Here is a 245,203-nt window from a genome sequence, read left to right as displayed (position 1 = left end):
AGAGTAGGCTTGCAAGACTGCATTCTTCAAACAACAGGCTAAATGTTGCAGTAGATAACCTCAGCGCCAGGGAGTGATTGCCTCCAGCAAACCTTCTGTTGGCAGGAGCAGTCATGAGTTTGCTCACATCCTGCATTCATGATAAACAGTTTTCTGTTTGATCATATAGCCTCCAGTGGAATGCTGAGTTGGTCACATCCCATGGGCCTTTGGCTTCCTACATATCCCCCTTTCTGTTTATGAATTAATTGAAAGAATGTAAGGCCAGGCTGGGCAGCTCTCATTCTCTGATTGGCAGTCCATCCGATTTTACAGACTATAAACAGAAGACACAGACAAAACAACACTTATTCCAAGAACTACATATAAGATGTTACTGTGGTGCCTTAGATAGGTCCAAGGGTTGAGGCTCTCCAGGCCTTGCTGGAATTTGGTCCCGTCTTCTAAAGAAGGCTGAAATTCTTGAGTTTGCCTATTTAAATCAAGAATTTTGTTTTGTAATTCACCAATATCAAAGGTGATGTTGGATGTGAACGCTCCCTGCAAATGGGCTTCCACAAGGTCCCACGGATACTCACTTTGGTTGTATTCTAAGTTGGTTACACAAATATGAGTGTGATTAAAATGACAACGCAATTGCTGCTGCAACTGCAAGCTTTGTACTTGTGCCCCTAACCATGGAACCGTGGATTTCAACATTGCCACTTCAGTTTGTAGCTCAGTGTTAATTTTATTCTGAAGTAGCCATGCTTGGTCAGCTGTGCGCATCCAGTTCTTCATGTACTGAGCTATTTGAATAGAATTATGCAGAGGTACAGAAGATATCACAACAGAAGTTATTAGCATGACCAAGTAAACAGTAGCAAAAATGATCATGCCTAAGGCTGTACAGGCACGATGAGTCAGCTGAGTTAGAAGTTTCACAAAATGCAAAGCAGGTGTGGCAGCCCAAGGCTTGGACAGATTAACAGGAATCCATAGCCCAGGGATGCGACCAAAAATCATCAAAGTAGAGATATTATGTGTTTGCAATGTGCTATGATTAGTGCAGTGATATAACTGGCAAGATTTACAGGTCAATTGTGTATTGTTTACCTGGAGCTGGTCCTTCTTAGCTGCCAAAAGACATAAGGATTAAAAACAAACTGTAAATTGAGTGATGATATTCTTTACAAATGTAACCTTAGAACTGTGTTGTGACTCTGGTTGGCCTTCTCTCGTCTTTGCATTCAGGCTCAGCTGACTCATGGCTCATACCGGGACCGGGTCCATGGTTGGCCACCCTGGGTTCCTCCAGTGTCCCATTCCATGGTCGCACGCACCTTGAGGGCACCCACACGGTTTGTCCATCTCCTGCAAAAACACAAGTATACCCTCTTCCCCACGTTAGTAAATCCACCGGACCTTTCCATTGGCCTTCTTCCGGGGATTTCCATAACACTTTTGGATAAACTTTCTTCTTTTCCTATAACACGTGCCAATGTCTTTCTGCTGGAGTCTGACCATCTGTACCAGGAGTCAGAAAATTTAAAGTAAATAAGGCTAAATGTAGTTTTGATTGAGGTGGTAGTTGGCCTCCTATACCCCCTTCTTGTTTTTTCAACATGCGTGGTAATGTTTAATGTGCCTGCTCTATAATGTCTTGTCCTCTAGGATTATAAGGAATTCCTGTTTTATGGGTTATAGCCCAAAGCCGTAAGAAATTTTGAAAAGCATGACTAGTATACATGGGTCCATTGTCAGTTTTCAATTGTTTAGGTGTCCCCATGTGAGCAAATGATGACAGACAATGTGGCCATACATGACCAGCTGTCTTACCTGTTTGGCATGTAGCATGCAGCATATGAGAATAAGTGTCTATAGTCACATGAACATAGCTAAGCTTACCAAAGGTTGCTATGTGTGTTACATCCATTTGCCAAATTTCATTTGGAGCCAAATTTCATTTGGAGCCTTCTACAGGTATGGTTCCAGGGACATGCTGGCAAGTAGGACAGGCTTGTATTATAGCCCTAGCTTGGCTACGAGATAAATGGAACATGCGAGTAAGGGCGGAAGTATTTTCGTGCAGAAGGGCATAGAGACGCTTGAGCTCGCTGAAACACAGAACCAGTTAGTTTGTCTGCTTTCTCATTACCTAGAGATGGGGCCCAGGAAGTTGTGTGTGAGAGCAAATATGAGAAATATGAAAAGGAGCTGCACGAGAACGAATAACTTGTTGAAGTCTTAAAAATAAATTAAGTGGCCGGGCATGGTGGCTCACACCTGTAATCCCAGCACTTTGGGAGGCCGAGGCGGGCAGATCACGAGGTCAGGAGATCAAGACCATCCTGGCTAACATGTGAAACCCCATCTCTACTAAAAATACAAAAAATTAGCTGGGCATGGTGGCAGGCGCCTGTACTCCCAGCTACTCGGGAGGTTGAGGCAGAATGGCGTGAACCCGGGAGGCGGAGCTTGCAGTGAGCTGAGATTGTGCCACTGCACTATATCCTGTGCGACAGAACAAGACTCCATCTCAAAAACTAATTAATTAATTAACTAAGCAGTTCTGGGTCTAGTGTACTTTTAATTGTAGCAGTTTCTATGCGACTGGCTACATTTACAACATAAGCTGAATCACAGACAATGTTGATAGGATCTGAGGCTGTGAGCTGTAAAACTTGAATGACCACAATTAGCTCTGAACGTTGAGCTGAAACACCAGATGTATCTAGCTTCTCCTGTGTTAGGGGCACAACTGTGAGAGCATAAGTGTCTGCTGTTGAGGCCACCCAGTCTGTGGTGCTTTGTCATGAGGGCCCTAGGAGGCGAATATACTTCCCCAGAACAGGGGACACTTGAGCTCAATAGGGAAGGCTGTGGAGCTTTCAGAAGGGACCGTACAGGAAAACATGATGGACAGAATTAACAGCACGAAGGCAGGGCCTACAGCGTGGAAAAGCACAGACACAGTTGTGCAGGCTGGAAGTCAAGTTGAGGAGTCCGCAGGGCCACGCTCCCTCTGAGACCCTGTAGAATCCTTCCTTGCCCCTTCCTGGTTTCTGGCGGTGACCAGCGATCCTCAATGGTCCTTGGCCTGCAGCTGTGTCACTTTCATCTCTGCTTCGGTCTTCACGTGGCATTTTCCTCTTCTTATAAGGACACCTGTCATATTGGATAGGGACCTGCCCTGATGACTTCATCTTAACTTGACTACATTTGCAAAGACTCAGTTTCAAACAATGTCACATTCAGACCTCACACAGTTAGGACTTCAACGTATCTTTTGGGGGAACACATCAACCCCCAACCGGAAGTCTTGCTTGACTGAGTTCAGGTCCTTCTCTCTGCTCACATGGCATCTTTTTACCGAATTTGTCATTGGAAGTGTCTGTTTATATACTTGTCACCCTGCCCTCTGTCCCATCTCCAAGACTATGAGCTTTCCTTTTTTTTCTTTAGAGGCAGAGTCTTGCTCTGTCACCCAGGCTGGAGTGCAGTGATGCGATCATAGCTCACTGCAGCCTCAAACTCCCGGCTCAATCAATTCTCCCGCCTAGGCCTCTCAAGTGGCTGGGACTACAGGTGCATGCCACCACACCCAGCTAAGTTTTTCATTTTTTATAAAGACAGGGTCTCACTGTGTTGCCCAGGCTGGTCTCTAACTCCTGGGCTCAAGCAGTTCTCCCACCTTGGCCTCTCAAAGCACAGAGATTATAGGAGTGAGCCACTGTGCCCGGCCTTCTGAGTTCTTTAGGAACAGGGACCCCATGTCATCTTTATTTCTGCGTCCCCATGGCCCATTGCCCTGAATCATTTGTAGTAAGCATCTGATGAGAGGAGCTTGCACTCAGAAAGCCCGGACTGTGGCCTGGAGTCGGAAGGCCCAGCCAAGCCCTGCCTCTGTCACTTCCAATGTGGCCTTCAGCAAGCCATGTCACTTCTCTGGACTTCAGTTTCCAATCCTATAAAATGTGAGTAAGAACTCCTGTCATACCTGCCTCACAGAGAGGTCGAGGGGCTCCAAGATGATGCGTGTGATGAAGGCCCTTCGGAGCCACTGTCTGTAAAATAGAGTTGTGACATTCATTCTTTTCCAGCCCAGGACTTTATGTCCTGCTCCATCTTTCCTGACTCAGGCCTCAACTGCAGCCTCCGTCATCCCATCTGGAAGGTTAGCCTCAGAGCCCAGCCAAGGTCTGGGCAGGTCTGGGCATCCCCTGATTGGAGTTGGAGGTCACCTGCGGAGAAACAATGTCACCACCCAGTGGCTGCGCGACCCAGTTCAGTTCCAACCTGAACTGCCCTTCTGAAAAGACAGTGTGACCTTTGCAGCATAATCACTGCCAAAAGTAGTCATTTTATAGCAGAAATACAGAGATACTGAGTGAACTCTACAAAGTGGAAGAGACAAGAAAGGTGAAGCTTTTCGCCACCTCTCACTGCAGCTCCACTGTTGGAGGGGCCACAGGGATGGGGTAATGGGACCAATTCGTTCCCCTGAATAGTAGTTCCCCTGGGTGTCTACATCCAGGGCTCTCCCTCTGGTGTTTGTCTACTCTGGGTGTTTACACCCTGCCAGAGCAGAGGCTGGCTTAAGACCTGTGGGTGGGCAGATCCCAGGGTCCCTCACTCTCACACAAGCAGGTTTTAGCCCATGTTGGTGAGGCGTGAGTGACAGGCTGGAGAGGAATTCACTTCAAGTCAGTGGTTTGGGATGGCAGGGATATTCATTTCCCGATTCTCCTTGGGTTGCTCCTCTCTTAATTACACCTAATAATGATGAAACAATTTTCTCTTCTTAGAGAACACTCACATTTAATTTATTTGGCTTCCTTAACAGCTTTGTGAGATATGTAGGGGATATAAAATTATATCTCAATCTACGAAAAAGAACACCAAGATTCAGGGAAAATGGGACAACGCCATTTCTACAGTGAGGAGGAGGCTTTGTTATCTAAGTCAATGCCCCATTTCCTGAGGGGAAATCTGAGACTGGAATCCAAGTTGCCTGATGTCCCTGGAGCTCTCCCCAATGATAAGCCTTGGTCAGTCTGGAGGAAGTGGCTCCAGCTGCTCCTGACATATCACCAGCTCTAAAAAAATGAGACTAAAAGGGCAAATAAGGTCTTAGTTTTATTTTTAAAATAGTTTGATCCAGTGGACTCCCTGAAAGGGTCTTGGTAACTCCCAGTGGTCCCCAACCAGACTTCTAGAACAACCGCTGGCCCAGAGCAGGAAGGTAAACTGTGGAGGGGGTGAACAGAGAAGCAAAGTCTCCAGTGTCCCAGTGTTGGTCACAGCCAGCTGTGGCTGGAAGGCTGGGAAGGGAACACCACTCATGTGTTTGTCTCAGTCAGCTCAGCTGCTATGACAAAACACCAGACTGGGTGGCGTCAACAACAGACATTTCTCATGGTTCTGGAGGCTGGGAAATTCAAGGTCAACATGCTGGCCAGTTTGGTTCCTGGTTCATAGACCCGTCTTTTCACTGGACCTTTCCCGGCAAACAGAAAGAGTGATCTCTCTCTCTGCCTCTTCATAGAAAGCCACTAATAAAATCCTGAGGGCTCTTCCTCATGACCTCATCTAACCCTAATTACCTCCCCAAGGCCTCATTTCCAAATAACATCACATTGGGAGTTACCACTTTAATGTGAATTTTGGAGGGACATAATTCAGTCCAGAGACGTGTTCGTCTGGTTTTGGTGCTAATGCTGTTGAGGTTCGGGGGCTCTTTTTCCTGAACCATGGCTTCCTCTGAACATCTCATCCTCTGCCCACTATGGGCACCTCCTGGAGTGCAGGGAGCTGGCGGGCAGAGCAGAATTTGCACCTTTCCCGCCTCCCCTGTGGTGCAGACCTGGGTCTGGGCTCACAGGAGGCTCATAAATACCAGGGACTGGAACAGAGCAGTCAGGCTGTGTCCTCAGCCAACCCTGAGCGCCCTGAGCAGGCATCTCATATGCTTTCTGGGAGACCAGTGAGGCTGTGCTGGGCTGCAGCCCGGAGCGTGGGCCTTGCCAAGCGCCAGCCCATCTCTCTGCAGAAAAGCTCCCATTTTTGTCTGGTGCTCCCCCTTCCCTGTTTCAGCTGCATCTTTGAGACAAGGTGGTCAGAGCTGGCAGAAGCCAGGTGTCTAGGAATGAGATTTGAATCAGCTTTTTTTCCCCTCTGCATGACTGTGCTAGGTGAAAGTCTCCCTCTTCTCCCAGCAGGAGAATTTCCATGTGGAGGGGGCAAAAGGGAAGTTAGGGGAAGCAGCAAAATGAGAATATTGGCCCAGCTTGTCTTCAGAATCTGTCACCCCATGTTCCAAGCATAGTTCAAATTGCCAGGGTGCATCCACTGTAGCCCCTCCCTACCCACCCCATTCCCAGATGTCCTAGGGCTCCTGCAGGAGGAAGGATTAAGCTGGCCTCCCTGGTCCGTGACTCTCTCATGCCACCCAGCACCTACTCCAGTCTGGAATGCTTTGCTCTTCTTTCCAGGTCATTCCTCCTCTCACCTCAATTTCCTCCTCCTGCACATGGGCGCCCCCTCCAGACTCTATGCAGCCCCTACCGGCATCTCCAATCCCTCAGATCTCTGCTTGCTGCAGGGTGCCAGGCATTTGCAATGAATCTCACGTTGCTTTTCCTTGTTATTGAATATGAGATTGTCTCTCTCAAATCAGAATATAAGAAGCCCCTTGAAGACTACATCAAGAGTTATTCATTCCTAGTACCCTCCGTTCCTTCCGAATGTTGTCCTTCTCTCTCCTACTCCCACCCCACAAAACACACACACACACACACACACACACACACACACACACTCTCATAGACAGGGAGGTATGATGGCATGCTAGATGCTTGGTGGAAAACAATTTGGAGAATGAAAAGACAAGCCACGAACTTGGAGAAAATTTTGCAAAACACATTATCTGGTAAGAGACTTGTGTCCAAAATATACAAAGAACTCTTAAAAGTCAACACCCAATTTTTAAAAATGAACAAAAATACAAAAAATAGCCAGGTGTGGTGGTAGGCACCTGTAATCCCAGCTACTCAGGAGGCCAAGGCAGGAGAATCGCTTGAACCCGGGAGGCAGAGGTTGCAGTGAGCCAAGCTCACACCACTGCACTCCAGTCTGGGTGACAGAGCGAGACTCCGTCTCAAAAAAAAAAGCGGGGGGAGGGCAAAAGATCTGAGCAGATACCTCACCAAAGATGTACAGATGGCAAACACAGACATGAAAAGATCCTCCACATCATATGTTATCAGAATTGCAAATTAAAACAACAATGCGACACCACTGGGCATCTGTTGGAATGGCTAATTCTAATAGATGGCTAAAATCCAGAACACTGACAACACCAAATGCTGGCAAAGATGTAGAGTAACAGCAACTTTCATTCACTGCTGGTTGGAATGCAAAATGGTACAGGCACTTCTGAAGACAGTTTGGCAGTTTCTTTTTTTTTCTTCTTCTTCTTTTTTTTTTTTTTTTTTTTTTTGAGACGGAGTCTCGCTCTGTCACCCAGGCTGGAGTGTAGTGGCGAGATCTTGGCTCATTGCAAGCTCCGCCTCCCAGGTTCACGCCATTCTCCTGCCTCAGCCTCCTGAGTAGCTGGGACTACAGGCGCCGGCCACCACGCCCAGCTAATTTTTTGTATTTTTAGTAGAGACGGGGTTTCACCGTGTTAGCCAGGATGGTCTCGATCTCCTGACCTTGTGATCTGCCCGACTCGGCCTCCTGAAGTGCTGGAATTACAGGCGTGAGCCACCGTGCCCAGCGAGTTTGGCAGTTTCTTACAAAACTAGACATATTTTTACAATAAGATCCAGCAACTGGTGTTTGTACTCCTTGATATTTGCCCACAGGAGTTGAAAGCTTAAGTCCACACAAAAACTTATACATGAATGTTTACAATAGCTTCATTCATAATAGCTCAAACTCAGAAACAACGAACATTTCTTTTAATAGATGAATGGATAAATAAACTGTGGTACATCCCAACAGTGGAATATTATTCAGCAATTTGAAAAATGAGCTCTCGGCTGGGCACAGTGGCTTATTCCTGTAATCCAAGGTGGATGGATCATTTGAGGTCAGGAGTTCAACACCAGTCTGGCCAACATGGTGAAACCCCGTTTCTACTAAAAATACAAAAATTAGCTGGGCATGGTGGTGAGTGCCTGTTATCCCAGCTACTTGGGAGGCTGAGGCAGGAGAATCACTTGAACCCGGAAGGCAGAGGTTGCAGTGCGCCGAGATCGTGCCACTGCTCTCGAGACTGTCTAAAAAAAAAAAAGAAAGAAAGAAAAGGAAAGAAAAGAAAAAGAAAAATGAGCTATCAGGCCATGAGCAGGCCTAGGATCTTAAATGTATGTCGCTAAGTGAGACCGGTTGCAGTGGCTCACGCCCGTAATCACAACACTTCAGAAGGCTGAGGTGGGAGGATCACGGGGCAATATAGTGAGACCCCGTCTCTAAACATAAATAAATAATTATGTATATTATTAAGTGAAAGAGACCCCTCTTGGAAAGTCTACATACTGTATGACTCCCACTATGGGACACTCTGGAGTTGGCAAAACTATGGAGATGGTGAAAAGATCCGTGGTTGCCAGGGATTATGGGGAAGGGAGGGGTAAAAAGGTGGCACACAGGGAATTTTTAGGGCCGTGAAACCATTCTACGTGATGCTGCAGTGATGGATAGATTTCTGAAAATCCATTGAATGTACAACACAAAAAATCAGCCCTAATGTAAACTGCGGACTTCAGTTAATAATAACGTGTCCATACCGGCTTGTCAGTTGTGATAAATGTACCAGCAAAATGCAAGATGAAAATAGCAGAGGAAACTCACTGTGTATGAGGGGCATATGGGAGCTCTCTACATTTTCTGTTTATTTTTTTCTGTAAATCTAAAACTGCTCTTAAAATTTTTAAAGAATCATAACTAGAAAAAAGCTGTCAATGTGAAGCTAACAAGTCACGTCCATGTAAATTAGTTTAAAACTGAGTGGCACTTGCTGTCTGCCAGGCATTGGGCTCTGAGCACTTCACACGCATACATTCATTTCAGCCTTACAGGAATCCTATGAGGTCCCTCCCTATTTTTACAGGTGAGAAAACTGAGGCCCAGTGAAGTTAAATAACTTGCTCAGTTATGGTTAGTAAGTGGAAGAGCTGTGATTCAAACCCAGGCAGTGTTGCTCTAGCTACTGTACTCTAAACCACATATTACCCCGCATTACTTTTCCCCAAACTTTTCATTTTATTTTATGTCTTTTTTTTTTTTTTTTTTTTTTTTTTGAGACAGAGTCTGGCTCTGTCGCCCAGGCTGAAGTGCAGTGACGCGATCTTGGCTTACTGCAAGCTCCGCCTCCTGGGTTCACGCAATTCTCCTGCCTCAGCCTCTGGAGTAGCTGGGACTACAGGTGCCTGCCAACACGCCTGGCTAATTTTTTGTATTTTTAGTAGAAACGGTGTTTCACCGTGTTAGCCAGGATGGTCTCGATTTCCTGACCTTGTGATCCGCCCATCTCAGCCTCCCAAAGTGCTGGAATTACAGGCGTGAGCCACCACGCCCAGCCTATTTCATTTATTTATTTACAGATGGGATCTTGCTATGTTGCCCAGGCTGGAGTGCAATGGCATCATCATAGTTCACTGCAGTCTTCACCTCCTGGGATCAAGCTATCCTCCCATCTCAGCCTCCCAAAGTGCTGGGATTACATACAGGCATGAGCTATCAAGCCTGGACCAAACTTTTCATTTTAAAAGAGGATAGAAAAGGGGCACCCAAGGGACTAATTTTTAAAATCAACTTTATTATGGAGTAATTTACCTAAAATAAAGTCACCCATTTTAAGTGTTCAGTTTCATGAGTTTGGGACAAACACATATGCTAATATAAACACCACCATAATCAAGGAATAGGCCATTTCCATCACCACAGAAAGCTCCCTCATGCTCCTTCCCAGGCCACCTCACCCACCTCCAGCCTCAGGCCACCAGTGATCTGCTTTCAGTCCCTGCCGTTTATTTTAGACTTTTCTAGAGTTTTCTAGAGTCATGACTGGATCATACAGTATGTCTCCCTTTTGTGGCTGGCTTTTTTGTGCATGTCAGAGTTGGAGGCAGGCATCCTGATATGTTTGAGATTCAACTATACTGTTTGCTATGGTTTGAATGTGTCCGCCAGAGTTCATATGTTGGAAACTTAACCCCCAATGCATCAGAGCTGGGTGTTGGGGTCTGATAAGAGGTGACTAGGTCATGACAGCTCTGCCTTCATGAATGAATTAATGTTATTTTGAGAGTGAGCTTTCTGTAAAGGGAACTCTGGCCCCCTCTTGCTCTCTCGCTTGCTCTGCCTTCCAAGTGCCATGCCCTTGGACTTCCCAGCCTCCAGAACCATGAGTCAAATATATTTCTGTTCATTTTAAATTACCAAGTCTGTGGTATTCTGTTTTAGCAACAGAAAATGGACTAAAACACTGTTGCATGTATTGATAGTTCGCTCAAAGGAACTAATTTCTAATTGCAAGATTACAGATATGGTAATCCCCAGGAGAGGAAAGCACACTTTTTTTATTATTACAAATAGGACCTTCCCAGGCTGCTTGAGTTGTACTGATCCTGGTCCCGCTTCAAAGCAGGGGAGGCACTGAGTGATGTCACCCTGAACTGGACCCCAAATGGGCTCCAAGCATAGGAAGTTGTTGGAGGGATTGAGTCACTCCCAACCCAAGCCGATGATGGAAGGGGCAAGTTAGTCGTGGAACCTGGTCTCATGGAAGGCTTCTCCCTCCCAGACTGAATTTTATTCTTTGCTGAATACAGAGGACTGCCCTGCATAGCTTTCTTCATTAGAGAAAGCTATGAGAAGCTTTGAGCTCCTCCAAGTAAACTGTTTCGTACTCTCAAACAGGCTGTTAATGATGACGATTAATAATACATTAAGCAAAAGAAGGCCAGGTGCAGTGACTCATGCTTGTAATCCCAGCACTTTGGAAGGCCGAGGCAGTTGAATCACTTGAGGTCAGGAGTTAGAGACCAGCCTGACCAACATGGTGAAACCCCATGTCTACTAAAAATACACACACACACACACACACACACACACACACACACAAATTAGCCGAGCGTGGTGACGCACGCCTGTAATCCCAGCTACTCAGGAAGGTGAGGCAGGAGAATCGCTTGAACCCAGGAGGTGGAGGTTGCAGTGAGCCGAGATCGCATCACTGCACTCCAGCCTGGGCAACAAGAGTGAAACTCTGTCTTAAAATATATATATAATAACAATAATAATAATAAATTAAGCAAAAGAAAAGGAAAGGGATGAAGTTAGCACACTGTGGTTGACAGAATAATTTTACATCCTAGAAAACAGATTAAATGAAATTACACTTTTCAATGTAAAAACGTTGTGTTTCCTGGGAAAAAGGCAGATGTGTCCTAACCAGTCCTGACTGCACACATATGCAATTTACAATTGTGCTTTCTGAGCAGATTTGGAACTCTCCTGGGGTTTAGCTGACCTGGGTCTAGGTCTGTTCTCAGCACCCCTGCTAAAGCCTCCTAGGGAAGGTGCTCGGGTTGACAGCTCTCTGGGCCTCTGGTTCCATGTCTGTAAACAAGATGCTTGGAGCACAATTTCTCAAGTTACCTGGCGGCTCTTTAGATCTTAACCCTTTAAATCTCTAGAATTTTAGGGTTTTAACCCCATTGGTATAGCTTGGCCCTGAAGAGAGCAAGCGCACATTGCCGTGTGAGAGAGAGACCACTAAGGGGCGCTGCTTCCTCGGAGGAGGCGGGAGTTCTCCCCCTCCTCCGCATTCTCTCCTCTGATGAAACCACACTCATCAAAAGTGGTTGTGATAGAATGCTCAGATTTGGAATGATGAGAAACACGGAAGCCACATCATAGGAACTGATAGATATCTGGCCAACACAGGAACACTGGAATATGTGATCTACGTGACCATCCCCTTCCCAAGGCCGGATCGAACACCCACCCCTTGACATACACCAACGTTAATTGCTTAATGACACGAGGAATTACATTCTGAAAAATTCGTCATTAGGCGATTTTGTCATTGTGCAAACATCACAGAGTGTACTTATGCAACCCTAGGTGTTATAGCTTACTACACTCCTAGGGTATATGGGATAGCCTGTTGCTCCTACACTACAGATTTGTATAGCATATGAGTGTTCTGAATACTGCAGGCATTTGTAATACAGTGGTAAGTATTTGGGTATCTAAACATATCTAAACATAGAAAAGATACAATTAAAAAAAATGATAAGGCCAGGCACGGTGGCTCACGCCTGTAATCCCAGCATTTTGGGAGGCCGAGGCGGGCGGATCACGAAGTCAGGAGATCGAGACCATCCTGGCTAACATGGTGAAACCTCGTCTCTACTAAAAATACTAAAAATTAGCCGGACGTGATGGCGGGCGCCCGTAGTCCCAGCTACTCCAGGGGCTCAGACAGGAGAATGGGGTGAACCCGGGAGGCAGAGCTTGCAGTGAGCCAAGATCGCGTCACTGCAGCCTGGGCAACAGAGCCAGACTCCGTCTCAAAAACAAAAAACAGAAAACAAACAAACAAAAAAGACAGACCAGTTTAGGGAAGGCATTTGCGACGAAGGGAGCTTGCAGGACTGGAAGTTGCTTTGGCTGAGTCAGGGAGCGCGTGGTGAGTGAATGTACACTGTACACTGCTGTGGGCTTTATAAACACGGCACACTTAGGCTACACTCAATTTATACATAATATTTCTTTTTTCAATAATCAATTAGCCTGAGCTTACTGTAACTCTTTTACTTTATAAACTTTTTAGTTTTTAAAACATTTTTTGACTCTTGTAATAACACAGCTTAAAACACAAACACTTTGTACAGCTGTACCAAATTTTTAAATTTCTTTAGTATTCTGTAAGCTTTTTTTCTATTTTAAAAATTATTTATTTTTGTCTGTGTTGTAAACTTTTCTGTTAAAAACTAAGACACAAACACACACATTAGCCTAGGCCCACACAGGATCAGGATCATCAGTGTCAGTCCTCCACCTCCACATCTTGGTCCACTGGAAGGTCTTCAGGGTCGTTAACAGACATGGAGCTGTCATCTCCTAGGACAACAATGCCTTCTTCTGGATACTTCCTGAAGGACCCGACTGAGGATGTTTTACAGTTAGGCTTTTTTTTTTTTTTTTTTTTTGAGATGGAGTCTCACTCTGTCACCGAGGCTGGAGTGCAGTGGCACAATCTCGTCTCACTACAACCTCCACCTCCCGGGTTCAAGTGATTCTCCTACCTCAGCCTCTCGAGTAACTGGGATTACAGGCGCCCGCCACCATGCCTGGGCTAATTTTTATATTTTTTAGTAGAGACAGGGTTTCACCATGTTGGCCAGGCTGGTCTCGAACTCCTGACCACAGGTCATCTGCCCGCCTTGGCCTCCCAAAGTGATGGGATAACAGGCATGAGCCACTGCACCCGGACAGCTTTTTTTTTAATAAGTAAAGTACACCCTAAAATAACAATTAAAAGTATAGTATAGTAAATACATAAGCCAGTACCATAGTGATTTATTATCATTATCAATTATTATGTACTATACATAGTGACATGTGCTAGACTGTCATGACTGGCAGCTTGTAGGTTGTTTACACCAACATCACTACAAACACATGAATAATTTATTGCATGACAATGTCACAACAGCTATGGTGTCAATAGGAGAGAGAAATTTTTCAGCTCTATTATAACATTATGAGACCACCAAGTGATACGAGACCGCCAACATATACCTGGACCGTCATTGACTGAAATGTCATTATGCGGCACATGACTGTATTTGCAAATCACTTTCCCAGATGACTGGATCAATGTTTGGTTGGTTGGTTGGTTGGTTGATTGGTTCCCCATTTAATGTAACAAATAGACCATATGGAACCTCTTCTGCAGTTCTATAAATTTAACTACTCGTTTCTGCATTTTTATTCATCTAAGTAATCATTACTAATACCTATTAAAATTATTCCTACTTTCCCACTTCATCAGACGGGCCTTCCCTGGCCACCCCTACTGGACTAGCACCTGAGCCTCCTTCACCTTCTGTCCTCACCAGCTTTAGTTTTCTCTGTAGCACTCTGTCACCACCCGACTCCCACATTTCCTCATTTCTGTGTCATTGTGTCTTGTCAGTCTCCTACTCTGGCATATAAGCACCATGAAGGCACAGACCGGCTACAGCATTCGCTGGGCCTCCCTGGAGCCTCAGGCTATGCCTACTGGGACATGTTATGCTTCTTTCAATCTAAGTCAGTCCAGACTGGTAGGAGAGTGATTTGGCAAGAGAGTGCAAAAGCCAAGGGGAAAAAAAAGAAAGAATCGCCTCTAGCCTTTGACTCAGTAATCACATTCTGGGAATGGATCCTAATGCAGTAATTCACATGACCCCTGGGGATGGCGTGGACAGGAGGTGTTGCCTTCCCTCTCCCTGTGTGGGGTCTGAAGCCCTGAGGGACAAGGAGTCACTGTGCCCTCCTCAAAGATGCCCTCCTCCCAACGCAACATTTATTGTATAAGCACCATACGAGGGACTGTTCTGAGTCTGAGCCCATTCAGTCCTTTTACTCCTTTGGAGCTTTTTTTATTTTAACAGATATGGCTTTGTCAGTTCAAATGCAGCCTTGACTTCCTGGGCTCAAGTGATCCTCCTGCCTCAGCCCCCCGAAGTAGCTAGGACTACAAGCCCATACCACCACGCCTGGCTAATTTTTATATTTTTTGTAGAGACAGGGTTTTGCCATGTTGCCCAGGCTGGTCTCAAACTCCTGGACTCAAGCAACCCACCCACCTTGGCCTCCCACAGTGCTGAGATTACAAGCATAAGCCACTCCACCCAACCTCTTAGGAGCATTTTGAGTGAGGCGCTTCTTACAGATGAAGCATGTGAAGGAAAAGGGAGTTCACATCAGTTAATGGTGGAGCCAAGATTTGAACCCAGGCCCCCTGACTGCACAAGCACGCCCTGAACCTACTGTGCGACTCTGCCTCTGCAGCAGTGCAGGACCTGAGTGGTGGGGGTGGCAGGGTGGGAGATGTATCCAGACTTACAGACATAAGGCATCCCGCCATCATTTTGTTTCATCTGGGACAAGGGTCTACTGCTGTCCTGAAGTAGTCTCCCAGGTCTTGATTTCAGTTCAACAAAAGGGCATCAATAAAACAGTCAGTGCAAACTTCAAATACTCTACTCATTTTCTCTTGGAAGTGAGGACATGGTAAGGCAGAGATGGACTTACTGAGGCCTCCAGTGTGGGCCACTAATACTTGCTGGACGAGCCAAGCTCCTTTTGGTTCTCCCAGCTCGGCCATTCACTGCCTCTGTGACGCTGGGAAAATCACTTCTCTGAGCCAGGGCTTTTTCATCTGTAACAATTAGCAGGAACCACACTGTACCCAATCAATAAATATTACTTTCACAGGGGTAATTGTCATGGCGTAATTTACACTAGCAAAAAGCTGTGAACAACTGAATATCCAATAATGGAGAATGACTCCATTGCACAGTAATTTCAGACCAGAACTGTCTAAAACCATTAAAAATTACATTGAAAAATTAACACAATGATATAGTAAAAAAAAATCAGAGGCCGGGTGAAGTGGCTCACGTCTGTAATCCCAGCACTTTGGGAGGCAGAGGTGGCTGGATCACTTGAAACCAGGAGTTCGAGGCCAGCCTGGCCAGCATGGTGAAACCCTGTCTCTACCAAAAATACAAAAACTAGCCACACGTGGTGGCACATGCCTGTAATCCCAGCTACTCGGGAGGCTGAGACAGACTCGGGAAGCTGAACCTGGGAGGGGGAGGTTGCAGTGAGCCAAGATTGCACCACTGAACTCCAGCTTGGGAGTCAGAGCTACAGTCTGTCTCAAAAAAAAAAAAAAAAAAAAAAAAATCAGGATACAAAAGCCGTAACTACAATTTGGTTGAACAAATATTCTGAAGGAAAGACTCCAAACAGTAGGTGTTTATGGGTGATAAGACACCAGAGTGACAATTTCTTCCTTATATTTTTACATATCTTCTGAATATTTCACAAGAAGTTTGCTTTTCTTTATAACAGACGAAAGATTATTTACAAAGTTGGTCTCCTTTCATTTTCTACCTTATTGGTGAATGCTTTAGCAGGAGGGAGTAGGACTAGAAGTGGAAGGATGGGAGATGGGGAAAGGGGAGAGCTCAGTTTCACCAGCATTTATTGAGCATCTGGTATGTCCAGGCACTGTGTAGGATGTGATAGCTGAGTGAAAGCTCAATAACCAGGCATTACTGTGCACAGAAGGCAAGGGAATGTCACGTTCAAAGGTCCTGGGGGTGTGAAATAGAAGGCTTATAGGAGCACAGAAAGTAAGGCCCAGGTGGAGAGGTGAGACGTGGTTGGGAGTTGAGCAGACTGGAAATGCCCCAGAGGCCCTGTCAGCTTAATCAAGGGATTCAGATTACATTTTTTTTTTTGAGACGGAGTCTCCCTCTGTCCCCCGGGCTGGAGTACAGTGGCGCAATCTCGGCTCACTGCAAGCTCTGCCTCCTGGGTTCACCCCATTCTCCTGCCTCAGCCTTCCGAGTAGCTGGGACTACAGGTGCCTGCCACCACGCCCGGTTAATTTTTTGTATTTTTAGTAGAGACGGGGTTTCACCGTGTTAGCCAGGATGGTCTCGATCTCCTGACCTTGTGATCTGCCCGCCTCGGCCTCCCAAAGTTCTGGGATTACAGGCGTGAGCCACCGCTCCCGGCCAGGATTCAGATTACATTTTGAGGACCCTGGAGCCACGGAGGATTTTTTTAAATTTTTAATTGAAATTTTATTGGGTGTATTAAGTTCTATACAATTTTATCACCTGTGTGGTTTTCTGTATCTCAAGACACTGAATAGTTCCACCACCACAAAGATCCCTCCCCCTACCTTTGATAACTACACCCCCTTCCTCTGACCCTTTCCCTCTACTGCCCACCAGAGCCAGGGACTGATCAGTGGGGAGGGTAAGGAGGAGGCAATGGAGAAGACCCCATATCTGCCTGGGAGAGCTCACAGGGGTCAAGGTGGACTGTGAGTTGCAGTGCCAAGTTTGGGGCTTGCCAGGTTAGCTATGGCCATGGGAATGTCCGGTGAAAGTCTTTAAATATCCATGGCTTAGGAGGGAAGCCTGGGCTGGAGGTGAGATTTGGGAGGGGTTTGTCTCGTCAGGGGGTGGAGTAAGAGAGGACTGAGGAAGAAGCCGCCTTTCAGGTGACAGTCTACTTCTGCACAGGGGTCCCTTGTTTTGCAGCTAGCTGCCTCCTTGGGACTGGCAAAGCCCTGCTCTTGCTTAAGGAGCCCTCTCTGTGCAGAGGGCTCTCCCAGCATGCCCATCCCCCATCCGGAGCCTCAGAGCCAGGCACAGGAGGTCCTTCTGCACAATGGCCACGCGTTAGCTGTGTCCTGTTCAATCCCCAAGCACAGGGCTTGTTAATCCCAGCCCTGCCATTCCAGGAAGGACCCCAGAGGTCACGGAATCCAAAGCGTTGAATTTACAAAGAAGAAAACTAGTCCTCAGAGAAGAGGCTTGGCCAAGGCCATAGATGTGATCTGCTGGCCGAAAGGGGGCTGTTTGTTTACTGGTTCAGGATCCGTTTTCCCCCTACAGGAAAAGGGAGGTGAAACCCAGGCGAGATGGGTGCAAGTTTCTGAACACTTTCATTCGGCAGCTTTAATTGAGCGTGTACTATGTGCCAGGGAGGGCCAGGGTTTTCGGGATAGGAGGTGGACAAGGCACGGGCCCTAAGGCTGGTGGATAAGGACATCGAAGGGTTAAATTCTGGGACCGCTGCGGGGAGGAAGGGATAGAGGAATCTCCCGAGGAAAGGCCCCCTTCCCGGCATCTCAGGCTCCGGAAACCCGGGCGCGAGGAGCCTGGGAAGGGCTGCCCCGCAGGCCTTGGCCTCCCCCGCGGAGCTCCCTCTGGCCCTGGGAGTGGCCGCTCTCGAATTACAACAAAAGAGGCCGGAGGCCGGGCCTGCCGCGGCGGCCGCCTTCGGGGAAGGGGGTGGGTCCGGGGAGGGGTTTGCCATCCTCCTGTAGTTAAAAGTAAGGGGGAAAAGAGTAAACGCGCAACTCCAGCGCGCGACTACCTACACTTGGTGCTTGCTTTCTCCAGCCATCGGAGACCACAGCCGCCCCCTCTGCTCGAGAAAGGGGCTCAGCGGCGGCGGAAGCGGAGGGAGACCACCGTGGAGAGCGCGGTCCCAGCCCGGCCACTGCGGATCCCTGAAACCAAGTGAGAGCCCTTCCCGCGCCACCCCCTCCCCGAAGCGGTTCGCGAAAAAGCGGGAGCGTCCCTGTGGGGTCTCCAGGCTTCGTCCTGCGCGGGGCTGCCTCTCGACAGTGCCTGGGGGTGCCCAAAGACTTCTTGCGGGGAGCGATGCGAGGACGTGCAGGCTAACGGGTCCTCCTGCCGCCCCGGGCGGCCCCGCCCAACCCCATCTCGTAGGGGCCGGGCGCGGCGCGGCTGCTGGCGCGCCCGGGGAGCGAGGCGCTGTGTCCCTTGATCGTCCCGAGCGCCCGTAATCAGGCGGGACAGAGCCCGTCGAGTCTCTGTGCGCGCTGGGCGTGTTGGAGAGTGCAGCGTGGCTCCAGGGACAGCGTCTCCGGAGTCCTGGCTTTGAGGAGTGAGGCACGCGGGGGACGGGTCGGGAGACAGTGAGTGCCCTCGGGGCTGTGGTTTTGGGGATGTAGAGCGTGCTGGGCTGGGACGGAGTGGGGGCGGGGACCCCGGGGGCTGCGCCCGGGAGCTGTAGCGCCCACTGCTTGAACCCGGTTCAACCCCCAGCCTGCTCGAAAGGCTGTTGGGAGCGCGGGAGCGCCGTGAGTCCTGCGGGAGCAGAGGCGCGCTCGGCACGCCAGGTATGCACTCCCAAGTCGCCCTGCCTCTCCGGGGACCAGGGACCCTCTCCCGCCGTCATCACCTAGAAGCCCTGGAGTTGGAAAGAACGGGCACGAGCGAACCCACGGCTACAGCTGATCCCAATCTTGAGCCGTTGGTCCCGCGGTCTGAAGTGCCTACAACTTTTACGCAGGCGCTTTGCCCACTGCGCCCCTTCTCACCAGCCCAAATCTGGAAGCCCTCTGGGTGTGGCTGCCTGCTCGAGGTGTCCCAGGAATCAGCGCTGGAATAGAGATGATTGGGAGAACAAGCGAGGTTCCCTCCTCTCCGTGCCCGAGCTAAGACCATCAAAAAACAGCCGGAGTGCGGGGCGGGGCGGGGCGAGGGTGTGAGGAAGAGAACACCGCAGAACATGGCGAGGGAGGGGGCTGAACTACTCAATATGGTTAGGAAACCCCAAGTCCTGATGAGGGGAGAGATGTGCATGACAGAAACATGCTCCAAATTAGTTTCGTCCCTAAGATCTTGAAACTGCAGAGATCTCAAAAACAATACTTTTTTTTTTTTTCTCCCAGAGGAAGAAAAACGCTGAGGCTCACAGTCACTGGGTTAGTCACTGGGGACTGAAACCCGTACCTCTTACTCCAGGTCCCTCCCCTACACCACTGCTAGCCTGTCCGTCCTGGAACCCCAAAACAACATTTGTCATCTTTGGTGGAATGAATTAGTTATTGATGGTGTATCATGTACTTAATGGTCAGGGGCGAGGTTTAGGGTAGAAGAGGAAGAGTTCATTTCCCTGGTCAGTTCCCAGATAAGTGACTGACTCACTGGATCCTAACTTGACTAAATTTTTAATCTTTCTCCTCACCTTTCTCCCGTTCCTCTTCCTGGTCCCTAGTATCTGCCCTGGAATGGCCACCAGACCCATGACAAAATGCGTGCTCCCCATGGGCCCCGGTGGCTACTAAGGCTCTCCCCAAAGAAATTGATTCTCACTAATCTGTGCGCGCGCGCACGTTTGTGTATGCATGTGTGCACGTGTATGTGTGTGCACATGTATGTGTGCATGCGTGTGTGTCCACACTAGTGTGTTTGTGCATGTGTGTGCACCGGTGTGTGTTTATATGCGCACACAGGTGTGTGTGTGCACGCAGTATGTGCGTGTGTGTACGTGTGTGTGCGTATGTATTCCTGTGTGCATGTGTGCACACCTGTATGTGTGTATATGTGTATTTGTGTTTGTGTGCATGTTTGCATGTGTATGTGCGTTTGTGCACTTGTGTGTATGTGTGTGCATATGTGTGCACGTGTGTATGTATGTGTGTGTGTATGTATGTGTGTGTGCATGCATGTGCATTTGCTTCCCTGTAACTTTGTGTTAGAAAGTGACTTAGTCTAAGGTCACTTAGGCATTGAGTGGCAAAGTTGAGTATGAAACTCAGGTCTGAAAACAAAACATACTTAACATCACACATTGGCTGACATTTTAAGTATCACAGATAGGAGATTCTGCAAAGATGCTTCCTTTTATTTTCTTTCCAGCTGGGCTCCTTGCCTGGCCTCTCCTGGCCTCTTCCCAAGTCCTTGTCCTTTGACCTCTAGATGGCCAGTGTGGAAGGGCTTTGTGAAGGAAACAGATATTCTGTGCTCTAGACATGACCATCAGCGAAGGTGTTGAGTCCCAGAAAACACTACATTGTTTATTTTTTATTCTCAAAAAATTTCAAGTATGCAAAAAAGTAGAGAGAAGGGTATAATGATGCCTCATAAGCTTCTCACTGAATTTCAAGTTATTTTGCCACATGTACGTCATCTGTCCCTTTCTCTTTCTGTCATTGAAGTAGTTTAAAGCAAATCCTATACATCATGTCATTTCATTGCTACATATTTCAGTGCGATTTCTAAAGATTTTAAATAACTATGATGCCACATTTAGACCTAAGAAAACTAAAAATATATATATTTGGTATCATCTAATGCCAAATAGCAGTCTATATTTAAGCACTTCCAATTTTCCTCAAAATGTCTTTTTTTATAGTTGATCTGAGTTCTGTTGATTTGTGTAACTTGTTACATTCCTATTGTATGTTCTTCCTTTCAAACTACTTTTCTGTCCACTATGTCATTTGATTCTTACAAGGTCCCACTAAAGAGTTGGGTGAGTATTTTCAAATTCATTTCTCAGCTGAGGAAATGGATAAACAGATAAGCTGTCCAGAGGGCACAGCTGGTGACCCAGGGAGCCAGGGTCTAACCCAGCCTCCTCATGGCTGGGCTTTGGTGGTTCTGGTTCTCCATGTTACTCATGGACTCTCAGCTGCTCTCTGAAGAGTTCTTCTTGGCTCAGGCTTCATCCTGGGCTTATCACTTCCTATACACTTGCTGTCAGAAATCCCTGTGTAAATATTAGTAATTGGACATTTGGTGCTTGAGATAAATGAACTGCAAAATCAGGAAGCCAGGGTTTGTTTCTTAGCTCATTGCAAAACTGTAAGGGCTCAGAGCTGCCCTCTCTGAACTAGAGAGCAGTATACTTCCTCATTATTTGACTCCAAGGTATAAAAATAGGATGAGTGAAATGGCTGTTGCTGGGATTCCTGGAAGAAACAAAGGCCCCAGAAAGAAATCTAGTAGAGGACAATCTCCCCTCTTTGAGCATCACCTGAGTACTCTGACAGCTGGTACCTTCATGCTGAAGCCCTCAAATCCTATGACAGAGAAGTAGGGGTATATAGGCTTCCCATTGAAGTCCTTAGTTTATGCATGACTTTATTCTGCATTTGACCAATGAAGATATGTAACACCTGGTATGGCTTGGCTGTGTCCCCACCCAAATCTCATTGTGAATTGTAGCTGTCATAATTCCCATGTGTTGTAGGAAAGACCTGATGAAAGGTAATTGAATCATGGGGGTAGATCTTTCCCCTGAGAAGTAAATCTTGTGAGATATGATGGTTTTATAAATGGGAGTCCCCCTGTACATGCTGTCTTGCCTGCCACCATGTAAGATGTGCTTTTGCTCTTCCTTTGTCTTCTGCCATGATTGTGAGGCCTCCCCAGCCATGTGGCATTGTGAGTCCATCAAACCTCCTTCCTTTACAAAGTACCCAGTCTCGGGTATGTGTTTATTATTAGCAGCATGAGAACAGACTAATACAACACCAGAGCCTTCTGCTTTTAGCATTTTCATTACTTAAGTTTATTTGCTTTTGAAATGGAGTGATGAAGAAATTTCTCCACCTTGTTAATGAGACTCGTAAGTTGGAATTCTCCTTTCCTGGCAAATCATGTGGGAAAAAGGAATTCCTTGTCGCAGGACTCCTAGATGTTCTGCTGTTATGCTTGTTGCTTTGAAACGGAATGAACAGACCTTCCATAAAATAGCCAGTTAGAGGCAGAGAAACTGGTCAACCTGATTCCATCCAACAGGAGGAACTCCGAAGTGGCAAGACATTAACCTTAAACCACCCTGCCTTCTGACGGCCATAGATTCTTTTTCCTTAGCTAATAGGCTGTCTCCATGGAGGAAGAATTTCTAGGTGATTCCACACCAGCAGCTGCAGTTGCACAAGCATGACTGCTTCCTTCATTTTAAAGTTTGGGGAGCCTCAGGAGGTGTTTTAGTCCATTTTCTGTTGCTTATAACAGAATACCTGAAACTCGGTAGTTTATTAAACAAAAGGAATTTAGTTCTTACAGTTATGGAGGCTGAGAAGTCCAAAGTCCAGGAGCTGTATCTGGTGAGGGCCTTCTTGCTGGTGGGGACTTGGCAGTATCCCAAGGTGACGCAGGACCATCATGAGGGGGCTGAGCATGGTAACATACTAGCTCAAGTCTCTTTTTCCTCTTGTAAAGCCACCAATTCCCTTCCCGTGATAACTGATTCATCTATTAATTGATGAATGGATTCATCAGTTTATGACGGCAGAGCACTCCTGACTCAACCACCTCTTAAAGGCCCCACCTCTCAAAACTGCCACATTGGGGATTAAATTTCAACATGAATTTTTTGGAGGGACACATATTCAAACCACAGCGGGAGATATGATTTCCCATTCCCAGGGGCTGCCTGGCTTTAAAAGAGCAGCTTGTTACTGTCATCGTCCATTTCCCCCTGGAGAAAGGCTTTTGTGGTCGGTCTGCATGGCAGTCACACCCTGGGTGGTCCATGAGGCCTCAGATGAAGTGGCCCGAGGCCACTCTGCTCTAGGCCCACAGACAAGGCAGGAATAGCAGTTGCAGGCTAGAAAAGGAAGGGCCAACCAGACATTCACAGAGATGCAGCCAGAGCAACACACAGATGAGTCTCTTAAGTCTTCAGTCCTAAGTTGAAGCAAGACATCAGAGATCTCTCACCTGAGTAATTCCACACATGCACCCACTGCTGTCCAACACAGTGCTTGCTCAGCAGGGAACACCTCTTGGCCAAGCGTGTTGGCAGCCCTTCTTCCGTGACCAGCGTCAGGGACGTCTCTAGGCACCTTTTCAGAATAGCTGGCAACATAGGGAGACCCCATCTCTACAAAAAAAGAAAAAAAATTAGCCAGGCATGGTATAGTCCCAGCTACTCGGGAGGCTGAGGCAGGAAGATTGCTTGAGCCCAGGAGGTCAAGGCTGTAGTGCATTCCAGCCTGCGCAACAGAGTGAGACCCTGTCTCAGAAACAAACTAAGAAAGAATAGCCACTTGGTTGATGATGATAAAGGATGATGGGGACTGTTTAGTTCAGACTTCTGTCCAGAGTTTTAACAAATTTTTTGCACTTTCTGTGGCAGAAACAATATTACCAGGCAAGTAGTGTGTGTGGCAGATGAGAACAAGAACTAACTCAGCAGATGCTGAGGTTGTGGTTAGGAACACAGTAGGTTCTTCTTGTCCAGGGCTTTTGATCCCTTCACTTGGGATACCTTAAGTATTATATTTAATTATAGTCTTCCAAGCAAAGAGCGATGTTTTCTTCTTAGTTTTTTCATTCCTACAATCCATGTCAGACAAGCAGACACAGCTGGCCCTCTGGATGTCCTGTGGCAACAGACATATCCTCCTTGATGTGTTGCCAACAAAGTGCCGAGGGTATCTTCTGCAAAAATGATGCCGCTTGCCTACAAAACATACACTTATGACAAGATAACTTATGGTGATGACTTGTGAACAACTTAATTTGCAGTTTCTTGATAAATATCTTTCTGGAACTTGGATCCATGGACTTCTTGTGCCCCCAGCCTTGTCCTGATATACCACTGGGGTACCAAGGTAAACACATTATAGCTCATCAGAGTGCCTGCATGACTCAAAGATGTAGTGAGAAAGATACTTTACTAAATATCTTTCTAAAACAATTACAAATATAAAATTGAGTAAAGCACATTTCCTTTTTTTTTTTTTTGGTTTTTCTTTTTTGAGACAGAGACTCACTCTGTCATCCAGGCTGGAGTGTAGTGGCGCAATCTCGGCTCACTGCAACCTCCACCTTCTGGGTTCAAGAGATTCTCCTGCCTCAGCCTCCCGAGTAGCTGGGATTACAGGCATGCACCACTATGCCCAGGGAAAAGCATATTTCTTTTTCTTTTCCTTTTTTTTTTTTTGAGACGGAGTCTCGCTCTGTTGCCCGGGCTGGAGTGCTATGGCGCAATCTCGGCTCACTGCAAGCTCTGCCTCCCGGGTTCACGCCATTCTCCTGCCTCGGCCTCCCAAGTAGCTGGGACCACAGGCACCCGCCACCATACCCGGCTAATTTTTTGTATTTTTAATGGAGACAGGGTTTCACCATGTTAGCCAGGATGGTCTCGATCTCCTGACCTCGTGATCCGCCCGCCTTGGCCTCCCAAAGTGCTGGGATTACAGGCGTGAGCCACCGTGCTTGGCCGGAAAAGCATATTTCTAAAGATGCTTTCACCCACCCCAAGAATAGCATATCTAGGTAAAATCACATGATCCTAACTAAGTATATACCCATATAGGCTTTTTGGGTTGCTTTTGTGTTTATTGTGGTAAAATATACATAACCTAAAACTCACCATCTTAACTATTTTCAAGTGTACAGTGCAGTGGCGTTAAGTATGTTGACACTGCTGTGCTACCATCACCATCAGCCATCTCTGGTACTTTTGCATCTTCCAAAACAGAAACTCTGTACTCATTGAACACTAACTCCCCTCTCCCCCTCCGACCAATCCCTGGCAGCCCCCATTCTACTTTCTGTCTCTGTGAGTATGACTGAACTAGGTACTTCATATAAGTGGAATATATTATATTTGTCTTTTCGTGTCTGGCTCATTTTACTTAGCATGGCTTCCAGGTTTTTTCATGTTGTAACCTGTGTCAGAATTTCCTTCCTTGTTGAGCCTGAATAATATCCCACTGTGTGGATAGACCACATTTGTTTACCTCCTCCTCCACTGGTGGACATGTGGGTTGTTTCCACCTCTTGGTGACTGGGAATAAAGCTGCTGTGAACATTGGTGTACAAATGCCTGTTATGGGTGAACTTTTACAAAGTGAACGTGCCCTTGCTACTACATCAAGAATAGAACATTAGCAAGAGTGCATGAATTTAAAGGCAAAGCAGGATATTTCAACTACGTTTCATGCCCAAACATGGCTGCTTCAATTACACCTCAAGATCTTGGGACTGGATGTTGATTTTCTCTACCATGAGGAGGTTTGGAAGAGATATTTGAAAGAACACAGTTTATAATCTGTGATTTGAAAGAGTCAGTTTATAATCACAGATTAGTTATGAGAGTTAAGTAGCTCCTTTCCTTAAAACGTCTAGGGCTGGGGGTACAGCCTGTTGAGATTTGCAGTTGTGGCTGTGTTAGGGTATCACCCCTAGGGATCATTCCAGGCTGCCCTTTGGCCATTGTAGGGTTCAAAGCCACCTGGAGAACTCCTGCCTTTCTGGCAGCTTCTGCTGGAGCACGAGTCTAAGCCCATTCTTTGGCCGTATCCTGTCTGCCCTCCTCATTTCCTTCCTTCCTCCTTAGATTCCCGCCTGATCTCTCTCGTCTTTTTTTTTTTTTGAGACTGAGTTTTGCTCTTGGTGTCCAGGCTGAAGTGCAATGGCACGATTTGGCTCACCGCAACCTCCGCCTCCTGGGTTTATGCGATTCTCTTGCCTCAGCCTCCTGAGTAGCTGGGATTACAGGCATGCGCCCCCACTCCCAGCTAATTTTGTATTTTTAGTAGAGACAGGGTTTCTCCATGTTGGTCAGGCTGCTTCCAAACTCCTGACCTCAGGATCCCGCCTCTGCCTCCCAAAGTGCTGGTATTACAGGTGTGAGCCACCGTGCCCAGACTTCTCTCTCTTCTTAAGTAGAATGATTTATCAGTGACTCTGAGAGTTTATGTGTGTATTTACAAATAAGGCCAGGCACAGTGGCTCACACCTGTAATCCTAGCACTCTGGGAGGCCAAGGTTGGGGGTTGCCTGAGCTCGGGAGTTTGAGACCAGCCTGGGCAACAGGGTGAAACCCCATCTCTATTAAAAATACAAAAATTAGCCAGTCATGGTGGTGCACGCCTGTAATCCCAGCTACTCAGGAGGCTGAGGCGGAGGTTACAGTGAGCCAGGATGGTGCCACTGTGCTCCAGCCTGGGTGACAGAGTGAGACTCTGCCTCCAAAAATAAAATAATAATAATAAAGTCTTCAGTCAAGAGTAATATTTTGATGCCTGGCAATCACCCCCAGGCTGCCTGCATGACACTTTCAAGTGTCATCGAAGTAGATTCTTTTTTAAAAGGCTTTATTAAGATATAATTTACTTATATTTTCCTTTTGTTTCTTGTGCTTTTGGTGTCATGTCTAAGAAATCACTGCCAAATCCAAGGTAAGGAATCACTGCCAACTCCATGAAGACTTACTCTATGTTTTATTCTAAGGGTTTTACAGTTTTAGCTTTTACATTTAGGCCTTTGATCCATTTTCAGTTATTTTTGTAAATGCTATGAGGTCGGGCTCCAACTTCGTTCTGAAAAGAAGAACGAAGACTGTTCTTTCCCCATTGAATGATCTTGGGACCTTGTACAAACCAACTGACCATAGATATATGAGTTTATTTCTGGACTTTCAGTTTTATCCCATTGATATGGATGTCTTTCCTTATCCCAGTACCATACTGCCTTGACTTTTATAGTAACTTTTGAAAACAGGAAGTATAAGTCCTCTTACTTCATTCTCCTTTTCAGAATTGTTTTGGCTATTCTGGGTCTCTTGCACTTCCACAGGAATTTTAGAATCAATCAGCTTGTCAATTTCTACAAACAAGTCAGCTGGGATTCTGACAGAAATTGTGTTGAATTTGTAGATCAATTTGAGGAGTATTCTCATCTTAACCATTTAAGTCTTCCAATCCGTGAACATGGGATGTTTTCCCATTTATTTAGATCTTCTTTAATTTCTTTTAACAATGTTTTGTAGTTTTCAGGGTATAAAGTTTACACTTCTTTTGTTAAATTTACTCCCAAGTATTTTATTATTTTTGATGCGATTGTAAATGGGATTGCTTTATTTTATTTTGAATTTTTCATTGTGACTGTATAGAAATACAGTTAATTTTTGTATGTTGATATTGTATCCTGTAACCTTGCTGAACTCATTTACTGGTTTTGATAGTTTTTTAGCAGATTCCTTAGGATGTTTTATACACACACGTGAGTAGATTCTTAAAGAGTAGGTGTTCATGAAGTGGATATCTGATGTTCTAGAACAGGAATTGGCAAGTCCAAAGGCAGGGAGGTGTAAAAGCGGTTGGAACCACATGTGCACAGGTCAGCATGGCTGGAGCTCAGGGTAGCAGGTTGAAGCTAGTTTGTGTCATGCTAGAGAGGATGGAGACATCCTGTCACTGGTAGTGGGAACCATGCCAGTCTGGAGATGCAGTAAGAATATTAGAATCATTCTTTAAAAAGAGGCCCAGAAGAGGCATGTGATCAGCACCAATGAAACTGATCAGCTTCACAGGTAGCTGACAAGGTCTGTGCCCCTCAGTAAATGCGAGGACCTGCAGATCTCTCTCTATATGCCACTACCCTGTGGATGACATTACCTTGATGAATGGTCCCTGGTGACCCAGCACCAGCTGGCATTGTAGCAGCCAAGCCTGGCCAGCTTCAGTGTTGTGACACTTGATGCCTGCTGCTATTGCTCCTTAGGCTTCTGTACAGGATCCAGATACGGGCTCTTAATGAACTTCAGACCAGCACTCCTACCTGACTGCCTTATGGAGCCAGAAATTTCCAGACAAGCTGAAAATGTGGCCGTGGTCTCTGTGCCAGCTGCCCCTGCCATCACTGTGTTCTCTGGGTTTGGCTCTTATAGGACAAGCACAGGCCTAAAGAATTGACTATTAGCTCAGGTTGCATTGCTTGGATGACAGCTTGGCCTGGCAGCTTCTGGAGATGCGAAAGGTATACAGAGCCAAGGGCGAGGTCTGCTGTCATGAGCCTCACGTGAGGCACACGACAAGCTAAGCAGGAAGGGCATAGGGAGGATGTCACTTGGGGACTGAGCTCAGAAGGTGCCTCTCTGGCCACTTTTGATGGGTCATCTGAGAAAAACTGGTTTTGTATTCCCTCCAGCCCAGGACTCCCGCCATCTTTCACCCAGTACACTCATCTTATTTCCAACCACCCAAACCCCTCCTGACCTCAGCGTCTGTGCCTGGGCCAAATCTCGGCACTCCCCCTCCAGGAATTTTCATGCTGCGGGCCCCATCCCTGTAATTCCTGGACTTGCTTGCAGTGATTTCATTGCCTACCACGCTTGCATGCCATTTTGGATTTGGCTTATGTTCACCTTCCCCTTGCCTGCCTTTTGTGGACTTCAACATCGCCTTAAAAGTGGCACAGAAACTCAGACCGATTTGGCTATAGATTATTAGCTCTGAGAAACGGTGTGTCTGAGAGAGTGTGTGTGTAGTGGGGGGGGATGATTAAAGCCTGTTACCCAAGAGTGCTTGATGGGAATGATGATATGCCTCCTGGATTTTGTCCAGATTGTTGCTGATTTTATAATTGTGGTGACTGAGCCAGTCACTATGCTGGGCACTTTAACTTCTGATGTAGCCCATGAAGAACCTAAAACTCTTCCCCATTTGCAGGAGCCAGATTTGAATCTGAGACCACTCTCAGATGCTGGCCATGATTTTCCAATTGTTATGTGTTACCTTATAGTCAAACCACATCTCCTGTTTTGTTGTTGTTGTTTGTTTGTTTAGGGTGTAGGGATTGGGTAATATGAACCCGATAGGCATTGATATGATTTGGCTGTGTCTGCACCCAAATCTCATCTTAAATTGTAGCTCCCATAATTCCCACATGTTATGGAAGGGACCTGGTGGGAGATAATTGAATCATGGGGCAACTTCCCTCATACTGTTCTTGTGGTAGTGAATAAGTCTCACAAGAGCTGATGGTTTTATAAGGAGAGACCCCTTTCGCTTGGCTCTCATATTCTCTCATGTCTGCCGCCATGTAAGACGTGCCTTTCACCCTCCACCATGATTGTGAGGCCTCCCCAGCCTCGTGGAACTGCCAGTCCATTAAACCTCTTTTTCTTTATAAATTACCCCGTCTCGGGTATGTCTTTATCAGTAGTGTGAAAACGGACTAATAAGGCATCCTTGTCTCAATCACTTTCTGAATTGCCTTTAAGCAAAATCACCAATTTTGGATTTTCCCTGCCCCTTCTTTATGAGCTGCAGAGAAGAGATGTGTCTTATAGACCAACGTATTTGGCTTTTGCACTCTGATCCGATCTGAGAGTCTCTGGTAGGCACATTTTAAAGTCTTTGAAACTGTACCTTCAACCTTCCCAGGAAACAGCCTGGTCAGAATGAGATTCCACCCAGAGCCGGAGGTGGGCTGCGGGGAACCCCCATTGGTCACAACAAATTATGCCAACAAAGACCTCTTTTTGGAGGCTGGGGGAAAAAATGCAGTTTTGTATGCTTACCTTCTCACCATCTCACTGTGCCCTGAACGTTCCCACTTTGTGGCCAGAAATAGACGAGACTGAAGTAGACTCTTTGGCCAGAGGCCAAGTGGATCAGACAGCCCAGACCAAGCCTGGTGTTAAAGTCTCCATTCTTGTCTAAGGTGGTTCTAAAGGGTCCTATGGCCCCTGAGCCACTTCCCTCATTCTCTGAGCAAACCCCATTCAGCCAAGACAGGCTGTTTCCACAAAGGAATGTGTTCCCCATGGGGCCAGAAGCAGCCCCAGACCACAGCTGGGATCGCCACTCCACAGTGTGCTCTGGGCCATGAATGAGGACCATTCATCTCTCCTGTTGGTCCAAGCAGGAATCCCAGGCAGGGAGGGTCTGATAGAGGAGAGAGACCCCACCCTAGCCCCTGACCCCAAATGTGAATGCAGGCATCTGGCAGAAATGTCAAGCGGAACATTCTGTCTGGAAGGAAGAATTCAGCCGAGCTCTGGGCCGCACTGTTGCAAGCAAGTGTCCTTGGCAGGGTAGGGCACTATTCCTGGCTGAGAACTGCCAGGTTGTTTATGAGATGCTTCAAATCCGGGGCAGGCAGGACTGTTGCTGGGAGCTCCAAGGCACAAGATGTGGAGCCAGTGCTGGGAGGAATGAATCACTTCCCTATTTACTGGGGGCCTGCTGGAGGCCAGGCAAGCAAAGCGGGATCCCATTGAAGCCTGCTTTGCGAGAGTCCTATGCCCCACATATTCATATTAGGGAAGGGGACAGTTATGAGCATCACATTAGGATCAGGTTGTGTCAGGGCACTTGAAAATCTAAAAGCATGATGTCCAAACACTGTATAATTTTTACAATGCGTTTTCCCCTTTATCTGTGCATGACTAGGAATTTTTATTGCTATTGGCAATAAAAACAATTGTTGCTATTGGCTAGGAATCAGTTAGTCACATGGGGCATTATTCGACTGCGTGCCACAAGGTCAAGTGTCATTGATCAGAGGCCATGTTCTGGGTTTCTCCTGTGTTTAAGAATGAACTAGGAAGCCAATTGTCCTTGATTTTCCAGAAGGTACCATTAAGCAGGTGAATTCTATAACACAGAATGCCTTTTTAGGTGGATGATGAAATGATTCAAAAGGGATTGCTTTTGGAGGAAGAAAAAAATTTCAGTAGCTTTGAGAAAAATCTTGATACTGGAGAGTTTTTTGGAGTAGGCCTTTCACATTCCTTCCTAGGGAGACTGACTCAGCTATCAAGGCAGTAGCCTAAGAAAAGGACACTAAGAAAAGGACCCTAGAAAGGCCAGTTTTACATTTTCTTCTTTTCCTCTGTTAGCTCTGCTGGGTCAAAATTAAGTGAGGCTTCATGAAGGATTTTCAAACATTCATCCATTATCAGGACAATACTACTACTGGGATGAGAAAAATCAGGGATTCTGGAGTGTACCGGAAAGTTCTTAGGGTGACAGGTGCTTCAAGGGCTAATGATGTCTTCCAATGAATGATGCTTGTTGGACAATTGTAACAGTACTGCTTATGACCAACTCAGAACCTTGAGTAAGATCAAGGTTCTGAACCTCTTTCTATCCCTCCAACCCAGCCCTCTTCCCCAGCTCTCAGCAAGATCAGCAAGCACTGACTGATACAAGCCCTGCTTAAAAGTTTTTTTTCCCCTACCCTCCTGCTTAAAAGCCTTACTTGCAGACTTGGCACAATTTTGCACATACTAATGTATACAGTATATGAGAAGGCACCTTTTTATTTAGATAATTAAGCTTTTTGCTCATATTTTATATTCTTTGGAGTAAATGTACATTTCTAGTTTTGTGTGTGTGTGTGTGTATATTTTTTGCTTTTTGTTTTTGTTTTTCTTGGAGACAAGTCTCAGCTCTGTCGCCCAGGCTGGACTGGAGTGCAGTGGCACAATCACTGCTCACTGCAGCCTCAACCTCCTGGGCTCAAGTGATCCTCTTGCCTCAGCCTCCCGAGTAGCTGGAACTATAGGCATTTGCTACCATGCCCAGCCAATTAAAAATTTTTTTTTTTTTTGTAGAGACAGGATCTCCCTATGTTGCTCAAGCTGGTCTCAAACCCCTGAGCTGAAGCAATCATCCCGCCTTGGCCTCCCAAAGTGCCAGGATTACAGGCATGAGCACCCAGCCCATTTCTAGTTTTTAAATTGTTGCAAGGATCTGGATCCAGAAGGAACTACCTAGGCTCAGCCTTGGCAGCTCACAGTTCCCCAGATAACACCTGGGGAAGCTGAAGATCAAAATTAAATGTAAGCAACTGCATTATGCAGCTTAGTATCACTCAAAACTGTAGTTGGTGCTTGAATAACCTGACCCGAATCTAGCAGGCAGCACCTGTTTGAACCAAGATACATTAGCTGCTATTTTTATTGGCCACCTACTATGGTCTAGGAACTTAAGAAGCATGATCTTTGATTTTTACAACAGGCCTGAAAAGATGTTTCATATTTTTCCTTAAAAAAGTTTTTTTTTGTTTGTTTGAGACAGAGTCTCGGTCTTGTCACCCGGGCTGGAGTGCAATGGCGTGATCTCGGCTCACTGAACCTCCACCTTCTGGGTTCAAGTGATTCTCCTGCCTCAGCCTCCCAAGTAGCTGGGATGACAGGTGCCCACCACTATGCCCAGCTAATTTTTGTATTTTTGGTAGAGATGGGGTTTCACCATGTTGGCCAGGCTGGTCTTGAACTCCTGACCTCCAGTGATCAGCCTGCCTCAGCCTTCCAAAGTGCTGGGATTACAGGCGTGAGCCACCATGCCTGGCCAAAAAAGTTGTTTTTAAGTACATATTGTTTCCATTTGGTAGATGAAGTTCCTGAGACTTAGAAAAATCTAAGTGGGCCTAGGTCACAGAGCTAATAAGCTAAGAAATAAGATTTGAACCAAATTCTGCATAACTAAGCCACTATTCCATGCTGCTTATGGTCAGTAAAGAGGTGGCAGAGAGGCCGGGTGCAGTGGGTCACGCCTGTAATCCCAGCACTTTGGGAGGCCGAGGCGGGCGGATCACAAGGTCAGGAGATCGAGACCATCCTGGCTAACACATGTGAAACCCTGTCTCTACTAAAAATACAAAACATTAACCGGGCGTGGTGGCGGGCACCTGTAGTCCCAGCTACTCGGGAGGCTGAGGCAGGAGAATGGGGTGAACCCGGGAGGCGGAGCTTGCAGTGAGCCGAGATCACGCCACTGCACTCTAGCCTGGGCGACAAAGCGAGACTCCGTCTCAAAAAAAAAAAAAAAAAAAAAAAGACGTAGCAGAGCATCCCGCCTCCTCTTCCTGGAAGGGTGTGCTGTGGGCTGACTGAGTGGGCCCCTGCATTGGGAGGTGCTGGAGACCCTGGGGAGGGTAAGCTGATCCCAGCTGATGTTTATAAGGAATATCTTGATCCCCGAGTCCCTGTGATGTGAAGGAATTCTTTCCTGATATCTCTCTCATACCCCCCGAGGACACAGCGCCTCTTGTTGGCAAAGCTTATACTAGAATCATCTGTGTGAATGTTGTAGCCTTGAATGGATTGCATTGAATGTAAGAGGGTTCTCAGCCGTGCAGTCAAGAGCCCAGTGAGACCATATTAGGGGGATAATTTCTCCCTTCCTGAAGAGCCAGGCACAACCAACTTTTCCTGGCGGTCTCTGGCTTTTATTTGTGTCAGTCAGAGACTTCAGTCCTTCGGCACCTTGCCTTGTCCCTCTAATTATGACCCACTCCTGGGCTCAACTGTGTGAATAATTAAGGCCATCTGCCACAGCAGCTCCCAGACCTCACTCAAACAAGGTTTGAACAGGATACTCTCCAAGGTGGGCCTCTCACCTTGGCTTATGCCTGCAATCCCAGCACGTTGGGAGGCCTTCCCCTTGTGGACCCTTGCATGCCTGTGAAAGCCGCATTTCTTTGGAGCGTGTGGAGGGAGCTACGGAGATCCTTGGCCTGATTCTCCCGTGTTCTGCTGACCCAGTTGGCAGATGCTCTCTGCTTGCATTCAGGGTAGAGGAGGGTCCTGGAATTTCCATGATGTGGACTGAGGTGACTTCACTGGAGCAGATGCTTCTTAGACTGTCAATGTTGAGACACCCTTGGAGGTCTTCCAAGGTGAACGCTGAGAATAGATCTGCCTGTTTTCTAAAAACTCTCCCCACTGTGGTATCTCCACCAGGCTTTTTCATTTCTTTTGTGAAATGAAGATCTCTGAGCAAGGACTAATAGAACAGGTATGGAGAAGAGAAATGTGTCTGCCATATTAGTCCAGATGTCCTCAAATGTCTGGAAGGGTAGATGGAGAACTTACATATTTGTTTATTCTAAGGTATCATAAGAGACACGGAGCACTTATATTTTGTTTTCTTTCTGGTTTTTTTTTTTTTTTTTGGAGAGGGAGTTTTCTTCTGTCGCCCAGGCTATAGTGCAGTGGCATGAGCTCAGCTCACTGCAACCTCCACCTCCAGGGTTCAAGCAAGTCTCCTGCCTCAGCCTCCTGAGCAGCTGGGATTACAGGTGTGTGCCACCACGCCCGGCTAATTTTTGTATTTTTTAGTAGAGACAGGATTTCACCATGTTGGCCAGGCTGGTGTCGAACTCCTGACCTCAACAATTAGTGAATAAGGGTGTCTGCTCTGGTATCTGGCTGGCCTGGTTACAAATTCCAGCTTTATCACTTTTTAGCGGTGTGACTACAGGAAAATCATGTAGCCTTTCTGTCTCTCGGTTTTTCCTTAGGAAAATAGGGATGCTGATAAAACCTTGCTCAGGGGGTTGTCCAAAGCTGTGTTGTGCAGTATGGCAGCCACCACCATATGGGGCCACCAAACACTTGCAATGCGCTGGTTGGAATTGAGATGCACTGCAAACGCAAAGTACATGCTGGATTTCAAAGACTTAGTACAAAAAGAAAAGAATGCAAAACTTCTCATTAATAATTTTTGTATTGATTCCATATTGAAATATATTGCATCAAATAAAATATATCTTTAAGATTGATTTCATCTGTTTCATTCTACTTTTGGAATGTGGCTACTAGAGAATTTAAAATTTCATATGTGGCTCTCATTACATTTTTATTGGGCAGTGCTCATCCAGACGAGAGGATGAAATGCGTGAATACCTGTCTTAGCACTTTTCACATGCTGATTGATACTGATCAAAATCAGATTGATATTGATGAACAATTAATAAATATAGGTTCTGTTTTACTTTTAAACATCCAACTTTGGCTGGGTGCGGTAGCTCATGCCTGTAATCCCAGCACTTTGGGAGGCTGAGCCGGGCAGATCACTTAAGGTCAAGAGTTCAAGACCAGCCTAGCCAAACCCCTTCTCTACTGAAAATACCAAAAAAAAAAAAAAAAAAAAAAAAAAAAATTAGCCGGGTGTGGTGGTGCGTGCCTGTAATCCCAGCTACTTGGGAGACTGAGGCAGGAGAATTGCTTGAACCTGGGAGGCAGAGGTTGCAGTGAGCCGAGATCATACCACTGCACTCCAGCCTGGGCAACAGGAGTGAAAAGCTCTGTCTCAAAAGAAAAAAAAATCCGACTTTCTCTTCCACAGAAGCCCACCTTCAACACCAGCCCCATGTGGTGTCCAGGTTGCTGTATAAAAGTAGAGGTGATCCTGTTCAAACAGGACAGGGGGCCCAGGGAGTGGTAAATAAATACATAAAACAGGCAGAGAATAGGAAAGTCTTTATATCCATAGTTGAGGGAAACTGCTGTGGAATTGCTTCCTCCAGTCTTTGCAAGATAAAATTACCAGACCCGCAAAGGTTACAGCAAATTGCCTCTTTGCACCTTCTAACTCACTAATTCACTGTCCATGCTGAAAGCTGAGAAAGCTGGAGGCTTTATTGTTTGTTTGTTTGTTTGTTTTCTTGTGACCGAGTTTCACTCCGTCTGGAATACAACGGTGTGATCTCAGCTCACTGCAACCTCTGCCTCCCGGGTTCCAGTGATTCTCCTGCCTCAGCCTCCCAAGTAGCTGGGATTACAGGCACCTGCCACCATGCCTGGCTAATTTTTGTATTTTTAGTAGCAATGGGGTTTCACCACATTGGCCAGACTGGTCTTGAACTCCTGACTTCAGGTGATCCGCCCACCTCGGCCTTCAAAGGGCTGAGATTACAGGCATGAACTACCACGCCCGGCCGCTGGAGCCTTTTAAGTTACTCCTTCCTTCTGCCTTCCTGAGACATCTATTTGGAAATGGACTCAGATAGGGAATAAGGTCTGTCCAACTCCTCGAGCCTCCTGAACCAGCTGCAGGTATTGTTGGAAGTAAGCTGAGTGGACTTCTAGGAGGAGGTGAGACTTGAGGAATTGCCATTCCCTGTTGGTTCTGCAGAAGTAACTGCAGGTAGCCTGTTCTCCCCTCTGTGTCAGCAACGCTCACTGCCTCAGGTCTTGACAGCCCCTTTGGAGCACCCATGTCCAGCATGTGTTTAGAGGCTCATTTCCTTCAGGGCAAGCAGGTGTGTGCAGCTGAGCTGGCACGTTGCCTTGGAAGTCAGCTGTGCTTGGCTGGGATCGTGCCTTGCTCTGCACCTCCTTGGTCCAACCTTATAACCCATAATTCCTGTCTAGACATAAACCTTGATTATCTGCTAGGGTGAGATTTTCTGATCCCAGATCTTCGTATCCCATAAATTACCTCGACATTTGCCTACTGCCTTTACTACACAAGTGAATTTCAGAGACAAAAAGGCATATAGGCAAGCTGTTTTGAAGGGCACGGGTCAGGTCCAACTACTCATGGAAAATCCTAACGTTCTTCCAGCCTTGCACAATAGGTCAAATTCATATCTAGAAATTCACATTTAGGAGTTTCTTGTTAAAAACATAAAAGTGCCCTCTTAGAAATAACTAATCTATTCCTTAAGCCTTAAATGTCTTAATATGAAAAATGACAAGGAATGGATTTGTCAGCTTGCATTCCAATGTAATTAGGTCAGAGGGAAAGGCAGTATTGATAGGATGTGAATATTGGAATAGAAATTTATATTTATTCACTCGGTCAATATTTACTAAGTATGAAGCACAGAGCTCCACAATCAGAGGTTCTAGATTCAAAGGAAGGAAAGAAGAAAATCAACATGACTGATTCGATACTGTGTGCTAGGGATCTTCACATTATTTCATTTAACCATCATACACACACACACACACACACACACACATAAGGTAATTTCTATATTTGGAAGAAGAAATTGAGGCTCTTAATATAGCTAGGAAGTGGAGAAGGCAGGATTCAGACACCGTGTTCTGATTCCAAGACACCCAATATGACCTCTCTAGGGAAGCAGTGGCGCCAGTAAGTTCCTCGAGGAGGGTTGTGGAGAGGCAAGAGGGTCCACACAATGGAAGACGGGAAGGCCACACGTCCCACTCTACTAGCCCTTTGACCTAGGCTCATAGGGTCGAGTTTGTTTAAAACCACTACGGAAAGGCATGTCAGGTACCAGACGACCACCAGGTCAGATCAGCTGGGTGTGGGTGGAGCAGCCCTGGAGAAGTCAGGGCCCAGAGTAAACACATGGAATTGAGGGTGGGAGCAGGTGTTTGGGGTGGGTTCAGCCATGCTAATCGGGTATAGTCACCTCCAACAGATGCAGCACGTAGAGAGAATGGTCCACCCCAGAGAAGAGCATCATCAGACAGTCGTGAAAGATCTAGGCAGGAAGCATTACGGAGTTCTAGCAGCAGAATCAGGACCAGGACCACTGATGTTGGAGCAGGGTTTCCAGAGGGAGGGATTCAGGTCCTAGACAGACTGACCAGAGCAGGGCAGAAAGACACAGTTTAGCCCATAATAGTCTTGTTCACCTAGGACTTTTAGGACTTCAGTGGTTCTATAAAGCCCCAGAATAGGGCTCCCACCTCCTGGGAAAAAGTGAGGATAAAGTCAGAAAGTTTCTCCTCTGCTTTGCCACTGCATTCATTTGCTGATTGCACTTGTTTTTTTTTTTTTTTTGAGATGGAGTCTCGCTCTGTCACCCAGGCTGGAGTGCAGTGGCACAACCTCGGCTGACTGCACGCTCTGCCTCCCAGGTTCAAGTGATTCTCCTGTCTCAGCCTCCTGAGTAGCTGGGACTACAGGCATGTGCCACCATGCCCGGATAATTTTTGTAATTTTAGTAGAGATGGGGTTTCACCATGTTGGTCAGGCTGGTCTTGAACTCCTGACCTCGTGATCTGCCCGCCTCAGCCTCCCAAAGTGCTGGGATTACAGGTGTGAGCCACTATTCCTGGCCGCTGATTGCCTTTTATCACAGGTCAGAATGTGTCTACTTCACAGAGATGAAAACTGAAAAAGGGGACATGGTTTTCTGGGTGTAATGGAGCCCACTCATTATGGCAACCGAACTATAATCTCAGAACTTCTGCCTGTGCTCATTCCAGCTCCTTTGTGAGCTCTCAGTTGTTTATAAATGACACTATGGCACTCTCCAGCATCATCAGCAAGGCTGTGGTTTGCCTGGTCCCCTCTGCTGTCTTTCCCAGGAATGAGGGGTCTACTCTGAGCCATGCATCCCCTGTTATTACCCAACCCATCTTAATTAAGCAGCTAACAGGCACCAGGCACTGTGTTAGGCTCGGGGGCCCAGTCATGTGCCCATTCACCTATAACACCCACTTACGTGTGAGCAATGTAAGCAGAGAGAGGGGACAACGTGGGTGCCCATGGAGCCTGGCATGGCCTCACCATCCCCATCCTGACCTGCAGGAGGCAGCGCGGTCACCCAGAAGGCCTGGCAGTGTTTCCTCCCTGAGGTTAGAAGGATACCAATATGAAAAATGAATCTTACAAAGCAACAAGCGAAAAGCTTAATAGAAAAAGGGGTATAAGGCAGAAAGACATAATCTCCAAAAAAGAAATACAGGTGGCCAATAAGCACGGGGCAAGGGAGAGAAAAAGCTCCACCTCCTTACTAATAAAAAGAATGCTTGTTAAAACAAAATAACCTTTTTTGCTTATCAGATGGAGGAAAGTTTGAAAACATGGTCACAGCCAGAGTTTTTGAGGTTTGGGGGAAACCTACGTACTGCTGGTGGAGGTTCAATTGGCACAGCCTTTCTGGAAGGCAGTTCATATAGTTTTGCAAAAGTGTTGATTTTGTACAAACCCTTTGGCCCAGCAATTTCACTTTTAGGAATTTATACCAAGATTGTGCCAAGTTTCAGCTACAACAACGTTTACAGCAGTAAGAAATTTAGAAACTTGATTATTATGTATCCATAAGATTGAATACTGTGTTATAAAAATCTTATGAAAGAATATTCCATAAAGCATAATGTTTGCAATATGCTGTTCAATGTGAAAAGCAGTTTACAAAGCAATACGTAGAAAATGATTCCAATTTTTAAAAGGAAACGTGTACAAAAAAAAAAAAATGCTGGAGAGGTTTACAACACAGTTTTGATCATGGTTACCCGCCCCCCAGTGGTATTACAAGTTATTTTCTTCCTTTTATTTTATTTTATTTTATTTTTTTGAGACAGAGTCTCTCTCTGTTTGGAGTACAGTGTCACAATCTCGGCTCACTGCAACCTCCGCCTCCCAGGTTCAAGCAATTCTTCTGCCTCAGCCTCCCAAGTAGCTGGGATTACAGGCGCTTGCCACCACACCCAGATAATTTTTGTATTTTTAGTAGAGACAGGGTTTCGCCATGTTGCCCAGGCTGGTCTTTAATTCCTGACCTCAAGTGATCGGCCACCTTAGCCTCCCAAAATGCTGGGATTACAGGCGTGAACCACCGTGCCCGGCCCTTATTTTCTTCCTTTTACTTGTTTGTGTTTTCCAGATTTTTTTTCACCAGCTTGTGTAACTTTCACTATAAAGAACAACAACAACAACAAAAAATCCTTAAGAGTAATTTTTAAAAGAAAAGAAAAGGAAAGCAGCTGGGTTTAATATGTTACAATCCCCCCAGAGGAGGGAATAGGAGAATGCCCTACAAAAGAGGCAAAAAATTCAGGAGCGCTGTTCTAGAAAAGATTTAGGAGTTGAACACTAAAGCATTCCCACAGACTGGAGAATCCAGGAAAAATGGGTAGAGCAGTTTACAGATATACAAATCCAGAGATTAAGATGTCTTTTTTTTTTTTTTTTGAGACGGAGTCTCGCTCTGTCACCAGGCTGGAGTGCAGTGGCGTGATGTCACCTCACTGCAACCTCTACCTCCTGGATTCAAGCAATTCTCCTGCCTCAGCCTTCTGAGTAGCTGGGACTATAGGCACATGCCACCATGCCCAGCTAATTTTTGTATTTTTAGTAGAGACAGAGTTTCACCATGTTGGCCAGGATGGTCTTGATCTCTTGACCTCGTGATCTGCCTGCCTTGGCCTCCCAAAGTGCTGGGATTACAGGCCTGAGCCACCACACCCAGCCTAAGATGTCTTTTAAAACGTTGCGAGGGGGCGGTTCCAAGATGGCCGAATAGGAACAGCTCCAGTCTACAGCTCCCAGCGTGAGCGATGCAGAAGATGGGTGATTTCTGCATTTCCAACTGAGGTACCGGGTTCATCTCACTGGGGCTCGTCGGACAGTGGGGGCAGGACAGTGGGTGCAGCCACAGAGTGTGAGCCGAAGCAGGACGAGGCATCGCCTCACCCGGGAAGCGCAAGGGGTCAGGGAATTCCCTTTGCTAGCAAAGGGAAGGACTGACAGACAGCACCTGGAAAATCAGGTCACTCCCACCCTAATACTGCACTTTTCCAACGGTCTTAGCAAATGGCACACCAGGAGATTATATCCCGCACCTGGCTCGGAGGGTCCCATGCCCACGGAGTCTCACTCATTGCTAGCACAGCAGTCTGAGGTCGAACTGCAAGGTGGCAGTGAGTCTGGGGGAGGGGCTCCCGCCATTGCTGAGCCTTGAGTAGGTAAACAAAGCAGCAGGGAAGCTCGAACTGGGTGGAGCCCACCGCGGCTCAAGGAGGCCTGCCTGCCTCTGTAGACTCCACCTCTGGGGGCAGGGCATAGCCAAACAAAAGGCAGCAGAAACCTCTGCAGACTTAAATGTCCCTGTCTGACAGCTTTGAAGAGAGTAGTGGTTCTCCCAGCACAGAGTCTGAGATCTGAGAACGGACAGACTGCCTCCTCAAGTGGGTCTCTGACCCCCAAGTAGCCTAACTGGGAGGCACCCCCCAGTAGGGGCAGACTGACACCTCACACAGCCAGGTACCCCTCTGAGACAAAGCTTCCAGAGAAATGATCAGGCAGGAACATTTGCTGTTCAGTAATATTCGCTGTTCTGCAGCCTCCGCTGCTGATACCCAGGCAAACAGGGTCTGGAGTGGACCTCCAGCAAACTCCAACAGACCTGCAGCTGAGGGTCCTGACTGTTAGAAGGAAAACTGACAAACAGAAAGGACATCCACACCAAAACCCCATCTGTACGTCACCATCATCAAAGACCAAAGGTAGATAAAACCACAAAGATGGGGAAAAAACAGAGCAGAAAAGCTGAAAATTCTAAAAATCAGAGCACCTCTCCCCCTCCAAAGGAACGCAGCTCCTCACCAGCAACGGAACAAAGCTGGATGGAGAATGACTTCAACGAGTTGAGAGAAGAAGGCTTCAGATGATCAAACTTCTCCAAGCTAAAGGAGAAAGTTCGAACCCAATGCAAAGAAGCTAAAAACCTTGAAAAAAAGATTAGACGAATGGCTAACTAGAATAACCAGTGTAGAGAAGTCCTTAAATGACCTGATGGAGCTGAAAACCATGGCACGAGAACTACATGACGCATGCACAAGCTTCAGTAGCCGATTCGATCAGCTGGAAGAAAGGGTATCAGTGACGGAAGATCAAATGAATGCAATGAAGTGAAAAGAGAAGTTTAGAGAAAAAAGGGTAAAAAGAAACAAAGCCTCCAAGAAATATGGGACTATGTGAAAAGACCAAATCTATGTCTGATTGGTGTACCTGAAAGTGACGGGCAGAATGGAACCAAGTTGGAAAACACTCTGCAGGATATTATCCAGGAGAACTTCCCCAACCTAGCAAGGCAGACCAACATTCAAATTCAGGAAATACAGAGAATGCCACAAAGATACTCCTCAAGAAGAGCAACTCCAAGGCACATAATTGTCAGATTCACCAAAGTTGAAATGAAGAAAAAAACGTTAAGGGAGCCAGAGAGAAAGATCGGGTTACCCACAAAGGGAAACCCATCAGACTAACAGCTGATCTCTTGGCAGAAACTCTACAAGCCAGAAGAGAGTGGGGGCCAATATTCAACATTCTTAAAGAAAAGGATTTTCAACCCAGAATTTCATATCCAGCCAAACTAAGCTTCATAAGTGAAGGAGAAATAAAATCCTTTATAGACAAGCAAATGCTGAGAGATTTTGTCACCACCAGGCCTGCCCTACAAGAGCTCTTGAAGGAAGCACTAAACATGGAAAGGAACAACCAGTACCAGCCACTGCAAAAACATGCCAAATTGTAAAGACCATCAAGGCTAGGAAGAAACTGCATCAACTAACGAGCAAAATAACCAGCTAACATCATAATGACAGGATCAAATTCACACATAACAATATTAACCTGAAATGTAAATGGGCTAAATGCGCCAATTAAAAGACACAGACTGGCAAATTGGATAAAGAGTCAAGACCCCATCAGTGTGCTGTATTCAGGAGACCTATCTCACATGCAGAGACAAACATAGGCTCAAAATAAAGGGATGGAGGAAGATCTACCAAGCAAATGGAAAACCAAAAAAGGCAGGGGTTGCAATCCTAGTCTCTGATAAAACAGACTTTAAACCAACAAAGATCAAAAGAGACAAAGAAGGCCATTACATAATGGTAAAGGGATCAATTCAACAAGAAGAGCTAACTGTCTTAAATATATATGCACCCAATATAGGAGCACCCAGATTCATAAAGCTAGTCCTTAGAGATCTATAAAGAGACTTAGACTCCCACACAATAATAATGGGAGACTTTAACACCCCACTGTCAACATTAGACAGATCAACGAGGCAGAAAGTTAACAAGGATATCCAGGAATTGAACTCAGCTCTGCACCAAGCGGACCTAACAGACATCTACAGAACTCTCCACCCCAAATTAACAGAATATACGTTCTTCTCAGCACCACAGCGCACTTATTCCAAAATTGACCACATAGTTGGAAGTAAAACACTCCTCAGCAAATGTAAAAGAACAGAAATTATAACAAATTGTCTCTCAGATGACAGTGCAATCAAACTAGAACTCAGGATTAAGAAACTCACTCAAAACTCCTCAACTACATGGAAACTGAACAACCTGCTCCTGAATGACTACTGGGTACATAACGAAGTGAAGGCAGAAATAAAGATGTTCTTTGAAACCAATGAGAACAAAGACACAACATACCAGAATCTCTGGGACACATTCAAAGCAGTGTGTAGAGGGAAATTTATAGCACTAAATGCCCATAAGAGAAAGCAGGAAAGATCTAAAATTGACACCCTAACATCACAATTAAAAGAACTAGAGAAGCAAGAGCAAACACATTCAAAAGCTAGCAGAAGGCAAGAAATAACTAAGATCAGAGCAGAACTGAAGGAGATAGAGACACAATAAAAACCTTCAAGAAATCAATGAATCCAGGAGCTGGTTTTTTGAAAAGATCAACAAAATTGATAGACTGCTAGCAAGACTAATAAAGAAAAAAAGAGAGAAGAATCAAATAGACGCAATAAAAAATGATAAAGGGGATGTCACCACCGATCTCACAGAAATACAAACTACCATCAGAGAATACTATAAACACCTAGAAAATCTAGAAGAAATGGATAAATTCCTGGACACATACACTCTCCCAAGACTAAACCAGGAAGAAGTTGAATCCCTGAATAGACCAATAACAGGCTCTGAAATTGAGGCAATAATTAATAGCCTACCAACCAAAAAAAGTCCAGGACCAGACGGATTCACAGCTGAATTCTACCAGAGGTACAAGGAGGAGCTGGTACCATTCCTTCTGAAACTATTCAAATCAATAGAAAAAGAGGGAATCCTCCCTAACTCATTTTATGAGGCCAGCATCATCCTGATACCAAAGCCTGGCAGAGACACAACAAAAAAAGAGAATTTTAGGCCAATATCCCTGATGAACATCAATGCAAAAATCCTCAATAAAATACTGGCAAAACAAATCCAGCGGCACATCAAAAAGCTTATCCACCATGATCAAGTGGGCTTCATCCCTGGGATGCAAGGCTGGTTCAACATATTCAAATCAATAAACATAATCCAGCATATAAACAGAACCAAAGACAAAAACCACATGATTATCTCAATAGATGCAGAAAAGGCCTTTGACAAAATTCAACAGCCCTTCATGCTAAAAACTCTCAATAAATTAGGTATTAATGAGATGTATCTCAAAATAATAAGAGCTATTTATGACAAACCCACAGCCAATATCATATTGAATGGGCAAAAACTGGAAGCATTCCCTTTGAAAATTGGCACAAGACAGGGATGCCCTCTCTCACCACTCCTATTCAACATAGTATTGGAAGTTCTGGCCAGGGCAATCAGGCAGGAGAAAGAAATAAAGGGTATTCAATTAGGGAAAGAGGAAGTCAAATTGTCCCTGTTTGCAGATGACATGATTGTATATCTAGAAAACCCCACTGTCTCAGCCCAAAATCTCCTTAAGCTGATAAGCAACTTCAGCAAAGTCTCAGGATACAAAATCAATGTGCAAAAATCACAAGCATTCTTATACACCAATAACAGACAAACAGCCAAATCATGAGTGGACTCCCATTCACAATTGCTTCAAAGAGAATAAAATACCTAGGAATCTAACTTACAAGGGATGTGAAGGACCTCTTCAAGGAGAACTACAAACCACTGCTCAACAAAATAAAAGAGGATACAAACAAATGGAAGAACATTCCATGCTCATTGATAGGAAGAATCAATATCGTGAAAATGGCCATACTGCCCAGGGTAATTTATAGATTCAATGCCATCCCCATCAAGCTACCAAGGACTTTCTTCACAGAATTGGAAAAAACTACTTTAAAGTTCATATGGAACCAAAAAAGAGTCCTCATTGCCAAGACAATCCTAAGCCAAAAGAACAAAGCTGGAGGCATCACGCTACCTGACTTCAAACTATACTACAAGGCTACAGTAACCCAAACAGTATGGTACTGGTACCAAAACAGAGATACAGACCAATAGAACAGAACAGAGCCCTCAGAAATAATGCCACACATCTACAACCATCTGATCTTTGACAAACCTGACAAAAACAAGCAATGGGGAAAGGATTCCCTATTTAATAAATGGTGCTGGGAAAACTGGCTGGCCATATGTAGAAAGCTGAAACTGGATCCTTCCTTACACCTTATACAGAAATTAATTCAAGATGGATTAAAGACTTAAATGTTAGACCTAAAACCATAAAAACCCTAGAAGAAAATCTAGGCAATACCATTCAGGACATAGGCATGGGCAAGGACTTCATGTCTAAAACACCAAAAGCAATGGCAACAAAAGCCAAAATTGACAAATGGGATCTAATTAAACTAAAGAGCTTCTGCACAGCAAAAGAAACTACCATCACAGTGAACAGGCAACCTACAGAATGGGAGAAAATTTTTGCAGTGTATTCATCTGACAAAGGGCTAATATCCAGAATCTACAAAGAACTCAAACACATTTACAAGAAAAAAAACAATCCCATCAAAAAGTGGGTGAAGGATATGAACAGACACTTCTCAAAAGAAGACATTTATGCAGCCAACAGACACATGAAAAAGTGCTCATCATCACTGGCCATCAGAGAAATGCAAATCAAAACCACAATGAGATACCATCTCACACCAGTTAGAATGGCAATCATTAAAAAGTCAGGAAACAACAGGTGCTGGAGAGGATGTGGAGAAATAGGAACACTTTTACACTGTTGGTGGGACTGTAAACTAGTTCAACCATTGTGGAAGACAGTGTGGCGATTCCTCAGGGATCTAGAACTAGAAATACCATTTGACCCAGCCATCCCATTACTGGGTATATACCCAAAGGATTATAAATCATGCTGCTATAAAGGCACATGCACACGTATGTTTATTGTGGCACTATTCACAATAGCAAAGACTTGGAACCAACCCAAATGTCCATCAATGATAGACTGGATTAAGAAAATGTGGCACATATACACCATGGAATACTATGCATCAATAAAAATAATGAGTTCATGTCCTTTGCAAGGACATGGATGAAGCTGGAAACCATCATTCTCAGGAAACTATCGCAAGAACAAAAAACCAAACACCGAATGTTCTCACTCATAGGTGGGAATTGAACAATGAGAACACTTGGACACAGGAAGGGGAACATCACACACCGGGGCCTGTTGTGGGGTTGGGGGAGTGGGGAGGGAAAGCATTAGGAGATGTAACTAATGTAAATGACGAGTTAATGGGTGCAGCACACCAACATGGCACATGGATACATATGTAACAAACCTGCACGTTGTGTACATGTACCCTAGAACTTAAAGTATAATTTAAAAAATATATAAAAGAAAAAAATGTTGCAGGACCACCTATTTTTTTCATTTCTTTCTGGGATAGGATTAGAGGATCTGGAAGTCTCTGAAGCCCTTGGGGAATGGGGGTGGGAAGGTCAGGGGAGGGAGATAGACAGTGCCAGGCTGGGAGTAGTAGAGCTTCGCGGTGAGGGCAGAGCCCAGGTTAGCCTGCCACCGCCTTCAGATCCTGGCTTGCACTTACCGTCAGCGCAACCTTAGGCAAGTTATCAAACTTCTCTGTGCCTCAGTTTCCTCCCAAGGATAATAACGGTGCCTACCACATCAAGTGAATTAAAACACTAGAGCGTTGAGAACAGTGCCCGCACATGGGGGTGCTTTATAATGTTAGCTGCTTGCCACACACTCTGTGTGACCTTTGGCAATTCATTGGCTCTCTGTCTTTAATTTCCACAAGATGAGGATACATTTAAAAATTAAAAAGCAACCCAAAAACCTAGCTAGGCATGGTGGCTCATGCCTGTGGTTCCAGCTACACGGGCAGCTGAGTAGGAGGATCTCTTGGGCTCAAGAGGTCAAGGCTGCGGTAAGCTATGGTCGCGCCACTGCACTCTTGCCTGGGTGACACGGCAAGACCCTGCCAGGCAGTGTAGAAGAGGAAAACCTTCCTGAATTCAAAGTTAGCACCCCCCCAGCACCCGGCTCAGGTAGTTCAGACCGGGAATGATCGTTGATACCTTGTAGGCGAACTCCAGCTAGGCAGTCAGCTCCATGGGAAAGAAGACCTCTACTCCCAGCAGGGCCTAAGGTATAGTAGGAGCTCAATGAATGCTTGTTGAATGAATAAATCAATTTAGTACTGAAAGCTGGATGGAGATGCATGATAATAGATTTCCTCATCCAACATTCCCAAATATTTGGGGATTTTCTACTTGTTCTTTTGTTAATGGTTTATAGCTGAATTCTGCTGTAGTCAAACGACATATCCTGCATAATATCATCATATCTTAATATCTTAATATGTTTGTATCATTATATCTTCCATGTGTCCCTGGAGCATAGCTGCCTTCTGCAGTTGCTGAGTACAGTTTATAGAAACTTGTGAATTAGGTTAAGTTTGTTAATTATGTCATTCACATCTTCAGTGCCAGGATTTTTCTGTGTCTTTCTTCTATCCGTTACTGACAGAGGTGTGTAAAGATCTCCCACTCTGATTATGAATTTGTCTATTTTTTCCTTTTAGTTCTATCAATATTTCTTTCATATATATTGAAGCTATGCACACACGTTTAGAAGAGTTATATTATCCTGGTGGATTGACTTTCATTATCATAAACTGTCCCTTTTTATCTCTGGTAATGTTTCTTGTCTTAAGGTCAACTTTATCTAAATTTTATCTAAAGTTGACCTTAAGTTGATCTGACTTCGTACCAGTTTCCCTCTGGCTAATGTACACATGGTATATCTGTTTCCGTCCTTTTACATTAAGCCTCGTGTCTCTTCTAGGAAATATAAAGCTGGATTGGGCTGGGCGCAGTGGCTCACACCTGTAATCCCAGCACTTTGGGAGGCTGAGGCAGGTGGATCACTTGAGGTTAGGAGTTCGAGACCAGCCTGGCCAACATGGTGAAACCCCATCTCTACTCAAAATACAAAAATTAGCCAGGCTTGGTGGTGCATGCCTGTAATCCCAGCTACTCGGGGGGCTAAGGCGGGAGAATCGCTTGAACCCAAGAGGCAGTGGTTGCAGTGAGCTGAGATCACTCCACTGCACACTGCAGCCTGGGCAACAGAGCAAGACTCCATCTCAAAAAAAAATAAAAATAAAAAAATAAAGCTGAATTGTTTTGTTATATTCGTTCTGATGATTTTTGTCTTTTAATTGGAGTATTTATTTTATCTAATGTAATTACTGATATATTGGAGTTTAAATCCACCATCTAATATTTTTTCTATTTGTAACAATTGTTGTATGTTACTTTTTATTTGTTTTATTGCTTCAATTTTGGATTAATCAAGTATTTTTTAATTCTACTATTTCTCCCCCAAACCCTCTTATTAACCTGTTAGTTCTACTTTTCTTCAGTATATGGTTCTTACAATGATTCCTATAAAGATTACAACATGCATTTATTAGACTTGCTAAAGTCTAATAGACAATAGTACTTTTACCACTTCCCAGACAACACAAGAACCTCAAACCACTTGAGCTCCATTTAATGCCTTCCTGCCTTTTGTGCTGTGCTTGCCATGCATTTTTTTTTTTTTTTTTTTTTTTTGAGACGGAGTCTCGCTCTGTCGCCCAGGCTGGAGTGCAGTGGCGCGACCTCAGCTCACTGCAACCTCCGCCTCCCGGGTTCACGCCATTCTCCTGCCTCAGCCTCCCGAGTGGCTGGGACTACAGGCGCCCACCACCACGCCCGGCTAATTTTTTGTATTTTTAGTAGAGACAGGGTTTCACCGTGTTAGCCAGGATGGTCTCGATCTCCTGACCTCGTGATCCGCCCGCCTCAGCCTCCCAAAGTGCTGGGATTACAGGCCTGAGCCACTGCGCCCAGCCAGTTGGCATGCATTTTAATCATACATATATTTTAAACCCCACAGGACATTTTTCCTGTTTTACACACTCGATCTTCATTGAGATTTACCTACATCATTTCCCACTTCATACTCTTCATTCCTTCCTACGCCTCCTTACTGACATCTGGGATGATTTTTCCTTTAGCCTAAAGAATTCCCTGTAGCATTTCTGTCTTGTGGATATTCTGGTGACAGACTCGCTCCTCTTTTGTTTATCTGGGATGTCCTTATTTTACCTTCATTCTCTTCACTGGGCACAGATTCTAGGCAGACTTATTTTTTTCTGCCCTTTGAAAATGTGCTGTTAACGTCTTGTCTCCTTATTTGTGTTGAGGGGACCAGCTGTTAGTCTTTCTGCTGCTCTTTCTAAGGTAACTCAGCTTTTCTACCCTGTGTTTGAGATTTTTCTATCTTGTCTTCTCTGCAGTTGGATTTCGATGTGCCCAGATGTGGTTTTCCTTGTAAACTACACTGTGTGGGCTTGATGTCTTTCGTCATTCTGGAAAATTCTATGCCATTATTTCTTCCATTATTTCCTCTGCACATCCTTTCTCTCCTCTTCTTTGGGATTCCATTTATGGGAATGTCAGACCTTCCTATACCCTGGCTTCTAGCGTGCAGCTCTTCAGGAATGCATCTGAGAGCCTGGAGCTATTTAACAGGTCCCTTTGTCCTTGGCAGGTTCTGAACTCCCAGTCTCCCCAGTCCCTGGAGGCTGCCTGCAGCTTTGCTTAGCTTCTCAGCCTGTTGATCACTGCCATGGAATTGGCGAGTATCTTCCAGGGAAAAGCAGAAACAAATGTGAGCCTCACCTCAATGCCCTTCCCATCTCTCTGGGTTCTTGGCTCCTTCAGTCCTTGCTGCCTCGGTAGCTTTCTCATGTCTTCGAACATATGTTTTTAATATTTTACCTCCCTTTTCTAGTTGTTCTTGGCAGGAAGCTTTATCTACTACAAGGTAGGCTGACACATCCAGAGGCAGATGTGTTGCTGAGCAGAAATGACAAAGAGGTGGTTTCTGTCCCTTGGGCCTGAGGGTCCAGTGGCAGAGCCAGACATGGCAACAGTGTAAAGCACAAGCAAAATGTGATGTCAAAGGGAAGCAGAAAGACATTCAATCAGATAGGAGCACCTGGGAAGGTCTCCGTGAAGAACAGGAAGGGTTGCACCAGGTGCCATTTGGAGGGGAGGGGATGGAGGCGCGTTGTTCTAGGTGTCAAAAGCTGAAGCTGGTATAGGCTGATATGATGGGACGTGTGCCATGGGCAGGGCTGGGGTGAGGGAAGGGAGACATCGTCATGGGAACCGAAGCAGGGAAGGTAGGCATGTGCCACACATAAAGGCTTTTGTATCCAAGCTGAACCAGGACTTTTTATATGGGATGGCAGATTGGGAGTGACCCGTTCTGGCTTTGCTTGTACTAACTGTGCAACTCTGGTAAAATCTCTAATCCTCTCTGGTTCTTGATTTTGTTGTAAAATAAGAATCCTAATAATACCTGCCTCTTCTACTCCCCAAGGTTCTTGTGAGACATAGGTAAGCTTGAGGATGCAGATGTGCTTTGATGGGAATGATGCGTGGCCAGGACCCTGATTCCCTTCAGAGCCACACTACTAGGGGGTCAGGCTGTGCGTTGGTCAGTTGGTCAGGAGCTATCACAGGAACCCTCCATCACTTTCTGGCCTTGTTTGTTAGTCACAGGATGAGAATGGCTGGCTCTCTGGTGACATCAGAAAGCTTTCCAAAATCCTTAGTTCTGACTGTCCCCTAGGCTCTAACATCTCCACTCCAGCATCCTCTTTGGGGCACTGAGCGCTGCTGGTCACCCAACAGACATGGAACTGCCTCTCTCCAAGGCAGATCATCCCTCCATGCGCAGCTCTGGACAGCTCTGACTACAGAAAAGTTAGCCAGTCCTTCCTCAAAGGTAGTGTGCCATGACCAGAAGAATATGATTAGCCTACTCCTCTGCACAGGGTTAAAATAAAATACCTTATGCCTCCACCTAAGTTTCCATCTGCTCATCCTGGTTTGGGGCTCTGCATCTTTCTCCACAAGACACACGTGTGGTCCTTTTAAAATAGTCTCCTCTTTTCTCTGAATTACGGGAGGACCAAGATACACGAGGTCTCTTGCTACGTGATTTCACTCGGGAATTCTTAGAGGTAGGCTCCACCAGATACGATGACCATGACCTTGAGGATTTTAAAACTCATTTAGCATTGCAGCCCTCAAAGCTGACGGGAAAATTATAATTCATCTAGCAAATGCCCCTGTAGTGTTTTGAGGTGCCATTCATTTAATGGAGGGTGGGTGTGTTGAATATCCTGCCCTCATCCCTTCAGACACGCTCCTTCTCCACCGGCCCCCATGTTCCAGGAGGCCGGCCCATGCGGGCTCCCTCAATGGGCTCAGCTCCCTTGCCAGTGGCTTCGAGTTGGAGGGGGGTGGGTTTGCCTAATAGGAGGCACCAGAATGATTCAAGGATGGGAGGAAACGGAGTCAGGTATTCATTCCCCCTCCCGTGTCCCCACCGTTGCCATGGGTTGGCTCTGAGACCCTCCAGTGAAGGCCGCAGCTCCTAAGAAACAGCTCCCTCTGCCAGTCTCCAGTTCTCACCCCCGCAGGCTCCCTTCAAGCCTAGGGTGGTCACAGCCCCCCTGAGTCGCCAGCCCTAGGGTGTGACACCAGCCTTTGTTAGTTCTGCAGAACTCTGCCGGCATGTCCATAGTCTTAAAAAACTCTCCTTAAATTAAGTTGGAGTGTGCTCTGTTCCCTGCCAGGAACTCTACTGGAAAAAGCATTCCAGAGAGATGACAAGGCAGTAGGTAAAGGAGGTGGGACCTCCCAGCCCTGCATGGTGGAAATGTCAGGTAGGAGTGGGGCTGGATTGGCGTCAAGAATGGACGAGCTTTCCATACGAAGCCAAGGGGTATGAAACTGCTGGTTCTCTTTGTAGGTCTCCCTAGCCCCACGTTCCCATCCTAACGCATCTCTCCTCTCTTCCAGAAAGCTCCTGCTGCTTCCGTACCCCGCCTGTCCCTCCCAGCTGCGCAGGGCCCCTTCGTGGGATCATCAGCTCGAAGACAGGGATGGAGAGGCCTCTGTGCTCCCACCTCTGCAGCTGCCTGGCTGTGCTGGCCCTCCTGTCCCCCCTGAGCCTGGCACAGTATGACAGCTGGCCCCATTACCCCGAGTACTTCCAGCAACCGGCTCCCGAGTATCACCAGCCCCAGGCCCCCGCCAACGTGGCCAAGATTCAGCTGCGCCTGGCCGGGCAGAAGAGGAAGCACAGCGAGGGCCGGGTAGAGGTGTACTACGACGGCCAGTGGGGCACCGTGTGTGATGACGACTTCTCCATCCACGCTGCCCACGTCGTCTGCCGGGAGCTGGGCTACGTGGAGGCCAAGTCCTGGACTGCCAGCTCCTCCTACGGCAAGGGGGAAGGTAAACGCTCTGTGCTTTGGCTCTGAGTGCTGTCACCTGGCAAGGCCTGGAGCGGCCTTCCCTGAGGTCAGCCTGGGAGAGGAGGCTGCACACACTGCGAAGTGTAAATTCTTGGTGATGCCCATCTAGGGACTGGCACCCTTTGTGCCCACTCAGGCTGCACCCTGCAGGAAGGGGGGGTTGGGGGGGGCTTGAGGAGAGGCACAGTAAGTGACCAACCATACTGATTTGCCCAAGACTTTCCTGGCTTTAGCACAGAAAGTCTCACATCCTGGGAAAACCTCAGGAAAACCAGGACAGTTGGTGACCCCAGGTAGGGGGTGAAATCAGCCTGTGCTCCTCTCTCCACCCCATATGTCCTGCCTGGGGGCTGTGTCAGCCCAGGGGAAGTTGCACTTTACTCCAAATCATTCCCTGTTAGGAAAGCCTCTTGCTCTTCCTCACAATGGCTCCCACATGCTTGAGTTCCCTGACACCCCCCACCTTCCTGGCATGAGGAGTTCATCGTTTTCACACTAACCTGCTATTGCAGGCTTGGTCACGATAGGCACAGAGATGCTTTGGGTTTTTCACCGTTGGTTAGCCTATTTTTTCCTCCCTGTGAGGTTCAAATTTATTGATTTATTTTTAAAAATTGTTTTAAGAGCTGGCCAGGTGCGGTGGCTCATGCCTGTAATCCCAGCACTTTGGGAGACCGAGGCGGGCTGATCACTTGAGGTCAGGAGTTCAAGACCAGCCTGGCCAGCAGGGGGAAACCCCATCTCTACTAAAAATACAAAAATTAGCCGGTCATGGTGGTGAGTGTCTGTAGTCCCAGCTACTCGGGAGGCTAAGGCACAAAAATCGCTTGAACCTGGGAGGCGGAGGCTGCAGTGAGCCGTGATCGCGCCACTGCACTCCAGCCTGGGTGACAGAGCGAGACTCCATCTCAAAAAAACAAAAAACAAAACAAAAACCCAAAAAATTGCTTTAACAGCTTTGAGGCAGGACAAGTTTGAAGCCCTGAACCTAGGGCTCAGTCTGTACTGACCTCTGACACCACACTTTGTAGGAAGACGCATGTCCTCTCCAGCCTCATTTTCCCCATCTGGAAGTTGGGCTGTCTAAGAACTCCTGAAACCCTGACAGTGTATGTTCCCAAATAGGAAGGAGATAAGGGTGGAGGGAATTGTTTCTTTTTAAACATTTTTCCAGGAGCTAAGAGTTTCCTATCTCTGGGTCAGCCAGGCAAAGGAAGCTCCCACACCCGCCCGCCTGGCTGAGCTGCAGCCCAGACCTCAGCACAAGTCTGGCTACTGGACTAAAACAGAGCTGCCCACACTCCTGTCCTGGACTAAAGGGCTAATGCCATTCTGACTGCATAAGAATCGCCCAAGGGAGCTTAAAAGTACAGAATAGCACAGACCTCAGCCCACCATAATTTGGTTTAAAAGGTGAGCCCAGGACTCACTCTCTTTTGGAAGCCTGCGAAGTGACAGGTTTGGGAGTCATTGAAATTGATAACTATTATCCTCCCTTCCAACTTTTCTGTTATTCTAGAAATTATAGGAGAAAGGAAGTCTCATCTCATACACATCTCACCTCCATGCAATTGAAAAGTTCCTGTGGGGGTAACTGGATCAGGAGACAGCACAGAGTCAAATGTTCTCTGCAGCTCGCTCTGGGCTCCCTAGCAGCGATGAGAGTCACAGCAGTGAAGTTAGCAAATGCTGGGCTTTAGAACCCACTTCCTGTCTTCTTTAAACAAACGTCTGATACTTCCACATCTCTGTTTATCCGGCTGGCTGAGCGATCCAGGGGTAACCTCAGATTCATGTTTTCCATTCCAGGCTTTCCAACGCTCATTATTTTATAACAAATGCTTTCCAGTGACTGGGTATTTTTCCAGTGACAACTTAATTTTAGTTCAACCTCAATTTAAAACACCTGTTGTCAGACAAGGGCGTTGTGGTTTTTCCCCATCAGGAGCAGGCATGGGGTAGTAGGAGACAGGTTTTTACCCAGGTCGGACTTTGCCATCCAAGCGTGGTGAAGAGTGAAAAGTTCCAAGGAGTGGAGGGAATATGAAAGGGAAGGATTAAACTCATGATCCATGGAGACTGTGCTGGGTAAGGATGGTGGTAATAAGTGGAGAAGTTGAAGGATTGTGCATAGCTGCTGTGATCACTGGATTGCAGGTCTCTGTTCAGATGGAGATACAAGAAGTTTACTAAAAGATGAAGGGAGCTGCGTGTGGGTGCAGAGCAGGAAAGGTGAAATGGAGATTGAAGGGTGCACTCTCTGGTAATGAGAGACCTAAGCTATGACCATGGGACAGCGGCTGGAGCAGGATGGAGGACAGTCCCTGAGAGAGGAGGTGTATTAACGAAGAGACCAGGAGTACTGGAAAGGTCATCTTTGTGGACATGGAAACCATCAAGGGTTATAAAAGGAATAACGTCAAAGAGAGGAGGAAGAAACAGATGCTTGAAAAAACAAAACAAAACAAAAAAAAACCTCTGTCTTGTGTTCAAGGCTTTACGAGTTAAGCTGCTTACCTGAAATGGTGCTTGATTTATGACATGAGAGACCTTTTTACATCTAAATGTATTTGAATTTCACCAGCATCAGTCCAGATCTTTATCACTGGGTACATGGTGGGCACTCAGTGAATATTAGCTAATTGATTCATTTTGATTTGGCAGAACAGGAAAAAGAGTTGGCAAAAGAGTTCTTGGTATAGTGAGCACAGAACGTGGCCAGCGCCCAGGGCTTGCTCCGGTGGGGCTTAGGGGCTTAACGTGCCGGTCAGACTGTGGATAAGGCTGCCTCTCCAGGACCCCTCAAGCTCCTCGGAACTTCAGGCTGGAGTAATGAAACCAGGGAGGGCACCAGGGACGTTCTGGGTTTTCTAGCCTGGCTTGTCCACAGACTGTTCTCCCAAAGCATCTCTGAGCTCAGGTAAACCATAGGCCCTTTTAGGGAGTTCTGGAGGGAGCAGCTGTCCTGTTTCTCAACCCCTGTTTGAGGTTATAGCAGCTGAAGCTAAGGTGGTTGCTCTCCTTCACCTTCTTCAGAATCAGGAGGCTAAGCCTATTCCCAGTCACATCCCTCATTCTTTAGACCACAGTGACGAAGCCAGCGATAACCACATTGTAACCTCAGATTATTTTCTTTCCTTTTCTTTGAGACAGAGTCTTGCTTTATCACCCAGGCTGGAGTGCAGTGGTGGGATCTAGGCTCACTGCAACCTTCGCCTCCTGAGTTCAAGTGATCCTCCCACCTCAGCCCCCCGAGTAGCTGGGATTACAGGTGTGCGCCACTAGGCCCAGCTGATTTTTTTAATTGCATTTTTAGTAGAGACGGAGTTTTGCCATGTTGGCCAGGCTGATCTCAAACTCCTGGCCTCAAGTGATCTGCCCACCTTGGCCTCCCACAGTGCTAGGATTACAGGCGTGACCCACTGCACCCATTTGTGACCCCACACAGTCTAACTTGAATAATTTCCATTGTCCTGGGCTCTGGCATTCCAACTGAATTTCATTTATGATTTTCACCTTTCTAATGATCTGTTAACTTGTGTATATATATTTACGTCTTCTTTCATCAGGAGAGGCATTGGAAGGAAAGAGTAACATAAAATTTGGCTTCTGATTGAATGGCTTTCTTGTGTCCAAAGTTTGACTCTCATCTTGTGTCCCAAGGACACGGCTTTCCTGGCAGCTCTGAGGAGGCATCTACTGGATTGTACCTAGAACCGCCCTGCTTTCCAGCAGGCACACCCAGAAGCTGGTTGCATTGGAATCGGAGTAGTCTAGTTAATAAATACTAAGCCTGTAGAGGAAAAAAAAGGGCCCTTTGCAGTGGCTCATGCCTGTAATCCCAGCCCTTTGGGAGGCTGAGGCAGGCAGATCACCTGAGGTCAGGAGTTCGAGACCAGCCTGGCCAACGTGGTGAAATCCCATCTCTACCAAAAAATACAAAAATTAGCTGGGCATGGTGGCATGTGCCTTTGGTCCCAGCTACTTGGGAGGCTGAGGTCGGAGAATTGCTTGAACCTGGGAGGCGGAAGTCGCAGTGAGCTATGATTGCACCACTGCACTCCAGCCTGAGTGACAGAGTGAGACACTGTCTCAAAAAACAAAAAAATTTTTGTTATGAAATCAGGCCAAACAAGTATACTATGCATGGTGATGCTGTCTTGGGCTAAGTACAAATTCACATATCTGCCATATAAGTAGAAATTGACCAAGCATATGTGGAAGGGGTCCATGGAAGATTTTTGGGGGTCCATGGAAGTTTCATAAGAGAGCAGCTCTTTGGGGCAGGCTCCGTAGGGTCTCTGGTTTGCAGCTGTTCTCAGTTCCTTTGATGATGCACTGGTCAACTTCCAGGTCCTTAGTGAGGGGGGTTTCTCTCACTGCGGATGGAATAGGGTGCCACTGCTTTTCACCATCTCTGTCACTTCGGCAGATTTGCGACAGAACATTCCGCTTAGAACGTGGAGGGTCTTTTCTGTTGCTAGTACTTAGCAAAACAAACATTGGTTTGTTGTTGAGACAGCAATCGATTAGGGAGTGTATGTTTCAGTGGAGCTTGACTGCTTGGAAACCAGGCCAAATTGAGAAGCCAGTTGGAAAACCTCAGCCCAGATGTTTTCAGTTAGCTCTTTGTTCTCCACAATGGATCCAAGGTGCTGTCGTTTGAGCCCTGACCAGCAGCCGTGAGAACAGACACGTTTCAGCAGGGCCTGGACATCAGGAGACTGGCCCCAGGGTCTTTATCGACCTTGAAGAGCCTCCTTGGTTTTCTAATCTCTCCTTGGTTTTCTAATCTCTCCAATGGGAATGTTTTTATTTGCTTTTCTCTTACATCGGGGAAGCAGTAGAATGCATTGTTTTTCTGATGGACTGGAAGAAGGAAGAGGAAAGGGAGGTTGAAAGCGTACCAGGCACATACATTACCTCATTGAGTCTCCATGGCAACCTGTTTGCTCGGCATCATTATTTTGGCTTTCGAAATGAGAAGCAGGTGTGGTGAGGTAGTTGACCGCATCACACATTGCCCCAGTGTGTGGCAGATGGAACTTGAACCCAGGTTTGTTTGACTATGTCTGCTGCTCTAGACTCCTAAAAGGAGCTGTGAGAAAAATGAGAGGTTTAGATTTGTTTTCTTTCATTTTGCAGTGGCACTTATAAAAATCACTATTTGAAAACCCTCTAGCACTTTATAATTAAAAAAAAAATTATGGCAAAATGTACATCACATAAAATTTACCACCTTAACTTTTTGGATTTCTTTCTGGAGACAGGGTCTCCCTGTCACCCAGGCTGGAATGCAATGGCACAATCATAGCTCACTGCAGCCTCAACCTTCTGGGCTCAAGCAGTTCTCCCACCTCGGCCTCCTGAATAGCTAGGACTACAGGCATGCGCCACCACGCCCAGCTAAATGTTTTGATTTTTAGTAGAGACGAGGTCTCGCTATATTGCCCAGGCTGGTCTCGAACTCCTGAGCTTGAATGATCCTCCCGCCTTGGCCTCCCGAAGTGTTGAGATTACAGGCGTGAACTGTGCCCAGCCCAGCCTTAAACATTTTTAAGGGTACAGTTGAATAGTGTTAAGTATATTCACATTGTTGTGCAACCATCATCACCAGAACTTTTCCATTTGCAAAACTGAATCTCTGTACTGATTAAACAACCACCTTCATTTCTTTCTCATCCCAGGCCCTGGCAGCCACCACTCTACTTTCTGTTTCAATGAATTTGACTCCTCTAGATACCCCATACAATATTTGTCTTTTGGGACGGGCTTATTTCACTTAGCATAATGTCTTTATGAATCATCCATATTGCAGCAGGTTTCAGAGTTTCCTCCCTTCTGAAGGCTAATAGTCCATTGTATGGATAGACCACATTTTGTTGATGGACACTTGGGTTGCTTCCACCTCTTGGCTATTGTGAATAATACTGTTATGAACACAGGCATGTAGATATCTCTTAGAGACACTGTTTTCAATTCTTTTGTTGGATCATATGGTAATTTTATTTTTAATTTTTTAAGGAAACACCATACTGTTTTCTGTAGCAGCTGTACCATTTTGCGTTCCCATCAACAGTGCACAAGGGTTCCAGTTTCCACACCCTTGCCAGCACTGTCATTTTCTGTTTTTTTGTTTGTTTTGTTTTGTTTTGTTTTTGAGACGGAGTCTTGCTCTGTCGCCCGGCTGGAGTGCAGTGGTGTGATCTCAGCTCACTGCAAACTCTGTCTCCTGGGTTCAAGTGATTCTCCTGCCTCAGCCTCCCGAGTAGCTGGGATTACAGGCATGTACCACCACGCCTGTCTAATTTTTTGTATTTTAGTAGAGACGCGGTTTCACCATGTTGGCCAGGATGGTCTCGATCTCCTGATCTTGTGATCCACCTGCCTTGGCCTCCCAAAGTGCTGGGATTACAGGCGTGAGCCACTGCCTGGCCCATTTTCTGTTTTTTTGATAGTAGCCATCCTAAGGGTGTGAGGTGGTGTTTCACTGTGGTTCACCCTCTAGCACTTTGCACACTGAATTCTCTACTTAGTACAAGTTAGGCAAAAAAACCAGGAGGTAAGCAGAGTCCCATGGCGGCCTTCTGGAACATGATGAGGTGGCTCCGTGGGCCGGTCTGGCTGGGCTGTCTCTGAGCCAGTGATGGGAAACATTGGGAAGTAAGAGGAGCTGAATAGGAAGTCAAGGCCCAGGCTTCTGGGTTCAAGGGATGGTGGGATAATCATGCCACCTCGTTCTCAGTATGGGAAAACCAAGGAGATACTACATGTGAAAATGTCTTAAAAACCTCAAACCAGGCCGGGCGCAGTGGCTTATGCCTGTAATCCCAGCTCTTTGTGAGGCCGAGGCAGGCGGATCACGAGGTCAGGAGATCAAGACCATCCTGGCCAACATGGCGAAACTCCATCTCTACTAAAATAAAAAAAAATTAGCCAGGTGTGGTGGCACACGCCTGTCGTCCCAGCTACTTGGGAGGCTGAGGCAGGGGAATCACTTGAACCTGGGAGGCAGAGATTGCAGTGAGCCGAGATCGCGCCACTGCACTCCAGCCTGGTGACAGAGCTGACAGAGCAAGACTCCATCTAAAAAAAAAAAAAAAAAAAAAAAAAAAAAAAAAAAAAACCTCAAACCTTCAGTGGCAAGAGAGTTTAGTTTTTCCCTGAGGGGTCAGAGTTCAGCCTCTGCTACGGATGGAAGGTGAGACTGGCTTATGCCATAATCAGTGTCACTAAAACATCATCATCATCATCATCATCACTATTTTTAGTAACTATGGCCAGCAATGAACTAGGCACATGCTTCGTAGTATCTCTAATCTGCACACAGCTGTGCAGCTGAAGTGTCATTGTTAGCCCCATTTTACTGATAAGAAAAAGGGCCCTTGACCAAGGTTATACAGCTAAGTGGCTGAACAAGAACTCAAACCCAGCTTGGTACCCAAAGCCCCGCTCTTTCCACTATCCCATGCAACTTCTGGGCTTAAATCTAACTTGTATCCTAATCATGTTCAACCTACTACATCCCCAGATCACATCAGGTGCTTACTGTGGTCCAGGAATCCCCATGGTTTAGAGTTATGTGCAATATCTTAATATAATAAAAATTGATGGCCACACACAGCTGCCAAAATTAGAGAAAAATTCTCTTTCCATGTGAGACACTGGTGCCCTGCAAAGACTCAGACCTGCATTGATGCAGCACTTGGTTTCTCTCCTCTCTGCCTCCTTCAGGGCCCATCTGGTTAGACAATCTCCACTGTACTGGCAACGAGGCGACCCTTGCAGCATGCACCTCCAATGGCTGGGGCGTCACCGACTGCAAGCACACGGAGGATGTCGGTGTGGTGTGCAGCGACAAAAGGATTCCTGGGTTCAAATTTGACAATTCGTTGATCAACCAGATAGAGGCAAGTCATGTGCTCTTGATATCTCCTTCATGCAAACATTTTTCCTCTTCCATGCAACTTGCTTTTTGTGTATTGATTTCAAGAAGTGTGTGTGAGCAGGAAGGAGGGTGCCTCACCCAATGGGATTAGATACAAGGGCAGTTTAGGGAAGGATTTTTGGAGAAGGGAATCCCATCCATGGGGAAAGGGCATTCCAGGCACAAGGAACAGCATGGGCAGAGGCGCAGAGGCGTGAAGGTTGGGCTGGGATAAGCAGAGCGCGATCTCAGGGAGGGTGCATCTGGGAGTAGGTTTAACTGAAGCTGGAAAGATGGGCACGAAATACCTCCTGTGCCAAGCTCAGGAGCTTGCCCTTTGGGTGGGAAAATGTATTAGTTATCAATTGCTGCATAACAAATTGCCCCCAGGTTTTGCACCTGAAAAGAGTGAATCTTTATTATCTCGCACAGTTTGTGAGAGTCAGGAATTGAGGAGTGGCTTAGCTACTTGATTTTGCTCAGGGTCTCTCATGGAGTTGCACTCAGGCTGTCAATGGGGGCTGTAAGGTCCCCTCCCACGCAGGCTCTTATGGTTGTTGGCAGGCTGTGGTTCCTTGCTAGCTGTAGACTGCAGCCCTCCGTTCTTCTCTATGTGGCCTCTTCGTAGGCTGCCTGAGTGGCCTCAGGACATGGTGGTCGTCTTCCCTCAGAGTGAGTGAGGCAAAGGAGAGTGAGAGAAAGAACACAGGATGGAAGTCATGTTTCATAACTTAATCTTGGAAGTGATAGGCCATCATTTCTGCTGTATTCTATGGATCACACAGACTAACCCTGGTAGAGAGTGGGAGGAGATTACACAAACGTGTGACACAAGGTAGGGTTGCTAGGGCCATCTTGGAAGCTGGCTACCACTGGCCAATGTAGCTGAGGATTGGAATCACTTTAAAAATGCAGGTACTGGGCTGGGCGCGGGGGCTCATGCCTGTAATCTCAGCACTTTGGGAGGCTGAGGCGGGCGGATCACAAGGTCAGGAGATCGAGACCATCCTGGCTAACACGGTGAAGCCCCATCTCTACTAAAAATACAAAAAAAAAAAAAAAAAAAAAAAAAGCCAGATGTCATGGTGGGTGCCTGTAGTCCCAGCTACTCAGGAGGCTGAGGCAGGAGAATGGCATGAACCCAGGAGGCGGAGCTTGCAGTGAGCTGAGATCGCACCACTGCACTCCAGCCTGGGTGACAGAGCAAGACTCTGTCTCAAAAAAACAAAATACAAAAAAAATGCAGGTACTGGGGCCTCCCCACTGACCTGCTGACTCAAAATCTCCTGCTATGGGACTAGGTTATTTTTCTTTAAGCAGCCCCAGATTGATTCTGATGTTGCCAGACTGATCATTTCAGCATTTGAAAATCTACATTTATGGCTAAATTTCAGGGTTAGCTTTCCAGCAAATTCTTTACCCAAACAATTAAATTAACACACACTTATTACATTACTCTTATGTGCAACATATGTGGGGCTTAGGACAGGAGGAATTGGCAGCTAACACACCTGTCCTCAAGGAACATGTCAGACACCACCCCCAAGGGATTATGGGATCTGCGCCAAATCCAGACCAAGGAACCTTCGCTGTGCTTCAGCCTCCAGCTGACCCCAGCAGTAATGCAGAAGAAAGGTGACTTGAAATTGCCCTACTTGGGCTCCAGAGGAAGTTCTCCCAAGACTGTGGCCTTTACTGTCAAGGCTCACACAGTCCTTCTCTCTCCATATATGTTCCCAAGTGTGCTGGGAATTTGTCCAACCCTGCAGTATAGCATGGAAAAGGATTTCCAGGCTTCTCTCAGCTGTGGAGGAGACTACTTCTGGTCGACACCTGTCAAATGCTGCTATTTGATTGAAGATAACTAAAGAGATCGTGATGGAGTTGATATACTTTCGTCAGTCTTCAGTCACTGATGACAGCTTTGCTTTCTTTACTATGAAGTTTATGATCTGACGGATGGGCTTGTCCAACCCAGTTTCACAAAATTTTCCATCTTCATTCCTTATAACCTCATGAGCAATAATTAGCCCCCACTTATGTGGATCTTATCTCTCCCATGAGATTGGAAGCTCCCAGAGGGCAGGGGCTATATCTTATGCATCATTGTATCCAACAGATAAATTCTAGGTACCTAATGGGAACAACATCTCCAACTCCCAAATTTTCTTCTCCCCAGAAATGCGAGCCAGAAATTGTTATCCCCTTAGGTGGAGAATCTCCCAGGATAAAATATTAAGCTAAACAGCAATGAGAAGCACATGGAAGCAAATAATTTCTTCACAGCTTGTCCTGCCTAATAGGACCATGAGCTGATTTGTAACATCTTGGATGGGCCTCTGTTCAACCTGAACCTCAGGATAATCTACTTGGAGTGTCCAGTGAAGACCCAGGCTTCTTGGCATAAGAAAGTCATTGATCATTAATGGCTTGAAAAAAAAAAAAAAAAAAGGCTAAAACATCAGTGAGCTTTGTGTTGAGAAAATGATGAGAAGGCTCATCTGCCGTTAGAAAAAAAAAAATGATTTTGGAAAAAGGAGTCTGAGTGGCACTTCATTAGATAAATGTTTGTTGAATACCTACTAAGTGCCAGTTCCAGTGCTTAAGTATTTCCAGGGCGAAATAAGATGGGTCATTTCAAAAGCAGAACTTTCATGGGGTGGAGTAAACACAGAAAAGACTGAAAAAGGCCAGCCGCAGAGGCTCATGCCTGTAATTCCCAGCACTTGGGAGGCCAAGGCAGGTGGATCACCTGAGGTCAGGAGTTCGAGACCCGCCTGGCCAAGATGGTGAAATCCCGTCTCTACTAAAAATACAAAAATTAGCCAGACATGATGGCGGGTACCTGTAATCTCAGCTACTCAGGAGGCTGAGGCAGGAGAATTGCTGGAACCTAGGAGGCGGAGGTTGCAATGAGCCGAGATCCCGCCATTGCGCTCCAGCCTGAGCCGACAACAGCGAGACTCCATCTAAAAAAAAAAAAAAAAAAAAAAAAGACTGAAAAAAATATGTTGGAGACAACTTTCTTACTCTGGAAGGGCTGAGATTCCATGATGGGAAAGCTTAGCCCCTACCTTTATTCTGGGCATTTGTTGGGTACCTGCTGGTTTGGGACACCAGTAGGGAAAGAAAACATGGCCCTTGTCCTCCAGCCCTTACAACCTGCAAGACAAGATGTACACTTTGGGGAAAGCTGGGGATCCTTCCAAGGCAAGGAGCATGGGTCCTCATGAATCTCCAGAAACCCAGAGAGGGCAACCTATGGAGATGTCTGGCTTAAAGGGCCAGGTGACATCCACAGCCTTACACGTTCTGCATTTTCCTAGGAGGCCTCCCTCTTGCTGTCTGACAGATCGGGCTGGTGACCACGAGCCAGGGGGAAGCTTTCTGGCCCAACCACAGAGACTTAGGGAACTTTCATTGATGATCAGCCCCCTGCAACTTCTTCCCTTTGGTAACCGCTGAAAGTAGGTCATGAAAGGGCCTAGACCTCAGGATGTCTGGGGAGAATCTCTGTGAGTTGCCAGAAGATTCTTGCATCCAGGGCTTTGTGGCTAAGGCTCATGCTTACTGGCAGTGCTGGCCTGATGGGTAGAGAACTGCCTGGACCACCTACGTGGGATATTTATGGGATGCTGAGATGTTTCTCCAAAATACCTTCTGGAATGGCCTGTGTCAGTAGCTGAAGTCATAGGATCATTCCTCTCAGCTAAAGAAAAGCCTGCTATTAAATTTTTGTGGATAAGAAGAAGAGACGTAGCTTTGGTGGACGTGCAGTTGGGTGAAGTCATGAACATACTGACTAATGATACCCAGGGTGAACTGCTGACTAATTTGTGTAAACAGAGTGGATGGTCTCTGATGGTGATCCCTAGGGCTCTGTTCCGGCCTCCCCATCATGTATCAGGAATGTTCATGGAAATTAAAAGGCATACTGATAAAATCTATGGGAGATACAAAACTAGGAGAGATTCCTGGAGTATAAAATTATGGAATGAACTTTCAGAAAAACTGCTGTAGGTTGAAATAATGGGCCCAAGCTGTAACATATTAGGGATGAATAGAAGGTCCTATATCAAAGTTCATGGGGAAAAAAACAGTCACAGGAGTGCAGACTTTAGGGAGAGTAACTAAAAAACCATTGGTCTTTTTTTTTTAAAAGCCCTGGTGTGTTGGCTCACATCTGTAATCCCAGCACTTTGGGTGGCAGAGGTGGGCAGATTGCTTGAGCCCAGGAGTTTGAGACCAGCCTGGGCAATATGGCAAGACCATGTCTCTACCAAATTAAAAAAATTAACCTGGCATGGTGGCATGCGCCTGTGGTCCCAGCTACCTGGGAGGCTGAGGTGGAAGGATTGATTGACCCTTAGGAAGTGGAGGCTGCAGTGAGCCGTGATGGTGCCACTGCATTCCAGCCTGGGTGACAACAGGGTGAGACCCTGTCTCAAAAAAAAGAAAAAAAAAAAAAGAACAAATCTTTGAAGCGGCAGTGGTTGACTAAAAGCTCAGTAACAGCCAAGAGTATGATAGGGCTGCTAAAAAAAAAAAAAAAAAAAAAAGTGAATGTCAACTGCTTTACATATAGAAGAATTATTTCCCTAAGCTCTTTGCCTTTTAGACCAGTCGCTGACTACAGGGTTCAGTTCTGGATCCAGATCTTAACCAGGTCACCAGAGGAAAGGCCAACAGGATGGAGACAAATCTGGAAACCATATCACGAGGAAATGAAGTTTTTTGTCAAGAAAAGAGATATGGGGGGAGATGGTTCTCTTCAAATACTTGAACTACTACCATGCAGAAGAATGTTTAGAATGTATCCCAACTCCCGGCCGCATGCAGTGGCTCACGCTTGTAATCCCAGCACTTTGGGAGGCTGAGGCAGGCAAATCATGTGAGGTCAGGAGTTTGAGACCAGCCTGGCCAAGATGGTGAAACCCCGTCTCTACTAAAAATACAAATTAGCTGGACATGGTGGCAGATGCCTGTAATCCCAGCTACTTGGGAGGGTGAGGTTGAACCCGGGAGAGGGAGGTTGCAGTGAGCTGAGATGGTGCCATTGCACTCCAGCCTGGGCAATAAGAGCAAAACTCTGCCTCAAAAAAAAAAAACAATTTTATATATATATATATATATATATATTCCAACTCCCAGAGCCAAGGTGGAGAGGAGCGTGATGGGACACAGATCTCAGGCTCAGTGGAAGCCCCGCAGTAGATAGCTTTACCCTAAGTTAGTGGTGAGCTCCTTGTCGGTGGAGGAATTCAAGCATGAACTGGACAACATCCTGCCAGGAATATTGTGGTCAGATGCCTACATGGGGAGGGAAGTGGGATCAAGTGATTGCCAAGTTTCAAGACTGTTGTTACTCAGTGTCTGGGAAAATGCATTCATCCCACATAGTGTGTGCCCAGCTGGATATTGACGTTGCGCACCATGTGTAAATTGGCATCACGTGTGTGTGAGAACACACACACACACACACACACACACACACACAGAGAGAGAGAGAAGGGATGCCAACTAGCATGTGTGTTGTGTGCTTGGGTTCTCTCTTTGCCTTTTCTCCAGCCCCTGATGGCCTTGACTTTGAAACCAGGTGCAGACTTTTCACTCTTCATATCAAAGTGTGAGAGTTAAAGCCCTCCCTCAACTTTCCCCAGTTTGGAAGGGGCAAATTCAAAAGTGGCCAGGAATGAAATGTCAGTGAATGATTTCTCTATGTCTGGTGACCCCGGTCGTAGACCACTGGGCTAATGAATGTGATGAGGGCACCTGCGTCCCTTCCCATGCCTACTCTGCAAGGTTGTGGGCTGGGTTCTGTAACATTCACCCTCATTAACCCCTGGAGATTAGGGACAGGTCACAGATCATTACAGATAACTCTCACGACCCATGCTTCCTCCAGAGTGCACTGGAATTCCCAAAGCAGAGAATGGAAGAAAACTGCATCAGTCTAGACCAAATTCATCCTACTCTGGAATGCCAGAGGCATGAGTCACTAAGCCCTGGAGCCTGGCTGATGGAATTTCACTTAATGAGCTAACTGTGCTTCCCTGGACTCCTACAGCTGCTTGGAGCATCCTTGGGGGCTCCTGATAGTTTGTAAATTCCCCTCTAGAGGAGGAAAAAAAATCACACCTTCTTCATATAAGTGACCCCACCAAGGGAAAGTTCACAGGTTTGTACCCTAACCTGCCTTTTGACCAGCATCCAGAACAACTGGGCAAGTGTCGAGTGAGTTGAATTCAATCCCTTCCAGCTGTGACGGCCTGTAGTTCAGTGGCAATGGTTTCTCCATCAGAATGACATAGTGTGCATTCATCATTTACAAGGTAGTTTTAAATATTCTGTAGGGGAAAAAAATCAGATGATTTCTGTAAAAGTGTTTTGCAGACTTCAAAGTGCTGCTCTGGGTTAGTCCTACCACTGAATCACTAGGCTTGGTTTGTTTCATCCAGGAAATTAACCAGGTTCTCAGTTTTCCCCTTCTCTGGTACAGGCTGTGCCATCATATCTTATTGTATATTCTCAGTTTCAGACTCCAGAATTGAAGGCAGAACCCCCGGGTTCCAGTCCCAGTGGAGACTGGAGCTCACAGCTGTATGTCCAGTGACTGACCCTTCTTGGGCCTCTGGACACTGTCCTATAAAACAGAAGTTTGTCTGGATATAAAGAAAATCAGTTTTAGGTCAATCCTCAAAACTTTCTTAAAAGGAGGTAAGTAGGAGCAAATAAGCAAATGTGAAACACTCTTGGCTCCGAACGAACAGATCTCTTTTAAACCTGGCAAACAGAGCCCCAACCAAACCTCCCAGGATTTCAGAGCCTCTTAAATTGAGAGGCTTTGTTTCCTGCCTGTGGCGGGTAGACCAGTTGGAAAAAGCATTAGATAAGGAAAGATGACAAATCCAGATGCCCTACTGAGTAAACCTCTGCTCCCCGGCTGCTCCGCACGTTGCCCAGTCATGTGCTCACAGGAAGCCTCGTGGCTGGGCTGTGTGTTGTTAGATCAGAGAACGTTTTGGTCTTTTCTCTTTTCTTCACCCCACCCCTCCCCACCCCACCGCACCTTCTTCCTTACCCATCCTTTAAAGGCTCTTTTGCAAAAAGCAATTCCATTGCCGGAACTGATTGGAAAATCCCCAGGCTGTGAGATTTAGGTGTTGCCTATCCCCTGAGTGACCTCCAAGCCTCAGTTTCCCGTTTGTGAAAGTGGGCAGCCCAGGAGGTCTTGAGGGGCCAACAGAGGGACGATGAGGACAGAACGAGGAGAAAGCCATTTCTTTCCACCCAAGGGGAGAACCTCGTCCCCCATTCTCTGCTCTCTCGCGTTCTTCTGGAAGGACGCTGAGACCTGAAAAAGCCCTTTCTTCTCATCTTAACCACAGAGACTGAGGCTGCTGTGAATTTTTTAAATGCCTTGGGTCCAGGTTTTTATTAGTCACAGTTAGCTGCCAAATGTTTCAGCATTGCCCTCCCAGCGGCAGCTCTGTCTGTCTGGGGGCGGCAGAGGGTGGAGGGCTTCAGCCTAAAAGGGAAAGGTCTCTAGAAGGACTTCTGAAAAGTCTGAACCCCTCCCAGCCAGGAATCTCATCCTTCTCCTGACTCCCACCAGAGAGGTTGCACTGGGTGATTTGGGGAAAAAAGGGGGCCTATTTTCACCTCTGGGCAGTTTAGAAGGTAGTGGTCCCCCCAGCACCTAGAGGCCCCATTCCCGGATGGTCACAGGGTAGCTGGATGGCCTCTCTCTATAGGAGGAAGAGAAATGGTAGCCAGAGGGTAGTTTGTGCCAGACTTTTCAGCAAGGGCAGAAGGACCCATGGTGAAGGCCCACAGCCTCTGAACTCTCAGTTTTGCTGAACTGTCTGGCTGGACAATCAGATGTAGCTCTCCTGGGTTTTGTCTCTCCCCTTTCTTGGGCAAGAGGATGTATAACATCCTGTCCAGGGCTGGGCGCGGTGGCTTACGCCTGTATTCCCAGTACTTTGGGAGGCCAAGGTGGGGGGATCACTTGAGGTCAGGAGTTCAAGACCAGCCTGGCCAACGTGACGAGACCCCCATCTCTACTAAAAATACAAAAAATTAGTTGGGCATGGTAGTGTACGCCTGTAGTCCCAGCTACTCGAGAATCGCTTGAACCCAGGACGTGGAGGTTGCAGCCACTGCACTCCAGCCTGAGCGACAGAGTGAGACTCCATCTCAAAAAGAAAAAAAAAGATCCTGTCTAGCCCTCACATTCTGCGATTCTATTTACTAAGAGCCTGTATGTAGCCAGGGCTTCCCAGCTACCAAAAGGGACACACAAAGCAAGTAGTTCTAAGGTGACCTATTTTCCCAACTGAAAATCTGAAATGCAAAAGGGTGTGTATGTGGATAACAGATGGGAACCTGGTTTCTGGCCCGGGTGCTGCAGATACAATGCTTTGAAAAGTATAAATACCATTGTAACTCTGTGAGATGAAATAAACCAATATGTAACATTCTATTTATTTGTTAGATTGTACACATGAATAAGGAGGCTTATAATTTGTTTTAGATGAAATAAATAAATGAACAGGATGTACTCAAACTTTGAAGAATGTGATTGGGTGCTCAATTGCATGGCAGTTTGGAGAAGAGATAGGTGAATGAGGAAACCTGTGAGACAGTTGCTATCTGGAGGAAGTGGGGGCTTGAGCTGGGCTGGAGAAAGCCTCTCCCTGCCCTGGGTGGGCAGATCCGCTCTGCAGGGAGGTCTGGTGACGTGACTAGGGTGGAGTGGGCAGCGGTCAGCCTGGTTCTGCAATGAGCCTAAGTGGCTTATTTGAGTTACCTCAGCCATGCTGGGTATCAATGCCAAGGAATCCCCCCACCCCATCCCCAGGAGCCCGTTGCTAAGGATCTGTTTATTCATTCACCAATACATTTCGATTCAGCACCAGACCCTACACTAGACATGAGGATAAAGGGAGCGATGGAACGGACCGTCTTGCCCACCCTGAGCTTACCATCCAGCAGTGGAGAAACAGTCGCATGCATCATGACTGTGTTACCACGGTGATGATGGCTGTGAAGAGAACCACCAGATTCACCATGAGGTTGTGTGGTGGGTGGTCGGGCCTGACCAGGACAGGAGGAACTGCTGGGTCACAGGGGCTGGTTGTTGGAGCAGGTGTCCCTCCAGCTTCCTGCCGACAGCAGGGCTTGCCCGTTCTCCAAAAAAGCAGGCTCTGTTACCTACCCAAGTGGCTGCCTGGTTGGAAAATGAAACACAGAGCATTCAGTTTTCCAGCAGTGTTGCAAAGCTTTTGATTTATAGGAGGAAGTCTCCAACAGACTACTGGCTCTTTCCTTTGGTGGTGTCAGCATGATCTCAGCTCTCCAGGCCTCCACTGGCCTCTGTTGCCTAGAGCTGAGGAACAGAAATTGTTGAAATGCCTTTCCTCTGTCACTTTCTTCCATCAAGAAGTCACAGGCTAAAGAATGTTACCAGCAGCTTATTTTTTGTTGAGATGGAGTTTCGCTTTTGTCGCCCAGGCTGGAGTGCAATGGCGTGACCTTGGCTCACTGCAACCTCCGCCTCCTGGGTTCAAGTGATTCTCCTGCCTCAGCCTCCTGAGTAGCTGGGATTACAGGTGCGTGCCACCACGCCCAGCTAATTTTTGTATTTTTAGTAGAGCCCCATGTTGGCCAGGCTGGTCTCAAACTCCTGACCTCAGGTGAACTGCCCACCTAGGCCTCCCAAAGTGTTGAGATTATAGGTGTGCGCCACTGCGCCCAGTCCCCCAGCAGCCTCTTAAACTAAGAGTTTCTGATTGGATCATCAAAAGGGGATAATTATAACATAGCCAGACTCCTGGAGTACAGCATGCCTCATACTGTGTACAGATAATACACACTTAGCCAAGCCATCTAACTGTGTGCTGAGGATCAGACGGCTTTTAATTCAGTTCAGTAACTATTTATTGGTGTCAGATCTCAAGGGAAAAGGAGAGGGTGTTAGGGAGCTCAGGTGACAAAAGGATGCCTGGACAAAGCACAGATGTTCTCCTGTCTATCCATAAGTTACACAAGTCATGCTTAATGTTAGGAAGAGAGATGAGGACTGTGTAACTGTTTATTTTGTATTAAACAAATAATAAAAAGAGTCTTTATTAAAATGTTGGACTTGGGTGCTCAGCATTTCTAGCTAAGCTAAACTCCTGTTGTTGGATTTTGAAAAAATCATTACTGGTTCCTTCCAAACATGTTTGAGGACCCACTCTGTGTCTGGCTATAGTGGGTCCTCAAATATGGTTGGAAGGAACCAGTAATAATTTCTTACTGTGTGGGTAATACAAAAATGAATAAGGCACAGTTTTGCCCTTAGGGGATTCACAGTCCAATTGAGTGGCAAAAGGATGTGGAAAAGTAAACCCTAGTGCAAGATAGTCAGTATAAGCCAAGAACTCAATGAGTCACCAGAATGCCAGTGCTGGAGGAATAAAGAAGAAATCAAATGTGTGGATGTGCTATTTTCGGGCAGGGGAGGGGGCTTCAGGGAGATGCTGGTGCTGCCTCTCCTCCTCTAGATTAGGGACCTCATGACAGCAAGGACCATGCCTATCTGTCCTTTCAGGGTTGCACACAGCACTTGGGACATGGTAGCACTGGACAAATATTTTTGAATGGATGAATAACATTCTCCCTGAGGATTGGCAGGATTCTGATAGGTAGAAAGAAGGGACAGAGAATGGCAGGGTGTGGGCCTCTAATGTGGAGGCGCCACCAGGAAGATCTGAGCAAGACCCTTGAATGCACTGTGGTCAAAGAGGATGAACGGATGGGAGAAGAAACCAGAGGCGAGGAGACAGCGCGGGCCTAGGTGAGATGACGACATTATCACGCCCTTCTTATGTTCCCATGATTCTCCTTGCACAGCTGACTGGGAATTGGGAGTGGGAATGGCAAGCTGATAGAAGGGCAAAGAAGGTCTGGCTAGGGTAGGGCTTAATGGGCGCATGAGTGAGGAAGAGAGAGGGTCACGAAGGTCTGCAAAGCTAGAGGCAGGAGCATCCCTCAATGACTCGATGAAAAGAGGAAGAGTTGAGGGCATCTTGGATGTGTTTTGTTTCAGGTGCTGAGGAAGGTGTCAAGCTGGCAGCTGGGATATGGGTCTGTATCTGGGAGGCCACTGTTTTTTTGTTTTTTTTTTTTTGAGACGGAGTCTTGCTGTGTCGCCCAGGTTGGGGTGCAGTGGCGCAATCTCGGCTCACTGCAAGCTCCGCCTCCCGGGTTCATGCCATTCTCCTGCCTCAGCCTCCCGAGTACCTGGGACTACAGGTGCCCGCCACCACACCCGGCTAATTTTTTGTATTTTTAGTAGAGACAGGGTTTCACCGTGTTAGCAGGGATGGTCTCGATCTCCTGGCCTCGTGATCCACCCGCCTCAGCCTCCCAAAGTGCTAGGATTACAGGCGTGAGCCACTGCGCCTGGCCAAGGCCACTGTTTTGTTTTGTTTTGTTTCTTAGAGAGAAGATCTCGCTCTGTCACCCAGGCTGGAGTACAGTGGCACAATCCTAGTTCACTGCAGCCTCAAACTCCTGGGCTCAAGTGATTCTCCCACCTCAGCCTCCTAGGAGCGAGGACTATGGGCAGGTGCCACCATGCCCAGCTAATTTTTTTTTTGTTGTTACTATACTTTAAGTTCTAGGGTACATGTGCACAATGTGCAGGTCCGTTACATAGGTATACATGTGCCATGCTGGCCCGCTGCACCCATCAACCCATCATTTACATTAGGTATTTCTCCCAGTGCTATCCCTCCCCCCCCGCCACCCCACGACAGGCGCCGGTGTGTGATGTTCCCCTCCCTGTGTCCAAGTGTTCTCATTGTTCAATTCCCACCTATGAGTGAGAACATGTGGTGTTTCGTTTTCTGTCCTTGTGATAGTTTGCTCAGAGTGATGGTTTCCATCTTCATCCATGTCCCTGCAAAGGACATGAACTCATCTTTTTTTACGGCTGCACAGTATTCCATGGTGTATATGTGCCACATTTTCTTTTTTTTTTTTTAATTATACTTTAAGTTCTAGGGCATATGTGCCGCATTTTCTTAATCTAGTCTATCATTGTTGGACATTTGGGTTGGTTCCAAGTCTTTGCTATTGTGAATAGTGCTGCAATAAACATACATGTGCATGTGTCTTTATAGTAGCATGATTTATAATCCTTTGGGTATATACCCAGTAATGGGATCGCTGGTGCCCAGCTAATTTTTTAACTTTTTTTTTTTAGAAATGAGGTCTCATTCTGTTGCCTAGGCTGGTCTTGGACTCCTGGCCTCAAGCCATCCTCCTGCCTCAGCTTCTCAATCAAAGCACGAGGATTATAAATGTGAGCCACCACACCCAGCCTGTTTTGTTTATTTCTTATTTGTTTATTATTTATTTATTTATATTTTTTTGAAACGGAATCTCAGTCTTTTGCCCAGGCTGGAGTGCAATGGTGCAATCTTAGCTCACTGCAAACTCTGCCTCCCGAGTTCAAGCGATTCTCCTGCCTCAGCCTCTCGAGTAGCTGGGATTACAGATGCCCGGCTAATTTTTTTTTGTATTTCTAGTAGAGGCAAGGTTTCACCATGTTGATCAGGCTGGTCTCGAACTCCTGACCTCAAATAATCTGCCCACCTCGGCCTCCCAAAGTGCTGGGTTCACAGGCATGAGCCACCGTGCCCCACCTATTTATTTATTTATTTTTGAGATAGAGTCTTGCTCTGTCACCTCAGCTGGAGTGTAGTGGCGCAATCTCGGCTCACTGCAACCCCCACCTCCCAGATTCAAGTGATTCTCCTGCCTCAGCCTCCTGAGTCGCTGGGATTACAGGCATGCACCACCGTACCCGGCTATTGTGTGTGTGTGTGTGTGTGTGTGTGTGTGTGTGTGTGTGTGTGTTTAGTAGAGATAGGGACTCACCATGTTGGCCAGGCTGGTCTTGAACTCCTGACCTCAAGTGATCTGCTCACCTCGGCCTCCCAAAGTCCTGGGATTAGAGACGTGAGTCACCACACCCGGCCCTGTTTTGTTTTTAAATAGCCACAGTAAGAAAGCTGCAGGCTCTGAGAGGAAGATGCAGGAACTTGCTGGTGGTTGTGGGAGGCTGCATGCGAGGTGAGCAGAGGCTGGCTAGAGTTGACACTCATGCATTCTCGTTGAGATGTTGGCATGATGTTATGTCTTCCCAGCATTGTCCTGCCACCCCTCCTCACCCCCAGGATGACTTCTCAGGTCAGAAAGTCTGAGCTGATATTAAATTATGACTTCTAGAACAGGGGGAAGGAGAACGACCACTGAGCGAAGACCCAGCTTTGCCAACGTGCCTGGTGCTGAGAGTTTAGAGCGACTGTGATGTGGATTCATGTAGGCTGGCTTGCTTGACTTGCTTCTCCTTGTACCTTTCCCTGATGCAACTTCCAGCTAGACTTTCAAAATGGGTGATTTTTCCTCATTGGCGACAGCCCCAGACTATCACATTCTGGAATTTGCAAGTCATGGACAGATGCTGCAAATGTGAAATGTGATTCAGGCATAAACCTGAGAGTCAGAGCTCAGAGCTCCCTTCCTCTCCGGCTGACGTGACAAGTCCCTTGCCTGGCCATGCCTTGGTTTTCCCTTCTAGGAACGGGTGCAAATCACTCCCAGAGCCTCAAGCCCTGCCGGAGGATGTGATGAGCTCTGAGGACCACACATCCCGGAGTTTGTGTCTTTCTTGGAGGGAAGCTTTCTGGAGGCCTGGGTGCACTGTTGTCTCTGGCAAGAGGGATAGCATCAGGTTTTAGCTTGAATTTTAATATGTGCAGGGTGCTTGACCAGCTTCTGGCATTTGGGGCTGAATTTTATTTTATTTTATTTCATTTCATGTCATGTCATGTCATGTTATTTTATTTTATTTTATGTTATTTTGTTATTTTATTTTATTTTATGTTATTTTATTTTATTTTATTTTATGTTATTTTATTTTATTTTATGTTATTTTATTTTTGAGACAGAGTCTCACTTTGTCACCCAGGCTGGAGTGCAGTAGCGTGGTCTCAGCTCACTGCAACCTCCGCCTCCCAGGTTCACGCCATTCTCCTGCCTCAGCCTCCCGAGTAGCTGGGACTACAGGCACCCGCCACCACGCCTGGCTAATTTTTTGTATTTTTAGTAGAGACAGGGTTTCACCGTGTTAACCAAGATGGTCCCGATCTCCTGACCTCGTGATCTGCCTGCCTCAGCCTCCCAAAGTGCTGGGATTACAGGCATGAGCCACTGCGCCCGGCCGGGGCTGAATTTTAAACTAGCAAGTCTAGAGTGCCTTTCATTTTAAAAAGAAAAAAAAATGTGGGTATATTTTAATATTTCACACTTTCTCTTCACTTTTGGGGCTGAACTCCTGGGGCAAAATATATCCTAACACTTGTGGTTATGGAAGGGATTCCACAGCAGTGAAGTAAAGAGAGAGGTTATGTGTGTGTGTGTGTTTTCTAAGAGGTCTAACTCAGTCTCCGTGAGCTGGTTAGCTAGTGTGAGCACCGAATGTGTGCCCCAGAGGGCTTCCCTGCCTCCTCCCGCTGGCCTGAAGACAAGAATGCCGGGAGCCCAGCTCTCCCCTCACGTACACAATCCAGTCTGACTCACTGCCCCTCAACGTGGGATGCTGGGCTTCCAATGTGCACAGCACCAGCACCCTTCAGCTGGTTGAAGGGGACACCCAGAATTCTGAGCCCCAGGCCCTGCTCTGGGTGTGTCACCCTCAGTACCAGGCAATGTACTGGACACAGGCATGAGATGAGGACTGCTCAGAGACCAGTGGTCATTGTGAGCCTTTAGCACGCGTTTGGAGTCAGAACTCGATTTGCGTACTTGTTTACCTACTTATTGGCTGTGTGAACTTGGATAACTTCCAAAAGCTTGCTAAGATTTATCATGTTTTTACCTCTAAACAGGTGGACCGTGAGCCATCTTGAAAGCTGCCGTGGGGATTGAATAATGGAGTGGATGTAAAGTTTTCTGTATGGAACCTAGCCTGCAATTAATTGGTGTTTGATAAATGATGCCCATAGCTGTCATTATTCAAAGCTGAGGCAGGGCGCTGTGGTTGGGGTGTAAGGAGGAAGCCCAGCAAGGCCCAAGGAGGGCAGAGACTGCATTTTGTTAAATGAATGAATAAGGTGAATTTGAGCCTTAAAGACTGGAAAGGCTTTGGTTCTTTGGAGGGAGAAGAAGAGAAGATGGTCCAGTTTGAAGGAATGAGTACGAAGCGTGTCCTAACTGTTTTCCTAAGGCCTTGCAAGGAATAAGATCCTTTCAGAATTTCCTCCACCACAAGACACACAAACAGATGCACACTTTATATATACAGAGACCCATGTGACATAGACACATACACACAGAGAGTACGCAGAGACCCACATGACACACAGGCACACACACACAACCCTGTCATGCATACATCATCATGCACACAGACACACAATCCCAGAGACACACACACAGAGACATATACAGGGGCTCATATGACACATGGACATGCAGACACTCAGAAACACACCATCATGCATATACCCCCGTGCACACACAGAGACATAGAGATACACGCCACACACAGACCATCAGGCACACACCACCATACACACACACAGACACAGAGATACACACCACACACACACAGACCATCAAGCACACACCACCATACACACACACAGACACAGAGATACACACCACACACACACAGACCATCAAGCACACACCACCATGCACATACACAGAGATGCATAAACACGTGTGCAGTGAGTCGGTGGAAGAATGAGGATAATGACCCCTGGCGCTAGCCCTTTCTCTTCTCCAGGCTGCATTGCCTTCACCGTGGAGCCCCCGGGGCTCTCCCCACCACCTATATTCAGCGGGGGAGCCTGTCCCGTATCATCACAGGAATGAGTGCAAGCTCCCTTGGCATTTGGGTTGGTGTGCCCTGGCCTCAGGCCCGTGTAGCTCTTTCCAGCGGGGTCTGCTGAGCTCCTCCAGCCGGGCCTTCTTCCTCCTCCTGTGGCGGCCAGGTGCTGGGGGTCACACCTTCCCTGCAGGGAGCCTGCACTGCTGCCCAACGCAGGGGAAAGGATCTGTGAACTGAAGGTCAGCCCGGGCCGCCTGCCTCGTGAAGTGCAGGCTTGATGCTAGGCAGTAACTTTCCTTCTGGGCATGACAGTTACACACTGGAATTCCAGCCCGGCCTCCCGAGGTGGGAAGAGACAGAAGACGGCCGGCTTGTGGGCTGGGTTTAGACCTCAGGCCCTTTCTTGGCTCACCCCTGTCCATGTGTCTTGGTGGCACGGGTCCTGCGGCCTGAATGAGGGCTGTAAAGGATCCAGGATCCAGGCTGGAAGGCATAATCCTGCCCCTGGCAGCATTCCTTCTGCTGTGGTGGAAAGGAAACGGAGCCAAGTGCCATCACTCCAGGCCCACGTACTTTCCACCGCCTTGCAGGACCTGAGAGCAGGGCCTGGCTGTGGACCCTGAAGCCCATGGCGAGGAGACATGAATCCCTGGGCACCCAAAGAATGGTTCTGTTCAAACTCGTGCTTCATTTGCATCTCGGCTGGACAGGGCCGGGGCAGTTGGGGTGCTGGGTTCCTCCTGCCTTCCAGCCCCGCTTGGACCAGCCCCACCTCCCAGTCCCTGGCCCACTCACAGTGTGTGTGTCTTCCACTGCACTTCAGGGTGGCCCTGGGGAGGGAACTGGAGTCAGCTGGTATTCTCATCTGTAAGGTAGGGATGGCAATAGTGATCAACCACCTCATTACAGTGTGCGAGGGTTAAGTAGGAGAATGCAAGGAAGACACTTCACATAGGGCTGAGCACCTGGTGCATGCTTTGCGGTAGCTGTTGCTATTATATGCCGCAATTCATGGTGTTTGCGGATCCATGTGAAGCTGGGGACAGTGAGGGGGCTGGAGGCATAGGTGGAATCAGTCCTGAATGGCTGAGAGCATCTTGCTCAATATTAGGGTATTACACAGACAAAGAGAAGCTAGTCAAGGGACAAGGTTAGATCTGTGTTTTAGAAAGAGCCGGCTGCAGTGCCTCATACCTGTAATTCCAGCACTTTGGGAGGCCGAGGTGGGAGGATGCCTTGAGGCCAGGAGTTCGAAACGAGCTCAGGCAACATAGTGAGACCTCATCTCTGAATATATTTTAAAATTAGCTGGGCGTGGTGGTGCACACCTGTACTCCCAGCTACTTGGGAGACTGAAACAGGACGATCGCTTGAGCCCAGGATATGGAGACTGCAGTGAGCCCTGATCACACCACTGCACTCCAGCCTGGGCAACAGAGTGAGACCCTGCCTCAAAAAAGAATAAGGATTAATTAATTAAAGGAAAAAAAAAGGCCGGGCACGGTGGCTCATGCCTGTAATCCCAGCCCTTTGGGAGGCCGAGGCGGGCTGATCACGAGGTCAGGAAATCAAGACCATCCTGGCCAACATGGTGAAACCCCATCTCTACTAAAAATACAAACAATTGGCTGGGCGTGGCAGCGTGCGCCTGTAGTCCCAGCTACTCGGGAGGCTGAGACAGGAGAATGGCATGGACCCGGGAGGTGGAGCTTGGAGCTTGTAGTAAGCTGAGATCATGCCACTGCACTCCAGCCCGGGCAACAGAGCGAGACTCCGTCTCAAAAAAAAAAAAAAAAAAATAGAAAAAGAAAAAAGAGGCTCTTTGGTGGCTGGCCCTGTGGCAGACAGACGGAGGCAGGGACTCAGTCAGGGACTGTTGCAAGAGCTGGTGATGGCTGGCCATGAGTGATTCAGGCGGGAGCTTCTGTGAAGTTTGGAGCCTGTTATGGCATGTCTTAGAAAGGCATTAAAAAGTGCCACTGTAACTCCAGGGAACCTCTTCTCCTGTCATCTAGCTTGGCCTCTTGAGGCCCCCTCTCCTGCCAGATCCCCGGGACTCAGGTCTAGGTGGTACAGGGACATTCCAGCTCCACGTCGAGGAAGGAGGAGCGCCCACATGGCAGGGAGGCAGGCGCCTTCCTCCCGCCCATGCCCCTCCAGCCCTCCTCCACTTCCTCCCAAAGGACCCTGCCAATGAATCTTTCCAACCCTGACCCCAGCCCCTGTCCTTTACTCCACAGATAGATGGGTGGGGTGGGTGTGGGAAGGGAACTCTCCGAGGGGCTTAAAGTGTTTGCAGTCTCTCCTTTCCTTGCTGCAGCCAGATAGTTGTACCCAACCCTACCTCCCTGATCCCTGCCAGGCAGGTGTGGGTCTCTGCACACAGCACGCTCAATACCAGGAATCTCTGCTTCCTTTCTCTCTAAGCCCTGCTCCTTCTCTCAGGCCTCTCTAAGGATTTTTGAACAGAGGAATGCCCACCCCTGGGGTATGAGGTAGTCTGCAGGGTGGCACCACCCGCTTCAGGACATCTGGGGGTCCTCTGTCTGAAACTCAAGTTTTACTGAAAGATGAATCAGGGAGACACACACAGACACACTCACAGGCACATACACATGTACTTTGGGGTGAAATGCAAAATCCACATTGAAAGAACACTTTCTGTCCCGTGCATTTACTTCGAGGCCTGTGCAGGAGGAGGCTGCTGCCTTTTGCTCTCCAAGATCTTAGGTTCCGATGTAGGAGAAGCCCATGGGGTCTCTGAGTCTTTTCTGACTGTTCCGGGTTGCCCCACTCCCTGTTGGGTCCTTTCAGCCTCACTATCTCCCATGCATAGCGCTTTCTAACTGCAGCTTGGGCCGTGTGCCCCTCCGGGGTGCCCAGAGCTCACTGCAGGGCCCGAGGGCACAGGCAGGCCCAGCCCGTAGTCACTAAAGAAGTACTGGTTGCCTGGTGTCTCTGCGGCCAGGCCAGAAGGGTAACCCTCTCCTTCCACGCCCTTTCTTCTCAGAACCTGAATATCCAGGTGGAGGACATTCGGATTCGAGCCATCCTCTCAACCTACCGCAAGCGCACCCCAGTGACGGAGGGCTACGTGGAGGTGAAGGAGGGCAAGACCTGGAAGCAGATCTGTGACAAGCACTGGACGGCCAAGAATTCCCGCGTGGTCTGCGGCATGTTCGGCTTCCCTGGGGAGAGGACATACAACGCCAAAGTGTACAAGTAAGAGGACTGCACCAAAGGGGGTGGCTTTGAGGGTATCCGCCCTGCCTAAAAGAGTTAAAAGTGTCCGCCCTGGCAGTGGCCTTTCCTTGGCCAGGCACGGCCAGGCAAGCTGGTGTCCCTGCAGGCAGCCTGCACAGAGCCCCTGGGCCAGGCCAGGCGCCAAGTTCAAGGGCGCCCTGTGGCATCCTTACCGTTGAGGAATTCACACATCTATAGGAGATAGACCCTAATCCCTAGAGTAGCCTGAGGGAAGGCGTATTGCAGAAGTGAGATGCAAGGTGCCCCCAGCCCAGAGAACCCCAACTCAGGGTGCTGCTGGCCAGCTCAGGGACTGCATGAGCTAGGCTAGGGCAATACCCTGGCCAGGCTGGGCAGAGACAACACCAACTTAAGAAAAAATGTTTACTTGCTCTTGGCAAATGATTCTTCTGAGAAATCTGGAAGTTGCAGCAGGTAATTGAGAAACTGGTCCATGCAGTTCACTTCATCCAATCCCAGTTAAATCTGACAATGCTGTGATGATCTCTAAGGTTAATATTTCCCAGTAGGGGAAAGAAGTAGACAGGGACAGAACCTGGAGTCGTTTTGACTTAAGGAGTGTCTAGTGGAAGGATTCCAGCACCCCAACAAGCTGACGGCTGGTGTATATTTGGGGTATACTTGGTTGGTCATGGGGTGTTCCTCCCTCCTCTTAATAATGATAGGAATACTGGCTTGGCTTTACCAAAGACTTATAATGTGCCAGGCACTATTTTCAGTCATTTAATCCTCACAACACCACTGGGAAACAGGAGTCTGTTTTAGAGTTGAGTAAACTGGAGAAAGGTGATAGAACCAGGAAGGGGCAGATCCAGGCCTCACGCACACCCTGGCCTCTGGAGGTCCCCCGTGTCCAGCTTTAGGGTCCACACTCTTAGAGAGTGCAGACTCACAGCACTGTCTCTTTCCTTCCAAATCAGAGAAAGAAAAGACGTGGCTTCCATGTCAGGAGACCTGGCTTGAAGCCTCAGCTCTACCCACCAGCTCCCTGGGGTGCCGGGCAGACCACATATTCCTCCCCGACCCTGGCCCAGCCCTGCCTGGACGGGGTGGGCCATAGTTTTGTCCCAGCCTGCAGCCCCTCACATGGGTGGATGAGTGCAGCTGCAGAGCTGCCCATTTGGGTGAGCACACAACACCCCAGGCTGGCCACAATGGTGATTCCAGTCCCCAGACATGACCCAGACCTTCCTGTTGGCACCAGGAATACTTTGGAGAACTGGTTCTCCAGGTTCTCCAGGAATACTTTGGAGAACTGGTTCTCCTGGTTCTCCAGGAATACTTTGGAGAACCTCTGAATACTTTGGAGAACTCCTTCCTTGGTGACACCTTCTCAGCTTTTCTTACCAGTTGGAGCCAAGAAAAGCAAACCCCCTCCCTGGCAGGCTTCCTACCTGGCTGGCCCTACCAGTGCCCCCAGCCTGGCTGCTGTTCTGAGCTGGACAGCACGCGCCTTGTTCAGATGGCGTTTGGAAGCCATCTCCCAACCGTGGCCAGTCCAGAGTCCTTCTCGGCTTTTGAGGAGTTGATCTCAGGCCAGTTTCAGCAGCTGGGCCCTGGGTAATCCTATCACGTGCTGGATTGGAACCCCATCCTGCCCCTCCCACCCTCGAGTTTGTGGCTTTGCCCTTTCAAGGACGGGGAGGACAAGGCTTCCAAGGCTGAGAGCGATCCAAGGAGGGGGTGGTGGGTGGTGCTCTCTGCAGGATGGGAGATGAAGAACAGAAGCTGCTGGAAACCAGCCCCTCCTGCAGCCTTCTAGCTGGAGAGGTGGGGCGGCCTTGCTAGTGGGGGAGCGGGAGGGGAAGCACAACCTTCTCAGCTTGTCCCTGTCATTTTGTGTTCGTCTCTGGGACTCAGTTGACAGTTAGGCCTACGTGTGCCCCAAAAAGAAAGGTGCTGGGAAGACTTTCTGTGCCTCTGTGGGCTGTCGGGGCTGAGCTGCCAGCAAAGGGCTAGGACTCCTAGGGAATGGTAAGGCTCAGAGACCATTGGCCTAAGCCCTGGGTCTGCCTGGAAGAGAACATGGAAGAGGCCTGAAGGGCAGTGGACTCAGGGTGTCACAGCCCACACCTGGCAGAGCCTGTAGGACAGCCCAGGTCTGCTTCGGGGAGAGCACCACCCAGCAGTCACCACCTGCTGGCCCCGCTGCAGCTCCTCTTCTCCCGGGGGTAAGGCCAGCTCAGAAGCACTGGCTAGTCTGAGGGTTGTGGCAGGACTGGCCTGGGACTAGGGATATCCATGGGCCCTGCTCAGAGGCTGAGGACTGCAGAGGTCTGGAAGGCAGACTGAGGACCACCACCCTGCCTGGCCCTTGAAGCAGTGGCTTCCAGTTGCGTCTTTCCCATGTCCCTTTCCCTCTTCCTACAGCCTGTGGCTGCTGTTGCTGGCAGCACACCTCTGAGGCCCAAGAAGGGACCCCTTCCCTCCCGCCATGCAGCACTGCCCACTCTATGCAGGAAATTATTTTCAAAGTAATTCTCAGTCTGGGGTGGAGTTAGTAATCTCCATGTATCCACCAAGGCCCCTGAAGGACCTCATAGCCTCAGAAACTCACCTGCTTAACCCCTGAGGGCCCCCCACCTTGGGCCCCCCGCCCCACTGCTGCCTTACTGGACTGGCTCCCTCTGTGAACCTGCTGGGCTGGTGGCCACTTGGAAGCCTTAGAGCTGCCCCCTGGCCGCCAATTGCAGCTCTTCCTCAGCACCTCTGCTTCCCCCAGTGATACGGTTTGGCTGTGTCCCCACCTGTATCTCATCTTGAATTGTAGCTCCCATAACCCCACATGCCATGGGAGGGACCCAGTGGGAGGTAACTGAATCATAGGGGTAGGTTTTTCCCATGCTGTTCTCATGATAGTGAATAAGTCTCATGAGACTTGATGGCTTTATAAAGGCCAGTTCCCCGCACACGCTCTCTAGCCTGCTGTCATGTAAGACGTGCCTTTGTTCCTCCTTCACCTTCTGCCATGATTGTGAGGCTTCCCCGGTCATGTGAAACTTGAGTTTATTGAACCTCTTTCCTTTATAAATTACCCAGGCTCGGGTATGTCTTTATTAGCAGCGTGAAAATGGACTAATACCCTCCAGTTACCTGCACACACCCCAGAGGTCTCTGCAGCCACAGGCTTGCCAAAAGTAGAGTCAGTGGCTTCTCACCAAGGCCTCCTCTCTGATTGGTGTGGCCGTGGCACTGACTTCCACACAGGGCTGGGGTGCAATGCCATGTACCTTGAAGCTAATGAAGCTTAAACTTCAGGCCCCCATTCCTGGTGCTGGGAGGGAGCATTTTGTAGTCATAATTTTGTTCTCCCGAAAGTAGGATCCCAATATTGGCATCATTTAATTGAAATGAGCTCTCTAAGCAGAGATTCTGCATTTAATGTTACAGCTCAGGAAGTTAAAAAGGCCTCCAGCCGTTTGCCTGGTTGGTTGGCTGAAATGTGGACCAAAGTGTGGCCCACAGTGAGTGAGTAGAAATGCTGACCCTGCCTCTGTTGTGTGTAGAGGACAGAATTCAAAAGCTTAGGGAGGCTGGATGATAGAGTGGATCTTACCTTTAAGACCTCCTCACCCACACTGGGAAGCTCCTGAAGACACGCCTTTCACCTTGATGGTGAGAAATAAATATATGAAAGGAGCTCCAGCCTCCTTGAGGAGCTGTGATCACTCTTCTCTGAAGGCCAGACCTCACAGCAGGAACAGCAGCCACTGAACCAGTAACGAATGTGACGGGAGTAATTGGCTCCAGGGTGGCAGGGGCCCCGTGGCTGTAGTACTACCAAAGGCAAGGTGGACGTGCTGACCCTATTGGACAGTGGAGTCAAAGCAGCAATGAGTCTGACTGCTGCAGACCTGTGGTATTGGCTGGTTGATCATGATGTTCCTCGAAGTGAAATAGACAGGAAGCCTACTAAGTTCGTACTTAATCTGTATAAGCAGAAAACTTCTAGGTCAAGCAAACAAAAGTCTATCCCAAATCATAAAAGCAGAGTAGAGTCATGACCCCCTCAATCCATTCCTGTACGTGAGCCAGTTTTATCAGACTGGAAGCTCTTGAATGAGGGAAAGGCTGGGTACTCTCAAGGAAGCACCCTCGTAGCCTGCCAGAAATCTATACTGTATGCTTTCTCCCAGTTCTCCAAAGACACCTTTCACCAGGATGAGCATGCATTGGAGAAAAGGAAATAATCAGATCTTTTGGACTACTGGCCACTGGTTCTGAGCTGACACTAATTCTAGGAGACCCAGAACATCAAAGTGGGGGCTTATGGGTTTTTAGCTTACGTCCATCTCAAACCCATCCTGTGCTATTTCCCCACTTCCGGAAAGCATCATGGAAATAGATGTACTCAGCAGCTGGCAGAATCCCACTGCATCTGCCTTCACTCTTGGCAAGGGGAGCGCCGGTGGGTAGGACTCTTGGTTGAATCAGTCCAGCTCCGTGTTCTTCCTGCAGACCAGCTATTGGCCTAGCTGCCTCTTTCACAGGCAGGCTTCCCACTCCACTCCACCCAAGGCTGCCTCACTCACTCCAGTCACTCCTCCAGTCTCCAGGCCTGGAGCCGGGTGGGCTGTCTACCACCCTCCGAGGGCCTCCGTCTGCAGCTCAGAGGCCTGTCCCCAGTGAAACACTGGGATGGAGGAGGGGAGGGGAGGGGCTCCTCTGGGAGGCCTGAACGTGCTAGAGGGTCTGCAGCACATTCCTGGGGGCTGATGTCAGAGGGATCCGGGCTGCTGGGGACAGTTCTTTGCTGTGGGCTCTGCACTCTCCATTTAGAACGCAGGACATCTGTTCCTGGAGAGGGTGGCGCTCACTGACGGCTGGAAGCAGAGGAGTTTTCCTGAGCCAAGGCAGGCGGTGAGGTCCGACCAATCCTCAAGCAGCTGGTGTTCCCCCGAGTATCTTCTCCCGCCCCTTGTGTGGGCGTCATGGAACATGCTGTAGGCTTCCAAGTGCAGGGGCCTTGCAGGAAGTGTGTCTGGAGGACAGTGGTTCCTGGAATTATTAATAGCCCTCCTGAGCAGTTCTCTGCTCTGGGCTGCCGCTGTGGTGAGCACGCACCCTGAATTTGCCAGGATAGTCCTCAGCAAGATTCCGTGTCATTGAGTTCACAAGCACACTAGAATTGTAACAGGTCTCAGATTTGGGTTAAGGAGAGATGATAACTGTGTCTGTAGGATTTGCCCTTCCTCTGTCTTCACACCCCATTCACTCTGAGACAAAGGAGGTTCTTCCAGGGCTGCTGGACCAGCAGGGATGGGACCTCACCTCTGCCCTGTCTCAGGGTCAGCCTGCCCAGTGAGTCCCCTCCTCTGGCTCCTTCTGGCATCTTACTGGGTCCTGCCGTGCAGGGACAAGCACATGGGCCCTGAAAAGCTGGGTCAGCATGAGCAGGTAGCAGGGCCTTCCTGGACCTCCTTTGTTTCAAATCCCACCATCATTTAGGGCCCAATTTAAAGCCTTCTCTTCCGTAAAGTCTCTCATCACTCCAACCATGGAGTGCCTCCCTCCTCTCACTCTTCTTTTTTTTCTTTAACAAATACAGTTTTATTTATTTATTTATTTATTTCACAAACTCTTATGTAGCTTTTCCTATGTCTGGGCACTGTTTTAAGTGACAAGTATTCACTCATTTAAACTGTCACAACAGGCCAGGCACTGACGCATGCCTATAATCCCAGCACTTTGGGAGGCAGAGGTGGAAAGATCACCAGAGGTCAGGAGTTCGAGACCACCCTGGTCCCAGGAGACCTCAACCTCTCCAGAGTTCTAGCCTCTTCTTAAAGGGCCAGAGTCATGGGAACCCAGATGGGGTGAGGGTGTCTCCTGTGAAGGTCTCCTTACAATGATATGACTTGGCAGAAATTTGGACACTACCTCCAAATGCAGATTTATGGCCCAGCGTGGTGGCTCATGCCTGTAATCCCAACACTTTGGGAGGCCGAGCGAGGCAGATTACCTGAGGTCAGGAGTTCGAGAGCAGCCTGGCAACACGGTGAAACCCTGTCTCTACTAAAAATACAAAATTAGCCGGCTGTGGTGGCAGGTACCTGTAATCCCAGCTACGCAGGAGGCTGAAGCAGGAGAATTCCTTGAACCTGGGAGGTGGAGGTTGCAGTGAGCCGAGATCGCGTCAAAGCACTCCAGCCTGGGCAACAGAGTGAGACTCTATCTCAAAAAAAAAAAAAAACAACAACAAATAAATAAATAAATAAACTGTCACAACAATCTAGTGAAGCAGATACTATTACTACTTCTGATTTTGGACATGAGAAACTGAGGTACAGTATCCTTTTTGGTAGCCAATCTATTACTTGTCAGTTGGTTACTGTTTCAGAAAAAAAAAAACAAAAAACTGAATTACCTGCATCTATATTCTGCCTTTAAAAAAAAACATAAAAAGGAACACTTTGCACATGCTATCAATACAGGCTAAGGGCTTCCCTAGGATATGGTACAGAGACAACCTCAACCTCACTGGTCTTCCTGGGTGCAGGAAGCAGTAGTTTCATTACCATTATAATTTCTACTGCTAGACAGATTGTACTTTGATTCAGCAGATGGAGTAATTTAAGACTGTTTTCATTGTTTCTCATTGGAAATACAAATTTAATCTTGTATATCATTGGGAGAGTTTAGCAATCAGTTTGTACTGCTCACTGACAAAGAAAAATAAAGCTAAAGAATGACAATAGGCCGGGCACAGTGGCCCATGCCTATAATCCCAGCACTTTGGGAGGCCGAGGCAGGCAGATCACTTGAGATCAGGAGTTTGAGACCATCCTGGCCAACATGGCGAAACCCCGTCTCTACTAAAAATACAAAAATTAGCTGGGCGTGGTGGCGGGTACCTGTAGTCCCAGCTACTCAGGAGGCTGAGGCTGCAGAATTACTTGAATCTGGGAGGCAGAGGTTGCAGTGATTGCACCACTGCACTTCTGCCTGGGGGAATAGAGTGAGACTCTGTCTCAGAAAAAAAAAAGAATGACAACAAATTATGTTGGAATTATCTGAAGAGTTAGGGTAAACAAATGGTTTACCTTAGACTGTGAGGGGTTTTCTAGGACCAGGGATCTCACCTGTTTTAAATACCTTTGTGCATTCTGTGTTCCTGGGCTTTATTATTATTATTTCACCACATTGAGTGAGTCCTTTCTTTCCTAGAATGGAAGCTGCCTGAGGGCAGGAGGCCTTGTCCACCCTCTGGGTTCTGTCCCCCAGTGCCTAGTGTGGTGCAGGCATTAGCAGGTGCTCAGTGAATGCTGGCGGAATGGACTGAGCTGGGACCCTCTGTGAAGCAGGGCTGAGCTCCAGGAGCAGGGCCCAGTCTCTCATGTTCTGCTTCGTTGCAGAAGGAATCGGGGTAGGCGTCATGATGCCCTGGTCACCTGTCCCCTCCCATCGTCTGCAGAATGTTTGCCTCACGGAGGAAGCAGCGCTACTGGCCATTCTCCATGGACTGCACCGGCACAGAGGCCCACATCTCCAGCTGCAAGCTGGGCCCCCAGGTGTCACTGGACCCCATGAAGAATGTCACGTGTGAGAATGGGCTGCCGGCTGTGGTGAGTTGTGTGCCTGGGCAGGTCTTCAGCCCTGACGGACCCTCGAGATTCCGGAAAGCCTACAAGCCAGAGGTGAGGATGGGGCACGAGGTGTGGCTACTTGGCACCTGGAGGGGATGGGAGGGTGTTGAGGGAGTAGGCAGGATCCCCCAGCAGAGTGAGGAAGGGTGGCCTCAGCTGAGATCACCATTGTGGCTGCTTTACTCTGAGACCTGAGCGCCCTCTGCAGAGAAGGACCACCTGGGGGAGAAGAATACCCCAGCATCAGTTGTCACAGGCTGTTGGTGTGCTGTCTGCTGCGTAAGACAGGAGCAGACGATGAAGGGGTGTGCGACAGGGACCTTGTGCCCCTGCACAGTTCCCAAAGGAGAGCTGGAAATGTGACCCAGCTCTGAGAAGCACAGGCAGTCAGCGACACATTTGCAAGCATGTTTGGTTTATTTTGCAACAGAAAGGATAACAATTTTAAAAAGCTTCCACCAAGGTAGAAAACCTGCCATTATCCTAAATCATCTATACATTAGTCACATTATACTTATGTGAAACAGCACCTGTGTGTGTGTGGGGGTGTGTGTATGTGTGTGGGGGTGTATGTGTGGGGGTGTGTGTATGAGTCTGTGCGTACGAGTGTATGTGTGGGGGTGTGTGTGTATGAGTGTGTGTATATGAGTGCGTGGGGGGGTGTATGTGTGTGTGTATGAGTGTGTGGGGGGTGTATGAGTGTGTGGGGGTGTGTATGAGTGGGGGGGTGTATGACTGTGGGGGGGTGTGTTGGGTGTGTATGAGTGTGTGGGGGGGTGTCTATGAGTGTGGGGGTGTGGGGATGTGTGGGTGTGGGTGTGTGTGGGGATGTATGTGTGGGGGGGGTGTATGAGTATGTGTGGGGGTGTGTGTAGGGATGTGTGTGTGTGTATGAGTATGTGTGGGGTATGAGTATGTGGGGGGTGTCTGTGGGTGTGTGTGTAGGAATGTGGGGGGGTGTGTTTGTGGGTGTGGGGGGGATGTGGGTGTGGAGGGTGTGTATGAGTGTGTATGTGGGGTGTGTGTATGGGTGTGTATGAGTGTGTGGGGGGTATATGTGGGGGTATGAGTGTGTGGAGGGTGTGTATGAGTGTGGGGGGTGTATGAGTGTGTGGGGGTGTGTGTATGGGGTGTGTATGTGTGTGGGGTGTGTGTGTATGAATGTGTATGTGTGGGGGGTGTGTATGTGTATGGGTGTGTGTATGAGTGTGTGTGGGGTGTGTATGAGTGTATGGGGTGTATGAGTGTGTGTATATGAGTGTGTGTATGAGTGTGTGGAGTGTATGAGGGGGTGTGTATGAGTGTGTGGGGGTGTATGAGTGTGTGCGTATGAGTGTGGGGGGTATGTAGAGTGTGGGTGTGTTGGTGTCTGTGTGTGGGGGTGTCTGAGTGTGTGGGGATGTGGGTGTGTGTGGGGGGGTGTGTGGGGGATGTATGAGTGTGGGGGTGTGTGTATGGGTGTGTGTAGGGATGTGTATCTGTGTGTGAGTGTGTGGGGGGTGAATGGGGTGTGTATGAGTGTGTGGGGGTATGGGGGGGTGTATGAGTGTGGGGGCTGTGTGTGTGTGTGTGCAGGTGTGTGTGTAGGAGTGTGGGGAGGTGTGTTTGTGGGGGTGTGGGGGGGTGTGTATGAGTGTGTATGTGGGGTGTGTGGGGCGTGGGTGTATATGAGTGTGGGGGGATATATGTGGGGGTGTGTGTATGCGTGTGTGGGGGGGTGTATACGTGTGTGGGGGGTGTATGAGTGTGTGGGGGGGTGTATGAATGTGCGTGGGTGTGGGGGATCTGTGTGGGGGTGTGTATGAGTGTGTGGGGGTGTGTGGGGGGGTCTGTGTGTGTAGGGGTGTGTATGAGTGTGGGGGTGTGTGGGGTGTGTGTAGGGGGTGTGTGGGGTGTGGTGGTGTGGGGTGTGGGGGTGTGTGGGGGTGTGTGTGTGAGTGTATTCCTGAAATGCAGATGAACATCTTCCCATATAAAGTAACAGCCCCATTTCAATGGGCTGACTTTTTTTTTTCTTTTCTTTTTTTCTTTTTTTTTTTTTTTTTGAGACAGAGTTTCACTCTTGTTGCCAGGCTGGAGTGCAATGGCATGATCTTGGTTCACTGCAACCTCCGGCTCCTGGGTTCACGCGATTCTCCTGCCTCGGCCTCCCGAGTAGCTGGGATTACAGGCACCCGCCACCACGCCTCGCTAATTTTTGTATTTTTAGTAGAGATGGGGTTTCACCATGTTGGCCAGGCTAGTCTTGAACTCCTGACCTCAGATGGCCCACCCGCCTCGGCCTCCCAAAGTTCTGGGATTACAGACATGAGCCACTGCGCCTGGCCTAATGGGCTGATTTCCTAGAACAAGTAAAGTAGCCCAACCATGGCAAGCTTGACCCAGCCTCTGACAAAGAGCAAGTGCCCTGTCTCTTCTTGATTCGCTTTTCTTTCTCCTCCTCTTCCTTTTTCCTGTATCCATCAAAGGGTCTCTGTGATTTCTGTGTTCAGGAAACAGCTAATATCTCGTGAGTGGGTGGGAATAGCAACTGGGAAGAGGAGAGGGAGGGATAGGAGAAGTGACCGATCATTTATCAGGGGCTGATGCTCTGTGCCAGGTAAGACCTCAGTACTTAGTGCACTGTTTGCTGACTCGGCATGAGTAGACAAGACAGCATCTGATTAGCGTGACGATCGTAGTAATCATCACCTTGGCAGGGGTGAGTTCCAGGTGGGCTGTCACCAAGTCAGGGATAAGAGGGAGCCAGAGGAGGGAGAAGGGCTCTGGGGTGGGGGCAGAGAGTGTGTCAGCCAGGTGTGTCAGCCAGGTCCAGGCAGCCGGGCAGGAGCAGCAGAGGCTGAGCCAACCAGCTTTCCCCCAACCATGCCCTTTTGTCTCCTCTCCTCTCCCCTCCCTCTTTCCCCTCTCCCCTCCCCGGTCTCCCCTCTTTGTTGAGACCTCCTGTGGAAAGGAGGTGATTACACTCCTCCAATATAAAAGGGACACCGTGACAAGAGCTGGATAAACCACACTGGGTGCACCCCTCCCAGGCTTGGTAGAGATTTGAACAAAAGACTGAGCCTTCAGTGAGAGGAGTGAAATGCATGCTGGGAGCCGAGCCCTCCTCAACCAGAGGGAGTGGGAACTATTAGGAGTGACTTCCTGGCACTTTCAGGAGGCCCTGCCTCCTCAGTCCCCTCAAGGGCCTCTGAAGAGCACAGAGGTGACCACACCATCATATGTGTGCCTCCAGGACACACCTAGACAGTGCCATGTCCACCTCCGACAATCAGTCCACCACCCCCCAAACCCCCACCACACCCTCCTTGCCCCACCACACCCTCCTTGCCCCCTGTGTATGATTTGATGGCCACATCCTTTCCACAGCCTCAGCCTGAGCCTCTGAGCTTTCCTTGTGTGTCATCCAGAATACCAGATCCTACTGTTTTGGAATTCCTCTACTGTGCAGTTTAAAGCAAAGGAATCAAGTTCATACTAAACCAATTGAAACAGAGCGAGCGTGCCTTACATCATATTTTCCCTTGGTTTCTTTCTTTCCTCTGCCGGGCTGGGGCGAGGTTATTTGACCTCTGCCTCCATTAAGCTTAGGTCATGGATGGTCCATTCTGTGGGAAGACAGCTTGGGAAGGGAGGTCAGGGAGGCAGGAGGCCAGCATTCTACAGAAAACAGAGGTTGGAGCCAGCCAGCAGTTATGCGTGTTTTGTTCTGTTTGGTTTGGTTTTGTTTTGTTTTGTTTTTTGTTTTTGAGACGGAGCCTCGCTCTTTCGCCCAGGCTGTAGTGCAGTGGCGCGATCTCGGCTCACTGCAAGCTCCGCCTCCTGGGTTCACGCCATTCTCCTGCCTCAGCCTCCCGAGTAGTTGGGACTCTACAGGCACCCGCCACCGCACCTGGCTAATTTTTTGTATATATATATATATTTTTTTTAGTAGAGACGGGGTTTCACCATGTTAGCCAGAATGGTCTCGCTCTCCTGACCTCATGATCCGCCTACCTTGGCCTCCGAAAGTGCTGGGATTACAGGCATGAGCCACCATGCCTGGCCCTGTTTGGGTTTTTTTTTAAAGCTAGGATAAAAGATCCTATAGCCACTGGGTGTTTTCCTCTTTTTTCTTCTTCCCATACTGCCGGGGTCAGAGTAGTCCCTGAGGTCTGTAAATCTGGGTGCTGTCTCAGCACCCCACCCTCCCATGGCCAGCCCCAAGGTACAATTGGTAGAGAGGCAGGTTCTTGTGTGATGCCATCCCGCTGAAGGTAGCTGGTGGACATGAATGCTTGAAAAGGTCACCTCCACCCAGGCCTGCCTCGCGTGGCCATCAGTGCTAGGGTGAAGGCAGTTCTGGGCGAAGGACAACATAGGCCAGGGCAGGCAATGACTCTGGTCTGTTATGACACACCTAGAATGGCTACACAGTCTTCCTCACTCCCTCTGTGGAGTTGAATGAGCATCAGCAGTAGCTGAGAGCCTCACGGGCTTCTGAGCCTCCTCCAAAACACATACGTGCATACATGCAGCATGCATGCAGGTGAGCTTGCACACACACACGTGCCACATATGTGTGTGCATGCACACACATGCAGAGAAACAGATGCAAACCTGGATATGTGAACAGCTGGAGTCAAGTGACCCAGCTCCCATCTTGTAAGACATGATGCACTGTGGCCAAGACGTAGAGAGTCTTACTCCTGTCTAACTCAGTAAAGCCCACAAGGAGATTAAAGCTTCCAGACTGTCAGTGAACATTAGGGGTATTTAAACTGTAATTCTCCACCCTCTCTGCATAGCTGGTTGGGCTGCATCTTCTGGAGTTAGGCCAATTTGGACTTGGAGTCAAATCGAGGGAGGCTGGGCATGCCCCCAGCCCTAGGACAAATCAGTATGAGGCTCCCTATCCATTCTCTGAGTCACGGCTCTATGAAGGTTGGCTTTCCAGCTGCCTGTCTCCCTGTTCTGCTCCCTCCTGCCTCTAGCTGGTGTGCACAGCAGAATCGTTCCAGTGCCTACCTAGTACTGTGGAGTCTCTGCAGGCCTAGACTGTAGCACTATGTTATAAACAAGGTTGATCCAAACTTGCTTAGAAGCAACCTTGTTACAAGAAAGAATTATGATCCATTTGGAATCTGCAGACTTTGGAGGGTAGGCGCTTCTTTAGCTCAAAAGCATGAGGCTCTGGAGTTGGTGGGGGAAGTGCTGATGGAGGGATCCTTGTGCCACACAAAGGTTGGGGTGATGAGTGATTGACAGTCCCCGATGGGCTCCCCAGGGGACCAGGACAGAAGCTCCACGCAAGGGCTGCAAAGGTAGCTTGCACCAGAGCTGACTCTGTAGAGGAAGCTTCCACACCCCAACACACCCACGACACACACACACCCACGACACACACACACACATCCATACATCAAGCACAGTTGCAGCTCCCGGACTGAGTGCCTGGCCTGGGAACAGGGTGGCAGGGAAGGGAGCGGGAGGGGACAGTGGTCGCCTGCTGAACACGCATCAGCATCTGTATTCAGCAGGACCGTGTCTCTCTTCAGCAACCCCTGGTGCGACTGAGAGGCGGTGCCTACATCGGGGAGGGCCGCGTGGAGGTGCTCAAAAATGGAGAATGGGGGACCGTCTGCGACGACAAGTGGGACCTGGTGTCAGCCAGTGTGGTCTGCAGAGAGCTGGGCTTTGGGAGTGCCAAAGAGGCAGTCACTGGCTCCCGACTGGGGCAAGGTAAGGAATGGGGAGGGTAGAGGGGGCCTCTCTTCCCAGGAGCATGGTGCCGTGAGCCCAGCCTGGCTGCCGGCAGTGAGCTCTCGGGCAATCCTCTTTCCCTCCTCCCTTTAGCAGCTGCCTGGGAGAGAATCCCAGGCCTCTCCCTAGACAGAGCTGAAAGGGGCCTTAGAGAACATTGAGACCCTATTTTATGGATTTGGAAGCAGAGGCCCAAAAAACGGAGTAAACATCCAAGGTGAGATAACATATTAGCAGCCAATGAATACTCCCCCGTAGGTCTCCCAGCTCCTAACCCAGTGCTCTCCGCTGCCTTACCAAAAAAGCCGGGGTTCTCAGGCGCCTCCTGCAGGAGAGGGCCTCCAAGTTCACCAGACTGAACCACTCTGTACAACAAAAGGACCAAATGCCATCTTACTTTTCCTCCCCAGAGCAGCCCTGCACACACTCCCTCCCTGACAGCAGAGAAAGGGAACAAGAAGCCACCCTCCGGATGTCCTCAGACTAATTGAGAAAGGGCCTGCTTTTTATTAACTGTCCCGAACAAATCTTTCATGTGAGCAAAAAAACAGAAGGAAGGGAGGCTTTCAAGTGGGTCCATTGGTGGAAAGTGATGTTGCAGCTAGAAGACGACACAGAAGAGGTCATTTCCCCTCCCCAGGAAGCCCAACGACCACCATTTATCCTTACGAACCTTGGTCATTCAACAGGAGGAGTTTTTACCCTGAACAGACTGTGCAGTCTAGGAGTGCCCAGTCCTCCCCGAGACAACTGTGACTTGAGCGAGGGAAGTCATAGTCATTTCCTGGAATCTTTTCAGCCTTGACCAGCAGGGAGGCCACTGCAGACCATCGGCTGCTATGGCTGGGAAGGGATGGGTAGGAAGCAGAATAGCCTACAGACAAGGGGTGGGGTGGCCTGTCCAGTGGAGAGGGGATATTTCCATAGTGTCAGATGTCGGGCCATCACCCCACAGAAAGGAATGTGGTGAGGTCACTGGAAGAAATGATAGCCCTCACTAGCCCAGGGCCTGACACCACATCCAGTGGTTTTCTGTGTGATATTCTACAATCCTGCATTGAACTTAACCTCCAGCTGAGTCAAAGACCGTAGAGCTTTCCTCCTTCTAGAAGTGGAGCTCATCTGTCTGGTGCCATTGGTTGGTTCTTTCTACGGCCTACCCATGCCCTAGCCTGCAGTGGGTCAGCTCTTACAGGGTGCCCTGACGTTGGAAGGAGGCCCGCATTCCAGTGGCCTCGAGAGAGTCCTGAAATGATGGACAGTACTGCTGGAGAGACCTCAGGTCCTCTAGTCCAAGAGATGAGGAGAACCAGTCTGAGGTCACCCCATTCATTGCTGGCAGAGACAGACTGAAAGCCAAGTCTTCTAACTCTAAGACAAGGGCTTCTTCCTTATGCTCACCGTGGCCCAGTCCTGTTCACATTCAGAATGTCTCTCTGCCTCTGTTCTCCAGTCTGTGCAAGCTTCCAGGTGTGCACTGAAGTTTGGGGGTCTGGGGTGCACTCTGAGTCCCATCATGCCACCTGGCAGCTTCCATTGGGCCATAGAACAGTGCTCCTTCCCTGGGCATGGTGAGCTCCACAGGATCCCCTGGATCTTTTTTTGAGACAGTCTCACTCAGTCACCCAGTGCAGTGGCACGATCTCGGCTCACTGCAACCTCCGCCTCCCCGGTTCAAGCAATTCTCCTGCCTCAGCCTCCCAAGTAGCTGGGATTATGGGTGTGCACCACCACACCCAGCTAATTTTTCTATTTTTAGTAAAGACGGGGTTTCCCCATGTTGGCCAGGCTGGTCTTGAACTCCTGACCTCAAGTGATCCACCCATCTCAGTCTCCCAAAGTGCTGGGATTATAGACATGAGCCACTGCACCTGGCCTCCCTGGATCTTGACTATCCCTGCAGTCATTTACTGATTGGCCAATGTGTGGGTTTGTGCTCTCCAAGGGCCTACAGGACAAAGACCACTCATTCTGAGGAATAAACAGGCCCTCGATGACACAAACATTCCATTTATCATGGGTGTGTGCTATGTGACCTAATTATTTCACTGCCTAGAGCAGCCAGAGGTTTCCAGGGGCCTGCAGAACTCTGGGAGAAAGAGGCATTTGGCATTTTTGATGCTGTCCTTGTAAGAATCAGTGGATGATTGATATCTCCTGTCATGCTGGGCGGGGTCAACTCTAGTAGGCAGAAAGGGAGAAGTACCACATTTAATGTCAAGTCACAGAGCAGACAGGGTCAGCCCCTCAGCCCTGGCTCTAGCTGATGGACTTGGTGACCACACCCACAGCCAGGAGGCATGAAAGGGCAATGACTGTGAGTTGGGCAATCTGAGTCCTCCTCCCTGCCCAGCCACCTGCTTGCTTGGTGACCTTGAGCAACCTTCTGGGCCTCAGATTCTTCACTGTGAAACAAGGTGGCTGGATGCACAGCACCTGCAGCTCTGACTGGCTCCAGCCTCACCAGCACAGACATGAGGTCCTGGTCAGGCTCTGTGCTCTGTGCCTTAGGACCCCTGCCCACATCGGGACCCCAACTGCCTGTTGGTGCCTCCACGTCCCTGCAAGGCTGCGTGCCACATGAGGGAAGCACCTGTGTCTTTATCTCTGTGTCCTTAGTGCCGAGTCTGCCAGCATGCAGTGCTCCAGTGCTATTCACGTTGTAAAGAAAGAATGAATGAATGTGTTCCAGTTGAATCAGTAGGATCAGTAGAACAAATACTTGGTGAAGAAGTTCCAACACTAGACCAGTGCTGTCTGATAGAAACAGAAAGGACTCACGCCTGTAATCCCAGGAGTTTGGGAAGCAGAGGCAGGAGGATCACTTGAGCCTGGGAGTTCAAGACGAGCCTGGGCAACATAGTGAGACCCCCTCTCTACAAAATTTTTTTTTAAATTAGCCAAACATGGTGGCACACACCTGTGGTCCCAGCTACTCAGAAGGCTGAGGTGGGAGGATCACTTGAGCCTGGGAGGTAGGCTGCAGTGAACCATGATCATGTCACTGCACTCCAGCTTGAGTGACATAGCGAGACTGTCTCTCAAAAAGAAAATAGAACAGGAACCACGGATGTAACTTTGCATTTTCTAGTAGCCACAATTTTAAAAAGATGACATTAGCTTTAATAATGTATTTTCTTTAAACCAGTGTATCCAAAATATTATTTCAACATGTAATCAATATGAATGCTATTAATGAGATCACTTGCATATTTGGTGCTAAGTCTTTGAAATCCAGTATGTATTTTACACTTAACAGACAGCTCAGTTTGTCTGCATTTCTGAGTAGACAAACTGGCTGGCTACATTTCAAGTGCTCAATAGCCACATGCAGCTGGTGGCTCCTGTACTGGAGGGGGCAGCTCCCCAGTTTTACAGCAGTGGCTTGAAAACCCTTTTGCATGCAGTCCCCAAGAAGGAATGCACGTGACATGTAAAACTCCAGCAAAGGTTTTCTAAACAAGAGCTCAGCTTTACAACATGCAGAATCCGTGACATGTCCTATTCTGTTCTCTTGTGCTTCCTACAATCTGATTGTAACCAGCTTAGTTGACAGTTCAGCCCACTCATTGGCCTGGACCCATGGAAGCCGTAACACTGCTCTATGATGTTAGACGCGGCTTTTCCACTGTGCCCTAATTCTACCTCAAGCCATGTGGTCACCTAGGCCAGGGTTTGTATGTGGAGAAGAACAGAGCCAACGTGGAGACGGGGAAGGCACCATGAGAAGGAGCAATTCAGGGGTGCTCCAGAACCCAGGAGTAGGTGACAGCTGCAGGTCAAGGATGCAGAACACCAAGCCCAGGTCAGCAGAAGGAACCAGAAGCCCACAGACACCCAGACGCTGAAGCCAGATGCCCAGTCCAGTGTCCTTCGGAGCCTCTTCCACCCTGCCCAACCCCCTGTGGAACTCAGTGGGGCAGGTAGAGAGTGAGCCACACCGGGCCTCTTTCTCTGTGCCCTTCCTTGGACGCACCATGGGTATGTGTGCTTCAGGACGGAGGCCCTGACCCCCGGGGCCTCGTCCCCAGGTGTCTGAGACAGCCACGCAAGCTTACATAGACGTTCAGCCAGAAGGAGACCAACCCCAGATGTCTGAGACAGCCACGCAAGTTTACACAGAAGTTCAGCCAGAAGGAGACCGACCAGTTGAGTCTGAAGCATGCTAGGCTCTTAAATTGGCTTTACCTGTCCTGTCCAGTCTTGAGCTGTAGTCTTAGCAATCCACAAACATTGTCTGAGTGCTCTTCAGCCTGGATCCTGGAATGGAGAATTCATTTATTCCAAAAATACTCCGCTCTCCAGGAGTTCACGTCAAGTGGGAGAAATAAGAAATAACCTTAATCAGGCCAGGCATGGTGGCTCGTATCTGTAATCCCAGCACTTTGGGAGGCCGAGGCGGGCAGATCACAAGGTCAAGAGATCGAGACCATCCTGGCCAACATGGTGAAACCCCATGTCTACTAAAAACACAAAAATTAGCTGGGCGTGGTGGCATGTGCCTGTATTTCCAGCTACTCAGGAGGCTGAGGCAGAAGAATCACTTGAACCTGGGAGGCGGAGGTTGCAGTGAGCCAAGATTGCGTCACTGCACTCCGGCCTGGGCAACAGAGCAAGACTTCGTCCCACTGCCCCCCTACAAAAAAAAAAAATCCCGACCTGGCAAAACACATATTATAATTAATTGGCCTTTTACAGATGAGCAAGGTAGAGCTAAAGCTTTTATCACTCTCCAAGGATTCAACCTAATCTTCAACCTCAAGCTGAATTCAATCTCAGGCTGCCTGCCCAGCTCATTGCCGCTTGAGCAAGATGTGTAAAAAGCAGAAGTTCAGACAAGTGGGAGGTCTTTCAAGCTGCACCATGGAGGAGGATGGAGGTTTTTCTTCAAGGCAGGCTTCTCCTTAGATGTAGGCAGAAAGAGGGCAGTGCAGGAGGCAGGAGACAGCGAGGGCTTCCCTAGAGGGAGGAGAGCACGGGCGTTTGGACCAGATCAGCCCAGCTGTTTCCCAGACAGAACCTTCTGCTCTTTCCCAACATAGGGTTTTCTCTCCTGACTGTTTCTGTGCCCATGAGCTGTGGGCCTTGCTTGCTTCCTGGGCTCTGATTAGGATCGGTGCCTTGTCACAGCCTTTCCACGCTAGTCCTTCGATGCTTCCAGCCACCATCACCGATGCGTTTTTATGCATTTTGTAAAATTCCAAGGAATTGGAAGCATCATCATTTATGAATTTCCAAGGAAATAGAAACTTGGTCCTGCCTGCTAATATGGGTTGGTCTAGAAGTTGGTTTTTGGCCTCAGTAAACCTCGATACCAGCTGTTTCCAGAACCCTCCGGCAGAGTCGAGGGCCCTCCTTTGAGCTCCAGAGCACCCGTTGTGACCTTCATCTTTGTTACTGACCATGTCATATCACAAGCATTTGTGTAAGTTCTGCCTCCCCCAGGAACTGGGAGCTCTTCGGGGCAGGGGCCTGCCTTACCCGTCTTTGAATCCTCAGCCCCTAGCAGGGAGGCAGAGGGTAATGGGTGTGGTATCTACGCCTGTGTCACTAGCTCCTGAGTACTGGACTGTGCTCTGTGATTTCCCTTCACTCCGTCCATACCTTTATTTTTAAAATCCCTTTTTCTAACTCAATCCAATTTGTACATGCCGTCTGTTTCCTGCAGGGACCCTGACAGATACAGCAATAGTTGTACCTTTGAGATTCATAAATGCGTGGAATATTAAAGTCGGGAAGGAAACTACACAACTTCTAGTCCAATTCCTTTGGACTAGAAAAAGGATGAGAGAAAACTGGCATTCAGAGAGGCTGAGTGATCAGCCAAGCTCACGCAGCAAATTAGTAGAAAACTTTATTTGCTCTTGTGGGATAAGTGAATCCCAAGAGAATTAGCACTGTTCTCTCTGGGGAGAAGAGGCTTGGGTCATTGAGCTGATTACAAGAGGCAGTGGGGAGAGGTCTGAGGATGGGAGAGGCATGTTCTTATTGTCCAGGGCTTTCTTGCCACTCCAGAAAGTTTCCTTCCAAAGCTTTCATAGATCATGTTTATTCTCCCCTTGCAGGGATCGGACCCATCCACCTCAACGAGATCCAGTGCACAGGCAATGAGAAGTCCATCATAGACTGCAAGTTCAACACTGAGTCTCAGGGCTGCAACCACGAGGAGGATGCTGGTGTGAGATGCAACACCCCTGCCATGGGCTTGCAGAAAAAGGTGAGGGGACTGGACACCTAGAGGGGACTGTAACTGAGGCCGCAGAAAGTATAGCCACAGAGCTCTGGGGTGAACCCAGGAAGTGACCAGGCGCTGCTGCTAGTACTGTGACACACATTGCCACTTGGCGTTTGCAATGTTTAGTTCCCCCTCCGAACTTCGGGCCTGGCCCTGGCCTGGCAGCAGGCCCAAGCCCCTGTGTGCAGTGTGAGCTGGAAAGGCCTTGCCTCCTTGCATGTTAACATCTGAGTTGAGTTACTTCACCTCTGCCCCACCACCTCCAAAGACAGGCATGGGACTGGCTAGCCACAACCTTATCAAAACACGGTGCAGCCTGGCTGTGCTCTGCTGGCTAGAGGCATTCTGTTTCCTCTGTTCATGTTCAGAAAAAAACTGGGCTGCCACACACTTCGCTCCCTTCTTTAAAACCCTGTGCTGCTGCCACTGAGAACCAAAGGAACAGGAAAAGGGAAATGCCTGGGCTGTTTTAAGAGACTTGGAGAGGGCTTGACCTTCCCTGGCATCCTCCTTGGGTGAGGAGGTGGAGAGGGTGAGGACAGAGGCTCCTGGCTGACCATGAGGTCCCGTAGGCTCCATTGTCACTGGTGAGGTCAGACCCCGCTCACCAGAAAGCCGCACGGTTTCCAGGATGCTGACGCTCTACGTGGGGCCCTGGGAATGGCAAGCTGTGTCCTTTGCTGAGTTAGAACTGCATGCCAGCTACACTGTGCGCCCCAGTCTTCTCTAGAAAATGAGAAAAGCCCCCCAATGCATGAAGTGTCCAGATTCCTTCCAGAACAGTCAAACCCTTCTCTCTGTCCTAGAGGCCATCCCAGGCCTGGTTAGCCTTAACGTCTTGGAGCCTTGGCAAGTGCCCTTGGTGACCATGTGTTTTCCTGGCCCCAGAGGCAACGAGGCAGCCACATTCTGCAGCCAGAGCCTCTGAGACTTGCCTTGGCTTTAGGACCTAGAACAGGAACATTGCTCTGGCTCAGGCAAGAGATGAGGGAGGGTAGGGAAGGACTGGAGGGAAGTGGATGCATTGGAGAGAGACGAGAGATAAAACCCACAGGCGAAGACTGACAGGATGTGAGATAAGAGAGTGGGAGATGTCAAGAATTGCTCCTCTCTTTCTGGCTTGAATAACAGCAGATTCAGGAGCCAAGCAAACTATGATATGTGGCCAAGACCACCCCTCCTCCTGGTTTTTTGTTCGTTTGTTTTTTTGAGACAGGGTCTTGCTCTGTTGCCCAAGCTGGAGTGCAGTGGTATGATCATAGCTCACTGCAATCTGAAACTTCTGCACTCAAGGGATCCTCCCACCTCCCGAGTAGTTGGGACTACAGGTATGCACCACCATACCTGGCTCATTTTTTAAATTTATTTTTTTGTAGAGATGGGGTCTCACTATGTTGCGCAGGCTGGTCTCAAAATCCTGGGCTCAAGTGATCCTCTCACCTTGGCCCCGCAAAGTGCTGGGATTACAGGCATGAGCTACCATACCCAGCCTGTTTTTTAAAATAAAGTTGTTTTGGAACATGGCCACACCCAGTCATTTAGGGTAAAGAGAAAAGACAACAAGTTCAGATTTGTGATCTCTGAGATACCAAGCAGAGTTGTCAAACAGGCAGCTGGTTAGGTGGGTCTCAGACCAGCAGGGGAGCCATGGGACAAGATGCCAGTGGCTCTGGAACCCGCCAGGTAGGGGGTGTGGCAAAAAGTGCCCAGGCAGGAGTCTTGTGAGATTCCAACATGTCAAGGTCCCGAGGGCACCATCCTCCCAAAGAGCAGCCCCCTACTGATAGGCTTGTGGGGAGCAGGGTCAGCTTCTGCTGTGGGGCTCAGTGGAGTCACTGGGCCTCCCCAGCTGCTTAGGGTGCCTGGGGTGGGGACCTCACTATAAGACCATGCTAGGCACGGCACTGCCACCGGGGGCTCCCAAGGGTGCTGCTGAATCTGAGTGTGTCCCGGGCAGCACCACCTGGCTTAGGACTCCAGGACACTGGGGCTGATGGCAGCGTAGTGGGGAAGCTCCCTTGTCCCTCTTGGTGACCGTGGCCTTCCTTTGTGTCTGCAGCTGCGCCTGAACGGGGGCCGCAATCCCTACGAGGGCCGAGTGGAGGTGCTGGTGGAGAGAAACGGGTCCCTTGTGTGGGGGATGGTGTGTGGCCAGAACTGGGGTATCGTGGAGGCCATGGTGGTCTGCCGCCAGCTGGGCCTGGGATTCGCCAGCAACGCCTTCCAGGTGAGAAGCCCCGGCCTCAGACCCCGCATTCACGCCCCATGCAGTCTGACCACACTGTCTTCAGTCAGCCCCCCTCTCCCACGTACCTTCCCTAGCCGTAAAGGCAGGACAGAGCAAGTTGCCCTGGACCCAGAGTCAGGGAGCCTCGCTCTGGCCACAGCGCTGCTCCTTACAGGCCTGAGTCCTTGGGCAGGTCACTCCCACCTCTGCCTCGATTTCTCGGCTGCAGAACGAGGGGTTGGGCTCTGCTTTTCATGGTCCACTCCTGCTCTGCACACTGGGGTTCACCCTGGGCTCAAGGCTGATCCTGGGGGGTCCTGATGTGCCTTGTGCAGAACAACTCAGTCCTTTGGGGAGGTGGTGACCCCCAGCCCAAGGCTCAACCCCCCCAAACGCCTTAGCTTGCTCCCTTGAAACCCGCTCTGGTCTGAACACATTTCCCCGCTGGCATCTGTGCCTAATGCATTCTCCCATTGACACGCTAGGGAATCTCCAAGCCTTGTCACATCAGCTGCACTTCCTCCCACTGCCCCTTCTCCAAAGAGAGTGACTCAGCTGAGAACAGCTGAGCTCTAGTCCTAGTTCCCACCCTCCCGCCCCCATCACAGAGCAGCAACAAAATAGGAGGCTCTGGGTCTAATCCCGACGCATTCCCACCAGCTGGCTGTGTAATGGTCTGGGGCAAAGCAGCCACCCTTCCCTGCCTCAGTTGTCCTCCCTGTGACATGGAATGAATAATCCCAAGACCTCAGTATCCTGGCTGTAAACACTTCCATTAAGCAGCTTACAGAACGGGAAGATGCTTGGAGACCCTCCTCTTGTGTTGTTAATCCTGACTCCAGCTCTCCTTCCCCAGTGGCCCTTCTTGGGACCTAAGAAAGGGGTTTAGGGAGAGAAGAGGAGAATTCCTGCATCCTTACTGAGCCTGACTGTCTCCCATGGGCTGGGTGGGTCCCAGGTCGCTCCAATGGGAAGTCCTGAGCCCTGAGCAGAAGCTGCCTGGGGTCCCCTGCCCGGTGGCTCCTCATTCCGGCATCCAGAAGGGACAGGCCTTTAAAATAGCTGCTTACGCCCTCTGGGAGCTTGGCCTCCCTAGGCAACGCAGTGTTTCTGCTAATATTGTTTATGACAAACCAGGGCACTCTCTAAATCTCCAAGGACAGTGGAAAAACAGCGCCACATTTCAAGGGAGTCTTCGACCAGATATTTTTCTTCCCAGTCAGTTCATTCCTAAGACACCTGGGCCTCAGCTGGGGTCTTGAAATAGGCCTGGGACTGACATTTGTTCCAAATCTGCCACTGATTACAAGCCCCATCCCTTCTCAAGTCCCCATTTTTTTCATCTGGAGGATGGAGGTGGGTATTGGTCAAGTTCTCTAGAGAAACAAAACCAATAGGTTGTATGAATGTGTTTGTGTGTGTGCTATCAACCAACAGGATGTGTGAATGTGTGTTTATATATGTGTGTGTATATCTCTCACACACACAGCATGAAGACAGATAATTCTTTTAAGGAATTGGCTCATCTAATTATGAGGTTGGCAAGTCTGAAGTCTGCAGAGTAGACCAGCAGGCTGGAAGCATTGATGTTGCAGCTAGAGTCTGAAGTCAGTCTGTGGTCATTTTTTTTTTTTTTAACCCCTTAAGATCTTCAACTGATTGGATGAGAATTGCCCATATTATGGAGGGTAATCTGCCTTACTCAACGTCTACTGATTAAAATGTTAATCTCATCTAGAAACAGCCTCACGTAAACATCTAGAATAGTGTTTGACCAAAATATCTGGGTACTGTGGCTTAGCCAAGTTGACACATAAAATGAACCATCACAGGAGAGTTTAGATGAGATATTAATACTTCCAAGGCCCTTCCTGTCGTGATGGTCTGTCTCTGATCCCAAGAAGACCTCCCTGAGCTCTAATCCTGCCTCAGCCTCCAAGCCCAAGAGACCCGAGGAACACAGCACCTGTGTTCTCATCCCGTTTCTGTACCTGACAGCCCCATTCTGCTCCTCATTTTTCTCTGCTGGAAACTTCTCTGAAGTGTGAGAGTAAATCCTAACAGTATTTTGAAGCCCCATAGAGCAAAGGGGCCAAATAAATCCCAGCATCCTAAGCCTCGGATCTCCTCAGCTTCTGTGCAGAACTACTCTATTAATTGCTCTTTAAACTGGGGAAAAGTCTAAATTCAGAATTTCGTCTTTATAACATGTCTAACGATTGACCTATGCAAATAGATTTCTTCTTCTCTCTCACCACTTCCAATCAACCAGTAACATCTTCCTGGAGCACTGTGTTGAGAAGGATTCTGAGATCCTATTGGGGCTTAGAGGAGAGAGTGCTGTGATTGATTAGCAATGTCTGCCCTGGGTCAGGACTAGGGAGTGGGCAACCTGAGTTGCATGCACCTGCCATTCCTGACACACAGCCTTGCAGTATTTGACCACAACCTTAGCTCTACTTCCCTGAGGGAGAGAGTGACAGAGTCCAAGTGCTACGGTCAGGAGACCTGGATTCCCACTCACTCTGCCACCAACTAACTGCACAGCTTGGACAGGTGACTGTCTGTGCTGTCTCCATCTGAAAAAATGGGATCATAAAACGTTGGGATTTTTGTGAGGCTGCAAGTTGATAGGATATGAGAAAGTAACAATTCGAGATGATGTGCCCACCATTTGTTTTGTTGGTTCTTCCAGGAGACCTGGTACTGGCACGGAGATGTCAACAGCAACAAAGTGGTCATGAGTGGAGTGAAGTGCTCGGGAACGGAGCTGTCCCTGGCGCACTGCCGCCACGACGGGGAGGACGTGGCCTGCCCCCAGGGCGGAGTGCAGTATGGGGCTGGAGTTGCCTGCTCAGAAAGTAAGAGCTCCTCCCCTCCCTCCCCACCAGGCTCCCGAGGGGACCAGAGTCCCACCAGTTATTCCTCAAGAGACTCTGAAGCCTTCCCATGAGCCAAGCAATAGAGGAAGGTGGAATGAAATCCTAAGGGAGAAAAACTGGGGGCAAGAGAGATGACCGCCACCCCAACCACAGATCGCTGTCTATGATGTAGTGGGGAGAAAAGCGGGAGGGAGGGGCTGCAGTCTGTAGCCTGTGTTCAGTCACAGGACCACTGCTACTGCAGTGACCCAGGGCAGACTACATGACTGAGAGTGCCTCCGTCATGCCAGTTAAATGAGGTCGATGACATCTTCCATGGGTGTTGGCTTCCTCCCTCCACCTCCTCTGTAGAGCATTTCCTGTTTTCAGACCCTGGAGGTCACTTAGCTGCCTGGTGGTTCACTGGGAGTCCTAGAGAGATTGAGCCCATAGAAGGGAATGCCAGCCAGGATTCAGATTGACCCACTTCCTGAAGCCTCCCTCCCATGCTGAGAGAAGAGGAGCAGTAGACAACCTTTTGGAATGCTGTCCTTCTGAGCCCAAACCCTGCCCTTCCTTTCCTGGCCTTATAATATAAACCCACACGCAGCCATCTCCATTGGGAGGCCCAGGTACTGGCCAGAGAACTTGAGACCAGACCCTGCCTTATTGGCTGATCTTGGGAAAGCGTGTCAGCCTCTGTGGTCTATAGTTGTAGTTCTCCCTAGAAATTAGAAATCAAGTGTGACAATTAATATGTGCAAGGGCTTGATAAACAAAGATGCACTGTCATCCTGCTATCACGGAGAATACAGGATTGAACTGAGCCCAGCAGCTGCGTCTCCCACCAACCCCTTTTAGACTCACTAGCATCTCCTAGCCCTTGCAAAGCAGGACCTCAGGGCAGGCTTCTCTGGGCAGACATCACAAGCTATCACATCCTTGTGAGAGGAGAGATGGCGAGATCACCATCTTACCAGCTCCTCAGGGCAGGCTTCTCTGGGCAGACATCACAAGCTATCACATCCTTGTGAGAGAAGAGATGGCGAGATCACCATCTTACCAGCTCCCCAGGGGAAAGCATCCCAGCAGAGAGGAACAGCCACTCCCCTGTCGGGGGCCTTTTCTTTATTCATCAATTTATTTATATTTGCAATATCCCATCTTTTCCAGAAGGAAATTAAGATAATACAAACCTAAATACAATTCAAGATAGCATAAAATAAAAACAGATGAAAGATAGACAGGTGCTGGCAAAATGGTAGTGGCTTAAAATGGAGCCAGGGAGGGGTTAATTTTAAAAATGTGTACTAGGGGGTTCTATGCATTTATTATGAGTAGGTCACTAATTTCACAGTGAGCTTCCTAGCAGCCAGAGCAAAGAGAATACTGGTCATTAATATAACTAACAGTACCTATGAGATAGAAACATGGCTATGAGTCAAGAGAAGCCCACAACTCTAAGAGATTAAAGGGAATTTCTGAGGACTGAGATTTATGAGATGAATGATGCCATCAGATCCTCATGGAAGATCCAAAAATGAGTTTCATGGGGAGATTTCTTAGAATGCTGCACAGCTTAGGCTGAAGCATCACTGGGAGTGTGTCTGCAGCAGGGCAGTAGTCTTTGGGGCCAGGAACACAGCTCTTGGCTGCCCTGGCTAAATGCATGTTAGAGTATTCAGGGAAATAAACTAGTTCTTCAGGCAACCCTTCATAATATCTTATTCTCACTCCACCAACTGCATATGCTAGAAATCTACACATCCTCCTTGATTCTCCCTCTTCCCCACCACCCCCATGTCCAGTCCCTCTTGATTTTAACCTTTCAGTATTTCCTCAACCTTCTCTATGTCTTTCTCTGCCACTGTTGCTGCCTGTGTCCAGATGACCACCTTCCACACAGCATCACTGCAAAGGAGATCCCTACAGTGATACGTGCCCCTGCGGTGGCTTCCCCTCCTCTCCCCTCCCCAAAGCCAGAGCCAAGGCCACGTCCCACTTAAATCCCACCCAAGTGTCCCACCGCACTTCCGTGACCAGGGGCTCGCACGGTGCTTGTGTTGTCCAGCCTCCTCCCTGGCCACCCCCTCCCGTCCTCAGTGTCTGCACCACACTGGCTTTCACCCTCCTTGGTGCCGCAGGGGCCTGGCACAGGCTGTTTGTTTTGCCCCAACCTCATCCTTAGTGTTATTTCCTTGAATCCCCACTCCTCCTTCAGAAAAAAACTAAAACACAACTTCTCCCAAAGCAGCCTCCTGACCACCCACCCGACAGGCTCCTCCTGTTACAATTCCCATCATACCCCGCATTTCTCCTGCCAGCTCTTGTTGCAGTAGTAATTATTATGTGCTGAATATGTCTCTCTCTTGCTAGAGTCTAGGGTAGTTCCACCTCTGCCTTGCTCAGCTCTGTCCAGAGAGCCTAGCACAGTGCATCGTAATACTCAGGCCCTGGGTACGTGGAAGGATGCCACCTAGGAGTTCTGCTGCCTGCTGGATGCAGGGGAGGCCAAGTCCCCAACCCATGGCAGGTGTTGAGATTGCAGGTCTCAGGCTACCAGCTAAGCACAGACCATGGGACATTAACGATCCCTCGCCTCGCGAGCTGGCAGGAGAGCCTAAGTGGAGACCTCCATGCTCAGCTCAGAGGTATTCAGAGGGGCTGTCAACTAATAGGCTCACACGACATCCTCATAAAAATAAGCGTATCCAGAACACTCAGTACAGGGCAATGCTGCATCCTGGCATAGCCTTCAAGAAGAAATACTTGTCAGCAAACGGGAGCCTCCTGATTTACGGCTTCCATGCCCCACCCCACGTGCCATCTGTGTGCACCCTTTGCCTACCCTTTGGTTCCACACCCAATTCTTGCGAGTGGATCTGCTCTCTAGAGGATGCCAGCTCCGTCAGGTGCCAGTGAGCTCACAGGGTTTACTGAGAACCCACTGGGCTCTGCCGCAGCCTATAAGCCTGGAGGGGGAGGGGGAGAAAGGAGACAGAGCTCCCTCCACGTGCTGGTGAACTTGAGGGAAGCAAAACTCACAGACTCTGCTTGCTTAAAATGTATAAGCAATTCTGCCAAGCAGTCTAGGGGGAAAAAAATTTACAAGCAACTTGTCAAAATAAAAGATGGCAGGATCTTGTGATCACTGATTAATATATGGCATTTTTCTGTGTACTAGAAATGTTCACTGAAAGCTCACTTTTAAAGGTAAAGCCTACAGTTAATCCTTTTGCAAAGAAGCTAAGCCTTCTAATATAATTGTTTAGTAAGCGTAGATTGTAGCCATCAGTCATTCTTTTAACACCTGCTATGTGCAGTGCACTAACTGAGTAAATCAACCATTGTAAAAGACAGGCACCTGGGGAAAACTCTCCCGTAGGGCAGCAGTGTGTGCCCTGGAACCTGGAAGAACCTGTTAAGAAGGCAATTTGGCAATAGGAATCAGAGACTTAAAAACAGACAATGCTTTCTCCTAGCACTTTCCCTTACAGAGATATATTCTAAAGAAAAAAAATAAGTTATATGCACAGATTTACTACAGGGTATTTATCACAGCTTGTAACTGAAAAATTCCAAAGAGCCAATATATCTAAAAATACGAGCTAGAGCTAGGAATTAAATATTATGTAGCCATGAAATGTGCTGTAATGGATATATGTCAACGTGAAAATATGTCAAGATGTATTTTAAGGGGAACTGTATTAGTGCACCATAAATCTACAGACACTATTATACATGTTGGAAAATATGTCATTCCCAGAAGAAGCAGACCAAGGTATTAGAGGTGTTCTTTCTCTCTGGGTAGCACAATCACGTCGTTATTGTTGTTTTTGCATTTTATTATGGAAAACTCGAAGCCACTTGAAAGTAGAACAATATAATCAACCCCCACGTGCTCATCACTCACATTCAGCGCTTATGAGGCACGGGATCTGTTAACGTACCATGATCTGTGCTTAGCTCGTAGCCTGGGACCAGGTGTGTGAGATTTTAACATCTCGCTCATCTGCACCGATAACTGAAGAGTTGTCAAAGAGGACTCACAGCAGAGGAAAAGAGGAATTTAGGGTCTTGCTGAACAAGAAGGTAACCTTGAGGAGCCCTTGAGTCATTCCAGAAGGTGGCGGTAGGCAGGAGAGGGGGTTTGTCCCAGCTCAAGAATCAGAAGTAGAAGCCTTGGGGAGGGGTTTCTTGCCTTGTTGACCAGCATGCCGTCCTCCCCAGCCGCCCCTGACCTGGTCCTCAATGCGGAGATGGTGCAGCAGACCACCTACCTGGAGGACCGGCCCATGTTCATGCTGCAGTGTGCCATGGAGGAGAACTGCCTCTCGGCCTCAGCCGCGCAGACCAACCCCACCACGGGCTACCGCCGGCTCCTGCGCTTCTCCTCACAGATCCACAACAATGGCCAGTCCGACTTCCGGCCCAAGAACGGCCGCCACGCATGGATCTGGCATGACTGTCACAGGTAGGCCTGGCTCGCCACCCTCCCCACTAAACTGCCCGGTGGACGTCCTGCAGGCCCCAGATGGGAGTTCAGAGTTGCCAGGGTCACTTAGAGCCAAGAGGCTACATGGCCTGGGGATAGGATCCTCCTAAGTGGGGGGCTTGCGTCTGCCACACTGGGCTGTCACATTTCCCGAAGCCATTCTCCACTCCAAGTTCCCCCGGCCTGCTGCCCCTTTTTCCTGCCTCCAACGCTTCTAACATCAGGAAACACACTTTGTTTTGAGCGCTCATACCCTCCTTGTTGACCTTCAGCCCACGGTTTCCAAGTGTGTCCACAGGTTTGTGCGCTGCCAGGTACTCCAGGCTCTGCAGTTGCTGGAGTTGCCCAGCCTGGCGCAGTGGTTCACACCTGTAATCCCAGTACTTTGGGAGGCCAAGGTGGGCAGATCACGAGGTCAGGAGATCAAGACCATCCTGGCTAACATGGTGAAACCCTGTCTCTACTAAAAATACAAAAAATTAGCCAGGCGTGGTGGTGGGTGCCTGTAGTCCCAGCTCCTTGGGAGGCTGAGGCAGGAGAATGGCATGAACCCGGGAGGCGGAGGTTGCTGTGAGCTGAGATCATGCCACTGCACTCCAGCCTAGGTGACAGAGCCAGACTCTGTCTCGAAAAAAAATATATATATATATATTCCACGTACTGGTATGTATTTTAAGTACCTCTAGGAAGACAATGGGTGTGGAGACTGAAGTCTAGGCCCAAGAGTCCTGAGACCTGGTCTCTAAATGCAGCCGTGCCTCTAGCCAGTTGCATGATGTCAGGTCAGCCGGGCCGCATCACCTGGGACCTCACCTGTCCCTTCCAGCTCTGTCAGTCTGTGGACCTGATCCCAGCGCTGCAAATCCCAGGCAAGGACAGAAGAACAGGGTGAAATCCTACAGCCAGCCCTGGCTAGAGCTACCACAAGCCATCTGCTCATCCTCTTACCTTCCCTCTGTTTGTTTTCCCTTTTTTGCCTGGACTCAATCTAATCCAGAGCCTGCTGTCTCTGCTTGTCCAGGGATTTTTTTGCTCAGACCTGAGCTGGGTGGGTAGAGGGAAGAGAAGCAGGCACACTCTTGGAAAGGAAGGGAGAGAGACCTCTGCCACTCAATACAGCAGGAAGCCCCTGATGGGCTACAGATGTGGCCTAGTCATTAACCTTCTCCACACTTGAATGGGCCATCTATACAACTGAGCCTTTGCACCACATCCCTGCTTCTCAAAGTGAGGTCCTTGGACCAGAGGTATCTGCCACTATCTGAGAGCCTGGGACCTGCTCAATCCCAGGGCCCGTTGCAGACCTACGCATCAGCATCTGCATTTAGCAGGATTCTCAGGTAACCGTGTGCACACTGACGTCTGAGAAGCCCTTGTCTAGATGATGTTGAGGCTCCGCTGCAGCTCCGGAATGTGGTCATCACTGTTATGGGCAGAACTAACATGTCCTGGCCTCTTCTAAGTGTCAGGCCCAGGGAAGCTTCGTTCTCCTAGAAAAGGACACAGAGGCTTGGAGTTGTCTTTTGCCCGAGATAATGCTAGGAGTTGCAGAGAGCAGGGATCCCGGTTTGGGCCTGTCTGACTCCAAACCACATGCTCTTTCTTTTTTGTCTGCCGACTCTTCATCAGAAATCTATCTTTAGCTTTTTTTTTTTTTTTCATATCGCAACTGATGACCTAGTCACATTCAAATCAGTTTTGGGATAGAGTTGTTCCACTAGTCTCACAAGAAAGGACTATGGTAGAATTCAGGGGTGCTGATTTTCCATTCAAACAATTGAATGTTCTGAACGTCCTAATTAGCCCAAGAAGGTGTGGTCTTTATAGAGAAGCACGCCAGTCTTCTTCAGGGTGTAAGTCAGTAGAGTTACACCCTTTAGGGAACATGTGGGTGGAAGCCCTGGGCGGCGGGGGCTGATGCTGCCTATGGGTCTATAAGCAGAAGATAATTGCATCCCAGCCCTACATATGGCAGCCCACTCAGAGATTACATGGTAGGAACCTCCCTGTGCCATATACTTACTCTCCAAGGAATTGGTCTCCTCTAAGAATAGGCACATGGTGACATCCTGGAAATGTTCTTCTGATCTGGAGACTCTGGCTCCCTGCCTGCTCCCCAACCCCCCGCTCCCCCGCTTCCCCGCTTTTCCTGTGGTCTATTTTATTTCTTTGCTTACAGATGTTCCAGTCAATGGCTTGGGAGGGGATGGGAGGGAAGGAAGGACATGCTGAGCACATGTACCCTCTGGTCTCCCCCTCCTGGTCCATAGCTGAGAAACAATGATCATAAGATCCCAGGGACCTTAAGAGGAGTCCCTTGAGCTCCAGGTGACTTCTCCAGGTGCTGTGGGAGGAACAGGATCCTGGCCTCAAACCTCTATTGGGTTCCTTTTGGAAGCTGATGAGAGCTGGCCCTTCCTCTCCTCAAAACAAATATTTCTAGAAGTTTAATAGCCTATGTCAGCAGATTTGCAGACACTCTGAAGGCCATCTGGAGCCAGGCTTGAGAACCCTGGCTCAAATTAGTGGGAATGGGAAAAAATGCCATTTCCAGTTTAATTGATGCTACCTCGGGGAAGAGAGTTCTGTTCTTTGAAAGCCCTTGGCTGAAACACAAAGATTGGCCCCCTTGGAAATTTCCTTGACAACCAGACCTGGAGGAAAGTGCCCCCGGAGTTATTCTCTCTCATGTGCATTGTGCCCCGGCCGATGGTCATGCGTCTCTCTCCTGCCTCTTGTGGGGCCACCGCTGCTCAACTGGCACGATGTGCCACAGCTCTGACAGGACAGAGCACAGATGCACAACAGGCTCCACAGGCCGAGGGGCTTGGCTCTGCCACCTCGGGGGGAGCCCCAGGAGAGGAGCTAGGAGTTGGAGAAGCAGGGCGTATGGGCTCCAGTTCAGATGACAGTCCTCCGGGTCAGGGATGGCATTGCTGCAAAGAGGAGAGACTCCCTTTCACTCCACCCTGCCTACCACATGTGCTGCTCAGCTTCCTGGGAGGATCAAAGCCCACAGATGTGATGTGGCCCCTGGGAGCCAATCTGAGGCCCTCATCACATCTGTGGGGCTTGCTCCTGCCAAGGGGCTGCCTGGCACAGGGGGATGGGGGGGTGGAGCAAGCAGAAGGGCCTCTGCCTTTCTGGCAACTCCTCCTGGGATGGAAACATCCCCAGTGTTTTCTGAAACGAGGACAGGAGTGTTGCCCCCACCATGGCAGAGCACCTCCAGGACTGTCCATTCTGGATGCCCCGGGGACACGTGGCTGGGGTGGGAAAAGATGTAGAGTGCAAGCATCTCCTCTGCAAAGGGCACCAAGGCTCTGACTGGGAGTTTCACTGGGGCCACCAATGACCTAGGACAGCAAAGAACGTATCTGCTTCTCCCATCTTTCTCTGAACCAGCTTTATCTGTCATCTGTTTTGCATCCAACACCTCCTCCCTTGATGAGTGCCATGTCTTAAAACACTGAGCTCTGGGCTGGACGCAGTGGCTCACACCTGTAATCACAGCACTTTGGGAGACCGAGGCGGGTGGATCACTTGAGGTCAGGAGTTCAAGACCAGCCTTGCCAACATGGTGAAACCCCATCTCTACTAAAAATACAAAAATTTGCCAGGTATGGTGGCATGCGCTGTAGTCCCAGCTACTCGGGAGGCTGAGGCAGGAGAATTGCTTGAACCCGGGAGGCAGAGGTTGCAGTGAGCCGAGGTCACACCACTGCCCTCCAGCCTGGGTGATAGAGTGAGACTCCATCTCAAAAAAAACAAAAAAGCATTGAGCTCTGGAGTCTCACAGTAGAAGGCTGTGTCTCCTTTTGTGCAGATCACAGTGACCTCTGCCAAGCATCAGGCGCTCTCTCCCCTTAGCGTTCTGGATTTTCCTTCCAAGTCCACGCTTCCCTAACTCTACCCCAGGGATCCAGCCCCCTCCTAGACGCCCAAGGATCACGACAGCTCAGCCTGCAAGAGGAGGAATACCTTCCTTGCCAGGACTCACCGTCCCATCTTCCCAGAGTCCTGCTCTGTATTTCCTCTGGGGAATGGGTGGGTAGTGCTGGTGGGCGGGGGAGTGGGGGGGTCTCTAGGCTCTAATCCAGGCAGCTGGGAAGGAGATGTGGCCCTAGGGAGGGATGACCACATACGCCTAAGAGGCATAGTGGAGATGCCCAGGACAGAAGCCAGGGAAAATTCGGAGGCCATGAAACCAGCTGCTCCCCTCCGAGTGTTTGCAGGGGAAAAACTGAAGCTGGGGAAGATTTAAATCAAGTCTGCAGGAAGCCGAGGAGTGGGACGGGGTCATCCTTACAAGAGTCTGTCTGTGCGCTCCGTCTGAATTCTGTTTAGACAACGGAGCATCAACCTATTTCTCTTCAGTCTTTCCAGCTGGTAAACGTGGTCACATAAGCCCCTCTCTGAGCAATGCAGACATTTTTTAGGCAGTGAGTCAGACCTCATGTCTCTTCTTGCTCCTTCAAGAAGCCAAAATAGACTTTCTCAAAGTCGTCACTTCCACGGCCACAAAATGACTCCTTGTGAATGTTCTCAGTGGAACCCGGGCTTAGCGTCATTTTACCCAGAAACATGAGTGACCGAGGGAAACCCAACTTAGCAACTCCTGATATTATTTTTAGCACAGGCAAATGCAGGAGGAAGGGAAAAGAGCCTCGAATTTCCTCGCAGGAAACCTATCCTGTTCATTGCTGTCTTCCCTGTTCCCCATGCCCCCGCCGCCCATACACAGCAGAGGGAACCTGAGGCCAAGGGCAGGGGGCTGGGGAAGTAAGGAGCTCCCGCTGGCCGTCGTAGCAGCAGTGCTAGTGGAGGTAATAAAAATGCTGCTACTGTGACTGCTATGATAGGAGTGTCACGAGGAAGGGGACAGGTATGTCAAGTGCTGACTACTCATGTGCTACAGCCTTGCGTTAGTTATTTGACACCATTCATCTTATTCAATCTTGCGGCCCCGAGAACGGGCAAAGCCACCCTCCCCTCTTTGTCGAAGAGGAAGCTCAGATCCTGCACCAACAAAACAGGGGACTCTGCTCCCATGACTTGGCGACTCGTTCCTCGGTTTCCCTCATTTTCCAAATGTCCCTGTAATGGCAGAGACAAGCATATAGGAATAGTTGCAGACACTTGCGACATGCACGTTGCAGGTTGGGATCAGGCTAAGACAACCTGCTTCTTCAGCCCTGGGCCTGGGCAGTGCAGGCTTCGGGAAGGCCCTGCAGCAACAGGCGACAGCCCCGTTTCCCTTGTTTATTCTGAACCAAGGGCTATTCTAAACCAAGCGCATGTGTTCCAAGACTCTGCATCTGTTCTCAATTCCTCCCGAGGGAAGAGAGGGAGCGTCGTTATGTAAACCAGCGGCAAGGAATTTGCAGCCTGCTTGCACAAGCTCTCCTGCAGAACTCTCTTCTGGAACCCCCAGGGACGTGCCTCCCTTTGCCGCTGCTGTGCGACCCTGAGGATGAGTCAATGTCTCCCTCCCAGAGGGCCTCCCAGCTGTCTTTCTGCTCCTCCCTGCTTTATTTGCACAATGCAAGGAGCACAGACTCGCTGCTCACCTCCCAGGGCCGGAGGTGAAGCTGCAGGCCCTTCCTGACCAGGTCTGAAGCACAGGCACGACCTTGGAGTACCTGCGTGTGTCCTGTACAGAGCACATGTTCTATTCCTTACTGTTCCTGTTCTTTCTGCTTCTCCCCCTTAATCATGCCTCCTCCCCTTTGGTTTTTCGCCCTACCATATTCTATTTCAAAAGACATCAAAATGTGGAGTTTTTTAATTACCCTGAAGAAAGTGCATCCAACAGGAAGGGGCTGTGAGAGCCAGTTGCACGCTTATTAAAAACAATAGCTGGAGTTCTGTGCTTATCATACGCAGTGCTGGCTAATCCGCTCACCTCCCTGGTACCCACAGCACCCCATGCATTACGATGATCATTCCCATTCAGCGGAAGAGAGGACGGAGGCTTAGCAAGGTGAGCAGTGGTCTGACTCCAGAGCCCTGAAGCTGCCTCTGCAGCACCGGCTTTCCTTTCCTCAGGCCTCTCATCCACTCCTCTCCCCACCCGGCCCCCTCTGGTCCCGTGGAAGTATTCCCAGAGGCAAATCGCCAGCCAGGCCTCTGCTTGCAGGCAGCAGTTGCTCCAGAAACTGACCTCCAGGCCATCTCTCTCTCGCTCCAGGCACTACCACAGCATGGAGGTGTTCACCCACTACGACCTGCTGAACCTCAATGGCACCAAGGTGGCAGAGGGCCACAAGGCCAGCTTCTGCTTGGAGGACACAGAATGTGAAGGAGGTATCTGTGGGCAGAGTGGAGGGATGGGAGGCCTCAGAGGGACTCGAATGCCTCTGCCTCCACGATCACCTGGCTGGAGCCCAGGCCTGGCACTGACCCTGTGTCACTCTGACCACTGCCACCTTTCCCCATCTGGACCTTCCTCAGCTATAGTGAGGCGCTGGGGGCATGGGCATGACCTGGTTCCAAGGGCACCCAGATTCCCCAGAGCTGTGCTGACCGGCACTGGTCGGTCCACAGGGCCTCCTGGACAAGATCCAGACTCTCGGGATCCTGCTCCATCTGGGCTTAGCAGCCTAGACCCTGATGCCTATGCCTCTCCCACTCTGGCTGCCACCAACCTTTTTTCTGGTGTCCCAATGCCAAGTGTCCCTACCACATCAGGCTGTCATCCTTCAATTATATCTCAAATGCCCTCCTCTGAAGCGCCCCCCGCCCCTGGCAGGAGTGGCACTCTGCTCACACTTCTAGTAGGTCACCACACCTGCCCTGTGATCACCTGTTAGTGCACCTGCAGCCCTGGGGGCTCTTCATGGTGAGACATGTCAGTTATTCTTGCTAGACCCACTATTTACAGCAGTGTCCAGGCATGGCAGCTTCTCAGTAAATGTGTGTTTAATTTGTTATTCATTGAAGCGGCCCGCCACTGACTTGCCGTGAAATCACACAGCAGACAGGTGTTGACCTCTTACCATGTGCAGATAACATGTAAGTGTCAGAGAGACACGGGCCTACACTCTAATTGCTGATCCTCCAGAGGAGACAGACAGTATGACCCCCACGTTTTGCTAAACCACAGGCACCAGAGATTTCCCCGGTACACACACATGCAGTTATCCCCAGGCTGAGGATGTCACAGAAAGGCCAGGGTGGATCAGAGTGGTCCGGGAGGGCTTCATGGAGGAAGGGGGACTTGAGCCTGGCCTGAGAGAAGAGGCAGGATGTGGGTAGGGAATTGAGTGGGGGGTTCTATTGAAATGAGAACAGATGAGCAGCCCACACAGTGGGGTGGGATGCCAAGCCCAGATGAAGCAGTGGTAGGGGCCTTGGGAGCAGGAAGAGGGCGCGGCAGTGGGGCCATGGTTCCCTGGTGACGAGCTCTCCTCTACTCTGCCCGCAGACATCCAGAAGAATTACGAGTGTGCCAACTTCGGCGATCAGGGCATCACCATGGGCTGCTGGGACATGTACCGCCATGACATCGACTGCCAGTGGGTTGACATCACTGACGTGCCCCCTGGAGACTACCTGTTCCAGGTGAGGTGGGTGGGAAGGGGTTCCAGCCCTGCAGGGGGAGGAGGGGAGGCCACCTCCACAGGCTCCTTCCCATTGGTGTCCACACAGGGGCGTGGAAGTCAGGCTGTCTAAAGGGCAGGGTGCTACCCCCAGAGGCCATCACAGTCCATCAGTTAACCCAAAGATGTCAGGCATGGGGACCTGAGAAATAGGGCGTGCACAGGACCAGAGGCGCCAGAGACATTCACATTTGATTGAGTTAACACCTGGTGTACATGCAAATCAAAACTCATCAGCAGGCTAGATTTGCTCCTCCGGCCAGTTTATTCCATACACGCTCAGGCAACCCACACCTCTTGTCTCCTATGGAGCTCTTCTCTCTGCCATCCCCATTTCTCCTAGTGCCCTAGCCTGCCTTTGTCTGTGCTTTCAAGACTGAAAGCAAACTCATAAAGAGCCAGTCACTTGCAAATATCTGTGACTTAGCTCTTCCGGAAATATCTGCCTCATAGAGGAGGATCTGCAGAAGAGGCCATTCTCAATGCAAAGTGAATCTATAAGAGTAAAATATTGAACATGAGAGACAGCCTGGCCAGGTGACTTCTTTGTCAGAGGGGTTGCCAGGATTTGTTTCCACATACTCTGCCTGGGCGGAAGGCCAGCCCTGAGGAGGAACCAGGGGGCCTTGGCTTCCCTCCTTCCTGAAAATAGGGGCATGTTCTGGCCAGGGCTCTAACTGGGGGAGACAAGGGGCACTGTGTCCCTAATGTGTCTCCCGGTGCACGGGTACACGTCCACCTGCAGAAGCTTTATCTCACCCTCTCACTCTCCTACGTCCTCACCCATGTCGTTTTCCAGCTTGCCCTGTTGGCTAGCAAAGTGGATGACCAGAAATGTGTCATTCCGCCTTGAAAGCTTTCCTGAGGGGGCATTCAGCCAGCCCAGGGCCTGGCCCACGGTCCCCACCTACAGACAGTCCTCTGAAGAAACAACACCTTCAGGGAAGTCACCACAGAGGGGCTTTCAGAGGATTCCTGGGCAGTTTCAGAGGCTGGAAAGCAGACAGCCAAGCACTTTTCCACCCACAAGCCCAGAACCACAGACTTGGAGAGGCCTAACCAGAGAGCTATTTATTTTAAAAGATGAATAGCCGTGGCCATGTGCACGTATACAGTGCCTGGTGGTTTCTGTTTGAGGTTTGCTATCATTTTGCTGGGTGAGTGTGTATCTCCCTGTATTCTGGCCAGTGCCATCCACTTAATAACTGCTATTAATTGCCTAAGCCTGGGGAATGCATTGTTTGATTTTATCTGCCAAGGAAGGGGAGATAATTACCCCATCATTACCTTCATCTCATGACCGCCCAACCCCAGACATATCGACTCTTTATTTTGTTTTCTCGACCCCTACACAGTACAATTAGCAAATGGACTCATTAGGGGCATGTTAATACCTCTGATTCATCACAAAGAACATTCCCCTTAAGATAGACACGGAGCTTTAGATGCTACAGGCGCTGGCCTGGGGACTCACGGGACACAAGTGCTGGTCTTCACTTCAGACATCAGTGGTGCTGTGAAGGACAGGAGGAGGGAGCTGGGCGAGGAGGAAGTGACCTTCCACGCAGAGGGACCTGTGCAGAGCTCGGAGGCAGGGCTGAAGGGGTCTCCTGGCTCCTGGTGGCCCCCGCTTTATCCGCTTTCTCATCATTTCCTAGATTCACAGACATACAGAAACCTAAAGCCACTTCCCGCAGGCCCTCGTGAGATGTCGGCCTGCAGTAGATGAGTGGGGTGAGACAGTGGGGGACACAGATTTCCAGCCCCACCTCCACCCCACACGTCACACTGGCCCTCATGTCCCCAACACGAGCCCTTGCTGCATCCAGCCGCCCTCATGGCTGCACTGTCGAGACGCCTGGGCGGCCAAGGAGCTGCCTAGGCCTGCACAGCTGGAGGCCTTGGCATGTGGAGCTGTGTTTGCCCCATGCCATGCATGGGCCAGGGACGAGGGGGCAGCTAGAATGGTTGGGTGGAAAAGAAAAAACTCAAGCCGCCCCGGAGCAGGGCAGGTACCTCCTTAGCTAAAGGGACAGGGCCCCAGCGGGACACAGCTGAGCCAGGTGCAGGCCCCCAGAACAGCCCGGCTGGGCCAGAGCAGAGGGCCGGCTGCCAGGCTGGCCTTGGCTTCCCACAGCACCTCTTTGGGCAAGCCCAGCGGCCTGCTAAAGGGTCATGTCCAGGCCCTTCTGGGGCCCCAAATTTAGAGAATGTTCCTGAACGAGCAGCCTGTACCCGCCCCCCTGCTGTGGGTCGCAGCCCTTCCAAATGTGGCAGGACCCTCGAGGGAAGGCCTGTCTTCTGCGTCCTCTGCCCCTCTGTTCACCACTGTTGTCTCTTCTCCCTCTCCCTCCCTTTCTCTTTTCTCCTCGGGTCCTCACTATAAACCTCCCCTTTTCTGTCCCCTCACAGACACCCTCCCAGAATATGTCCTTCCTATTCCTGCTGTAGCTGGGGGGATGCGGATGCAGGGGTGGCTGGAAGGATGGGGAGAGGGTGCAGCTTCTCCAGCAGCCCCAGAGCCAGGCCCTCGGTCAGCAGAGCAGACAGGGACACGGATCCCCAAGTCCCACCTGTCACTTTACAGAGAGAGGAAGGGACATGTCCACAGTCACACGCCTGTGACGAGTGTCCCATCTCCAGCGCCCAGGCAGCCCTCTTCCCACTTCCCACACCGCCAGGTCCTCCCTGCACCCTTCTGCTTCTCTTCAGCATCATTTTCTGGGGCCTCCCCAGATCCCAACTCCTGCCTTCCCCAGAACTCCCAGGAGGGGGTGACCCCCTTCTGAAGGCCCACCCTGGGTAGAGGGGTGTGTGTTACACTGATATGGACAGAGGGCAGGGTCTCCCTCTTCCAGGCCATGCTCCCTCTGCTCCCTGACTCATCTCTTCCCTACCCCAAGGACTTTGCTGAGACCCACAGACCCCCGTCTTGGGTCCCGGCACCTGCCACGCTCCCCTTCCCTGAGGTCGCTGGTCTCTCAGAGCCCCAGGCCTGGGTGGAGGTGGCAGCAGAGGGACCAAGCAGCCTCCTCTGTCCTGCTTCTCCCTAGGTTGTTATTAACCCCAACTTCGAGGTTGCAGAATCCGATTACTCCAACAACATCATGAAATGCAGGAGCCGCTATGACGGCCACCGCATCTGGATGTACAACTGCCACATAGGTAAGGCCCAGGCCGCCCCCGCTCCACGAAGCAGGCGGGAGCTGCCCTACTTTCTCAAGGACCCAGAGGCAGCTTCCTAATTTGGGTAAAGAGCTCGGGGAATGCAGCCAGCATCACATTTCCACATTCAGGACGGAAGCCACAGACACACAGGCCTGGATGGAGACTGAGTTTTTACAGCCAGCTCCGGCCATGGAGGGAGGGTGGTACAGGACCGGGCCGGCCCAGTGCAGACCCCAAGGCTATTTAAGGGTTGGAGCTGAGGCCACTGGCTCATTATGCATGTGACCTCAAAAATGTGGGCATCAGCAATCTGTGGGCTCTGCCTATCAGGTTTTTCTGTCAAGAGCTGGAAGCTAGCAAACTACTGTTATTTCTAGTCTCCAATAAAGACACTTTTTTCCTTGGATGATAGGGCTTGGCTTAGGGAACAAAAGGGAAGGCAGAGCTTTTTCCTCTGCAGGAAAAGTCATGGGCCTCACTCTTAGCAAAAGGTTAAAATTAAAGGCGCTATATTTATTCACTCGTTCACTCAACTTTGACAGAGCACTTGCTATGTGCCCAGCCCTAGAGATGGCCAGTGCCTGGCACCTGTCCTTTTGAGGGCACACAGAGGTGGCCCCAGCAGAGCCCCTGAGGCCCACTCCCCCGGCTCAGGGTCAGGCAAGGCCCGAGCATCTCATTTGCCCACTCTCTCTCCCCGATTCTCGCTCTTCAGGTGGTTCCTTCAGCGAAGAGACGGAAAAAAAGTTTGAGCACTTCAGCGGGCTCTTAAACAACCAGCTGTCCCCGCAGTAAAGAAGCCTGCGTGGACAACTCCTGTCTTCAGGCCACACCACATCTTCTGTGGGACTTGCCCCAACAACTGAGTCTGAAAGAATGCCATGCGCCCTCACCCAGCCCGACCCCCACCCTGTCCAGACCCCTACAGCCGTGTCCAAGGTCAGGAGGAAGAGGACCCTCCCGTCATTCATGGGGGGCTGCTGCCTGACCCTTGGGGCCTGAGAACGCCTTGGGGGCTGGGGTTTGTCCACAGAGCTGCTGGAGCAGCACCGAGAGCCATTCTTGACCGGGATGAGGCCCACAGACAGGCTGTCATCAGCTTGTCCCATTCAAGCCACCGAGCTCACCACAGACATAGTGGAGCTGCACTCCTCCAGTGACACGTGGACAAATGCGGGCTCATCAGCCCCCCAGAGAGGGTCAGGCCGAATCCTATTTCTCCTCCTCTTAGGTAATTTTCAGCAAACTTGAATATCTAGACTTCCAATGAAACCCTCCAGTCTATTATAGTCACATAGATATTGGTGCCACATGTTTTCTGATTTGGTGAGCTCAGACTTGGTGCTTCTCTCTCCACAACCCCCCCTTGTTTTTCAAGATACTATTATATTTTCACAGACTTTTGAAACACAAATTTACTGGCATTTAATATTGGACATCTGGGCCCTTGGAAGTACAAATCTAAGGAAAAACCAACCCACCTGTGTAAGTGACTCATCTTCCTATTGTTCCAATTCTGTGGGTTTTTGATTCAACGGTGCTATAACCAGGGTCCTGGGTGACAGGGCGCTCACTGAGCACCATGTGTCATCACAGACACTTACACGTACTTGAAACTTGGAATAAAAGATTTATGAAACGTGTCTGTGTTTCCTTTGACCCACGGCACCTGGGCCCTGAGCAGCAGGCTTCCTATGTTCAGTGGCCGGAAGCAGAGCTTCAGATACATTCATGGTTTCCTCCAGTGGACGTGGGTCCCCAGATCCCCTCCAGCCCAGGGTGGCCACCAGGGAACCTCCTTCAACAGACTCCAAAAGGGGTAGCTCCTACCCTCTGGGAGAAGCAGTCTAAGGAGATCACAAGAAGTAACGGAACAGGAGTCATCATCTTTCTTGAACTCCTGTGGTTTTTACTGAAACTTGTCAGGAGGCATAGGAGTTGTGCGAGGGCTGGATGGGAAGTCTAGATTTAAACAGCCACGAGGCAGCTTATCAAAGCAAGAGGGCATCCGTTCACAGGACAGGGGCTCCCAGCAATTCCCAGTGGCAGTGGGGGTGGCTGGCCTAAGCCAGCCACTCACTCACTCAGACACGGGGACTTCTCCTTGCGTCAACAGCATGCTAAGGCCCAGCAAACTAGAGGGTAGGTAGGACCACCTCGGTACCAACTCCACTCAAACCACAATTGATGAGGGCATTGGCGCGCATTCATATCTCACCTCTTGCCTTTGTTTACATTTATTTTGCAAGAACTGGCACTGACAGGTAACACCAGGACCAGCCCAAGGGGTCCCCAGAACTGTCCCACAGCACAGGCCAGCAGGCTGGATACCTGAACTGCCAAAGGAGTGTGGGCAGGTGCTACACAGCAGGTGCAACCCAGCTCCCAAAATTGGGCAGGCTGTGCACAGAGGCCCTGCAGGCCCAGTGGGGATCCTCCCAGCCAAGCTCCTCAAGTGACCTTCCTTCAGGAGCTGCCCGCCTGCACTGCAAGGTGGAACAGCACCCCCTAGCATCCCCCACAGACCACATTTCAAAGTGATCACATTAGAACAATGTGAGTTTTTATTTTTTTTCTCCCTTTCTGGGACTAAACTAAAGCCCACCATACCCCATGGTGAAGCTCGAGGGTGGCGCGGGGCTGCTCCGGCGTCTGTGAAGGCTTATGGTGTTGGGGGCGCCAGCTACGTCGGGACGCAGATCCAGGCCGGTTGGGTCTCCAGGCCTCAGGGCGGCAGCGGACCCCGGACAGCAGGCCGCTCTTTCTTTTTGTGTTGGAGTCCCAGGGCTCGGGCCACCAGCCGCCGGGCCACAGTCACATTCGTCTGCGGCCTCTCCTTCACCAGACGCAGGAGTTCTAGAAGGAAAGCCCCACGGTGGGGACCTAAACACAAGGTCGTGGCTGCCTCTCCCCCAGCAACACAGCAGCCGCAGAGGCCATCAGAGCCAGCCTCTCGTGTGACACGTGTGGGGCCTGGGCCCAGCTGTGCCCGTGGTGTGGCCAGATGCTCGTGAGAGGGGGCCCACTTAGGGATCCTGGCCCCCCCAGGGGATGCTGACCCAAACCTGTCGCCTCTCCATGCCCTTGTTTCTCTGTCTCTATAGTAAGGGGGCTGAGGGGTTCATCCTGCATACCTCCCTACTTTTTAGGGTCCTTTGGGAGGGGTATCAAGTCAGGATGGAACACCCAGAGCTCACAGACCTACGGACAGGATATTTATTGTTCCAAGAAACCCTGGACCATGTTGGCTACGTAACCACCCACGAGAGCACAGCTGGCCTCGGCAAGCCTCTTGCACGTCCATTTTACTAGTTGCTACTTTGAAGTGATGGAAAACTCGTGTCTAAAATCTCCCACCATGGTTTCTGGAAGGAGAAGGGGAAAGGGAGGCGCTAACGGTTATCTGGTACCTTCTATGTGCCCTCAGGGCTCCAGGCAGGTACGCCAGGCTCTCATTCAATCCTCCAGACTGAAGAGTCTGCTTATTTTACAGAAGAAGAAACCAACTCACACACTGAGTGACTTCCTTAGTGTCACTGAGACCAATTGAAGTAACTGACAGAGCCATTTGGGGGTCCCGGAGAGGACCCCAAAGCCTAGGCCCTTCCTGGTCCTATGGGATACAGTTTCCAGGGCCCTCCAGAAAAAAGACCAAGCTTTTCCCTGTGCCCAGAAGAGGGTATAAGCAGGGGGGCCTCCCTGCACAGCAGCTGGCAGATGCCACTCCCCAAGGGAGACCCCTGCCCCAGACCCCCCTAGGCCTGCTAGGGAGGGGGAACACAGCCCCACTGGCTACTGCAGCCCAGGGCTCCCAAACAGCAGAGAAGTCAAGAGGGAAGAATGAACAGAGGGGAAGACCCTGCCCAAACCAGACACATGCACACACACACACGCATACATACACACACACACACACATGCTCACACACACGCATGTACACACGCACACACACACGCACACACAGCCTCCCTATCCAGGGACATCCGCTTTCCTTACTTGGCCTCTGCAAGGCTTTCAGCTTTGACTGCTTGGTTCCCTGCGTGAGGGGCCGGATCTTGAGCACCGAGAACTCCCGGGTCAGGGCTTCAGCAGCTGTGGAAAGAAAGCAGGTGTGGAGCCACTCCCTCCTCCTCAGGACCCCGCAGCACACCCACCACCCCAAACCCATGCAGCCGTGTCGTGCACCTATTCAAAGCTCAGGGCAGGGCTGCTCCGACACTGCCCTGGATGGGCAAGAGACGACTGCCGCCTGCTTGCCTCGTGCCCCAGAGCCCCACAGGCCTACACAGGGACACCTGCGCTCAGAGGACACTCCCACCCCAGGCTGGTCGGGGAGAGCACTGGTGAGGCTGTGATTCTGACATCAGAAGAGGCGGGCTCCCAGTTTCCAAAGCCCCAGGGCTAAACACAACCTCTCTCCCTTTCACCACTCAAGACCCTCCAGGGAACATGCGTTCACTGCCCTGAGTCACGCCTGGCGTTGCAGCACCCCGGCTATTTACAGAGTATGGCAGAACAGAGCTGGGAGAGGCTTCAGGTCCAAGCTGCCCACTGTTCTACAGAAGAGGAAACTGAAGCCAGGGAACCTGCTCTCGCCATAGTCTGTGGAGACCAGAACGCCATGGCCAACCCCAGCCAGAGCTCATTCCTCTCGCAGCACAGGGCAGCCTCTTGGCCTCCCTCCCTGCCTTCCTTTCCACAATCTCCCTCTCTGGGGTTTGAGACCTCACCCTGCCCTGTTCCCTCCCTAAATGCTGCCCCCTCCCTCCGGACTGGGCCCCAGCAGCAATGGCGCTCCCAGCACCCAGCTCAGGTTTTCAGAAGGCTGTTTCTGGGAAGCCCAGTAAAGGGGGCGTGGCGGGGGTAATTATAAATTATACCAAATGTAAGCACGGTGGTGTGGCAAGGCAATGCAGGCAAGTGACTGAGGGGGACAGGAGCACTGGAGGCATGAGGCAGTGTGGTGCCCCCAGCTGTGACACTGAGAGGCTGTGTAACTTGAAGTGAACCCCTGGCACTCTGGGACCCTTAAGTTTCTCCAGCTGTACAATGGAGGTAACCTGACCTACATCTTGAGGCTGAAGCGAAAATCGAGTAAGAATGTGTCTACTTGAACCATATGAAATCTCCGCAATTCAAATGTTTTTGGCCGTTAAAGCAGCACTTTGCTGTGGTTTCATTTAATACAGGGACATCTGTTGGGCTTGGCCCGTGACCTTCCTCAGCAAAGGTCGCCTGAATCTGATGCCTTTTCATTGAAAGCACTAACACAATAGGAAGGGCTTCTTCATTAAGGCGTATTACTATGGGCCAGAGACCACTCAGCTCCCCCTGGGTTTTAGGCTGGGAACAAAACCCCCAGAGCCCACTGGCTCAGCTGAGCCTGCGCCCAGGAGATGGTGGCCTCCACCCAGGGTCCTCCCTCTCAGTGGGGATCCGAGCAAGGGCCGGGCCCACCAGGGGTGCCTTACCTGAGGCCAGGCAGGGAAAGATGCCCAGTGCGTGAGTATCATCCACCCACTGAATCCTGAACCCCTTCTCTCTGTGCGGGGAGAGAGGAGACAGCACATTCAGGAAAGCAAGCGGTCAAACTCCTCTTCGAATCCCGTAGCCACACCCCCTCGCCTCCAGCCCGCAGATGCCATGAGCCCCGGGCAAGGTCCCATCTCTTCTGGGACGGAGACAACCATTTGCAGCAAACTTCCTCTGAAGCCCATATGGTCGGGTTCAGAAAGACAAATGTCACTCCTGTCAATATGTCAGGCAGGTCACCAGTTTCTAGAACTAAAGAAGCCAGGACTCAGAGAGCTCATATGGCACGATGCCAAGGAGGAAGAGACTCCTCACAGGCCTGTCTCAGCCCAGCCAAGGCCATGGGGTCTGAGGCTGGGGAAGAAAGGGTTTCTGTGGTGGGGGAGGGGTACAGGACCTCAAACCAGCAAGGCCACCATGCTCCTGTCAGCTTTATTCCTATTGCTCAGGAAGGTGCCACCTACCCTGCAGCCTGTGAGAGGCCTAAGGCAGTGTGGCCCCACCCGGGCAGAGGAAGGCACAGGGGCCCCAGCCTGCTGCACCATCAAAGTATAGAGAACAGAAGACCAGAACGTGTTGCCCCTAGCCACCCCTTCGGCTCTCCTGCTCAGGGGCAGAGCGCAGGGGAAGGCTTTAGGAAGCAGAGTTAACGAGGGCCACGCGGAAAGGGATTTCTTTTTTTTTATTTTTTTTGAGAGGAAGTCTTACACTGTCACCCGGGCTGGAGTGCAGTGGCGCAATCTCGGCTCACTGCAAGCTCCACCTCCTGGGTTCACACCATTCTCCTGCCTCAGCCTCCGGAGTCGCTGGGACTACAGGCGCCCGCCACCACGCCCAGCTAATTTTTTTTTTTTTTGTATTTTTAGTAGAGACAGGGTTTCACCGTATTAGCCAGGTTGGTCTCGATCTCCTGACCTCCTGATCCGCCTGCCTCGGCCTCCCAAAGTGCTGGGATTACAGGCATGAGCCACCGCGCCCAGCCACAGAAAGGGGTTTCTGAAAGCCTAGGCAGAGCTGGGCACGGTGGCACATGCCTGTAGTCCCAGCTACTTGGGAGACCAAGGTGGGAGGATCACTTGAGCCCAGGAGGTTGAGGCTGCAGCAAGCTGTGATCACACCACTGCACCCCTGCCTGGGCAAAAGAGCAAGATCCTGTCTCAAAAAAAAGAGAAGAAAGCCTGAGCAGGAACAAAGAAGGGGAAGGGGAGAAGGCAAAATGAGAATAAAAAGGAAAAGAAAAAAGAAGGAAAGACAGGAGGGTAGATCTAAAGGCATGTGGGGAAGCTGAGGAGGAGGGAAGTCGTGTCTCTCACTACAGCCTCTGGCCACCATTCCGACCTCCACTCTGCCCCAGCAGGCTGCTCAGTGCACCCTAGAAACAGTTCCCACATGGAGGTGGCCCATAGCCTGCTGGAGACACACTGAGCAGCCGCTGGGAGGCAGGCAAGAGGACGAGAGGAGGCTGCCATGTCCCTTGAGACTGAGGGAGGGTGAGTGGCGTCCTGGCAGGCGTATGGCCATGCAGGGGGGCAGCCCAGGTCTAGGGCCTCCAGGGTGTGTCTACAACCAACAAATCAGTGCTCTCTTTCCCGAGGGACGGCCGGCAGGGAGAGCTGCCCAGGAATACGGAGCCCAGGCAACACACCCACTTTCTGTCTCTCTTGCTGAAGCATTAGGCGCTGGGGGTGGGGCAGGCAAGCACCCCCAGCTACAAAGGGGTATCCTAGCTCCTCTCCCGGCCACCACTCACTGGAACTCAGAAAACGTTGCCAGCAGGTCCTCCGTCTTGAGCACTGGTTCAAAGTCATAGATCTCTACCACGTGGGCAAGGTCCTTCTCTCCAGGCAGCTCCTCCACGAAGGAGGACGTGTCCAAGTGGATCTTCTCTATCTGAATCTCCTTCTTCGTCAGGTTGTCTGTGATCTAGGAGAGATTGGACCCTTTAGCAAGGGGAGCTTGGACACGCAGAGCTCCAAACCACTAGCCCGCGCGCTAAGAGCTCTGCGGGGAGAAGGGGTCCACCTGGCAAAAGTCTGGGAAAGGCAGCAGCAGGCAGGCTGGGCTGGAAGGTCAAGACATGTGGGTTTTACGGGAGGGCACTTACTTGTATGGAGTCCCCACTAAGTGACTGGCAATTACACACATAATGTTCCATAGAATACTGAAAACTATATTCTAGAAAGCTGCTTTACAGATGGGGAAACTGAAGGCCCAAGAGTGAAGTAATTTTTCCCAAAGTTGCAAAGTCAGTAAGAGGCAGAGCTGGGCAAGTCCAAGACCTTTCCCTCCCCTACTAGCAATGTGATATTTGGCAGGTCTGTGGTCTGCATTCTTCATGTATAAAATAGCCATAAAAGATGCCACCCTCCCAACCGAACCCACAGTCAGTCTCAGGGGCAGTCGCACGGTCCCAAGGAGACAAGATTTATAAGATAAAACTTCAGGCTAAAGAGTAATTTCCATGACTGGCATCCGTAACACACAACGATGAACTTGCACACAGAGTCCATCTCCATGACCTAGTGAAGGCTGTATTATCATCTGGTTTTAGTTTCAAAAGAGGAAACTGAGACTCAGCAAAACAAAATAACTTGCCCAGGGTCAAGCAGCTCCTACATGGCTGGGCTGGGACCCAAATCCACACCTCATCTCCTGTGTTCCCTAAGGAATCCCTGTCACCCAACACCCAGCCCTACCTCCCCTTGCACATCCCCTGCTCTCCACACCATAACCCTTGGTCCCCATCCACCCACGGCCACACCCACCTCACCTCCGCCCTCCCTTTCTGGGCTCAAGAGCCTCATCACCTCCTGCAGCAGCTCACTGTAATCGTCCTCCGAGCAGCTGCTGGGGCCGTCCTCTTCCACCTCCTCTTCGTCCTCTTCCTCCTCTGCCACCAGCCTCTTCTCCAGCGGACTCTCCTTCCCCTCTTCCAGGTCTAGCTGCAGGGTGGACCCAAACCGTGTGGCCATCTCCACCATGTCTCCCTTCCCTGACTGACTCTCAGGCCCCGGGGGCTCAGGGCCAACAGGGTCCAGCAGTGGCTCATTCTCACACCTTTGTCCTGGGCCCTTTAGGTCCTCTATTCCCTGAGTCATCAGCACAGGGAGTCCCTGATCAGAGTTGGGGTCTCCAGCACCAACATCTCCAGGCTCTTCTGGGTCCCTGCCAGCTGGGGCCTCTCTCTTGAGCCCCGAGGTAGAGGTCAGCCCCCATTCTTCCTGCCTGCGCAGCACCCGGGGCACATACAAAGGCTGGTCTGGCTTGCGTCCACGATACCACCGGCCAGCCCGGGCACCTCGGGGAACCGCAGCTGCTCCTTGGTTGGAGGTGGGCCGAGGACCGTGGTACTTGCTGGGGTAGGAGGCAGGAGGGCGGCAGGGGCCAGAGAGGCCATCCGAACTGGGTACCCTGGAGCAGGAATGGGAGGAAGTAATCAGAGTGTGTAGGGGCCCAAAGGAAAATGATTTACTAGAGCCACTTGTCATTCAAGAGAGACATTCAGGTCAGCATTAGGCAAAAACCACAGCCAAAATGACCCTCGAAAATCCCTTAGGAAGGCATCACAGTGGAGCCTGTCACTTCTGAATGAGCACAGAGCAGCCAGCTTGCCCTCTAGTGCTGTGATCCAAATTAGAGATCAGTCCATCTTCAATTACACACCAGGGGAGGTAAGCTCTTGCATTTAAGAAGTATGCTATCAGAAAAACATGTCACTTCAAACACTAGGATCATAGTCATTAAAGTAAGATGCTCACTGTGAGACGCAAAGGGGAACAGAGGGGACCGAAGCCCAGCAGGTACTCTTCTGGTCTCTGTGGGGCACAAGCTCACTGAGAGGAATGCTAGGGAGCGCCCCCCGCCCCCATACCCACTACTTAAACAGATCTCTCTCTCTCTTTTGGCCCAACCGTATAGCTGATTTTGCCAAGTGAATTCCACAAACTGCATATCTGCTCCACTGTTGATGCAAAAGGCAGCCCTGGCTGAGCGGCTGCGGCTAGGAATGGCAGCAGCCCTGGTTGAGCGGCTGCGGCTAGGAATGGCAGCAGCCCTGGCTGAGCGGCTGCAGCTAGGAATGGCAGCAGCCCGGGGGTCCCAGCCCTGGATCCACCCAGCCCTGCCCTTCCAAAGGCTGACCAGCTAGCTGGCCACCCACACACCACGGCTGCAGGCACTCCAAGGTGGGAGGCTACACACCTGATGTCCTGGTGACAGATGACCGTCCTCCTCTTCCATCCCTCCCCAACGGAGAAGCTGCTCAAGAGATCAAAATTCTCTGCTGTTCTATGGATCAGGTACCGGAGGCGACTGGAGAGTGGGGGGAAAAGAAGAACCCTGGGAAGGGAGGGGAAGAAGTGCTGAGCAGGTGTCCAGGGCCTGGCCCCTACCAAGTCCACTCCCAGGTTAATCGCGGATTAACACTGGGCTCCCTTCTGCCCCCCTGGGTCCCAGGTGGACTGCAAAGGATTTGAGCATAGATAGAGGTGATCGCAGGGACCCACAGGTCCCATCCCCATCCCTGTGCCGGGCCCCTTCAGTCTCGGGGTGATGCTCAGAATTACAAAGATGCAGCTGAAAGAGGCGGCTGGCGTTATTAAGACTAAAGGCCAAGGTCAGAGCCAGCTGCCAGGCACCACCTGGGGGAGGGCACACAGGCAGCTCGGGAACCCTGCCCTTCCCAGCAAGGGGGCACCCTCGCCCCTCACACAAGCCTACTTTGACATCTGCTTCTGCAGCAGAAAGCGGTCCAGTTCCTCCTGGATTCGGTGGACGAAGTCATTCTCGGCTGAGGAGAGGAAGACACCGTCCAAGCAAAGAAGGGCCAGGGTGACAGGTGGGAGAGCCTGTAAGAGAGACGGGCAGGGCCGGGTATCAGAGCACAGACCCCCGAATCACCCGAGACCCCGCAATGCTGGCACCGAAAGGACCTTAGAAACCCCCTGGTCCACGGCTCGGCGGCGGGGAAGTAATGCCAGGGACCCCCGGCAAGTCAGGGGTCAGGGAAGGGGTCTCCCGGCTCCTGCCCAAGGCTCTCGTCCCCGCCTGCGGTCGGATGCTGAGGGTGGCTCCACACCCTGCACTGCGCTCCTTCCCGAGGCTCATGGGGGCCTGCTCCGCGCAGCCCAGCTGCCCCTTCCCACCGGGGAGCCCAGGGTTCGGGACGACCATCCCCCAGTGCCGCCGCACTCACCGCGGCCTCTCGGCGCGTCGCAGCCGCCCTCGGCGTCCCCAGAGGCCAGCGCGCCCGATCGCCCCAGAGAGGCCCGGGACGCTGCAGAAACGCAGCGCCACCGCGCGGCCTGGGGGAGGTAACGCAGGAACGGGAGAGGGAGTGTTCTTGTCACCTATTGGGAGGGGGCGCACCTGCCACTAACACAAACCGCTTCTCCTAGAGCGACACGACTAGCTTTCATATTCATCGCAAAACCGAGACCCAGAAAGGTGAAATAACTTGCCTCAAGTTGCACAGATAGTACATTCCATAGTCTTGGTCTGATTCCAAGATGGGCTCTTTTCTTTTTTTCTCAATGTTGGCACAGTCTTGTACGATCAATTAAGTTCAACAAACACTTTTGTTCAGCTACTATTAGGTTGGTGCAAAAGTAATTGTGGTTTTGCCATTAAGTAAAAAGCCGCAGTTACTTTTGCGCCAACCTAATAGTACTATATGCTAGCTAGCGGCGGTGCTAGGGTTTCCCATTCATTGTTCCCCTCCCCAGGGACCTAACAGAGGAATAAAGAGGAAGGAAGTTTCTGAGCACCAGATATTTCAGCACTCTTGCCTATCATTGCCCTTCCTTCTCCCGCATTGATGTAACCTGTAAAAAGGTCTAATTCACACCACAGTGGCACTGACAAGGCATGCTAGCCTTGTGGGTTACTGGGTTGGGCAGCCACTATCGCAGTGATTTGCAGCTACTCTGCTCCATCCAGAAATAATTCCAGCGTCCACCTTAAATGGGGCTTAAAATTCTTGCCATCAGACAGCCTGTGGGATGGATGATTATAATCTAGGACACCAGGGTTGAAATCGTTCTGTTCCCTGAAAGTAATTAAAATGCAATCCCTTGGTCACTCTGAATCTGGAAGCACTGACCTAAGGGCACTTAAGACCTAGGTTTTGGTCAGGGATGGGGCAGTCTGAGTGGGCTCTGACATAAGGCACAGGCGGGATGGGAGAGGGAGGGCTGTCCCTCAAAAAGCTGGCTGGGAGAAGTGGCTTGGGGATGGAGAAATGGAGAAAAAATTAGGTGCATTTTGCTGTCTCACAATTTTTTCCAAAGCATTTCTAAAAACGGCAGTAGCATTATATTATATTTACAAAACCTATCTTTCCAGATACCCAGCAAGAAGAATATAAAAGGACCTAGAATAAAGACAAAACCAAAGTGCAGAGAGAACTCAGGGAGCTGCGTCATGAATTTTCTTTCTGGGCATAGTTGTGAGAGGAGCTTCAGGAGATCTGACAAGTCCCCAGTCCCTAGACTGGAGGGCACTCAACTCCTGGGGAAAAAGGATGAGCAGAGAGCACCTGTTTGGATTCTGGTTCCACCAGCCCTACCCACGCTCCATGCTGGCTTAATGGAAGTGGGAGCAGGCCACACCATGGCATTGTTTTGTCTGCCCAGGTTCCCTGGACTAGGCAGTGTGAGGCTGAGAGGCAAGTCCACTTAGCACCACATGCTTTCTCTGAAAAGAGGCCCAGCTTTTTCGACAAAGTGGCTGTACCTCCCCGAAATGGAGGAACAAACCCAAAACCCAGGAAGCAAGCCATGTCGCTGCCTCTTTAGAGCTGGGTCATGCTACTGAGGTGTTCAACAAATTCAGAGACTCAGTAGGAACAAGCTCCAGGGGAAGGCTGTCCAGGAATCTAGTTTCTACCAAACCCTCTTTAGGCAACTCAGAGGTTAAACAGGAAAAAAGGTATCAGTGTCCAGGTCTCCATCATGGGTGGAGGTTATCTAGAGATTCCTAGATAAACAGGGAAGGGAGTCAAAGCACATCTACCCACACCTTTAGGGGAAAACAGCAGATAAGGCAGAATGGTTCCCATTCAAAGGTGAGTAAATCCAACAAAAGCAGCACAAAGGATGGGCAGAATTTCTACAGAAAGAAAGAAAGAAGGAAAGGAAGGAAGGAGGGGAAAGAGAAAAAGAAAGAAAGAAAGAGAGAGAGAGAGAAAGAAAGAAAAAGAAAGAAAGAAAGAAAGAAAGAAGAAAGAAAGAAAGAAAGAAAAGAAAGAAAGAAAGAAAGAAAGAGAAAGAAAGAAAGAAAAGAAAAGAAAGAAAGAGAAAGAGAGAAAGAAAGAAAGCAGAGCAGGGAACAGATACAGGATAAGAATATTTTGGAAGACTCTCTTGAGAAAACAAGAAATTTCCAGTTAATAACTGCTTCACACTCTCAAGGAAGTCAAAGCCTGATTTCCATGTTCAATGGGTAAGCTATGAATTGAGATAAAAGAGAACTGTCAGAGCTTTGGAAAGACGTGAAAGAGGCAATCATGTTCATCATCAAACCAGCAAAGCTAGAGTCAACAATGCTGAAAACAAATCAGTGATATGGAGTAAAGGCTTACAAAAATCAAGATAGTTACTACTTATTGACATAAAGCTTGCCAAACAAATTGCACTTTAGTGGGGCCAGGCGTGGTGGCTCATGCCTGTAATCCCAGCACTTTGGGAGGCTGAGGCGGGCGGATCATGAGGTCACGAGATCAAGACCATCCTGGCTAACACAGTGAAACCCCGTCTCTACTAAAAATACAAAAAATTAGCTGGGCGCAGTGGCGGGCGCCTGTAGTCCCAGCTACTCAGGAGGCTGGGGTAGGAGAATGGCGTGAACCCGGGATGCAGAGCTTACAGTGAGCCGAGATTGCACCACTGCACTCCAGCTTGGGCAACAGAGCGAGACTCCGTCTCAAACAAACAAACAAACAAACAAAAAACAAATTGCACTTTAATCTTTGTAGCAGCCCTCTCAGATGAAAATTGTTACCCTTATGGTATGGGGATAAACAGAGGTTTAGCCAAGGGAGACCCAGAGAGTTGAAACTCAAACCCAGGTCTAGCCTGTCAACCCCCTGCTCTTGAACACTGTAAGGTGAAGACTCTCCAACTTTAGCATGTCATTAAAATTGTCTTTTTTTTTTTTTTGAGACAGTCTCACACTGTCACCCAGGCTGGAGTGCAGCGGCACAATCTTGGCTCACTGCAACCTCCCGGGTTCAAGCAATTCTCCTGCCTCAGCTTCCCAAGTAGCTGCGACTACATGCATGCACAACCACACCTGGCTAAATTTTTTATTTTTAGTAGAGACTGGGTTTCACTATGTTGGCCAGGCTGGTCTCGAACTCCTGGCCTCAGGTGATCTGCCCACCTCGACCTCCCAAAGTGCTGGGATTACAGGCATGAGCCACCATGCCCAGCCTAGAATTGTCTTAATCCTGTGGCCAATAGCCAGGCACCAAAGTCAAGGGTTAAATAAATTAGATGTACCCTATCAGTGGGAGAAGCAGGCTGGGTGTGAGCTACAGAATTTTACCCAAAATGGGAGGTGTGATTGAAAGATTATGAAAGGATTGACTCCAGGGCACATGGGGTTGCAAACGGCCCCAGTTGAGGGGATGAACCTGGAGTCCCCCACTGCCATAGTGACCCTAAATGACAACCTAGCACACTCTCCTTGCCACGGGCAGGATCACTTTGGGCACCTGCAGCTCTGAAGTCTGTGTTTGAGTCTAACAACTCCTCATTCCAAGCAACCACAGCCTGCCTGAAAAGGTCATGAATACAGGCATTGAATTGTCCATGCAGTAAGCTCAGCTTGTTTGAGAAGACAAATTGTTCTCTTCATGCTTAAGTGTCTTTCCATCCCAGGAAAGTTAGGTTTACGAATATCCAGTTTACGTTTGTTATTTGATGTCACTGTAATGTTCACATGTGTTTGGCATATTAGTGAATCTGTCTAATACATTAGGTAGTGATTCCAATTTTAAAAGTAAAATGGATCTCAGGCGTACAATTTTAAATGGGCAGATATAAGAGAATTTGATGAAGTTGTAAATACTATTACAATACTAAAGAGAACTAGATTTACAGTATTTTAAAATCAGTGAGGGTTGTTGAGTATGGCACATAGGAAGGTCTTGCTTCATAGCCGCTGGGTGATCCATTTAATGTGTTTTAAAAGGAAATCAAGACTTGGGGGAAGATGGAAAAAAACATACTTTTTCCTATTCCTTCCACTAAATACAACTAAACTTCCTGGATATCATATGTAAAACAAGCATAAGAAGACTCTGAAAGGTGGAGAGAAGAAAGAAGGTCAGCTAGCGACCTCACGGCTCAAGGAATGACAAAGTGCTAAGTTTCCTCGGTTTTCTTTATGCCCTAAATCACCAGACTTGCAGCTTGAGGAAGCCAGAAACTCAACAATACCAATGGATACAGACTAAATAAACACAAAGTAACCCTCCAAAAGCAAAATCCCAATAAAAACCCTCTTTTTCCTTGTAGGAAATGGGTGAGGAAAAGGGCAGCCGAGCAAGACAGAAAACATGGCAAAAATGACTGCTCTACCCCAGCCAGACAGCATCCCCAGCCACATGAACATGGGCCAAATGGGAAGCCTAGGTTGTCGCCCTCACCAGGTTGTAATGAGCACCACAACCTGTCCACCAGGACGAGGTCAGAGAAGGCCAAGTAGCAGCTGGGATTTTCAATCCCTCCAGGCACTAATGAGCCTCGCCCCTTGCAATGTCGGTAGACACCCCTAGAGAACCTGGACTTCCACCCCTTACCCGGCAATAACAAAACTCCCTTCCCACTCCACCCTGAGGTGGCATTAGAGGAGGCCTAGTGGACAATAGAGCTTTCACCACCACCTAGTAATCAAGAGGCCACCCTACCCTCTTGATGTTAGTGCAGGCCACATGAGGAAAAACCACAAGGTGCTTCTACTCCTCCCAGATAGGAAGGTATCTGTGGAGGTCTAGTGGGGACCTCCCACTCCCACCCAGCAGTAATGAGGAACCCCCATTCAGGTGTCAAAGGAAGCTGCATGGAGAACCTAGACTTTAAATCCCACCTGACAGTAACAAGGCTTGCCCTCCACTCCTCTGCTTGAGTGGTGTCAGAGAAAGACAGCTGAAACAGAAGGCACAAATAAGATCCAGCATCTCATAACACCTAAGATGTCCAGCATTCAACTGAAAATAACTTGTGATACCAAGAACTAGAAACATCTCGGACTCAATAAAACAGACAATCAATAGATACTAGCTAGCACTGAGATGCCAGAAATGTTAAATTGTCTTACAAAGATTTTAAAGCAGCCACAATAAAAATGCTTCGACAAGCAATTATGACCACCCTTGAAACAAATGTAAAAATAGTTTCAGCAAAGACCTGAAAGACATAAAAAGCTAAAAAGAAATTTTAGAATTGAAAAATGCAATCACAAATAAAAAGCTCAGTAGCAAAATGGAAGTGGAAAAGGAAAGAAACAATGTATTAGTCTGTTCTTATGCTGCTAATAAAGACATACCCAAGACTGGGTAATTTATAAAGAAAAAGAGGTTTAATGGACTCACAGTTCCACATGGCTGGGGAGGCCTCACAATCATGGTAGAAAGCAAAGGAGGAGCAAAGCATGTCTTAGATGGTGGCAGGCAAGACAGCATGTGCAGGGGAATTCCCATTTATAAAACCATCAGATCTCAGGAGACTTATTCACTATCATGGGAACAGCATGGGAAAAACCCACTGCAATGATTCAATTACCTCCTACCGGGTCCCTCCCATGACACTTGGGAATTATGGGAGCAAAAATTCAAGATAAGATTTGGGTGGGGACACAGCCAAACCATATGAAACAGTGAACTGGGAAACAGAACAATAGAAATCACCAGTCAGAACAACAGAGAGAAAATAGACTGAAAACAAAAATGAACAGAGCCTAAGGGACCCATGAGACTATAACAAAAAGATTTAACATTCCTGTGATTGGTCACCCCAAAAGAAAGGAGAAAGAGGGTGAGGTTAATAAAGTACTCAGAGAAACAAGGGCTGAAAACGTTCCAAATTTGGAAAATAAACCAACAGATTTAGAAAGGTGAGTGAACCCGAAACAGTACAAAACCAAAGAAATCCATGCCAAGATGTAGCATTACTAAATTTCTGAAAACTAATGGCAAAAGAAAAAAAATTGAAAGCAGCCAGAAAACAAAAAGAAAACAAAAACTCACCTTACTTTACCTATGAGGAAAAGCTATTTGAATGACTGTCGATTTCTTATCAGAAACCAGAAGAACAAAAGAAACGGTATAAGATTTTGCAAGTGCCAAATGAAAACAACTACTAACCCAGAATCCTATAACCCATGAAAATATGCTTCAGCAATGAAGAGAAAATCAAGGTATTCTCAGATGAAGGAAAACTAAGAGAATTTGTTGGCAGGAGACCTATCGTAAAAGAGTGGCTAAAAGAAGTTCTCTAAACAGAAACAATTTTTTAAAATATTTGAGTATCAGGAAGGAAGAAAGAACAAAGTAGGCAAAAATATGGGTAATTATAATAGACTTTTTTCTCCTCTTAATCTTCTACATTATGTTTGCTAATTGAAAAATATAACTCTAATGTGGTTCTAAGTGTATGTCAAGAAAATATTTAAGACAATTATAAATGGGGGAAGGTAAAAGGATGTAAAGGGAGGTAAGCTTTCTGGACTTCACTCAAACTGGTAAAATGACAACACCAAAAGATTGTGACAAGTCATGTAATACCTAAAGCAACCACTGAAAAGGATATAAATAGATATATTTTTGAAAGTAATAGACGAGTCAAAGCAAAAAACAACAGAAAAGGAAAAAAAAAGAACAATCAAAGCAAAATTGCTTTAAAAGAAATTTTCAAGTAACCCCAGGAAGACATTAAAACAGAAAACTGAAAAACACAACAAGCAGAAAAGAAAATAGCAGACTTATACTCTAACATATCAATAATTACATAAAATGTAAAAGTTCCAAATATAACAATTAAAAGACAGAGGTGGGAATAGTCGTGTAAAAAGACAACATTTAAGCATATGTTACCTGCAAGAAGCTCATTTCAAATACAATATAGGCAGGTTGAAATTTTAAAAATGCAAAAAGGTCTATCATGCAAACATTAATTAAAGAAAAGCAGAAGTGGCCACATTAATATCAGATATGGTAGACTTAGAAACAGAGAAAATTACAAGAGACAGAGAGGGACATTATATAATGATAAAAGAGTTAATTTACCAAGAAAACATAGCAGTCCTAAATATATAAGCATCAAAGAGAACTGCAAAGTATGTAAAGCCAAAACTCATAGAATTCAAAGGAGAAGTAAATAAATCTATAATTACAGTTAAAGACTTTCTCAACAATTGACAGGACAACTACACAGAAAACAATCAACAAGGATATAGAAGAAATCAATAATACCATTAATAAACAGGATCTAATCAACATGTATAGAACACTCCAGCCAACAACAGCAGAATACACATTCTTTTCAAGTGTGTATGGAACATATTCCAAGGTAGGTAATATCCTGGACCATAAAGCAAACCTCAACAAATTTAAAAGAATTGAAATGATATAGAGTATGTTCTCTGATCACAATAGAATCAAACTAGCAATAAATAACAGAAAGGTAGCTAGAATGTTCCTAAACACTTGGAAACTAAACAACATACTTCTAAACAATCCATCAGTCGAAGAGAAAATCCTGAGGAAAAAAAGAAAATTCACCGAGTAAAATGAAAATTAAAATAGACCTTATCAAAATTTGTGGGGCACAGGTAAACAGTGCTAAGATGAAAATTTATAGTACTAAATACATATATTAGGAAAAAAGGAAAAGTCTCAAATCAAAAGAAAAAGATCAAAATAAACCTAAAGAAAGGAGAAGGAAGACAATATTAAAAAGAGCAGAAATCAATGAAACTGAAACAGAGAAGCAGTAGAAAAAATCAACAACAAAAGCTGGTTCTTTGAAAAGATCAGTAACATTAATAAACCTCTAATAAAACTGACACAAAAAAAGAGAGAAGACACGAATTATAAATATCAGAACTGAAGTAAGGGATATCATTACAGACCTTGCAGACAGCAAAAGTCTAATAAGGAAATACTATAAGCAACTTTACACACATTCATTTGACAACTTAGTGAAAATATCCAATCCCAGAGTGTTACTTAGTCATTCCATTTATATAAACTTTTTGAAAAGACAAAATTTTGGAAATGATGAATAGATTAGAGTTTGCAGGGGTTAGGAAAAGGGAGTAGTGAGTGGCAGGATGTGTTGGGGAGATTGACAGAGTAAGATTAGTAAATTGCACTGATGTCAATATCTTGGTTGTGATATTGTACTACAGCTTACAAGATGTTACCACTGGGGGAAACTGGGTAAAAGGTACATGGGATCTCTCTGTATATTTCTCACAATTGCATGAGACTCTGTAAGTTTCTCAATAAAAATTTCAATGGAAAAAGACATCAAATATATCAAATTTATAAATAGAGTTGTAATGTTTAATAAAAAATAAAACTGCGACCAAATGTTTAAGTGAAATTTGTTCTGTCACTTTAAGTTTGACAAAGTTGTTCTCATTTTATAAAAAGATTAGATATATAAATAAAATTGTAATACTTATAAATTAAAATTTAAAACAGAGTAAAAACTACGTATTTAAATGTTATTTTTATAAACTAACATAACTTAAAATCTGAGTAACTAAAGTCTTTTGTGAACAAAAGCCACTCTCAGACATGAAAAGCTCCACATAGAGGCCGGGCACGGTGGCTGACGCCTGTAATCCCAGCACTTTGGGAGGCCAAGGTGCGCGGATCACAAGGTCAGGTGATCGAGACCATTCTGGCTAACACGGTGAAACCACATCTTTACTAAAAATACAAAAAAATTAGCCAGGCATGGTGGCGGATGCCTGTAGTCCCAGCTACTTGGGAGGCTGAGGCAGGAGAATGGTGTGAACCCGGGAGGCGGAGCTTGCAGTGAGCCGAGATCGCGCCACTGCACTCCAGCCTGGGTGACAGAGCAAGACTTCATCTCAAAAAAAAAAAAAAAAAAAAAAAAAAAAGAAAAAGAAAAACTCCAAATAGAAAATTACATGGAATTCAAAGAAAAGGCCAAAGGGATTAAAGCAGTTAAACAAAAACATAAATATTGGAGATTTAAAATATGGACAATTAGTATACCTGAGGAAAAAAGCAAAATTACAGGAAAAAGAAATTAAATGCAGGCTGAGCACGATGGCTCATACCTGTAATCCCAGCACTTTGAAAGGCCAACGCAGAAGGATCACTTCCGCCTAGGAGTTCAATACCAGCCCTAACAACAGAGTGGCCAGTCTCTGCCAAAAATTTAAAAAATTAGCCAGGCATGGCTGGGTGCGGTGGCTCATGTCTGTAATCCCAGCACTTTGGGAGGCTGAGGCGGGCTGATCACAAGGTCAGCAGATCAAGACCATCCTGGCTAACACGGTGAAATCCCGTCTCTACTAAAAACACAAAAAAATTAGCCGGGCGTGGTGGCGAGCATCTGTATTCCCAGCTTCTCAGGAGGCTGAGGCAGGAGAATGGCATGAACCCGGAGGTGGAGCTTGCAGTGAGCCTAGATCGCCACTGCACTCCAGCCTGGGCGACAGAGTGAGACTCTGTCTAAAAAAAAAAAAAAAAAAAATTAGCTAGGCATGGTGATGCATGCCTGTAGTCCCAGCTACTTGGGAGGCTGAGGTGGGAGGATTGTTTTTGCCTGGGAGGTTGAGGCTGCAGTGAGCTGTGGTTGTGCCACTGTACTCCAGCCTAGGTGACAGAGTCAGACCCTGTCTCTCACACAGACACACACACACATACAATGTAAATACAACAATATTTTATTAAAACAAAAGAAAATGTGAACTACAGGTTAAAATGGTGTTCTAGAAAATAAATATACAAATAAAAGGTTCATCCAGATTATCGTAAAAATATTTTCTCTGAGAATTAAAAAAATGAATTTTGATTTAGGTAAAATTCAAAGGAAAAAAATTAAGTGGCTAATAAATTTTCCTAGCAACTCATCTGCCAGAAAACAATGGAACAATATCTGTAGAATTTTAGATGGAAAACGTTAAGACTGGAAAATTCTATAAACTGTGATGGCAATAGAAAGATATTCTCAAACCTGCAGTCACATTCTGCCAAAAGAAATGGAGTGATGCTGGCCTGTCAGGTGGAGATGCCAGGCCATACTGGCAGACACTGTGTAGGGACAGCCTGCCACGTTTACTGCACAGCTTAACTCAAAAGACATCTTGCAAAATCCACAGACAGCTTACTTTTTTTTTTCTCTAGTGACCTCTTCAATCTCTTCCAGAATAGATCGCCCAGACTAGCCTCTTTGATAGCCTCCAGCTAATCATTAGAAAAATCACCCTGCCTAGGCTGGCACCTTTTTCTTCTGTGTTTATAAATCCTCCCACTGGTTTGTTTATTTATTTATTTAGGTCTTTGTCCCTTGGTAAGAATCTAATGTCTGTCTCCTTGGTGTGCTTGTGAATTAGTTACCCAGCTAACGAAATATTTCTGAATTATGCTTTGAGATTCACGGTCCTTCCTGGAAAGCCACTGGAAGATATGGTCCCCACAACCAAGAGATGAATTCAAATAAATGACTCACAAGCTGGGATGACCTGGGAGAAGAGACCTTGGGCTAAATAATTCATTTACTTAAAACATTCACTTAACTTAAATAATCAGAGCAATAAAATGGCATACAAATATTATAAATCTTGAAAGCAGGGCTATAGAATGTAAAAACAAAAGCAATTTCTTTATTGCCATAAATTGGGACAGGAACCCCAGAGTACATTCCAAAGTATGGTGGGGAGGAGAAGAGGCATATAACTGTGGCAAAGTCAGTAAATGCTATATTTTCCAAATAATTGCCAGAAGTTAGGGAAGTTGGTTAAGAAAGAAACACTGCCCATATAAAAAAATATAACTGGGGAGGGGAGAGGAAGCCAGAAAAAAAAAAAAAATCAGTGATAGAAGTAACACCAAAGTGTTTCAAGTAAACCAGAGGTAGGATAATTCAATTATATTACAAACATTAAAATGGATTAAAAAGAGGCTGGGCGTGGTGGCTCATGCCTGTAATCCCAGCACTTTGGGAGGCCAAGGTGGGAGGATCACTTGAGGTCAGGAGTTCAAGACCAGCCTGACCAACATGGCGAAACCCCAGGCGTGGTGGCTGACATCTGTAATCCCAGCTACTCGGGAGATTGGGGCATGAGAATCATTTGAACCCAAGAGACAGAGTTTGCAGTGAGCCGAGATTACGCCACTGCACACTCCACCCTGGGTGACAGAGAGAATGTTTCAAAAAGCGAAACATTATTATATGTTCTTTACCCAACTCACAGTTAGAACAACTCTATGCAAATTCATTTAAGGATCTAAATAAAATGATCAAAACACCATACAGGGCTAAATGGAGAAGCACAGAGGAACCATATTCACTTCAGGACAAGTCAAGGCTATTTACGCATGCCTCTAGTGTTTACCTTTTTTTAAAGGGGTACTAGCAAAAGCAAATTGACAAAAAGACATAAAAACTGGAAAGGTTAGACATTTGAGGAGATCAACTTCTCACTGTTTGCAGAATGTTTGTGTTTTTGGTGGTTTTTGTGTTTGTTTGTTTGTTGTTTGTTTTTGAGACAAAGTCTCCCTCTGTCATCCAGCCTGGAGTGCAGTGACATGATCATTGCTCACCGTAACCTGGACTCCTGGGCTCAAGCCATCCTCCTGCCTCCGGTAACTGGAACTACAGATGCACGCCACCACACCCGACTAATTTTTGTATTTTTTGTAGAGACGGGGGTCTCACTATGTTGCCCAAGCTGGTCTTGAACTCCTGGCTCAAGCCATCCTCCCGCCTCAGCCTCCCAAAGTGCCGGGATTACAGGCATGAGACACCACACCCGACCTTTGATTTTTTTTTTTTTAACCTAAAAAAATCCAAGAAAATCAACTAAGAAACTCTTATAAGCCAGAGCTGTTTCCAGAGGTGAAGACCATCCTGGAGCCAAGGCGGTGGGAATGATAAAAGGGCAGAGAAAGGCAGAGACGGTGGAGAAAGGGCCAGAACTAGAGAGGGAAAGTGGGAGAGACGGGAGGGTGCGGAGGTGCAGGGGCTGGTGGGAGAGGGAAATGAGTCATCTTCCCTAGTTCCCACTCTACCTGATTAGCCTCTGTGTGTGCCACCCCAGCCAGGAGATTCCCCACCACACCCCCCAAATCTCTGACACTTTTGTTGTCCCTCAGTTCCCAGGAGACCTCAACCTCTCCAGAGTTCTAGCCTCTTCTTAAAGGGCCAGAGTCATGGGAACCCAGGTAGGGTGAGGGGGTCTCCTGTGAAGGTCTCCTTACAATGAAATGACTTTGCAGAAATTTGGACACTACCTCCAAATGCAGATTTATGGCCCGGCGTGGTGGCTCATGCCTGTAATCCCAACACTTTGGGAGGCCGAGGCAGGGAGATTACCTGAGGTCAGGAGTTCAAGAGCAGCCTGGCCAACATGGTGAAACCCTGTCTCTACTAAAAATACAAATTAGCCAGGCGTGTTGGTGGGCGCCTGTAATCCCAGCTACTCAGGAGGTTGAGGCAGGAGAATCACTTGAACCCAGGAGGCAGAGGTTGCAGTGAGCCGAGATCGTGCCACTGCCCTCCAGCCTGGGTGACAGAGTGAGACTCCGTCTCAAAAAGTAAAATAAAATAAAATAATTTCTAAAAAATCCAGATTTATTTTCCCTAGCTCAAAAGCCAACCTCACATCAGAGCCTGTCTGTGGCCACATTGGGGCCCAAGGGGATGGAGGAAAAATAGATACTAAAAATGAATATTAAGCCTTTGTAACGGCATAAGAAGTACCTATGTTTAAAAGTTTAAAGGTTATGAAAAAAATGACACAAAATTGATCTCATTTACTAAACAAAAGGCAATAGAGGCTGCGTGCAGTGTTTCACACCTGTAATCCCAGAACTTTGGGAGTCGGAGGCAGGCGGATCACTTGAGGCCAGGAGTTCAAGACCAGCCTGGCCAACATGGTGAAACCCCGTGTTTACTAAGAATACAAAAATTAGCCAGGTGTGGTGGTAGGCATGGCATCTGTAATCCCAACTACTCAGAGGCTGAGGCAGGAGAATCGCTTGAACCCGGGAGGCGGAGGTTGCAGTGAGCTGAGATTGAGCCACTGCACTCCAGCCTAGGTGATAGAGCCAGGCTCCATTTCAAGAAAAAAAAAAAAAAGGCAATAGAAAAGACGGTGAAGGAAAATATACTGAAATGAGGGCAGTGGTTGTCTCTGAGTGCTATGATGATCCTGCTCTTTTCACATAAAATTGTCTGTAATGTATGTATCCAAATGCATATCTCTATAGTGCATATATAATATAGGCATGTGATTTTCATAAGCTGCAGGATATACCTACTTTTTATTCTTCCCAAATCATTCAAAGTAGCACTATTTGCAAATTTGGCAAAATTTTGAAAATTTATTAACTCAGCAAACATTTCTTTTTTTTTTTTTTTTTTTGAGACGGAGTCTCGCTCTGTCACCCAGGCTGGAGTGCAGTGGTGAGATCTTGGCTCACTGCAAGCTCCGTTTCCTGGGTTCACGTCATTCTCCTGCCTCAGCCTCCCGAGTAGCTGGGACTACAGGCGTCCACCACCACACCCGGCTAATTTTTTTTGTATTTTTAGTAGAGACATGGTTTCACCGTGTTAGCCAGGATGGTCTCGAACTCCTGACCTCGTGATCTGCGCGCCTTGGCCTCCCAAAGTGCTGGGATTGCAGGCGTGAGCCACTGCGCCCGGCCTAACTCAGCAAACATTTTTTAAAGTGACCCTCCCTTAATTGCAAAGTGCACTGATTTCCAGCCCTCCCCAGCGCAGTCCCTTTGGGCAGGACATGGCGTCACTAAAGTCACCAGAGCAGTGTCTGCCCAGCCCAGGTCCTGGGGAGGGCTGGGGTCAGCATCCTCATTAACTGGGCTTCTACTGTGCACCTGGCACTTTACATCCATTACCGCATACAATCCCCATGGAAATCCCTCAAAGTAGGTGTTATTACCCCAGTTTACAGACATAAAAATTGGGTCCCAATATTAATGTGCTACTAAATAGCAACATTGTGCTTCCAACCGAGGTGAACATCCCAAAGCTTGTGCTCAATTCCAGTGATTTCCAACAGTTATTAGCTGTGGAATCCTCTGCTCAAACAAATATTACCCTGGTGAATGAGCTTGCTAGGGATGCCATACCAAAGTAGCACAGGCTGGGTGGCTTAAACAACAGAAATCTATTTTCTCACCGTTCTAGAGACTGGAAGTCCACGATCAAGATGTCAGCAGGGTTGGGTTTCCTCTGAGGCCTGTCTCCTTGGCTGGCAGATGGCTGCCCACTTGCTGCCTCTTCACGTGGTGGTCCTTCCGTGCACCGTGCACCCCTGGAGTCTCTGTATCCAAATTTCCTCTTCTTCTTCTTTTTTTTTTTTTGAGACAGAGTCTTGCCCTGTCACCCAGGCTAAAGTGCAATGGCGCGATCTCAGCTCACTGCAACCTCCGCCTCTTGGGCTCAAGCAATTCTTGTGCCTCAGCCTCCTGAGTAGCTGGGATTACAGGCATGCACCATGTCCGATTAATTTTTTTTTATTTTTATTTTTTCCTGAGACAGAGTCTCGCTGTCAGCCAGGCTGGAGTGCAGTGGCACGATCTTGGCTCACTGCAACCTCCACCTCTCAGGTCCAAGCGATTCTCCTGCCTCAGCCTCCCAAGCTCCCGAGTAGCTGGGACTACAGGTGCGTGCCACCACGCCCAGCTAATTTTTCTGTGTGTATTTTTAGTAGAGATGGGATTTCACCATGTTAGCCAGGATGGTCTCGATCTCCTGACCTTGTGATCCACCTGCCTCGGCCTCCCAAAGTGCTGGTATTACAGGTGTGAGCCACCGCGCTGGGCCAAGTTTTTTGTATTTTCAGTAGAGACGGGGAATGTTGGCCAGGCCGGTCTCGAATTCCTGGCCTCAAGGGATCTGCCCACCTTAGCCTCCCATAGTGCTGGGATTACAGGTGTAAGCCACCATGCCAGATCCCCAAATTTCCTCTTCTTATATAGACACCAGTCTTATTGGATTAGGGCCCACCCTAACAGCCTTATTTTAACCTAATCACCATTTTAAAGACCTGATCTCCAAATACAGTCACATTCTGAGTGGAGGAGGACTGGGGGGTGGTTAGGGCTGCAATATGTGAATGTTGAGGGGTCACAATTTAGCCCATAACACCTGGACTTTAATGTTTAAATGGTGTCCGTTCTGGTGGAAGTTGGGCTGACAGGCTTGGAGTCCAACTTTCCAATTCCCTCCTTTCAATTTCCTAGAGCCCCTTTACTGCTTTGAGAGGGAAATATTAGGAAATCACTAGTTTTTATAGCTTTGGAAAAAGAGAAAATATTCAAGGAAACTCAATAAACTAAAACATCACACGAGTCATTTCTGTGAAAATACAGATGGGGCCATCAGCTAATTTAATATGAACGCTGACACAGTTCATTTGATGTTTTCCTCAACTCACCCAGAATTTCTCTGTGTTGGCCAGAATAACCTCTGAATTATTTTCCTCACCAACTTCTGCAATTAAAAGGATAAGGCCAGGCGCAGTAGCTCACACCTGTAATCCCAGCACTTTGGGAGGTGGATCACTTGAACTCAGGAACTTGAGACAAGCCTGGGCAACAGAGCAAGAACCTATCTCTACAAAAAATACCGAAGATTAGCCAGGTGAGGTGGCACGTGCTTGTGGATCCAGCTAATCAGGAGGTTGAGGCGGGAGGATCACCTGGGCCCAGGAGGTCGAGGCTGCAGTGAGCCATGACTGCACCACTGCACTCCAGCCTGGTCAACAGAGTGAGACCCTGTCTCAAAATAAATAAACAAATAAATAAAAGGATAAATACCCCTCCAGAAGATAGTAAGCTTTGCCCTTAGGTATTTATATTTGAAGATAAAATATTGACTATTTTGGTGGCATAACTACCATATTTGACAACAGAGGAGCTGATCATTTTTAAACATCTTCCTCCTCCATACAATAGAGTTATTTTTGGTAATAATCACATGGTAATAAGTAATAATCAGTACTGTCTTGATTTGTTCTTTAGCTGAACAACAATGAACACTTTGAAAAGAATAAATTTCCATTTAAAGATATTCAAATTTGGTAAAATATTTCATGGATGAACTAAAATTTTCACTTACCAAATAAAAGCATACCACATGGTTAGTTCTTTTCCAGTTTTATTATTTATTTATTTGAGATAGATAGGGTCTCGCTTTGTTGCCCAGGCTGAAGTGCAGTGGCACAATCATGGCTCACTGCAGCCTCAACCTCCCAGGCCCAAGTGATCCTCCCACCTCAGCCTCCCGAGTAGCTGGGACCACAGGCGTGTGCCACCAGGCCTGGCTAATTTTTTAATTTTTGTAGAGATGGGGTCTTTCTATGTTGCTTAGGTCAGTTTTGAACTCCTGGACTCAAGTAATCCATCTGCCGCAGCATCCCAAAGTGCTGGGATTACAGGCATGAGCCACCACACCTGGCCCACTGTTTTAAATGTTAAACACAAGCAAAACTCCAGGTGGCCATAGAGAATGACATAATTACAGTAACTCATGCTCTGTGTCTTTGGTCTTTACAATTACTACACTGTCCTGGCTTATTTTGAATCTACTATTTAAACACAGGAATACGTATTATCCTAAGGGTTGAAGACACAAGCTGCAACCACAATGAGCTCTAGTGATTCCAAACCGTTAAGAACTTACCTGCAAAGTGAGTATGTGAGGGCAGCCCCCGGTATCGTTGTGAGTTCTCTGGATGAACTTCCAAGTACAAGGGTTAGTAAAGCCCAAGAGATAGGAATGTGCCCACTGAAGCTCGGATATCCACAATAGTTATTTGGAACTTAGACCAATAAATCACCCACATTGTTTAGAATTGTCAGCACACGGTGATAGTGAAAAGCAGACTGGGTTCTCTTCTTGTTTTTCTGTCATCTGCAGACAATGCCTCCCTCTGTGCCTGCCCATGGAACAGTGGGCTCCCACTGCCTGGTTCTCAGCAGAACTCAATGATGGCCATTCTCTTTCAGTTTCCATCACCCTACAGGTTCGGGTTTCCTTTTTCCTCCCCAGCCCCTTTTGGTTTTCTTTTCTGGCTCCTCCTCTCCTACTCAACCTCTAACAGCTGGAATGCCTTGGGCTCTATCCCAGGCCAACCTTCAAGTTTATTCCTCCCCAGGTTCTCACCATCTCAATATATGGCACCAGCACCCACCCACTCGTTCAAGCCCACAGTGTATCAATCACCCTTTATTTCTCCCTTCCCGCCCTATCTTAAGCCTTCGGGAACCTGTGGGTTCTGGCTCCCGTGTATACCTGGGAACTGGCCGCTCCTGACACCCTACTCCTATTGCTCTCTACTTAGGCAAACCTTCTCTTACGGACTGATGTCTCCCCCACCCTCCAAAAAATCATATGGTGTGGCCGGGCGTGATAACTCAACGCCTGTAATCCCAGCACTTTGAGAGGCAGACGCGGGCGGATCACGAGGTCAAGAGATTGAGACCATCCTGGCCAACATGGTGAAACCCCGTCTCTACTAAAAATACAAAAATTAGCACACCTGTAGTCCCAGCTACTCAGGAGGCTGAGGCAGGAGAATCGCTTGAACCTGGGAGGCGGAGGTTGCAGTGAGCCAAAATCGCACCACTGCACTCCAGCCTCGCGACAGAGCGAGACTCCATCTCAAAGAAAAAAAAAACCATATGCTGAAGTCCTAACCCCCAACACCTCAGAATGTGACTGTATTTGGAGATACGGGCTTTAAAGAGGTAATGAAGTTAACACGAGGTCATTAGGGTGACCCTTAATCCAGTATGACTGCTGTCCTTACAAGAAGAGGAGATTAGCACACAGACTGGCACAGGAGGGAGCCCACGTGAAGACACAGGGAGAAGGTGGCCACCCACAAGCCAACGAGAGGCCTGAGAAGGAATCGACCCTGCCAGCACCTTGACCTTGGATTGCCAACTTCCAGGGCTGTGAAGCATTTCAGTTAAGCATCCAGTCTGACATATTGTGTTAAGGCAGCCAGACCTGACTAAGGCACCCTCCTCACCACTCTTCCCGCTTCCCTCTCTGAAAATTGCCTTTTCCCTCTTGAGAATTGATTGTTCGTGTAGCTTACTGGCCCTCTATCCCCTTTGAGGTTTTCTATTTCTTTTAGATTCGTAGGACTTTGTCAATTATGAGTTGAAACTGTTTGCTTCTGGTTTTAGGCTCACATTTTCACATTTTAAAAAATTATGTCTGGGCTGGGCACAGCGGCTCACGCCTGTAATCCCAGTACTTTGAGAGGCTGAGGGGGGCAAATCATTTGAGGTCAGGTGAGGCAGTTCTGCAGTCACTTATACCCACTTTTAATTATATGCAAATCAAGGGGCAGGTTATGCAGACCTTTCTAGAAAAAGGGCTGTAACTTCCGGGTCATTGGGTTGTTGCCATGGAAAGAGGTAGTAACTTTGGGTGTCTGCATGGCAGTGGTAAACTGACATGGCACACTGGTGGACATGTCATATGAAAAGCTGCTTCCACCTCATCCCTGTTTTAGCTAATCCTCAACTTGGTCCAGTGCCCAAACCCCACCTCTGGAATCCAGTCCCACTTCCTACCTCAGATACAGTCCCTTTTTTGATCCTTTTATTTAAAATCTTTTTTTCTTTTCTTTTTTTTTTTTTTGAGATAGAGTCTCGCTCTGTCACCTAGGCCGGAGGGCAGTGGCGCGATCTTGGCTCACTGCAAGCTCCGCCTCCCGGGTTCATGCCATTCTCCTGCCTCAGCCTCCCAAGTAGCTGGGACCACAGGTGCCCGCCACCACGCCTGGCTAATTTTTTGTATTTTTAGTAGAGATGGGGTTTCACTGTGTTAGCCAGGATGGTCTCGATCTCCTGACCTCGTGATCCGCCCACCTCAACCTCCCAAAGTGCTGGGATCACAGGCGTGAGCCACCGTGCCCAGCCTATTTAAAATCTTTGTATGAACTTAAGTATATCTCTTGCAAATAGCTCAGGATTGAAGTGTATTATTTTTTAAAACCTAAAATCATCTATATTTTATTTTATTTTGAGATGGAGTCTCACTCTGTTGCCCAGGCTAGAGTGCAGTGGCATGATCTCAGCTCACTGCAACCTCCGCCTCCAGGTTCAAGTGATTCTCCTGCCTCACCCTCCCGAGTAGTTGGGATTACAGATGTGCATCACCATGCCCAGCTAATTTTTGTATTTTTAGTAGAGATAGGGTTTTGCTATGTTGGCCAGGCTGGTCTCAAACTCCTGACCTCAGGTGATCCACCCACCTCGGCCTCCCAAAGTGCTGGGATTACAGGTGTGAGCCACCATGCCCGGACCAACATCTGTCTTTTATCTGGCAAGTTCAATTCATTTACACTCATTGTGATTATTGACATATTTTTATTAACTTTTATTGTCTCATTTAGTACTTTCTGTTAAACAAGAGTTTCTGTATTTGTGTTTCATTGTGTTTCAAATTTTTCCTGTCTTCTATTGTACTGTTATTCTTATTGCCTTTTATACTCACTAATGGTTTGGAAGTTATTCATTCAATATCTTTTAGTGTTATTCACTTTTTAAAAAGTTGAAGTACAGCATACATATAGAAAAGTGTGTCCTCCAGTTTTGTTTTGTTTTTTTGTTTTTTTTTTTTGAGACAGTCTCACTCTTTTGCCCAGGCTGGAGCACAATGGTGCAATCATGGCTCACTGCAGCCTTGACCTTCTAGGCTCAAGTAATACTCCCACCTCAGCCTCCCAGGTAGCTGGGACCACAAACGCACACCACCATGCCTGGCTAAATTTTTAAAAAATTATTTTCTGTAGGGATGGGATCTCCCTATGTTCCCCCAGGCTGGTCTTGAACTCCTGGGCTCAACTGATTCTTCCACCTTGGCCCCCTAAAGGGCTGGGATTACAGGTGTGAGCCACCATGCTCAGCAGTCCTCCAGCTTTATTTTACTTCTTCAAGATTGCCTTGGCTATTTTTCGTTCTTTGCCTTTCTATATAATTTTAGAATTGCTTTTGTTTTTTTCTTTTTCTTTTTTTTTTTGAGACGGAGTCTCGCTCTGTTGCCCAGTCTGGAGTGCAGCGGCACAATCTTGGCTCACTGCAACCTCCGGCTCCGGGTTCAAGTGATTTTCCCGCCTCAGTCTGCCGAATAGCTGGGATTACAGGTACAAGCCACCACGCCCAGCTAATTTTTTATATTTTTAATAGAGACGAGGTTTCACCATGTTGGCCAGTCTGGTCTCGAACTCCTGACCTCAAGTGATCCGCCTGCCTCGGCCTCCCAAAGTGCTGGGGTTACAGGTGTGAGCCACCGCACCTGGCCTAGAGTTGCTTTTTAATTTATACATACACACACGTGCACACACGCACAAAATCTGCTGGCATTTTGACTGGGTTTTCATTGACTGTATAGATAAATTTTGGAAGAATGGATGGACATCTTTGACTTTTTTCTCTATAATATTTTATAGTTTTCAGTGTAGGGCAGTGGTTTTTAACTAGGGGTGATTTTGCTCCCATCCTCCCCATCCTCCAGGGCAGTATATGGAGTCATTTTTGGCTGTTATGCTAGGGGATGGACAGTGCTAATGGAATCTTGTGCATAGAGGCAGGGATGCTTCTGAACATCCCAAAAGGTACAATTCCCATAACAAATAATTATAGGCTCAAAATATCAATAGCCCAAGATCGAGAAGCCATGGTAAAGGGTAGTAAACTTTTTTCTCAGAATTCAATATATTGGGGGCTAGCACAGATCATTTCTTTTAAATTTTTATATTTTTGCTAGTATATAGAACTATACTAAACAGTCAATATTTAATCTTGGACTATACTACTCAATATTTAAAATATTGAGCTTGTGTCCAGTGACCATGCTAAAACAAATTTTCCATTCAAGTAGTTTCTCTATAGGTTCCTCGGATTACTACATACACAATTGTATCACCTGTGAATAAAGACAGCTTCTTTTGTGAACCAACTCCTTCAGGAAGTGCTATGCAGCCAATAGCCGGCTCTTTTCTGTACAGTTGAAGGGCCTGCTGCAAAATACAATGAAAACGTTATCTACAGGGTGCGGACCAGCAAAACAACAACAAAACAATTTTAATACTTTCTTTGGTTTCCCTAAAAATGGGAAGATTCTGAGGCACAGCCCTACCCAGTATCTCCTGGGAGGCAATTTCCTTTTTTTTTTTTTGAGACGGGATCTCACTCTATTGCCCAGGCAGGTATGCAGTGGTGCAATCTGAGCTCACTGCAACTTCCACCTCTCGGGTTCAAGCGATTCTCGTTCCTTATCCTCCCAAGTAGCTGGGACTACAGGTGCCCGCCACTATGCCTGGCTAATTTTTGTATTTTTAGTAGAGATGGGGTTTCACCACATTGGCCAGGCTAGTCTGGAACTCCTGACCTCAAGTGATCTGCCCACTTCTGCCTCCCAAAGTGCTGGGATTACAGGCATGAGCCACCACACCCAGTCTGTAATTTCCAATCTGTAGAAGTCTGTGTAACTGCACAAATGTTAGCCAAAGGAAGCTGGTCTGCCAACTGAACGCACTGACGTGGGGTCAGGGCACATGCCCACCACAGAAAGTACTTTCAGAGTTATTTTTTGAGAGTGTTTTTTTTTTTTTCTTCCATTTTTAGAGATCAGGTCTCACTATGTTGCCCAGGCTGGTCTTGAACTCCTAGAATCAAGTGATCCATCCATCTTCGTCTCCCAAAGTGCTGGGATTACAGGTGTGAGCCACTGCACCTGGTCATGAGAATGCATTTCTGAGAGTGTGGTTAGGAGTAGCCTGGTGCGGGAGTGGAAAGGGGTGATCTCTTTCTTCCACCTTATTAAGGGTCACAGGCAACACCCTTATAATAAAAGACAGGTTAACAGGAGAAAATCATAACAAATTTATTAACATGCATGAAGCAGGGGAGCCATATAAAAATATGAACATACACAGAAAGGCCCAATGGTTGGCACTTAAATACTCTCTTCACTGGGGAAAGGGAACTGGGGGGCTGTAAATGAATGGACCCAAATACCTGACAGTGGTTTGTAAATGGTTCTCTTTGGATGCTGAATGGGACTGAAGGACAAACAACAGCTTCTGGACAAGTCATGGAAGGTGAGGGGTGGTACTGCACTGTGAACCAAGGTTGTCTTATTATGCAGATACACTTTCCCAGGTTATCTCTTGGAACTGCCCTCAGAAGAAAAGACGAAAAGTCTGTCTGGGTATAGTATCCTGGCTGTAGCTTCTTTTTCAGTCTTTTCTTGGGTGATTAATCATTCCTGGTTATTTAATGAGATTCATAGGGAGGGGGCTTTAAGACAACTGCATTTATTTTAGAAGTTTTCTCAATCAGGTAAGGGAACTTCCAGAGAAAGAGCTCCTCCTGGTGCTTTAGAAAAGAAAGGGTCCAAAAGAAAAGAAAAGAAAGGGTCAGAGAGACAGCATGCTCCTGGTGCTTTAGAAAAGGGTCAAAAAAAAAAAAAAAAGAAAGAAAAAAGAAAAGAAAGGGTCACAGAGGCACCATGGTGGGGGAAAGCCAGAGAGAAATCTTGAAGCTGCTGCTTTAGTTCAGCTCGTCAAATGCCACATTTTGGGCCTTATTTTCTGAGTGCCAACACTTGTGTAACAAAGAATTCCAAGCTGGAAGTCAACAAACTAAACTCCCCTGTGAGCTCTGTGGCCTCGACAAGCTGCCTAAGATTCGGGTCCTCCCTGTGAAACAGACGTTTCCCCTACTCTTCTCGTGGCTCCTTCTGGCTCTCATATTCCAGAGTCCATAACCTTGCATTGCTTCTGTGCAGACAGAGAAAAGAAGCCACACTTTCCCCAAAGAGTAGCCACAACTACGTAAAAATGAGAAGACGTGAAGACACTTCAAAAGAAAGGAGGGTCACCAGGCTCACCCACAAGCCTCAGAGCAGGGCTTCGTTTTGATTCTTTGGGACTCAGCAGTTCTCAGTGATCTCATCTTTCTTCACAGCTCCAGCTCTTCCCTCCTCTTTTCTGATGGCCTAGATTATATTTTCAGCAGATTGAGCCAGATCCTCACGACCACTTCCAGGAGGTCTGCTCAGCCGTCGGCTGTCACTTCAGGCAGGCAGTGAGAACTGCAGTGTAACCCTTTCATCCCTCTCACAACAGCATGACTGACTGCAAAGCCCATCCCGGTCCCAGGACTCTGGTTACACAACCCTTTTAGGCAGGCCCAGGAGATTCCCAGGTAGCACCCTTCCCCTCACCTCCAAATACCCACTTACCCTTCTAACCATACCTCTTCTCTGCATACCATCACTGTTCCCATACTAGCAGTGATGGGGGACTCTCCAGCCACCCTCCCAGGCACGGCATCATCTCTTCACTTTGTTATGTGGTGGTGCCGCTCTGACACCTGTCGTGAGGCAGCAAAGATTCACGAGAAAGAAGTTGGCCAGGTGCAGTGGCTCACACCTGTAATCCCAGCACTTTGAGAGGCTAAGGTGGGAGGGTCTCTTGAGGCCAGGAGTTTGAGACCTCATCTCTACCAAAATAAAGAAAATTAGCCAGGTGTGGTGGCACATCTGTAGTACCAGCTCCTCGGGAGGCTGAGGTGGGAGGATTGCTTGATCCCAGGTCGAGGCTGCAGTGACCCATGATCTCACACTGCACTCCAGCCTGGGTGACAGGGCAAGATCCTGTCTCAAAAAAAAAAAAAAAAAAAAAACCACTAAAAAAGAAAACTCTCAAGAGGAGTGAATCCCTCTATGTCACTGACTCCTGAGGCCACTCAGCCCTGATTGTCCAGCTGTGGGAATTCCATGCTGGCAGCTGTAGCCGCCGCCACCAGAGTCCTGTAGATTACCCCTTCTTGTTCTCTGCTCCAAGCAGACTCAACAGCTCCTTTTAATTTCCTGTAGTACAGCAAAGAATAAGTCTGGATCATTTAACAAAAATTCTTCAGTGGCTCAGACAGCAAAAGAAAAAGTAACATTAAACCAGATTAACAAGGTTCACCAGGTCCAGGCCACTTCCTTCCAGCAGAAGGAACGGAAGAGCGGTTCTGCCCTCTCTTCCACAGGGGCTGTGAGCTCCAGTCCCTCTCGCCCTTCTCACCAGGTCCTTTAGATTCTCCCAGGGCTTTCTGAGCCGCTGCTCTCACCACCTTTTCCTGGCCAGTTCACTTCTGACTTACCTAGAGCTGCAGACCTAGTGCTGTGGCCAATCGTTTAGTCTGTTCCTAATGCTGCCCTCAGCCTCAAAGCCCATCTCCCTCACAGGGCGTGGCAAACACCATCCCTGGAGGAGGAGCTGAGAAATACCAGCGCCACACTAAAATATGATACAATCACATGGGCAGAAAAAATTAGGCCACTTATAGAGCCCAGGCAATGGAAAACAGTAGCAATGGCACACTGCTAATACCAGGGAGGCCATTCAAAGAATGAGTCCTCCCCAGGAGAGCTCAGTGACAGCGGCCACTTGGATGGAGCAGCACCTGCCACAGCTCAAAGCTCACACGATCAGGCTCTCCATATTCTCCTGTGGCCTTAAGAGAAAGAACCAAAGTGTGCAGAAGCTGGAAGCATGGGGATGCACCAAGAACAAGACACTTGATACAACCTAAAGAGGAGACGGGACAAGTGTTCGGTTTTTCTTTTAATTATTTACCAGATAAAAAAGAAAAAAAATAGTGATTGTTTCTCTTCACCCCCAACATTTCCGTTTACCAAGGTCGAGTTGGAGAGAAATTCATTGAACAATGATTTGTGCTCCTGGCCTGGAGCAAATTCTTCTCCTCTGCTCTACGCCACCTCAGGCAGCAGGGACAGGGCAAAGGGCTCCAGGCAGAAATCCTGGTGGCTGGGCAGCAGAGTGACAGTGTGGCGATCGTTTCTTCTCGCCATTGCCAGAGCATTCAGACCCTTTCCCGTCTGTCCCCCTACCCCACCCTCCCTAGTCCCTCAAAGGAGGCAGGGAGCGGGGACTGCAGGAAGCAGGACAGGTGCACGGGTGGCCCGGGCAGCTCCCGGCAGATCTGGCAGAGGGCACAGCCCCTGCTCTATTGCACATCCTGGCTCAGCCCCCCTGCCCCGAGCAGTAGGCCACAAAGTGAAACGCTTTCCAAATTCAGAGAGCCCAGCGCTGTGTGCCAGGCTCAAGGCGGGGAGGTGTGTTGTTGTGTGGCTTGTTCTGGAAGATAGATATGTATTTTTAAGTTATTCCATGATGGGGCCAAGGCAACAATTTTGCCTCTTTAGAAAAGCATAAGGGGTCTGGACATCTCAGGGTCCTGTAGTGACTGGGCCTCTTCCTAGGCGAGTGCAGAAGCCTCGGAAGAAGCCTTTCCCCCACCGGCAGACCTCCTGCTCCATCAGATGAAGAGGCAGTGCCCACCGGCCACACCAGCCCCTCCAGACTGTCACGACTCTGGGCCACTTGGGGCGACCTCTTTCTCTGAACACCTGGAGAATTCTGACAAATGACCCTAGAGAAAAACCTTTTATACTACATGTTTCTCCATAAAATGGCAGCTAAGTCCCCTCAAATAAAACCTTGAAGTATTTCATTCTCATTCTTCTCTTACCAGTGAAATCAAGTGGGACAGGAATAAGTTATTTAACTGACATTAGCGACAGGATAAACCCCTCTAAAAAACCGCAGGGGGAAGTGGGAACTGATTCAGATTTGGCAAAGCTGCAAATCTTTCCCCTTCGTGGGCTGGAACGAAGCTGGTGGGTGAAGACAAACCTAAGTGTGCCAATGGCAAGAACTGCAGGCTATGAAATGACAGGTCAGACACGGGACTGTATAAATCGTGGCACTAGAAAGATGAGAAGGCAGGTCCATGATACAGCTGGGAGCAAGCCTTTGGAGCATCGCTTCCAGAAATTCTATCTGTCCCGTAGTAAGTAGTAGCATCCAGATAAAATCAGTACTTCTCCTTCCTCCTCTTCCAAACATATTCTGAGAGTTTCTTGTTTAAATAACTATGTACACACCCAGCAAGCCTGGTCTCTCTTTTACATGAGGGTCCTTCACTTGAGGGTCCTACAATGGCTTTAGAGTCGGTTCCAATTGCCTTTTCGGAGATTTACCGCTTGGGACCAAACCTGCAAGGCAAAGAAATGACTGAACACTACAACAGGAAAATCTCGAAGATGAAGACATTCCAGTGTTTAAGAGACTGAGTCTTAATATCAACAAACCCTCAACTCCCTACAGGGCTCTGGTACTCTGGCAAATGGGGTAACTGGGCTTGGGCCCATCAACTCTGTCAGCCAGAAGGCCACATGCCCGCCAGAGGCCTTGGAAAACAGCTCCATACCTCCCTCTGATAAGGACAATTTCTCAAGTTCAGCTTCAAGTTCAGCATCTGAGATCCTAGGGTTAGGCACACTGTTGGTAAAATGCCTATCGCGGGGGTTGTCAGGCAGATCCAAAGGTTCTTTGGTGGTATCCTGAAGGAGGATGTCCAATTCCTTCTCCAGTTCTTCACTGTCAAAATCTGGAAAGAAAAGACAACATAAAGATGCATAAACTCCAGAGAGAAATGCATTGAGTACAGGACTGAGGTTACCAAAACCCCGCTTAGCTTTACAAAAGATGTCAGGCCTCCTTGCATATTAAAAAAAAAAATCCCGGAAGTCAGGAGACTGAGGGTAGCTTCAAGCAGAGATGCTTCTTCCACACTCCGAGCTAAGTCACCAAGGAGGTATATTCTGTTAACCCCACGGACCTGACCCTGACTCCCCCTGCCCTTGAAGGAGGATCCTCCAGTCGGAAGCCTTGTGAATAAGGAATGCCGGAGCACAGATGGGTCATGAGCACGGCTGTCAAGGAGGAAATGGCAATTCCCTGACTGCTCCTCCAGATGAGCCCCAGGGAGGGCAGGCTAGGAGAGGCCTGCCTGCACCCGGAAAAGCAAATCTACCGTCAAACTCATCACAGCACAAGGAAGCGAAGTCTTCCAGGATGAAAAGAAGAAACAATCACCTTGGGCCAGGCACGGTGGCTCACGCCTATAATCCCAGCACTTTGGGAGGCTGAGGTGGGTGGATCACAAGGTCAGGAGTTCGAGACCAACCTGACCAACATGGTGAAATCCCATCTCTACTAAAAACAGAAAAATTAGCTGGGCGTGGTGGTGCGCGCCTATAATCCCAGCTACTCAGGAGGCTGAGGCAGGAGAATCGCTTGAATCCAGGAGGCGGAGGTTGCAGTGAGCCGAGAATGCGTCACTGCACTCCAGCCTGGGTGACAGAGTGATACTCCATCTAAAACAAATAAATAAATAAATAAAAATAAAAATAACCACCTTGTCCACTCACCTAAGCCATTGGTTACCCCACCAGCCAGAGTCTGAGAAACTTCATCCTGGGTGTCACAGAGCTGTAAGAGACAAGTGCAAAGCCTTGAGCTGGGCATGGTGGCTCTGAGCATCTCAGTCTTTGGTGGAAAATATCTAGGGTTACAAAGCAATCCTGCCCCAAGTGAGAATCAAGGAAAGCTTCCTCAAGTTCACAAGATCACAAGTCAAGTTTCGTTAAAAAGGATGTGCAACAAAATCAAATCTGTCCTCCGTCACTTCCTTCTCTGTGTGTCCCTCCCTGGCCCCTTTCTGTACCTCCTGGATCTGATCCACGAGGCTCTCTGCCTTCTCCACTGTGACATCCTTCATGGAGAGTTTGAGCGCTCCTACCCCAGCCTGGTAGGCATTAAAAACCTAAAGACAAAGCAAAGCTATCAGTGCAAAGGACAGACATTTGGCAAAATACATACAATATTGTTTCAACTCCAAAAGGCAGCTTTAGGGTTTTTTTTTTGGCACCCAAGCTCGATTTACCCTATACCCACTGAGGCCAAACCTCCTGACTGGAAAGGCAAAGGCAACCCCAGTCACATCCTGAAAGAACCCAGGGATCCTCCAAACAGCCAAGCCGAAGCTGCAAGTGACCAACACACACAGAGAGACCAGCCGAGTGCTAGAGCAGAGGGCAGTGACTACCATTTGATCTGTCTGGGAGGCGTAGATCCGGTCCAGGATGCCTTGAACAGTGTCCAGCTTGGCATGCAAGGCCTCGATGCGCTTCTCTGTCCGTTGCTTGGCCTTGAGAGACCTCAGTGCCTGGGGGCATGGAGACTTAGGTCAGTGCTGAACTGGGCGAGCCAAAGGGCAAGAGGAAGACAGCCCTTCCCAGACGCTAAGGATGTCCCAGCTTTCTTCCCTCCCATCTGTAAAATAAGCTGTGGTGCCTGGGCCCCCTGCAGACTCTGTCCCCCTCAAAACCCCAGCAGGCTGCCCTCTGAACTGCTGGGCATCGCTCCAGGCCTGCCTCGGGCACTGCTATGGGGCTGGAGGAGACAAGAACTCACCAGCTGCTTCTTCCCTGCTCGGCATGCCCGGCGGGCTTCTTCTTTACACCTGGAAACAAAGGGACAGATAAGATGACTGTGCCACAGGACAGGAGTGGCAGGGACCCAAGGGTCCCTGAAAGCAGCACTCAGTTAAGGTGGTTTTAAATCTGAAGACTAAACTCACTCTATCCAGTGGCGAGAAAAATGATGCTGATGGCAAAAACTCTTGTGGCAAGTCAACAGGCAGGCTCAAGCAGGCTGACTGAGGATAAGCTTTTTCAACCCACAGGGACAGAACATGCAAACAGGGCACATCATACACCTCTTCTCATTTTGGGGAGACAGGGAATGAATTGTTAACACCAACAATGACCTCGGACATATCCTCTGCCTCCCAACAAGGCTAGGCTTTCCCAACTGGAAGACAGACTTCAATGTCTGTGTCCTCCTGGCAGAGTGTGTGTCTTTATTAGGAATTCCTTGTACAGTCATTCGGGGGGAAGGGCAGGGGAAGAGCCCCTCAGAAAGACCTCTGCAAAGGCAGGGACCTGTCTTGCCCACGGCTATATCTCCAGTCCCTAAGACAATGCCTGGCTCAATAAATATTAGTTGAATGGACACTGGCAAGGAAGAGCATAAACATAACATTCACAGTCATGGTCTGTGGGGGAAGCATTAAGACTCATGTTTTCAGTTGGGCACAGTGGCTCACCCCAGTAATCCCAGCACTTTGCGAGGCTGAGGTGGGAGGCTTGCTTGCGCCGAGGAGTGTGAGACCAGCCTGGGCAACATGGTGAGACCCCATCTCAACAAAAAATTTAAAAATTAGCCAGGCATGGTGGTGCGCACTTGTCGTCCCAGCTACTCAGGAGGCTAAGGCGGGAAGATTGCTTGAGCCCAGGAGTTAGACTGCAGTGAGCTAAGATCATGTCATTGCTCTCCAGCCTGGGGGACAGTGCAAGACCCTGTCTCAATTGAGGGAAAAAAAAAAAAAAAAAAAGGCCAGGCACGGTAGCTCACGCCTGTAATCCCAGCACTCTGGGAGGCCAAGGTGGGTGGATCATGAGGTCAGGAGATCCAGACCATCCTGGCTAACATGGTGAAACCCCGTCTCTACTAAAAATACAAAAAATTAGCCGGGCGTGGTGGCGGGTACTTGTAGTCCCAGCTACTCGGGAGGCTGGGGCAGGACAATGGCGTGAACCCGGGAGGCGGAGCTTGCAGTGAGCCGAGATCGCGCCACTGCACTCCAGCCCGGGCAACAGAGCAAGACTCCGTCTCAAAAAAAAAAAAAAAAAAAAAAAAGAGGCCTCATTTTTTTTTCTTTTGTGATATTCTGTGATTTCCATGATTTCTGCATTGAGCAGTGAGTACTTTTGTAATTAGCTAAAAAAAAAAAAAAAACCCACCTATTTTTTAAAAGCCCACATATACTAACATTTTGCTGGCTCTGGGGGCCAGCTACAGTGGGGAGGAGGCTCAGTTCAGGGTTAAAAGTTACCTCTCTGCTTCCTGGGATAAGGACTCCACTTTGCGTGAGAGAAGCTGTTCACTCTGCATCAGCTGGTACACCCCAACATCTACGTCATTGACTGGAGAGACCTTGGCATGTGGCCCTCGGGCAAACTTCACAATCTGAGGGACAGGGAGAATTTACTACTGCTGCTAGCACAAAGGCTGAGAAATTCCCAAGCAGGAGTGCTGGTGGTGGGCATATGAGAACAGCAGGCCCCCCTTATCCATGGGGGATACATTCCTGTGAATGGAACCCCCTGTGGATGCCTGAACCCTCAGAGAATACCGAACCCTATACATATAGCTATGTAAACATTTTTCCTTCTTCACAATTTTTCCTATAGAAGATTCATTCTTACTGTGGATCCTAGCAACCTCAGCAAATGATATTTTGTCTTCCTTATTTAGTCCAGAACTTTTACCTTTTCACTTAAAGGAAGCACTTGACAGCTTCTCTTTGGTAAATCTGGACTGCCAGCACCACTGCTCGTGTGCTTTGGGGCCATTATTAAGTACAATAGGCCAGGCACGGTGGTTTACACCTGTAATCCTAGCACTTTGGGAGGCCGAGGAAGGCAGATCACTTGAGGTCAGGAGTTCAAGACAGCCTGGCCAACTGGTGAAACCCCTTCTCTACTAAAAATACAAAAATTAGCCAGGCGCCGTGGCGCATGCCTGTAATTCCAGCTACTCGGGAGGCTGAGGCAGAAGAATCGCCTGAACCCGGGAGGCGGAGGCTGCAGTGAGCCGAGATTGCGCCATTGCTGGGCGACAGAGCAAGACTCCATCTCAAAAAAAAAAAAAAAAAAGTACAATAAGGGTGGCTTGAACACAACCACTGCAATGCCGTGACAGTCGATCTCATCACTGAGACGACTCCTTCTAAGTGACTCAGGCGGGGAGATGCTGGACAAAGCAGCATACAGGCGGGATACTACGGCATACAGGCGGGATACTGCGAGGTCCCATCACACTACTCAGAACAGTGCACAACTGAAATCTATGGAACTGTTAATGTTTGGAATTTTCCACTTATTATTTTTGGACCATGGTTGACGGCAGGTTACTGAAACTCTAGAGAGCAAAATCTGAGGTAAGGGGTCACTACTGTACGTACTTAATCACTGCTGAGTCAGTGAATGAACAGATGAGCCTCCATACCTTCTCCCCGTTCTGCTCGAGGACTGTGACCCTCTTCTCCTTCTGCAGCTGCAGCAACACCAAGTAGAAGGTCCTCTCATCTGGGCAGGAGTTAGCACAGAGGGTGCTGAGCTCTGACAGGGCCACCACGGGGTGCGAGGAGAGGGGCGAGCTCTGATACAGACGATACACCTCCTCAGCCTTTTCCTGTGGGAAAGGCAACATTGGCTGACAAGCCCTGGCCACTGCCACGGGATGCAGGGACCCTGACCCTGAGCTTCAAAACCATGATCACACAAGGCAAGCACCCGGGAGTCCCAACTCCATCCTCCCCAGAGTAGCGGCTTTTCAAAAAGGAGGAAGGATCTGTGTTTTTAAGCCTTGGAGGAAAGTTTGGTGACTCTATATGAAATGAGGCACATGAGATGCTGGGAGCCAGCTCTGCGCTGCACGCCCATCGTGGATTTTACACTCCTGCCTCTCCCTGGCCTGTGGTTTCCCAAGGGAAGACTGAGGAGGTGAGGTGAGGTAGAACAGCTGTCAACGAGAGCTGAGGCCTGATTTCCAGCCTAGCCTGGGTGACCTTGGGCCAGTCACAGCCTCACTAGTCCTCAGTATCACTCTCTGAAGAGGGTGGATGAAATGATATCTAATTCCCTTCCAATTGTAGTCTCTCCATTTTCCTGCCAATTGGCTATACTGCAAACACAAACATTACTGAGTCTGTAAAAAGTTTTAAGGGAAAAGGGCCAGGCGTGGCGGCTCATGCCTGTAATCCCAGCACTTCGGGAGGCTGAGGCAGGCGGATCACCTGAGGTCAGGAGTTCGAGACCAGCCTGGCCAACGTCTTTACTACAAATACATAAAAAATTAGCTGGGTGTGATGACGGGCACCTGTAATCCCAGCTACTTGGGAGGTTGAGGCAGGAGAATCGCTTGAACCTGGGAGGCGGAGGTTGCAGTAAGCCGAGATCGCGCCACTGCACTCCAGCCTGGGCGACAAGAGCAAAACTCTGTCTCAAAACAAAACAAAACAAAAAACAAAGAAAAGTACATGATAAACAGATGGGATAAGATTAGTGACAAGACTAAGAAATATAAGTTCCAAGAAATAATGTCACCATTTTGCTCATACATGGAAATTACTACCAGAAACAAGAAAGACTGAGGTGTGTATGGAATGCTATGAAAATACAGGGAAGGACTGCCTGGGGATTCAAGATTTCTTGAAAAAAAAAAGTTGAGCAGAATTCTGAAGAGTGAGCAAGTTCCTAGGTGAAGAGGTGAAAGGGGTATCTCAGGAAGAGAGATGAACATGAGCATAGAAGCATCGGTCAATGCGGCGTGTGTACAAATGTAGAGGGGAAAGGAGAGAGAGGAGAAGCACTCCTATATTATAGAAAGTGTAGTATCTTATGATGATCCTTTATTCTGTAGATGGTGGGTGGTCACTGAAGGAAACTGACATGGCTAAATTAACAGAAAGCTAACTGCCAATTGGGAGAGGATGGATTGTAGAATTAAGATTAGAGGCAAGGAGACCATTTACACAAGAGATTATGTGGGGCTGAACAACAGACTATTTGAATAATAAACACAGAAAGAGGAGTGGTGGAGACAAACAAAATTCAGAAGATAACACTGGTAACTGGATATAGGGTTGGAGGAGAAAGTCTAGTGGAAAGTCACTATGGATTGAGTGACTGGTGGATGTGATGCTATTAATAAGAAAAAATTAAGGAGGAAAAGCCTAGTTTAAACGAAAGACAAAATGTCCCATCTTGGATATGATGTTTTAAGATGTCTGAGAGAGGCCAGGCACAGTGGCTCACGCCTCTATCCCAGCACTTTGGGAGGCCGAGGTGGGTGGATCACCTGAGGTCAGGAGTTTGAGACCAGCCTGGCCAACAGGGTGAAACCCCATCTCCACTAAAAAAAGTACAAAAAATTAGCTGGTTGTGGTGGCAGCGCCTGTGATCCCAGCTACTTGAGAGGCTGAGGCAGGAGAATCGCTTGAACCCGGGAGGCAGAGGTTGCAGTGAGCCGAGATTGCGCCACTGCACTCCAGCCTGGGCAACAGAGCGAGACTCCATCTATAAATAAATAAATAAATAAATAAATAAATAAGATGTCTGAGCGATATCCAAGAATATGTATACAACATATAAGTGGATATACAAATCTGAAACCCAAAGGAGACGGCAGGACAGCGATACAATGTTGAAAGTCCTCAGCATAACCACAGCAAAGATCCCAAGGACATTCAGGGAGGAAAGTAATAAGCTGAAGGAAGACCACTGTTTAGGAAGTGAAGGAACCCACATTAGAGAGACAGAAGGACTGCTTTGGGGGAACCAAGGAGAACTTGCAGTGTCATGTAAACAAATTCAAGGAAATTGGGCATTTTAAGAAGCGACTCATAAACAGTGTCAAAGGGTGGAAAAGAGCCTAATAAGACACAGACATCGAGTTTTCACTGATTTGACTGCCCTACCAGATATGCAACTACTGCAGCAACTGCACAGTAACCACACACAAATAAATTAATGTTATACGACATCAACAAAAGACACTGAGACAACTGGCTATCCATTTGGAAGAAAACAGAGCTTTTCCCCACCACATATACAAAAATAAGTATTGAAATAAGGAAATGTAAACGGAAAAAATTAAAGTACAAAGTAATAAAAGAATATCCACTTAAGCTTGAGTGAGAAGATGCCTTCCTAAACAAGACCTGAAATTCAATAGCCATACAGAAAAGTCTGAGAGATCTGACTACAGAAATATGAAACCTTCTATATGGTAAAAGACATCATAAATAAAAATTAAGCAAGCAACAGACTGGGAAACAATATTTACATCCTTAATACTAAATACATTATATATCTCTATCTATAATACATAAAGAATACAGATTAAAATAAAAGATAACACAATACGGCCAGGCGCGGTGGCTCACGCCTGTAATCCCAACACTCTGGGAGGCCAAGGCGGGCAGATCACGAGGTCAGGAGATCGAGAGCATCCTGGCTAACGTGGTGAAACCCCATCTCTACTAAAAATACAAAAAATTAGCCGGGCGTGGTGGCAGGCACCTGTAGTCCCAGCTGCTCCGGAGGCTGAAGCAGGAGAATGGCGTGAACCCAAGAGGCAGAGCTTGCAGTGAGCAGAGATCGCACCACTGCACTCCAGCCTGGGCGACAGACTCCATCTCAAAAAAAAAAAAAAAAAAAAAGATAACACAATACAAAACAGGAAAGGATATAAACAGACAATTCACAGAAGGGGATATGTAAATGGCTAGTACATAGGTGAAAAAAATGCTCAATTCACAAACAGGACGTATCATTTTTTTTTCCCAGTAAGTTGGCAAGATTTAAAAGACTGATGTCATCCAGTGCTGACAAGGATGTGGGGAGACTGGACTCCCTAATGAAAATGCAACTTATTACAAACTTTTGAAAAGTAGTTTGGCAATTTTTGTTAAAATTGAAAAGGCACATATGCATTTCCAAAAATCAAATCCATAAAAATAAAGGGAGAAGTACATAGATCTCTGCACAAGTCGCATTTTTTTGTAATGGAAAAATGGAGAGAGAAATTGGAATGACTGAAATGTCCATCTGCGGAGCACCTGTTGCATAAATTGTGACATATCGATAGATTATCATGCAGGCATCAAAAAGAATCAAGTAAATCCATACTGTGTGGGGCCTGGAAAGAGGCGCCTGATATAATGCAGTGGAAAGAAAACAAAGCAGGGTGCACACCAATTCCATTTCTAGAAAAAAATGGAGTGATGTGTACACATGTGTCTGTGCGTGTGTATTCACTCACTCAACAGGTATTTATTGACTGTCTACCAGGTATCAGGCACTGCTCCCAGGGTCCCAGGGCCCATGGCACTGTTCCCTTCTAGTAGGAAAGACAGACAAGAAACAAGTAAGATTTTCAGGAAGAACTAGAGTTGACAAAGCCATTAAGGAAACATAAGTATGTAAACATACACACTCATGCACTCTCACACAAATGGGAAGAGAGTACCCAAAGAGAGAAAAGTTGGATGAACAGAAAGAAAACTTTCATTTCTTTGTATTTTTTTTTAAATAACAAAATAATGGACAATTTTTGCTTTTTTGTATTTTTCAGTACCATCCAAAAGTAAAAAGTTACTGGCTGTTTCTCTGTCTGGGCTTGGGAAAAAAAATTTACCTCAAGAGCAAGCTTTCTTTGTTTGCCAGTACAAACCTCATCTGTGGGGACCCATGGGTCTACCTCTCCTCTGCCCCAGGCTGGGGGACAACGTGAGATGAGAGAAAGACCACAGAGAGGACCTGAGCTTGGCCCAGAACCACCCAAACCATCCTGCAGTCTTTGCGGGGACCTTGACTGAGCCCTGGAGACCAGGCCACTGGGCAGAGGAATAACTGCGTGGGTGAGGGGAAGGGGTGCAGATGGAGCAGAGGGGCTGCCCTGAAGAAAATGTGGGCTGCTTAGTCAACAATCCTGGGGGACAGGGACAGATTGCCAGATTTTGGAGATCTCTTCCTCAATCTGAGGCAGAGTGGGCTGGAGTCTCTCAAGGTCAGGAGAAATGAGTGCTTCTCTTGGGGTGAAGGGTGGGGATTCCAGGCTGGCTCCAGCTGTGTGAAGCCTCTAGGGCTATGTAAGGGCCCTGAGGTCAGGCTTGGTCTGTGAATTTCAAAAATAACTACTCTCTGCAACGTCCTTTGGTCACCAGGTGCTCAGTCAAAACACACACACACACACACACACGCGCACGCACGCCCCTATCACCTCATCCACACACACACACACACACACACACGCGCGCCCCTATCACCTCATCCACAGCAGTCTGGGTGGAGGGTGTGGTTGAAGCAGGTCTGCACCGGATGACAGAGTGAATGGGAGGTAGGAAGTGGTGACACAAAGGTCGGTTGAGAAGGAAACAGCAGTCACTAGGCAGGGCCCAGGTACCACAAAAGAGACAATCGGTGTTCGGAAAAGCATTGAGTGGGTTGGGGTTTACAGGCTGAGAGTGAGACGGAACATACCAGGCAAGAGGCCAGCCGATGGGACAAAGGGACAAGAGGGGCAGGGCAGACGCAGAGCAGACGAGAGGCAGAGGAAGGACACTACACTCTGAGCACAGGAGGAGGTGGGCTCTGAGGAGGTCAGGCTTGGGGTAAGAGGACAGAAAACTGTAGGCCGACTCAGGAATCCTGAGTCTACCTTCTCAGTGAAGTGCCTGCAGAGAGCAAAGAGGACACAGGATGGAATGAGCGTGTGAGGGGACAGAGAGAAAGAAAAATAAGGCTGTGGTGTGGCTCCGAGGGCCTCCCACAGCTGGGGACCATGAAGGGGAACACAGTCTGATGACAGGTGATTTTCTCCAGCAGGGGTGGTAAACCCCATGTGGCTGATTGAGGGCTACGGATTTGCTGGGGGTCTCCTGGTGTGGACCAAAGGAGATGCAAAGGAGCTGAGGGTGTTGCTGAGGAAGGGAGTGGAGCAATGAGCCATGCGATCAAGGCTGTGGGAAGGGCAGGCCGGGAGGAGGCTGACTGACCAGGAGGCTAGGACGGGACCATGTCCCAGTGGCCTCTTCGAGGGAGAAGAGCATGTGCAGCAGAAGGCAGGCCATCAGAAAGCTGGAAGGGGAAAGGGCACGGTCACAAAGTAGGAAAGTGGAGCTGAGTGGGCCAGTTTAGAGGTGGCAACGCTGAAAGCCACAAGGTCCTCAGGAACCCTGAGAAACTCTTGTCAGTAAACTACAGAAGGCAAAGCATTTCCTAAACTGCTGCTCAACATTAATCCCTACAGATACTAGAAAATAATCCACTGTTACTGAAAATTCCCAGACAAAGGCTAACCCTTGAAATGTACAAGTCCCACTAATGAATATATATACAAAGCACAAGTACAAGGGAGGGCAGGTAAACTCAGTTATCAACTCAGTCATCATGTAAAAAAAGAGACAATCTTTTTTCAAGAACGCACACAAGGGACATTGAGGATGCTGTGATCACACCAGGTGACACCCAGACACCCCCTTCTGAGTACCCACCTTCAACAGCTCCACAGCGACAAGGACCTCCTCAGCTGGAACCTTATTATCTCCCAGCATGTTAGAAAGAGTCCACTTGAGAGGCTTCAGCAGGAAGACCCCGACTCCCCAGGAGATCCAGCTGCTGTCTACACTGGCCATGAAGTCTGACTCCCGCTGCAGCTCCCCGCGACTGCAGGGAAGAAAAAGAAGGGCGTGTAGTCGCACTTAATGCAATGTCCCATTCCAGTCTCCAGCTCCCCCTTTACCCCAAAAGAGGAATTTTATCATCATCATGATGACCATTTGTTAAGCACCTATGCTGTGCCAACGACACGCAGCATTGTTTATACTCCAGCTCTAAGCATCACAACACCTCTGCGTGGGAGGTGGTCTTATGAGCATTTTAACGAATGAGAAAACCGAGGGACTCAGAAGGTAAGCAGAGAGGCCAAATCTACACCATGATAGGTCTGGAACCAAAAGGCAAGTGCTCCACTAAGACAACAGAAACACAGGCGGCTTCTGGGCCTTCGGTGAGATCTCCTTTTACAATTGGTGCTCAAAACAGTAAAATGTCGAGTGCAAGACATAAGGAAGAAAACAAAGATGTACAGAGAAGGACTTCTTGCTCTTCCAAGGCAAGAGTGAGGATACGATGTAACTATTTCGTGGTGCTGGTAACAGTAACGGCAGCTCAATTTATTAAATGCTTGCCGCGGGCCAGTCACTATGCTGAAGGCTGTATAAGGAATATCTCTTCAAATCCTCACAATAAACCTAGGTACAATTATCAACACCATTTTAGAATTCGTCAAACTGATTGCTAAAGACAGTATAAAATTTGGACAGGGCCACATAATTTAGCAAATGGCAGAGCCAGGATTCAGGCCTAGGCCAGCTGGCCCTCAAGCAAAAGCTGTTAACCATTAGGTTGGTGCAAAAGTAATTGTGATTTTTGACATTACTTTTAATACTAATACTATGCGACGTTGCCTCTGTGGAGAAGTATCACCCTCAGAAATTCTTCAGGACCCAGGCAAGCACCAGGAAGCTTCAGTGGAGCACCAGCAGTCAGGAGAAGAGACTTTAATACCATAGAGGTATTAAAGTGTCTGGATTGGAAGTGGAAGATGATCACCCTTCTACAGTAAGGAGGCCCATTCTGGTCTCATCCCTCACTGACTTCTTCAGCTGTTTCTCCTGTTCCCTGCTTCAGGCATGAACGAAAATGGTTTCCACTGTATGCAATCTCAGAAAGCCTTGTTGGCCAGGTGCAGTGGCTCAACGCCTGTAATCCTAACACTTTGGGAGGCTGAGGTGGGAGGATCGCTTGAGTCCAGGAGTTCGAGACCATCCTGGGCAATATCAATGTCCAGTCCAATGGGAAGGTACTGGGAACAAAAGTGGAGAAGGGAGATCTCTTAATCAGAAAGAGCAGCAAACTGAAAAAAAAAAAAAACAAAAACCAACCAAACAAAAAACATCAGAGTTGACTTTCTCCTTCCTTCACTGAGAGAGGTATCACGCTAGGCTGGTCTCAGAATGATAAGTACACTGAAGTGCAAATGACTTATCCAAAGACCAGGCATCCAGTCCCGGTATCACCTTTAACTAGCTGTGTAACTCTGAGTAAGTCACTTGATCTCTCTGAAACTCAGTTTCCTCTTCTGTCTGCTGAGGATAATTCTATCACCTCACCACGAGACCGCTGAGTGGGTCAAATGGTGCATGCAAAGTATCTCCATGCTGGGAAGTACTGTACATGTATTAGTTATCAATGTCACCCTCAGATACCGCCAAAACACTGCACCTGTCGCACAAGTATCTCCTACAGACCTTTTAAGGGCACCCAGATACTCAGCAAAGCCCTCATTCTCCTTCACGTCCTCTCTGCTCCAAAAAGCCTGTGCCAAGGACAAGCCAGACGAATGAGCTGTGCCAGGGGTTGTTGGCAAGATGCCTACAGGCCTCTTCCCCACGAATGCCCGCTTTTTAGCTCTGACCTTCCCTAGGCTAAGGAATCCTATCTCTTAGACCTTCTGCTCCACGGCCATTCAAATTTGGAGGCCTTTAGGAAACAACAACATAACGGGGTCCCAGTCCAGGCAAATCACTGTCACCTCTGTTAGGCTGGCTTCTCTGGAACTCATCTAATCGGACTGTCCCCGCCCCCCAATCTTTCTCCAGGTCCCCTCTTCCTCTCCCTCCAAGCCTCTCTAGCCCAGCCTCCTTATTTTCCTTCTTCGCCTTCTGAACACACAGTGGATGCCTTCTCTGGGCCAGACACTGGCCTGGGCGCAGTGCGCTGTGCAAAGAACAGGACCAGGGCCCGGCCCTCGGAGAGCTGCCCCCGCCCGCCCTCGCGGCCCTGGCCCCAGCCCGCCCCTCACCGCAGTAGGTCCTGCAGCACCGTGGCCAGCCCCAGCGGGACGCTCCCCTTGCGCTGAAAGGCCTCCTGCAAGTCCCGCAGACGCAGGCGCACCACCCCCTGGCGGCGGCTGTGGCTCAGGACCAACGGTGCCCAGAAGCCCATCTTGCTGTCCCAGTCGGTGCTGTTCACCTCGCGACTCCTCTTGAAAGCGGAGAACAGGAAGGACATGCGCTCCTCGTCCTCCTCCCACTCTGGGGGCAGTAGGCCCGCCGGGTCTCCCCCGGCCGGGGCCTCGGCCTCCCGCTCCGGGGACCACATCGGAACCCCAGCCCCGGCAAGGCTCCGAACACAAGCCTGGCCCTGGTCCGCTTCCGCCCTAGTTCCCTCCCGGCTTCCGTTACTTGACCACCTCCTTCTCGTTCACACGTTACCGCCGCCCTGAGCGTGAAATAAGTTCCGTAAGTCTTCAAGGCGCATGCGTTGCGCTGCGCTCGGTAAGCCGGGAGGCAGGATGATGAAGTTCTTTTCAGAGAGACACCGAGCGCTTGCGCCGACCCCTCCTCCCATGGTCTTTGTGCGGAAAGAAAGGCTTGCGCCTGCGCGGCAGGTAGCTGCACCTTAAGCCCCCTTCAAGATCCTGTAGTTCGGCAAAGCGTTCTACAGCGGCTTCTGACCTGTGGCTTCAGAAAATGGAACTGGGGAATAGCTGCAGAGGGGCGCCAGTGGTGCCCGGACCACCCGGATGGATCCGTGAATCTGTATAGAGGGTAATTTATATCAATGAATGCGCAAACCAGAAAAGAAGAAAGATCTAAAATAACCTAAGATTCCATTTTGGGAATCTATAAAAAGAACAAATTAAGTTCAAATTAAACAGAAGAGAAAAAATAATAAAAAGAGCAGAAATCAATGAAATTGAAAACAAACTCAAAAGATTATCAACAAAACCTAAAGCTGATATTTTGAAAAGGTCAATGAAATTGATTAACCTCTAGCCTGGCTAACAAAGAGAAAAAACAAATAGTCAATATCAGAAATGAAATAAGGGACATTACTGCAGATCCCATGGGCATGAAAATTATAATAAAGGAATACTATGAATAACTGTATGTCCACAGATTTGATAACCTAGACGAAATGGACACATTTATTGAAAGCACACTCTGCCAAAACGTACAAGAGGAAACAGACCACTTGAATATGTTTATATCTAATTAATTGAATCAATAATTAACAACATCCAAACAGAAAGCATTAGGCCCAGATGGTTTCATTTGATAAGTTCTACCAAATATTTAAGAAAAAAGTTGTACCAGTTCTGTGCCATCTCTTTTATAAGATAGAAACAAAAGGAATACTTCCCAACTGATCCTATGAGGCAAGGATTACCCTAACGCCAGAACCACACAAAGACATTACAAGAAAGAAAAAACACAAAACAATATATCTTGTGAATATAGATGCAAAAATCATCAATAGAATGTTAGCAAATTGAAACCCACAATGTATCAAAAGAATTGTACACCAGGATAAAGTGGAATTTATTACAGCTAGGCAAGGCTAGTTCAATGTTCAAAAATCAATTAATATAATCCACCAATAGACTAAAGACAAATCATATGATCATATCGCTCGATGCAGAAAAAGCATTTGACAAAATCCAACACCAGCTCATGATAAAAAGTCTCAGCACTCTAGGAATAGAGGGACACATCCTCCACTTGATAAAGAACAAACAGGAGCCTTAACAGCCAACATAAGAATTAATGGTGAAAACCTAGATCGTTTTCCACTGGAATCAGGAATAACACAAGAATGTCTGCTCACACCATTCCTAGTCAACACTGTACGGGAAATCCTAGCTAATACAGTTAGTCAAGAAAAGGAAATAAAAGTTGTACAGACTGAAGAGGAAGAAATAAAATGGTCTGTCTTTATAGAAGACATAATTATCCATGTAGAAAATTATGAAAGAATTGCCAAATCGATGTCCTGGAACTAAGAAGCAATGAGAACAAGATTGCAGATACAAAGTTAATATATAAAAGTCAATTCCTTTCCTATATACCTGTAATGATCAAGTGGAATAGGAAATTAAAAATACAATACCATTTACATTAGCACCCCCCTATAAAATACTTAGGTATAAATCTAACAAGGTATGTACAAATTCTACATAAGGAAAACTACAAAATTCTGACGAAAGAAATCCATGAAGGACTAAATAAATACAAAGGCATTTTATATTCATAGACAGGAAAACTCAATATTATCAAGATATCAACTCTTCCCAAATTGATCTGTAGATCCAATGAAATCCCAGTGAAAATCATGGCTAGTTATTTTGTGGATATCAACAAACTAATTCTAAAGTTTATGTGGAAAGGCAAAAGACCCAGAAGAGCCAACACAATATTGAAGAAATAAGTCAGAGGACGGATATAACCCAACTTCAAGAATTACTATAAATCAACAGTAATCAAGATAGTGTGGTATTGGTTAAAGAATAAACAAACAGATAAATGGAACAGAATAGGAATCCCAGGAAAAGGCACATGTAAATATAGTCAACTGACCTTTCAAAAAAAGAAAGGCAATACAATGGTTCAAAGAGTCTTTTCAACAATGAGCACTGGAAAAACTGTACACCTACATGCAAAAACAAAAACAAATCCAGGTACAGGCCAGGCGTGGTGGCTCACGCTTGTGATCCCAGCACTTTGGGAGGCTGAGGTGGGTGGATCACAAGGTCAGGAGTTCGAGACCAGCTTGGCCAACACAGTGAAACCCAATCTCTACTAAAAATACAAAAATTTGCTGGGCATGGTGGCGTGGGCCTGTAATCCCAGCTACTCAGGAGGCTGAGGCAGGAGAATTGCTTTAACTCAGGAGGCAGAGGTTGCAGTGAGCCGAGATCGTGCCATTGCACTCCAGCCTGGGTGACAGAGCTAGACTCCGTCTCAAAAAAAAAAAAAAAAAAATCCAGGTACAGATCTTACACCATTCACAAAAGTCAACTCAAATGGATCATGGACTTAAATGTAAAAACACAAAACAATAAAACTCCTAGAAGACAAAACATCTAGATGACCTTGGGCATCATGATTACTTTTTAGATACAACACAAAAAGCATAATCCATGAAAGAAATAATTGATAAATTAGACGTAATTATTATTATTATTATTTGCTTTGTGAAAGACACTGTGAAGAGAATGTGAAGATAAGCCACAGACTGGTAGAAACTATTTGCAAAAGACATCTCTGATAAAGGACTGTTATCCAAAACACACAAAGAACTCTTGAGACTCAAAAAAAAGAAAAAGAATAACCCAATTAAAACATGGATAAAAGAAGTGAGCAGACATCTCACCAAAGAAGATATACCAACGACAAATAAGTATATGATAATATGCCCAACATCATATGTCATTGGGGAACAGCAAATTAGACAAGAATAGGATACTACTACACACCTATTAGAATGGTGAAAATCCAAAATACTGACCACACCAAATGCTGGTGAGGATGCAGAGCAACAGGAACTCTCATTCATTGCTGGTGGAAATGCAAACTGATACAGCTACTGTAAGGTTGGCCGAGAGAAAGATCGAGTATACTCAAAGTCAGGCAAGCAAGTTCATTGACCTGCCAGCCTGCTGCATAACAGTCAGAGGAGGCAGCACAGGGTGTTTAAGGTGAGGGACTTATATAGGGCTTTGAGGGCCTATGGGCTTTCTGAGGTTAGTCTACATCCTGTAGTTGTTTGTCACTTCTTGCCCCACCTGGCTTAGAGTACCAGGATGTGGTTTGGCCTGGGGGTGGATACAGCTGTACCTAAGTTCTGGGAGCTTGGAGTGGGGGCGACATCTCGGAAGAAATAAGCTGCAGGGCATTTAGGGGAGGGGGCTTGCTGCGTTCTTCTGAGGACAGGTTGTCTCTAACAGCTACTTTGGAAGACAGTTTGGTCGTTTTTCACAAAATTAAACATTCCCTTCCCATGCAGGTTTACTTATAGTTTAACTTTGAAACAATGTGTAACAGTCCTTTCCCAAAAGAAACCTCCTTACTGCCTGTGGACTAGACTGCCTAGACTGCCGCAAGATTAGAAGTTATGGTAATTTTACTAAATAATTCAAGATGTAGCTATTTTCATTAAACCAATATCAATGTCTTATTGATTAATGATTACACGAGCAGAGGTCATTCTGTCTTGGGTTGGGTTTATACCCTGTGCCAAATTTTGACACCTTATAGTATTTGGCAGGGTTAAGTATGAAATTGCTTGATTAATAAATGCAAATAAAAATGTATGCTGGCAATTCCTAAGACATTTCTAATATTACTTTACCAATAATTTTAAAGATAGCTTATTTATTAAAGATTTTACTTAAGTCACATAACTTGAAAAAGCATTTGACTAGTCTTTCCTTTTTCTAATAAAGTATTTGACGTAAATGCTTTTATTTTTCAAGAAAATTAATTAGAGCTCTTTGATATATTTTCAGGAGTGCAACATTGTATACACAACACATAAATACATAGATGTATTAGGTATGCTGATCGAAGAAGTACATCTTACAGATTCATAAAAACCTTTTTTCTTCATCTTAGACTTTCAGATTCTTGATAACCTGTTTCACAATGCTAGGCAGTAGTCAGCTAAATAGTCTTAAATTTGCATATTAAAGGAAACAACTCAGGTGAAAGTCAGATAGCAAAATTTACATTATAAGCTCTGAAGAGAAATTCTGGTGAGCTAGAGGGAAATTAAAACAGATTTAATTGCCAATTGAACATAAAATTATAGAAATTTATCACTGGATTGTATAAGGAGACCAATGTTACTTAGATAGGTCTTTTTTAACTGGATCTCTGACCTCTGGGCGGAGCCCACACTGAATCCTGGGTCTCCAAAAAGGCAGAATTATTATGAGGCTAGACTACATGATGCTTTTACAGTGCACTTAAAACATTTTTTTAAACAAAGCATTTCTAAGTGTCTAAACTATACTCTTTCTTAAAAACCCAAGAGTAGCCTCTGTTGCAATAACTATTTTAGTAAAAAAAAAAAAAAAAATCAGGTGAAAACAGAATTGAGTCAATTGAGAAGAAAAAAAGCTTTTGCTCAAAAAAAGACAAGGTCCTAGCAGAGAAAAACAAAAACAAAACCATGAAGGCCTTTTAAATACAAACACGCACCTATGCACACATACACATACACATACATTTTAAATATTAGCTTTTAATTAAGTTGACTTTTAACTACTGAGTGTCTTTAAAAATAAAAAATCTTGGGCTGGGTGCAGTGGCTCACGCCTGTAATCCCAGGACTTTGGGAGGCCGAGGCGGGAGGATCATGAGGTCAGGAGATGGAGACCATCCTGGCTAACATGGTGAAACTCCGTCTCCACTAAAAATACAAAAATTAGCCGAGTGTGGTGGCACGCGCCTGTAGTCCCACCTACTCAGGAGGCTGAGGCAGGAGAATCGCTTGAACCCGGGAGGCAGAGGTTTCAGTGAGCCGAGATCGCGCCACTGCACTCCAGCCTGGTGACACAGCAAGACTCCGTCTCAAAAAAAAAAAAAATTCAAAATTTTATTATTATAGTTCAGCTAGGACAAATTGCTGCTATTTCAGAAGTACCAAGTATTGGTCCCGCGCAGTGGCTCACGCCTGTAATCCCAGCACTTTGGGAGGCCGATGCTGGCGGATCACCTGAGCTCAGGAGTTCGAGACCAGCTTGACCAACATGGAGAAATCCCATCTCTACTAAGAAATACAAAAGGCGCATGCCTATAATCCCAGCTACTCGGGAGGCTGAGGCAGGAGAATTGCTTGAACCCGGGAGGCAGAGGTTACGGTGAGCTGAGACCACGCCATTGGACTACAGCCTGGGCAACAAGAACGAAACTCTGTCTCAAAAAAAAAAAAAAAGCAGAAGTACCAACTATCAAACCAGAAAGGACTTGATTTAGGAACCAAACTTAGGCTGTCATGAAGAGGGGAGAAAAAAAAAGGCAGAACCTTAGCTATTGAACTGCACAGTAGGGGGACAGCCATTGCTTTCAGTTTGGCCTGGCTAGCAAAAAGGAGGCTTTGTTATGTAAATAAAACCCCTTAAGTAATCAAAATAAAACATTTTCCTTGCCAGCCAGGCACGGTGGCTCAAGCCTGTAACCCCAGCACTTGGGAGGCCGAGACGGGCAGATCACCAGGTCAGCAGATCCAGACCATCCTGGCTAACACGGTGAAACCCCATCTCTACCAAAAAATACAAAAAAATTAGCCAGACATAGTGGCGGGCGCCTTAGTCCCAGCTACTCGGGAAGCTGAGGCAGGAGAATGGCGTGAACCCGGGAGGCAGAGCTTTCAGTGAGCCGAGATCGCGCCACTGCACTCCAGCTTGGGCGACAGAGGGAGACTCCGTCTCAAAAAAATATATATATATAGTTTTTATTTATTTTTTTTCTTTTGTTGGCCGTTTTTCTCCCCTCAGTATACCACCTTTTTTTGTGTATGGGAATTTAGCCACTTTAGAGGCCTTGTTCCCCATAATTTGGAACTTTCCTTCGGATTTGATTGAGTTGGATAGAGTTGGTCAAACCCAATGGGAGAAAGACCGAAACAACAAAAACAGAAACAAACATCAACAACGACAAAAAAGTTAAGCAAAACAAACAATCTCACAACTTACATAATTCCTGAGCACTCTAATGGTAAGGAGAAATAAAGACCAGCTGGTTATTAATCTTAACTTTAGCCAAGATAAACCCCAATTCAGTTGCTTATCTAGGAATGGATCTCAGGCTGTAGACCACTCTCTACCATCCTAGAAGCAGAAAAACAAGCAAAACAACAACAACAAACTCACCTTCCCTGTTGGAAGTGAGCTCAAACTCCATAAAGGCGTTACCTATCTTCCATCATCATGGAAGCAGGAAAACTTGCCTTTCTTGTTGGAAGCAAGTAAAACTCCAAAAAAAAAGAGGAGTTGTACAGCAAAATAAACTTTAGATTTCAACCAAATTTGGGGAGATCAGTAATTCTCTTGGGGGGGCAGAGGGGTGACGGGCGGGTTGCTCTCAGACCTCAGCAAATTGTCCCATTGGTTTGAGCCATAAAGTAAGCTCATGCTGGTACCAAGCACCAATAGGTGCTTGTCAAATCTAGCTTGTCAGAGGCTAGATTTGTCAAAGGTGGGGAGCATTCCACTCAGAATCCCTTTATGGTTATTAAATACGGACCCAGAAAATCTGAGACAGGTCTCAGTTAATTTAGAAAGTTTATTTTGCTGGCCAGGGGCGGTGGCTCACGCCTGTAATCCCAGCACTTTGGGAGGCCAAGGTGGGCGGATCACCAGTTCAGGAGATCGAGACCATCCTGGCTAACACGGTGAAACCACATCTCTACTAAAAATACAAAAAATTAGCCGGGCATGGTGGCGGGTGCCTGTAGTCCCAGCTACTCGGGAGGCTGAGGCAGGAGAATGGCGTGAACCTGGAAGGTGGAGCTTGCAGTGAGTGGAGATCACACCACTGCACTCCAGGCTGGGCGACAGAGCAAGACTCCATCTCAAAAAAAAAAAAAAAGTTTATTTTGCCAAGGCTGAAGACGTGTGCCCATGACACAGACTCAGGAAGGCCTGAGGACGTGTGCCCAAGGAGGTCAGGGCACAGCTTGGTTTTACACATTTTAGGGAGACATGAGATATCAATCAATATATGTAAGAAGTACATTGGTTTGGTCTGGAAAGGTAGGACAACTTGAAGCAGAGGCAGGAAAACTGAAAGCGGAAAAGGGATGTATTAGTCAGGGTTATCTTAGAGGGACAGAACTAACAGGATATATATATAAAGAGGAGTCTCTTAAGTATTAAATTAGATGATCACAAGTCCCACAATAGGCTGTATACAGGCTGAGGAGCAAGGAGTGTGAGTCCAAGTCCCAAAACTGAAGAACTTGGAGTCAGACGTTCATGTTCAAGGGCAGGAAACAGCCAGCACAGGAGACAGATGTAGGCTGGGAGGCTAGGCCCATCTCTCTTGTTCATGTTTTTCTGCCTGCTTCATATTGGCTGGAAGCTGATTAGATTGTGCCCACCAGATTAAGGGTGGATCTGCCTTCCCCAGCCCACTGACTCAAATGTTAATCTCTTTTGGCAACACCCAGACACCCCCAGGAAGAATACTTTGTATCCCTCAATCCAATCAAGTGGACAGGCAGTATTAATCATCACAGGGGGCTTCCAGGTCACAGATAGGTGAGAGATAAGCGGTTGCATTATTCTGAGTTTCTGATTAGCCTTTCCAAAGGAGACAATCAGATGTGCATTTATCAATGTGAGCAGAGGGATAACTTTGAATAGAATGGGAGTCAGGTTTTGCCCTAAGCAGTTCCCAGCTTGAATTTTCACTTTAGCTTAGTGATTTTGGGGGCCCAAGATATTTTCCTTTCACAAAGGATACCCAAAAATGTGGAAGCGACTTCGGAAGTGGGTAACAGGCATAGGTTGAAACAGTTTGGAGGGCTCAGAAGAAGACAGGAAGATGTGGGAAAGTTTGGAACTTCCTAGAGACTTGTTGAATAACTTTGACCAAAATGCTGATAGTGATATATAGACAATGAAGTCCAGGCTAAGGTGGTCTCAGATGGAGACGAGAAACTTGATGAGAACTGGAGTAAAGGTCACTCTTGCTATGCAAAGAGACTGGCATCATTTTGCCCCTGCCCTAGAGATTTGTGGAACTTTGAACTTGAGAGTCATGATTTAGGGTATCTGGAGGAAGAAATTTTCTAAATGGCAAAGCGCTCAAGAGGAAGCAGAGCATAAAAGTTTGGGAAATTTGCAGACTGACATTTCAATAGAAAAGAAAAACTCATTTTCTGAGGAGAAATTCAAGCTGGCTGCAAGAAGTTGCATAAGTAATGAGGAGCCAAATGTTAATCACAAAGACCATGGGGAAAATGTCTTCATGTCTGTAGGGCATATCAGAGGTCTTCATGGCAGCCTCTCCCATCACAGACCTGGAGGCCTAGGAGGAAATATTGGTTTCCTGGGCCAGGCCTAGGGTACCCCTGCTGTTTGCAGCCTTGGGACTTGGTGCCCTGCATCCCAGCCACTCCAGCCATGACTAAAGGGGGCCAATGTACAGCATGGGTCATGGCTTCAGAGGGTGCAAGCCCCAATCCTTGCCAGCTTCCACATGGTGTTGGTCCTGCAGGTGTGCAGAAGACAAGAATTGAGGTTTGGAAACCTCCGCTTAGATTTCAGAGGATGTATGGAAATGCCCGGATGTCCAGGCAGAAGTGTGTTGCAGGGTGGAGTCCTCATGGAGAACCTCTGCTAGGGCAGTGCAGAAGGGAAATGTGGGGTCAGAGCTCCCATACAGAATCCCCACTGGGGTGCTGCATAGTGAATCTATGAGAAGAGGGCCACCACCATTTCAGACCCCAGAATGGTAGCTCTACCAACAGCTTGCACTATGCACCTGGAAAAGCCACAGACACTCAACACCAGCCTGTGAAAGCAGCCAGGACAAGGGGGTGTACCCTGCAAAGCCACAGGGGCAGAGCTGCCCAAGGCCTTGGGAGCCCACTTCTTGCATCAGCATGACCTGGATGTGAGACATCAAGTCAAAGGAGATAATTTTGAAACTTTAAGGTTTAATGACAGCCCTACTGGATTTCGGACTTGCATGGAGCCTGTGGCCCCTTTGTTTTGGCCAATGTCTCCCATTTGGAATGGGTGTATTTACTGAATGCCTATACCCCCATTGTATCTAGGAAGTAACTAGTTGGCTTTTAATTTTACAGACTCATAGGTGGAAGGAACTTGACTTATCTCGGATGAGACTTTGGACTTGGACTTCTGATTTAGTGCTGAAATGAGTTAAGACTGTTGCCAGGGCATGATTATGTGTTTTGAAATGGGAGGACATGAGATTTGGGAGGGGCCGGGGTGGAATGATATGGTTTAGCTGTGTCCCCACCCAAATCTCATCTTGATTTGTAAAGAGAGGTAGTTTAATCATGGGGGTGGTTACCCTCATGCTGTTCTCATGATGGTGAGTAAGTTCTCATGAGATCTGATGGTTTATAAAGGGCTTTTCCCCCTCTTTTCTCTGCACTTCTCCTTGCCTGCTGCCATATAAAATGTGCCTTTGCTTCTCCTTTGCCTTCTGCCATGATTGCAAGGTCTCCTCAGCCATGTGGAACTGTGAGTCAATTAAACCTCTTTACTTTATAAATTATCCCATCTTGGGTATGTCTTTATTAGCAGCATGAGAACAGACTAATACAAATGGTTTAGCACCATCCCATGGTGATAAGTGAGTTCTTGCTCAGTTAGTTCATGCGAGATCTAGTCGTTTCAAAGGGTATAGCATCTCTCTCCTTTCTCTCTTGCTCCCACTCTCACCAAATAATGTGCCTGCTCTCACTTCACCTTCTCCCATGAATAAAAGCTCCCTAAGGCTTCACCAGAAGCCAAGCAGATGTCAGCGTTATGCTTGTACAGCCTATAAAACTATGAGCTAATTAAACCTTTCTTTATAAATTACCCATATAGCAATGCAAAAATGGCCTAACACAAGTGGTTATGAGATCTGTGTCAAAAATCATTTGACCATATTTGTGAGGGTTTAATTTTGGGCACTTTATACTATTCCATTGGTCTATATGTCTGTCTTTCTGCCAGTAGCACACTACTTTGATTCTTATAGCTTTAGTTAAGTTTTGAAAAAAGTATGAATCCTCCAGCTTTGTTCTTCTTTTTCAAGGTTGTTTTGGCTGTTTAGAGTTCTTGAGATTCCATATAAATTTTAGGATGGATCTTTCTATTTCTGCAAAAATACATCATTGGTATCTGGATCGTGATCACATTGAATCTGTAGATTGCTTTGAGTAGTGTTGGCATCTTAATATTAAGTCTTCCAATCCATGAACACAGACTGTCCTTCCATTTATTGATGTCTTCTTTAATTTCTTTCAGGAACATTTTGTAGTTTTCAGTGTACAACTTATTTGCCTTGTTGGTGAAGTCTATTCCTAAGTATTTTTATCATGCCATTGTAAATGGAATTGCTTTCTTAATTTTCTTTTCAGATTGTTTATTGTTGGTGAATAGAAAAGGAACCGATTTCTGTGTATTGATTTTTTCTGCAACTTTTCCAAATTTGTTTATTCATTCCAATAAATTTTTGTGAAATCTTTAGGGTTTTCTATGTATAAGATCATGGCAGCTGCATATAGAGATAATTTTATGTCTTCCTTTCAAATTTGAATGAGCATATTTCTCTTTCTGGCAAAATTGCTCTGACTAAGACTTCTAGTACTATCTTGAATAGAAGTGGTGAAAGCAGGTATCCATGTCTTGATCCTGATCTTAGACAAAAATCTTTTAGTCTTTCATCCTTACGTTGGTTTTCATTTTTCAAATATGTTTTTTATTATGTCTATCTAGTTTCCTTCTATTCCTAGTTTGTTGAGCATTTTTATCTGAGACAGTATTGAATTTTGTCAAATGCTTTTTCCGCATCAATTGAGATGAGTATGGGCAACAAGGAGACCTTGTCTATACTAAAAAAAAAAAAAAAAAAAAAAAAAAAAAAAAAAAAAAAAAGCCAGGCATGGTGGCACACCTATAGTCCCAACTCCTGGGGAGACTGAAGTAGGAGGCTTGCCTGAGCCCAGGAGGTGGAGGCTGCAGTGAGCTATGATCAAGCCTCTGCACTCCAGCCTGGGTAACAAAGTGAAACGCTGTCCCAAAAACAAAAACAAACAAACAAAAAGAGATGAGGATAATGTGGTTTCTGTCCTTCATTCTGTTAATGTGCTGTATTACCTTGATTTTCTTATGTTGAACCATGTCAACATTCCAGCAATAAATCCTGCTTGATTATGGTGTATAATCAGTTTTTTTTTTTGTTTTTTTTTTGTTTTTTTTTTTTGAGATGGAGTCTCACTCTTTTTGCCTAGGCTGGAGTGCAGTGGCACAATCTCAGTTCACTGCAACCTCCCTGTCTCAGGTTCAAGTGATTCTCCTGCCTCAGCCTCCTCAGTAGCTGGCATTATAGGCACCCACCACCAAGCACGGCTAATTTTTTTTTTTTTTGAGATGGAGTCTCTCTCTGTCGCCCAGGCTGGAGTGCAGTGGTGTGATCTTGGCTCACTGCAAGCTCCGCCTCCCGGGTTCACGGTGTTCTGCGTCAGCCTCCCGAGTAGCTGGGACTAAGGCGCCCACCACCACGCCCGGCTACTTTTTCTACTTTTTAGTAGAGACGGGGTTTCACCGTGTTAGCCAGGATGGTCTCCATCTCCTGACCTCATGATCCACCCGCCTCAGCCTCCCAAATTGCTGGGATTACAGGCGTGAGCCACCACGTCCGGCTTTTTTTTTTTTTTTTTTTTTTGAGACAGAGTTTCACTCCTGTTGCCCAGGCTGGAGTGCAGTGGTGCAATCTCGGCTCACCACAACCTCCCTCTCCTGGGTTCAAGTGATTCTCCTGCCTCAGCCTCCCAAGTAGCTGGGATCACAGGTGCATGCCCACCGGGCCTGGCTAATTTTGCATTTTTAGTGGCTAATTAGTTTCTCCATGTTGGTCAGGCTGGTCTCGAACTCCTGACCTCAGATGATCCGCCACCCTTGGCCTCTGAAAGTGCTGGGATTACAGGTGTGAGCCACCACGCCCAGCCTAATTTTTGTATTTTTAGTAGAGATGGAGTTTTGCCATGTTGGCTAGGCTGGTCTCAAACTCCTGACTTCAGGTGATCCACTCGCCTCAGCCTCCCAAAGTGCTGGGATTATAGGCGTGAGCCACTGCGCCCGACCAGTGTATAATACTTTTTTAAATGTTTGATTCAGAACCAGCATGGTGGCTCACACCTACAATCTCAGCCCTTTGGGAGGCCAAAGCAGGAGGATTGCTTGAGCCCAAGAGTTTGAGACTAGCCTGGGCAACATAGCAAGACCCCATTTCTACAAAAAAACAAGAAATTAGCTGGGCGTGGTGACATGCAACTAAAGTCCCAGTGACTTGGGAGGCTGAGGCGAGGGGATAACTTGAGCCCAGGAGTTCAAAGCTGCAGTGAGCTATGATCACACCACTGCACTCCAGCCTGGTGACAGAGCAAGACTGTCTTTAATAAATAAATAAATAAAAATCTGTAAATGTTAGTTTCAGTTTGTTATTATTTTGTTGAAGATTTTTGCAGCAAAATTTATAAGGGATATTGGTCTGTAGTTTTCTTTCTTGTAGTATCTTTGCCTGACTTTGGTGTAAGGACAATTCTGGCCTCATAGAATCAGTTAGGAAGGGTTCCCTCCTTTTCACATCTTTGAGAAAACTTGGTGTTGATTTTTCTTTTTTTCTTTTTTTTTTTTTTTTTTGAGATGGAGTCACTCTCTGTCACCAGGCTGGAGTGCAGTGGCGCAATCTCGGCTCACTGAAACCTCCGCCTCCTGGGTTCAAGCGATTCTCCTGCCTCATCCTCCCGAGTTGCTGGGACTATAGGCGTGCACCACCACGACCGGCTAATTTTTGTATTTTTAGTAGAGACGGGGTTTCACCATGTTGGCCAGGATGTCTGGATCTCCTGACCTTGTGATCTGCCCACCTCGGCCTCTTAACGTGCTGGGATTATAGACGTGAGCCACCGTGCCCAGCCAATTTTTCTTTAAGTATTTGGCTGGACGCAAATCTGGTCCAGGGAAGTTTTTGATTGTTGATTCAATCTCCTTCCAGTTACGTCTGTTCCAATTTTCTATTTCATTATAAATCAGTCTTGGTAGGTTGTGTGTTTCTAGGAATTTGTTCATTTTAGTTAGATAATTGTGGTTTTTTGGCATACATTTTTTCATAGTACTCTCTTCTAACCCTTTTTATTCCTGTAGAAGCAGTAATAATGTCCCACTTTCATTTCTGATTTTAGTAATTTGAGGATTCTTATTTTTTAATAAATCAAGCCAAAGATTTCTCCATTTTGTTAATCTTTTCAAAGAATCAACTTTTGGGCTTATTGATTTTCTTTACTGTTTTCCTATTCTCTTTTTAAAATAATCTCTCCTCTATTTTTTTTTTATTTCCTTCATTCTGCTACCTTGGATTTAGTTTATTCTTCCTTTCCTAGTTTCTTAATGTGTAGATTGTTTATTTTAGGTCTTTTTTCCTTTTTGATATAAGCATTTACCATGGTAACATTTCCTCTTAGCACTGCTTTTACTGCATCCCATAAGTTTTAGTATGTTGTGTTTTTTGCTTTACTTATCTCCAGATCTTTTCTAATTTCTTATATGAGTTCCTCTTTGACTCGTTGGTTATTTAAAAGCTTGTTGATTTCTACATGTTTGAGGAGTTTACTCTTTTCCTTTTGATATTGATTTCTAGTGTGTCACATTGTGATCAGAAGAGATATTTTAATTTCAGTTATTTTAAATTTATAAAGAATTACTCTGTGGTCTAACTTACGGTTTATCCTGGAGAATATTCCACGTATCTTTGAGAAAAATTGTATGCTTCTGTTTGTGGTGAACCGTTTTTTATGTCTTTTAGTTTCCATTAGTATATAGTGATGTCCAAGTACTCTATATCCTTATTGATCTTCATTCTGATGGTTCTATTTTTGAAAGTGGGACAATTGAAGTCTCCAACTATTATTATAGTAGTGCAAATTTCTGCCTTCAATTCTGTTTATTTCCTGTATTATGAACATGATGGATTGGATAAAAGGAATTTAGTGAAACAGAACTGTTAGTGGGAGGTTTTATTTTTATCTGACTAGGAATTAGGGAGTGTTTACTGTGTGCTGTAGCTATTGGTGTCATAGACTAAAATTTCTTTTTCTTTTTCTTTTCTTTTCTTTTTTTTTTTTTTTGAGACGGAGTATCCCTCTGTCGCTCAGGCTGGAGTGCAGTGGCTCTATCTCTGCTCACTGCAACTTCCACCTCCTTGGTTCAAGCAGTTCTCCTGCCTCAGCCTCCTGAGTAGCTGGGATTACAGGCACGCGCCACCACGTCTGGCCAATTTTTTTTTGTATTTTTAGTAGAGACGGGGTTTCAGCATGTTGGTCAGGCTGGTCTCAAACTGCTGACCTCGTGATCCGCCCGCCTTGGCCTCCCAAAGTGCTGGGATTACAGGCAGGAGCCACCGTGCCCGGCCGTCATAGGCTAAAATTTCTTCTGTTGTCTTTTTTTTTTTCTTTTCCTTTTTTGTCTTCCCTGTTGTCTTTGAGTTTTCCTTAAGATTCCTTTGTAAATAAGGTCTGAGACATTCCCCAGTTCACTTTCTTCCACTCTCTTCTCCTCTCCTACCTTCTACCTTCTTTCTCCTAATTATCCTAAGCATTTTATTCTCCAAACTAAAAATACAGGTTCTGGGGATAGAATTCTTTTTTCTTTTTTTGAGATGGAGTCTCGCTCTGTCACCCAGGCTGGAGTGCAGTGGTGCAATCTCGGCTCACTGAAGGCTCTGCCTCCCGGTTTCATGCCATTCTCCTGCCTCAGCCTCCCGAGTAGCTGGGACTACAGGCGCCCGCCACCACGCCCAGCTAATTTTTTTGTATTTTTAGTGGAGACGGGGTTTCACTGTGTTATCCAGGATGGTCTCAATCTCCTGACTTTGTAATCCGCCTGCCTCGGCCTCCCAAAGTGCTGGGATTACAGGCGTGAGCCCCCGTGCCCGGCTGATAGAATCATTTTTAATAGGCCCTGCCAAATCACACTTTATTACAGTTGTTTTACTGTCTCCCTACTAGTGTGCAAGTCCCCCACAGCAGGTATGGCAGATTTTAATCTTTGCATACATTTTGCCTGGTATGGAATCAATTTTCAATAAATACTTGTGAAATTATTGTATGCAGGAGCTCGTAAACATTTTCTGTTATTGTTACTCTTCATTAGATAACTCACTCTCGGCCAGGCACAATGGCTCACGTTTGTAATCCCAGTAATTCTGAAGGCTGAGGCAGGCTGATCACTTGAGCTCAAGAACTCAAGACCAGCCTGGGCAACACAGCAAAACCTTGTCCCTAGAAAACGTACAAAAATTAGCTGGGCTTGGTGGCCCATGACTGTAGTCCCAGCTACTTAGGAGGCTGAGGTGGGAAGATCTCTTGAGCACAGTAGGTGGAGGCTTCAATGAGTCATGATTGCACCACTGCACTCCAGCCTGGGTGACAGAGTGAGGCCCTATCCCAAAAAACAAAACCCAAACCATAAAAACCTCATTCTTCTAGGTAGAGTTTCTGTCTTCACAGTGGTTTTTAATGCTGATTCATAATAGAATCTCTTTTAAGGAGCTACAAAATATATGTTGGGTCTACAGAAAAGATTGTTGACATGAGTGGAAGATAAGCTATTTCAGCATACATATGATAACTATAAAACAAGAACCAAATGGACATTTTAGAACTGAAAATTCCACTCTCTGAAATGAAAAATTTATTTGGACTTTCTTAAGAGCGATTGAACATTACAGAAGAAAGAATGAGTGAACTTGAAAAGAGATCAATAGATATCATTCCATCTGAAGTACAAGGGAAAATGAAACTGAAAGAAAACAAGGAAGCGAGTCTCCGTGACATGTGGTACAATATCATGCAGTACACATGGAACCAGAACCAAGAAGAAATGGCTGGAAAAGATGAAAGAAAAAAAAAGTTGATATATTCTCAAATGTAGTGAAAACACATCAACTTACAGATTCAAAAAGTTCATAAACCCCTCATAAAAATAAATGTAAAGAAAACCCTACCTGGACACATCATAGTCAATCATACAGAGCAAATTTTGTGCATTCACAAGTAGCAAAGATATGAACGACAGCTGACTCAAAACAATGGAGGCTCAGGATGTGTGAAATGGTGAAAGAAAGCTGTTGACTCACTATTCACACTCATTGAGAATATCCTTTAAAAACAATGTGTGAAGACATTGTGGCAGATTGAACTTTCCAAATTTCACCACAACAACAAATGTAACCAGAATAAACAATCCAATTAAAAGGCAGAGTTTCCTCAACTAGAAAAAAAAAGCAAGCTGAAATTATTGTCTAAAATATATGCACCTTAAATATAAAGCTTCAGATAGATTGAAAGTAAAAGATGGAGGCCGGGCATGTTAGCTCATGCCTGTAATCTCAGCACTTTTGGAGGCTGAGGTTGGCGGATCACTTGAGGTCAGGAGTTCAAGACCAGCCTGGTCAACATGGTAAAACCTCGTCTCTGCTGAAAATACACAAATTAGCTGGGCATGGTGGCAGGTGCCTGTAATCCCAGCTACTCGGGAGGCTGAGGCAGGAGAATTGCTTGAACCTGGTAGGCAGAGGTTGCAGTGAGCCAAGATGGTGCCTCTGTATTCTAGCCTGGGCAACAGAGCAAGACTCTGTCAAAAAAAAAAAAAAAAAAAAGAAAAATCAATGAAGTCACAGACAATCTGAAAAAATTATCAACCACCTTGACCTAATAAACATTCATAGACTACTATACCCAACAACTGTAGAATGTTCATTCTTTTTGAGTGCACATAGTATGTTTACTAAGGTACACCCTATTCTGGGCCTACGAAGAGTCTTAATAAATTTAAAAGGATTGAAATAATACAGAACACTTTCTTTAGTTGCAGTGAAATTGAATTAGAAGTCAATAAGACATACAAAAAAGACTTTCATGTTTGCAGTTTAAACCACCATGGGTCAGAGAAGAAAGCCTGTAGAAATCAGAAAATATTTCAAACTAAATGGTGATGCAAAATATCAAAATTGGTAGGACATAACTACAGCAGGACATAGAGAGTATGAGTGCTCATATTAGTAAAGAAAAAAGGATAGAAATCAATGATCTAGGTTTCCACTTAAAAGCTAAAGAAAGAAGAGCAGGCTGGAAACAATGGCTCACTCCTGTAATCCCAGCACTTTAGGAGGAGGCCGAGGTGGGATCATAAAGTCAGGAGATTGAGACCATCTTGGCTAACGTGGTGAAACTCTGTCTCTACTAAAAATACAAAAAAAAAAAATTAGCCAGGTGTGGTGGCAGGCGCCTGTAGTCCTAGTTACTCGGGAGGCTGAGGCAGGAGAATCGCTTGAACCTGGGAGGCGGAGGTTGCAGTGAGCCAAGATCACGCCACTGCACTCCAGCCTGGGAGACAGAGCAAGACTCTGTCTCAAAAAAATTGGAAAAAAAAAAAAAAGAAGAGCAATATAAACCCAGAATAAGTATAAGAAAGGCAATAATGAGAGAAAATCTATAAAATAGAAAACGGAAAAACCCTGAAAGTAATAAAGTTAACATAGACAGCATAGCTATTTGAAAAGAATAATAAAATCATTAGTGAAACTCATCAAAGGGAGAGAGACAAAATGTAAGTTATCAAAATAAAAGAGAGGACATCACTATGATTGCTAAGGATAATAAGGGAATATTGTGAGCAACTTTATGCCAATGTATTTAAGAACTCAGATAAAAGAGACAAATGACTTGAAAATTTTTACTTGCCAAAACGGACATATAAAATAATAGAAAATCTGAAAAATTCATATCTATTATAGGATTTGGATTTATTATCAAAAACCTTCAGACACATACATACCCCCCCAAAAAAAACAACCAAAATTATCACCAAGTCCAGATGGTGTTACTGGTGAATGGTATCAAACGTTGAAAGAAGAAATAATGCCAATCTTATAAGACTCTCAGGAAACTGAGTTTATTTTATAAAGTCAGAATAATGATTATACCCAAACTTAGAAAGACATTACAGAAAAACACAATGATAAATCAATATCTCTCATGAATACAGACACAAAAATATGCTTAAGAAAGTATTAGCAAATCAAACCTAGCAATATGTAAAAAAGATAATACATCATGACAAGCGAAATTTAACCCAGGAATTCAAGGTAGGTGCAACATTAGAAAGTCAATTTGAGTAAACATTTGAATAGCATAAAAGAGAAAAACAATATAATCATCTCAATAGATGCCAAAAAATAACATTTGATACGTTTCAATGTGTCAAACGTTATTGTTTGTTATTGTTATATTTCACATTCTATTAATGGTAAAAATAGCAAAGTAGAAATGAAAGGGAATTTGATCTGATAAAGGGCATTGTCTTAGTCCATTTCCTGCTGCTATAACCGAATACCACAGACTGGGCAACTTATAAAGAAATTCATTTCTTACAGTTCTTGAGGCTGGGAAGTCCAAGAGCATGAAGCTGTCCTCTGGTGGGGGTCACCACGCAACAGAAAAGCAGAAGGCCGAAGCAGGCCTAGGAGAGAGAGAGGGAGGAAATCATGCCAAACTCATTATTTTTTATCAGGAACCCACTCGCATGAAAATTAACCCACTCCTGAGACAATAGCGTTAATCCATTCATGAAGATGAAGCCCTCATGAGCTAAATCACCTCTTAAAGGCCCTACCTCCCTGGCCAACATGGTGAAACCCCGTCTCTACTAAAAATACAAAAATTAGCTGGGTGTGGTGGTGGTGCGTGCCTGTAATGCCAGCTACTCGGGAGGCTGAGACAGGAAAATCATTTGAATCCAGAGGCAGAGGTTGCAGTGAGCCGAGATCGCACCACTGCAGTCTAGCTTGGGCAACACAGTGAGACTCATCTAAAAAAAAAAAAAAAATTGGCGGGCATGGTGGCTCAAGCCTATAATTCCAGCACCTTGGGAAGCCAAGGCGGGCAGGTTGCCTGAGCTCAGGAGTTCGCGACCAGCCTGGGCAACACGATGAAACCCCGTTTCTACTGAAAATACAAAAATTAGCCGGACACGGCAGCGTGTGCCTGTAGTCCAAGCTACTGGGGAGGCTGGGGCAGGAGAATTGCTTGAATCCAGGAGGTGGAGGTTGCAATGAGCCAAGATCAGGCCACTGCACTCCAGCCTGGGCGACAGAGCGAGACTCTGTCTCAAAAAAAAAAAAAAAAAAAATTCAACATGAGTTTTAGAGAGGACATTTAAACTACAGCAGGCATCTATGAGGAAACCATAACTAACATCATATCTAATGGTGATTAATTAGATGTGTTAAGATATGGAAAAAGATAGGCATGTCTGCTTTAACTATTTCTATTTAACATTGTACTGGAAATCCTATCCAAGGCAATTCAGCAACAAAGATGAATAAAAGGTATAAAGATTGGAAAGAAGAACTGAGACAGTTTTTAGTTACTGACAATAGGATTCTTTACATAGAAAATTCTAAATAATCTATAAAATAACAACTAGAAATATATCAATTTAGCAGTACCATAGGATAGAAGGCCAATGGACAAAAATCAACTGTATTTCTGAATAGTTGCAACAAACAATTTGAAAATAAGGGAAGCTAAATCAATTCCATTAGCAATAGTAACAAAAATAGTTAGAAATATATTTACAAAAGATATGAAAGATCTGTACATGGAAAGTTTGCAAAATATTGTCAAGCTTAAGTAACAAATATCTAAATAAATAAATAAATTTCATGGATTGAAAGACTCAAAATTGTTAAAATGTCAATTATTCTCATTCATCTCTACATTCAATGCAATCCCAATTAAAATTCCAGTAGGCTTTTTTAACTGAAAAAAATTATTCTATATTAAATATATACGGAAATACAAACCATTTGGGAGGTGAGGAGTAGGGGGAGGACTTGAACTGCCTGATTTCAAGACTGACTACACAGCTCATAATTAGGACAATGTGGTAATTTAATTAGCATGAGAATAGCCAAATAAATAAACGGAACAGAACAGAGTCTGGAAATGGACACATACATATATATGGTCAATTTAATTTCAACAAAAGTGATAAGGCTATTGGATAAGGAAAAAAAGTCTTTTTTTTTTTTTTTTTTGAGACGGAGTTTCTCTCTTGTGGCCCAGGCTGGAGCGCAATGGCTCCATCTCAGCTCCCCACAGCCTCCGCCTCCCGGGTTCAAGCGATTCTCCTGCCTCAGTCTCCCGAGTAGCTGGGATTACAGGCATCCGCCACCACGCCCCACTAATTTTGTATTTTTAGTACAGACTGGGTTTCTCCATGTCGGTCAGGCTGGTCTCGAACTCCCGACCTCAGGTGATCCGCCCGCCTCGGCCTCCCAAAGTGCTGGGATTACAGGCGTGAGCCACCGCGCCCGGTCGAAAAGAGTCTTTTCAACAAATGGTACCGGAACACCGTTAAAATATGGAGAAAAATGAACATCAATCAGCGCCCCCTTTCTCTTACCCACTCCTCAGCCCCAAGGTCGCCCTGGGAGTTCTTCGCAGGCAGGACCGTGACTCACGTGGCTTTCGGGAGGCTGATTTCCCGCGCCCCGGGCCCGTGCAGCGCTGGGTGCGGAGGAACCGCTGGAACGACCTGTCCTCCGTGGGACCCCCACCAAGTCTCATCCCGTGTCATGTGCCAGGTAGTCTCCCGTGGTTTAAGGACTTTCAAGACTCTTCACAGGTTAGGAAAATCCAGAAGAAAGGCAGAATTGGGTACCTCGGGCTTGCCTGACACCAGGAACGGTGGAGTTGAGGTGACATTTCACTGGCATGGAGACCTGAAACCAAAAGCAGGATAAGCCGGGCGCGGTGGCTCACGCTTGTAATCCCAGCACTTTGGAAGGCCGAAGCGGGCGGATCACGAGGTCAGGAGTTCGAGACCAGCGTGGCCAAAACAGTGAAACCCCATCTCTACTAAAAATAGAAAAAAATTAGCCGGACGTGGTGGCGGGCACCTGTAATCCCAGTTACTCAGGAGGCTGAGGCAGGAAAATCACTTGAACCTGGAAGGCGGAGGTTGCAGTGAGCCTAGATCGTGCCACTGCACTCCAGCCTGGGCGACAGAGCTAGACTCCATCTCAAAAAAAAAAAAAAAAAAAAGGCAGGCAGGCTGAATCACTCGCCCGGTAGTGACGGAGGAGGCCGTAAAAGCCTCTTAGAGGCCAGACCCCGCGGTGGCCTCGGTGGCCTTCATTCCGCTGCCCGTCCGCCCACCGAGCGCCTGCTGGGTGCCAGGAACCCGGCCACGGAAAGGCTGAGGTCGACTCCCGACCGAGAAGCCTCGCGCTGGGACCAAGTGGCAAAACGACTCCGAATGCAGCGGCATCCACGCGGCGGCCGTGGTTGAGGAACAGAAGCTGAGAGCGGCGAGGGCGGTCACAGAGAAAGGAAATTCAGGGTTAGCCAACAGGAGCCGCAGGTGCCCCGAAAAGGGGGCGGGGTCAGGGGTGCCCTGAACTCCGAATGCGAACTTCTGTCTTGTCACAGCCAAGTACGCTGCTTCTTGGATTGACCTGGCAGGATGGCGCCACCACCAGCTGGAATAAAGCTAGGTGCGTTCCTGGCAGTGACTCCGAATCCCGGGAGCGCAGAGAGTGAGACAGAGGCAGCCGCGGCCACACCCAGCAAAGTGTGGAGCTCTTCCGCCGGGAGGACTGAACCACGAGGCGGGGGCCGAGGAGGGCTCCCTACCCCCATGGGACAGCACGGACCCAGTGCCCGGGCCCGGGCAGGGCGCGCCCCAGGACCCAGGCCGGCGCGGGGAGCCAGCCCTCGGCTCCGGGTCCACAAGACCTTCAAGTTTGTCGTCGTCGGGGTCCTGCTGCAGGTGAGTCCCCGCCGCGGTCCTGCCTGGGCAAAAGCGCGCCTGGCACCGGGAGGGGGCAGGGAGAGAGGGGGACGCGGCGGGGGGGCCTGGCCCGGGTCACTTGTGGCGGGACATGTCCGGGCAGGAGGAGCCCGTCGTCGGAGTCGGAGGAATAACGGGGTCCCCGGGGCCAGGCAGGAGCGACCGGGGCCTGGAGGGAGTAGAACCCCCTCCCGCAGGAGGCTGGGCCCGGGGATTCCACCCCGTCGGCCACTGCCTGGCGCGGCTCCCTCCTGCCCACACCTCACGATGTATCGGAATCGATAGAGCTCAAGTGTGTAAACTTCCAAGCCAACTCCGAGACACACCAGCTGCGTGAAGGGGAGCGCCATTCTCCCCACTCCCTGATTCCCTCCCCACCCCCATCCTTCTTTTCTTCTCTTTTTTTTTTTTTGAAAAGGAGTCTCGCTGTGTCGCCCAGGCTGGAGTGCAGTGGCGCGATCTCGGCTCACTGCAAGCTCCGCCTTCCTGATTCAAGCGATTCTCCTGCCTCAGCCTCCCGAGTAGCTGGGACTACAGGCGCCTGCCACCACGCCCGGCTAATTTTTTGTATTTTTAGTAGACACGGGGTTTCACTGTGTTAGCTAAATCCGCCCTCCTCGGCCTCCCAAAGTGCTGGGATTACAGGCGTGAGCCACCGCGCCCGGCTCTCCATCCTTCTTTTCTTAGACAAATTGGTTAAACACGCAGCCCGGCAGGAAAAAGTAACTTTCTCTCCGCTGCTGGTTGTCTTCCGTTTCGAGTCCACTGAGCACACCGGCAGCAGTTTCCTTCCAGCCACTTTCTTGCACATCAACAGGTACAGGGCAGCGAACTGACCACCACGAGGCAGGCAGCCAGGAGCGGGGCACGCCCTTCCTTCAGGAGGCAGCGTTTCCTGTGAAAGCAAACACTCAGTCTGGAAAAATGCCAATGCCTTCAGTTCTCTTTCAAATTCATTAAGGCTCTACCAATTGTTCTCTTCCAGATTCCTTCTATGTTAAGGAAAAACAAAACAAAAGCTAAATACCTGAAGGATAAACCAGTCTTACATGTGTCAGGAAATTTTACATGTTTTTGTTTAACAAACTAAACAAAATCCAGGAAACCAATAGCATTTTGAAATCTCCAAATAATTACAGAATTTATGTTTTAAACATCAGTTTATGTTAGGTGGAACCCACATTTGATTCTTATTTTTAATACGCTTATTAAATGGCTTTCTTTTTGACAGGCTAGTGCGATTCCAGGTGGATGTAGGGCTCACCTGTGTAGACAAGGTGAAACATCTGAATTTGGTGGTTTTGGAAATGTGACAGTCCGTTTGTGTGGCTATAAAAGAATATTTGAGGCCAGGCGTGGAGGCTCACGCCTGTAATCCCAGCACTTTGGGAGGCTGAGGCGGGCAGATCACGAGGTCAGGAGATCGAGACCATCCTGGCTAACACAGTGAAACCCCGTCTCTACTAAAAATACAAAAAATTAGCCAGGCGTGGTGGTGGGCGCCTGTAGTCCTAGCTACTTGGGAGGCTGAGGCGGGAGAATGGCGTGAAGCTGAGAGGCGGAGCTTGCAGTGAGCCGAGACCACGCCACTGCACTCCAGCCTGGGCGACAGAGGGAGACTCCGTCTCGGAAAAGAAAAAAAAAGAAAACTTGAGGCTGGATAATTTTAAAAGAGGCTTATTTGGCACATGGTTCTGCAGGCTGTACAAGAAGCATGCCACCAGCATCCACCTCTGGTGAGTCCTCAGGAAACTTCCACTGGTGGTGAAGGGGAAGTACAGCTGAATTCTGCCCATCAGAGAAAGGGGTGGGGAGGATGGCAGGGGGAGGGGGATGAGATCCAAAAGGGGAGGGGGAGGGGCCAGGTTCATTCTAACAACCAGCTCTCATGGGAACTAAGATTGACAACTCCTGGGGGAATAGGGGAGGGGGCGGTTATGGCACCAAGCCTTTCCTGAGGGATCCACCCCAAACCCCAACAGGCCCCACCAGCTACATTACGGTTCAGATTTCAACATGAGACCTGGCAGGGACAAAGGACCCATAGCAGACACCAAGGCCTTCTGCTATCCCACAGGACCCTCTCATCCCACCATCCATCAGCCTTCTTCTTGTGCACTTAATAGGCACCTTAACTTTTAAAATTCTGACTGAAGAACAAATCACATCAGATGTTTTCTATCAGTACATGCAAGTATCTTATTCTTTTTAACAGCATCATAATATTTAGTGCATGGGTGAAACACATGGGGTGAACCACAGTTTATTTTAATCTTCCATCCCATGGGCAATTGTTAACATTATGTCCTGCTTTTGTTTTTTCTAATTCCAGCAGCATTGTAGTGAGAACCCTTGTATGTGTCATACGTCCATATGTCAATGTTCCCTGAAGTACCGGGCAGCCCTTTAGAAGAGGAATTGTTGGGTCAATGAGCTCATCAATGTAGAATTTTGTTTGGATATTGTTAAATTGTACTTCGGGAGAAGATTGTGCCAATTTTACTCTCTCACCAAGAATACACAAGTGTGGCCGGGCGCAGTGGCTCACGCCTGTAATCCCAGCACTTTGGGAGGCCGAGACAGGTGGATCACGAGGTCAGGGGATCCAGACCATCCTGGCTAACACGTTGAAACCCCGTCTCTACTAAAAATTGAAAAAAATTAGCCAGGCGCGGTGGCGGGCGCCTGTAGTCCCAGCTACTCAGGAGGCTGAGGCAGGAGAATGGCGTGAACCCGGGAGGCAGAGCTTGCAGTGAGCCGAGATCGCGCCACTGCACTCCAGCCTGGGCGACTGAGTGAGACTCCGTTTCAAAAAAAAAAAAGAATACACAAGCATGCCCGTGTCCCTGCACTCTTACTACATGGAACTTTCATTCTTTGCTACTCTAAGAGGTAAAAAATGATAGACCTCAATGTTGTATTTTTTATTTCAGTGTTATTAGAGATTTTCAAGGATCCAGGAATTTTTTGAGACTGAGAGTAGATGACCTAGAGACTCCAGATTAGACCGCTGGGGAGGGAGCAGGGAAGACTGTAGTCGCACCTCTGCGCTTAGGAAACTGTGGTCAGCTGGGGCCAATTCCTGCCACCTGCCGTGCCTGTGAATGGAGATAATGTCTCTGTCCTCAGACTGTCAGGATGACATCAGATGAGCCTGGAGCTGAGCTCAGTTTCTCACCCCAGGTCCTGGCTCTGTCAGTGCTGGACTGGCCCAATCTCTGTGCCAGGTCCTTCCACCTCGTCTCTCTCTTTATCAAAGTAGGAAATGAGAAATTCTAAAGGCTCTGAAGCTTAGACACTCAGGCTATCAGAGCCCAGAGATTGGAGGCTGAAGACAGCCAGGGTTGGCTGTGCTCCTCTTCAGCTCTGTGACTCTGCTGCGGTCCCAGCTCCTTCGTATAAACTAGGTGGATATAAAAGTCTGCAGGGGCCCTGTGTAAACCACAGTGGTCTGTGTTGGCAGATGTGTGCTGTCGTGTGGGAGGACAAATCACATGCTCAGGGCTGGTGTCAGTCACTCAGGAATCTGGATCCCCAGAGCACCTGTCCTCTACCCAGCAGAGGCTGCACCTGCTCCCACCTGCACTTCCATACTGGCTCTCTGAGCTTGGGGCAGAAGGTTCTAAGGAATGGGGTGTAGCGCCATGGGGAGGGGCCGTGGAGGAACAGAGGAGCCAGACTTCAAATGAGGACAAAGATGGCACTGCAGGGCCACAGCCTGGTTTACCTGCCACGTTTCCTTCCAGTTGTCCTTCTGGTGGGCACCCGGCACTGGTTGCAGTTTGAAGAGTGAGCAGGAAAGGTCTCCATCCATGTGGCTGCAGATGGCTGCTCACCCAGCCCCTACTGAGAGGCAGCAGTCCCAGTTCTGGTCCTCTGTCCTGTATCCAGGAGTGACAGAGCAGCAAGGCTTTAGCTTCCAGGTTGGGGATGGGGACAGTGCCATGCCCTGAGCCTGTGTTGTTGGGCAGTTGGTGTCACTTAGTCTGGAAAAATGCCAATGCCTTCAGTTCTCTTTCAAGTTCATTAGGACAGGTGCCCTGGGGATCCAGAGTCCTGAGTGACTGACACCAGCCCTGAGCATGTGATTTGTCCTCCAACACGGCGGCACACATCTGCCAACACAGACCACTGTGGTTTACACAGGGCTGCTGCAGACTTTTATATCCGCCTAGTTTATAGGAGGGAGCTGGGGCCACAGCAGAGTCACAGAGCTGAAGAGGAGCACGGCCAACCCTGGCCATCTTCAGCCTCCAATCTCTGGGCTCTTTGATAGCCTGAGTGTCCAAGCTTCAGAGCCTTCAGAATTTCTCAATTCCTACTTTGATAAAGAGAGAGGTGAGGTGGAAGGACCTGGCACAGAGATTGGGCCAGCCCAGCCAGAGACTGCACATCTTCATTCAGGGTATTTTCCTAACCCAGGGACATGGGGATTGTTGCTCTCATTTTGTCTGGGGAGAAAATGAGATTTAGGAGGAGGAAGTCCCCAGCATTTGGGACCTGGCCTGCTTGATAATAGCAGCTGCCTGTTGGTCTGGGAAGGGCCTCTTCTGGATTCCCAGGCAGGTATCTGTGATAATGGGGAAAGGAGAAAGGGTCTGCTTTGTAGGGAAGAGCAGGGTGCACTCAGCACCTCAGACACCCGCCTGTGGCTAGGAGGGGATGTGAATCATCACATTTTACAGAGGAGGGGACCACAGCTCAGAGAGGGAAAGTATGTGCAGCTCAGAGGGGGGAACGTGTGTGTACCTGGCCACAGGCAAGTCTGTCCAGAGCACTGGTAGGAATGAGAGAAACTAGGAATGACCACTTTAAAAACTTAGATGAAGAGAAGTTCAAAGTTAAGTCATTGGAGTTTGTTGGTAATATATTTGTATGGCTTAGGTCATGTTACGCGCATCACCCCCTCGCCCCCATGTGTGCTGTTGGTCTCAGCACTGGGTGGAGGGAGCGGGGACAGTCCTGATGAAGAGGAGAGGGGAGCAGCACCGGCTGGGGTGGGGCCTCTGCCGCTGCCTCTTTCTGTTGTGGTTTTTCAGGGCTTAGGCTGCCCCTCTCACCTGGCTTGTCTGTGGGGAGGAGATCTTTGTTCTCTGGCTGCTTTTAAGATTTTCTCCTTAACAGTGTGGTTTCAGCACTTCGATGGTGGCAAAAATAATCTGCCGGAGCCATGTCTGTAGCATTTTTGGTCTCCCCTTCTGTATAATAGCAGCCATGTTTTGGCCTCTGCAGGGCTAAAGTCTTCTGAGCAGCTGCTTCTCCACATCTCTGCCCTGCACTTGGCCTCTGGGAGCTCCTGGGGTTCCTTAGCAGAGTCCACAGGACTCTTCGGGGTCCCCTCCCTGTGCTGTAGCCTGGAACCTGTGACCTGAGGCGGTGAGCTGAGGCCACCACTGGGGTCCCCTCATGGGCTTGGAGGGAAAGTCACTCACCCGGGAAGTAGATGATGAGCCCTTTACTCTGAGAATGTCTGCGCCTGGTGGCGGTGGGAGGACAAATAAGCCCTGTGTCAATCCTGCTCCCTGAAGCCCACAGTCTGGTGGAGGAGGTGTCACTAGGGACCTAAATAGCTATCAGGAAGCATGGAGGCCACCTCCCCCACCCCCCACCTCCAGAGAGGCTGTGCCGGCTCCAGGGATGCCATCCCTCCCTACTTGACTCTGGCAGTTGCAAGGCCCCAGGTCATGGTATTGTTGGCTTAGAGGATGTGGTTTCATTAAAATCAACACTGAGGGGAATGATTGTACTAACAACAGCATGTGCTGAAATACAGTACTTGCGTGTGCCAAGCTCTGTTCTTAGCACTTCATATGTATATGAACACACTTAATCCTCATACAACAAGACTGTACAGGAACCCTCATTGTCCTTGTTTTAGACAAGCAGCATGAGACTCAGAACATTTGTTCAGTGGAGGGGCTGGGCAGGAGGATGAGCGACCCTCGGGGCAGCAGCAGTGATTGGGTCACTGGATTCTGCTGACCTTTCCCAGGGGAGTATTTGGTGCTTTTTCATGAGGCCTGCATTCACCTAGTGCTGGGTCACTGCTGGGGGTCCCTGAGAAGTCATGTAAAGCCACCTCTTATTTCCAGAATGATAGACATGTTTAGAGAAGAAGTGGCTTCCCCCAGACCATGAGGCTGGCCCGAGACTGCAAGACAGATGGCTTGCTTCTTAACCCAGGGGTCTTTTTATATCAAAAGAACAAAGAAAGATAAAAGCCACGAAAGACTCAAAGGAAGCAGATTTCCGACCACAGCCAACCTCAGAACAATTCTGAGTTGCTCATTTTAAGATCAATAAGGCATTTTTTAGGGTGTGTATGCCTGAGAGAGGAAATCACAGGTGAATATCAAACTTGCCTCTAAAACAACCTAACACAATGCTAGTCCAGGAGGAACAAGGCAAGGAAACCCCCTGGTGAATGACTCATCTCAGGAAGAGGCAGGGCAGGGTCAGGAGAGTCTATGGAGGAGAAGACCTGGAACCAGACCTCTCTCTCTTCCTCTCTTTCTCTCCCTCCCTCTCTCTCTCTCTCTCACACACACACACAGACACAACCTCACACCCCCATGAGCCCAAATCTGTGAACTGAGAATCTCACTTCTCTGACCTCACCTTCCATCTCCCTCAATCAGACGCCCACAAACTTCAGAACTGTGTCCCAGCATCACTTGTTTTGACTCCCCTCCCCCACTGCCTTGACTTCGTATCTGCCTAGGAACCTGCCTGTGTGGACTTTTCCCTCTATGTGGACCTTTCCCTCTATGTCTACCGGTGTCCCTGCCACCAATGGCATTTGTCACCTCTGCCTGGGCAGCCCCGTGTGACTCGGGTTATTGATGGCTGTGCCTCATCTCCCTGGGAACTGGAACTGTCCTAAGGAAAGGGAGGGTCATGCCTTTTTCCTGATATCCCACGATTCCTTGCACACTGTTCCTACCAGGCGCCGACGTGCCCTCCTTGGATGAATGAGTAACATGGGTTCTAGGAAGCCTGCACTAATACGGATGTGACGTCCTTAGCCTTTCATAGACTGTGTTTCATGCGAGAGGTGGGAAAAACACCTGAACAGAAGGCTGAGCACTGTCCAGGTCCAGAGTCACCAGGAGCTCGTTGTCAGGTTTTTCACTTGCTATTAGTAGAGATTTTTTTTTTTAAGGTACTATTTTTAGTGTTAAAAGTGAATTCAGGCCGGGCGCAGTGGCTCACCCCTGTAATACCAGCACTTCGGGAGGCTGAGGCGGGCAGATCACGAGGTCAAGGAGATCGAGACCATCCTGACCAACATGGTGAAACCCCATCTCTACTAAAAATACGAAAACTAGCTGGGTGTGATGGCATTTGCCTGTAATCTCAGCTACTGGGGAGGCTGAGGCAGGAGAATCGCTTGAACCAGGGATTCGGAGGTTGCAGTGAGCAGAGATTGTGCCACTGCACTCCAGCCTGGCAACAGAGCAAGACTCCGTCTCAGAAAAGAAAAAAAAATGAATTCATCAGAAGGCATAATAATCATAAATGTGTATATGTCTAATAGTAGAGCTTTAAAATACATTAAGCAACGCTCAAAAGGATTAAAGGGAGATCATGTCACCCCCTTCTCAGCAATTGATAGAACGATCAGATGAAAACAGTAAAATAACAGATCTGAACATTGTCAACCACCTTGACTTAACTGACATTTATAGAGCATACATGCAACATCTATGGGAGATTCCTTCTTTTCTATGAACATGGTACTTCACCAAGATAGACCACATTGTGAACTATAAAACAAATCTAAATACATTTAAAAAAAATTATGTAAAATATGTTCTCTGATCTCGATGAAATTAAAGTGTTAAGCAATAACAATATCTAGAAGGATTCCAAAAATGTGAATATTAAGCAACATACTTATAAATAACTCATAGTTCATGGATGAAATCAAAAGAGAATTCAAAATATTTCTTTTTTGTTTTGTTTTGAATTGGCGTCTTGCTCTGTCACCTAGGCTGGAATGCAGTGGCATGATCCCGGTTCACTGCAACCTCTGCCTCCCGGGTTCAAGTGATTCTCCTGTCTCAGCCTCCCGAGTAGCTGGGACTATAGGCACCTGCCACCACGCCTGGCTCATTTCTCTATTTTTAGTACAGATAGGGTTTCACCATGTTTACCAGGCTGGTCTTGAACTCCTGACCTCGTGATCCACCCACCTCGGCCTCCCAAAGTGCTGGGATTATAGGCGTGAGCCACCGCGCCTGGCCTGGAGTTTCTTTTGGGGATGATGATGAAAATGTTCAAAAATTGATTTTATTGATGGTTATACACTTCTATAAATATATTTAAAGGAAAGAATTATATCATATATAAAGTATATCTCAGTAAAGTTCTTAAGGATTAAAAGAAGAAAGGTATCAAAATCAATGACTCAGAGGTCTGCATTACTTACCCGTAAAATAAGTATAAATTAAACTCAAAGGTAGTAACAAGATGACAAGGAAATAATAAGACTGAAATCAATGAAATAGAATTCAAACAATAAAAGGAATCAACAAGCCAAGAGCTGGTTCTCAGAAATGATCAACAAAATTAATAAAAGTAATAAACTGGCCGGACGAGGTGGCTCATCCCTGTAATCCCAGCACTTTGGGAGGCCGAGGCAGGCGATTCACCTGAGGTCTAGAGTCTGAGACCAGCCGGACCAACATGGAGAAACCCCATTTCTACTAAAAATACAAAATTAGCCAGGCGTGGTGGCGCATGCCTGTAATCCCAGCTACTCTGGAGGATGAGGCAGGAGAATCGCTTGAACCCAGGAGACCGAGGTTGCAGTGAGCCGAGATCACGCCACTGCACTCCAGCCTCGGCAACAAGAGTAAAACTCCATCTCAAAAAAAAAAAAAAAAAAAAAGTAATAAACCAAACTTTAAAAGAAAAAAAGAACAACAGCATGAAATACCAATATCAAGAATTAATGATGGGATGTTATTACAAACTCTACAGCCATTAAAAGGAAAATAGTGGGATCTTATGAATAACTTTATGCCAATCAATTTGACAACTTAGATTAAATAGACAAATTTCTTAAAAAACACTACTTAGCAAAATAGCCACAAGAAGTAAAGATAATTTAAATATTCCTAAAGCTGCTTATGAATTGGAATTCATTGTTTGTTTGTTTGTTTATGCTATTTTTTGAGTCAGAGTCTCGCTCTGTCATACAGGCCGGAGTGCAGTGGTGCAATCTCAGCTCACTGGAACCTCCACCTCCTGGGTTCAAGTGATTCTCCTGCCTCAGCCTCCTGAGAAGCTGGGATTACAGGCACCCACCACCACGGCCGGCTAATTTTTTGTATTTTTAGTAGAGATGGGATTTCACCATGTTGGCCAGGCTGGTCTCGAACTCCTGACCTCAGGTGATCTGCTCGCCTTGGCCTCCCAAACTGCTGGGATTACAGGCGTCAGCCACCACCTCGGCGGAATTCATTGTTTAAATGCTCACATGATGAAAACTACAGGCCCATGTCATTTCACTGATGAATTCTATAAATATTTTTGGAAGACATAACACCAACAGTTGACAAGTTGTTTCAGGATGTAAAGAAGGAGGAAAAAACTTCTTCACTGTTTTAAAAGGCAAGCATCATTCTGATACCAGAATCTGACAGAAGTTACAAAAAAAGAAAAATACTGATCAATATCTATTATAGATACAGATGTAAAAATCCTTAATTCGACAATAGCCAATTGAATTCTGCAAGAAGATAATACACTGTGAGCAAGTAGGGTTTATTCCAGGAATACAGTTGGATTAAGATCTGAAAGTTAATGTTATTCATGATATTAACAGCATGAAATAGAAAAACTATATAAACATGTCAATGGAAGCAGAAAGAGCATTTGACAGACTTTGACTTCCATTTATGATTTAATAATTCTCATTAAAAACAGAAGAGAACTTCCTTAAACTGATTAAATGGATGTATAAAAGCTATGGCTAACATCAGTTAAAATAGTAGAATATTGAATGCGTTCCTTCCATGATTAGGACCAATTCCAAGCATGTTCCTGCAGATCATATCCATTTGGCATTAAACTCAGGGTCCTAGCCAATGCACTATGGCAGGAGAGAAAGATGGAATAATTGGGAAGGAAGGAATGGGACTACCTTCATTTGCGGAGAACTACTACAACTAACAGGTGACTCTATCACGTCACAAGATGCAAGCCAGGTAATACACAAGGAAATAGGACTGTGAGAGCAGAAAAAGGAAACACAGAGTTTGAGGAACAGACACTAATGTAGCTGTCACCAAATACTAGAGAGACTTTTATGTAGAAAGGGATTGCATTTGATCTCTTTTAAATCCCAGCAGCAGTCAAACTAAGCTCAGCCTAAGCTGTTTTTAACAACCTCCTTCTCATCCTTCTTCTCCTGCTCCTTCTCCTCCTTTTCTTTTTTTCTTTTCTTTCTTTCTTTCTTTTTTTTTTTTTTTTGAGACGGAGTTTCGCTCTTGTTGCCCAGGCTGGAGTGCAGTGATGTGATCTCAGCTCACTGCAGCCTCCGCCTCCTGGGTTTAAGCGATTCTCCTGCCTCAGCCTCCGGAGTAGCTGGGATTACAGGTGCCCACCACCACGCCCAGCATATTTTTAGTAGAGACGGGGTTTCACCATGTTGGCCAGGCTGGTCTTGAACTCCTGACCTCAGGTGATCGCCCACTTTGGCCTTCCAAAGTGCTGGGATTACAGGCGTGAGCCACGGCGCCCGGCCCCCCTGCTCCTCCTTTTCTAATTTAACTTTCTAATTAAAAAAATCTCCCAATTACAGAAAAGATGCAAAAATTATACTATACACTTCACTTTGAACCACCTGACAGCAAGCTACCCACAGAATGCACATCACCCTTAAACACTTGAGTGGATATTTCCAACAAATAAGGACATTCTGCCGCATAACCACAATACAATCCTCAATATCAGACAGTAAGCATCAGTACATTACTACCAGCTAATCCTCAGACCCCAATGGTTTTCACTTGTCTTTATAATGTAATTTATTGCACAGAAATCCTGTCTTGAATAACTGTACTGCTCTTTCATCTTTTTCTGACTCTAGTATTTCATGGGACATTGGCAGGCTGTTTTGGGGGACAGTTTGTAAAGTGCCTTTTTAAACCTGAAGTTCATTATTTAATATTTGATTCAGTATCCTGCTTTTTAAAAAATTTACACATCACATAACCCTCATTAGTAAAAGTGTGTGTGTGTCTGTGTGTATGTGAACACTGCCCAATCACAGGAGAATATCCATTTTTCTCAAGGGCACATGAAACATTCTCCAGGACACACTATATGTTAGGCCACAAAACAAGTCTTAATACAATTTTAAAAATTGAAATAATACAAACTATCTTTTCCAATCACAATAAAAGGAAATTATAAATCAATAGCAGAAGGAAAACTGGAGAATCCGCAAATATGTGAAAATTAAACAACTTTTTTTTGTTGTTTTTTTTTGAGACAGTCTGGCTCTGTCGTCCAGGCTGGAGTGCAGTGGCGCAGTCTCGGCTCACTGCAAGCTCCGCCTCTCAGGTTCACGCCATTCTCCTGCCTCATCCTCCCGTGGAGCTGGGACTACAGACGCCCACCACCACGCCCGGTTAATTTTTTGTATTTTTTAGTAGAGACGGGGTTTCACGGTGTTGGCCAGGATGGTCTCGATCTCCTGACTTCGTGATCCGCCCGCCTCGGCCTCCCAAAGTGCTGGGATTACAGGCGTGAGCCACTGCGCCCGACCTAAACAACACATTTTAAAACAACCAATGGGTAAAAAAAATAAATCAAAAGGGAAATTAGAAAATGTCTTGGGAGGCTGAGCTCTGTAGCTCACGCCTATAATCCCAGCACTTTGGGAGGCCAAGGTGGGCAGATCGTGGGAGGCCCCACCCCGCTCAAAAAAGAAAGAAAATATCTTGAGACAGATGACAGGCACACTAAAATCTCAGAACTCACCACTAACGAACTTATCCATGTAACAACAACAACAAAAAAAAACAGCCGTACCCTCAAACCTATGGAAATTAAAAAAATGTTTCAAAAGAAAATATCTTGAGACAAATGAAAACAATATACCAAAACTTACAGGATATGAAAGCAGTGTTATAATGGAAAATGATAGCTGTAAATGCTCACCACATTAAAAAAAAGAAATATCTCAAATCAACAATCTACCTTTTACATAATGAAGTAGAAAATGAAGAGCAAACAGCTGGGCGTGGTGGCTCATGCTTGTAATCCCAACACTTTGGCAGGCCGAGGTGGACGGATCACGAGGTCAAGAGATAGAGACCATCCTAACACGGTGAAACTCTGTCTCTACTAAAAATACAAAAAACTTAGCTGGGCATGGTGGTGGGTGCCTGTAGTCCCAGCTACTCGGGAGGCTGAGGCAGGAGAATGGCGTGAACCCGGGAAGCCGAGCTTGCAGTGAGCCAAGATCACACCACTGCACTCCAGCCTGGGCAACAGAGCAAGACTCTGTCTCAAAAAAAAAAAAAAAAAAAAAAGAAGAAGAAGAGCAAACTAAGCCCCAAACCAGCAAAAATTAGATCAGAGATAACAGAAATAGAGAATAGAAAAACTGCAGAGAAACTCAAACAGAAAGTTGACTCTTAAGAGAGATCCATAAAATGTACAAACCTTTACCTAGATGGACTAAGAAAAAAGACAGAAAACTCAAGTAACCAAAACCAGAAATGAAAGAGGGGACATTTAAAACAACTTTACAGAAATCCAAAGGATTATAAAAAATACTATGAATAATTGCAGGTCAACAAACTAGAGCACATTGATAAAACTGGTAAATTACTAAAAACATACTACCTACCAATATTCAATCATGAAGAAATAGAGATTTTGAACAGAACTATAGTAAGGAGATAGAATCCATAATCCAAAACTTCCCAGCAAAGAAAAGCCCAGGACCAGTTGGCTTCAATGATGACGTCTACCAAACATTTACAGAACTAACATGAATTCTCCTCAAATTCTTCCAAGAAACTGAGTTGGAGGAAACACTTTCTAACTCTTTGTGTGGGCCCCGCATTACCCTGATAATATAGAAGTGATGAAAGGAGGCCTCCATGTCTTCTTCCTGATCTTGGAGAAAAAACCTTTAGTCTTTCACTATTGAGTAGGATGGTAGCTGTTGGCTTTTCATATGTGGCCTCTAAATGTAAGATATACAAGAATTATACAACTCTTGTAAGAAAACAGCAGTTTTACCTTGGGGTATATATCCAAAAGAATTGAAAGAAGGGGCTCAAAGAGATTTTGTACACCCATGTTCATAGCAGTGTTATTCACAATAGGTAAAATGTGAACACAAACCAAGTGCCCATCGACAGATGAATGGATAAACAAAATGTGATATATATACACACAATGGAAAGGAATGAAATTCCAATGCATGGTACCAAATGGATGGATCGTGATGATTTTATGCTAATTGAAATATGACAGCCTCAAGAAAACCATAAAATACTGTATGTCTCCATTTATATGAAGTATGTAGAGTAGTTAAATTCATAGAAACAGACAGTAGAGTGGTAGTTGCCACAGGCTGGGGGCATGGGGACAAAGAGACAAAGATGAGTACAAACAAATGGTTGAGTTTTAGAACTGGGGGAAAGATGCAAGTTCTGTCTAATTTTGGAGGCTTGGGGGAATGGAATGTGAGATTGATCTTCTAATGGGTGAGATCTGGAAGCCACTCATGCCAGTCCCTGCTTTGTTCCCACAGGTCGTACCTAGCTCAGCTGCAACCATCAAACTTCATGATCAATCAGTTGGCACACAGCAATGGGAACATAGCCCTTTGGGAGAGTTGTGTCCACCAGGTACATTCTAAGACTGATCTCTAATCCTTTACACCTCTCTTTTCCTTACCCTATACCATATACAAAAATTATCTCGAAATTCATCAATAACATTCCTTTTCCATGTTCTTCAAGTTTTTGTTTCCTACAGTTTCTGGTTCTTCTATTCAACAGATACTTATTGATCCTTTGCCAAATCCAAGGTTATGAAGCTTTATCCCCATGTTTTCTCCTAAGAGTTTTGTACTTTAACTCTTGATGCATTTTCAGTTAATTTTTGTAAATGGCATCAGATAAGCGTCCAACTGCATTCTTTTACATGTGGCTATCCAGTTGCCATTCGTTGAAATGATGATTTTTCCCATTAAATGGTCTTGGCATCCTTGTCAAAAACCAATTGACCATAAAGGTATGGGTGTATTTTTGGACTCTCAATTCTTTTCCATTGATCTATATCTGTCCTTTTTCCAGTGCTGCACAGTCTTGTAGTGAGTTTTGACATCAGGAAGTATGAATCTTTCTTTTTTGTTTTCCTTTTCCAGAATTATTTTGTTTATGCTGGGCTTTTTGAAATTCCATATTAATTTTAGGATCAGCTGGCCAATTTCTAAAATCAGCTGAGTTTCTCACAGGGATTGTGTTGCACCTGTCGCTCAGTTTAGAGGTTACTGGCATCTTAACAATGAGAAGTCTTTTGATCCAAAAGCATGAGTTTTTTAATTTATTTAGATCATCTCTAATTTTTAAAATAATGTTTTGTAGTTTGCAGACTATACATTTTGGGTTGATTTTGTTAAACTTATTCCTAGATATTTAATACTTTTTAATGCTATTGTGGATAAAACCTTTTCTTAATTTCATTTTAGGATTCATTGTGAGTGTATACAAATATAATTGATTTTTGTACATTGATCTTGTATTCTATAACCTTGCAGAACTTCTTTGTTATTCTTAATGCTTTTATAATGGCTTCCTTAGGATTTCCTCTATATAAGAAAATATAAGTTGCAAATAGAGAAAGTTTTACCTTTTCTTTTCCAATCTGGATGCTTTTTATTTCTTTTTCTTACCTAATTGTCCTGGCTAGAGCCTCCAGTACCATATTGAATAAAAGCAGTGAAAACAGATATCTTTTTTGGAGAACATCTTTCAGTTGTTCACCATTAAATATAATGTTAGCTGTGGGTTTTTGTAGATATTCTTTACCAGGTTGAGGAAGTTCACTTTTATTCTTATTTTGTGATTTTTATCATGAAAGGGTGTTGGAGTTAGTAAAATGCTTTCTCTGTGTTTTTCAGATAATCATGTGACTTTTGGTCTTTATTCTATTGATATAATTTGTGACATCAATTTATTTTGGGATGTTGAACCAACCTTGCATTCCTAGGATAAAACTTATTTGGTCCTGGTATATGATTCTTTTTTGTTTTGTTTTTTGTTTTTGAGATGGAGTCTCGCTCTGTTGCCCAGACTGGAGTGCAGTGGCGTGATCTCGACTCACTGCAAGCTCTGCCTCCCGGGTTCACACCATTCTCCTGCCTCAGCCTTCCGAGTAGCAGGGACTACAGGCGCCCGCCACCACGCCCGGCTAATTTTTTGTATTTTTTAGTAGAGACAGGGTTTCACCGTGTTAACCAGGATGGTCTAGATCTCCTGACCTCGTGATCTGCCTGCCTCAGCCTTCCAAAGTGCTGGGATTAACGTGGTGAGCCACCGTGCCCGGCCTATAATTCTTTCTGTATGCTTTTGAATTCAACTTGCTAGTATTTTGTTGCAGATTTTTGCAACAATATTCATAAGAATCATTAGTCTGTAGTTTTCTTTCTTTGTGAGGTCCTTTCTGGTCTTAATATTAAGCTAATTGTATTAGTCCATTTATACAGAGCTGATAAAGACATACCCAAAGCTGGCAATTTACAAAAGAAAGAGGTTTAATTGGACTTACAGTTCCATGTGGCTGCAGAAGCCTCACAATCGTGGCAGAAGGCAAGGAAGAGCAAGTCACATCTTACTTGGATGGCAGCAAGCAAAGAGCTTGTACAGAAAAACTCCGCCTTATAATAATCATCAGATATCATGAGACTTACTCACTATAATGAGAACAGCATGGGAAAGACCTGCCCCTGTGATTCAGATACCTCCCACCAGGTCCCTCCCACAACATGTGGGAATTCCAGATGAAATTTGGGTGAGAATATATCCAAACCCTATCACCCCTGGCCCCTCCCACATCTCATGTCCTCACATTTCAAAACCAATCATGCCTTCCCAACAGTCCCCCAAAGTCTTAACTCATTTCAGCATTAACTCAGAAGTTCACCGTCCAAAGTCTCATCTGAGACAAAGCAAGTCCCTTCTGCCTATGAGCCTATAAAATCAAAAGCAAGTTACTTCCTAGATATAATGGGGGTACAGGCATTGGATAAATACATCCATTCCAAATGGGTGACATTGTCCAAAACAAAGGGCTACAGGCCCCATGCAAGTTTGAAATCCAGCAGGGCAGTCAGATCTTAAAGCTCCAAAATGATCTCGTTTGACTCCTTGTCTTACATCCAGGTCACACTGATGCAAGAGACGGGTTCTCATAGTCTTGGGCAGCTCCCCGCTGTGGCATTGCAAGGTATAGCGCCCCTCCTGGCTGGTTTCATGTGCTGGTGTTGAGTGTCTGCAGCTTTTCTAGGTGCACGGTGTATAAGTTATCAGCGGTTCTACCATTCTGGGGTCTGAAGGACAATGGCCCTCTTTTCACAGCTCCACTAGGCAGTGCCCCAGTAGGGACTCTGTTGGGGGCTCTGATGCCACATTTCCCTTCCACACTGCCCTAGCAGAGGTTCTCCATGAGGGCCCTGCCCCTACAGCAAACTTTTGCCTGGGCATCCAGGCGTTTCCATACATCTTCTGAAATCTACGTGGAGGTTCCCAAACCTCAATTATTGACTTCTCTGCACCTTCAGGCTTAACACCATGTGGGAGCTGCCAAGGCTTGGGGCTTCCACCTCTGAAGCAACAGTCCAAGCTGTACCTTGGCCCCTTTTAGTCACGGCTGGAGTGGCTGGAACGTAGGGCACCAAGTCCCTAGACTCCACACAGCACAAGACCCTGGACTCCTACCAGGAAACTATTTTCTCCTAGACCTTGGGGCCTGTGATGGGAGGGGCTGCCATGATGACCTCTGACATGCCCTGGAGACATTTTCCCCATTGTCTTGGGGATTAACATTCAGCTCCTCGTTATTTGTGCAAATTTCTGCAGCCATCTTTAATTTCTCCTCAGAAAATGGGTTTTCTTTTCTAGCACATTGTCAGGTTGCAAATTTTCCAAACTTTAATGCTCTGGTTCCCTTATAAAACTGAATGCTGGCCAGGCGTGGTGGCTCACGCCTGTAATCCCAGCACTTTGGGAGGCCAAGGCAGGTGGATCATGAGGTCAGGAGATTGAGACCATCCTGGCGAACAAGGTGAAACCCTGTCTCTACTAAAAATACAAAAAAATTAGCCGGGCATGGTGGCGGGTGCCTGTAGTCCCAGCTACTCAGGAGGCTGAGGCAGGAGAATGGCGTGAACCCAGGAGGCAGACTTGCAGTGAGCCGAGATCGTGCCACTGCACTCCAGCCTGGGCAACAGAGCAAGACTCTGTCTCAAAAACAAAACGAAACAAAAAAACAAAAAAAGAATTATATACCAGGACCAAATAAGTTTTATCCTAGGAATGCAACGTTGGTTAAAAACAAAGAAACAAACAAATAAACAAAAAAACTGAATGCCTTTTATAGCACCCAAGTCACCCCTTGAATGCTTTGCTGCCTAGAAATTTCTTCTGCCACATACCCTAAATCATCTCTTCCCAGTTCAAAGCTCCACAAATCTCTAGGGAAGGGACAAAATGTCACCACTCTCTTTGCTTTCTTTGCTAAAATATAACAAGAGTCACCTTTGCTCCAGTTCCCAATAAGTTCCTCATCTCCATCTGAGACCATCTCAGCCTGGACTTTATTGTCCATATCACTATTAGGCTTTTGGTCAAAGCCATTCAACAAGTCTCTAGGAAGTTCCACACTTTCCCACATTTTCCTATCTTCGTCTGAGCCCTCCAAACTGTTCCAACCTCTGCCTGTTACGCAGTTCCAAAGTTGCTTCCATATTTTCAGGTATCTTTTCAGCAGCTCCCCACTCTACTGGTACCAATTTACTGTATTAGTTTTTTTTTTTTTTTTTCATGCTGCTGATAAAGACATTCCCAAGACTGGGCAATTTACAAAGAAAGAGGTTTAATTGAACTTACAGTTCTACGTGGCTAGGGAAGCCTTACAATAATGGTGGAAGGCAAGGAGGAGCAAGTCATGTCTTACATGGATGGCAGCAAGCAAAGAGCTTGTGCAAGAAAACTCCCCCTTATAATAACCATCAGATCTTATGAGACTTACTCATTATCATGAGAACTGCAAGGGGAAGACCTGCCCCACATGATTCAATTACCTCCCATTGGATCCCTCCCACAATTTACGGGAATTCAAGATGAGATTTGTGTGGGGACACAGCCAAACCATATCAGTAATATTGTCCTTATACAATGAATTGGAAAGTGCTCCTTCCTCCGCTGTCTTTAAAAAGGGTTTCTGAATAATTGGTATTAATTCTTCTTGAAATGGTTGGTATAATTCTTGAAATGGTTGGTAAAGGTATCTGGGCCTCAACTTTTCTTTTCTGGTGAAAACATACACATGTATTTAGAATTAGCCAGCTGGATTCAGTTTAGATGATCCCAATTTTGTTGGCAACATCCAAGACACGGTAATCAGGAGCCAGTCGAACATATGCCTTCTTCTCTCCATCAGGCCTAATCAGGGTGTTGAACCTTGGCCACGTAAACGTCATAGAGCTTCTTCACAGCCTGTTTGACCTGGTGCTTGCTGGTTTTAACATCTACAATGAACACAAGTGTGTTGTTGTCTTCTATCTTCTTCATGGCATACTCAGTGGTCAATGGAAGCTTGATGATAGCATAGTGGTCAAGCTTGTTTCTCCTGGGGGCACTCTCCAGAGTCTCAGTATCTTGGGCCACTGGAAGGTGGGTGATGTATGGATTTTCTTTTTTTCATGGTTGTGGACACCTTTCTACACTGCCCTCTTGGCCTTCAAAACCTTTGCATCACTTCAGCTTTAGGAGGGGCAGGAGCTTCCTTCTTTGCTTTCAGTGCCATCTTGTGAAAACGACTTTTCTTTAGGAGTAGTTTTTGATAACTAAGTCAAAATCTTTACTTGCTATATGTCTATTCACATTGTCTATTTCATCTTGATTCAGTTTCAGTAGTTTGTGTCTTTCCAGGAATTTGTCCCTTTCATCTAAGGTACCTAATTTTTTGTTGTACAGGTTTCATAGTATTCTTTTATAATTTTTTTATTTCTGTATAATCTGTAGTAATGTGCTCTCTCTCATTTCTGATTCTAATACAGTCATGCCTCAGTTAATGATGGGAACTCTTTCTGAGAAGTGCATCATTGTGCAAACATCATAGAGTGTACTTCCACAAACGTAGATGATACAGCCTACTGCATCCCTAGGCTATGTGATACAGCCTATTGCTCTTAGATTACAAACCTGTACTAGTAGGCAATGGTAACACAATGATAAGTATTTGAGTTCCTAAACATGTGAACATAGAAAAGGCCCAATAAAAATATGGTATAAAAGGTTAAAAAAAATGATGTAGTTGTCTAGGGCACTTACCATGAATGGAGCTTGCAGGACTGGATCTTGTCTGGGTGAGTCAGTGAGTGGTGAGTGAATGTGAAGGCCTGGGACATTCCTGTACACTGCTATGGACTTTATAAACACTGTACATTTAGGCTACACCAAATCTGTAAATTTTTTTTCTTCCTTCAATATTAACTTTGTGTAACTATTTTACTTTATAAACTTTTAAAAATTAAAAACTTTTTCACTCGTTTTAACACTTAGCTTAAAAAACAAAAACTGTACAGCTGTACAAAAATATGTTCTTTCCTTATATTCTTATTCTATAAGCATTTTTGTATTTTGAACTTAAATTTTTTTTTTTACTTAAAATTTTTTTTGTTAAAAACTAAGATAGAAACACACACATTGGCCAGGTGCAGTGGCTCACACCTGTAATCCCAGCACTTTGGGAGGCCAAGGCAGGCGGATCACGAGGTCAGGAGATCGAGACCATCCTGGCTAACACGGTGAAACCCCGTCTCTACTAAAAATACAAAAAATTAGCCGGGCATGGTGGTAGGCACCTGTAGTCCCAGCTACTTGGGAGGCTGAGGCTGAGGTAGGATAATCACTTGAACCTGGGAGGCAGAGGTTGTAGTGAGCTGAGATTGCGCCACTGCACTCCAGCCTGGGTGACAGAGTGAGACTCCTTCTCAAAAAAAAAAAAAGAAAAAAGAAAAAAAAGAAACACAGACATTAACCTAGGTCTACACAAGGACAGGTTCATCAATATCACTGTCTTTCACCTCCACATCTTGTCGCGTTGGAGGATCTTCAGGGGCAGACACACGTGGAGCTGTCATCTCCTATGTCCTCTGATAACAATGCCTTCTTCTGGAAAACTGCATGAGGCTGTTTTATAGTTACCTTTTTTATTTGTAAGTAGGACTACACTCTAAAATAACAATACAATGTATAGTATCAAAAATACATAAATCAGTAAGTCATTTATTATCATTATCAAATATTATATATAGAACTTCATTATATGTGCTATACTTTTAACTGGCAGTGGAGTAGGTTGGTTTACATCAGCATTACCACAAACACCTGAGTAACGCATTGACTTATGACATTACTAAGCGATAGGAATTTTCCTCCTCCATCATAATATTATGGGACCACCGTCACATATGTGGTTCATTGTTGACCGAAACGTCATCATGCAGTGCGTGACTATAATTTGAGTCTTATTTTTTCCCCGTGCTAATTTTTTAACACAATTAGTTGTGCCAATATATCTATCTATTTAAAGAACTAGATTTTGAGTTCATTAATTTACTGTTGTTTTTCTGTTCTCCGTCTCATTAATTTCTGCTCTAATCTGTATTATTTTCTTCCTTCTGCTTGCCTTATCTATAGTTTGCTCTTCTTTTTCGAGTGTCTTAGAGTGGATTATTAGGTTATAGATTGAGATATTTCTTCTTCCTTAATAGACATTTAGGAAGGATATTTCTTCTTCCTTAATAGACAATTTCTCTATAAACTTCAGCTACGTTAGCTGTATCCCATGGGTTTTTGTATGTTGTGTCTTCATTTCCATTCGTCTTATTTTCTGATTTCTCTTTTAATTTCTTCTTAGACCAGTCGGTTATTTAGGAGTGTGCTATTTAATTTTTATATAGCTGTGAGGTTCCCCAGTTTCTTCCTGCTATTGATTTCTAATTTTATTCCATTGTGGTAGGAGAGTGTACTTTGTATTATCTCTGTCCTTTTAAGTGTATTGAGGTTTATCTTATGGCCGAGCATATGGTTTATTTTGGAGAATGTTCTATGTGCACTTTAAAAGAATGTATATCTTGTTTTGACTGACTAGAGTGTTTTATAGACATCTGTCCAGTCTAGTTGTTAGTAGTGTTGTTCAAGTCTACTACTTTCTTGTTGATGTTCTTTCTAGATTTTTTTGGTATGAATTCCTATAGGTTAAGCAAACTATGCTTTTAAGTGTGGTTTTCATTGCAAGTATTTTCTCCTACTTTGTTTTCATCTTAGTCATGATTTCTTCCATGCAGTTTTCTTCCTAATTTTTATATAGTTAACTTTATGCAACTTTTTAGTTTCTCATGAGACTGAGAAGGTCCTTTCTCTCTCCAAACTTGTAAGAAAAATTTCTCATGCAGTACTTGTGTGATTTCATACTTTACAGTTGACACCTTGATAGACCTAGTCTCTATTTCCTTATAGGGAGAGCATAAGCAAGAAGCTTTATTATTTTTCAGCAGTAACCTTAGTTGCCCCAGCGCTATTACTGAATAATCACATTTTTATCATTGATAGTGTCATCATCATAACACATCAGCAAGGAAGTTTTTTTTCACAGTTTGGGTTTTTTGGCCTGGCGCGGTGGCTCACTCCTGTAATCCCAGCACTTTGGGAGGCCGAGGCAGGCGGATCATGAGGTCAGGAGATCGAGACCATCCTGGTGAAACCCAGCGAAACCCCGTCTCTACTAAAAATACAAAAAATTAGGCGGGCATGGTGGCACGCTCCTGTAGTCCCAGCTACTCGGGAGGCTGAGGCAGAAGAATCGCTTGAACCCGGGAGGCAAAGGTTGCAGTGAGCCAAGATCACGCCACTGTGCTCCAGCCTGGCTACAGAGCGAGACTCTGTCTCAAAAAAAAAAGCCTTTATTATTTTTCAGTGGTAACCTTAGTTGCCCCAGCACTATTACTCAATAACCACATTTTTATAATTGGTAGTCTCATTATCATAACACATTATCAAGGAAGTTTTTTTTCCACATTTTGGGTTTTCTGAGTATCTTTCAATGTTGATAAATATGAATCAGAGGAGAGGGATAAATAAATGGGCTCTGAAAGGGGAGAGTGAGGTCACCTGAAGGGGCAAAGCCCTGGAGGTGAAGGTCGAGCCTCCGGACATGGGCTCCCGCTGGCGACAGCTCCTGCAGGCTGTCGCCTCATTGCCTGGAGACCTGCACTCCAGGGCAGCATGAGGTAGGCCCTCTTTCTGTGGATCATTCTTTGACTCTGTACAGGGAGGACCCATTTTTCCTTCCATTTTCCTCCCATGGCAGGTGGCATGGGCTGTATCTGAAGCCTTCCCCTCATCGCTGTATTGTTTCTGTGCCTGTTTGTACCTTCTACTGACCAGGAGCTCACTGAAGGCAGGGATTAGGACTTTTTGTGAGTTTCCAGGGACCCAGGTGGCATTGCCCTGGTCTCTAGGCCCATGTGGCTATTAATCACTTAAAACAGCCATTTTAAATTCAGAGGTGCAGTGAGTGAAAAACACACTCTGGGTTTCGAAGACTTAGTATTCAAAACAAAAGAAAACATCTCAATGTTTTATCTTGTTTACATGTTGAAATGCTAATGTTTTGGATATTTTAGGTCCAAAAAATACATTGTTAAAATTAATTTGACTTCATTCTTTTTTTACTATTTTAATATGGCTGTCATAGAATTTGAATTTTGCGTGTGGTTTGTATTATATTTCTGTCAGCAGTGCCAGTCAGAGGTGTGTAATAGATGCAGAATTGACGACAAGACCAAGCCGAGAAGATGGGATTTCTCTGTCTGGGGTCTACTGATGGCCAAAAGAAGAGTTTCCCAGCCACCACCACGAGCCTCTGGGAACTCTGTGGCAATTCATTCATTGGCTTTTCTCTCCCTTCCCAGGATCTCATAGATCAGAACATCCTGGAGCCTGTAACCGGTGCACAGAGGGTGTGGGTTACACCAATGCTTCCAACAATTTGTTTGCTTGCCTCCCATGTACAGCTTGTAAATCAGGTACAGAATGTGTGGACCTCTTGTCCAGAGGTGGAGTGAGGGGCAGTAAGGTGGGAGTTGTAGCCAATGTGAGTCAGGGAACCAAGTTCTAGCCCAACTTGGTCTTCATCATACCCTTTCCATGGTTATGTCTTAGGTCCATAAAATGAAACAGAAAGAAATCATTTTTATAATGCACGCCACCTGGTAGTGCAAACTATCAGCTCCAAGGGGGTAGGGGCATCATTACAGCACAGAGGAGGCCTGGCCGAGTGGATAGGGCTGAGTTTGAGCGGTGGTACGGGTCTGCTCTGGGGCCACGCTCCCCCTGGGCTGTGTGCTCCTGGCAGGTTCTCGGGCTCACTCAGCCTTCAGTTTCTCAGGTGCCTCCCTCTTCCTCAGCAGGCTGGGTTTTTGGGAAGTCACCCAAGGGCTCCTCTTCTTGCAGACTCTCAAATGATACCATGTGCCTCCTTTGCTACTGACCATGCGATCTAAATGGTGCTTTTTCCCTAATCTGATGTAATAAATAATGAATCATGGTCCTTTTGTATGACTCCAAGTGTTGGTGACAGCTGAAGGGTGGGTGTCCTGTATGAGCCCGAGTGTGCTGGTGCAGAATCTGGCCCTCAGAACTCCTTGGCAAACTGAGTTGAGCTGAGCTGAGGGGGAGGGAGTTGGGGTGGTGAGGAAAGTTCGAGGGACACGTCAGGGAAACACATTCCCAAAACCTTGTACTCTGTCATCAGATGAAGAAGAGAGAAGTCCCTGCACCACGACCAGGAACACAGCGTGTCAGTGCAAACCAGGAACTTTCCGGAATGACAATTCTGCTGAGATGTGCCGGAAGTGCAGTACAGGGTGAGACAATAGCCAAGGGGCTCCCAGCAGCCTCAACCCCCAGGAGCAAGGAACCCTAAAAAGACATGACTCTCCTTGTACCTGTATCTATCAGCCCTGACCCCATGGCGCTTCCACCCCCATAGGTGTCCCTGAGCCTGTGGCATTTCCTGAGCCTGCAACCTGCCCCTCCTGGTCCATCTACCTGTCCCCACCCCTGTCTCCTGCAGTGGTCCCTTCTCACCCCTCTCCAGCACTAGTCCCCTTGGCCAGGCTGACTTGTTCACTAGGCACAGGAGGCCATGACTTAGGGCCCACAACAGAGGTACATGAAATATTTTATCTTGAAATCATAAGAAAATAATGGTATAGAATCCAGCTGGGGTTATATTTGTGTTTAAACAAATTGTGTCATAAAATGTAATTTTTAATATTTGCTTTTAATTCAAGAAGACAGAAATGCCCACGGCCCACAAAAATCATAATAAGGCCATGGGTGGAGCTCCTTCAAGTTCCCATGAGGACCTGAGCCCACCCAGCCGGCCTCACCCCTGGCCCCTGATTTCCCAATAAGTCCTGTCTTTTTCCTGTTTTGGTTTTGGAAGCAAAGAGTAATTGCTCTTTTCTGGTCCTCCAGTGTTTGCTGTGATTGAGAGGAACCAGCAGACAGGTGGGGGCGGAGCTCACTTGTACTGTGGGTTAACTGGAGGAAGGGGCTCAGTTTGTGGCCACACGGGCCTGTGATCTTCCCCTGGAGTGTGATTCCTCCTAACGCAGGCCTCCCCTGCAGCCCAGGGAAGATTAGTGTGTGCCCAGCACAGAAGGCTCCTAGAGCTACAGCTCTGACCCCAGAGCAGGGAGGCCGAGGGGCTGAAGCGTGCGTGCTCAGACCCTTCCCCAGCCTCAACAAGGGAGCTTGGGGGACCCCCTGCAGACACGAGGAGACTGTCCTTCCCCTGACGTCTTCTCAGGGACGCTGGGGAGGGAGGGTGGCTCCTCTTTCATCCCACCTGGCCAGCTTTCCATCAAGAGTCCCCCTCTCCCTCCCTGTGTGTACCCAGGTGTCCCAGAGGGATGGTCAAGGTCGGTGATTGTACACCCTGGAGTGACATCAAATGTGTTCACAAAGAATCAGGTACAAAGCCCACTGGGGAAGCATCAGCTGCAGAGGAGGCAGTGACCAGCAGCCCGAGACTCCTGTCTTTCCCTGTCTTTTCTCAGGCAATGGACATAATGTATGGGTGATTTTGGCTGTCATTTTGATTGTCCTGTTGCTATTGGTTGCTGTGGTGATTGCCTGTTGTTGCATCAGCTCAGGTAAGTGCTGGCTGAGGGCAGGGGCGCTGGGCCCTCTCTTCCCTGCCTCCTTCTGTTCCCACAGACAGAAACGCCCACCCCTGCCCCAAGTCCTAGTGTCTCTGGCCTGGCTCTATCTTCCTCCTTGTGATCACCCCCCATCCTCCCATCCTGTGCACCCCTAGGACCGTGGTCTCATCCATCCCTCTCCCAAGGCTGGGGGTCCCCTCATCTCCCAGCCAAGTCTGGGAAGGCAGGGCCAGTTCCTCCATTGTTCAGGCCCAGTCAGGCAGGGGGCAGTCAGCTCCTCAACTGGATGACAAGAGTCGGGATGAGAAGTGGTTGTGGGATTTATGTAGCTTTGTTCAGAGCAGAACACAGAGCAGAAAACGGTGATTTTCCACGTGTTTGTTTTTAGCCTACTTCCCTTTATACTCCCCGCTCCTGAAGCATCTCCCGAGTTAGCAAGGCCTCATGTGGATCCCCAGGCCCGGGGCTCTTTGTCCGGTGTCCCAGCCCCCAGCCCACCCCAGCCCAACACTGCCTCTAAGAAGGAGTGCTGCATGGGCCCCTCCCTGGCCACTAAGGGAACCCTTTTCTCTTCTAGGTTGTGGAGTGGACCCCAAGTGCATGGACAGGGTGAGTTGATTTCTCCAGCAGCTGGGGGCATCAGGGGCTCAGGAACTGCTTCTTGCGCACAGTGTAGTCCAGGTGGGTGGGTCCCCGTGCTCTCATGGCTGCCCTGAGTCTCTGAAGTGACCTGGATGCTGTGGATTGACTATGGGGGACACAGGCCATTTTGAGCATCATACAGGCTGGTGGGCCGTTCTGTAGCCCTGTCCTTCCTACAGCCCAGGTGAGACCCTTACCCCACAGCCTGTACCCTGGGGATGGGGTGAGCCCCCAAGCCCAGCACCAGGGCCTGGCCCCAGCAGCAGGTCCTGGATGTGCTGAGCATGGACTTCCTGGAGTGACCTCACTGGGAGGGAGTGGTGGCAGCAGGTCCAGCTGTGCCCTAGGGACCCCATGGGGAGCCCTGGGTGTGGGCTTCTGAGTTGGCTCTTTGCCTTCCTAAGATGTGTTTCTGGTGCTTGCGTCTCCTACGAGAGCCTGGGGCTGAAGACAATGCTCACAACGAGATTCTGAGCAACGCAGACTCGCTGTCCACTTTCGTCTCTGAGCAGCAAATGGAAAGCCAGGAGCTGGCAGATTTGACAGGTGTCACTGTACAGTCCCCAGGGGAGGCACAGTGTCTGCTGGTGAGTGGGGGACAGGCCCCTCCAAGACCTTGTAGGCAGGTGGTGAAGGCCATGCCTTGGCTCTCCTGGCCAAAGGGGAAGTGGAGCCCGAGGGAGACGGGACTGCGGGGGACGGGGCTGCATGGGAAAAAGCAGCCACCCTCACAAGGGGACAGGCGCTCTTGCAAATGTCTGCTTCTTAGTCCCTGTCCTGTCCTTGCCATGTCCTCAGAAACTGGAGCTCCACAGGAATAGAGTGGGGGTCACAGGGTTTGTTGACGACTGAATAAGGCTGCATGGTCTCCACTGTGTGCTCCTAACAGAAGTTAGGGAGCCCTTGCTCATAACAGCAGGGGTTTTAAATTTACTCTGAAATTATTATTGCATTAAACATATTTGGATATAAATCTCTGCCCAGATTTCTGAATATGGTTGTATGGAGGATTCCAAGAAGAAGCACAATTTCCAAGTCAGCCTGTAACAGTGCTGCTTACTGTGTACACGCACATACATGCACATGCACACATGCATATACACAAATGCACACACACATGCACGTACCCACACATGCAGGTACACACATGCACACAGCCCCCTAGTGTTGGTTTGTACCAGTTCATGTATTTTGATTTGACATTAAAGGGCTTTTTCTTTTCTTTTTCTTTTTCTTTTTTTGCTATTTAGGAAAACATTGTTTTAAACGAACATTTCTTTGTTTTCACTGTTTTTGCATAAGATCAGTGTCTTGTCTCTCAGAGTCTTTATGAGAAGGCCTGCTCTCCTACTCATGCTTTTTCTCACATTCAGACAGTAGATTCCTAATTTCTTCTTGCCCCTTTTTGTTCTAATATTTTCAGGTGTAGAAGCTTTAATTTTTAACCAGTGAAATCTGTAGATACATTTACCTTTTCATTGCTCATTACTGTGGAAAGACCTTTTGCCAACACAAGATAAACTGCTCTAACTTCTTATGGAGATATTTTTTTCAATGATGTGATTTTTTGCATATAACTTTATAATCTAAATGGAACTTGTTTTGTGTTTCAGTGCAAAGCGAGGCACTCCCTGAATTGTTCTACTCACTGTCTGGTTTTTCCAACCCCTTTGAGCTGCCGATTCTCCCATTTCCCTCTGCTTTGGGTCCCTCCTTAATCACAGGTTAAATGCTCATCTAGACAATGATCTCCTTCCACCTAGACTGTTCCATTCAGTTCCTTTCTTGCATTAGTACCCATTTATTCTAACCAAAAATGTAATTAAAAAAAAAGAAAGCAAACATTAAAAAGGTCAATAATCTCTCCAGCCTTGATAAGGTGCTTTGACATGAACAAATGGTTTATATATTTAAAATGAGAAAATTTAAACTATCAGAAGGTATTCAGTGAGTAAAGAGAGCATCCTCCACTCTGCAGTGCCCTGGATCTTTTTCCTCAAGTAACTATGAGATATCATTTCTTGTGATTCTTTGTCCAAAACTATGCATCAGTGTATGTGTATACAAAAGACATTATATTATTAACCAATGGTTATATTATTAACCAATGCCTTTTGGCACCAGGGACCAGTTTTGTGGAAGACAATTTTTCTATGGACTGGGAGGTGAAGATGGTTTGGGGATGATTCAAGCACATTACGTTTATTGTGTACTTTATTTCTATTCTTATTACATTATAATATATAATGAAATAATTATACAACTCATCATAATGTAGAGTCAGTGGGAGCCCTGAGCTTGTTTTCCTGCAACGAGATAGTCTTATCCGAGGGTGATGGGAGACAGTGACAGATCATAAGGCATAAGATTCTCATAAAGAGTATGCAACCCAGATCCCTCACATGCACAGTTCACAATAGGGTTCACGCTCCTATAAGAATCTAATGTTGCCACTGATCTGATGGGGTGGAGCTGAGGTGGTAATGCCAGCAATGGGGAGTGGCTGTGAGCTATGTGGGACCAGAGGTTTTTCACCATCTCCATGGTGACCCAAGGGGGAAAGTGATGTGCTGCAGGTCTCCGGGCTGGCTGGTGGTCGGGGTCAGTACTAGACTGCGGGACCTCTGACTCAGACCAAGGCGTTCCCCACTGTGTGTTACAGGGACCGGCAGAAGCTGAAGGGTCTCAGAGGAGGAGGCTGCTGGTTCCAGCAAATGGTGCTGACCCCACTGAGAGTAAGTGTTTTGCTCCTGGAGATGAAGCAGGAATGGTGGGAACAGGGACGGTGTCCTAACTGGTGTCCCCATTGCTGAGAGTGCTCTTCCAGAGCATTCCATGCCAGAAACTGGGGGTCCTATGCTATAGACCATCAAGACCCTAAATTGTCTTCTCCTGTCTCTTCTTCTCACTCAACCTCATCCTTTCTGCACCCTATTAATGACACTAGCCACTCTGTCTATCCTCTTCTCCACCTCCTCTCTTCTCCTTTGTTGTTCAGGAGAACAACAGCCCTGAGGGGCTGCCCTGTCCTGCATGGCACCACTGACTTCAGTGGGCTAATAGCTCTTTATCTGTGCCTAAGCCCAATTTACAGAGCTGTTGTATAAACTACATACTGATTCCAAAGACTTAATGCAAGAAAGAATGGAAAATATTCCACTCATTATTTTGTTACTGAAACACCAGGGGTTGGGTCTAGGTCTTGGTGCTCACTGCACGGAGGGCCAATCACTGAGACAACAAGTATTGACAAGGAAGAATACTTTCATTGATTGGGTGCTGTAGCCAAGGAGATGGGAGCTTAGTCTCAAATTCATGTCCCCTGATGGACTAAAACTAGGGGTTTATATAGTAGGGATAAAATGTAACAATGTGGGCCAGACATGGTGGCTTACGCCTGTAATCCCAGTACTTTGGGAGGCCAAGGCAGGCGAATCACGAGGTCAGGAGATCGAGACCATCCTGGCTAACATGGTGAAACCTCTGTCTCTATAAAAATACAAAAAAAATTAGCCAGGCATGTTGGCGGGCGCCTGTAGTCCCAGTTACTCGGGAGGCTGAGGCAGGAGAATGGCATGAACCTGGGAGGCAGAGCTTGCAGTGAGCCGAGATCGCGCCACTGCACTCCAGCCTGGGCAACAGAGCAAGACTCCGTCTCAAAAAAAAAAAAAAATAACAATGTGTAAGAAAACAGGAACTAGGGAGGGGTAAGGAAGAAATCAAGATGAATGAGGGGTCCAGCATCCCATTGGATGTAGTGATCTGGTAAGTTTCAGTTCTTTGATACTTTGAGAGGCCTGAAGGTCATTTCCTGAAAAAGGAACTCAGATAAAACAAATGTAAGATTTGAGCTTTAAGAACAGAAGGGTCAATTTCTATGTTTATCAAAACAACAACAACAAAAAACCTTTTGATGGAACTATTGGGTTGATTTCAGTTCTCCCTTTCTATTTATCAATCCCATAATCACAGAGAGTCTGGTCCTGGATCTTTCTGGCTGCTTCATGGTTGAGGAGGGGCATCATGGGAAGCGTCATACCATGGGTGACCTCGTGGCCACCCAGGAATCAAAGGTTAATTTAATACTAAAAGATTACGTTTCTTCTGAAACACAATCTCTCTCTCTCGGCCCCACTTCCACCACAGACAAATTATAGCAGGACCAATGTACCTGCAAAGTAAGTTTAGTTCAATATACGTAGCCTGATTACCCACACAAAGTGCAGCAAAAATCACTGTCCACATAGGCTCTCCTAAGTTGGCTTTGCTGGAACCTCTCACGAGGCCATTGCAATCAAAGCCCTGAGAAAATAACCATTTTCTCCAATTGTGTTCCATTGTAAAAGAAAACGTTGTTATTAACCATATGTAAGCAAACACATTGCCATGAATTAATAGTCACAAATAATTTACAAATTCTGGAGAAATTAGGCAGAGAGAGAAATATGCCTCAAATTCTGTTTACAAAAGTATACTCAATATACTTAAAGTATACTTAAAGGCTATAAATAGCAAAGAAGAAAAAAGTTCTCCAGACTCTGGAAAACAAAACCAAAAGAATCAGCAATATTTCAAACCAACAAAAGCCATACAAATTATTTCAGTCCTCTATTAGTTCAGTCCACTCAATCAGCTCCTGCCCAGCTTCATGTTTGGTTAACAATCACAATCTTTATGAACACATCAGTCTTTTTTTTTCTTTTTTGAGACACAGTCTCACTCTGTCACCCACGCTGGAGTGCAGTGGTGCAATCTCACCTCACTGCAACCTCCACCTCCTGGGTTCTAGCAATTCTTACGCCTTAGCCTCCTGAGTAGCTGGGACCACAGGTGTGCACCACCACACCTGGGTAGTTTTTGTATTTTTAGTAGAGACAGGGTTTTGCCATGTTGGCCAGGCTGGTCTCAAACTCCTGGCCTCAAGTGATGGACATTCGATCGCCTTGGCCTCCCAAAGTGCTGGGATTACAGACATCAGCCAATGTGCCTGGCCACACATTGGTCTTTCAGTTACTGCACTGGAAGTTTTCTCTGTAATCCAATGACAATAATTTTTAATTACATGAAAAATTTACTTAAAACATCCCATTTATATTTACTCAATTCTTTCATTTTTAAGTTTATCCAGATTGCTTCTGAAAATTGAGATATTAGACACCGTCATTTAAAGTTAGTTAATTTCTTTGTCAACCATTTTTTTAATAGCCAGTGAACATCAGGTGCTCACCTAAGACCTTCAAAGTTAAATATATAGATATTTTCACCAATAACTCAGAAGACTCAGCTGTTTTCATTAAACCAACAACATTAATTTAATCTTACTTATCAAAAGCTTGACTCAAAGATCATTTTGTTTTGGTTGGGCTTGTAGTCTTAAGTTTTTGTGCCAAACTGATATCTCAAAATATCTAGCAAAGACAAATATAAGCCCAGACAAAAATGTATGCTGACAATTCTGAAGACACTTCTGTTTTTTTATTTTACCAATAATTTTAAAGCTGGCTTGTTTAGTAAGGATTTACTTAAGTCACATGAACTTGAAAATTGCTTGGACTTATTTACTTAATTTATGAGTACTCTTTTACTTATAAGTCAATTTGGTAGACACAACATGTAACTTAATAATAAATGTACATACACATAAACACATCTAGACCTATATACACACACAAAGATCCAATAGCTTTTACCTTTGAACTCTCTCCATGAGACAGTAATACAGACTCACCAGTCTACAAATATGTTCACATGGCTGAACTTTGTTAGCCCCAATAGATAATTCAGTGAAGGCTGTGAACCCAAATTTTAGGTAAAGCAGTTTCCATGGCAGTTTGGTTTTTAAAGGCCAAACCTCTGCAGACTCCAAACAGCATCGCAGAGAACACCACCTAGAACCAACTAATCATGCCCAATGCTGCTTAGAACAGCAACATAAAAGCCTGGATACAGGAACTCCATCCCCCTTTCTCATTCAGCAGCAAACTCCAGTTTCCAAACAATATTGGGGCCAAACAGTATTACAAAAGAATACCAAGTTTACTGAATTCCTATTTCCCATGACTAGCAAACACATACAAATAATCACCAAAACATAATACAACTGCTGCAGCAACAAACAAGCTCCAAGAGTATCCAGACTGAAACAGGCAGGGTGCTTCCTCTCTCCATTGGTTAGGTTTGATCAACCTGCCAACAAAAATTCCTTTCAAATTTCTCAAATTGAGAGGAGCCAGTCGTGCTGCCTGGTACCCACAAAAGACACTCACTTGCCCTGAAACAACACACAATTACAAACAAGCCTCCAAGAGTGTCCAGACTGAGAGGCAGAGTGCTTCCCTCTCACAGTCACTTGGGCCTGTTTAACCTGCAAATGGAAATTCCTTTAAAAATTTCTCAAACTGAGAAGAGCAGATCCTGCTGTCTGGGCCCACAAAGGACAATCACCTATCTGGATGCAAATGTCAAATTTCAAAGGCAGTTCTTTGGAGGTAATCAGGAATGTGGTTGGGGCCAGCTGCAGTGGGACCAGAGAGAGACTGAAACTCACCTCCAGCCAAAGTTAGCGGGGCAACTGCTTGGGAGGGCTTCTGAGACTCCTGGCCCATGGCAGCAGAGCCATGAGCAACACTTTCCCAGCCAGGGAACCAGAACCTGTTACCAAAACTTCAGGGGTTTGGCCTAGGTCCCGCTGCTCGCTGCACAGAAAGCCAATCACTGAGATGATGAGTATTGCCAAGAAGGCTTTAATAGGGTGCTGCAGTGGAAGAGATGGGAGCTCAGTCTCAAATCTATCTCCCTGACCCACTAAAACTAAGGGTTTATATAGCAGGCAAGAAATGTAACAATGTGTAAAAAAGTAGGAGCTAGAATGGGGCAAGGAAACAATCAAGATGAATGAGGGGTCCCACATCCCATCATGGTCTGGATGTAGTGATCTGGTGAGTTTCAGTTCTTTGATATTTTTTTTTGAGATGCCTGAAGGTCTTTCCTGAGGAAGTAACTCAGATAAAACAAATGTTAAGTTTCAAGTAGTTAAGGACCAGAAGGGTCAATTTCTGTTTATCAAAAAAACTTTTCTATGGGACAATTGGGTCAGTTTCAGTTTTTGTATATTCATTGCATATTAAATTATATTTTATACATATTCAGTACCACATATTAAAATGAATGTCACTTTTTTCTTTTTATGTTCTTTAAATGAGCTGTTAGAAAACATAGCTTGGTGCTCCTGGCCCCTTCTATCCCTGTGGATGGTGGCGTACAGTGCTTTGCACACACATATCATTTCATTTAATCCCTGGTAGTCCTGAGATCTGGGCAGGTTTGCTCTGTCTTCAGGTTTGCTTCTTGGTCAGGGCCTGCTTGCCCCCACCTAGCTCTGCCCCAGCCTCAGGGAGGGCAGAGGTCCCCTGCCCCAGACCCTGCGCTTTCCACAGATGCAGAAGTGGCCACCCTGGGACATGCTCCCATGACAAGCGCAGCCCAGGCAGCCTGCATCCTCTGAGCTCCTGCTGCAGCCACTCTCTCTCCCTCCCTCAGGCTCTCACCCACTTTGCTTTCTGCCTCCGTAGGGTCAATCCATCCTCCCCGGGTGGGTTCTCAGCCCTCTCTGAGGGCAGATTCTCTGGTGACCTTGACGCCCGCCAGCGCCTTGGGGGCCACGGAGGCCAGGCAGTGTGGGTGGGCTCTCTGTGGATGGGAGGTGGGTGGGCAATGGAGCAACAGGTTTGCCTATGCAGGGGGCTCTCCAGGTTCTCTCCTTGGGTTCTGGGCCTGATGTGGGATCCTCTGCCCCTCCTGAACTGAGTCCCAACTCACCTGGCTGTCTCTGTGGCTTTCTCCACCCAGCTCTGATGCTGTTCTTTGACAAGTTTGCAAACATCGTGCCCTTTGACTCCTGGGACCAGCTCATGAGGCAGCTGGACCTCACGAAAAATGAGATCGACGTGGTCAGAGCTGGTATAGCAGGCCCAGGGGATGCCTTGTATGCAATGCTGATGAAATGGGTCAACAAAACTGGACGGAACGCCTCGATCCACACCCTGCTGGATGCCTTGGAGAGGATGGAAGAGAGACATGCAAAAGAGAAGATTGAGGACCTCTTGGTGGACTCTGGAAAGTTCATCTACTTGGAAGATGGCACAGGCTCTGCCGTGTCCTTGGAGTGAAAGACTTTTTTTACCAGAGGTTTCCTCTTAGGTGTTAGGTGTTAATACATATTAGGTGTTTTATTTTTTTTTAACATGTATATAAAATAAATACTTAGCCAGGTGTAGTGGCTCATGCCTGCAATCCCAGCACTTTGGGAGGCTGAGGTGGATGGATCACCTGAGGTCAGGAGTTCAAGACCAGCCTGACCAACATGGTGAAACGCCGTCTCTACAAAAAAATACAAAAATTAGTCGGATGTGATGGTGTGTGCATATATTCTCGGCTACTCGGGAGGCCGAGGCAGGAGAATCGCTTGAACCCACGAGGCAGTGAGCCGAGATTGCACCACTGCACTCCAGCCTGGGCGACAGAGCGAGACTCCGTCTCAAGATAAAATGAAATAAACTTGAAAGAATTATTGCCCGACTGAGGCTCACATGCCAAAGAAAAATCTTGTTCTCCCCTGAGCTGGCCTCCATGTGTCTCCTTATCATGGTGGTCAATTGGAGGTGTTAATTTGAATGGATTAAGAAACACCTAGAACACTGGTAAGGCATTATTTCTGGGATATTATTTCTGGGCATGTCTTTGAGGGTGTTTCCAGAGGGGATTGGCATGCGATCGGGTGGACTGAGTGGAAAAGACCTACCCTTAATTTGGGGGGGCACCATCCAATAGACTGGGGAGCAAGATAGAACAAAAAAAAAAAAAAAGAAAAGCAAATCCATCTGATCTCCTGGAGCTGGGACACTCTTCTGCCTGTGGACATCAGACTCTAGGATTTCTAGCCCTTGGACTCCAGGGAATACACCAGTGGCCACCCGAAGCATCTAAGGATTTGGGCCTTGAACTAAGAATTACACCATCGGCTTCCCCGGGTCTTAGGTTTTTGGACTGGATTAAGCCCTCCTTCCAGCATTTCAGGGTCTCTGCTGTGCAGATGACCTGTTTTGGAACTTCTCAACCTCCATTATCAGATGCATTAATTCCTCCAATAAGTCCCATTTCATATATAGTCATTTACCCCACAACATTTCAGTCAAGGGAACTGCATATAAGATGGTGGCCGTCCAGTAAGCTAAGGTTAATTTATTAATTATTTAATTTATTTACCTTGAGTTCAAGTCACAATTAAAGTACATATACCTTTGGAGATTTGGACTTTTGTATATAAAAGTACTATTTTTTTGGCAGCGGCAGTGGGGAGCTCTCATCCTAAATAAATGTGTTATTTGATACCTATGCAAAGATTTGGCTAAAAGAAAGAAAAGAATTGCTTCTGTAAATGAAGCATTTTCTTAGAAAAATAGGAGCCTATCTAAATGTTTTTCAAGGTCACGTGATCTGAGATAATCTTTAGTAAATAGAAAGCTAGTTTAAGTTTCTTGGTTTAATTAAAACAGACAATTCTTCAGAGTTGTCAACATTATATACAGTTCACACATACAACTTCTACCTGGATTTACTAATCAAAACACTTACGTGTGGCCGGGCATGGTGGCTCACGCCTGTAATCCCAGCACTTAGGGAGGCCAAGGCAGGTGGATCACAGGGTCAGGAGATCAAGACCATCCTGGCCAACACGGTGAAACCCCGTCTCTACTAAAAATACAAAAAATTAGCTGGGCGTGGTGGCGGGCGCCTGTAGTCCCAGCTACTCGGGAGGCTGAGGCAGCAGAATGGCCTGAACCTGGGAGGTGGAGCTTGCAGTGAGCCGAGATCGTGCCACTGCACTCCAGCCTGGACAACAGAGCGAGACTCCGACTCAAAAAAAAAGAACACTTATGTGTCTTTAAGATCATAAAACTGTAAATTCAACTGAAGAACAAAATGCACAAGGAAAAGATAAATTTCTTGATATATGTGAAACACAAGAATGAAAAAGAAGATTGAAAAGAGCCATATATTTTCAATGTATGTTTCTTTGTATTTTGTGTGATTTTTATGTGTTATGTGTTTGTTTATTTTTGTGTTTTTTATGTGTTATGTGATGTTTGTGTCTTTTTTGATATTTTTATAAGATGTGTACCTCCTTTTTTTTTTTTTTTTGAGATGGAAACTCTTGTCACCGAGGCTGGAGTGCAGTGGCACGATCTCCACTCACTGCAAGCTCCGCCTCTGGGTTCACACCATTCTCCTGCCTCAGCCTCCTGAGTAACTGGGACTACAGGCACCCACCACCATGCCTGGCTAATTTTTTGTATTTTTAGTAGAGACGAGGTTTCGCCGTGTTAACCAGGATGGTCTGGATCTCCTGACCTCGTGATCTACCCTCCTCGGCCTCCCAAAGTGCTGGGATTACGGGTGTGAGCCACTGCACCTGGCCAAGATGTCTACTTTTAAGTATTTTTATATTTAATTTTTGGTAACTTAAAAATCTTATATTAACCTAAGTTAAATGATGGTTATTTGTATTAGTCTGTTTTCTGTTGCTATCACTGAATACCTCAGAGTAGGGAGTGGGTAATTTATAAAGAAAATAAATTTATGTATTATAGTTCTTGGGGCTAGGAAGTCCAAGGGCAACGGGCCAAATCTAGGGAGGGCCTTCTTGCTAATGGGCTCTGATATGGTTTGGATCTGTGGCCCCACCAAAGTCTCATGTTGAATTGTAGTCCCAAGTGTTGGAGGTGGGGCCTGGTGGAGGTGATTGGATCATGAGGGCAGATTTCTCATAAATGTTTTAACACCATTCCTCTCTGTACTGTCCTTCTGACAGTGAGTGAGTTCTCATGAGATCTGATTGTTAAAAAATGTGTGGCACCTCCCCATTCTCTCTTCCTCCTGCTCTGGCCATGTGAAGTGCTGTCTCTTCCTTTGCCTTCTGCCATGATTGTAACTTTCCTGAGGCCTCCCTGGAAGCCAGCATCATGCTTCCTGTACAGCTTGTGGACCTGTGCACCAAATAAACCTCTTTTCTTTATAAATCACCCAGTGTCTGGTATTAATTTATAGCAATGTGAGAACAAACTAATACAAAGTCTCTCTGCAGCGTCCCAAGTTGGTGCAGGACATTATATGGCAAGGGGACACACTGAGAGACAAACAGGCTTTTATAACAGAGTCACACTGTTTTAGTCTGTTTTGCATTGCTATAAAGAAATACGTGAGCCTGAGTAATTTATAAAGAAAAGAAGTTAATTAGCTCACGGTTCTGCAAGCTGTACAGGAAGCATGGCAGCTTCTGCTTCTAGGAGACCTCAGGAAGCCTCCAATCATGGCAGAAGGCAAAGCGGGAGTGAGCTGTCTCACATGGCCAGAGCAGGAGGTAGAGAGAGAGGGGAAGGTGCCACACACTTAAAAACAACCAGATCTCAGGACAACTCACTCAGTATCAGGAGAACAGCACCATGAGATTGTGGTTAATCATTCATGAGAAGCCTCCCACGACCCAATCACCTCCCACCAGGCCCTACCTCCAACACCTGGGATTACAATTCAACATGAGATTTGGTGGGAACACAGATCCAAATCATATCATGCACAAATTGGAATTACTGCACACTCACGATAACCCATTAATCTGTGAAGGATTAATCTGTTCATGAAGGCAGGGCCCTCATGATGGAATCACATCTTAAAGCCCCTACGTCTGAGTACTGTTACATTGGGGATTTAGTTTTAATATGATTTTCAGAGCAGAAAAACATTCAAACCATAGCAATACGTCTTGAATATCTAGATCATTTCCAAATAAGATATTAATATGATACTGAAACATTTATTGCTGAACATAAATTTAGAACTTACTTTGGCTACCTATTACAGAAGAACAAAAGATATTTGGGCCTATTAAACCTTTCCTCTGCCATTTCCTGTCCTGTGTCATAAGACTAGGAATCGTGATTCTAGAAATTATGAAATCGTGTGCTTGCAAACTTGGAAGAAAACAGTTCATGACTGCATACTTTCTAGTTTTCTAGTGTTCACTGGAAATTAAAGTCACTAAAAGTTAACAATTCTTATTAATTAATCATATTAATGTAATTGGAATTTCTAGAAATATTAGGGGAAGCAACTTTATATGCAAAGCATAACAGAAAAATAAGGTGTATTTTTTCTTCGAAATCTACAAAATATACTGGCCAGGCGCGGTGGCTCATGCCTGTAATCCCAGCACTTTGGGAAGCTGAGGCAGTGGATCACCTGAGCTCAGGAGTTCGAGACCAGCCTGGCCAACATGTTGAAACCATGTCTCTACTAAAAATACAAAAATTAGCCAGGCATGGTGGCAGGTGCCTGTAACCCCAGTTACTCCGGAGGCTGAGGTGGGAGAATCGCTTGAACCCAGGAGGTGGAGGTTGCAGTGAGCCAAGATAGCACCACTGCACTCCAGCCTGGGCGACAAAGCAAGACTCTTTCTAAAAAAACAAAAATGAATAAACAAAAAAAACTATGAGACAGAAAAGACGGGTTTTTGTTAAAATAAAAAATAATATTGTTTTAGTTTGGAAGTTATTCAAAGGTTGTTTCAAAATGAATCAATAAATAACAGATAAAACTGAATGGATATTGTCTTAGTCTGTTTTGTGCTACTATAACAGAACACCTGAGACGGGGTGATTTACTTAAATATGCAGATTTATTTTTTACTGCTCTGGAGGTTTGGAAGTCCAAGTTCAAGGGGCCCATATTTGGTGAGGGCCTTCTTGTGGCCTCATCACCTGGTGAAAGGTGAAAGGACAAGAGGGCATGCATGCATGGGAGGCAGGGAAAACGTGCAAGAGGGGGCCAAACTCACTTTTACAACCAATCTACGCCTGCAATAACGAACCCACTCCCACAATAATGTATTAATCCATTCATGTGGGAAGTACCCCCTTGATCTAATCATCCCTTAAAGATCCCACCTCCCCCCACTGTTGCATTTGGAATTAAGTTTCCAAAACATGAACTTTGGGGGCACACACAAATCACAGCAGAAATAAAAAGTTAGAGAAAACAAGAGAGAATCATATGTACTCAAGTTAATTAAACTGAATGAATTTATTATATTACTTTTAAAAATGAACTTAAATACTGAGAGTGAACTGACATAAAACTAGAATTTGAATTTCTCTGTTAAAAGGACAAAATAGGCTGGGTGCAGTGGCTCATGCCTGTGATCCCTGCACTTTGGGAGGCCAAGGCGGGTGGATCACCTGAGGTCAGGAGCTTGAGATCAGCCTGGCCAACATGGTGAAACATCATCTCTACTAAAAATACAAAATTAGCCGGGTGTGATGGCAGGTGCCTGTAATCCCAGCTACTTGGGAGGCTGAGGCAGGAGAATCACTTGAACCCAGAAGGCAGAGGTTGCAGTGACCTGAGATGGGGTCATTGCTCTCCAGCCTGGACGACAGGGCTACACCCCATCTCAAAAAAAAAAAAAAAAAAGCAATACAGAAGGTTACATGAATGTAAAAAACCTTTTAGATCTCAGTTTTTCTAAACAATTAAAAACCTAATAAAGGCAACAAATGAGTTATTATTATTATTACTATTATTATTATTTTGAGACAGGGTCTTGCTCTGTAGACCAGGCTGGAGTGCAATGGTGTGATCATGGCTCACTGCAGCCTCCACCTCCCCGAGCTCAGGTGGTTCTCCCACATTAGCCTCCTGAGTAGCTGGGACTACGAGCATGTGCCACCATGCCAGCTAACTTTTGTTTTTAATTTTATTTATTTATTTGTTTATTTTGAGACGGAGTCTCGCTCTGTCACCAGGCTGGAGTGCAGTGGCGCGATCTTGGCTCACTACAACCTCTGCCTCCCTAGTTGAAGCGATTCTCCTGCCTCAGCCTCCCAAGTAGCTGGGACTACAGGCACACACCACCAAGCCCAGCTAATTTTTGTATTTTTAGTAGAGATGGGGTTTCACCAGGTTGGCCAGGATGGTCTTGATCTCTTGACCTCATGATCCACCCACCTCAGCCTCCCAAAGTGCTGGGATTACAGGGTAAGCCAATGTGCCCGGCCTAATTTTTTCTTTTTGGTATTTTTGGTAGCTATAAGGTTTTGCCATAATGCCCAGGCTGGTCTTGAACTCTTGGGCTCAAGCAATCCACCCACCTTGGCCTCCCAAAGTACTGGGATTACAGACATAAATCACTGCACCTGGCTGGGAATTATTTTGATAAAATGCAAAATATTGTTTCTCAGGCTGGTTACGAGAAAGGGAAAGAAAAACCTGCAGTCTGACTGTTCCTCCTTATGGAAAACCCATCTAGAAAATGCTAGTATTTTCTATTGATAGGCAGTTCAGGACTTTTTGCTTCCTAGTTTTCACTAAAATTTAAAGTTACTAAGGATAACAATTGTAGTTAGTGTATAATTCTGTACATAAGATTTGCCAAAGAAGATGTGTTCTTATTAAGAAAAAGAATCAATTAGTCTAATTCAGAAGTTATCCAAAGGTTAATTCTAATTATGGACTTGCAAAGGTTATTTATTAAACAAGGTAGAAAGGAACCAGTAAGTAGGGGAGAGAGATGTGAAGTAAGTTATGGATTTATGGCCAGGCGTGGTGGCTCACGCCTATAAACCCAGCGCTGTGGGAGGCTGAAGCAAATGGAGTGGATCACTTGACCTTAGGAGTTCAAGATCAGCCTGGGTGATGTGGAAAAAGCTCATCTCTAACAAAAAAAAAAAAAAAAAAGGGAAAAGAAAAAAATTATGGTGAAGATGTATTTTTGGTAATGAAGGTTAGAAAGAAAACAGAATAACTTTGTATGAGAAAAAGTCTTGTATGATGAATATATGAATATGTTCTAATATAAATTGAATGATTATTAAAACAAGAAAGAAAAAAAATTCAGGACAAAATAGAAAGTCCTAGTATGTCATCAATGATCCATGTAAGCACATTGTAAAATATTCTTTAAAATCTGATAGAAAATTGAAAAGTTTGGCTAATTGACATTGCTCATGGTTAAAGCTCTTAGTCTTGATGAAGGTAAAGTAAGAAGTATTGTAAAGAAATACACCGGCCGTTTGCCAATTCTTCTTTAATGTAGTTCATCATGAAGTCATATTTAACAAGGGGCCACATTTCACACCCACGCTTGCATTGCTTTGTTTCACACTGTATTGCTCTTCTGCAGAGTTAGTACTAGCAATAAAGTACTTACTGGTCACATGCCTAAAGTGAATTTCTTAATTGCACAAAATATACAGTGGGATTGGTGGACTTAAAGATATTAACTCGTAAACCAGGAATAAAATATTCATCTTTTTTTTTTTTTTTTTTTTTTTTTAGGCTTTGGGTAACATGGTAGCCTCCAAGACAACTGAGTAGGAAAAAAATTGGGGGTTGGTGTCCTGTTCATTTGTTTTTGCTTTTAATTTGCATTTAGCTGCTGTTTGTTTTCCTTGGGGGGTTTGGCTTATATGTACAATTGTAAGTCCATTGTTGTGTTTTAGGTTTTTTTTTTGAGATGGAGTCTCGCTCTGTCACCAGGCTGGAGTGCGGTGGTGCGATCTTGGCTCAATGCAACCTCCACCTCCTGGGTTAAAGCGATTCCCCTGCCTCAGCCTCCCGAGCAGCTGGGACTACAGGTGCGCACCACTATGCCCAGCTAATTTTTGTATTTTTAGTAGAGACGGGGTTTCACCATGTTGGCCAGGGTGGTCTCGTTCTCTTGACCTCATGATCCACTCACCTCGGCCTCCCAAAGTGCTGGGATTACAGGCATAAGCCACCGCGCTCAGCCATGTTTTAGTTTCTAATGGAAGGCTTGTATTTGGTTCTATGAACAGCCATTTTGTTTCCTATGCATTTCCAACCATTTATCATTTGCTCTATTTACCTAAACTTCCTAAGCTACCTTTGTCAAACCTGCAAAAATTGAGAGAGCACACTAGCCATTTAAAATTGGATTGGTTTTGGTTAGCTCTGATGATCTAGAAAGATACAAGAACTTTAAGTTCCTGATTAAAAAAAAAAAAAAAAAAAAGGCTTAAAAGTCCAGCAGAAAAAGAACATTATTGATTTTGTTATCTGGAAAAGCAAGTAAGAGGAGAAGTGTTTAAATGGCATTTCTTTTCATGGAAATTCAATTCAATCAATAATTTAAGTTGGTTTCGGATCTTTTTCTTTAGGCAATGAAGAAACACCGTGATACAGGCACAAAGTTTTAATATTCAGGAAAGATTGGCCTTGCCCTTCAGAAATTTATATTGACTAGGATTTCTCTAAAATTGCTTTAGTTGTGTTTACCATAACTAAGTGACATTCACTTGGGTTAAGTAGTAATTTTAAAAGTGAGACTTTTCTTTTTTTTTTTTTTTTGAGATGGAGTTTTGCTCTTGTCGCCCAGGTTGGAGTGCAATGGCGCGATCTCGGCTCACTGCAACCTCTGCCTCCCTGGTTCAAGCGATTCTCCCACCTCAGCCTCCCAAGTAGCTGGGATTACAGGCACCTGCCACCACGACCAGCTAATTTTTATATTTTTAGTAGAGATGGAGTTTTGCCATGTTGGCCAGGTTGGTCTTGAACTCCTGACCTCAGGTGATCCACCTGCCTCGGCCTCCCAAAATGCTGGATTACAGGCATGAGCCACTGTGCCCAGCCAACTTTCTACTGATTTTTTATTCCAACACTTTTATTACATTTAGGCCTTCATGTGTGTACTTGAAAATAAAATATGTACGAGTGTTGCACCGGTTTGAAGATTCTAGTGGTGAAACTTACCTAAGCAGTTGTCTAGATTAACAATCTTGGAAAGGTGTGATGACGCTTTTTTGAAATAGTTGAAATTATTCTGTGCTTGTTCTTAACTCTGTCCCTGTTTTCTTGTACAATATTTAAGAGAAGGAGATTATCCTTATGCTGAATTTCGAAAACAGATATCCGCACTTATCTTATTTTTTTGTTTGTTTTTTGAGATGGAGTCTTGCTCTCTCACCCAGGCCTCAGTGCAGTGGCACAGTCTCAGCTCACTGCAACCTCTGCCTCCCGGGTTCAAGAGGTTCTTCTGCCTCAACCTACCAAGTAGCTGCGATTACAGGCACACACCACCACACCCAGCTAATTTTTGTATTTTTAGTAGAGACACGGTTTCACCATGTTGGCCAGGCTGATCTCAAAGCTGTGACCTCAGGTGATCCACCTGCCTTGGCCTCCCAAAGTATAATCCCAAAGTGGGATTACAGGCGTGAGCCACCATGCCTGGCTGTATTTACCTTTTTTTTTTAAATAATGGAGAGGAAAGTTAGTTGTCTTACTTTGATAAGTTTGGCATAAAACCTATCACATTTTTGATGCTTTCGGGCACAGTTCTGTCACTAGATTGTTGCCATTAGACATATGCAATAAGTAACCTAACCACTTTAATATAATGGTTTGAAGTGCCGCAGGCAGTAACTACTGGACATGGTTAATCTGTGACATGTTAGAGAGAATGCTAGGACTTCCTGCAGTATAAAATCCTGTTAACCAATCCTGTGCTGTCAAGTTAAAGGACTTTGACTCCTGGGTCTGAAAAAGGCACCAACTCTTGCTTAATCTTTTTTTTTTTTTTTGAGACAGAGTCTCCCTTTGTCACCCAGGCTGGAGTGCAGTGGCGTGATCTCGGCTCACTGCAAGCTCTGCCTCCCATGTTCACACCATTCTCCTGCCTCAGCCTCCTGAGTAGCTGGGACTGCAGGCGCCTGCCACCACGCCCGGCTAATTTTTTGTTTTTGTGTTTTTAGTAGAGATGGGGTTTCACTGTGTTAGCCAGGATGGTCTCGATCTCCTGACCTCATGATCCGCCCGCCTCGTCCTCCCAAAGTGCTGGGATTACAGGTGTGAGCCACCGGGCCCGGCCAACTCTTGCTTAATCTTGAACATTGGCACCAGTCAAAGCTTCGTCTTCAGACCCAGGAGAAGGTGACAATCAAAATGAAGTGCCTTCATGAGACACAGGGCAAGAAATTAAAACTATTCAATCCCTTTAGGTCCAGGGACTATTTTGGAAGAGATGGGCACGTGAGATTGTAAGGACTGATTCTGAGGGATAAAGTAAGTCTGGCGTTTTTCTACATATTAAGCATTAATATCAAAAGCACACTGATGCAAGGCCAGCATCTGGGCCCCTGTGTCAGAATAACAGGGTTTCCTTGGAACATTGATTTGCTCTTTAATAGAAAATTGTAAAACATTATAGAAGGTTATGAAAATCTTACATTATGGTCAAACTAATTAAAATTAAATAGATTAGTTCCTATGGGTTTATTAAAGTGAGTTTTAACATTAATAACACATCATACAAAGTTTGTTTCTTTTGAAGAAAATGTTTGTGTAATATTAATAAGAGATGATCTTGCTATGATTCATCTTTGGTGGAAGTGGGGGATGGAGAGAGAAAGATTGTATTTCAGAAGAAAACTGTAGGATTAGATTAACCTGTGATTCCTGAGTGGCCACGAGGTCACCCATGGTATTAAGCTGCCCACAATGCCTCTCCTCAGCGTGAAGCAGCCAGAAAGATCCAGGGCCAGGTTCCCCAGGATTGAGGAATTAATAAGTAGAAAGGAGGGACTGAAACAGACCCAACTGTCTCATAGAATCGATGTTTATAGTTTATTTGAAAAATCATAGAAATTGATCCTCCCAGTGTTAAAACTTGAGAAAGTTACATTAGTCTTATATAACTTCCTTTCTCAGGAAACCTACCATCAAGCCTCCCAGACAGTATCAAGGAAGCATTTCAACAGTGAAATGCTAGACTCTTCATCCACTATGATTGCCTAACCAACCAGGTGGTTCCCGTTGACCAGCTTATCTTCATTACTCCTCTCTAATTCCTCTTTTTTCCACACATGGTTACATTTCTTATCATAACTCTGTAATTCCTGTATTCCTACATATGGTTACATTTCTTCCCTGCTATATAAACCCCTACATTTCCCTGGCAATACTCAATGTCTCAGTGCTTGACCTTCTGCGTTTCAAGCAGCAGGACCTAGACCCATCCTCAGGTGTTTCAGTAACAGTAACAGCTTGCCTATGGACAATTTTCATGCCCGTGGGTATATGGGGTGCTCAGAAAGTTCCCCAGAAAACCAGATGTAAACCACACAACAGGAAATTCATCAAAATTGCCACGACTTCTTATCATTCCACCATCTAAAGATGCTTTAAGCCCAACATCTAGAAATCTCAACTGACTGTCCTGTGGACTCAAAAACTGGGCTTGTATAATTTGCTCCAACCATTAACCTTTACTTTTCTTTTGTTTCTGTAGAAATGCCTCTTATTAAATACTGATTGACCACACCTTATAGAGGCCTAACCTAGATGAAGGACCACCTATAACATCATCTCCTAAAATGAGATACAATGCCTAACTGGAAAAAACTATTCACATGACTAAGAGACTTATTCTAAGATATGGGTCGCCTGTAATCCTAGCACTTCGGGAGGCCGAGGCAGGTGGATTGTCTGAGCTCAGGAGTTTGAGACCAGCCTGGCCAACACAGTGAAGACCAGCCTGGCCAACACGGTGAAACCCCATCTCTACTAAAATACAAAAAATTAGCTGGGCGTGGTGGCACACACATGTAATCCCAGTACTCGAGAAGCTGAGACAGGAGAATTGCTTGAACCCGGGAGGCGGAGGTTGCCATTAGCCAAGATTGAGTCACTCTACTCCAGCCTGGGCGACAGAGTGAGACTCCATCTCAAAAAAAAAAAAAAAAGCTATGGGACAATATAGTTAGACTTATGTCTTGCCTGTTCCAATTTATATTCCTGTTTTCCTTTATAGGTCTCTTGCCATTCAGTTACTAACCTGATTCTGCTCTCCACAGCCATCAACTTAACTTTTAATACATGAAACGTCCTGGGAAGTTCCAGATGAGAGAAATGAAGGGGTTAAAATATGCTAATCTAGCATACTGACTATTTAAGTTAAAGACACTTGAAAAACAGCAAGTGAGAAACGATCACTTTGACCCTCCTGTTGTTTCTTAAAAGTAGAAGATGGCCGGGCGTGGTGGCTCATGCTTGTAATCCCAGCACTTTGGGAGGCCGAGGCGGGTGGATCACGAGGTCAGGAGATTGAGACCATCCTGGCTAACACGGTTAAATCCCGTCTCTACTAAAAATACAAAAAAAATTAGCCGGGCGCGGTGGCGGGCGCCTGTCATCCCAGCTACTCAGGAAACTGAGGCAGGAGAATGGCGTGAACCCAGGAGGTGGAGCTTGCAGTGAGCCGTGATAACGCCACTGCACTCCAGCCTGGGTGACACAGCGAGACTCCATCTCAGGAAAAAAAAAAAAAAGAAAAAGTAGAAGGTGAAATTTATATGGGAAAGATTCCCTTCCTGTACTAGAAAGATGGAACATTCCTATCTGCAAGGAAGAGAAATTGAAACAGAGGATTCTAAACAGACCTTGTTAAAAATAACTTATCTTTTAAACTTCTTTACGTAATTTAATTGCTTCTCCACAATTGTTTTTTGATCCAATTCAGTGTATGAGTAACTGACTCTAACTATTTCATTGGATCTTCATTTCTTTATGAGGGCTCCTGATGATCAATCTTATGTCAGTTTAACTCTGCAACCTAGCTGGGACCCTAGGAGGATGAAAGGGAGTTTCTTCAGCCCTACAATAGCAACCAAAGGAGGGCTTAATGAAAAAAAAAGTGATGGAATTTGATGAAGCGCATTAGTTTGAGGACTACTGTCACGAATTGCCGCAAACTTTATGGTTCCAAAAAATTCATCTCACAGTTCTTCAGTCTAGAGGTTCAAAGTCAAGGTGGCAGCAGGGTTGGTCCCTCTGCGGGCTGTGAGGAATAATCCATGCCTCTCTTCTGGTTTCTGGGGGCTGCTGGCTATCCTTCACCTTCCTTGGCTTCCGGGTGCTCACTCAGTCTCCATCTCTGTCTTCCCAGGATGTTCTCCTCTCTGTGTGTCTCCCTATGTCTTCACATGGCCTTCTAAGAACACCAGTCACTGGGTTTAGGGCCCACCCTAACCCAGTATGACCTCTTCTTAAGTAATTATATCTGCAAAGAACCCATTTCTAAATAAGATCACATGGCTGGGCACGGTGGCTCACACCTACTTTGGGAGGCTGAGGCAGGCGGCTCATGAGGTCAGGAGTTCGAGACCAGCATGACCAACATGGTGAAATCCCGTCTCTACTAAAAACACAAAAATTAGCCAGGCGTGTTGGCACGCACCTGTAATCCCAGCTACTCAGGATGCTGAGGCAGGTGAATAGCCTGAACTCGGGAGGCAGAGGTTGCAGTCAGCTGAGATCATGTCACTGCACTCCAGCCTGGGCAACAGAGTGAGACTCTGCCTCAAAAAAAAAAAAAAAAAAAAAAAAAAAAAAAAAAAAAATTCGCATTCACAAGTACCAGAGTGTAGGGCTTCAAAATAAGCTTTAGAGAAATGAATTCAACCCACAAAAGCATACAAAGTAAATATGGTCCATGTACAAGGAAAGAAGAAATTGACAGATACCTAGGGAAGTTCAGATATTGGTCTTATTTGGCTTTAAATCAACATTGTGGTAGGGTTTGTTTGTTTTTCTGACAGAGTCTCGCTCTGCTCTGTCGTTCAGGCTAAAATGAAGTGGCATCATCTTGACTCAATGCAACCTCCACCTTCGGGCTCAACTAATTGTAGTGCCTCAGCCTCCAGAGTAGCTGGGATAACAAGAGTGTGCCACAATTTCCTGGCTAATTTTTATATTTTTAGTAGAGACACGGTTTCACCATGTTGGCCAGGCTGGTCTCAAACTACTGACCTCAAGTGATCTGCCCAACTCCACCTCTCAAAGTGATAGGTTTATGGGCATGAGCCAACACCTCGCCTAAATCAACAGTTTTAAGCATGCTCAAATATCTAAAGGAAGTGTGTGTGTGTGTGTGTGTGTGTGTGTGTTCTAGAGGATTGCGGAGGATTAAAACAATAGCTCGCAGCCCGTGGCTTCAAGGGTGAGGCTGAGGAGCCCATGGGCAGGAGCTGGAGGGAAATATTCTAGGGAAACCCAGAGCAGCACCTACACCTTTCCTCTGGGGAAACATTGACGCATCTATAGATATCTATACATACCTGTATGAACATATAGAGAATATCCATAAAGATATAGGAAATATTAGAAGGTTCCCAGTAGAAATCCTGGGACTGAAAAAAATATAATAGCTGAAGTGAAAAATCCAGTAGAGAAATTCCACAGCAGATTTGATCAGGCAGAAGAAAGAATCCGCTAATTTGAAGACAGGAGAAAAGAACAGGCCAGAGAGCCTCTGCCGTGTGCAAGGAGGGCAGGAACTGCTTCGCAAAAGCAGACCTTCCCTTGCTTGTCTGTTCTCCTACTAGAGAAAGCAGTAGACGATCATGTCTAAAGAGTATGTTGGTAACATCAAACATAAAAAGAAGGCAATTAAGGGTAAAATCCTGAGGTACGTGTGAATTCATGACCAAATTAACTATGGAAACTTACATAAAAAGAAGTGTAGAGGTTTCGTTTTTCTTTTTGCCCCTGTCCTCCCATTCTTCCTTGAAACAGCTCTGAGTAACACAGGCTGTGTTCTTGCTGTGACTCACACCTCCCTGCCTTCTCTTCCCTCAGGCTCGCTGAAGTCGGTGGGGGGTTGTTTCCTGCCTCCAACTCCCTGGAATTTAAAGTGACAGAGTCTTGGGGACTGGAATCCAGCACCTCCTTCTTCACCTCCCTTTGGGGACAGGGACACCAGCACTGGCCTGGCTCACCCACAGCCTCCCGGGGGGTCCTCTGGCTGCACCTGGGGCTGCAGTTGGGCTCTGACAGAGCTGTCAAGGAAGGGGCAGTGGGTCCTCCTGAGTGGGGAGCTGGCCCTGGTTGTTGGGAAAGTCCTGTGGTCACTCTCCTATGGCTTCCTCCAGCCCTGGCCCGATCTTCACTTTCTCCCCCTAACTTCCCTGCATCCTCATCAGTGGGACCAGGTTGCTCAGCCCAGCAGGCATCTGGGAGACCCATTTCCCGTTTTCCTTGACCTGGAGGAACCCCTTCCTCTTGCCTATAGCTCCTGGGAGGCCCAGGCGTGCTCCCATGCTGTTCCCCTTCCCCAGAGGGAAGCGAGTACTGCTCCGGGTTCCCCCTGCTTCTTACTTGCCTTCCCCAAGAACTCCTCGGCCTCACTAGAAACCCTGGGCTGTGAGCTATGGTTTGAATCCTCCACAGTCCTCCAGTCTCATCTTTCCTCTTCTTAGACTTGACCTTTCTTTCCTCCTGCTCTATTCTTCCTTTTTCCCAAAAGCCAGCACTAGGCAGGGCTCACCGTGTGTGATGCTTCATTACAGGCGACTCCTGTTCTTCAGCTCTGTGCCCCTTTTCCTGACATTTGGACCCTGCCCAAAGCCCCCCACAAAACATACAGTTAATAAACATTCTGTGAGTCCCCCTCCAAAGATTAGGAGGATGGCCTATGTTCTCAAGATGGGCAAAGGCGAGAGTCCAGTGTCATGCTCCACCCAAATACCAGCCCCTCTCCCCAAAACCTCAATCACCAGTATGCGGAGGGCAAAGAAGTTGTGAATATTTGAGAATACATCTTTGGCCACATTTCTGATCACATTCATTAGGCAATTTTCTAGAAGAAGTAGAATATCGGGGTTAACTCATAGAGGTGCACACACACACACACACACACAAACACACACACACACACAGCTGTGATTCCTACCAACAGTGCGTCACTTTAGATCTGACATCACTGCTCTTTAGATTTCATTTTTCCTAACTAGGAAAGAATTAGTTGACTTTGATGTGCATTTCTCTGATATATGTTTCATATATTAATCAGTAGTTTAAATTTCTTTGTTCAAATTCATTTTTTAGGATTTGTTTTGTCTAGAAAGACAGGCTTCATGCTTCCCAAATACTAATAACAAATTTCTGTTTTTTTTAATTTGCCTATTCTTTTTGTCTTAGATTTTAAAGTACAGAAATTTTAAATTTTAAGTAGCTAATCTATAGGTACACTTATTTTTTTTCTTGGTCATAAGCTTAGAAAGTCCATTGTCCAACATAAAATAAAATGAACTTCTCTAATTTCTTAAAGAGATTTTATTAAATCATTACATTTGTAGCATATAGCGATGTATATAGGAAGTGTGATGTTGCCCTTAATTTTTCTGTGTTACTCTCATCTGTCCAACCCCAGTGAGCGACTGATTATTCCTTCCTCTGAACCTTGTGGTTTATGGTGTTTCTGGCAGTTTCATTCCATAGCACGAAGGCGTCAATCATTAATCTATGGTGATTAATCCTCAGTCATCTCCCTGCTCTGAGCTGAGGGGTGTGGTAGTGTTGAAAGTTCCGTTGCTCTGATCACATGGTTGGTTCCACTGGCAGCCGGACCCTCTCCTCCAAGAGCCACCTCATGAGCATCAACTCAGGAATGCTGGAAGTCATTTTATGATTAAAAAAATAAAGCCCCTCTCACCACAATTGCTCAGAAAACATCAGTGTTTTGAAGCTTCGGCCCCAAAACCATGAGCAGAGAAAAAAACAGATGTTTCTTACTACGTCCAAGCCATGAATACCAAGAGAGAGGAACACTGGGGCCATTTCAGAAACTGCTTACCACAGGCCCCATGTGGGCTCAGGGGAGAGGGGCCTTGGCCTGGAGGAAGAAGAGTGAATGGGGAGTGTGAGTGACATTAAGTGTTTGCCAACGTGAGACTAGCTGGACCCTCTCTCTTCTGGTGGTCCCTGAATCAGAGCCTTAGCAGTGCATATTGGAGTCTGGATTGCCTGTTTCAGGAACCTGATCTCTCAACAATCATTAGATTTCTGAATGAAGATTTAGCATAAACACCCTGTATATGATAAAACAAAATTTTAAAAATTATATTTAATTTGTTTCGAGGCCTTCACGAAAAATTTAAAGAAATTATACCACCACAACCCATATTGACATCTACTGATCCCTGGAAACCAGTAGAGGAATATGTTAGGAAAAAATATTCTGCCAGGGACCCATTTGATGTTGGCCTGACCATCTGAGCACAGACACTGGTCCCACTCATTAACAGATCTAAGAAACATGAGGTACCAGCCCTACTACCGAAAACCCTGAGTGCTATAGGCTCAGACAAAAAGGCAAAGTTCTAGCTAAGAAAATGTTAAGAAATTGCTGGGCGCGGTGGCTCACGCCTATAATCCCAGCACTTTGGGAGGCCGAGGTGGGCGGATCACGAGGTCAGAAGATCGAGACCAACTAACACAGTGAAACCCCATCTCTACTAAACAGACAAAAAAAAAATTATCCAGGTGTGGTGGCGGGCGCCTGGGTGCACTCCAGCCTGGCGACAGAGCAAGATTCCATCAAAAAAAAAAGAAAATATTAAGAAATTACACTGATCAATATATTCATAGTTCGAGATACTTCTGGGAACTGATGTGTGGGTTTTTCCCACTCTGACCAAGTCTCCCATCTCAGATGAGTGCCCCATAATTCAAGTCACTTCTTCTTCTTCTTCTTTTTTTTTTTTTTGAGATAGTCTTGCTCTGTCACCCAGGCTGGTGTGCAGTGGTGCCATCTCAGCTCGCTGCAACCTCCACCTCCCGGGTTCACGCCATTCTCCTGCCTCAGCCTCCTGAGTAGCTGGGACTACAGGCGCCTGCCACCACACCTGGCTAATTTTTCATATTTTTAGTAGAGACGGGGTTTCACCATGTTAGCCAGGATGGTCTTGATCTCCTGACCTCGTGATTCGCCCGCCTCGGCCTCCCAAAGTGCTGGGATTGTAGGCGTGAGCCACCGCGCCCGGCCAATTCAATTCACTTCTGACATGAATCGGAGGTAGTGCCAACCCCACAGGGTAAGAACTCAGTGCCACAAGACTCCCCCCACTTCAGGTGCAAATCACAAGCAGGTGGTCTGATATGGTTTGGCTGTGTGTCTTCACCCAAATCTCATCTCAAATTGTAATCCCCACGTCAAGGCGGGAAGCTGGTGGGAGATGTCTGGATCATGGGGGTGGTTTCCTCATGCTGTTCTCATGATAGTTCTCACGACATCTGATGGTTTTATAAGGGTTTGGCAATTCCTCATTCACTCTCTTCTCTCCCTTCTGCTGCCTTGTGAAGAAGGTGCCTGCTTCCCCATCGCCTTCCGCTATGACTGTAAGTTTCCTGAGGCCTCTCCAGCCATGTGGAACTGTGAGTCAAATAAACTACTTTCTTTTATAAATTACTCAGGCTCAGGCCATTCTTTATAGCAGTGTGAAAACAGACTAATACAGTGTCCCCAAGTCTTCCACACCTTCTGTCTGACTTAGCTACTGATATATATTAGTGTTTGGTGACCCTAAATGTCTCAAAATAAAGTCACTTGTGACAGAGGATCAGCCCACATTGAAATTGCTGACCCCTCAGAGTGAGAAGCGTATGTGTGGTGGACTGAGGTGATGAGAGGACCTGCTGTGGACAGGCACCCCCTAGACCAGACAAGAAAGTGAAGCCAGAAGGCAGCTGAGATCTTGGCTACAAACAAGCCTGCAGAGGGCCATAAAAACAGCAAAGACTCTGACCATAGCCAAGCAGCTGCTGCAGCTCTGCCCGCAAGAACTCTGAGGACTCTTTCTCATGGGCTATGGAAGAAGAGCAGTGACCCCCACCCTGGTACATGTTCTGAGGAAACCGAGACCTGCCAGTGTGTCAATCAGCATGCTGGTCTCCTGACATGCTCACTGTGGTCCCTTCCCGACCGTCTCATC

General features: G+C 46.9%; 4 protein-coding genes and 1 long non-coding RNA gene across 14 annotated transcripts; 2 read left to right on the top strand and 3 right to left on the bottom strand.

The window, feature by feature from the left end:
- Window positions 1-16,375: 16,375 nt before the first annotated feature.
- Window positions 16,376-121,080, top strand: LOXL2 (lysyl oxidase like 2). 2 transcript variants are annotated; one of them, XM_024251416.3, is made up of 14 exons: window positions 16,376-18,317; window positions 51,982-52,419; window positions 60,174-60,349; window positions 79,269-79,480; window positions 86,937-87,159; window positions 92,646-92,829; window positions 98,916-99,067; window positions 101,145-101,312; window positions 104,008-104,173; window positions 108,404-108,647; window positions 114,859-114,974; window positions 116,095-116,231; window positions 119,323-119,434; window positions 120,153-121,080. In XM_024251416.3, the coding sequence occupies exons 2-14, from the start codon at window positions 52,065-52,067 to the stop codon at window positions 120,230-120,232; spliced, it is 2,325 nt and encodes a 774-aa protein (XP_024107184.1). In that variant the 5' UTR covers window positions 16,376-18,317; window positions 51,982-52,064; the 3' UTR covers window positions 120,233-121,080. The 2 variants fall into 2 exon arrangements, with proteins under 2 accessions (XP_024107184.1, XP_063582660.1); XM_063726590.1 differs by having other exon boundaries at window positions 18,123-18,739.
- An 898-nt stretch (window positions 121,081-121,978) lies between these two features.
- R3HCC1 (R3H domain and coiled-coil containing 1) lies at window positions 121,979-144,486 on the bottom strand. 3 transcript variants are annotated; one of them, XM_054561357.2, is made up of 8 exons: window positions 144,377-144,484; window positions 129,689-129,816; window positions 129,170-129,307; window positions 127,777-128,380; window positions 126,720-126,892; window positions 124,909-124,979; window positions 123,434-123,529; window positions 121,979-122,293 (listed from the first exon to the last, which is right to left on the bottom strand). In XM_054561357.2, the coding sequence occupies exons 2-8, from the start codon at window positions 129,694-129,696 to the stop codon at window positions 122,163-122,165; spliced, it is 1,221 nt and encodes a 406-aa protein (XP_054417332.2). In that variant the 5' UTR covers window positions 129,697-129,816; window positions 144,377-144,484; the 3' UTR covers window positions 121,979-122,162. The 3 variants fall into 3 exon arrangements, with proteins under 3 accessions (XP_054417332.2, XP_054417331.2, XP_063582663.1); XM_054561356.2 differs by lacking the exon at window positions 144,377-144,484 and adding an exon at window positions 130,047-130,160; XM_063726593.1 differs by lacking the exon at window positions 121,979-122,293 and adding an exon at window positions 122,875-122,915 and having other exon boundaries at window positions 144,377-144,486.
- A 10,340-nt stretch (window positions 144,487-154,826) lies between these two features.
- Window positions 154,827-191,994, bottom strand: CHMP7 (charged multivesicular body protein 7). Of its 7 annotated transcripts, none has more exons than XM_063726314.1 (13): window positions 191,892-191,994; window positions 190,838-191,156; window positions 188,803-188,890; window positions 169,643-170,379; window positions 167,271-167,442; window positions 161,219-161,404; window positions 160,044-160,177; window positions 158,561-158,609; window positions 158,193-158,312; window positions 157,812-157,910; window positions 157,516-157,576; window positions 156,513-156,692; window positions 154,831-156,297 (listed from the first exon to the last, which is right to left on the bottom strand). In XM_063726314.1, exons 4-13 carry the CDS (start codon window positions 169,939-169,941, stop codon window positions 156,236-156,238), a joined length of 1,362 nt encoding a protein of 453 aa, XP_063582384.1. In that variant the 5' UTR covers window positions 169,942-170,379; window positions 188,803-188,890; window positions 190,838-191,156; window positions 191,892-191,994; the 3' UTR covers window positions 154,831-156,235.
- Window positions 191,900-231,020, top strand: TNFRSF10A (TNF receptor superfamily member 10a). Its single transcript, XM_002818896.6, has 10 exons — window positions 191,900-192,205; window positions 206,010-206,106; window positions 215,463-215,576; window positions 216,305-216,416; window positions 217,457-217,530; window positions 217,617-217,712; window positions 218,299-218,330; window positions 218,768-218,950; window positions 221,026-221,098; window positions 226,212-231,020. Exons 1-10 carry the CDS (start codon window positions 191,900-191,902, stop codon window positions 226,529-226,531), a joined length of 1,407 nt encoding a protein of 468 aa, XP_002818942.4. The 3' UTR covers window positions 226,532-231,020.
- LOC134761913 (uncharacterized) lies at window positions 221,610-242,245 on the bottom strand. The gene is made up of 4 exons (XR_010141074.1): window positions 240,942-242,245; window positions 226,182-226,416; window positions 222,271-224,549; window positions 221,610-222,174 (listed from the first exon to the last, which is right to left on the bottom strand). It is a non-coding gene; the product is annotated as an uncharacterized LOC134761913 (long non-coding RNA).
- Window positions 242,246-245,203: the final 2,958 nt, after the last annotated feature.

Source organism: Pongo abelii, chromosome 7, assembly GCF_028885655.2.
Source record: "Pongo abelii isolate AG06213 chromosome 7, NHGRI_mPonAbe1-v2.0_pri, whole genome shotgun sequence".
NCBI classification, from domain to species: Eukaryota; Metazoa; Chordata; class Mammalia; order Primates; family Hominidae; genus Pongo; species Pongo abelii.
Note: the sequence above shows the minus strand (reverse complement) of the source record. Positions and strands in the feature narration are given on the sequence as shown.

What these genes read in the sequence shown, in the direction of transcription:
- LOXL2 (XM_024251416.3), top strand. Translation starts at nt 52,065, where the DNA reads ATGGAGAGGCCTCTGTGCTCCCACCTCTGCAGCTGCCTGGCTGTGCTG. An exon ending in CCATGGGCTTGCAGAAAAAG is followed by an intron (nt 99,068 to 101,144) that starts GTGAGGGGACTG and finishes TTGTGTCTGCAG; the next exon opens with CTGCGCCTGAACGGGGGCCG. An exon ending in TGGAGTTGCCTGCTCAGAAA is followed by an intron (nt 104,174 to 108,403) that starts GTAAGAGCTCCT and finishes CGTCCTCCCCAG; the next exon opens with CCGCCCCTGACCTGGTCCTC.
- TNFRSF10A (XM_002818896.6), top strand. Translation starts at nt 191,900, where the DNA reads ATGGCGCCACCACCAGCTGGAATAAAGCTAGGTGCGTTCCTGGCAGTG. An exon ending in TCGTCGGGGTCCTGCTGCAG is followed by an intron (nt 192,206 to 206,009) that starts GTGAGTCCCCGC and finishes TTGTTCCCACAG; the next exon opens with GTCGTACCTAGCTCAGCTGC. An exon ending in ATGTGTTCACAAAGAATCAG is followed by an intron (nt 217,531 to 217,616) that starts GTACAAAGCCCA and finishes GTCTTTTCTCAG; the next exon opens with GCAATGGACATAATGTATGG.
- CHMP7 (XM_063726314.1), bottom strand. Translation starts at nt 169,941, where the DNA reads ATGTGGTCCCCGGAGCGGGAGGCCGAGGCCCCGGCCGGGGGAGACCCG. An exon ending in TCGCTGTGGAGCTGTTGAAG is followed by an intron (nt 161,405 to 167,270) that starts GTGGGTACTCAG and finishes CCTTTCCCACAG; the next exon opens with GAAAAGGCTGAGGAGGTGTA. An exon ending in GAGCAGGGAAGAAGCAGCTG is followed by an intron (nt 158,313 to 158,560) that starts GTGAGTTCTTGT and finishes CCATGCCCCCAG; the next exon opens with GCACTGAGGTCTCTCAAGGC.
- R3HCC1 (XM_054561357.2), bottom strand. An exon ending in ATCTGTCACCAGGACATCAG is followed by an intron (nt 128,381 to 129,169) that starts GTGTGTAGCCTC and finishes TTCCTGCTCCAG; the next exon opens with GGTACCCAGTTCGGATGGCC. An exon ending in GAAAGCCTTGCAGAGGCCAA is followed by an intron (nt 122,294 to 123,433) that starts GTAAGGAAAGCG and finishes CTTTCCTTCTAG; the next exon opens with AACTCCTGCGTCTGGTGAAG.